Raw genomic sequence first — 288,358 nt, forward strand, 5'->3', positions numbered from 1 at the left:
TGTGCAGCGTTGGTGAACTATGATGCTGAAGGCTGTTAAGGGAAGACCTCCAGAAGAAATAAAGTCAGTGAGTGTCTGGGAAACAATGGCCTAATTTGCAATCGTGGTATTGACGTCCGCCGGGAAATATGAGAGCACAGAGCTGACATTCAGGCTCTGTGAGGTAGAGGTAATTTGCCAAACAACAACAGGGCTCTTGACAGTAGGTATGATGACAATGTTGGGTTTGGTCTCCAGTGAGTGGAGTACTGCACATTCAGAAGGGTAGATTAGAATGAATAAGTGGAGTGGAAAAATTGAGACAGATTGCTGACAGCTTGCAATACATAGATCTAAAGAGGGAGAGAGACCGGGGGAGCGGTCCAGGTGTATTTTATTACTTCATAATCCTCTAAAAAATTAAGTACTTATTTGAGTGAATTGCTGTCTATGTGCATAAATTTAAGTTTATTTTTGGCCACAGCATTTACAAAGGCAGCAATTAGGGCTTGGTACACAATTAAACACTCATTTACAATTGAGCACCTCAGTGTACCTTTGATTGACTCTTCATAAATCTCCGAGTTGTTCATCAGTTCAACTGATTTCCCTTGATGACACTGGAGAAGGCTAAATTGTGCAGCCCATCCAACAGGGCTAAATCACAGAGAGCATCCTTGGGAATTCCAGGCTAAACACTGCTTCTGTGGAAATCCCAAATTTACACGGCCATAGTTTTACTCTATTCCAACATAAAATCCAAGCCTTTGTTCAACAAGGGGATGTTGTTTTTTTGAACTGCTTTGCATACCAGAAATACATAATAAAAATTCAGCTTTGGGGCTCAGAGAACTACAAAGAATTTTCTCTTATAAAAGTTTTATTACATTTATTCAGGTGCAATCTACATGTAAGCCTCTGTTGTTTTATGCATTCCAAACTCCTCATCCATATTTCTGTTATACAGATCATTTTGTCAGAAATAAAGTCTCCTCTCCATGGAGCATTATGCCTTATTTTATTGTTACAAACTTTAGACTAAATAAATGCTACTTATAAGTTTATACTCAATTCAGGACATAAGACAACTTTTACTAACTTCCAGTCTGAGGTCAATGTCACAGGGCACACAGAGAACCAGAATACAGACAGCCCTTTAAAAAAAATCAATCAATAACAGCAATGAAACTCATCATTTTTTTTTCTCTCAGGAAGATAAACAATCTGATGTTTTTCTTTTGTTGAAATGGAGTCCTATAACTTCAGAAAGTTCTAGGGAATGCTATAGGACTAGCAGTAATATGAAGTATGATTCATTGATTTAAATATTGTCTAAACCATAATTCAGTGAATTTAATGCAATGGCTCATGGAGTTCTAGAACATTTCAGAACATGCCAGAAGAGGCCATGCTCTCTTCTCCACATTGGGAAGGAGTTACAGGAGATCCCACACAACCTGGATCAGGAACACTTATTACCCTTGAACCATCATGCATTGAACCAGCATGGGTAACTTCACTCACCTCAGCAATGAACTATTCCACATGCTATGGACTCACTTTCAAGGACTCTACAACTCATGTTCTCGACATTTTTTTATGTATTTATTATTATTTGTTTTATTGTAATTGCACATTTGTCTTCTTATGTACATTGGCTGTTTATCCATCTTTGTTATGTGTACATTATCATTGTTCCTATTGTGTATCTTTGTGCATGCCTGCAAGAAGATAAATCTCAGTTGAATATGGTGACATATACATATTTTGATAATAAATTTATATTGAACTTTAAACTTTGCAAACAAGTTCAAAGTAAATTTATTATCCAAGTACATATATATCAGCCTATGTGACCCCTACATTCATTGTACTGTGGGCAATGAATCCATAGGATAATAACCATAACAGGATCAATGACAGACCGCACGAACTTGGGCATCAACAGGCATGCAAAAAATAACACAGTGCAAATACAAAAGGAAAGAAAGAAATAATAAGTAAATAAATAAATACATACATATATAATCAATAAATATCAAGAAGGTGTGATGAAGAGTCCTTGAAAGTTAGTCAATTGTTTGTGGGAACATTTCAATGATGGAGCAAGTGTAGTTATCCCATTTGGTTCAAGAGCCTGATGGTTGAAGGGTAATAACTGTTCCTGAACCTAGTGATGTGAGCCCTGAGGCTACTATACCTTCTTCCTGATGGTAGCCGCGAGAAAAGGGCATGCCCTGGCTGGTGGGAGTCTCGGATGATGAATGCTGTGTTCCCTGTAGATCTGCTCAATGGTGGTGAGGGCTTTCCCTGGGATGGACTGGGCCAAATCCAAAAATTCAATGGTTCAATTTAATATCAGATAATGTATACAATGAACAACCTGAAACTTTTGTTCTTTGCAGGCATCCATGAAAACAGGAGAATTCCCCAAAGAAGGAGTGAGAGTAAAAATGTTAGAACCCCAAAGGCCCCCACTACCTTCTTACACACAACCAGCAGCAAAGCAACGACCCACCTCCTCCCCCCACTTATTTCAGCAGAAAAGCATCAGTACCCTCCACCCACCAAGCATGCAATAGCAAAGCCCATGAGAAAGACTATGATCTGCAGTACAACAAAAGATAATCATTCACCTGACAATTCCACATACCGCTACTTTTTGTAGGACTTTTATTAAAGGGCATTGGTAATTCCATACCAGACTGTGATGCAGCCAGATGATGTACTCTCCACTGCACATCTGCAGAAGTTTCTCAAAGTTTTAGGTATCATGCTAAAACTTTGCAAACTCTGAAGGAAGTAGAGGCGCTGCTATACTCTCTTCAAAATTGCACTTACATACTGGGCTCAGGACAGGTCCTCGGAAATAATAACACCAAGGAATTTAAAGTTTATGATCCTCACCACCTTTGGTCCTCCAGTGAAGACTGGCTCATGAACCTTTGGTTTCCTTCTTGAGAAATCAATAGTCAGCTCTTTGGTCTTGCTGGCTTTGAGTAAGACATTGTTATTTTGGCACTGCTCAGCTGAATTTTCAATCTCCCTCTATATGTCGATTCATCACTACCTTTGAATTGGCTTACAGCAATGATCTCATCAGCAATCATGAATACGGCATTACAGCTGTGCTTAGCCACACAGTTATGATTATAAAGTGAGCAGAGAATGAGGCTATGCAAAATATCTTGCGGTGCACCTGTGCTGATGGAGATTGTGGAGGAGATGTTGCCAATCCGAACTGACTGGGATCTGCAAGTGAAGAAGTCAAGGATCCTATGCACAAAGGGGTAATGATGCCAAGATTTTGAACTTTATTGATTAGTTTTGAGAGGATGATAGTATTGAAGGCTGAACTGCAGTTGATAAAGAGCATCCTGATATATGCACCTTTGCTGTGTTGTGTGTGAGGAGTTGAAAAGATGGCATCTGCTGTGGACCTGTTGTCTCAGTGGGCAAATTTGAGTCGATCCAAGTTGCATCACTTCTCAGGGAGTGGCCGGTATGTTTCATCACTAATTGCTCAAAACACTTTATGATTGTGGATGTTAGTGCTACTGGGTGGAAGTCATTAAGGCAAGTCATTGTTGTGATTGGAGCCTACTTGAAGAGCAGGGTACCTGAGACTCCCGAAGCGAGAGGATAAATATCTCAGTGAACACTCCAGTCAGTCTTTAGTTCTTGACCAGTCTGGGCCAGATGCTTTCCATGGGTTCACCCTCCTGAAGGTTCCTTGCACATTGGCCCCAGAGACTGAAATCACAGGGTCATCAGGGGCTGCGGGAGTGTGCCCATTTTTTGATGGTTAAAGCAAGCATAGACAACATTGAGCTCATATGGAAGTGAAGTGCTACCGTCGCCTGTGTCACTTAATTTAACTTCATAAAACATGATAGTATTCAAGCTCTGCCACAACTGTCAAACATTCTTCATTGATTCAAGTTCAAAGTGAGAAAAAAACCACAGCTATGAGAATCCCTGCAGCATCCGGTGACCCTGTGAGCTCTGTCCCGGAGACTTACATCAGAACGCCTTTGAAGAAGGTTAATCTTCGCAAGGCAACAGGCCCTAAAGATGTTGTCATCATGGCTATCCCTCGAGGTCGAGGATGATGGTCTTCCTTCTGAAGAAGTGGACCACAGAGTGAAGATGCCTGTGCGCGTATTTGTTTAAGGTGTACAAGAAGCACGCGATACTTCACAAATCAACCAACTGATTCCAATGGCATGGAAACCATGATGATTGGAGCTGATGGATTTGTTGCAGCCTTCTTCTGCCTTCACAGCCATTGAGTTCGAAGTAACTTCATCTGCCTGTTCTGCCATTGAGGTTTTGGTTGGGTTGTTCTTTGTCAGGGACCTCAACCTCAACCTTACCACCATGGGTGACCCTACCAGGAGCATAGCTCCAGAAGTCATCACTCTTGGGATCTCAGGACCACACAAGCTTCTCCACACGACAAGGGTGACAATCCATGTACCTAGTAGGGTTCTGAAAGGCTGTGCTAATTAACTGGTGGGTGTGTCAAAGACATTTTCAATTTCTCATTGCTACAGTTGGTAGATCCCATCTGCAAAGGGCAACAATTATATTAGTGCCCAAGAAGAACAGGGTGAGCAGCCTTAATGACTATCATCCAGTAGCACTCGCACTTATTTGATGAAATGCTCTGAAGGGTTGGTTTTGGCTGGAATCAACTGTTGCCTCAGCAAGGACCTGGACCCACTGCAATTTGCCTATCGCCACAATGGGTCTACAATAGATACAATCTTATTGGCTTTTCACGCAACCTTGGATCACCTGGGCAATATTGATACTTGTGGCAGGCTATTGTTTATTGACTACAGCTCAGTGGTTCACAGAATAATTCCTATAGTTCTAATTAAAAAGCTCCAAAACCTGGACCCTTGTGCCTCTCTCTGCAGGATCCTCAAAGTCTTCACCAAAGGACCACAGTCTGTGTGGATTGCAAATAACCTTGCCACCACACTGGCGCACCTCAAGGATGCGTGCATATCTCACTACTCTACTCTCACTATACCCATTACTGTTTGGCTAGGCAGCTCAAATGGCATCTATAAATTTGCTGACAACGCAACTATTGTTGGCAGACTTTCAATTGGTATTGAGAAGGCGTACAGGAGTGAGATAGATCAGCTGGATGAGTGCTGATTCAGCATCAACCTTGCACTCAATGTCAGTAAGACCAGAGAATTGATTGTGGACTTTAGAAAGGGCAAGACATGGGAACACATCAGTCCTTATTGAAGGGTGAGCAATTTTGAGTTCCTTGGTGTCAACATCTCTGAGGGTCTACCTGGGTGCATCATATCAATGCAGCTACAAAGAAGGCATGGCAGCAGCTATAGTTCATTAGGAGTTTGAGGGGATTTGGTACGTCACCAAAAAGACTGGGGAGAGAATTCTAACTGGCAGCATTACCATCTGGTATGGTGGGTGGGGGGTGCAAGTATTGCACAGGATCAAAATAAGATACAGAAAGTTGCAAACTCAGTTAGCCCAATCATGGGCACTAGCCTTCCCAACATCCAGAATGTGTTCAAGGAGTAATGCCTTGAAAAAGTAGCACCCATCATTAAGGACCTCCCATCATCCACATCTTGCCCTCTTCTCATTGCTACCGTCAAGGAGGAGGTACAGCAGCAGGAAGGCATGTATTCAGGGTTCAGGAATATTTCTTCTCTCTGCCTTCAGAGTTCTGAACAAACATTGAACCTACGAACAGTACCTCATTACTTTTTTTTGTCTCTTTTTGCACTATTTATTTAATGTAGCTTCTTACTGTAATTTACAGTTGTTATTATTATGTATTGCAATGTACTGCAGCTACATAACAATGAATTTCCCTACATAAGCCAGTGATATTGAACCTGATTCTGGTTCTGAAGTTTAGTCCAGAATTGCCACTTAACCGATAAGATGGTTTTTCCAGAGATCCAGAGACCCCTTGTAACTTTCTTGGTCACCAGACCTGAATGCCTCTGATCTAATCCTCAATAGTTTGCCAATCTCATGGATCATCCAGGGCTTCTGATTGGGGAAGAGTCTAAATGATTTTGCAGGGACACACTCAACTACAGTGGTTTTAGTAAAGTCAGTTACAACCATTGTGTTTTCATTGAGATCCACAGATGAGTCCTTCAACTGCCCAATTCACTGACTCAAAGCAAACCCATAGCCTCTCTTCTGCCTCCCATCACCACTAATTTGTTGTCCTAATCAATAGAGCTTTGCTCTTTAGCCTCTTTCTGTATGCAGATAGGAGAAGGACAGTCAAGTGATCTGATTTGCTGAAGTGCAGTCTGAGCAATGAACAGTAGACATACCTTATCCTAGTAAAACAGTGGTATAATGTGTTGGGACTTCAAGTGCTACAGGTTATATACTGATGGTAATTGGGCAGGGTTTTATTCAAGTAAGCTAGGATGAAATCCCTGACTATAATATGCAATGCATCGGGATGAATTGCTTCTTGTTTTGGGGATGTTATCTTTCAGTATCTCAAATGCTTGATTATGGTCAGCTGCTGGTGGTATGTAAACTATAAGACCACAAGACATAGGAGCAAATCTAGGCCATTCAGTCCATTGAGTCTGCTCCACCATTCTATCATGGCTGATGCAGGATCTCACTCAACCCCATATACCTACGTTCTTGCCATATTCTTTGTTGCCCTGACCAAGCAGAAAACTATCAACATCTGCCATAAATACACCCCTAGACTTGACCTCCATAACAGTATGTGACAGAGCATTCCACAGATTCACTACCCTCTCGCTAAAACAGATTCGTCCTTACCTCTGTTCAAAGAGGTCGCCCCTCAATTTTGATGCTGTCCCAATTCTGGATGACCCCATAGGAAACATCATCTCCACATCCACCCTATCTAGTCCTTTCAACAGTGGTAGGTTTCAATGAGATCCCCGCACTGCACACCCCCCCCCCCCCCCAGCATCCTTCTAAATTCCAGTGAGTTCAGGCCCAAAACTGACAAATGCTCCTTATATGTTAACCCCTTCATTCCTGGAACCTTCCTCGTAAAGCTCCTCTGGACTCTGTTCAATGACAACACATCCATTCTGAGACATGGGGCCCAAAAGTATTGACAATATCCCACGTGCAGCCTGACTGGAGTCTTATAAAGCCTTAGTATTACCTCCTTGCTTTTATATTATATTCCCTTTGAAATAAATGCCAACATTACATTTGTCTTCTTTACCACAGACTATGGTCAAGAGTTTGGAGGAGAATTCCCTTGGTAAATAGAATGGATAGCATTTGATTGTTAGGGATTCAAGGTCAGAGGGAACATGGATTCGAATCATGAGAAGCATCTAAACAACTTAATGCGATATTTTCATTTTGGATCTGATAAAAATATCTGAAAAACTTATAATATTTGTGTCTGCCATATCTGTCAAGAACATTCTATAAAAGTTGAATTAAAAGTCAACTGCATTACTGCATTTTTAATGTATGTGAAACCCAAGATTATTGATCAAGTGGATCAGTAAATAAAAGGACATTCATTTTCCTGTTCTTATTTAATGAATGTGACTGGAATTTATGGAATAATTTGCACCTACTAATGCAGTTATAATACACTGTATTTATTTTTTAACTGTCATATTCTGGATTTATAAAAGGGATATACAGTTTACTGAATTTAAGTTCAAAGACAAAAGGTAATATCACAGCAAACGTTGAGGATCGGTTATATTTTCTGTCCTTTGGCATAAATGAAACCAAACATGCAGGAATTAGTGAATCCAGATAATGGCCAAAACACTTGCAGATGTTGAGTGAAAACAGCTAAAGATGGTCCTCGTGGTCAAGCAGCTGCATAATAAAATGATGCCCCTGATTGTAGTTGTTATATGAGGCAGAGATTTTAAGTAAAAGTGTTTCTATTTAAGGTTCTGCCCTTAGAATCTTTGCAGACACCGAAATAGCTGAATATTTTCCTAATCAACTGTAAGTCTATCAAGCTTTATATATTTCAACAACTGGCTTGGTTCAAATACTTGCAAGGTATTTTTTAGAAACTAGAAACTGTTTAATTGAACTTAAAATTATATTTCTTCATAAAGACCAGATATCTGAATTCAATTTTCTCTGGTTATAAGATATCTGAAAGTGATGTATATCCACATAATAAAGCTATTATCTAAAGCAATTACAAAATTAGTTTATATCCATCATCGACTGCATTAGGGATGTTTTTTAATATTGATGAAATATTGAACGATAAATAAAACAGATTAAGAAGAAACTAGAAGACAGCCAAATCACATTATTTACTTCATTCATAAATGCATGGACAATTTCTCATTTAATTAGCTTTAGATTGGTAAGCTCTAAGGTTGCATGTGGTCCTTAGACTGTGTCAACAAGAAGTCATGTTCATTTTTCATTTAATTTCCAAGAAAATCTTGAAGTGGCATAAAAAGATTTTCGCTCTGTCAGTGTTTGTCACACAAATGTTGACAGAGAGACAAAGACCTCTGATCCATCCAGACTATTCCACACATATTTGATGCTCATCCAAAACAAAAGTGATGCCTTGAGAGAAGCAGGAAACCAAATAGAACCTAAATGAACTTAGCAAAAGAGATATGAATATTTTCTTGTCATCAAACAACTTCTTCCCACAACTCCCAGTTCTGACAGAAACTCAGTCATAAAGCATTAACTGTGTTGTTAGCTGTTTCTCTCTATAGATTCTGCCTGGCTTATTGGGGGTGGATGGAGCTTATATGCTTTTAATCCCTAGGAGTTAACTCTGGCTTTTTTTTTATTTATAAAAAAGGATCAGCTCTTCCTCCCAAGTATTGTCTGCCACAGAAACTAGCAACTTGTTCCAGATATCCACAGTTTGACCTCAAATATGGCTTCAAACAACTTAAAGTAGAAATGCTTGACTTCTGGTTTATTTGGATTCACTCTCAATTTGAACAGCATTGATCTTGTTTCTCAGCAATTATTGATCTGATCCTCATTAAACCTGAGCTTCTCTAATGTCCTTTTGAACCAACATTTCTGAAGCATCATCCACTATTTGAAAACTAGAACAGTACTCCCTGTACACAGACTACTGAAAGCTAATATGTTGGAACAACAAGCAGTTTTGAAATCAAATAGTATGTTGACCTTAATTGCAAGAAAATGAGGAAAGACACATTACTAAAATTATTTAGAGCGCCAGTGAGATAATACCTGAAATATTGTGAACATATCTGTACTCCTAACCTAATGAAGTTTAGATCAATTATAGTGAGACTAAAATGAAAATTCTTGAGATTCATTCTTTGATGATGGGATTGTCCTATGAGAAAGATTAACAGAAAGAGTTTAGAATAGCAAGAGATTCCTTTGAAATATACACAGTTTTACAAAACTTCAGGAGCACTGTCGGAAGTTCAGATGCTCAGAATATTTCAGATGGAGTACAATAGGGTTTGGCATATTAAGGAATCAAGAGCTCAGGAATATGATGCTGAAGTAAAAGATCAGCAAGACTCTTAATGAATAATGGAGTAGGCCAGATAACCAAATGCCCTATGTCTAACTTTTGTGTGATGAGATCTGCCCAAATGTTTAACTTAGGAAAAAATTCCAGTGAATACAAGTTCACATTTTGATAGCCCCATCATTTTTCTGCAGTACTCATGAACCTTTGGGGGACCTAAGCATCAGATGGTCATTATCTGGTGCCATTACCTGAGTGTACAAACACCAAAGCCTTGACAATATCACTGTGGTCATGTTTCACAACCTACTCAAATCCATTATGTGATGTGCCAAATCCAATTATATGGTTCTTTAGCAACACACACAAAATGCTGGAGAAACTTTGCAGGTCAGGCTTAGTACAGTTCTTACTGTGGTTCAAAACATGATTATTAATAACAGAGCCTTTGATTCTGCAGAGAAATCCCTTGTGGATTAACATTAAAAAACTTTATGAATGTCTTCATGAAAAATTTATGAATATAAAGGGAGCTTTTTCTGGTTGGCTGCCAGTGACTAGGGGTGACCTATAGGAGGCGCTATTGGGACTGATTTTGACAATGGATTTGAAGGCTTTGTGGCCAAGTATGTGGATGATACAAAGATGGGTGGAGGGGCAGGTAGTGTTGAGGAAGCAGAGAGGCTGCAGAAGGGCTCAGGCAGATTGGGAGAATGGGCAAAGAAGTGGCAGATGGAATATAGTATAGGGGAAAGTGTGATAGAAGGAATAAAGGCACAGGCTATTTTCTAAACACAGAGAAAATTCAAAAGTCAGATGTGCAGAGGGATTTGGGAGTCCTTGTGCAGGATTCTCTAAAGGTTATCTTGCAGGTTGAGTCAGTGGTAAGGAAGCAAATGCAATGTTGGAGTTCTTTTCCAGGGGACTAGAATATAAGAGCAAGGATGTAATGCTGAGGTTTTACAAAGCTGTGGTCAGACCACACTTGGAGTGTTGTGAATAGTTTTGGGCCCCATATCTGAGAAAAGGTGTGCTGGCATTGGAAAACGTCCAGAGGAGATTCACGAGTATTATTCTGGATATGATCGGGTTGATATATGATGAGCATTTGAATACTCTGTATGCAGTGAGAGCACAGGAGGATCATTGGCTTGTCAGCACCCTAACAATACATAGGTTCTTCAACACCCTTAAGGTCATTTATGGCCCAAATATCTAAGACTCCTCTTGACTGACAACCAAGAGGTGGGGTGAACTCATCAATGTCTGCTGGAGAGAGCTCTTCAAAACCACTCCAACCACAACACTGGGCTTATTGTGATCTTCATTGACACCAAGCCATAGCAACCAAGTCAATTTAGTCTTGCCACTACGTCTGACAAAAAAAGAAGTAGCAAAGATAATATCCCAACAAAAAAAAAGCCAAGTCTCTGGAGCAGACAGTACCCCTGCTAAAGCTTGAAGTCTTGGCAGTGAAGAGTTTTGGTTAAAAATTCACAATTTAGTTGTGTACCTAGGCTTGTAGATCGAGACATCAGATCTAAAGAAGGTCTTGTGGCTACAGAAGGACTTAAACAGACTGGGAGAATAAGCAAAGAAGTGGCAGATAGAATATAGTGTAGGCATGTGTATAGTCATGCACTTTAATAGAATGAATATATATATATATATTGAATGTATATACTATTTTCTAAAACAGGGAGAAATTACACAAACTCAGAGTAGCAAAGAGTCCTGGGAGTCTTTGCACAAGATTTCCTCCAGGTTAACTTGCTGATTAAGTCAGTGGTAAAGAAGAAAAATGCAATGTTAACACGAGGAAATCTACAGATGCTGAAATTCAAGCAACACACACACAAAATGCTGGTGGAACGCAACAGTTCAGGCAGCATCTATAGGGAGAAGCGCTGTCGACATTTTGGGCTGAGACCCTTTGTCAGGACTAACTGAAAGGAAAGATAGTAAGAGATTTGAAAGTAGGAGGGGGAAGGAAAAATGCAAAATGATAGGAGAAGACCGGAGGGGGTGGGGTGAAGCTGAGAGCCGGAAAGGTGATTGGCAAAAGGGATACAGAGCTGGAGAAGGGAAAGGATCATGGGACGGGAGGCCAAGGGGGAAAGAAAGGGGGAGGGGAGCACCAGAGGGAGTTAGAGAAGAGGCAGAGTGATGGGCAGAAAGAGAGAAAAGAAAGGAGGAGGGGGGATAAAAGCTAAATATATCAAGGATGGGGTAAGAAGGGGAGGAGGGCCATTAACAGAAGTTAGAGAAGTCAATGTTCATGCCATTAGGTTGAAGGCTACCCAGCCGATATATAAGGTTTTGTTCCTCCAACCTGAATGTGGCTTCATCTTGACAGTAGAGGAGGCCATGGATAGACATATAAGAATGGAATGTTATGCATTGCAAATAAATGCAATGTTAGCATTTATTTCAAGAGGACTAGAATATAAGAGCAATTATATAATTCTGAGGCTTCATAGGATATTATTCAGACTGCGCTGGAATATAGTGAGCAGTTTTGGTCCCCTTATCTAAAAAAAGATGTGCTGGCATTGGAGAGAGTCCAAGGAGGTCCACAAGAATGATTCCAGGACTGAAAGGTTTAATGTATGAGGAATGTTTCATGCCTTTGGGCCTGTACTCGCTAGAGTTTTGAAGAATAAGGGGAGATCTGATTGAAACCTATTCAAATATTGAAAGGCCTAGATATAGAGGGTGTAGAGATGACCTTTCTTATGGTGGCTGAGTCTAGAACCAGAGGGCACAGCCTCAGAATACAGAAACATCCAATTAGAACAGAGATAAGGAGGAACTTTTTTAGCTGGAGGGTGGAGAATCTATGGAACTCATTGTCACAGGCATCTGTGGAGGCCAAGTCATTGAGTATATTTAAAGCAGAGTCTCACAGGTTCTTGGTTAATCAGGGTGTCAAAAGTTATGGGAAAAGACAGAACAAGAAGTTGAGAGGGTTAGTAAATTAGTCATGTTGGAAGCTGGAGCAAACTTGATGGGCCAAATCGCCTAATTCTGCTCCGATATCTCATGATCTTAGCAGGCAATATCTCCCTGGTTTACTACAACCATCGAGTGACTCTTCAAAAAATATTGTGAGAATTACCCAACCAAACTTCCACCCTTTGTTAAAAATGCTTTAGCCTTCTTATTGTCCATGAGTAAGGGACACACACATTTTGCTTAGTTGAGCATTAGTTGCCTTTAATATGTAGAGGAAAAAACATTTCTCATACATTTTTTGCACAATTGCACGTAAGATTTTGAAAGAAATGGTAAGGATATTTTGGTTCTCCTCATGCTGCACAAAATTAGCTTTTTGGCATCTGTTTTTTTTTCATACAAATGAAGAGCCTGGGGAGAGGTTGTACATACAGACTAAATATATCATAACAAATTAAGTCTTCTGCATTTCCATTCAGATATGTTTTCAACAATGCGGGAAGTCTTAAATACAATCCAACAGTCATTGCAGTATGGAACATTAAGATTTGCCAATGAGAGGTCCCATTAATAGTTAAAATCTGTGCCTTTTACCTCTCACGATCTCAATTTTTTTTAGTTTTGCATTTTGAACATTATCTGACATTTCACTAATTTAGCATTCTTATTCTGGTTCAGACTCTTAAATACTGTGACAATTTGATTGATTAAGAAGGTACACGGTGACTAAACCTGTTCACGTAGTTTGATGATTCCCTGTAGAGGGCACTGGTATGTTTGGTTTACAGCAACTTGCAACTGGACAAATACTAGAGACGTGATTTGCTACTTGTAGCAAAACACAGGTAGAATACTGGCAATACTGTATATTTTTCAAATGATTTCAGAACATGGAATTGAACACACAAAGGAAAATACTGAGAAATTATTCAATATAATGAATCTCTTTAGGAAAAGATAACACACAATGATTAAATTGTAAGACCCTTATCATTCTGTACCCTGTTTGAACTTGATTCATATACAGATAGAACATTATGAAATATATTATTAATGCTAATTGAAAAATGCAATATGTAGATATAATTATATTTTTAAAAAATCAATGTTAGACATTTGGAAAGTCAGTGCCTTTGCAAAATAATGCATCATTTAATATTTAATGGTTTGTCAACAGTAATTCTATCAATTCTGGACATTACACCAAGGCAAAGAGTTTGTTTCACGTATTGCAGCATTGCCATCAAGAAATAACGGCTACTGGGTTTTCAAATGATGTTAGCAATAACAGTGTAAGATGACTGAGGAGGCTGAAGGCAAACCTGTACAATTGCATGTCCTCTTCTCTCTCTTTACATTGCTTCCATCCCCCTCACCCCAACTGTCTGTAGCATATTAGCTTTTAGGGATTTGGACTGCAATGTTTCTTTATGTGTTTGGATATTGATGGAGACAAAGCTAACCAAAGATCAACTGGCAGAATCACACTATTTTAGTCACTCCCTCAAAATAAACAGTTGGATTATCTGTTGTTCTAAATGTACTTCATAATCACAAGCCTACAATAGAGTTCACAGATTCAACTGAAGGAGAGGCTCCCTAGAGTAATTCAAGTGGATACCTTGTGCTTTGCCTTCACTGAGAAAAGTTGAAGCGCTTTTGATTTTATTGATTAATTGAACGGTACAGTGAAATACAATACAACAAAGAAATTCTTTCATGTTTCGTAAACGTTTTTTGGCTGCGCCCAATTCCAACTGCGCTGCAACAAAGGCTTTGTGCGCGGGAGCATTTTACGTACTGCGTTGTAGTGCTGTTTAGAAGAAACAGTGTGAGTAATTCCATATTTTGAACAGAGAATTACTTCTTCCTTTTTTCTGCACTTTTATTATAGGCCCCAGTGAATTGGCTGCACCTGCCGAGAAATGAACATACCTGGTCTCTGATTAATCACTTTTTAAATAACCAATCATAGATTAGCGCTCTCTAACCAAAAGAGAACATTTACATCAACAGAATCATGCTCGCCAACAATCATTGTTGAATACATTTAGCTTCAGCCATTACACATTTATCAAAATAAGATTTTCTTGTAGTTAACTTAATTGGTGTTCATTGTCAAGGACAAATCAGGATTTGTCCAGATTACCTCAGCACATGCAAAGTTTGGCATCCTCCAAGTAAATTGAAGTTGGTTAGACCATTGTGGATTAAAGCCTTCGGGTGATCACTTCCGTTTTTGACAACATGCTGGTCACGTGACAAGAGCAAATAGTTGTTTGGGCATATATGTGCAAGCAAAGTTCATACTTAGTAAATTAGCCAACCAGCTAATTGAGTGCGTTCCTTGAAAGAAACATAACTCATTGCAAATGTATTGGAGATAATTCTAGAAACATTTGTGGCTGTGGATATCACACCCAGCTTTCTTTCCCATTTTTAGTATTATACCTCACCAGCACACAAAATAGCCCTACTTTTGATCTTTAGAAATTTCAAACCTGTTTTAAAAATGATGAAATGTATTTCCCAGTGACTGATGACTGTAATTGATACATTGCAGTGTCCCCTGTGGGGAAGTTGGCAGAGGGATGCAATGACCCTGACTCTTTGTTGCTGGTTTCAGTAAGAAATTCGAGTCCCAGCATCTGCCGGTTGTTTCTTTGCCCAACAGGAGATGAAACCAGTTCAGTTCCGAACAGCTTGCGTTTGGAATAAAGCCCACCTGAAAATAAAATCACGGATTTATCCAAGCTTTCTAAGGGTTGAGAAGGCATTTCATAGGAAAACAAATTCTAAATGAGATTTTCCTATGAGAGGCCGTGTTTATTGTGTCTTTATTTAGTTTAGGTAATGGTTTTTCCCTGGGAACTGAGTCTCCGTTTGATAGGGTTGATACTGATGATCTTTTGTCCTTCAGTATTTGATTGTTATGATTCATTGATTTGGTATTGAAAGTGACAATTGCATTACGAAACATGCGTCTTTCAAATCTAGCGTGTCCCTTTGCTGTACACAATCAGTGAAATGGTAGGTAAAAGCAACACGGGCGAACCAATAAGTTCTCAAGGTTAAGCTTCATTGCTAAGCGAGGCTTCAAAACGTGGCTTTTTGGCTACTCGCATTGCACCGTCGGATAATTGTAAGAGAATAGAGCGCAATTGTTCTTCGTCGTCTTGGCGTCCAATTTTAAGAACAGTAATTCTGATCTTCAACCACTTGGAAAACAAGGTAAAGGCTGCCAGATTGAAACGAATCCCCGGGTATAATTTTTGAGACGAGTGACACCTGTTTCTAGTTCAGAGGAGGGGGGTTAGGTTTGAGATCCTTCCCTCTTCACATCTGAGAAATAAAAGCGAGAAAGAAGGTCGAGCGGAGAACAAACACCGCACGCTTAAAAGAAAGGAGCCGAATTCCTCTTAAATTGTTGAGATTGACGGGACTTGGCTGCTCAGCAAGATGCGATAGGCAGTAATATCACAAAAAAGCAGGGTCCGCAAAATGAAAGGCACAGGATGAGGCCGAGAATGGCTTCATGGTGTTAGTGAGAAATATCTAAAGACTCAAGATGAAGTAAACTCATACGACCCGCCAACCAGGAGAAGGAGTTGAAAAGATGAAACAACAATGGGTGCCTCTAGATTCCGGTTTGCAACAGGTGCAGATTCGAGCGCGAAACCTGTCATTAATGCTGGCACAGCGGGTTACGGCCAGGATCTGTTTGAGGCCCACTTGAATATCCCGTCGATAATTTACCATGGTCATTGTCATTGTTGATGAGCATTCACTGAGCTCAGGACCAGAAGGAAATCACGCGCATCAGCTGAGAAGAGGAAATGGATATCTCGCATTGCGAGTAAACATGAAGCAGCTCCCCGGAGGGTTACAAGCCGGCATGACGAAACCGTAGTCCAATTAATGCAAAGAAAATAAAGTGAGAGATTACTGTAAATCCGATCCCTCACATATACCCTTTATATTTCATTTGCTTTAACATAGGGCAATAAATAATCTCATTGTGCTTAGCCAGCACTAACCTGCCTAAACCATGTGCATTAATGGTGAGTGGGAAGAAACACTACGCATGGAATCAATATGAATCAGCAGTGCAAGTAATACCGAAGTTGTTTGCTCGAAAACTGAAAGCAGATCTGTATACTGAAGCTGGAAATTGTGGGCGGAAGGTGTTGGGAATAGTTTCCTGGTGTAGGTTTCTCGTGGTGTCTGTATCGTAATACTGTATTCAGGACTCTCCCCTCACAGGCTCTCGCCAAACTAAGTAGAAATCTCGACGGAAGCGTGGTGCAAGTGATTTGCAGGGAAGAAAGATACCAAGACGTATTCTGCACGCGCGCCGTCGAAACATTCCACATATCGATCAATCTGAAGTAAGATCGATTATTTCTTTTCATTCAGAGCTGCCAGGGGGTGGGTGGTTTTCCGACAACGCTCCAGTATGTCTCTCAGAAGCTCCCTCTCCTTGACTGCGCAATTAATAACTTGCGCTCTCCCTAAGGCACAGCAACTATTCGGCAAATGTTACTGATACATGGCAGGTGCTATCATCCTTGCTTGATTTCAAAATTTGTTGTTTTGTATGCCCCGCCCCTTTACTTTGCCAGCGGTGAAAATGCGTGTGGAATACTAAAGGTGCGCATGCAGAATGCGCTCGGGCTCTTTCTTCCCAGTAAATCAGCTGTACCACGCACTGGTCAAGATTCCTGCTCAGAGTAGTGATTTTCATTTACTTTTTGGAAGGAAAGGAGACGAATACTCACCGACTGAATGCTGTATGGTCAATGTATTGCTCTGGGTACCCATTAACAGCACTACATCGAAAGGGGTCTCTCATGTGGGGTTATGTTCAATTTGCTAACTACACTGAAGTCTTTCATGTATAATTATGCCAAACACCTGTAACGCAATAGAGAAAACGGTCTCTGATGCAAGTTCGCCGTGGATGCACTTGTTTCCCAGGGCTATAGGCACCTGTTACAAATGTGCTCAGGGCACCAGCCTGGGAAGGGGTTGTCCTATCATGTAGGCTTGCGGCGTTTTTCTGCGCCTTTGGAGTCGCAGTGATGGCGACAATACACAATATAGCTTCGTAGGAAGGAAAATTACTACCATACTTAGAAAGCTTAAGAAAAAAAAAAGAACTGGAAGTACTTGGGCGTGATCCAAGTGGGTGTTTATAACCGAATGCGCAAAGTATCTTCCCAGTACGCTGGGAGACAGAAAGCAACCTGAGCATAGGAAACTGTCTTTCTGGCACTTGCCACTTTTGCGACTGGAGCCGCAGTTGATCAAAGGCGAAGCTCGCATGGTCGCCGTCTGTCACATTAATTGGGTTTATAATTTTCTCTGAAGCTTAGTTGTTCGCGGCTTCACGTTTAATTTCTAACTCCCGGGGAGTAACCGCAATGTTTTAATGATGACCTATAGGGAACTAAATTATGCACAGTAAATGCTGGGATTCTGCAGAGCTGGGATTGCCTGTCTCCCCAAATTTGCTCATTGCAACTTCCCGTCATTAATTTATATTAGCCCCATCGAATAGAAGCTTCCCCTCACAAATGTCAGACAGTGATCTGAATGAAATTACACATTCATGTAAATTCGTGTTTAACCCCTCACAAATTGCAGCAACCAACACTCAGCTCATAGTTCGAGGCAATCAAATCCCGCCCAAACACAAGAACAATTCAATGTAAGCAAAGAACAAAGTACTTGTCAACATCGTCAGTGAGTCTCGCCATAGATCTTGAAAAGGTCACAGGAAAGCAAGCCGATAAGTAAATAACACGTACGAGCGCGGCGTTTGATGTGACAAGTATGCACACCAGTGTAAAATTGAAAGCTGAGGCAACTAACTGCAAGAAGCACCTCCACCACTAGAGAGAGTCATACTGCCTACAGAACGTAGCTTCCTACGGCGTCCGTAACTTGCAGACACGCCTTTAGTTATTGTACATCCAAAAAATAAATGAAAAAGGAGTCGGCGTCCGTAGATCCCATTTCACAGAGACTAAGACAACGGTACACACGTCCTGTAATATATGGGACTATAGCCTACCAATATAAGTATACAAAGCTGTAAACTGAACTCTCTTCCAGCAAAGCGCGAGCGCAGAAACGAAGCAATTCAACAACACATTGTAATCTATTTTCCTTATATCTTGTTTCCAGGTCTGTCGGCGTTCTTGGGCAATTCAACAGCAAATCTGAATGAAAGCTTCTTAAATTAGGAGTGAAGACAATTAGTTAAGCACCATGGATTTCGTTATGAAGCAAGCGCTGGGCGGTGAGTAAAGCTAGTCGTTATTATTTGGACAAGTCTGCGATGCTGTTATCAAACACGGAAGAATGATATTAGAATCGCTCCGTCTTAATTGTGCACTGGCAATCTTTGTCCCGATTTTAGTGCGCGCGATATCAATGTTCGCTACTCATTCTTACTTTAACTCAGGATTTCATAGAGAGAGAAAAATAAGAGCCAGATCTGGCACGTGAGGTTCCAGCACGATCTGTTGTTTGCTCAAGGTCACGCTGTATGCTAAAAATCGGCGGAAAGGTTAAATGATGCAGGAAGATCAAGGAGCCGGGTGCTAGGGGATTAGTGCCTATTATAAGATTCTATATCCCGAGAGGCTTTATGACTGGCACAGCGATAATGATGTTCATAAATCCGATATATTCTCTTAAAGCGACAGTATACTTAACTGTTACCTTGTAGCTTTTTCATAACGGGGCTGATGACTACTGTGCGTGTAATCAGCATCTTTGTCGAGAGGGTCCTGAAGTTTAAATTCACATACATTAAGCGAACAAAATCAAGCACGGCCCCTTCACTTCTCTTCAACTGACTTTCTTGCAAAAGTGTATGGGTGTTGGCAAGTAAATAAAGACATCAGTATTGATTGTAGTACGTATACGAAATAAACTCTTTCTTACCGTCGTTATGAATATCCTATCTGTGTATTTTTTGATAGTGGAATGTAGGTATATTTTACGATACTTTTCTGAATGAAGTCTGAAATCAGAAACTCCCTTAAGAATAAGTCATTTATTTGTCCGTATATTATCCATGCGATATTGCGGTAGGTTAATTTGCGACTTGTAACGCTGATGGTGACTCATTAATAATTTGATTACCGGGATAGTTATGACATTTATAAAGGAGTTAAAAGCACTTTATTCAACAGGCAGTTGCACAATTTCGATTGGAAGTCGCGGAAAAAGATTCAATGTTAATGCAAGGTCAGGGACTACGAAAACAATTTTTGGTGTTTTGTCATCAATTGAATTGGCTCTAAATATTTTGCCTGGTTTTTTTTTCAGCTTCAGTTACAACGTGTCAAGTTCTTGTCACTTAAAATCACCTCCCACATCCCCCAAGGGAACACTCAAAATCAGTTTACTAACAGATGCTTTACCTCCTCCTCAGTACAGGACCCATTCAGCAGACAGCCATTGGAATCACAGGTCACTTATACTGGCCAACACTTTTATAGTCCTTGGAAAATAAAGGAAAAAATTCACACAATATTGATTTTGAAAATGCTTTTTAATTTGGAACAAAGTATAATGCAATGGAATAGTTAAATATCCCATTGATTCAGAAAGGAGCTTCAAAATTTATTGCCATGTTTATACTTTCATCCAAATATTAAATATGACAACCAACACACATCAACACCAGATATTTATTTTACTAGCTTTTAATACCATACGTAATCATTGTGGTAGGTTGTATTAAAAAGTACTTGACTTTTTCCAATTTTGATGTCAAGTCCCCTGAACAACATAACGATCAGGAGACCTGACATCAAAATTAGGAAATAAAAAAATTAAAGAATACAGTAATTTCAAAAATAACCCCAAAAACAATACAGTAGCTTCCTTGAATATTGAACTTATTTAAATTCAATTTATGTAAGTCTCATTGATGAACAGGTTTTCTATTCTAATAAAGTTTTACAAATGAAGGCAGGGTTAAGATATTATACTGTCAAACACTGCCAATTCTTTAGCTAGCAAATGAACCATAACTAGATTCCACATAATAGAAGAAACAAAATGTACTGCCAAATTATGTACAGTTATGCAATGCTGCTAGATTAAAAATGGTTGATCGGTGATTTGATTGCTGTTTAAATTCTAAAGAGACTAGATAATATGAATTATGTTAAGTTTCTTTTTACCTCATTTTGTACAGTAGAAGTAAACAACATGACTTACATTTGAAAAGTGTCAAAGGGGATCTAAGAGAAACAATTTTCAACAACCAAATTGACCAATGGGTGGAAAAGGGTCTCCAGGAAGAGAGTAGAAGCTGTCAAACTTAATTTATTCAAATGCAAATTGGATAATTACTTTCAGAAAAATAACACTTTAGAATGTAATATATTAACAAATGAGACCTGGTGTGTATGGATGACACACTTGAAAGGAATGATTAGACTTTCTTCCACAAATCTTTCCCCATCTCACATTTGACAGAGGCATAAGTGGTTGAAACCAGTGTTCTAAAATAAAATCTGACATCTTTCCAGTTCTAATATTGTGTGTGGTGTGGGGGAATATGGTTTGTGCAAGAAGTTTTAGAGGCTACTCAATTAGAAATCTTTCTATCATATCCATGATGTAAAAGTAATTAGAAGAGGACACCGACACTCAGTAAAATCAGCTTCTGGAATTACTTCCCAGAGCTTTGTCATTACAGTGAAGATATGGGCCAGTTGTGGCCAATTATTTCACTTGTCCACATGGAACACTTACTCTATCACATTGTGAGCTGTAAGAGTAAAATACCTTACTCTTCCATCTTGCCACTAGCTCTTCTTCAATTGCCTACTTTTTCCATTGTTAAGTGAATCAAAGTTATTTGTTTCAAATATTTGTGATGGTTTCTAACACATATGATTTGCTTCAATTATATTTCTGTACCCTGGTTTGGAACACCTATATCTACCTTTAGCAAATAATCTCATAACTTTAAGAGTTTCTGCCAGTCTTTTCTAAAATACATTATGTTGTTCTTGGTAGAAACACATAACGTCTGAGTTCTCATGTTTCTACAATGACTCTATCTTTTCCAAAATTTTCAAACCAGAGCTATTTACTGAACACCAAAATGTTATTTTAAATCCCTTGTTTAGTATGTGAAAAAGAACTATAAGAATGGAGCTCTTGTATTTGTTAGCTTTTATTTGAAATGGATTAAAGTGTTTTTTAAGGTGGAAGATATTCTAATCTTTTGGAAATTTTGAGGAAAACCTATCAGCACAATTTAACTGCCATTTATAATGTTATTTATACACTTCGTGAAAAGGTCACTAAGAAATAGAATGAAAGGTGGCATGGAAGTAACATGAAACATGAAACTATACCTGTCAGTCCTAGCATATCTATCTGCTGACTATAAAAGCTAACTGCCACTGTTTTCCTCAAGTCATCTTTACCACCTGCACCCATTCCAATCAAATGACACTACCATCCTGACTGGTAAGGTTATCACAGCCCTATCTGTTATTTCTCATTTTGCTCTGGTTAACACAGAAGGCTTGTTGTGTTGGATGCAGTACAGTATTTTGATGTATGAAACTTTTTGGAAGATTTGTATGTGGAAAGGTTTCTATGAAAATTGCAGCCATAATGAGTGTACTACACAAAATGGAGGGATGCAGAAGATCTGAAGAATCAGAATTAGGATTGGGTTTAATTATTTTGTGGCTGCAGTACAGTGCAAATATATAACATTATTATAAATTATAAAATAAATAAATAGTGCAAGGAAAAGAAATAATAAGGTAGTGTTCATGGGTTTATTGCCTCTTCATAAATCTGATGACAGAGAAGAAGAAGGTTTTCAAGACATTTAGTGACACAATGTGTTATAAATATTACTTATCAAGACAGCACAAATTCTTCATTTAGCCAATTTTTCAAATGCGTAGAATTAGCACATCTAACCTATGCGGATTGCTGTTCTATTTCTCCTGAAAATCAACTCTGATCTTTTGTTCTTTCTCTTGACATTGCTGATATCTTCAGCAAACCTTTTCCACTAACAACAGTGTGGATTTAGGAGCATAATTTTACACAACATTTTGTTGATCTCCTTGCTGAAAACTGGCTGTTAAGCAGGAAAAAGATCAAACGCAGAATATCGTTCCAGTCAGGAGAGAATCTAGATTGCTGCTGAACAATGGGATTTTGATGTCCGCAGATACGAGCATTAATATCAGGCATGGGCATTCAACTAGCAAGTAAAATGTTGGCCTTTATTACAAGGGGACATGGGCATATTATTTGGGAATTCTTGCCACAGCTGCACTTACTGGGTGATACTGTACCTTGTGAAGTGCATACAGTATTGTCACAGAGTTAAGGATAATGGAGAACAGGCAGAAATTTGGAGCAGAAGTCAAATCAAAGCAGCCATGATAGGAAGGGCACATTTCAGCTGACATTTTGTCATATTACTATGATTCCCTTCCTTTATGTTCCCAAAAGATCATGAGATTTAAAACAAAATTATGGCCAGCATAATGACAGTTTCTGGATTCTTATTAATTTGAAGAAATGTACTGGAAATTTAATCTTGCCACAATTACAGTGACACCCCATTTGGGTGGAAATGATAAATTTGGTCCTTCTGTTAATTTACAATCAAGAGCAGAAGTAGATTTGAATCTGCCTGTTCATTCTTCAAGATTATGTCTGATCCTATACCATTGATTCTTATTCACACACAATCTCCATATCAATCTTTCTTCTTTGAGGAATAGCAATGACCAAGCTTCTATAGCCTTCTGATTCTAAAAATTGGCGTACTCAGAAAAGAAGTCTTTTCATCTTATTATTGCTACATGGTTTTCCTTGGATTTTAGAGCCCTCCACCAGGACAAATATCTTTACTGCAACCTCTATATTAAGCTACATAGGAATGTTGTAAGATTCAGGAAGATCACCTCTCATTCGTCTAAACCTTAATGGATACAAGCTCAGTATGTTCAATTGCTCCCAAAGTGACCAATCTGTAAGTGGAGGGTAAACTGGAAATAGGAGAAAAAAGTTTTAAAAAAAGATAATGGAAATGTAAAAACAGAAAATGCTGAAAAGCAGAAAGCAGATCATCAAAATCTGTGAAAAGAGAAACATAAATACCACCTTGGGCTAAAGCCTTGATTAGAATTAGGAAAGAGAAAAAAAACAATTTATTAGTAAGTTGCAGAGAGTGTGGGGTAGGTATTTATTGACCTAGGTACCTCATGTCACTTTCTGTACATGCAATCAATATAAAGATATATGAACTATCTTGTGTATTTATATTTAAAGTATATTTATTACAGTGTTCTGTATCTTATTGTGTTTGATTGTGCTGCATCCGATTCGGAGTAACAGTCAGTTTGTTCTCCTCTACTGCAAATGCCATTAAATAATTTTTCATCTTGAATTTTGAATCAACGGGATGGGGAAGCCAGTGTTGCTATGACAATAAGCTGTTCATGTAGCAATCTGACTGATTGGGGTGGGAAATGGTGTTTAAAACACAAATTAAAAACTTTTAAGATGCATGTATGTAGAAAACACCCATCAAATCAGGCTGTACTGTTGGAGAGAGAAAATAATTGGGTCATTGTTGCAGATGGAGGATTTATGGCAAAGGTGGTCAGGTGAAATGGAGAAAGCAAGTTACCTGAAGTTGTTGAGTCCAGAAGGCTGCAGCATGTCCATATAAAAAATGAGGGTTTGACTCCTCAACTAACATTCACTCTCACTCAGGCAGATTGAACTCAGGTGCTCTGCAAAGCATTCTGTCAGGTCTGCATTTGGTTCCTGAATGCAAAGGAGACCACATTGCATGGGAGAAGTGTAAGATAATCACTGTTTCATTTGGAAGGACTTTTTGGATGACTTGAAGGGAAGAGGTTCAAAGAACAGGGATTGTACCTCCTGTCATGGGAAAATGTTATGAAAAAGAAATGATTGATAGGGCTAGAAGAGTGGACCAGAATGTGGTGGAAGAATAGTCTCTTTGGAATATAAATATGGAGGGGGAAGGTGTATCTGATAGTGAAAATTGTGCAGGACTCTTTGTTGATATTCTTTAACTTTGCTCTTTTTTTGAAGATCTTCCATATTAACGGTACAGGATTCTTGAACTGCTCTTCCTGCCTTAGATTCTCACTATCCTATTTTGTTATTCAGATTTTGTAGCAAAATAAGCATTGATATTTTTAAATAGTTTTAACTTTTTGTATTAATCCTTTATGTTGTAGTCAAAAATCTAATATCAAAATATTGAATGTGCAGTGGTTGAAGTTGATTTCAAACCTCTGTAATGTCCTTATTTAAACTTTCTTGAACAGAGAAGTCACTATAGAGAAGAATGTGCAAATTTTTGTGAGGAAACAAAAAGAAATTGCAGCAGATGGTTGCATCAATGTATGGAGATGTGGTAGATGGTCTAATGTCTACTGCGTGACATTGATGTATACTTAAAATCTGTTGTGGTCTGGTGCAAAACGTTCATCCTGTGATGAATCTAAAAAGAACTTTGCATTAATCTGGAAGGTCTCAGTGGTGTTAGAATCATAATACGATGAAGATGAACTTTTTCAGTTGCTAGAACAGTTCTATTATAATTCTCTGATAGTTAAACTGTTTATAGTTTTCAAAATAAACCAAGGTTTCCTTGATGATAATTAATGACAATTTAAATGAATTTTCCAGCATTCATGGTGCTTTAATAAAATTGACATAGCTAGTGAAAATAATTTTAATTAAACATTCTATAAACATCAGAAAATCCTGTTCTTTTTTAGAAACAGTAATAGTGATAATAGCTTCACCATTACAGCATGAAGTAGACAGAGGCCTGTTTTAGTTAAAATGAAGAAATAGGGATGTATGACGTCTCCAGACAATAAGGCATAGGAGCAGAATTTGCCACTTGGCCCATCAAGTCTGCTCACCATTCCATCATGGCTGACTTATTATTATGCCTCTCAACTCCATTCCACTGGTCCTCCCTATAACCTTTGCTGTCCTGACTAACCAAGAACCCATTAAAGTCCGGTTCAATGACTTGGTATCCACAGTCATCCTTGACAATGAATTCTAAAGATTCACAACACACTGGCTAAAGAAGTTCCATCACATCTCTGTTATAAATGGACATTCCTCTATTCTGAGCCTGTGCTCTTTGGTCCTAGACTCACCCATCATCAGAAACATCCTCTCCACATGCACACTGTCTAGGCCTTTCAATATTTGATAAGCTTCAATGAGAGCCCCCCTCATTCATCTAAACTCCTGTGAGTTCAGGACCAGAACTACCAAGCACTTCTCATACATTATCCCTTTTATTCTTGGATCATTCTCATTAATTTCTTTGAACTTCGGCAATGCCAGCACATCTTATCTTAGCTAAGGGACCCAATACTGCTCATAATACTGCAAGTGTGGTCTGACCAATGTCTTATAAAGAATCAGCTTCATGTCCTTGCTGATTCCAATATTCCTTCATATTCCAATCTTCATGAAATGAATGCAAGCTTTGCAATTGTCTTCCTTTCCACTGACACAACCTGCAAGTTAAGCTTTAGGAAATTGTGCACAAGGACTCCCAAGTCCTTTCGAACATTGATTTTTGAATTTTCTCCCCATTTAGAAAAATGTCTACACCTTTATTCTTTCTAGCAAAGTGCATGACCATACAATTTTCTACACCATATTCCATCTGCCACTTCTTTGCTTATTCTCTTAATCCGTCCAAATCTTTCTGCACACACAGTGCTTTTTCAACATTAATTTTCCCTCCACCTACCTTTATTTCATCTGCACAATTGGCAACAAAATCATCAATTGCATCTTTCAAATCATTAACCTATAAGAGGCGGTCCCATTATTGACCCTTGTGAAACACCACTTGTCACCAGCATCCAACCAGAAGAGGCCTCCTTTATTATGACATTTTGCCTCCTGCCATTCGGCCAATTCATTATACATGCTGATGATTTTCCTGTAATATCATGGACTCTTGTTAATCAGCTTCATGTGTGGCACTTTGTCAAAAGCATTCTGAAAATCCAAGTAAACACCATCTACTGACTCTTCTTTGCCTATCCTGCCTGTTACTTCCTCAAAGAAATTCCAACCGATTTGCCAAGCAAGATTCCCCTTTAAGGAAACTCTGCTGACTTTGCCCTATTTTATCATGTGCACCAAGTATCTCAAAGCCTCACCTTTAATAATGGACTCCGACGTCTTCCCAACTACTGAAGTCAGGCTAAAGTTCCTTTTTCTGCCATTGTCCCTTCTGAAAGCATGAAGTGACTGTTGCAATTTTCCAGTCATCTGAGACATTACAGAAACTAGTGATTCTTGAAAGATAATTATCAATGCCTGCACAATCTCTTCAGCTAAATCTTTAAGAATACTGATGTAGAGATTATCTGATCCAGGTGACCTTTCTACCTTCAGATCTTTCAGCTTCACAAGCATCTTCTCCTTAGTAATAACAACTACACTCACTTCTGTCCTCTGACATTTTGAATTAATGGCATATTTCTCATATCTTCCTGGAGAAGATTGACACAAGATATTATATTAACTTCATCTACCATTTCTATGCCTCCCATTACTCCCAGTGTCATTTTCCAGTGGTCCAATTTTCACATTTGCCCATTTTTACTTTTTATACTGTATTTTTGGAGAAAAGGTTGATATGTTTGGATAGCTTTCCTTTATATTTCATCTTTTCTCTCCTTATGGTTTTTGTAGTTGCTTTCTGTTGGTTTTTAAAAGCTTCCCAATCCTCTGACTTCCTGGTAATTTTTGCTCTATTATATGCCCTCTCTTTTGTGTTTGTGCTGTCTTTGACATCTCCTAGATTGTCTCATCCTCCCTTTAGAGTACCTCATCTATGGAAGTCCCTATCCTATGCCTTTCAACTTAATCACCCCCCCAAAAAAAAACTCCAGTCATTGCTGTTTTATCATCATCCATACTCATGTCACCATCCAATCAACCTTGACCAGCTCCTCTCTGATGCCTCTATAATTCAGTTTTGTGATGCACCTGATTTTATCTTCTCCCGCTCAAACTGTAGGATGAATTCTATCACATTATGATCACTGCCTCCTAAAGGTTTCTTTACCTTAAGTTTCCTAATCAAATTAAACAACAGCCACTCCAGAATTGCCTTTCTCCTAATGAGTTCAACCACAAGCTGTTCTAAAAAGCCATCTTGTAGGCAATCAACAAATTCCCTCTTTTAGGATCAAGCACCATCCAAATTTTCCCAATCTACCTGCTTGTTGAAATTACACATTACTATTGTAACACTGCCTGCATTACATGCCTTTTCTATTTCCCTTTGAAATTTATATTCCACATCTTGGCCAAGATGAAGATCAAGATCTTCAAACCTTTGCAGTTTCTTAAATCTATCCACAAGGATTCTACATCTTTTGATACTGTCTCTCACTTCTTTCGAATGATTTGATTTCAATTTTTACCAACAGAGCTATCCCACTGCCTTTGCCTACCTATCTGTTCTTTTGATGCAAGGTGCATCTGGGGATGTTAAGCTCCCAACTGTGCCATGACTTTGTAATGCCTTCATCATCATACCTGCCAATCACTAACTGTGTTGCAATATATTATACCTTATTCTGTATACTATGTGCATTCAAATATAACACCTTCAGTCCTTTTCGATTTTGCCCCCATGTTACATCTCACCTCATCTGACTGACTACAATTTGCCCTATCAACTGCCTGTCTATCATCACTGTCTCGCTACACACTGCATCAACCTGTATGTCAAATGTTCCCTCCTCATCCCCATCACTCCAGTTCCCACCCCTTTCCAGTTTAGTTTAAACCCTTCCCAGCAGCTCTAGCAAGTCTGCCCACAGGGATATTGCTACGTCTTGGGTTCAGTTGTAATCTTTCCTTTTTGTACATTTCATACCATCTCCAGAAGAGATCCCAATGATCCAGAAATCTGAAACCTTGCCCCCTGCACACTTCCTCAGCCATTCATTCATTTGTATTTTCATCCGATTCCGGCCCTGACTAGCACATGGCACTGGGAGTAGTCTAGAGATTACTGCTTCGATGTCCTTTTCTTCAGCCTTTTCACTAACTCCCTCTGTACTCGCTGTGCAACAACTCCTCCCCCTTTCTACCTATGTCATAGGTGATAATGTGCACCACAACATCTGGCTGCTCACCCTCCCTCTCGAGAATCTTCGGCAGCCAATCTGAGACATCATGGACCCTAGCACCTAGGAGGCCACACACCATCCTGGCTTTTCTTTCACTGCCACAGAATCTCCTGTCCATCCCCTTAACTACTGAGCCTCCTATCACTACCACTCTGCTTGACTGTTGCCTTCTCTGCTGAACCTCAGAGACAGCCACATTTCAACAGGCTGCTGATAGGTCATCCCTCCTCCCCACACTAGCAGTATCCAAAGGGGTATGTTTGTTGCTGAGGGGAATGCCTACAGGGAACCCTATACTGCTTGTTTACTCCTTTTACTTCTCCTGCACTCTGGATCTGATCACCTCTGTAATAATTAATCTATGAAGTTTTCAACCTCCTGGATTGTCCTGAGTTTGTCCAGCTCCAGTTCCAGTTCCTTGACCTTGTCAGTCGGGAGTTGATGTTGGATGCACTTCTTGCAGATATAGTCGCCAGGGAGACCGTTAGGTACCCAGAAATCCCACATCTCACAGGAGGAGCATTCCAATGTCTGAACTGCTACCCTGCTTACACTTGTTATGCACCTAACTTCTTCAAACTTAATTTCTAGCTTGTGTATGTTCTCGCCAAATCCTGACCACTTTAACACTGCCTACTACAACAGTGGCCGCTCTGCTCAAACCCCGATTCTTTTGATTGGCCTGTGGTATTAACCCAAGCAATCTCCCGCTCCGCAGACAAGTTCAATAGACCCTACTCATTTTTTAAAATGAAGAGGTTTTGCATTCAAGTATATGTTTTGGCATGTAGTTTTTGCCAGTTCGCCAGTTTTTCTCATAAGTATAAGAACATTTCCATTTAAATATGGTTCAATGTTTACAGTGTGATAAGTTTGAATTACAGCCAGGAACCTCTCTGGGGAAAAAATAAACCTTTAATTATTGAGCACACTGAAAAAATATACTTTTTGTGTCTTCTAGCACACATTCTCTTAATTCAGTCTTGCCCTTTATTTTGACATTGAATTAACTCTTAGATGACATTTCTTTAGACTCTGTTGCTCAGTGGAGATTATTCCATTTGATTGGTTAAGCAAGCATACAATTAGCTGACTTTATATACCACTGGCTGAAAGATACAGACTGAAGTTAAAATTTGAGCATCAATAATAAGCAGACACAGAGTGCAGAATTTAGTTCTTTGAATATGATAAAATGCAGTTTTATATTAATTGAATTAATATGCCGATAATATTGTAACATCTGTTGCTTAACATGTATTTTCACATTAGCCATGTGATTTTAGTAGTGCCACAGATTATTGTACTCAAATGCTTGAGTGTTAAATCGAGGTTATCGCTTTATTTCTGACCTGTCTCTTTTGAGTATGGCTTGAAATTGAAAGAATTGTCTTCTAAAGTGTGTCCTTACATTTCTAGTTATGTAGACACAGGACTGTGAAGAGAACATATTTATAACTAATTTCCATAGTTGCATTTAATTCTGGTATGTTTGACCACTGATTTAAAGTTGTATGTATGATTTTAATGAGCCAAATTGATCTGGCTGTGGCAGGCTGAGTCTAATGGTAGAGTTCATGCATGCTGGAGTTCCTGCTCTAATTATCTCAGTGTGTCGCTACCTAATGCAGTGTCAATTCTTTTCAATCAATAAACAAAATAAAATAATTTTCAAGGAGTGGAACAAAGTGAGAGGTTTCAAAAACATACAAAAATCAAGAAAAATAAAAGTAATATGACGTGCTTATAGCAATAAGATTCAGAACCCTAAGTTAACTTGTGCTCTCCTGCTGTGCCTGCTGCACTATATGAGCAGTCAGTTGCCTTAAACTTAAAATTTATTTTAATCCTTGAAACTTCATTGAGTTTAAAAAAGCTTTCAAAACTTATGAAAAATAATTTCCATCCATATTATAGCAGCCAAATCCCAGCATTTACAGGGCATATTTAATTAAAGAGGTATCACAAAATGCCTGAATGTGGTGAACTAACAGAAAAGATAATTAATTGGCCCACTGCATTAATTCCATCTTCCTAATGTCTAGGTACATAATGTCCATATCCACATGTCTGTCGAAGAACTCCTTAAATACCCCTATTGTATCTGCCTCCATTATAACCCCGGCACCATGTTCAAGGCAGCTACCACTCTGTGTAAAAAAAAAACAAAGCAAGTTGCTCCCTCTCACCTTAATTGTGCACAGTTTTGGGCATCAGACAGAATCTGATGTGAAGAAGAGGAAGAATTCTATTTTTCTGCAGTGCTGTGCAAAAGTCTGAGGCACATGTATACAGCTAGGGTGCCTAAGACTTTTGCACAGTACTGTATTTGTCAACGTGGAGCAGAGAGTGAGTTTGTCAGTCTGGCAAGAGCAAAGGATGTTGGGAACGGTGAGGGTGGAGCGCCACAGGAGGGGTGTGGGACAGGTGGCAGAGAAGGAGTTTTGGGGTGGGTGTGGCATGGGTGTAGACACACCCAGCATCTTTCACGTTCCTGACCCCAGAAAGCTATGAGTGCCTTCAAGGCTGAGATGAGTGGAGAACAGGAAGGCCACAATCTCAATGAAGGGCAGGGCAGGCGCAAGGGGCCAACTTGACTGCAGTCACGGGTGGAGTCTGAGATGATAGAAGGTAGGAGCACAACTAGACTACTCTGCCCATCCAGTCTGCTTCGCCATTCCATCATGGGTATGAGGGGAGGAAGTACAGGTGTGATGGTGCTTTTGCGCTGAGGATTGGTATTGGGCTGAAGGGTCTGTTGTTACAAGAGGTACAATCTAAGCTGAGTCTAAAAAAGGGCATGATCAGAGGAATGTTTGCAAAAGTGGGATTTTGGGAGAGTCTGGAGGAGAAGTTCTGAGGCAACAAAAGCTTAGAAAAAGAATTCCAGTTCTTTATATCTAGAGATCTGAAGGCATCACAAAATATTAAATAATTCTAATGGAGCGTAATTACAGAAGTTTAAAATATATAGCTTTTGACTTGATTCTGTAATGATTGCTAGAGGGCACTGTCGTCTTTAAAAAGTTTGCTTCAGGATTGTATCCTTAGGCACATGTTCTTGAGAACAAACTAACCAAAAGATGTACAGACATACACAGGTAGGTATACAAACACACAAACATACTGCCATTGTGATAACATAAGACCCATGCAATAGGATAGTACTTTCAGTTAGAAATTCATCTGCATTTGTCCTGAATACAGTTCAGAGCTTATACATTCATCTGTTTACCTCAGTTTTAGGGTATCATTGACTTCAATTAAACCAATTTTTAGATCTTAGTATAAAGTGGAATTGTTATGAACAGTGCATATTTGGCATGAATGAGCAAGATTTAGTCTATAGACATTTATGTTTAATAAATTTCAACAAAGGACATTTTGCAGAGGGAGCAAATTAGGAAAAGAAAGTGAATAAAGCTAACTTTGTATAATTACCAGAAATTGGTACTTCCTTGTTAGAACATTCTAGTGCTTTATTGCTGGATAATTATTTTGTGATCCATTTACAACTAAGAAAATAAAAATCAAAATCATCATTTTGAAAATAGAAACAACAGAAAATCTGCGGATACTGGAAATCCGAGCAGCACACACAAAATGCTGGAGGAATTTTGTGTGGGCGCTGACTATACGTTTTGACTATATCTAGCAATTTTAAATCCATTTTTCATAGATACAGTATACAGTCAGTAGCCGCTTTATTAGATACAGCTCTATCTGGACATGGAGCATAGAGATTAACGCAAGCTGTTGCAGCTTGGAGGTTTCTGGAGTTCAGAGGTCAATCATGGTGCCATTCTATACGGAGTCCCTGAATGTCCCCCTTGTGGAATTCATGGGTTTTCCTTGAGTGTTCCAGTTTCCTCCCACAGTCCAAAGACTTACCAGGTAGGTTGATTGGTCATTGCAAATCGTCGCTTGATCTAGTTCGCTGGGGGTTGCTGAGGCAGCATGCCTCAAAGGGCCTGAAGAGCATGCTTTAAACTGTATTGCTAAAGTAAAGTAAAATTGAAAATGTAAATAATCCATGTGGCAACAGCTCCATGCCTAAAAGCATACGGATCTTAAGACTATAAGATATAGGAGCAGAATTAGGCTATTTGGCTCATCATGCCTGCTCCACCATTTCATCATGGCTGATCCACTTTTCCTCTCAGCCCCAATCTTCTGCCCCTTTAAGATAATGGGCCAAAAACTGCTTATAGTACTCCAAATGAGACCTCACCGGTTCTTTATAAAGTCTCAGCTTTTATATCCTAGTCCTCTTGAAATGAACGCTGACAGCACATTTGTCTCCTTCACCCAGATTCAACCTGCAAATTAACCTACAGGGAATCCTACACAAAGACCCCCAAATCCCTTTGTCCTTGAGACTTTTGTATTTTCTTTCCATTTAGTAAAAAGTCAACTATTTCATTTCTTCTACCAAAGTGCATCACAATACACTTCTTGACATTGTCTTCCATCTATCACTTCTTTACCTATTCTCCTGAACTGTCTATGTCCTTCTATAGCCTCCCTATTTCCACAAAACTACTTGCCTCTCCACCTGTTTTCATATCATCTGCAAACTTTGCAAAAAAGCCATCAATTTCATCATACAAATCCTGGACATATAACATAAAGAGAATCAGTCCCATGGAACACCACTAGTCACTGGTAACCAACCAGAAAAAGCTCCCTTAATTCCCATTCTTTGCCTCCAGCCAATCAGCCACTGCTTTATCCATGCTAGAATCTTTCCTGTAAAACCATGAGCTCATAGCTTGTTAAGCAGCCTCATTTGTGGCACCTTGTCAAATGCCAACTGAAAATCCAAGTACGTTAGATCCACTGATTCTCCTTTGTCTATTCTGCTTGTAATTTCTTCAAAGAATTCCAGCTGATTTTTCAGACAAGATTTTCCTTTGAGGAAACCATGCTGACTACAGCCTATTTTATCAGGTGCCTCCAGGTATCCCAAAACCACATCCTTAACAATCAACTTCAACATCCTCCCAACCACTGAGTTCAGATTAAATGGCCCTATAATTTCCTTCCTCGCTTCTTGAAGAGTGGAGTGACATTTGCAAGCTTCCAGTCTTCTAGCACCATTCCAGAATTTAGTAATTCTGGTGATTCATCTACCTTCAGACCTTTCAGTTTCCCAAGAACCCCCTCTCCCAAGTAACTTCACAAACCTCATAACCCCTGACACCTGGAATTTCCACCATACAGCTAGTATCTTCCACAGTGAAGACTGATGCAAAATACTTACTCAGTACGTCTGCCTTATCCTTGTCCCCACTCCAGCATCATTTTCCAATATGATATTCATGATATTCATTCCTGCCTCTCTTTTACACTATATGTATCTGAAGAAACTTTTGGTATCCTCTTTAATATTTTAGCTAGCTTACTTTCATATTCCATCTGTATCTTGTTAATGACTTCTTAGTTGTATTCTGTAGGTATTTAAAAGCTTCCCATCCCCTAACTTCCCACTAATTTTTGTTCTTATTATATGCCATCTGTTTGGATTTTATGTTGGCTCTGACTTCCCTTGTTAGCCATGGTTATGTCAGCTTGCCTTTAAAATATTTCTTCGTCTTTGGGGTGTACAGTATATCCTGTGCCTTCTGCATTGCTTCCAGAAATTGCAGCCATTGTCATCATCATTTTCCAGTCGATTCTGATTAACTCCTCTTTCATACCTCTGTAATTTCCTTTACATCGCTGTAGTACTGACACATTTGACTTTAGCCTTTTCTCAAATTTCAGGGTTCTTTTACCTTAAGCTTTCTAATCAATTCTGGTCATTGCACACTATACGGAATAGCTGATGCTGTAGTGGGCTCAACCACAAGATGCTCTAAAAAGCTATCTCATAGGCATTCTAGAAATTCACCCTCCTGGATTCCAGCACCAACCTGATTTTCCCAACCTACCTGCATATTGAAATCCTCCTAGACTATTGCAACATTTCCCTCTTGGCATGCATTTTCTAACTCCCATTGTAACTTGTAGACTACATCGTCACTATTGTTTGGGGATCTATATGTGACTCTTATCAGGGTCTTTTTACCCTTTCGGTTCCACAATGATTCAACACGTTTTGACCCTATGTCACCTCTTTAATCAATGATTTAATTTCATTCAAGAGATTGTTCAGACTAAACATCTGAATGGGGAAAAATGTGATCTAAATGCCCAGGTGGAATGTTTTTGGTGACACATAGGGTCATCTGAGTATCCCAGAAACTGCTGCTCCCATGGGCTTTTCACACACACAGTCTCCAAGAGTTTCCAGAGAATGGTGTGAGAAACAAAAAAATATCCAATGAGCAGCAGTTGTGTTTGCAAAAATGCCTTGTTAGTGAGAGCGTAAGAGAAGAATGATCAGACTGGCTCAAGCTGACAGGAAGGTGAAATTCACTTAAATAATATCTGATTACAAAAATGGTGTGCAGAAGAGCATTTATGAAGGTATAACATGTCGAACCTTGAAGTGAATAGGCTACTGCAGCAGAAGGCAACTCCAGCGAATAATGTACCTACTGAATGTACGTTATTGGCAAAGTTCCTTTTGTAAAGAAATCGACATGTTGAATACAGATATTCCCCTTTCACTTCTGGCTAATATGCAAATTCTGAACTGACACAAAGTTCCTTAAATTCAAAAAAATAATGTACAACAGTTCAAAAGAGATTAATATTAAATCAATTTAAATTTGAAAATGGCTACACACCTCATTTTTAGTTGGTAGGGAAAACAATGCCTAAGAACATTGATCTAAGCGACACCTCATCATGCACATACATGGAGGCTTGACTTGAGAATCTGGATTGATGCCAAAAAACATTTTATTAGAATCAGCCTGAATTGTCCCTGAAGCAATGTAAGTGCCACAGAGAGCTTGTACGTGGTGTTTCAGACCAGTGTTATGTCATCTTTCCTTGGGCGAAAGATTTGAAAGCTTGTGTTCTGATTTGAAATGAATGGTATTTTGACTTCGTGCCGCTGCTTGTAGACATTAATAACACTGGACAACAGAGATCTTTCCTCCTGAATACGTTTGGGTGTATCTTATGGATTTCGGTCTGCTGATCATGAAAATCATCATAAAATTTCCCTATCATGCACAATCGTTTTTAAATCACCTGTAATTGTTATTTCCATTTAGAACTCAAGTCAATTAAAATGTTGCCCACAATATAGGCTGAAATGTTTCCTATCTTGTCCAGCGATGCCTGGATATGCTCAGGCAGTGTGGATGCTGCATGGCAGGACAGGTTTTAGAAAGGGTATAACAGCTGCGATACTTCATGTTATACTTAATGCGAGTATGCCCTTACATCTCAAAGATGGAGCATGACTCTTCTTATTCAGAAAGCCTAAGAGCTTGACTTTGGGTTTAAATTTGCGACCAAGACAAAGTCTGGCCTCCTCACCTTTGTTGTGCAACATATGCTGTTGATTTTAGAGCTTAGCTCAGAGATACCCAGTAATCAATGTCATTCACTATCCCGATGATATGGCAAGTGCAGAAAGATCGTGTGACAGACTACCTCTGTCTGACCAGTGTGACTGGTTTCTCTGCTAAAAGCAAGAAATCCATTGAATACCCCAATCTCCTTTCAGCCATGAAACCTGTGCCACTTGACGATAGTGCTCGAATACCAAAGTCACCAGAGGCATGAAATCTAGAGGAGGCAGATGAAGGTGTCATGATGCATGAGCCAGGAATGGAAAATGACACTGATACTGATACAGATTTTGAAATTTTTATGTTGAGTGAGCTTCATCTGATAACTCCATCTGAGTTAAATGACCTGGTCAGAGACTTGAGTATGTCAAAGCCAAAAGCATGCAATACAGGGTTCAGGACTGCAAGGATGAAATCTGCTGTCAGCAGGTTTATGAAAAACTTTGTGAAAGTGATGAGCAAGGAAGGCGAAGGATTTCGATATTTGAAACAGATGTTTCGCAGAATAACTGATGTCAAGATTAAGGAAGGCATTTTTGTTGGTCCACAAATCAAACAGGTCATCAATGACAAACAATTCGAAGAACTTCTAGTGGGAATGGAGAAAATTGCATGGAAGGCATTCAAGAATATTGTGGAAAATTTTCTTGGCAACTACAGAGCACCAAACCAGCTGATTGATAGCATGCTTCAAGCATACAAAACCATGAAGTGCAACTTGCCAGGAAAGATTCAATTTCTCCATTCCTATTTAGACTTCTTCCCTGCAAATCTTCACACTGTCAGTGATGAGCATGGTGAAAGGTTTCACCAGGATATTGCGGTCATTGAGAAACGATATCAGAGCAACTGGAATCCATCAATGCTGGCTGATTATTATGGGACAAGCAAGAAACTTCAGACACAGAGTACAAACGAAAATCATCAACAAAACATTTTTAGCTTAGTTGAACTATTGCAAAGCAACAGCATCATTATGCAGTTAAACGCATTATATTCAATAAAAGTTAATTACTTTTTTCTCCAAACTCCAGTGTGATACAAGTTGTAGGAAATTATATTTGTTTTCAGTTTCAAGCTTTCTATAATAATCACAAACAGTTCTGAAGAAGCAACACCTTTGAAACAATTTGTGGTCCATTACTGACGAGAATGGCATGAGCTCCTGCGATATATATATGTGACTGTCCACTGCCAGCTGAACTGAGTAGTCGTATTAAATATTACTTTTCATAAATGGTGAACATTCATATGCACGTACATAATGCTAGAGCTCAATACTATCATCTAAAGATTTGTATTATGAGATGAGGATTGTGATGTTATTGGATTTGCTGACAGTAAAGTTCTAAGCTCAAATGAAGATGTTAAGCCATATCAGATATAAACAGCCAAGAGTACAGTCACTAAAGGGAGATTCTACTGTAACTTCCCAATCTCCAAAGGCTTGTTCACTTCCCTGTTTATTCTCCATGGTGAGCTTAGCTGCTAATACCCATTATTTGAGTGGTGGGTCCCCTTTCCAAACTTCCAGTTAACAAAGCATTTTCAAGTACAGTTCATTTATTTTCAGTGATACACATTTAAATCCAAATAACATTCATGAAGTACTTTTGAAACTCACAGGTGATTTCTATCTTATAAAACATTTACAAATTACAGAACATTTCTAAAGTACAAAGGATTTCCAAAACACTGGTAGAATTCCTATGAGCTAAGAAGACGTACTTATAATGCATTTGAATGAATTGTTCATCACAGAAGTCAAAGGTAGAGGAATGGACTCTAGTTCACCCTGTGTTTCTTTCAGTCCTCTTGTTGTTCTTTATTCCATACTTAATAAGACTGAACTTCTCTCTACATTTCTACTGTTTCTTTGCCACTTGAGTGACTTCACATGTATATGAAATTTCCTCAGATACAATTTTTACATAAATGATGAAAAAGCTTTTGGAGACTCAGACCTTAGGTACACATAATAAGTGTTGTAGAATAAACTTCGCTGAGTACATACAATTTCCACTATAAATAGATCAGTTATTTATATGCTAAATGATATTATCCATCAGGTCTGCAAGCCTCCTTCAACAGAGCAACTTAGTCAATTTGTCTGTTTTGAAATGCCAAATTAAATAACCCTTATACTGCACCTTATATGGTGCCTATTGAGCAGCAATAAACCGAGTGTTATGGGCTAGCTGTCTGCTCCATAGACAGAGCTTGTTTGCAAAGCTGTATTTTCAACTTCAAGCTGCTTACTGCTCTCTAATTACATTTTAAGAACTGAAGACTGGCTCCCATTTATACTAGAGGCTAAACAACTGTTGTTAGATGATTAACTTACACTGTTGATCTTACAAGAGACAGCTGCTGTGATTAGAAAACTATGCATGGCAAAACATGAGGCCTTCTGTCTCAGGAAGTGAATATTCACCACAAGATTAGTTGCAGCAACAGGATAATCAAATGTTTGCTTCCTTTCTAGTTAAAGATTGGCAAGAAATTTAACTCAAAGTATATAAGCCTTTTTCCCAATGCAGGGGATATAGAAATAGATGGTACAGGTTAAAGATGAGAAGGGAGAAATTCAAAACAGGTCTGAGGGGTACGTTTTTCACACAAAAAGTTGGTGGGTTATTGGGAACAAGCTGATACGGGTGATGATAGAGGCAAATACAATTAAAACACATAAAGAGGCTTTTGAATAGGTACTTGGATAAGATATATAAATAAATAGATACTTAATTGATCCCAAAAAAATTACAGTATCACAATAGCATTATAAGGGCACAGATATACAAAGTATACAAATATTAGAAAAGAAGTAAGAAAGAATAAAAAGTGTTACCTCAAACAGTCTAACAAGAGAGGGTCATCACTTCCTTGGCCATAGGTTGTCTGATTATAGAGCCTAATGGCCGAAGGTAAGAATGACCTCTTTGTGCGCTCGTTGGAGCAGCACAGTTTCTTAGTCTGTTACTGAAAGTGCTCCTCTCTTCAGCCAAGGTGGGATGCAGAGGGTGAGAAACATTGTCCAGAATTGCCAGAATTCTCCGTAGAGCCCTTTGTTCTTCCACAGCCTCCAGTGTGTCCAGGTTGACTCCTATAACAGAGCCAGGCTTTCTAAGCAGTTTATTGAGCCTGTTGGCATCACCTGTGTTGATGCCATTGCCCCAGTACACCACTGCATAGAAGATTGTACTGGTGACAGCAGATTGGTAGAACATGTGAAGAAGAGGCCTGCGTACTCCAAAGGACCTCAGTTTGCACAGGAGAAAAGGGTGATTCTGGCCCTTCTTTTACACAGCCACTGTGTTGGTGCTCCACTCAAGTCTGTCATCCAGGTGCACCCCCAGGTACTTGCAGGTCCTCTCCACATCCATGTCCTCATCATTAAACTAATAGGGAGCAGTACAGGCTTAGTCTTCCTAAAGTTCATCACCATCTCATTCGTCTTACTGATGTTGAGCTGCAGATGATTCAGCTTACGCCATTTCCCAAGCCCTCCACCAGGGCCCAGTATTCATCCTCCCATACTCCCTTTACACACCCAACTATTGTCGAGTCATTAGAGAAGGCAAGAGTGGTAGAAATCAAATGCAGGCAAATGGAACTAGAATAGATAGGCTTTACGATTGACAGGACAAGGTAGGCTGATAGAACATGTTGTCTGCTGTTCAATTCCATGATTCTAAGCCACAAGTGTGCCTTATTTTCTTTTGCAATTTTAATAAATATTTCAAAATTGAAATATATATGTTGAAATGTCATGTGGATTTCCCTGTGAGGAAAATACTTCAGCAGCATCCAATGAGAAATTTTTTTTATCAATATCACAGCATGAACGTTTGATTAGGAGGAACTGAAATTTTGGACAGGAATTTTGTCTTAACTTTACGAGTAGCAAAACTAGTGAAGAGTTTTTGAAGAAGTTTAATATTCTCCTTCATATGGTGCAAGTCTGGATTTTTGCAGTCATGTGATCATACTTCTTCAGTTGCTATGACAAAAAAGAGACTGCTGAGAAAATGTGTCTCGCAGCTGTGAACTATTGTATGATTTCCTCCCCTGAAATATTGTATGAATATAAATGAGTGGTGCAAATATTATGGATAATAATGTCTTGATGTTAGGAAGTTAACCAATGTGCTAAGTACATGTTTCATTTTGAAATGCATCCAACTAATTATACAATATGCCAACAAATCATGTCATTGTTTCAAATATTTAGTTACTTAATCAACTGGATTCTAAGTTTTCTTCATTAGAATACAGATGTAGAACTAAAAAAGAACATTTTGACATTCTTCAGTGAAATGAGATTAATGAAGATATGTTGCTGAATGCATACACATAATCAGTGTAGGGCATAACACACATTCTGAACATTTGCTTTGTAAACTTACACATATTCTGCCTGCTTTAACAAGTATGTGACTAAGAAGCCTTTTCCTGATGAAGGGTTTCAGACCAAAATGTTTACTTTTTATTCATTTCCATAGATGCTGCGTGACCTGTTGAGCTCCTCAAGCATTTTGTATGTGTTGTTCTCGATTTCCAGCATCTGGAGAATCCCTTGTGCTTTTGACTAAGATGAGGTTTATGGATTGTTAATAAGATATTTTAAGTAAGAAATCTATTTATGTTAACCCACTCTTTAAGTATTAATCTCATAAGACAGTATTTATTATTTGCAAAGTAAAAATATTCTCTTATTTGAAAACATAGTTCAGAGCAATAGTCCTGAACTGCAAAAGTGAACTGCCTTTGCATTGTAACAGATAAAAGCTGACCTTAAACCACTAGTGATGTTTTTCTTCCTAATTCTACACCTTCCGTTATTTCTGCTTTTTATATAAAAAAGCAGATAATTTGTGTAAGTTCTGCAGCTGGTAATTTACATTAAGCGGTTGTAACAGCTTACAATGAATGATATTAAAATTGCTAAGTAAAAATTAGTTTACGAGGCAAGCTAGAGTCAATTCAGTAATGAAAAAGCTGAAGCTTTTTTTTTGCTCAATATCTTCTCAGCATGAATTTTGATGTGAGCAGTGGATGAAAATATTTACCTTTGCTGTTGGGGGAGAAGAATATTAGTTACTTCATTAGGGACCAAACAATCATTGTATAAAACCAAAAAACCAGCTGGGCCAGATATTTAATTCTTCTCCAGAAGAAGTCTGAAATTTCATTAGCTTATATGCATGCATTTAGATAGATATAGATATATATATATTTATCATTCTAACTAATATAAATAATGAATATATTTGAATATAGCATTTTGAAAGGAGAGAAGAAGAGGGTAATTAATAAGGTTATATTTTAAAAGAAGGAATTTGCAGAGGTTATATTTGAGGAATGAGAAGTTGAGAATTGGGAAGCATTTGGAAGAGTTTCAAGCATCTGAAAGTATTGAAATTGGACTGATGGACTAAAGGTCTGAATTAGAGGTAGCAAGTATTGGAGGTAAGTGCTGAGCAAGATAAAAGCAACAACAGATTAATAAATAAGGAAAGTTGCAAAGGTAAGTAAGAATCTACATTTTTAAGAATGTGCAGATGAAGGATAAGTGTACATCAGCAAGAACGGAAGAGTTCAGTTTTCAGGACTTATTGAGGTACTAACATGAAGACAATATAAACACAATTTATATCTGAAGCACAGTTTTTTGGTTTTCCAGGTTGTCATTTTTGGATTTGATGTGTACACGCACATTTATGGGTTGAGTCACGAAGAAGACCATTCATAGACAATACCTATCAGATGTCATAATGTCAATAATAGTTTAAGTGCTGCAGTTAATGCTCTCTTCTAATCATGCATGGCTCAATACATCTTGCATACCAGGAAGGACACTTTACCAACCATTTTTTAAAGGCACCAGTACTTTCAGCTGGTTGTTACTTGATTTCTACTTCCTTCTGCTACAATCCCACCAGTTAATTTGTTTTCCAGAGTTCGTAGTAGAAGGCCATCCCAAGTAAAAGTTTGTCCTCAGTGTATTAAATGTGCAGTATATTATATACTCATTTTCTCCAACAGTATCACTAAACTACATAGAATTGAAATTTTGAAAGTAGAGTAAGCATGGGTATCATAAAAAACGTCTGACTGAAAACAAATTTCCACTCATTAGTTGTTGCACAGCTTGACTCAGTAATAGAAAATGAATTGGGAGATGAATGGTATTAGAAGCAATGGCACAGAGATTGTGGCTCATGCTGGAAGTCAAATATACTTTCTGCTTGTGTTCAACTAGAGTAAGTGGAGTTGATATTGGATAGCAAGAAGCAGCCCTATAGCTCACAGTTATGACAAGACAAAGCTACTTTGCTGTGTTTCTAAAACCTAATACACTCTAAGTTGAATTAATGCCCTTGGTCCTTTAACTTAGTAAATTACCTTGAAGTTTTGCGGGAAACACAGAGTACCTTTTATTGTGAGGCAGATCTAATAGACCATCGACATTAAATGTCTTAAATCAGCAGTTAATTTGAGATTCCACAGTAAATATTGCTCTTATAAGCAGGCCTTGAACCTCTTATGATCTTCATCTAATAAAAGAATAGAATTATCAAAGGGTCTTTAGGATTGATTCCTGCAGAATGATTAAGTGTCTCTTGCAAAATGATACTCTGCAAGTACGTTATTATTCTGCAAGGGCAATTTAATGCATTCCGTTTTCTTTCAGGACTTGTTGATGGCATATCCAGGTAGGATATAATAACTTGAGGTGTATGAACGAACAAAGCAGGTTTTTGCAAACTGCTCTCTCTCACATCCACGCCAGATAATACACAACTTTCACATCACCTTTGTACGAACTACTTGAGACCGATCAATCATATACATAAAGTGGTCTGCAAGTATTCTGACATTTCAGTGAGCTTCACATCCAGTATCCAGTGAAAAACAATCACTCTGCACGTGACACAGCTACTTCAGAAGAAAATAAATACTGTCCCCTGTCCTCTTTTCTCATCACAGGTTTCTAAAATAATAATGCCATGAAACTGCCAATCAAAGGTACCACCTTGAATGAAGACAACTTGATTTGGAAGCTGACAGTACTTGAAAACTATTCAGCCTAGAACCCTGCTGGGCATAATGAGTGAAAATCATTCTAACACCACCATGTGAACTGCTATGGGATGTATTTAATGACTCCCTATTGCTTCTCAATTAGCATCCTAAATGTTTCTAAATGTTAAGTTACAAATTGTTATACATTTGGGAGTTAACCTTTTGGAGAATGAATGAAGTCTTTTATAATAACATGAAATAAAACACATTTTCTTTCCAGGCAATATAGATTGAAGTCCCAAAATGTTACACAGAAGAAATCTAAAACAATGTATCACCTGAAAACTGAATTATTGCATTTATTCATTCAATTGAACAAAAACGGCAAGAACAAAATGACTAATTTTGGGAATAAAATAAATCTGATTTCGAAATATATTTTATAACATACTTATGTAAATGTTTTGGCATATTGTACATGGTACTGGGTTTAAAATGAAAGGAAAACGCATCTTTACTATATCTAACATCTTTGTCTTGTCAAAAATATCTCAGAAAGTGTGTCTTCTCCACATTGTCGTTCCTTGGCTTTTTGCTTTCTCCTTTCTTCACCATCTGACAAAGGTAAAAATTCTTCATTGTAAGAGAACCCCTCCTAAAAAGTGGATTCTTCATTGCTTTAGCTTCCCAACTTTCATTAGGTTTACTCTGAGATTGTTTTTATAATGTTCCTATTGATCTTTGTGAATATGTTGCCCCTGACTGAGTTGGGAATAGAGGACTTGATTTACAAGGCCCTCATCTCACATGTGCACACAGTAGCTTAGCAGTTCTAAGAAAAATGTTGGGACTATCACTAGGGGTTGTTATTTCCCCGTTAAGGTTTTTGGTTCTGTTAACTATGGCAACTGCTGTTTGGGAGGGGTAATGCACATTTTCTTGTCTTCTTAAGTGAATAAATCAACAATAACCTGGAACTCCACTTCTAATCATGTATAAGCAAACTTCTGTGTAGTAATCTTAATAGAGTGACCTTTGTTCTACTGAAAAGATGTCATCAGTTAGGTAGTTACCTAGATTTCCTGTACATTAACTCCACTTGAGCAGCAGAGTGGCAAAGATATTAGAACCAGGGCATCACAGCTCCAGTGATCTGTGTTCAATCCCAATTTCCATTGCTGTCTATGTGGAGTTTGCACCGTCTCCCTGTGGCTGCAAGCATCTCACCATTTGCAAGCATCTACAAGCATTTCTGATTCCTCCCACATCTGAGTTGGCAGGTTAATGGACAACTTGAGTTGACCCAATTGGGTAGAAGGAATCTAAGATGGAATTAATGGAAATATGGGAAGAATAGCTTAAAGTTGGATTAGAGTTAGAATGGTTGGCATAGTGATTTCTTTCTGTGTCTAAGCTCTCTCTGGCTCAGTTCTGAAATGTGTGGGAACAGATGTTTATCAATACAGGAAGGAAAACATGGAGAAACATGTCTTCCCCATCATGGATTAGCTGATTGATACCAGTCTATGCTGAAAATAGCTCTGATATGGACTTCCTAGTTAAATCACTGCTAGCATGTTGTTATAAATAAGGAGGTTATGAAATTCTACTAGCAGATATATTTGTAAAAAGATGCTATGTAGTTATGAGTAGGTGATGTAAATGTCATTGTAAGGCACACAAAGTAAGAGATAGAGATCTCACTAAAAGATTTCAGATGCAAACACTTGCAATGCTAATCAATTTTGTGGAAAAAAAAGAGAGAAAATCTGCAGATGCTGGAAATCCAAGCAGCACACACAAAATGCTGGAGGAACTCAGCAGGCCAGGCAGAATCCATGGAAAAGATTACAGTCAACATTTCAGGCAGAGATCCTTCTTGAGTCCTGATGAAGGGTCTCGGCCTGAAATGTTCACTGAACTCTTTCCCATAGATGTTGCCTGGTCTGCTGAGTTCCTCCAGCATTTTGTGTGTGTTGTTCAGAAGAAAATAAAGCTGTTTTATTAACCAGTCCCCATATCAAGACCAATGCACATATATTTGAAAATTTGACTAAGGGTGTCAAACATAACCAAAACAAAAATTTGCTCTTATACTTGAGCTTGATTAATAATGAAGAGGAAATTGTAAACAGTGAATAAGTTTGCTAAATTCTAAAAAGTTCTATGTAAGGTGATATCCACCTTGAATGAGTAAAGGGATGTTTTGGTTTCTGGATAGTGGGAAGAAATGCAGTAAAGGGATTCAGAATCAGGTTTATTATCACTGGCATGTGATGTGAAATATGTTAACTTAGCAGCAGCAGTTCAATTCAATGCATAATCTAGCAGAGAGAAAAAATAAATAAAATTAAAAACATAAATAAACAAGTAAATCAATTACATATATTGAATTGATTTTAAATAAACATGCAAAAACAGAAATACTGTATATTAAAATACTGTATGTCCAAAGGTTCAATGTCTATTTAGGAATCAGATGGCAGAGGGGAAGAAGCTGTTCCTGAATCACTGAGTGTGTGCCTTCAGGCTTCTGTACCTCCTACCTGATGGTAACAGTGAGAAAAGGGCATGCCCTGCATGCTGGAGGTCCTTAATAATGGACGTTGCCTTTCTGAGACAGCATTCCTTGAAGATATCCTGGGTACTTTGTAGGCTAATGCCCAAGATTGAGCTGATTAGATTTATAACCTTCTGCAGCTTCTTTCGGTCCTGTGCAGTAGCCCCTCCATAGCAGACAGTGATGCAGCCTGTCAGAATGCTCTCCATGGTATAGATGTGGATCTCTAATGTTTGCACCATGGGAAGTAGAGTGAATATTACAATTCAGGATGATGCAGTGAACGGTCTACTTAAAATGCTGGAAGTGAACTGTCTACTTAAAATGCTGGAAGGAGTAGGAAGGGTATGTGTGATGGAAGCAGAGGCAATTGAATGCAGAGTCTGGTAGAATGGAAGTGAACAAAGTGAAGAGGGTCCAGAGAAGGTTAACGAGAATGATCCAGTGAATGAAGAGGTTAACGTATGAAGAGTGTTTGGTGTTTCTGGACTTGAAATCACTGGAGTTTAGAAGAATGACAGGGGATCTTATTGAAACCTACTAAATATTTAAAGGCCTAGATAGAGTGGAGGTGGAGAGGATGTTTTCTTTAGTGGGAGAGTCTAGGACCAGAAAGCACAGCCTCAGAATAAAGGTGTCCCTTTAGAACCAAGATGAGTTTTAAAATGGATCTTTTTTTCGTCAGTGTGTGGTGAATCTGTGAAATTCATAATTGATTGCCGCAGGTGTTTCTGAAGGCCAAGTCATCGGGTGCATTTAAAGCAGAGGTGGATATGTTCTTGATTAAAAAGAGCATCAAAGGTTACAGAGAGAAGGAAGGAGAATAGGTTTGATGACAAGTCATCCATGACCGAATAGAGGAGCAGAGTCAGTGGGCTGAATTGCCTAATTCTGTTCTTGTGGTCTGATCGTCTAACATGCTGCAGTTCTGGAAGGATGAAGAAGTGGAGAGAGTAGAAGTGAAGGAAATGGAACAGATCTTTAATTACCCATTTTCTCATTAATCTCATCACCTATTAAAAGCACATCTTTACAACACACATCCCAGGTTATTTTAAGCTTGAAGACTGGAGGAAGTATATCTAAAGGATGTCAAGACAGCCAAAGTTAAAAAAAAATCTTCTTTCCGAGACAAACTGATTGGATGACAGTTCTTTAGAACACCTGATCTATTCACTTCAAATCACCAGCCAAGTCACACTTTGACCTCCACTTCCAATATTGTTCCTGTGAAGCTTAAATAAATTAGAACAATAGCTCAGCTTTTGATAAGGTACAGTCTTTTGGAAGTAATATTTGAGTGTGATAATTTCACTATAAAGCTAATACAAAAGGGTCTAGAAGAGGACTAACTGTTATGACTATTTGTTTCTTTGCCTTATTACACTTCCATGCTTTCTGTTCTATCAAAGACTTTCTTTGTACTTCTTTCCCTATATCAAAAAAATCTTTCATATTCTAATTGAAATGTACAAAAATATAAGTGGAACTGACAAGGTGAATGTTGCAGGGTTTATTTTTATGGCCGCAGACTCTAGAAAAAGGATAATTGATTCAGAGAAAGGAATTTAGATGAAGTGGAATTATTTTACTATGTGAAAACTGAATGCATATGATGCACCATCAATAACTCTTGGAGACGTGAGGCGAGATATAGGCTTTTATTGGCTGGAAGAAAGAACAAGCAGCAATTGGCCACCACACTGCTTCCTGGAGACTGAGGCCGGGGTGGTGTCTCCAATCGCCTTTATACCGGGGTCCTTGGGAGGAGCCACGGTCAGTGGGAGGAGCCATAGGAGCTGTACGCGGTGGGGGGGGGGGGGCGTGTCCAGACAGGTATATGTAGTTCACCACAGCATAGCAGGAGAAACACATGGAGAATCAACTTCTTTAGCCCTCTGCTGAAAAGTTAATTTACAGGAATTAGATGCAAATGACCAAGCAGTTTCGGAAACTAAAAGATTGTCCCAGGTATCTCTGTTGGAGACAAGTATCAGGGGATTTACATTCACGGGTTCAGTTGGGAATCTGTTGTAGCCATGGGTGGGGGCAATGGAGTTTGGCCTTTTCACAGGCAGTGTGTGATCAGTGTATGAAAGGCTGAGGTTATTAGGTTAGTCACCTCACAGTCAGGGAAGGGGAATCTTGGACCAGTGGGTCTGTGGTGATCCTCACCAGGAAGTGGGTGGATGTATTTCCACAGTGATGTACAGACATGGTTATTATTGGACTTTGCTTCAGAAGGAGGACAATTTTCAGTTACATAACACTTGAAAAATCACCATTGTCTTTTTTGGTAATGATTGTAAGTTCTGGAATCTTAAAGCCAAAGGTGTGTGGATGTTCAGTGGTTGGAAAGCTTATATTCAGGTCTCTAAATTTGGAAATATAGTTTGATCTTATAGCTCAGACTACACAGTTGCTTACAACAAATCTGTAAGCAAAATATATATTGAGAAGGAAACCAGTTGATTCCTGACTTATTTTAAAACACAAAATTAAAATGACTGTAAATGTTAAAATTTCATGTAATTGTTATCAAGGCCAAATTATTATAAAAATGCTTGGTAGGCTGAAACCTGGGGAGAAGTTCTGCATAAACTGAATTGTTGATGAATTGGCAGAGGCTTATTACATCTACATCTTTTTACCACATATTTTGAAAGCTTTTAAAATGTGACATGTTTTTTAATGGCTACTTATCACTGCAAGTGTTTGCTTGGTAAGTTAGAAATAATAACTGACTGTACTTTCTATAACCATAGAAACAGAACATAATTAGAAAAGCAATTACCTGATTATGTCAAAATGCAGCTTAATCCTACAAGCACTTTCTAAAATTTTTGTAACATTATTTTCTGCCTTTCAATTTTCCACTCTTCTGACTTGAGGGTGCAGGCTCTGTAAGAGCTCAATATGCTCTGTGATTTAAGGACAACCTTCAGGTTCAAGTGATCACAGTATATATCTCTAGACTTTTGGTGTCGGTACCAGAGTTAAACCTAACAGACACTGCTTTTATTGCAAAAAAACACTGACCATAAATTCGTACCTGATCATATCATTCCTGTATGTTTCAACAGCAGCAATGTTTATTTATAAAGCTCTAATGTAGTATTATCACACAAACTGTTTCCCAGAAGTGTCATCAAACAAAATTTGTCTGACCAATGCTTGAAAATTGTTGGTGATTAAAATCATACATTAGATGTAGAGTATGTATGAAGAAGTGCCCTAAAGAAGCAGATGGAGGATGAACTGCAGTATCTATTCAGTAAGGCAATGTTCCTTTTAACGCTTTTAATCATCTTGCTTTCTGTGTCTGTTTGGAAAATAATACATACAACAAAAGATCATGAAAGAGCTTTGAAAATGTAATTAATTCTGCCCTGGTTTATACATACGTGTCTGTAAAATTTCTCTTTCAGTCAGCTATTATGAGGTTTTCTAAAACCGATTGACACAAGATGGGTTAGTAGTGCGAAGTTAACAAAATGATGTTGTTTAATTAGCTGCTACTGATATATATTTATGAACATTGTTTTACACCAGCAAAATGACTATAAAAGATGTAGAATAGCATCCGCTTGACATTTCTACCAGTGTGAGAGAGCTTCATGGAGTTGAGGCTAACACCGCGAAGAAACTGAAGGGTATTTAGTCCACTTTATGATTTTTCTGCATTCAGGGGATTTAGCCTCTATTAATGTGATTATCTATCTCTATTCACCCTTAGAAGACATGGTTGTTAGCTGTTTACTAATAGCATTGTAGTATCTTTGATGAAGGTTCTCCTGCAGTTGATGACTTCCAATATTTAGATTCAGTGATATAATGAAGGAAGAAATATATTTGAGGGCAACTTACATTTGGTGGCATTGTGATTTTAAGGAGCTTTAGTGGATTTGTTGAAAGTAATGATAATCATACATTAAGATTTATGTATACCACTGGTTTAAAAATCAATTATATATTTCACCTTTATACACATGATGCTAATATATATCAGTGCAATTTAAATGATGAAATTGCCTGCTCTTGAATGGAAAGGGAAATCAAAATAGTCAACATGTAAGATCCTTGCATCTTAGCTGTTGAAGTCGATACACAAATCAGTATGCAAGCTAGGGCAGTATGATAATGGAGAGCAAGCTGTTGCCCCTGCAGCGGGCTCACCCTCTATGCAGCTGGCAAATCCAAAGGAATAACAAACACCAATACATTTTGGCACTAGCAGCATTGCAGGAGTTGCCATTCAGTGTTGATTTCAAATTAAGTCTGCCTTAGGGACTGCAGCTTCAGATTATTCCTCGGGGTTTACTCCCAAAGCCTTCCCCATGAGTGGGTATAGCTGCAAGGCAGTGGAGGTTTGAGGTCAGGGTTTCCTTCTCCAAGATGAGCTCCCAACCATGACTGTCAAGCCCCAACTGTCCAAAGTGAGTGCTTTTAAAGCACCTTTGCCTCTTCACCTATCAGTAGAAGCAGTTCTGCTGGGCCTCAGATGAGTATCAGGAGCTGGACTTGGTTACTTGAGATGAACACCTCTGGGAGCATTCAATAGGTACTGGGAGCTTATCCCCAGTATCTTTGGCTATGACAACCATAAGGAACCATAGACTATATAGTATGAGGAGAAAATAATATTTAATGTACAAAATACTAATAAACTCTTTGGACCTTCACAATCACATGACAATTGTACATTAATCTTGTCATTATATTTACACAAAGCTTATCAGAATACGTGGGGTGATGGATAAGTTTGTAGCCTAAGGTAGAAGGAGAAGAGTTACTAACTTCAAACTATCGGCATAATCACTTGAAGAGTTGAACTGCATGTGCATGTAACAAGATCTGTATAACTCATCTCCTTGTACCTTAGGCCATGAACTTATCTATCACCCCTGCTTGGACACTTTCTGGAGGTCCAAGATCCGTATGGTCTACGAACACTGAACTAAGTGTGTAAATGTAGAAGGGGATTATGTTGAAAAACAAATGTGCAAGGTTTTCTAAAATTGACTCCCTCTACCTTAGGCCACAAACTTATCAATCACCCCTGTACTTATTGTTCTGATGCAAAACACAGGAAAAAGAACAGTGATCTCTGTCCAATAATGAACAGTATTTCCACCATAGTCCTCATGGACAAAGGAAATATTTTGAAGAGAATACCAAGAACATGATCACACACAAACCAATTATATATGCAAGTTTGACACAACAGATTGACTGCTAACACTGTAATGAAGCTCCTGAGAGATATTCCTTCAACCGCAATTAAAGAAGCAGCCTATTTACATTAAAGATGTCATTTGGTTGGAGTTGGGGGTGACATGTTGGAAATGCCCAGTAAAACTTACAGAGTGATGTGAAACAATTGAGAAATAATTCCAGAGAAGATTCACACAAGTGTATGATGCTGATTAGAGCTGCACTATGCAGTTGAAAGTATAGGTTGTAGATATTCTCTGAAGTAGCATACATCGTTTTGTATGAGGTTTCCATGCATAAAGCAGGTCTTAAAAGTTTGGAAATAGTCTATGTCCTGTTAATTTGCAATTTAATCTAAACTGTTGCTGAAAATAGTGTTATTAGTAAAAGTGTTCAATAATGCAAAACAGTACTCTTAAGAAGAACATAAGAGGATGAAAGGAAAAATATGTCTTTAATAGTTTGAGATTCAGATTTTAAAAGTTTTCTTCTGGGAACAGGTTGCAACCGTTAAAAACTCCGGGAGAAAAAACAAACTCATTTACTTATGAAAGGAGAAGCTGCATCCTTTCAAAAATTCACAAGTCATAGACAACATAATAATGACATGAAACAAATCACTTTGATTAAGACATTACTTAATCTAAACCTTGAAGTACATATATCAGATATTCCAATAAAGATTGACTTAATTTTACACATTTACCCTTCTTCATTGGTACTTGGATTTCAACAGAGTTTTACAAAAGATTTTTAGAAAACATGATTCTGAAGAGCAAATGGTAAAATAAATATATAAAATATGGGCAATAATATGGATAATAATTTTAACTATAAAAGAGAAAGAAATTATTAATAAGTAGACCGAGTTGTGTACTACTTACATCTATCCCTATATACATATTTTAGATATGGTCAGCTGCCTATCCATGATGTAAGTAAAAGATTTGGAAACCTTTGACCTCTGGGGAAACTCTATTGTAAATGTTTATAATTAGATCCAAAATCTGCACAGGAAGTAACTACAGATGGAAAATAAGTCTATTGGTGAAAATACCTCCACTATACTTTTGATTTATTTTATTTTATTTTATTTTAGTATTCTGACCATGAAAAGATGCTAATATTTTAATTGAGGCAGGGGAAAAGATACAAGCTGTAATTTCTTGGTAACATTTAGGCATTTAAATCATAGTCAAGATTATAGTTGCATGCAGAAGTGCAATGAAAAACTTGCACCCTGCAGCATCACCAGTATCCACATGTAAGCATCATTTAAGAAGCATTCACAGGAAAAATATAAATAAAACATAAATTATACACAATTTGTACAAGAAAACAATATCTGCAATAATACTCTTGTATTCAGATCCTTTGAAGTAATGGAACAAAATGTAGTGAGGGATGTAAAGTGGGTGAGCAATGCTTCTATGCTTTAATTAAAGATATACTCTTTCCACTCTAATGGTGAATCATATACATTTAGTTCAGCTTTAATCTATAACATGGCCACTTCAAAGAAGCAGTTGTTTCCTAGGTTTGTCTGGAGTGTGGCTACCAATTCTTTTTGCCTTTCAAAGGCTTTCAAAGAAAAGACTTTTAAATCATTAATTCTGAGCTGCTTCGTCTAATGTTAATTGTTTAATAGTCCTACATTGTTACTAAACACTTCAAAGAGATTTAAATACAACTTCCCAACTGTTTTCTGCACTATTTTGAAATTAATTTGAATAATTTGTGAGAATAATGTGCTGTCCATTACTGTCAAATTGATGTACTAATAGTCCTTACCAAGAGTACAGATTTTAATATTAATGGGGATTTATGTGAACAGATTCTGTATAGGCCAAAAATGTATGCTTAATTCATTTGGCAGAATATTATATTATTTTAAATAATCTGTATATTTGAACAAAATAATTCAATAAGTAACTATTATGGAGTAATACCAGCTAAATAATTCGTACTTAGTGTGAATAAACTCTTCTTGGGCTTCAAGCCGGGTACAGGTATTGATTGTAACCGACATTTTGATGACAAACTCTGCCATCTTCTTCAGGGATGATGCCTGGATCATTTTTACCCTTAGTAATCTGAACTATACTGTATATTCCTGCTAGGCACTGATTTAAGTAGATGAATAAATGAGGATGAATTTTAGAGTCATTCACAACCTCTCCTGGGAAATGCACTAAGGAATGTTCTGAGTTGGAAAAGACAATTTTACTCATTGATTTCACACCAAATACAATCCAAATATATGGGGCTGAGATTGTTCACTCATTAACATTTTATTAATTAAGTACAGGGTAAAGAAAACTGTAACAAATGATAAATTTCTATCAGGAGCACTAAATCCAAAACAAAATTTCAAAATAGTGTTTCAATGTATTAAGTCATATAGCCTTGCAAATACAGGATTTCCTCTGTATATAGCACTTTCTGGATGTTTGGTTGATTATTGCAAAACACTGGGTATTCCCAGTGGCAAATCCTCCGAGTGATGCCACCTTTCAATGAAGCAAAACTGTGCCATTTAAAGCCTCGCAGGAGGGTGTAAGAAAGCAGTTTTCTTTTGCAGCTTGAGATTCAAATGTAAGAATTTTACCTTAGGGAATGGTGTGGAACACAGTGAAAATTCTGGAAAAGAAACATTAAGTCACTGGAGGATAAGCTCATAAGCCATATAAAAAAAACAACGTGGGGACTCAAAGAAAATTACTTTGGTGAAAGAATCTTATCCTTCCAATTATATTAGGTGCTGGTTTTCTTTTGATTTTGAATGTGTGCCACAATTAGCCAATTAATTATCAATATTTTGCATACTATTTTCATGTTTTGCAAATATGGAGGTTATTGTGCATATGCAATTCTGTTTAGGTTGGAACAAATTCCATTGTGCAGATGGCAATGAAGGGTGGCAAGGGCCTCTCATACTAAACCAATCGGAGGATTAAATGATACGACAAAATATCTAGGATACCTTCTTTGGAGATTGTTCCCACCAATACACTGATATTGGTCAAGCTCAGCTGTGAAATTTGAGATTCCGCCTTCATGTATGTGGCTTTATGGAAAGTTTGTAAATCATTCATATCCAATTTGGCAGACTAAAAGTATATCAAATTAACATTGTCACTGATTCTATTTACTACAGTGATCTGTTTAGCTGAGCTCTGATGATCAAAGTAAAGTAGTATTCCTTGGGTAACATCGTTGTTTAAAACAACTCTTCAAGGTGCCTGAAAATAGTCCATGAAAATTTTGACTTTGGCTGCACCTTTTCATGCAATCTGGATACATCTGGGCAAAGAATGAATGCTGAATCCTACATGACAAATCTCAGGCTAGTTTTCTGCATCAGCAGTACTTATCTTGCTGAAGAAATCCAGCATTTTGTATGGTCAGGGCATTACAATAACAGGCTACACCTGAACGTCTCGCTGAGTTCAAGTTCAAGTTTATTATCATTCAGCCGTACATCTATACAGCTAAACAAAACAGTGTTCCTCTGGGACCAAGGTGCAAAGCACAATGCATGTATCACATACAGCATATGAAATAATATTAACACCATAATACAGCATTTAGTTAAAATACAGTACAACAGTATAAGGCTACTGGCGCTGTCATAAGTAATGTATATACTGAGTGATGTATTACAGGGTGTTAAGAAGTCTCACAGCCCAGTCCTTGTTCTTTCTCTGTGGTACTTCCTGCCTGGTGGTAAGGGGTCATAGTGTTTGTGGCACAGTCGGGAGGGGTCCTTGACAATGCAGTGGGCTCTGTGAATGCAGCACATCTGGTATATGTCCTGGATGGGGGAATGGGATCCTGATGATTCGATGATTCTCTCAGCAGTCCTTAAAAGCATTGAATGGCCTTGCAATCCCATACCAGCCAGTGATGCAGCTGGGCAGGTTACTCTTGATGATGCTCCAGTAGAACATAGTTAGAATGGGGGCAGGAACTAGGGAACTAATCCTAGCGTACTAAGGCTATAACACTGAAGCTCACTTGATATGTGAGCTGAACACTGCAAATTTGCACACCTTCATAGTAAATTTTTTAAGTGTTCTGAATGAAAGGTGCCAATTGAAATTTTTCACATTTATACAGAGTGCCAATTAAACTTTCTTATAATGCTTCTCACCTTGGTAAGTAACTAAGTATTCTGGACTGCTAACAGGGAGCCTATATATGTTTATCAACCAAATTACTTTTTTTTTTCTGAGTATTGCTGCCTTTATGATTTATTCAGTTGTGCCCGGCTAAACAGAGTGAAGATGAAATTAATATCACTAGGTGATGTTGGAAAGTAGCAGGAACCCCTCCTCTGCATCTGAATGGTTTTGTAGGGTAATGTAAATTGGGAGAAATATACATATTTCACAACCACTGACACTGAGTTGGGGTTTCACTTTAAGAGGGTGGTCTGACGTGGCGATATGAAGAAGAGAAAAGTTTGGGTTTTGGGTTTGGATTTTGGAGTTCAATAAAATGTGCTATGGGTTTCATTAAACATTAAACACCTCACTTCATTTTATTTGCAAAAGCCTACATTATTGTCAATAGTGATCCCATTGTTTCAAGGAAGGCTTAATTTCTCCCCTATGTATTTCTTTACAGTTCAAGTCCAGTCAAATCAAGCGAAGTCACTGTTTATTGTCACTTTGACCGTAACTGCTGGTACAGGACACAGTAAAAACGAGACGTTTTTCAGGACCATGGTGCTACATGAAACAGTACAAAAACTACATAAAAACAACACAGAAATAAACTACACTAGACTACAGACCTACCCAGGACTGCATGAAGTGCACAAAAAAGAGCAGGCATTACAATAAATAATAAACAAGACAATAGGCACAGTAGAGGGCAGTAAGTTGGTGTCAGTCCAGGCTCGGGGTATGAGGAGTCTTGATAGCTTGGAGGAAGAAACTGTTACATAGTCTGGTTGTAAGAGCCTGAATGCTTCGGTGCCTTTTCCCAGATGGCAGGAGGGAGAAGAGTTTGTATAAGGGGTGAATGGGGTCCTTTATAATGCTGTTTGCTTTGCGGATGCAGCGTGTAGTGTAAATGTCTATAATGGCGGAAAGAGAGACCCTGATGATTTTCTCAGCTGACCTCACTATCCGCTGCATGGTCTTGCAATCCGAGATGGTGCAATTTCTGAATTTCTTTCCTCAGCCTTCGGCGAAAGTAGAGATGCTGCTGGGCTTTCTTTGTTATGGAGCTGGTGTTGAGGGATCAGGTGAGATTCTCCGCCAGGTGAACACCAAGAAATTTGGTGCCCTTAATGATCTCTACTGAGGAGCCATTGACTTTCAGCTGGGAGTGGTCGCTCCATGCCTTCCTGAAATCAACAACCATCTCTTTTGTTTTGTTCACATTCAGAGACAGGTTGTTGGCTCTGCACCAGTCCGTTAGCCGCTGCACCTCCTCTCTGTAAGCTGACTCGTCATTCTTGATGATGAGACACACCACGGTGGTGTCATCGGCGAAATTGATGATATGGTGCAAGCTGTGTGTTGCAGCACAGTCGTGGGTCAGCAGAGTGAACAGCAGTGGACTGAGCACACAGCCCCAGGGGGCCCCCATGCTCAGTGTCGGGTGTTGGAGATGCAGCCTCTGATCAGGACTGACTGAGGTCTTCCAGTCAGAAAGTCTAGTATCCAGTTGCAGAGGGAGGTGTTCAGGCCCAGTAGGCTCAGCTTTCCAATCAGTTTCTGAGGGATGATTGTGTTGAATGCTGAACTGAAGTCTATGAACAACATTTGAACGTATGTGTCTTTTTTGTCCAGGTGGGTTAGGACCAGGTGGAGGGTGATGGCAATGGCGTCATCTGTTGAACAGTTGGGACGGTACACAAACTGCAGGGGGTCCATTGGTGTGGGGGGGGGGGCAGCAGGGTCAATTTTATCTTACTGTCAAATAGTTAAGCAGATGTTTTTACCTATTATTTCTTAGAATCCCCAAGTCTGGCCAACAAAAATAAAACAATTATCTCCTCTGCTGGACCAAGCAATCAAAAACTGTGAATTGCTACAATGATACAGAATACTTTGTTGCATAATAATGTTTCCCTCTAACACAACTTGAGAGATGAAATGTCATATAATGAAAGTGTTATGCAGACTTCTGAGCATTCAGAACTGGCATGCAGGATATAGAGCGTGCTATCGCCTGCTAGCTGCACATTAGAAACAAAGAAAGTCTTGCGGTTCATTGTCATATGGTACTTCAAGTATCAAATAACAACTGATGGTGCTTGTGAAAATGGTCACTCTGCAAAATTGGCAAGCTTTCTGTTGGTTGGCTGGTGTCATTGGGAAAGATATGCATTGTCAGAGCTTCCTGACTCGATCCTGTGTTGTAGGAACAGAAAGGCAGCCAACCCCTATATCAAAGTTCACATGATGTCACTTGGAAGAATCTGATTACAAAGATATCAAATGTATTGGCTTTCAGACACTGACAGTCAATGCTGTTCTCCACTAATGGAAGGATGCTTGTAAGAATTGTACCGTGTTTGCAAATCCTTTGTACTTTGAAAATCATTTGAAATTCAGAAATCTTTTTATAAATTAGAAATCATCTGTAAATTTAAATGTATATCACTAAAAATAAAATAACTGTTTAAACTACTTCCTTAGCTGGAAATATTTCTTTCTTGGTAGGGGAGCAGTTGACATCTTTCTTCACTAGTTTCAGAAGATAAAGCAGCATTCTGAATTACTGAGAACAAATCAACATCTGATTGTAGAGTGTGATAGGGAGAAATGTCTCTGAGATCCCTAATCATGTGATGTTATTGTGCTCCCTGTCTGCAAAGCACTAAACTTAAAAGACTTTAAGCCTTATCCAATATAGATATCTATAGGTAGCCTTACTATCAGCCAGTTATACTGTATCCATCTACTCTTCAATGACTAACTTACTTCCCTGTCTAGCCTTTGTAGTGAGGCTTACCTGGCATTACCCGCTGTTTGAGCGGTGGGTTCCCCCTCCTTACCAAGGAGTAGATACCTCCATATAGCAAGGTATCTTAAACACAGTTATTCTATATTTAACGGTACATATTTAAATTTAGACAAATGATCCTTAACACATATTCAATACTCATTGAGGGTTTATAATTTATAGAAGATTTCTGAATTCCGAAAGATTTACAAAACACAAAGTTTTTCCAAATGCATACAATTCTTATGAACCAGAAGAACATATCAACGAGTTGCAGTTGAACAAGTCGTCCATCACAAAAATCAATCATTAAGAAATGAATTCTAGTTCTTCTTTCTTTATTGAATCTTTCTCTTGTTCTCCTCATCAATTCTAGCAATTTCCCCATTTTTCCAATATTTATACTATTTTCTATTAGATCACATCAACTGCAATTAATATTTTCCAGATATTCTTGCTGGGACAAAGTAACTGACACAGATGATCTTTAATCAACTTTTTTAAAATGATTCAAAAACTTTTTTTATGTCATAGACTAACACCATTAAGCAAGTAGTCCATGGACCACAGGTTGGAAAGCCCTATTTTAAAAGTTTGTGGCAGTAGAGATCCAAAATAAACCCAATTGTGGTCCTGATAAAGAGTCTTAGTCTGAAACTTTGACTGTTTATTCATTTCCATAGATGCTGCCTGAGCTGCTGAGCACTTCCAACATTTTGTGTGTGTTGATCTGGATTTCCAGCATCCGCAGAATTGATTGTGTTTACCTTCCACAATTGTGAGCCTGTGAGGGATGACTCCCTGAATACACGAACATCCCAGCTTGTAACCATATTCAATGTACTAAGTGGCATGCATTTGGGTAATGGAGATGAATCTCGTGGTTGCAAAGCTGTCCTTCGAACTTTAAAATGATGGCTGCTTGCAATTTACATCGAGAATTTGGGACTCATTTTTGTTTAAAACAAAAAAAAACTGAATAAGGAAAATTTGTTAAAAGTTTAACTTTATCAACCAGAAAGTGAATATCCGTCACATTTGGGGCCTTGAGTTCATTCTGTTCCACGTTCTTCGTGTTTCCGTTCAAAGCAAGAAGGAAAAGAAAATCAGGGAGAAATTCATACCTACAGTGCTATTGACAGGAGGATTAGTTCAGCCTACAAAGTATCAAATACTTTGGTTGTTGAGGTGTAAGTTTGGAAAATTGACAGAGAAAGAGAACCATGTCCTCGCAATAAATTTTTTAGCCATCAGATTGGAAGACTTTGGAGCCTTAAACTGGCTGTTATTGAAGGGAATATTTCTGGTGGAGATATTTGGAAGTGACTTTATGGCACAATCTATTTAAAATAAAAAGGCACATTTTCTTTTATACCCAGTGCCACCAGAGTTTAAGCTATAATTGGAATTCTCCTTAATTAGAATTAAGTAGAGCTTTGAATTCAGACTCTTGTACATCTGCAGGATGGCTTTGATGTTTTTCTTTGTATTGTAACAGAGTTATGGAACAGTAAGTCTCAGGATGACCCAGTTACAACTCTAGTCTTTGGTAGCACATGGGAAATAATTTTCAACTGTGCTGTAGTGGAAGTTAAAATCTAAAATAAATAGTCTCACTGAATTGATTTTGACTAAAGAAATATTCACGTTATAAAATTTCACAAAGTATTCATTCCAATTCAATCCTTTGATAAGGTATCTCATTCAAGGCTTATTGAGAAAGTAAAGAGGCATGGGATCCAAGGGGACATTGCTTTGTAGATCCAGAACTGGTCTACCCACAAAAGGCAAAGAGTGGTTTTAGACGGGTCATATTCTGCATGGAGTTTGTTCACCAGTGCGGTGCCTCAGGGATCTGTTCTAGGACCCTTATTCTTCGTGGAATAAATTACATGGGTGAGGAAGTGGAGGGATGAATTAATAAGTTTGCTGATGACACAAAGGTTGGAGGTGTTGTGGATAGTGAGGAGGGCTGTCAGAGGTTACAGCGGGTCATCAATAGGATACAAAACTGGGCTGAGAAGTGGCACATGGAGTTCAACCCAGATAAGTGTGAAGTGGTTCACTTTGGTTGGTCAAATATGATGTAAGAATACAGTATTAATGGTAAGACTCTTGGCAGTGTGGAGGATCAGAGGGATCTTGGGGTCCGAGTCAATAGGATGCTCAAAGCAGCTGAGCAGTTTTACTCTGTGGTTAAGAAGGCGTATGGTGTATTGGCCTTCATTAATCGTGGAATTGAGTTTAGGGGCCAAGAGGTAATATAGGACCCTGGTCAGACCCCACTTGGAGTACTGTGCTCAGTTCTGGTCACCTCACTACAGGAAGGATGTGGAAGCCATAGAAAGGGTACAGATTTACAAGGATGTTGCCTGGATTGGGGAGCATGCCTTATGAGAATAGGCTGAGTGAACTTGACCTTTTCTCCTTGGGGTGACGGAGGATGAGAGGTGACCTGATAGAGGTGTATAAGATGATGTGTGGATAGAAAGAGGCTTCTTCCCAGGGCTGAAATAGTTGCCACAAGAGGAAACAGATGTAAGGTGCTGGGGAGTAGGGTCAGAGATGTCAGGGGTAAGTTTTTTATTCAGAGAGTGGTGAGTGCGTGGAATGGGCTGCTGGCAATGGGGGTGAAGGCAGATATGATAGGTCTTTTAAGAGACTTTTAGGTACATGGAGCTTAGTAAAATAGAGGGCTATGGGTAAGCCTAGTAATTTCTAAGGTAGGGACATGTTTGGCACAACTTTGTAGGCTGAAGGGCCTGTATTGTGCTGTAGGCTTTCTATGTTTCTATTTAGTTACAATGTAAAATAAGCTGAGGATGAATTATCAATAACTAAATTTCTTCACTTAAACCTTTAACCAAACTACATACATGATTATTCATTGCCTTAACTATCTAAGCATGGCATGGTAGTGTAGCAGTTAGTCCAATACTTTGCCTCACCAGCTGTAAGGTAAGGGGTTCAATCCCAGCCATTTCCAGTCTGTACATTCTCCGTGAACCTGCCTGGGTTGTCCCTAGGTGCTCCAGTTTCCTCCCATATTCTAAAGATATATAGGGTCAGTAAGTGGGCTTACTGTAAGTGTGCTCCCAGCACACCTCTAACTGTACCATCTCGTTGATGCAAACAATGTTTGCATCACCCCTTGTTTCGATATTTCAATGTACATGTGTCAAAAAAGCTAATCTTTAAAATCTTTAATAATTTGGAGGAACCATTATCTTAAAAAATGCACATCTCTTCTTTTGTATTTTCCTTTTGTTAAAATTGGTATTTGTTTTGTGTTCACTAATTTTAATTTGGCGATATATGAATATATTAGCATAATTAATTGCTAAGAAAATGGTGAAGTTATAAAATCTGTAATTTATGTCTTTCTCACTTTTTTAATCCCGTCCTTAATAAGGATGACATTACTTAAATTGCCCGTGACAGATTTGCAAAATATATCCTCACTAATAAACGGTAATGATCACTGACAGTGAATATTGTCACAGATGATTGATGTATAGTAAGGAAATGTTGAATACATCTCAGTACTGAATACAAAGACTAGACAAGATTCTTCCTGTCAATTTTAATTCAATATATAAAATACATTAAAAATCTGTAAGTTCCACAAGGTTACAGAAATTGTTCTTTCTACTTAATGGAGGGTTCATTCACTGAGTCTAAATGAGTACAACTCAAACGTAAAAAGTGTGCCATCACTCTGATGGGACTGTACTACAGGCCCTCCAATAGTCACTGGGACGTTGAGGAATGGTATGTATGCAGATTAAGAAAAGGTGTAAAAACAATATGTCTGTTGTCATGGGTCTTCAACTTCCCTAATATAAACCAGGACGGTCTGAGTGCAAGAGGTTTAGATGAGGCAGAATTTTTAGGTACATTCAGGATGTAAATCAATATGTAGATGATCCAATAAGAGGAAGAGCTGTACTGGACCTGGTATTGGGTAATAAACCTGGTCAAGTAACCAATCATTCAGTGGGGGAACAGTGACCACAATTCCTTAAGTGTAAATAGGAATAAGTATGGACCGCGTGGAAGAGTATTAAATTGGAGCAAGTCAAATTATGAGAGCTTCAGGCAGGAACTAGGGAGTGTTATTTGAGAACAGCTATTTTTGGGCAATTTCACTTCTGGCATTTGAGGGTGTTTAAAGACCATCTGCACAGAATAAAAGACAGGTATGTTCCTGTCAGAAGGGAGAACAAGGATGATAAGCTAAGAAAACCTTGGGTGTTAAGAGAGGTGATAAACTTAGTCAGGAAGTAAAAGGAAAGTTTAGGAAGCTAGAATCAAACAGAGCCCTTGAGGATTATAAAGAAGCCAGAAAAGAACTCAGAAAGGGAATTAAGGAAAGCCAGAAGGATCCATGAAAATTCCTTGACAAGTAGGGTTAAAGAGATTCTCAAGGCATTCTACATATACTTCAAGAGTAAGAGGATTACTAGTGAGAGGGTAGGACCACTCATTGATAAATGGGGGGGGGGAGCATTTGCTTGGATACTGAGGATGTGGATGAAGTCCTTAATGAGTACTTCATAGCAATATTTACCAAGGAAATGGATGTAGAGGATAGGAAGTCAAATTTTGAGCGTATTGATATGCTAGTGTATTTTGAGGTAAAGGAGGAGGTAGTGTTGGGTCTCTTAAAGCACTAAGATGTGTAAGTCCATAGTGTCTGATGCGATGTATCTCAGGTTATTGAGAGAAACAAGAGAAGAAATTGCTGAGGTCTTGATGAATATCTTTGTGTCCTCTCTAGCCACAGGCTAGGTCCTGGAAGACTGGTGAGTAGCTAATGTTGTTCCAGTATTCAAGAAGGGAACCAGGGTATTCCTAGAAACTATAGACCTGTGAGTTGCATGGCTCTGATAGAGAAGTTGCTGGACAGAATTCTTTTGGGATAGGATTTATGAGCATTTGGAAAACCTTGGCCTAGTTAGGGAGAGTTTGTACGGGCTTAGTATGGGCAAGTCATATTTTACTAACTTGATTAATCTTTTTTATGAGTCAGTGAGGGTGATTGATGGAGGGAGAGCTGCGGATGTTGTCTACATGGATCTTAGTAAAACATTTGACAAGGTCCCTCATGAGAGGCTCATCCAGAAGATTAGGATGCATGGTATCCATGGTGAATTGGCTGTCTGGATTCAGAACTGGCTTGCAGTGGAAAACAGAGGGTAGTGATCGAAGAGTTTTATAATCGCTGAAGGTGTGCTATTAGTGGTGTTCTGCAGGGATCAGTACAGGGAACTTTGCTGTTTGTATATAGGTAACCTTTATGAAAATGTGAGTGGGTGGGTTAGTAAGTTTACAGATGATAAGAAGATTGGTAGTGCTGTGGATACAGTGGAAGACTAGCAGAGAATAGTTTGGGATATAGATCAGTTGCAGATATGGTTGGAGAAATGGCAGATGGAGTTTAACTTGGCCAAATGTGAAGAGTTATACTTTGTTAGGTTAAATATAAAGAGATAGAACACGGTTAAGGGCATGATCCTTAACAGTGTGGATGAGCAGAGGGATCTTGTGTTCCAAGTTTATAGCTCCCTGGGTTGATGGGTTGTTTAAGAAGGCACATGGTATGCTTGCTTTTCTTAGTCGAGGCAATGAGTTCAAAAGCCAGGAAGATGTGTTGCAACTTTATAAAATCCTAGTTAGTCCACATCTGGAGTTTTGCATACAGTTCTGGTTGTCCCATTAAAGTAAGGATGTTGAAGCTTTGAAGAAGGTCGAGAAAAGTTTTATCAGGATGTTCTCTGGATTAGAGGGCTGTACTGTAATGACAGGTTGAACAAACTTAAGTTGTTTTCTCCGGAGAGGTAGAGGCTAAGGGGACATCTGATAGATAAATAGATTAGAATATAAGATTATGAGAGAAGTAAATAGAGTTGAGAGACAATATCTTTTTCCCAGAGTTGAATGTCTAATACCAGAAGACATGTATTTAAGGTGAGAGAGGTAATTTCAAAGGAGTTGTGAAAGGCAAGTTTTTGGTAACACAGAGAGTGGTGGGTGTTTGGCATGGACTGCCTGGGGTAGTGGTAGAAGCAGAAACATTAGAGACTTTTAAGATACATTTAGATAGGCACATGAATGTGGGGGAAATGGAAGGATATAGACATTGTGTAGGAAAACAGATTAGTTTAGATAGCCATGTGATTACTAATTTAATTGGTTTGGCACAACATTGTGGCCTGTTCCTGGGCTGTACTGTTCCATGGTCTATGTTCTATGTCCTCTCTTGATGCTTATTTACATCAGACTTTGAAAAGGTATCCTTTTCTATGTATCGATGAGAGATTACAAAGAAGAGATCCTTTACAGACCATATCACAAGGGAGAATGAGTTCAAGAACGGCAGTGACAATCCACTCTTTTCTCAGTCCAATTCACTGAAGTATTGCATCTTATTTCCAACAAGTTTTATTGCTGGAAAAAAAGTGAAAACCTGCCAAAAGTTATGGAAAATTACATATCTAGAATGAAAGTGGAGTCTACAGAAATTAACATTATTAGAAAAAATAAATTTGGATGATTTTATATGATTGAAGATGGTAATTCAAAGGTTCTGATGATCTGTATCCAAGGGTTATGGAGGAAGTTTATATTGAAATATAAATACTCCATTTGTTTTGCTAAATTCTGAAATGGTTACCTCAGAAAGTAGCGTAGTGGTTAGCACAACACTCTACGGTATAGGCGACCAGGGTTCAATTCCTGCCGCTGCCTGTAAAGGGTTTATACATCCTCCCGTGGCTCAGTGGGTTTCCTTTGGGTGCTTCGGTTTTCTCCAACAGTCCAAAGACGTACCAGTTTGTGGGTTAGTTAGTCATTGTAAATTGTCTAGTGAGCAGGCTCAGGTTAAATTGGGGGATTGCTGGAAATGCTGAATCTGAATAATGGGAAAACATGAGGGGAAATATTACTGCATCAAATAATATTTTCTTGGGATACAGGGCTGGATTTTACATCTGCTGATTGTCATGAATCTTACTGTAAATGAGCACAAATGGAATAGATTGCCAACATATGATTTTCTTAAACATGAGAAAACCTGCAGATGCTGGAAATCTAAAGCAAAATGCTGGAGGAACTCAGCAAGTGAACAGTCAACGTTTCATGCCAAATCTCTTCATCAGGACTGGAGAGGAGGGAGGAAGGAGTCAGACGAAGAAGATGGTAGAAGTACAAGGTGCCACGTGATAAGTGAAACCGGAAGAGGGGGAGGGGTGAATAAAAAGAGCTGGGAAGTTGGTCATGAAAAAGGTAGAAGTTTGGTGATAGGGAAATTTGATAGGAGAGGACAGAAGACCATGGAAGAAGGGAAAGGGGGAGGAGCGCCAAAGGGAGGAAAGGAGAGAAGGTGTGGGGGAAACAGGAATGGTGAATGCTGAAGGGTGGGGTGAGGGAGAAGGTTGGCATTTACTGTAAGTTCGAGAAATCGATGCTCATGCCATCAGATTGGAGCAGGGGTGGGCAAACTTTTTGACTTGAGGGCCACAAAGGGTTCTAAAATTTGACAGGGGGGCCGGACCAGGAGCAGATGGATGGAGTGTTTTGGTAATACACCTCATAAGAGAAAATAAAATATCATGGGATATGTAGAAAACCTGTGCTTTAATTTCAATTGAAAATGAACAAATCCATTACAACAAAATATCTGTCTTTGAAGTCCCATGGTATTTAGCTATTTATTGAAATGACTTTTAAAACACTGAAAATTAAATGAATAAAATATAGCTTTTTTTAATAGTAACAGTTATTATTTTAAAGCACTGAAAATTCTGTTATCCTTCAAGATATTATCATCATCACTCTCTTCCTGACTGTCTTTATTTCAAAAACGGTTTGAGATGCAGGTCTACTTGTCCTGCTCCTTCTTATTCAATTGTCCCCTGTGCCAAAACACAACAACGACCCGCACAATGACAGAACAGTGAGAGCGCGCCAGTATGTGGAGCCCGTTATTTGATCTGGAGCGCATTTTTTATTTTGAGAACGTACGTGCACCTGCGCACTACTCATGTCCATCACTTAACAGAAATGACATGTAACATGTAAGGCTTATTGAAAAAAATATTTTCAAATGCATTTTTTACATAACACAATGAAGAAACTTATTTTTAATTTCAGTGGGAACAGTGTTGTTGGTCTCCCTTTTTAGCCAGCGCATCAAAGTCTGAATTTAGTTTTGTTGTGGCGATTCTCAGGATGGATCTGAGGTGTTGGTCAGTTAACTTGGATCTGTGGCTGCCTTTGTTGATGTGCATGACGCTGAACGCCTGTTCACACAAATAGGTCGAGCCAAACAAAGAGTAAAGCGCAAATGTGGAGTAATACGCTGCACCTCAACAAAGGTCAATGTGTAGCGGTGTGCTACATGCAGCGCTAAAATTACGACACGGAGTCGGTAACTGCAGTCGAAGAAAAAAACTTTATTCGAAATCCCCAGCCTCACTTTTAAGCCTCCCTCAACCTGCCCCCCTGCGCAGAGGCTCCAAAGCTCTGTGCTCGCAAATCCCCGCAGGCTATCTCCCTTAGCCGGAATGCTGGCTAATTGTGAGCCGGTTCGGATGTGCCAGGAAATGGGTCGCCACAAATGTATATAGAGTGCGTCATCTATTGGGAAAACGCCAGAATTGCGGGGAAAAAACGTTAACAAGGTTTATTAATATAATTTCATCAAGTTCTGCGGGCCGGATTAAAAAGCTTAACAGGCCGCATATGGCCCGCGGGCCGTAGTTTGCCCATGCCTGGGTTGGAGGCTACTCAGACGGTATATAAGATGTTGGTCCTCTAGCCTGAGTGTGGCCTCATCGTGGCAATAGAGGAGACCATGGACTGAGATGCAATGGGAAGTAGAATTGAAAACTGGGTGGCCACTGGGAAATCCTGCATTTTGTGGCAGACGGAGCAAAAGGGTTTGAATAAGCAGTCTCCTAATCTACATTCTGGTGCTGTCTCCTGTATCTCAGTGAGACCAGACGTAGATTGGGAGACACTTTTGCACTTGTGATTCAGTGTCATTATTATGTACTAAAAGTGTGAATGTGTAAATATAAGTCAGATGTAGTGAAGCATTACTTCTCTTCTGTTCCAGCGTGAACATTGTGTGCGGTTAGCAAAAGAAATATCCATAGTACCATTGAGAAAGAAATTAATTAGTTAGATAGAGTGAATAACAAGCAATTTAATATTATGATCTTGGATCTATTGGTAATTGGGTTGAATACCCTCCAATTTTTTTTTTATGTGGAAATCAGTGAAAGAAGTAATCATCTTTGGACCTGGAGCTGAATGGACAGTCTTGCTCTAAATGCCTTTTCCTTCATGACCTTGTTACAGTTACTGAAACTGACATTGGGCTTCTCCAAAGCTATGCTTTAGCAATCCAATAAATCTGTTACAGAATTCCTTGTTGGATAGTAAGACCTTATATAATAGATGCTCATGCTTATTTCTACATCCAAGCAAGGCAAGGAATATCAGAATCAGAATCAGGTTTAATATCACTGGCATATGTCATGAAATTTGTTAACTTAGCAGCAGCAGTTCAATGAAATAGAAGAAAAAAATAACAATAAATAAATAAAAATGAGAAAATCAATTACAGTATATGTATATTGAATAGGTTAAAATCTATTCAATAAAAAAACAGAAATAATATATATTAAGAAAGTGAAATAGTGTTCATGGGTTCAATAACCATTTAGGAATCGGATGGCAGAGGGGAGGAAGCTGTTCCTGAATCACTGAGTGTGTTCCTTCAGGCTTCTGTACCTCCTCCCTGATGGTAACAATGAGAAAAGGGCATGCCCTGCATGCTGGGGATCCTTAGTAATGGACACTGCCTTTCTGAGACATCGCTCTTTGAAGATGTCCTGGGTACTTTGTAGGCTAGTACCCAAGATGGAGCTGACTAAATTAATGACCCTCTGCAGTGTCTTTTGGTCCTGTGCAGTGGGTCCTCCACCCACCTTCCCAATCTTCTCAAACTTCTAATGAAGTATAGTTGCTGTCTTGCCAATAGATACTTGCAGAGGTGTGAAAAGTTGCTTGGACGTGTGCAATTGGTTTCAGTGTGCAATTGGTTCATCTGGCTTATATATTTACTGCATTGCACTATTCTGTTTTTGAAAAGAGTGCTTGATATAAACATATTATATGCAGATTTAACTTATCACAAATGTAATTGCATTGTTGACTTTGTGTCAACTTTTTAACTTGAAGTTGACCTAACTTAGTAAAATCCTGCTGACTTTTCTATAATATGCATCTGGATATCTATATATAATATCAGCAACTGGAATACTCCCTATTATGTATAATTCCATGTTCTTTTCTCATATTTAAATGTTAAAATATTTTATTTGTCTCATTCCCACTGGATGTATTTTTGCAGTGTAAGTATCATGCCAACACCCAGATTCTGAATGTTAGTTTGGTTGGGTGATAATTAATACATCTCAATCATGGGGCTTCAGTTGTTTCTGTCTGTCGGGTGAATCATAATTACATTTTTCGCAGGATTTCCTATCAAGATGTGGTTGAACCAATTTCAATACTTGAGAATAATTGTCCTCTGTACTTGAGAATAACTTTTTGTACAATTTAGTGCCATTTTATAATTTAGCAAAAAGCTTCTTAATTGATGTTTTGTGGTTAATTTGGTGACCCTTGTCATATTTACTATTTCCATCTTTGACAGTCTTAATGGTCTCAACACTCTACCAATTGATACTAGATGATAAGATACTAGATGATGCTAGATTCTAATAGATACCAAATGATAGATGTTGTGTGCTTTTACTCCACTTTTTGTTTCATAATTTATTTAAATAGATATAAATGAACCTGAGGATTGTTATCTCAGACAATCTCTTCTGATAATTTACAAAGTGAAAACCTGACAACAGCACAATTTGTTCTGGTACTGCATGTAACTTATTTCACCTCAATCCATTCAGAGTATTTCAAGATTTCATTTAAGAGTTTATCAATCCCATTCTCATAAAAAACAATGTGTACTCTTTGGAAAGGACTCCCTGAACCCTTCCAACTCACTGATAGTATTCTCTTTGGTTTGGCTCTGTGATCACAAGCAGTACATCTGTCTATTAGCCAAGATGTTTATCTAAACCTTGCCAATAAACAAAATCTCTGGCAAGTGCTTTCATGCTCACAGTAACAAAACGTTCGGTGTGAAGTTCTTTTAAAACCAGATGTTTTAAACATCTTGTTATGACAGCTTTGTTTTTACACCCACTTCAACTCTGCCTTGCTAGCAATCTTCAGTTACAGCAGAATTCAGTATCGCCATCTAGGTATTGGTATGATTCAGTCCATCCATTTGAAGATTTGTATGTTCATTATAATGTGTTCTTGTGTCTTTCCATTTCTATAACTGTCAACAACCACCACTGGTGCAAATTATCATCTTTTCTTTCAGTTTAAAGATCATGCATTCATCTGCTATTTGATTTCTCATATGGTAAACTTTGACAACATGTTTCATTTTCAATGTCTATATTCTACTTGGTAATTTTATTCAGATAGAAAATGACTCACTTGTGTTCTTTATGCAGCCACAGTTAATATTGTTTTTTTATGAGTAAAAATTGCTTGAAATGTCTTATGATTTATGATCAAAGTGTGTTCAGTAGGAACTGATGATTCTTCTAAAGACAATTTGAGCTAATTTTTCTTAAACTTTGTCAGTTATTGTGGTCTATAGACAACTGGCTTCTCTTGCCCATCATGAAAAACATGATTGAGCGTAGTCTCAAACCCATAAGCATCATATTAGGTTTTGTATTATGGTGAACTGGCAAAGACCTGCTTTCCAGACTTCATGTGCACAAGTCATGTGTCTTTTGCTGTTCTTTATCCCATTCCATTTCTGGTTTTCCTTAGTTACTTATATAATGGAACAAACACAAAAAGTTGGAAGAACTCAGTGGGTCAGGCAGCATTTATGGGAAGGAATGAGCAGTTGATGTATTGGGCTGAAACCCTTCATCAGTCCTGTTCATTCCTATTGAACCTTCTTATTGTATTGGCCCCCTTCCTGTTTACCCTGTATACTTTGGAATTCGATACAACACTGAGTCATGCCATCTGCAGAAATTTTCTGTTAATTCAAAAATAGTTGGGGCTATAAAGTGAGGATAGGAGGATGAATACAGAACCCTGGTGGAGGACTTTGTCAAATTGTGCAAGTGGAATCATCTGCAGCTCAGCATCAGTAAGACAAAGGAGATGATGATGGACTTTAGGAAGACTAAGCCTGCACTGCTCCCTGTTATTATTGGTGGTGAGGTCGTGGATATGGTGAGGACTTACAAGTACCTGTGGGTGAACCTGGATGACAGACTTGAGTGGAGCACCGACACAGAGGCTATGTACAAGAAGGGCCAGAGTCATCTCTACTTCCTGGAGACTGAGGTCCTTTGGAGTATGCAGGCCTGACCTTCACATGCACTACCAGTCTGTTGTTGCCAGTACAATCTTATTTGTGTTGTTGTGCTGGGTCAATGGCATTGACATGGATGAGGCCAACAGACTCACTAAACTGATTAGAAAGGCTGGCTCTGTTATAGGAGTCAAATTGAACACACTGCAGGGTGTGGTAGAACAAAGGACCCTATGAAAAATCCTGGCAATTCTGGACAGTGATTCTCACCCTCTGCATGCCTCCTTGGCTGAGAAAAGGAGCACTTTTAGTAATTGACTAAGACAACTGCAGTGCTCCAAAGAGTATTATATCAGGACATTCTTACCTTTGCCCATCAGGCTCTACAATGAGTCAACCTACAGCCAAGGAAGTGATGACCCCCTCCTGTTAGACTGTTTGAGGAAACTTACTCTTTATTCTTTCATGCTTCTCTTCTAATATTTGTACACCTGTGCACTTGTATTCCTACTATGACACTGTAATTTCCTTTGGGATTGATAAAGTGTCTATCTATCCATCCATCGATGCTGCCTGACCTGCTGAGTTCCTCCAGCATTTTGTATTTGCTCCTCTGGATTTCCATCATCTGTAGAATTTCTTGTGTTTATGTAATGTTTTCAATAATGCTCTCAGGACTTCTGCAAAATACAGCCTAGTTCTGTGCCATACCAGAAATCTTCTAGCTTCTGAAATGTTTTCAAGTTTTGATGGGTTCACAGTTTCTTCCATTCATCTTTGACTATTAGCTACATTATCACTTCATTTGAGTTATTCATTTTGCTAATGTAGCTGTTTGAACAGTTTGTCTAATATTGGAAAATTGTTTACTTCATTACTTATAGCCATGTGTACAAGGTATCAATATAATATCTTGTAATAGCTTATTACAGATTGAAACAGCTTTGGTGAGTGTGTCTTTTGCAACATGAGGTGGTGTGAACATCCTTATGTGCAGTATTACTTAAATGTCATATTACGTGGCACTTTTACTAATGTGTAAATGCAGTTATTCATCGATTTAACTGCCGTAGACCTTGCCATGTATTTCAGTGCTGCAAGAAATTCTTCAGTAAGAGAATTCAGCCACTGCAAGTCATGACTGACATGGATTCCCTGTTCAAAACATGCAGCTCTTCACGATTTCTGATGGTTTAGAATCAAAATGATCATGTAGTGCTTTGCTGAAAATCAGTTTACCCTCTGAGTGTTAGGAGAGTCACTAATATACTGAACATTTTGTTACCCATCTCAAGTTAGGGATAAAGATTTCTTGTTTTCTTGTATATTTTCAAGTATACATTGAATGAACTGTAAGATCCACTCAGATGATCAAGCTTAGAAAATGAAAGGTCTGATCAAGAGGCTTTGAAATGAAACATGATACTGTTTCTTTCCATAGATATTGTGTGACTTGCTAAGTATTTGCAGCATTTTCTACTTTTATTTAGATTTCTATCAAGTGATGTTTATTTCTGATTTTCATGTACATCACCATTTCACGGTTTGGAAAATCACAAAATTTTGAAGAGGTTGTAAGGAAACAGAGAAGGAATATACAATAAGTAAACGAAGCAAATGGGCAATGATCTGGCAAATTCATTATAATGTAGAAAAATGGAGAATTGTTCATTTGGGAAGAAAATAAAATATAGTATCCACATGGTGTAAGATTGCAGATCTGCAAAGTGTTCAGAGCATACACACACATAATTTGCAAATGGCTATAAAACAAGTCATTGTCATCATCATCGTGTTCTGTACTGTATGACTTAAGTGATCATGGTTGTTCTTGGCAAAGTGGTTTACCATTGCCTTCTTCTGGGCAATGTCTTTAAAGACAGGTTACCCCACCCGTTATCGATACTCTTCAAGGATTGTCTATCTGTCTATCTGGGGGTGCTAAGCAGGTGCTACACTTTGCCCAAAGGTGACCTGCAGGCTAGAGGAGGAGAAGAGTGCCTTACACCTCCTTTGGAAAAGATGTATTTACACCCAGCCCACCTTATGTAGCATCTAATTAGAAAAACTTTACATAATTTTGCTGTTCATCATTAGGAGAGTTAGGTGCATACAAAAGGAGGTTATGCTTCAGATACATAGAGCACTGATGGAATTATATTGGAGCTCTATAAAATACTGGTCTTACTTAAGGAAGGATATTAGTGCATTGGAAGTATTTCATTTGGTTTACAGTTTAGAGTTGTTAGATTTTGAAGAATAGCTAGACAGATGAGGCTTGTATCTGTTGGAGTTTAGAAAAGGAAGGAGTGTCTTGATGGAAATATATACAGCACATTCAAATAAAGTCAGCTGTGTAGATGATGCTTCCACTCATAAGAGAATAAAAAAAAGTGGTTGCAGTTTAAAAATAAGAAGCTATCCTTTTAAGATAAGACATAAGACTCTTGAGCAACAATCTTCCTCAAAGGACAATGACAACAGTATTTGAATATTTTTAAGGAGGACATGGATAGAAAGGAAGTGGAAGCCTGCCTGGAGTAAACAGCTTTGGGATACCATAAGAGTAGACGTCATTTTATTAGTTGATGGATCAGATTCGAGGAACTGACAGTTTGCTCCTACTCTTGAGTTGCATGGATGTAAGCCATCAACCATCTTTATATAATGAAAGCACAGCATCTTAACAAAATGAAATTCCTGAAACTTTACTTTCTGTACAATATTTATAACTGATACATAATTCTAAATATACAAACAAAGATATAGAGCATTGTATCACTTTTAATAGGGAGATTTTGTCTTGAAGAATGTAGTACACCAATAATAGTATATATTGGTCATGCTAAATCTGAATACTTTAAGCACAAATGCAGAAATCACTGTCTATTGTTCCTTCCCATCTGTGAGAGTGGGTCTACATTATAACCTTAGCAGGGTTCTGATTGATACAACCTTTTCAATTTCCTGCCGAGTTGAGAAAATTAATGCGTTGCTGTTTTGGCACAAAACCGGTGTAAATCAGTTGCACATGAATAACTGAAAGATCTTAGTCTAAATTTTCCTGGAACATTGCAGGAAATTACAGGCCAAAGTGAAATATGCCAAGTACAATAAATTCTATCAATACCGTAATAATTTGCAATGTCAACAACTAGCCACGCCCTCAGTACAATTGTGTGTTAAAGAGTTGGGGCATTCTGTAGTCAAATATAATCATGTAGGAAAGTATGATATCTATAGTTGTAAAGCCCACCCCATCTTTGAGCTCATCTACACAAAGCAATGTCACAGAAAGCAGGGTCCATAATCAGGGACTCTCACCACACAGGTCCTGCTCTCTTCTTCCTGCTGCCATCAGGAGGAAGCTACAGGAGCTTCAGAACTCACACCACCAGGTCCAGGAACAATTATTAGCCCTCAACCATCAGGCTCTTGAACCAAAGGGGATAACTTCACTCGCCCCGTTATTGAAATGTTCTCACAATCTATGAACTTACTTTCAAGGACTCTTCATCTTATATTCTCGATATTTAAAACGTATTTATTTATTATTATTTCTTCCTGTTTGTACTTGCATAGCTTGTTGTCTTTTGCACACTGGCTGAACATCCAAGTTGGTGTGGTCTTTCATTGATGTTATTATGGATTTATTGAGTATGCCCAGAAGAAAATGTATCTCAGTATTGTATATGATGACATATATGTACTTTGATAACAAATTTACTTTGAACTATTGGGCATTTGCAATAACCATCAGTTACATTATTTAAATATCATCTTAGTTTCTAAATATAAACACTACCAGGTGCTCATTATTAACATGCTTTTACATATTGAGCTTGAGGTTGAAGGGGTCAGGAGCTTCAAGCTCCTAGAGTGAACATCACCAATAACCTGTCCTAGTCTGAACATGTAGACACCACAGCCAAGAAAGCTCAGCAATTCCTCTACTTCCTCAGGACACTAAAGAAATCGGGATTTACCTGTCGACGCTAAACATTTTTTTATCAATGCACCATGGAAAGCCAGACCCATTGGTAGAATGCCACATGACAGGACCTTACCAACAGGCAACAGGACCCTGCCTGGCTGGCAGTGAGAGGGGACCTCCCTATCGGGTCCTTCCTGTATGCCTGGAGCATGCTGCCCAAGGGATGACTGTAGTGTGGAAGAGACGGTAGCTCACTTCTTTGCAAACTGTGGGTGTGCAAAGAGGGTGTGGATAAAAGCAGGAATGGCTATCGTCACGGTTCCTCCAGAGCAGCTTTGTGACAGAGGACTCTCTGATCTATGGGCTGATCCCAGGGACACACACAAGGTAAACATCAAGTACTACTGGCAGACACTCAACTCATTTAAAAAATGCCCTTTGGTGTGCCCGAAAGTTGTTGGCCTGGCAGCATATGGAAATGTCCGTGGAGGAATGCTGCTGATGGGTACACTCCAGACTGCAGGATTGTGTACTGAGGGACTCACTGAAGCTTGGTGCAGCCAAGCTACTGCTGAATGGGAAAGACTGCAACTTAGGATTCTTCTGCTACTGGTGAGGGTAAAACTTGTTCTGTTAAAAAACACAGAAAGGATCCCATTTGAATGCATCATGGCTTAGTATGACAACTGATCTGCATGTGAGTGCAGAGAGTTGTGGACACAGCTCGGCACGTCACAGAAACCGGCCTCTCCTCCTCTGACTCTGTCTCTACTTCTCTCTGCCTCAGTGAAGCAGCCAGCATAATCAAAGACCCTATCTATCCCAGATATTGTTTCTCCCCTCTTCCATCAGGCAGAAAATTCAGAAGCCTGAAAGCTGTTTTAGTTCCCTAGTATGATAAGGTGGACTCTTGACTTCACAATCCACATTACTTTGTTATGATCTTGCACCTTATCGTCTACCGGCTATCTGTAGTTCTTCCAAATTATTCTGCATTTTGTTACTGTTTTACCTTACTTTATCTGAATGCACTGCCATAGTGAATTGATCTGTATGAATGGTATGCAAGACAAGCTTTTCACTTTACTTCAGTATGGCTGACAATAGTAAACCAATGCCAATTCCACATTCAATTTCAGCAAATCCAAATTACAATATTTATTATTACTTATAGTTCAGATTTAAAATTACTTTTTTTATTTTCAGTTAGATTGTAATTGTAAATATTATTCCTTGAAGCAAATAACTTTATAATGTTGAAATTTAAAATTGTACTTTAAAGCTATTAAAAGGTTAATTAGTAGCTTAGCTGCTTCGATATTTAGCTCCTTTCTAGCTATTCAGTAATTGAGAAGGGTAACATAATGAAATTGGTGCAGACATCTAGAACAATTAACGTTAGAAATGATGCTGTGTGTAATAAATCGGTTACAGATTTTATTTAGAATGAGTTTAAATCATCAATTGAGCAAAAAAATATCATGCAGATATATTAAATGTTCATAATTATCAACAAGTCAGCAATATAATTTTCAGGCTGAAGCTTTTGAAGACTATACATGGCAATTTATTACAAAAGCACAGATGGAAATTACTTTATTCTTGATTGTGTGAACTGAACAGATAATACAATGAAGCATTTATACTGTACTCTGCTTCTGAAATTTGAATCCATTGAAGTTAAATGAACCAAATTACTGGAGTGCATTTGCATATTTAGTGCTGTTACAGAGGATGAGTTTCTACCCTAGGGTTTTCAATGCTTTCCAAAGTGACCCAGTAAACCATTCACTTGTCCATTCATCTGTGCTGCTCTATTTCTGTGTTTTATTTACATCAGTCATATTCTGATAGCCACCAGAGATTATGTTCAGAGTAAAACCTTTCCCTTGATCCAACCATAACTGATGATTCACAATATTTAAACAAATCATAAAGTCAGAAGGCAAGATTTGTTGGCAGGCTCTGGAGGATTCACATGACACTGCAGATGCTCACAGGTTAGACACATACTCACAGTATTAAGACTAACTGTTTACCAGCTGCCTAAAAAGATCTTACTTTGGAGTTATTTACATCCCGTAATGTGTTACATAAAACATTTTTTATGTCTCTTTCACTGCCAACAAGCTGTACAAGCTGAATCTCAATTCATCAAGATAAATGAACTGGAATTATGTTAGAGACTAAATTGCTAAATAAAAGTCTGGAACAAAAGCTGAACTTTGCCTGAATCCATACATTTCCAGTTTTACCAGAGATCTGGCAAGGGCCATGTGGCTAGTCTGCTTTCGGGAAATAGATTGATCATGTCGTATATATAATATGATAAACTGTCACCCTAATTCCAAGCCCAGGCAACCAGGGTTCTGAAAGCCTATGAGTACAGGTTGGCCACATGATTAAATGCAAAATACCCAAGATGTCGTGGCTACTCTCCCATCACACTATTCCTCCATTAACAACCATCGGCAAGCCCAGGCTTAACAGAGGTGGACACACTAATGTTGCATTAGGGCAACCAAAAGGGAACTTCGATACCAGCTCCTCCAGGTTTAACATCCTCCCTCAATGTCATTTCAGTTTGTCTTTCTTTAGTTTTCTGAAGCAAACATCTCATCCAAGAGAAATCTAGCTCATCAACCATCTTGTGAACGGGAACCCTCCTTAAATCCTGCAGTTAAATTCTGCAAGATATTCAAAAGACATGTTCCACCCAGAAAACCCTCACACAGAACCCTTCTCCAGGCTATAATCAAAGACAATGCATCAACACTTGTTTATCATCATCACATATAACAAGATGCAGTGAAAATCTTTTGTTTTATGTGCCCTCATATTCACATTTTTTAACATAATTATATCAAGAAACTAATGAAAAGAAAACAGAATACCGAATGCAGAGAATGGTGAGAGGGCTCCTTGATAATTTTAGGTGCTTTCCCAAGATAGTGGGAAATGCAGGTGGAGCCAGTTGGAGTCTCTGCGGTATTTTTGATGTTAGGGAGTGTTGTTGTCTTGCCAAGCAGTGGTGAATATTGATAGGATGCTTTTCATACTGTGTCTATAAAAATTGGTAAGAGTCACTGGAGACACATGTTCTGAGGAAGTGAAGATCTACTCTCTAATACAGTAATGTTTATGGAACCCAGCAGATCAGGCAGCACCTATGGAAGGAATGTTTTGGGCTAAGCCCCTTTGTAAGAACTAATGAACTGTGTCAGCCCAAAATGTCAACTGTTTATTCCTTTCCATAGATGTCATCTGACTACTAGATTTCTCCAGCATTTTGTGTTTGTTGTTCTAGTTTTCCAGCATCTGCAGAATCTCTTGTGTTTATGGTAATGCTTATGTTGTTATTAGATGTAGTGAACTCTGTTGGGAAGATCACCTCTCATTCTCTGACTGTTCCTTCTAGACTATATTTAAACCTTTTCTTATAAACCACATTATCTCAGCATGTTGTAGAAGAAATGAAGCACTTTTGTAGCCATGCACACATTTCTCAAAGCTACAGCCAAGTACTGCAAACCTTAGTTTGCAAATATTAAGTTTGCAAATAGTTTGCAAATACTGCAAACCTACAGGGGCCCACTCACTCTGTTCTCTCATCCCTTCTCATTCTCCACTCTCTGGCCCCTGGAACTTACCCCTGCATCGGTAGGTGGTGCAATACGTGTCCCCACAAAAACACCCTCACGGCCACCCAGTGACCTAAACATCCTTTCAGGTGAAGCATACATGTACAAGCATTTCCTCCAGCATGGTTTATTGCACAATGTGGCCTTATTTACATTGGTCAAGAATGGACTAGGTGGCAGTTTTACAGAGCACCTGTGGCCTATTCACTGTGGGTACCTTGAGCTTCCAGGTGTATATCATTTCAACGCCGCTTCCAATTTCCACATTAAAATGCAAACTAGAAAAGTGTAACTTATTTTCTGCTACAGTCCAATGGTATGAATGCTGAATTTTCTTATTTCAGATAAACTACTTCCTGTGTACCTTTCTCACTCCCAGCAGCCCACCTAGGATCTCTTTTTCTCTGTTTTTTACCTTTGCCATCTCTTCACCACATTGTTGAGAACCATCATGCTCTACCAACCCCCCCCACCACCATCTGTATCCATCTGCCCATCATCCTTCCTTACTTGCCTCTATTTATCTCCTACCAACCTCTATCTCACCCTTTCCTCTCATCCCTTTGTATCGGTTGTCTTCCCTCTATGCTCTCAGACTGATGCTAACCGTCCCTTTTCTGCACAGATGCTGCTTGACTTTCTGAGTTTTTTCCAGCAATTCATTGATTTATGTTGCTCCAGATTGAGGTTTCTTCATTTCCTTGCATGTCCTGCAAACAAACGGTAGCTCAATAGCATAACGCAGGATTTTAAGGATGCGGTCTTGTACAACAAAATAAAATGTGAGCGACACACACACAAAATGCTGGAGGGACTCAGCAGGCCAGGCAGTGTCTACGGGAAGGCGTACAGTCCACATTTTGGGCGGAGACCCTTCTGCAGGACTGGAGAAAAAATAGATGAGGAGTCACGGTTAGAAGGTGGGGGGAAGGGAGGAAGAAACACAAGGTGATATGTGAAACCGGGAGGCAGGGGAGAGGTGAAGTAAAGAGCTGGGAAATTGATTGGTGAAAGAGATACAGGACTAGAGAATGGGGAACCTGATGGGAGAGGACAGAAATAAAGGGAGGAGCACCAGAGAGAGATGATAGGCAGGTAAGGAGATAAGGTGGGAGAGGGAAATGGAGATTGGGAATGTTGATGGGGCTGGGGGTGGTACTGGAATTTTGAGAAATCGATGTTCATGCCATCAGCTTGGAGGCTACCCAGACAGAATATAAGGTGTTGCTCCTCCATCCTGAGTGTAGCCTCATTGTGACAGTAGAGGAGGCCGTGGATTGACGGAACAGGAATGGGAGCTGGAATTAATTTCTGAATACTACATCTACTGTGCTAATCACAGACATGTGAACTGGTGCAGCAAATTATAAAGCTTTTGCTTCTTGAAGCAAAGATCTGCTCATATTCATTGTTTTAAGAGATGTAAATGCTGCATCATTATCTGGAACTGGATTTTTCTCAACTCCACTTGGATTGTAATGGCAACACTTTACATAACACAACAGTAACAGGTCTGGAACCTATGAAAATGGCACTGTTAAATTTCCCTCCAGAGATCATGAGTTAATCTGTAGTATTGCTTGCTCCTGGATAAAAAACAGTTTAAAATAACTTGCACCTGACCTACCCAAGTATTCCCAGAGATATTCTTAAAGATTTACTTCGAAGACTAAACTGGCAAATTGTATTTCTGTCTGTCAGCTTCTAAACAAAACAGGTGTAATGGGTTGCAGTGATATTATAATTGTGTGTTCACCGTGTCACTTGATGTTAATACAGTTCCTGTGTTACTGCCGGCAATACCTACCACCCAGAAAGAAGGTGAAATTAGTGTTTGTTCCAATTGTATCACTATATGGTTATTTTTGTTGCACTCACTGATATAATGGTGCTAATTTTCTTGAATGTTGTGCCTGAGGCATGTTTGGTTAATCCCTTGCCCAGCTCTAAAGAATGAAAATCAGGATGCAGAGATCCATGACCCTGTGTGTCCATTCTTTCACATATGGTGAGGAGGGTGTGTGAAGCACAGTTTACAGTGTGCCAAGATGCAAGACTGCTAGCAAGGGGAGGCTGTTGATAGGGCAAAATTGCAGTCGACAGGATGAGCTGCAATGGAAAATGCAGACAAAATCGAAAAGGGTGAATACGGGACTGAAGGTGTTATATTTGAATATGGAATAAGATAGATGAACTTGTAGCACAGTTACATATTGGCATGTATAGCATTGTGGGTATCACTGAACCATAGCAAAGAGAAGATTATAGCTGGGAGCTTAATGTCCAAGGATACACATCGTATTAAAAGGCAGAGGTGATGGCATAGCTCTGCTGGTAAAAAATGAAATCAAATTATTAGAGGGAAGTGGCATAGGGTTGGAAGGTGTTGAATTGTTGTGGGTAGAGATAAGGAACTGCAAGAGTAAAAAGACCCTGAGGGGATTTATACGCAGACTCTGTGCGTAATTCTGCTCCAACATCTAATAGTCGTATGGTTTCATGTAATGTTGGTCAAAATTACTGGCTTCAGAGAAACCTTGGTAAAAACAGATTCAACAATTACTTGTAAAGCATGTTTGGATATATATTCAAAGAGGAAATGCTTGTGCTGCTATGAGGATAGAGTACAGAAATGTGGCTTAATGAACAGTCCCTTGAGAAAGCTGGTTTGATTACAAAGGGTCAAAACACCACTATCTCTGTTGTATGATTTAGCTTCTTTAGCCAGAGGGTAGTGAATCTGTGGAATCTATTGCCACAGATTTCTGTAGAGGCCAAGTCATTGAGGATATTTAAAGCAGAGATCGATAGGTTCTTGATTAGTAAGAGTGTCAACAGTTACGGGGAGAAGGCTGGATAATGGTGTTGAGAGGAATAATACAGTAAACCAGCCATGATGGAATGGCAGAACATACACAGTGGGCCAAATGGCCTAATTCTGCTCCTATGTCTTATGGTCAACTGAGAGTCTGAGAGGCTCAAATAACTAATTGAAATAGACACCAAGCAAAATTTACAGAATCCACCTTATTAAATTTGGGATATTTTGCCCTTGCTCTGCAAGCAGCTGGTAAAGCTGTCGTCTGCAGCTGAGTTTTCATTGCTCCCCACTTGCAAATGCCAGCCGATCATTGAATTGGGATTTTTCTGGACCCCGCTGAGGGCAGACCAGAATTAGAGCTGGCAACCCAGAGGAAAGAAGAGCAACACCACTGGGCTTGGATGTGCTCCCTGAGATGGCGAGGGTGCCAGAAAATAATTTTCTTGGGGGGAAAAAGAGCTGTCTGAGGACAAAATGCCTTCACTGCATCAGAATGTTAAACCTTGCCTGCTACCCATTAGAGCTGGTAAAATGTACGCTGTGAGTTTGTCAGCCACAGTCCTCTTTATGGCATATTAAATAATGCCGCTTCTCACCGCATTTTTTTGAAAACAGGCAGTGACAAGGACACTTCAGGAACGGATTTCACTGATCTGGGAACAGGAAAGAGACTGTGCTGATAATTGTCCCTTTAAATAATAGAGAAAGAAAATTGTCTTTTTGACCTGAGGGTTAAGATGCTTTACAGTCCCATAGTCACAGCTTCAGCATCAACACTTGTAATGAGTTCTGTCAGCCCCTGACTCAACCTCCCAGTGGGACACTTCCCAATAGCGGGGAAGAAACTAGACTGGATGTCGCCCTGCAGCCAAAGCACTGATACTCGCTGCCCGAGAATACTGAATGGAGGGATGGAGGCTGAAGAGGGAGAAACCCACAGATGATGAAGCTGCAATATACATTGCTAGTCTGCGCAGCAGCAGTAGCTTTCTGACAACTGGTACAAACAAAAGAAATGATATTCTGTATTTCAGTGTAAACTCCACAGAGCAGACTGCTCATTATTTAATGCACCTTAATCAGACAATTCAAATTACAGTTTCTTCAGGAAGTTTATCCAACCTCCACTCCGTGATAGAATTTTCATTAAATCCCAGTTCACACTTTGATCGAGCATGGTACAGCAGCTTAATTCTCCAGCCCAGAGCAGCCAACTAAACAGCTCTGTTCTATCTCAGGTCCACTGGCCTTGGAGCAAATGGCAAAGGTAATAGTTAGGGGGAATTCCCTCTCCAGAGGACAGCCGGTACAGTAAAAGAAATAAACTGCCAGAAGAGCTCAGCTGGGCAGGCAGCATCTATGGAGGAAAAGGTACAGTTTATGTTTTGGGTTGAGAACCTGCATCAGGACTGAGTACAGGGAAGAAAGTCTATATATAGAAGTGAGAGGGAGGAATGAGACAGAGTCTGATTAGTGATAGGCTGATCTAGAGAACAGTGATATAGAGCTGGAGGCAAAAGGGCTGAGTGCTAAGTCAGAGACTGATAGGTGATAGGTGGAACCAGATAAGGGAGAGATGGTGGCCCGTGGATTGGGGGTGTTCGGGAGGAAGGTGAATTCTACAGAAAGGTGTGTGGGTAATGGCCAGATAGAACTATCTGAGGAAGGTGATGAGTTTAGCCTACTCTGGAGAAGTTTAAATCTTCTCTTTTACAGGAGTTCAATGATAGCCACTCTTGCTGCATCCCCTCTGTGATCAGCACTGCCCTCCAACTCTTTGCCAATGTACTCACCCAGACCCACTACCTCAGCTATGTATCCTTCCTGGGAACTTGTCTCCCATGCCCACAATACCTAGCATACCATAACGGGCAACTCAGCAGTATGATGTTACGGCAAAGAGTTAGCCAGACTAGGAAATCCAAAATGCCAGGGCTGGCATCAAATTAAAGTTACCAATGATCAACCTTCTCGGCACCCTCCCAAAGGGCTTCGGTAGAGTGCACACAAACATCAACAATGCTCTTGCATCTGTTACTATTCCCAGTCCAAATGTGTGTGTCATGATAGTGCTTTGGACCGAAGATGCACAGAAGAAATTACAGCAAAAAGGCTCTAAAGATCTGAGTTTCTTTTTTTGCAGAGTCAATTCTTTCTGTAATAATTTAGAACCTATAAATCAGTCATTCAGCAACTTTTTAACAAACAGGATATATTATGTTCGAGGCCTTCCATCATTTATGTAGTTATCTTAAAATTTTGAAGATTTTCGCTTACTATTGAAAATGTATTGCCGCATTCAGAGATAAATTAGAATATCACAAGCTGCTAACAAGTCTTGTTTCACCCAGTCACATCCTATTCTATTGAACAGTAACCAGCTGAGCACTGAACACTTACCACACAGTGTAAGTGTACCTGTGACCACTGTGTACATGTAAGGGCAGATAATTTTCAGCTCACTCTGTATACAAATTTTGATTCTAATTTACCCACAGCTGTTTGAACCACACATACATGATAAGCATACACCATACTTTAATGCAATTAATCAATGATTTTTTTTGTAAATATTTTGAAACATCAGAAGTGTAGAAAACATGGTCTGTATTTAATAAACCCTTATCTATTTTTCATGCTATGTCAAAATAACATCTCAGCATTACCTCCATTAACATTTGGCATATAACTGAACACTAATTTATTTTGCTCCCCACAGTGCAGAGTATGATTCCTTATACCTAACAATTAAGAGATTTATCTAGTTATTTGATGACTAGGAGAGGGTAGCCAAATGATATTTTGAAAAAATACTATTTTTTTGATCTCAGGAAAACTTTGAATAACAATCAAACAACATGTTTGGCCAAAACAAAAAAAAAAAAATCCCCTTGTCTTGTAAGTGATGTTATACATAGTGTTTTGTGTATCAGAAGAGTGGACTTGATTTAGATTTGTCTGAAGAAAACTCTCCATTTGGTACTTCCATCACTAGAACTAGATACTTATGATGGAAGAGAGCTGTTTTCCTCAGTTTGCTTATAATATTTTATATCATAATTTTATTAAATAGAAATAGCTTATAAATGATGGCTTTACTGCCATAATCAGATTGTCTGACTGCAAACTCTCAGATTTGGATTACACAACAATAAAAAATCATGCCTATACAGTATAAAACCTTCAAAGGATTAGAAACCCCTCAATGCATTGCCTCGCCACCTTCTTGAGAAACACAGAGAAACACACACATACATAAATACACACACACAGACATGTGCACACACATACGGTAAAGGTAGTTAATGGATAAAATAATAATAAAAATTATTAAGACAGAACCAATGGTAGATCCATGTGACCAATAACCAAAAGCATGGTTAAAAATATGGGTTTAAGACAGGACCCAATAGGACACCAAATTTGCAATTGATCTGGATCAATTTGATTTGACAACAATTTTTTTTTCAAAGAGTTGCTTCCTCAGAATTTCTCTTTGTTTATGATAGACATCTTGAAACTGAGCACAAATATAATTACAGACTACTTGTATCACATAGAAATTTGGAGAAACAAGAAATTAACTCATATTGGATATAATGCATTTAATTCCATAATGGTGTTGATGCTTTCAACTAAGCTAAAATGTTTTATTAATGAATTTTGTTTGTACTCAGTGTCTGAGGCTTCTCACTCAAACGTCCAACAATACTCAGCCAGCATTGATGGATTACAGTTGCCCTGATATTGTTTCTCCATGACTGCAATGTCCTGGTGAAACCTTTCACCGTGCTTGTCACTGACAGTGCCAAGATTTGCAGGAAAGAGGTCTAAGTGCGGATTATGAATCTTTAGTAGTGTGTTGCACTTTACGGTTTTGTATGCTTGAAGCATGTTGTCGAGCAGCTGCACGTACTTCAGTGCTCTGTAGTTGCCAAGAGAATTTTCAACAACATCCTTGAATGCCTTCCATCCAATCTTCTCTAGTTGCATTAGAAGTTCTTCAAATTGCCTGTCATTTATGACCTTTTGATTTGTGGACCAACAAAAAAATGCCTTCCTTAATCTTGGCATCAGTTATTCTGACTTGAATTATAAATTGAAATATAAAATATAAGTGATTTTTTAAAAATGGTGTGATATAGGGAAATGTCATGGTGCTTTTCATGATTAACAGCCCAATAGCCATAAGATAGACCCAAAAATATTCAGAAAGCAAAATCTTTGTTGTCCATTGTTACTAACCTGAAAGAGATGTCTCCAGAGCTCAGATTGTTCTATGGAAGTTTAATATTCCCAGTATTTCATTGGAGGACCTGTCTACTCATCCAGCCTCATATATAAGTTAGGTAGTGGGAAACTAGGAGCATTCACTTCCATAGTATATGTTACACACTTTGCATTGACAACCAGAGTACAAATTGTACTGCTACATTCGGCCCAGACTGCCCATGGAAATTTTTTAACTCCTCCCTTAAATATTTTGTTAGTGTGTTTCGGGAAAGAAAGGGAAATATTACAGTTTCATATTGGCATTTTGAGATTTTTATAGTTGTGCTATTGTGATGGATATCAGCTGTTCAAATCCACTGAGCCTTTTATTTGCCAAGCTCAGCTTTCTAACATCACAGCTATAGAGATCAAAAAGTTGTTTTTGAGTAAATTAAACTTTCAGCCAATATTCTTCATTCAACTTCTTGTCATAAATGGGAGCCAGTCTTCAATTCTTCATGTAATTGGCAAACAATAAGCAGTCTAAAGATATAAGAAAATATTTTTAAACAAACAGCACTGTGTATAGAATACAGGATGCTGGCCCCAAGTATGGGGCTGGTTGTAGTGCAAAATAATGGGGTTATGTTAATTGGCCTGTTTCATATGAGACAGTGCTGTCTAAGTTATTTAGTTCAAGGAAGCTTGCAGGCCAGATTGATACTATCACTCAGCACATCAAATAACTGACCTATTAATAGTTGGAAGGTTTGCATGCTCAGAGAGTCAGTTTCACAGTATTAATTGTGAAAATCTGGGACCTCTGTCCCCTGAAGCTTTTAGACCACCTGTGTGAAAAGGTATCTGAAAAAAAATCACATTGTGTGAAGTCACTGTGACCAGAAAAAAACAGAGGAATAATAGAGGAATGGTCAAGGAACAGCAAGAGGAATGACAGGAAGACGGTGACTAGAATCCATTCCCTGGCTATGATTTCTACGATGGATGATTTGTTTGCCTGCAACTCGTTGGTATGTCTTTTTAGTCGATAGGAATTGTACTTGATTTGGAAATCATCTGATCATCTGGAAAGATAGAAAGCCTCTGTGTTTTAAGAATTTTATCTGGTTTTAAATGTGTATCACTAAAATTAAATGAATTGTTTAAACTACTCTGTTAGGGAAGTGAACTAATCTCTGAAGAGTAAGTATCTACTCTTTAGTAAGGGTACCTGTAGTTATATATATTGAATAGGGATTAAGAACTTCATTTGAGTTCACGACCAGCAAGCCCAATACGATCACACTACCCTGGAACTAGATCATTATTTAATGAAAGTTCATTAAAAGTTTCCTAACCACAAAGAAACGTATTTTGCAATTTTTGTGGAATTGCATGGTGCCAGCAAGGAGAGCAGATGGAAGGGGATCCTTTTGCTTACTACTCAGTTGTACTCCCTAGTTATCCAAATAATGAGTCATGGACTTATGGTGTCCATGGAGATTGCTGCAGGCAATACCGTGTCATTGAAATGACTCAATTGGGCAGAAATGGGGTAATAAAATTAGAATCAATCAGAACTTTTTATATATTCTTAATAATGCTGTAATTTAAATTATAAATAATAGCATTTATTTGCACATGCAATGCATGTCTTTTTTTTACTCTTGAAATTGAAAGCTGGTTAAAGTTTGTATTCAATAACAGGTGAAACATAAACCTACTACACAAACCTCATACTCAGCTGCTGGTCTGTTGAGAGACTCCAAAAGGAGAACTCTTTCTGAATGAAAATTTCGAGTATAAATTTAGTGATTTGCCTAATCTGTTGACCTTTAGGGAGCTGGAAAAGTTTTTAAATTAAATTCCCGCAATATTAAAATATGGCAGATGAATAACTATTTGATGGTTTTAAAATGATTGGCAAATGTAGTAGGAACACTAGCAATATGCTTTTATTTACACTGTTGCAAAATATCAGTTTGAGCATTAGGAAGGTAAATGCCAGTAGATTTTTATTTCTTTCCTTGAAACATTATGACAATAAACTGTGTTACTCAACCATCTATGGTTTTTAATTTAAACATACTGTATATTTTTTATTGATAAATCATGGCCCTTTGAAGTTTAATAATCCAAATGGATTATATAAATATGAATTATATTAGAAATAGAACTATTAATTCAGCTTAGAGGCTTTCTCCTTGACTGGAAAAGAAAATGTTAATACATCAGAGTAAATGAAACATTTTCAGTTGTATATTTTGCTGAAAGCTTAAATGTCAATATCACCACTATGCACAAGTGAAAAATTGAATGAAAGCTGTAGGTGGGTCACCTTGACAGTCTACATGATACCTGAAAGAATGCCAGTCCCAGTTATGCAGCATATTTATCACTCTGGGGGACGTAGTCATCATATGGTCTAATTTATTATTCTATGTAAGTTCTGACAAATTATTTAAGAGACTCCAAATCAAGCCCACAACCTTTAATGTACTTTTAACAAACTTCTTGCTATGGAGAAGGTTGCACTAAAAATTTACCCCAAAGCAGTCACCAAATAATATTTAATATTGGAAATATCAACTACTATTGCTCCTTGAAAAGTTTCTTAAAATTTCCCAGAAATAAAAGAGTTTGATAATCACCTTTGTCTTGTCTTTGGAATTCATGCTATGATACCTAAACTGATGCAAACCTAGCAAGGGTATGTTTCAAATTCAGACAATAAAGAAACTTTTAAATTGCATGCTATCTGGAAACACCACTGATGAGATCTGACATTAACACTAATCAAGCAATATCACTTTTATGAAATGCCTTTCTTTAATAAAGCTATTTTAGGAATCAAATTTGGTTTAATATCAGAAATAATAAATGATCTAATGAAGTAAGTATATTTAAAATAGCCTGCCAACAGTAATGCTCATGCTAATTTCCATTGTAAATATTGATTAGTTGAAAACAGAATTCCTTAACCTACAGCTTCATCTCGGATTATTTTGTTCATTGATATACTAGCTGATGTTAATATCTTCATAAAAGGTAATAATAAAGTTAAAACCTGTATTTATATATTGGCCTACTACAATGTTACAAGAACTCAATAATTTGGCATATAATTCTTGAATTTTAGAAGAATTGAATAATAAGGCTAAGGAGACTAGTAGTAGATCAATTGAAGTAATCAACATCCCTGCCTTTTCTCCATGGCCATGTCAATTTGTTTCTAATCTTTTAAAATGTTATTGCTGTTTTTGCCTTTGCTGATCATCTTTTACTACCAACCATGAGAAGTAATGTTGTGTATAAAAATGTTTCCTTATGACACTCTCACTCTGGTCAATTCTGCTGTTGCTAATTTATTTAATCAAAGTCTGTCAGGGATTTTGGCACATATAAAAAAAATTCCTTTTTTATCTGCTCTAAAGAAACCAATCCCACCTCTGCAGTCATATTGCTTAACTGAGTCCCTCCTTCCATAGACAAGTCTCACTAATCTCCTCTGCCCCCCATTTAATAATCTTATGAAAGTGTAATGCCCAAGTTGGAACATAATACTCTGGCACCCTTCCTGTAAATATTCATTTAATTACCTTACTCTTTCACTCTATTCTTCTATTAATAAAACCAAGAATCTATTCTAATTTTATCTTTTTCTTAAATGTGTTCTTTTTTCTTCAATGACCTATGGTCATGTATCCTTAAATCTCTCTGCTTTGCATCCATTTCTTTTACGCCCCATTTATATTCTATGTCTGTTTCCTCATTTTTACTATCAAAATGCAACATCTTACAAATTTATAGTTTAAATTTCATTCAGCACATGTCCAGTCATTTAACCAAATTTTCTAGGTCCAACTCATACTTCCCAGTATTTAGAACACTTGTGATAACCAGCATCTTTGTTTCAGATTCAGAAGAATAGTCAGCAATTCAAACAAATAGATGAAATCCTTTCAGAGACAAATTGAGAGTGATTTTTGTGGTTGATAAAAATAGTTTGGCTATCTATATATATTTTATATTATTGCAGCTTACTTCACAGAGACGGACAAACATTATAGTAAATTTCACACTAAACAATGTGCCAACAGTTGGTTACGTGATACAATTTCTAAAGTGGTTCTGATTAATATTACATTTGATGTGAGTATCATTTAAAGATTTGACCATCAGGCTTCAGTTGGTCCAGGTCATTAATATATATGGAAAGAATCTATGATTTTAATCTCTTCTGCTGGGAAACAGCATTTTGTTCTTCACTGAAGTCACTTATGCAGTGCTACTCTACTACAGCATCATTTCTTCCTTATCCCTGTGTATTTGCCACTGTCCCTTTACATGAAATATTAAATATTACTCAGCAAATGCCTTTTAACAATCTACGTAGTTCACCGCACATTCTTCATCAGCTATCTCTATTACTTCATCAAAAATCTCACTCAATCTGGCAAAATGATTTGTAGCTTTAACTCTCACTTACAAGCCTATGCTTTTCCAAACCCCAGTTTCTCCCCCAAGATTGTTGTCTTTAATCTTTCACTTCCCTACCAGGTTTATTCCTTTCCATTTTTATTTGAGACAGAATATTAAATTTCAAAACCTCCATGTAGTCCTCCATATTGAAGGAGGTTGGGATGATTATGCCCGAGCTCTCACAATTTAATTTTAGTAACGCAAGATGTGACATTCAGGTCAAAATATCTTTTGAAGAATGACAGATTTTTAATTACCTCCTGTTAACCTATTCTTCTATTTAGTATCACCATCACACCTTTGTACTGTCAGTTACTTATTTTCTAGAGAAGACAGGTGCATGATACTTACTTAATACTGAAGCCATGAACTCTGCTTCTGTATAAAAAAAACTCCTTTTGTGCTTTTTGATCCCTAATTGATCATATTCTTTTAACTATACTTCCACTATTTATGACTTAATTTTGGACTAATCTTGATGTTTAACATTCATCCATTAAAAATTGTCAATTTTCTCTTGATGTGCATGTCTGGACTATTACTATCTTGCTTGGGTCTCCATGGAATTATGCACCATACATGTGCCTTGCCTCATAATTTCCTGTCTCATTTCTAGTACCTAGGAAATAGAGTATGTAGCACCAGCATTTTTAAATAAAAATCCACCATAAATGTCATTTATTGTTGAAGTCTTGCCCATTGTGAAATTTAACTGGGGACATTTAGACAAATGGACATGGCCTGTCTTAGCTGAGCTGTTGTTATTCTGCTGACAGTCACACATATTACAATTTTAAAAATATACATACACTCATACCATTTCAGCAAAGTGTCACAACCTTCAATTTCAACTTACATTAAAATGAAAAATAATGCCTGCAGCTATTATACGGTATATCCATATGTATATTACGGAGTCTAAACTGTGACAGCAATGTTTTGGCCACTGACTCTGCCATTATTATTTATATATGCTGTAATCTCCACAAGCATCACTGATAAAGAGTCACATACAAAATACTGGCGAACTCAGCAGGTCAGGCAGCATCGAGGGAAATGTATAAACAGTCAACATTTCAGTCCGAGACACTTCTTCAGGAGTGGAAAGGAAGGGGGAAGATGCCAGAATGAAAAGGTATGGGGAGGGGAAGGAGAATTGCTGGAAGGTGATAGGTAAAGCCAGGTCAGTGGGAAAGGTAAAGGACTAGAGAGGAAGGAATCTGATAGGAGAGAAGGTTGGACCATCAGAGACAGATTCCCAGGAAGGATATGTGGCTGTGTTAGCAAGTCCGAGCGACCAAATGGTCAAAGAGTTAGAGGAGAGCAAAGGCCAGAGAGGGGGGCAGTGAGAGTCTTCCTGAACTCCCATCAAAAAGAAGATTTAATCTTCATCAGGGAAGGCATCCATCACAGTGGAGCAGCAAATCATAAACACATGAAATTCTGCAGATGTTGGAAATCCAAAGCAATGCACACAAAATGCTGGAGGAACTCAGCTGGTCAGATTGAAGCAACTCATTGTAATGCAGCCCAATACAAGATGCGTTTATCTGATGTGTTCCTAAACCTTACAAAGTGTTGGGGCCATTTGATACATGGGGGACTATCTCTTTTTTAAGGTCATGCCTGTACAAATATGTTTTCTTTGGTGGAAATGTTTCCACTGAACAGGAGTAATCCTGAAAATGAATCTTCTAGAAATTTTAGAGATAGGATGAAAAAACTACTGTTCCGGTGAATGGTCATGGTTTATATTTTGGATAGTTCAGATGAGGCACTTGTTAAATTAATGAGCTGGCTTGCAATTAGTGCATGTACATGGGTCAACACAATTTCTGTACCAAATTGACATGATTTGCAGAATAATATAATAGCATTTGACATTTTCATTTGTTTATTATAGATTTTCTGGAACTGTTGCAGCACCCAACATATTTACAAACTATTCTCAGTAGTACTCTTCTTAAATCATTGAGGCAATACATTTCAGTATCATCAGATACATCTTCAATTAAGCAAATCAGTGAACTCTATCGATGACTGTAATTTCAAAATGGTCCCCTTTTAATATTTAACTAGTGCTGAAAATTACATTTCTGTAAAAAAAATTAGCAAGATGGAAAGAAAGAGAAGAATACCCTCTCGGTCATTCTTTCCATAGTTGCCTCACTTGGGTGTTAAAAAAAGGAAATATTCTGCATGCCAGAGGTCCTGAGGAGACGTGGGAGTGCATAGCAGGACCGACAGCTTAAAAGAAGTGAGCGGGGGCATTGGGCATATTCTGCACACCACAGTTCCTGAGGAGACTTTGGATTGTGCATAATTAGGAACTTGGCAAGGGCCAATAAAAAGAGATCATGTTTAAGTGGAGCATCCTTTATGTGAGTGTGCCAGTGTTAGAGTGGGGAACTCAAGCTTTAGTTCATTGAGGCTATGGAAAGGTGAGTAGGAGGCCATACATATATTGTAGTGTTTAATTTTTCCCTTTTCTTTTTGCACAGTTAGAGCAGTGGAGATGCCAGGCAGGATAGTGGAATGCCCCTCCTGTAGAATGGAGCAAGACAGGGAGACCTCAGTGTCCCTGATAACTACACTTCAGTTTCAGTTTCTTTCAGACGATGTTAAAGAATTGGAGCTGGAACTGAGTGAACTCCAGATTATTTGGGAGGCTGAAGGATTCATCGACAGGACATACAGGGAGGTAGTTATACCCAAGGTGCAGAACACAGGTAAGCCAGTGATAATCAGGAGGAGGGAAGAGTTAGGTAGCCAGTGCAATGTACCCCTATAGCCATTCTCCTCAAGAACAGGTATACCGCTTTGGGTAGAGTTCGGGATGACCTAGCAGAAGAAAGGCACAGTGGTTGGGTCTTTGGCACTAAATCTGGCTCTGTGGCTCAGAAGAAGAGAGAGAAAAAGAGGAGTGCAATAGTTTTCCATAGTTACATATCAGTGATTTAGATGATGGATTTGAATGTCTTGTGGCCAAGCTTGCAGATTGTGAAGATGGGCTAGTGAGCAGCAGGTGGTGTTGAGGAAGTAAGACGTCTACAGAAGGACTTGATTGGGAGATCAAGATTGGGTAATGGGCAAGGAAGTGGCAGATGGAATATAGTGCTGGAGAGTATATGGTCATGAACTTGGTAGAAGGAATAAAGGCATAAATTAAACAGAGAGAAAATTCAAAAGGGTGCAAATGGAGTCCTTGTGCAGGATTCTCTAAAGGTTAACTTGCAGCTTGAGTCAGTGGTGAGAAAGGCCAATGTAATGTTGGCATTCTTTTTGGGAAGATTAGAATCTAAGAGCGAGGATGTAATGCTGAGATTTATAAGGCATTGGTCAGACCACACTTGAGAGTAGTGTGAGCACTTTTGGGCCCCTTATCTAAGAAAAGATGCACTGGCATTGGAGAGGGTCCAGGGGAAATTTCACAAGAATTATTCCAGGTATGAAAGGGGTAATGCATGAGGATTGCTTTGGGACTGTACTTGCTAGAGTGTAGGAGAATTTAGGGGGAATGTCTTTGAAACCTTTTGGATATTGAAAGACCTAGACAGAGTGAAAGTGGAGGGGATATTTTCTAAAGCAGGGGTTGGGGTGAGTCTAGGACTAGAGGGCACAGCAGAGAGATACCCACTTAGAACAGAAATGAAGAGGAATTTCTTTAACTCAAAAGCAGTGAATCTGTGGAATTCATTGCCAAAGACATTGACAGGTTCTTAATTAGTCAGGGAAGCAAAGTTTACGGGAAGAAGGCAGGAGATATGGATTGAGAGGGATAATAAGTTAGCCATGATTGAGTGCAGAGCAGACTTAATGGGTTGAGTGGCCTAATCCTACTCCTATGTCTTATGAACTTGTGGAAACAATTCCTTCACTAAATATTGGAAAGATGAAAGGCTATGTTCACACTTAAAGAAATGGTAAGTATGTTCTCCTTATAATCATTACATTTGAATAATGATAAGACATGCCCAGGTTATCTGCTTCAGACTCCTTCATTCCTCAGGTGTAAAAAAACAACAACTGTTGGCAAACGTCCAGCAGGAAATTTGTGAGCTAAAAACATATGGTGTGCACTGAGAGTTCAGGAGGTTCATTGGGTTGTTGGTAGCCAAGCAATCCAATCTTTAATACCCTTAAAGTCATTTATGGTCCTAATTTCCAATGTTCCTCATGATTAAGAGCCAAGAGGTGGGGTGAACTCATTATTGCCTGCTGGAGAGAGCTCTTGAAAACCTCTTCCAAACCTCTCCAACCACAATATTGACCTTATTGTGATCTTTCTTGATTCCAAGCCATAGGAAACCAGTTCATTCTAGCCTTACCACTACTCCTGACAAAAAATAGTTAATATCTCAACAAAAAAAAAGCAAGCCTCATGAGCAGATGGTGCACCTGCTGAAGTTCTAAGACTTGACAGTGAAGAGCTTCAGTTAAAAAATCACAATTTAGTTGTCTACATGGGTTTGATTTCAAGACTTTAGTCCTGATGAAGACCTTGTGGACTACCACGCAGCAGTAATCATTACTCTAGCAAAGCTTCTGAGTCATCTCAAGATACTGAACAAATAGCTCCAGTGTTAGCTCTGTAGATTCACTGGAAGAACGTACAGACCTATGTGACTGTCTCTCCCTGGTCTATGACACCGACAATGATGGCCAACTTATACTCAGACACCGCCTTTGGGAAAGCCAAGCTATCGGGTTGCTTGACATCAAAATCCTAAGACAGACACTTTATTCCAAACTCTGTACTTATAACATAGCACAGTACAGAACAAGAACAGACTCAATGGCCCACAATGTTTGCCGAATATATTAAATTAGTAATCAAATAGTTAACTAAACTAATCACTTCTGGCTACATAATGTCCAAAACCTTCCACTCTCCTCATATTCATGTGCCTATCAAGACCATAAGATATAGGAGCAGAATTAGGCCATTTGGCCCATTGAGTCTGCTCGGCCATTTCATCATGGCTGATCCAATTACCCTCCCAGCCTCAAACTCCTGCCTTCTCTTCATATCCCTTCATGCCCTGATAAGTCAATAATCTATCAACCTCTGCCTTAAATATACATAAAGACTTGATGTCCACAGCTGACCGTGGTAAGGAATTCCACAGATTCACTGGTCTCTGGCTAAAGAAATTCCTCCTCATCTCCATCCTAAAGAGGAAATCCATCTATTCTGAGGGTGTTCTGAGTCTGTGTCCTCTGGTCTTACATTCTTTCACCATAGGAAACATCCTCTCCACATCCACTCTATCAAGGCTTTTCACCATTTGATAGGTTTCAATGAGGGCACCCCTCGGTCTTCTGAATTCTAATGAATACAGGCCCAGAGCCATCAAACGCTGTTCATATGACACCATTCAATCCTGGAATCATTTTCGTAAACTTCCTTGCAATCATCTCTAGTTTCAGTACATCCCTTCTAAGATAAGGGTCCAAAATTGCTCATAATACTCCAGGTAAGACCTCACATTGCTTTATAAAGTTTCAATGTTACGTCCTTGCATTTATATTCTAGTCCTCATGAAATGAATGCCAACATTGTATTTGCCTTCCTCACCATGTGCTCAACCTGCAAATTAACCTTTAGAGAGTCCTGTACAAGGCCTCCCAAGTTCCTTTGCACGCCATTGTTTTGTATTTTCTCTCCATTTAAAAAATAGTCAACCCTTTCATGTCTTTTACCAAAGTGTATGACCATACACTTCCTAACACCATGTTCCTTCTGCCACTTCTTTGTCCATTTTCCTAATCTATCTAAGTCCTTCTGTAGCCTCCCTACTTCCTCAAAAGTACCTGCCGCTCCACCAATCTTCTAAGTGTTTAGAAACTTTACAACAAAGCTATCAAGACCATCATCCAAATCATTGATATATAAAGTAAAAAGAATCAGTTACAACACAGACCCCTGCAGAACACTATTCACAGGCAGCCAACCAGAAAAGGTTCCCTTTATTCCCACTCATTGCTTCCTGTCAATCAGCCAGTGCTTTATCCACACTAGTATCCTTCCTCTAATACCATGGGCTCGTAACTTGTGTAGCAGCCTCATGTGTGACACCTTGTCAAAGGCCTTCTGAAAATCCAAGTACACAACATCAACCAATTCTCCTTTGTCTACCCTGCTTGTAATTTCTTCAAAGAATTTCAACAGATCTATCAGGCAAGATCTTCCCTTGAGGAAACCATGCTGACTAAGGACTATTTTATTATGCACCTCCAAGTACCCTGAGACCTAATCCTTAATAATCGACTCCAGCAGCTTTCCAACCACTGGGGTCAGACTAATTGGCCAATAGTTTCCTTCCTTCTGCCTCTCTCCCTTCTTGAATTGAGGAGTGACGTTTGCAATTTTCCAGTTTTCTGGAACCGTTCCAGAGTCTAGCAATTCTTGAAAGATCATTAGTAATGCCTCCACAATCTCTTCAGCCACCAATTTCAGAACCCTGGGGTGTACACCATCTGGTCCTGATCATTTATAGACCTTCAAACTTCTCACTTTCCCAAGAACCTTCTCTCGATTATTGTAACTTCACACACTCATGACCCCTGATACCTGGAACATCCGCCATACTGCTAGTGCCTTCTGCAGTGAAGACTGATACAAAGTACTTATTCAGTTCATCCACCATCTCCTTGTCCCCCAATATTATCTCTCCAGCATTATTTTCTAGTGGTCCGATATCTGTTCTCGCCTGTCTTTCACATTTAATATATCTGAAGAAACATATGCTATCCTATTTAATATTATTGGCTAGCTTGCTTTTGTATTCCACCTTTACCTTATTATTATACTTTTATAGTTGCCTTCTGTTAGTTTTTAAAAGCTTCCCAATCCTGTCACTTCCCACCCCTTTTTGCTTGATTATATGCCTTCTCTTTGGATTTTATGTTGGCTTTGATTTCTGTTATTAGCCACGGTTATGCTAACTTGCCTTTTAGAGTACTTCTTTCTCTTTCGGATGTGTATGTCCTGTGCCTTCTGAATTGCTTTCAGAAATTCCAGCCATTGCAGCTCTTCTATCATCCCTGCCAGTGTTCTTCTCCATTCAATTGTGACCAGCTCCTTTCTCATGCCTCTGTAATTCCCTTTACTCCACTGTAATACTGATACATTTGACTTTAGCTTCTTCTTCTCAGATTTCAGAGTGAATTCAATCATTATTATCTCTTGCTCCTAGGGGGGTTCTTTTACCTTAAGCAGATACATCAATTCTGGTTCATTGCACAACACCCAATCCAGGATAGCTTATCCCCTAGTGGGCTCAACTATAAGCTGCTCTAAAAATCCATTTGACGGCATTCTAGGAATTACCCCTCTTGGAATTCAGCACCAACCTGATTTTCCCAATCTACGTGCATATTGAAATCCTCCATGGTTATTGTAACTTTGCTGTTTTAGCATGCATCTTCTGTCTCCCGTTTTAATTTGTAGACCACATCCTGGGGGTGTCTGTATACAACACCCATCGGGGTCTTTTTACCCTTACAGTTCATTAGCTCTATCCACAATGATTCAATACCTTCTGACCATATGTCACCTTTTTCTAATGATTTGATTCCATTTTTTACCAGCAGAGCAACACCACTCCCTCTGCCTTCCGGCCTGTCCTTCCGATACAATGTGTATCCCTGTGCATTAAGCTCACAGCTATAATCTTCTTTCAGCCATGATTCGCAATAAAAGGCTGTTAGAATTCTCTAATGTTTCTACCTCTACAACTCTCCTAGGCAATACTTTCCTGTAACTCACCACTCTCTGTGTAAAAAACATACCTCTCACCTTAAATGCATGCCCGCTTCTATTTGACATTTCAACCCTTGGAAAAAGATCAGTTCAGTTATCATTCCACCATACATGAATACAGCCAAATAAAATAGTGTTACTTCAAGGCCAAGGTGAAAACATAAAAGTCGTACACAGCACAAGGAATGTAGATCACACATAAGACAGCAAACATACATAAGATAGATGGCCAGTGGTGTACTGGCATCAGTACCGAACTTCGAGGTAACTGGTCCCAGGTTCCAATCCAGCTAGCTCCTTGCATTCTTTCCATCTGTACTGGGTTGAGCAGTTAAACTGAGCAACTCAGTCTGATAAAAGCAGACACAATGCTGAAGAAATGGTAAGGTTGCCATGCGATGCGCCACAAGGCAGAGAGAGGAATAACAATAAGAACAACTTATGGTATTGCAGTAAGATACAGTCACTGAGCCTCTGAGTTCAGGAATGTTTCAGCAGCCTTTAATTGTAAATAACAGAGCTTGTCTTCTGCTTAGAGGACACTCCAGGTGCGTGCCACACTACACTGTTACTGACACTCTATCCTGGGCAACTGCGAACAGGTGACACCACAGCTTGAGACCTAGTTCTACAACCAGGCCTGCAGAACTCCCCTTCCATCTGCCAATAAGCCAATGAATTGGACTTGCAACATTCCACATAGACATTGTTCAATGGGGTCTTGCAATCACAAGAAAAGCGACAAATACCATCACTCACTGTTAGACTGTACACCTCCTTTGCACATTGATGCCTTTCTGTGACAGGCAGCATCATGGTCTGCACCAGGTCAAGCTCCTTGAGTTTCTCCACCAAAGGACAATGGGGTAGACCTGCAGGACTTTAAGTTCTTAATGTCCAGTAGGATCTTGTGATCATAAAAATTATGTTTAAGAAAAAGACAACAATATACTTGGTTGATCCCCGTAGAAGCTGCAGTATCAAAATGTGTGACCATCTTAATGGAAGTAAATAACAGACAGATATTGTCTATCTACTGTAACTATGCCTCTATTAATCTTATAAACCTGTATTAGATTTCTCAGCCTCCGGCACTCCAGAGAAAACAATTCAAGTTTGTCCAACTTCTCATTATAGCATGTGCCAACTAATCCATCAATATCCTGGTAAACCTATCTGCACCCTCTCCAAAACCTTGACATCTTCCTGTAATGGGGCAACCAGAACTATGTACAATGCTCCATCTGCGACCTAAATGGAGTATTATAAAGCTTCAACATAACTATCTGACATTTGAGCTCAATGCCTCAACTAATAAATGCAATCATGCCATATGCCTTCTTAACCACCCTATCAACCTGTGTGGCCACTTTCAGGCAGCCATGAACTTGAAGCTGAAGATCCTCCTGTACATCTACATTGTTAGAAATATTGCTCTTAAAAGTGTAGTGTCTCCTTTCATTTGACCTACCAAGGTGCAACACTTCAAATTTGGCTCATTTAAGCTCCACCTGAAATTTCTCCGCCCTTATCTGCAACTTATCTGTATCCTGTTGTATCCCTTGCTGGTCTTCTATGCTGTCCACAGCACCACCAAACTTTGTATCTTTAAACTCACTAACCCATCACTCTCCGTTTTCATCTAGGTCATTCATATACATCACAAACAAGAGAAATGCCATTACAGATCCTTGCAAAACTCCAACAATCACAGATCTCCAGCTGGAATAAGTTCCTTGGACCAGTACCCCCTGTCTTCAATGGGCAAGCCGGTTCTGAATTCAAACAGTAAATCTGTTGTGGTTGTGCAAGGTGTGCAGAGGGAAAGCTTCAATGATATGTTAAAGCCTCTATTTAAAAAAACAATCTTAACATCCCCATTGTCTTTTTGGATACCTTGGTGAACCACTGCTCAAAATGGAAAAGAAACATTTTGAGTCGCTCTTGAGAACCTTGAGTCCGTGCATCAGAAGACCTACATGTATGGTCGTAACTCCTGTCAGCCCGTCAGTTTTACTTTCTCCCCATCCGAGGCAGGGTCAGCAGTTCCCACAAAGCTAGGTCATCCTCAATCCTGAGGAACAATCAAAGAACAAGAAGTGTGACACAGTTTCTTTCACTGGAGTGTTGCTTTAGTTAATCGCTAAAGCAGAGCTGCTTATTACAAATAAGATATAAAGCTGTGTCATCAAGGAATTTCACTGCTAAATCAAAGCAATGTGGAAACGTAAGATAACACCTGAAAAAAAAGTTAAACTATTCACTGGAGATACTATCAGGATGAACCTTTAATGGAAGTCACATAATTATATTTCAAACCAATCAACCAACAGTGATGTCTCAATAGAAAATCTGACCAGAACTTAAAACAGAATTTAATATCAGCAGCTTTAATTTATATTGAAATATTTCATTTTTTCTTAAATGATTTTTAACGATGAAGATTGCATTCCAGTTATTACACCAATGTGTTTATTCTAATTGCTTTTTTCAGATTATAGAACTATAAGTCCATCCATATTCTATGAATTGCTAAAATCCCAGAACGCTATTTGATACATAAAGAGCCCAGGAAAGAACAATATAATCCATGCTGTTATTGTGCTGAGGATATAGTTTGTGTCTTATAGGCTTCATTTGGTAAATTATTCTTGAGTAGTTTTATGTATCAGTATTAATACCAATTACAGATGATAGTAAAACCTGATTTCACAGGTATTCACTGCGTATGTTTTTATTTAATCTACTTCAGATGCTTTTTCCTACAAGAGAATCAAAGATTTCAAAGCTAAATCATTGAATTAATAAACAAGACTGATATAAACACCACTTTTCTGTTTCAGGAAGTCAGTCTAAATAAGAGATGAGATTTATGGTAAAATGATATTTATTTAGCTAGAAAAAGTTGCATTATTTCATACAAATTTAATTCAAATTAAGGTTTCATTTTGTGCCTTTAACAGCTACGTTTCTCTTAAACTCCCTTCATAATCCTTTCCGTTCACCCTTCTTGAAACCTGGTTCTTTGCTGGAGTGTTTTTTTTAATATGTGACTTGTCTCAGATGTTGTTTAGCAGTGTTTTTGTGTTATAACCTGAGATATCTTATTGTATTAGCAGTGCAGCTTTTGAACTATTGATGTTCCTTCAGATATATCCATATTGAGCATTAATTCCTGTCCCTGGAAACTGTAAATTAGTGTCTGTCAAAATGATCTCAGCATTCATTCAGTAACAATGCAATAAGGTTGAGCACATACCTCACCTACTGAATGAAGCCTGGTAATTTTGTTAGAAAAGGCAGATGTCTGAAATACATCTTACAGAAATGTTTGTTTGATGAACTTCAATAAAAAAAAATAAATTACAATAAAAAGGCAGATGATTTCTTCTTGAGGAAACCGAATCTAGATCACTGCAGCAACTTTCTTTTCTAATAGCATCTGTAGTGCAGCAATAACATCTCAAAGCTGTTCATAGAAATGTAATCAAACAAAAGAATGATGCCGAGCTATATTGAGTAGCAATTAAAGCAGATATCAGAAAGGTTGGTTGAATGCTAGTTTTAAACTAGAGAGATTTACAATGGGTTTTACCAGAAATTAATGCCCTTGGGATCTGAAGGACTGGGGTAATAGTGAAAAAATATTATAGCATCAAAAGAGAACAATGAAATTGAAAGGCATAGGACCATCAGAATTGATTTTGTGACAGACTGTGATGATTTTCACTTTTCAGTATGTAGACAAGAAATTTATTTCATTGTAATAGTTTCATTCCGTCTTATTCTTTAGAGATGGTAAAGGAATCAGGAGAGCTGCTGGCTCAATAAAATGGAGTATAATTAGTATACATGTAGAAACCAATGCTCAACTTTTGAATGATGATGCTAAAGTGGAGCTTGTAGATCATTAAATGGAGATGGCCAAGGATTAATCCATGAAGAATATCAAAGGTAATGGTGCAGGCCAGGAAGAACAGCCTCATCCAGTAAAGATGCAAATGAAACCAGGCAAGTGATGTCCCTCCCACACATGGAATGCTGGGGAACTGGGGGAGGATGGCAAGATCCATCTAAAAAATGTCTCTATTTGTAGTATTGCTGTGGTAGAAAGTTGCAAGAATTTTACAAGCATGACAGGTGTATAGCAATGCAGGATTCCTTTTAATTCATGTCTGCTTTTCCAATCTTCTTCAGTGAATTGAAATCTTGGACCATGCTGTGAGTATCTTTACCAGATGGAATGTAGTGACTCAGGAAGGTGGCTCACCTTTGATAGTCACATGTTAATAAACAATTAGTTCTGGCCTTAGCAAAGAGTTTTGATCCAAAAAGCAAAAACAAAACCTTGAACTTTGAAATAAGAACAGAAAGTGATGGAAACTCGAGGTAAAGCAGATCACGTCATTGAGTGGAGAAACAGTGTCAATGGAGTTAATGTTTTGGGTTAAAGTTCTGACGAAGGAATCTCATTCTGAAATATTACCCCTGTTTCTCTTTTTACAGATGCTGCCTAATTTGCTGAGTATTGTTGGTTGTATTTTTATTTGTTTTCAATCTCATTACATATGGACATCACTGGCAAGGTTAGAATTTATTGCCAACTATTTATTAGTTTTCATAAATAAACTGAAAAGTTTAGTTCATATTGAATGGAATCTTTCAATCTTGTCCCTCCTTATGGATTGTTACTGCCACTGATCTTCACAGCAGCTCCTGAACAAAAACTAATGAGCCAAAAATAAAACTTCCACAATAAATACTTGCTTTTAACAAAATTTAGCATAAAGGAAAGATTTGAAGACATGGTCTGAATTATTTTCAGTTCTTTCTAAGTGCCAGTGGTCACTTTTCTAACTGCACCATCATACTGTAAAAGCTAAATTGATACAATGTTTGCCAGGCTTATTCAGAGAGTCCTGTGATTGTATTTGCTTACTGGAAATATCATCTGTTCTAGTTGTAGGAATACGGAGAAGCAGATATTTCTAACTGACTGAGGGTTAAGGTTATAAAGTGCAGAAGAACATTATTGAAAGAACTAGAAAAGCAATATGCGTTATTACTGAAAATTCACAAAACATACAAAAGTAGCAGTGTCAAAGCAGTGAAGCTTATGGACCAAATATGGGTGAGTAGGATGAGTGCAGATTGCAATTGTTAAAGTGGTCATAATGTTCATAAGGGTCTGTTCCTGTGCTTTCTGACTCCATGACAATAATCCCTTCATGATATTGGACTTGGAATAAAGCACCAATACAACCTGTACTCAAGCTTTGATGAGCCATGTAGTTTACAGTGTGTTTTGGTTTCCTTTAGACATTTAAGCATGAAAATTCAAAGATATTAAGGTCAATCTTAGTATATAATAGAAACCCAAGTGCTTGGTATAGATAATGAATAAGGAATTATTGGCATTGATGATTTTGGTAAAGGATGAAGCTTTGAAACTAAAGTGTAGATTGGGCATAATTTAGTTGAAGGCTTTTATCTGGTGAGAAATACAGAAATTTACATGATTTGGGTTAACATAGGATGCAGACTAAGTTGTTAAAAAGATTACTCAGGTCTAACCTAAACTAGCAAAGTGCAATCTAAATAAATAGTTTAAGGAAATTAAGAAATCGTAAAGGAAGCTATGCAAAGAATAATGGTTTATTTTGAAGACCACTTGTTTGAGTTTGTTTGCTAATATTTTGGAAAGATTATGAATATCCATAAAGATCAGGACAATACAGTTGAAATGTTATCAATATTTTAATTGGAATAAAATTTGTATAGAGCAATATTGCCACCTATTGGTTCAGTAGCATATACATAAGTATCACATGATGATCTCACAATGGGTTCAGAATAATAACATCTTTGAAGTATTCACTTAAGTGGTGGAAATAGGTTCACTATTGCAGTTCTTAGACATTCCATACTGAAAACCCATGTGAATTTTTGTGTAGCTCATGGAGATCCTACTTGTATGTATACAGATCCACATGTCTGGATGTGCTCTGTGGGGAAACAGATGCATTGTTTCCCTTGGAGAGATCTCAGTGGTATCCAGTAAATAGATAATTTTGAGGTAAATGCAAGTATATTTACCTGACTGCTATGCAGTAAGAAATGCAATGAGCACATCAACACTGCCAGTAAAGGTAAGGGCACTTGTCATTTTCATTGAAATTTCTGTTCAGACCCACATGAACCCAGCTAAGTTTTGAACAAAGATTTGTTTTCCCTGCTTCTGCTTGCACCTACAATCTGAGAAATTGGAACCAACCCCCCCCCCCCCACTCCCCTTTCCCTCTTCAACAGACTTGCTCTTGTTTCTTATCAATAAATGCACTGTGGTAATGTGGCATCTTGAAACTTTTCCTAGAAGAGATGCCTGTATTTTTTATCTTGTCATGAGAGAGATTTACCAACAACCACAGTGACAACTAATAGTCCTGTGGCCCTTCTAACACTACCCCTGCAGGAGAGGTTACAACTGGTATTTTGAGAGGAGAATGCCAGTGTTGGAGATGGCAGAACTGGAGTCTGAGTTCATTGGAGGGTGTGTGTATCAGCTACCACTTATCCTTTACTTCCTTTTTCATTCATACCCTCTCTCATCACCTAATCATTACACCCTGCTGAGGCTGGATATTAAATGAGCTTAGTATTGAAATTGCAAACCGTAGCCTTTTTCACAGCAGTATTTTTCATTTATTCAATAACTTCAAGAGACTGAAGCAAGATAGAATTAAATAGAAAACTTGATAACAATGCTATTAATCACTTGTCACCCTTAATAGAATTCAGCATCCTGTTTAACTTTAAGTAGTAACTCAGAAAGGATTTTATGAATGGGTGTGTCAGCAGGAGCAGGAGGAAGTGGCGCAGAAGGCAAAAGGCTCAGTGAAATAGAAACCTGTACACAACTACAATTACTTCTTGTTTTCAGCTCTTGCTGGGGAGCTTTAGGGAAAGGCTGTCTAGTATATTAGAGTCTATTTCTCCCTTGCAAGAGGTATTAAACCCGGTATTGAAAACCTGGAGTAATGCACAGAATGACACTTCCTACTTCTCTCATCATCGTCCCCATAGCCACCTGCCAACTGTATCTGTGCCCCATTGCTCTGTGACTATCGGTCGGATGCGGCAGATATCATTGGACAGGCATGGAGGCATGCCAGAATCATTCCAAGATTTGGTAATATCATTTTCTGAAATCCAATACCTTAAACCCCAGAATAGTTTCACACACAGCTTTGGTGATAGGAAGTTTTAAAATGTTATTTTCATGGTTCACTATGAAAGATTTTATCACTGGAACAGGTTTCTTAAGTGCAGTTGGTATACATTATTAGCAGCTAAACAGCAGGATACCTAGTTAATACTCTTTACTATGCCATTGTGCCTGGTTAAATATGTATATTTCCATTGAAGTGCTCACTTGTCAGCTTGGCCTCCTTGAGGAACTCTGCTGGCAAGTTAGGCTGATATTTCATAGCAGCACTGGTGCTGGTCTGGTGAAAGATTAATCATTCTGATGAAGCATATAATAGAAACCCCTTTTGCCTAGTTCTTGGACTTTTAAAGATTACAGAATACACCTCAAATAATTTTTTACACAATATTGACAAATATCCTTGCTTAATTCAATATTCCTGACACAGGGTTCAGCACATATCACTAACATAGAATATTAACAGTATGTATTATCACTGGAATGCAATACATCTTATTCCCTGCATTCTGTGCCTCTAAGGAAGAATCATATTGCATTGTTTTAGCAACACCATTTATATTATTCTAGTTGCACACATTTGGACAATATCTTGGAAGTTGCTATCAAACATGAATTTCAGAGTTCCATAAATCAACAATGAATCAGTTCAAAACGAAAATCTGATTGCACCCTTGCACTTTATTTATTGCTTGTTGATTTCAGATTCTGTAAGTTTTTCCATAATCATTTGACCATTTGCAACATCTTGACCTTTGAAACTTTATATGTTCCTTATTCATTTGACCAAGTGCCTTTCAGAAAGTTACAGCTTATTCAAGATGATCTCTTGATCAATTTCTTGATCTATTTTGTCATATTCATTTTGAACCCATACTGCATCGCTATGACACTGAAAGTATGTATATCCTCAATATTGTTCTGACTTTGCTCAATTTATTCAGTGATCATTTTATTTCATGGTGGACTCTTTTAATCTTTTTCCTGGATGAGAAAACTTTCCCCTATGCTGTGTCTCTTGAACTTTAATCCCTTCATAAATCTGTACATAAGCACAATTCTATTTGCTGTACAAAGCGCATTTGATGTTAGTTCTGGTGAGTAAACTCCTGCTAGAAAGGAAGGCTTAAAATTTGAAGGGTTGGGAATGGGGTGCTTCAGTGAAATTACCATGAGAATCATGAGGTTGGGGCACAGCTGGGAGAAAAACGCTTGAAGATGGGAGTCTTGAAAGGAACTGGAGGAGGCTGGAGACAGGAGTTTTGGTAGGGAGACGGGTACTAGTAGAGTGGAACTGCAAGGTAATGTTGAATTGAGAAGGCTTATGATCTGAATTGAGAGAAGTCAACGCCTTGCTAGTGAAGTTTGGAAAGCCCAGTCTGAATTATTTCAGTAAGTTGGTAGATCTCGTCTTGGACCTGTTGTTGTGAATCACGTAGTACCTGACTCAATTGCACATACAATGCCATGTATGAACAAATTGCTCTGAGAGCATAGATGCTTATGTTTTGCAATGATCTGGACCTAACTCTGAAGAATAACTCTACACCCCCTTCTGCTGTGCATGGAACATGACTTTGGTATATTAATTGCCCCCTTGTCCACCACCACCACCTCCAACCACTTTCATTTGCGATTTCAACCATGGGACCAAATGCTGCTGTTTCAAAATTAAAGGCTTGCTAGGTGGTCCAGTGGCTTGAAACTATTTTTTCAAACCACAAACCCCAGACTTCCCCTTCCTCCATTAGTTTCATCTGCTTAATGATGGGTAAATTATTTGTTTTCTGGCCAACCTTTATTCATCAGACCAAATATATCCTTCAGAAAATGGTGGTGAGAAACTTATAATTCAATAGCTTGCTCATCCATTTCAGAGGCAATTTGTGTATCAGTGGCGTAGCACGTATGGACCCAGATCACAAAGAGATGTTAGGTTTCTCCACTGTAGATTATCCATGCATTAGGTGGTTTCTGCAACCATTCAGTGGTTTTCACGTTCATAATTAATAGAACTAGTTGTTTCATATCCCAGATTATTAACTCTACAGCTGCTATGGTAGGATTTGAACACATCTTTGGATATTTAATCCAGGTCTCTGGATAAGTACTGTGCCACCACTATACCATGGTACTTTTAAGTGTTAAAACAGAAGAATAGGAACATTACAATAAATGATTGATGGTGACAGAGTAGTTAGTCTTGTTGCTTCACAGTTCCAAAGCCCAGTTTCAATTCTGAAGTGTTGTCAGTGTGGAGCTCTTCTTCCTATGATCATGCAAGTTTATTCTGGCTGTCCCACTCTCCTCCCACATTCTAAACACATACCTGCTAGTAATTGAACAGACTTCTATAAAATGCCCCAACTGTTAGTGGATGCCAGGTGAATTTAGAGTTCATGGGAATGTGACAGAGAGTAGTTTATAGAGAAATTTAGGAATATGGGATTAAAATTAAATAGGACAGTACAGTGCATCTCTTGTAGAGCTGATGTCTCTTAATCTCCAGTACCTCATGTGAAAGTGTGCTCTCCCTGTGAGTGTAGGTTTCTTTCAAGTGCCCCAGTTTCCACTGCATTCCAAAGATGTTCAGGTTGGTGGGTGAACTGGCTTTGGTGTACATTTGAGTGGTAAAATCTGTGGGAAGTAGATGGGAGTATTGTCAGAAAAAAATGGGAAAGGTGTAAGTGATAGTACAAATAGGTGGTGAAAATCCAGGGGGCTGGAAGTTTCATTTCTGAGCTCTGTAATGGAAATCAGCTTGTCAGTCACAGACACCGAGACTCTGTAGATGCTGGGAATCCAGATTAACAACATAAACTGCTGGAGGAACTCAGCAAGTCAGGCAGCATCTACGGAGAGGGATAAACAGGCGATGTTTTGGGCCAAGACTTGTCAGTTTAAGGATTTCCCAAATCCATTCAGATACAAGTTGCGGCCTACTCTTGTTCATTGCCAAGCAGTCATCATAACTCGATAGGTTATAGAAGAAGGGCAGAAACTGGTGAAAAGCATGATTTTACTTGCTTTGAATCAAAATGCATTTTTTATAAAACTATGCATTTGAAGTCATTTGTAACCTACCACATTATCATCAAATTTTGAGGAAAGCAAGACTGAAGTATTCAGTCACATCTCCAAGATAGAATTTTTTTTTTGCTCCGGACTGTGCCAGATTTCTGTTCTTCATGGGTACCAACCTCACCTCTGAGTTTATAAATGTTCGGTGTCCTCCCTGCAATTTAATGCAATTTATGCCTTTTGAGGCTTTACTGGGTCTACCTGTGCACATTTTATATGCTTGCTCTATTTCTAATATTTGAAATGCCATATTCTTGGTAGTGCAGACACCGAGCAGTAATCTTTGGGTTGCTTTTCAACAACACAAAGGAAAACAGACTTAATTAATAAAGCATAATAAAAATTAATTCACATTAACATGATTGCTAAACTTTGAGACAATGGATTTTCAGAAATTAATATGGTTGTAGGCATGAGATAGCATTTGAAGGACACAATTTTCCAGAGAAACAGCAACACAATGGAATGTCCTTGCAGGCTCCTGCAATCAGAACATTTGGAATCATTCACTTAAGAATAGTCAATTTGTGAAGTGGAGGACAACATGTCAACATATATAAGGTTGCACACCAATCAATTATAATTCCTGTGTTGTGTTAGATATTAGAGAAGGAAAATGCTCTCGAAATCATTTTATATTGACTCTGAGGTAAAGGAAATATCTAATACAAAAATATCTAACAATGGAATTGTTATTTATGCTTTAGGTATTCATTAGTAATGTGAGGTATGAATAGTTTTTTTTGTAATTATAATTAGCCAATTTCCCACATCGGGAATCAAGACCATATGTCATCTTCTGGAAAAGCTGGGTTAGAAACTGGTTGTTGTTAATTGGATAAACATACGAAGTCCTAAATCAGTCACCCTTTTCATCAAATGTTTTGTTTCTTTGAGCTATTTTGAATAACTGTGTGTAAATAGTTGATTAGGTCAGAGTTTAAGACTGTGTTCAAAGCTAAAACCACAGCAAAGTGCAAAACTGCTGCATATCACAGGTAGAAAGGTTCCATTACTTTGCATAGGCGGGAAATTCAATATTACAACATGAAGCAGATGCTGAAGTAATATTTTACAGTTATAAAGCATATTTATGGATTGCCGTATAGTAAGGAATAGGCCCTTACAACCTCTCAAGCTGCACCACCCAGCAAGCTCCCAATTTAATCCTAGCCTAATCACAGGACAATTTATAATGCACAGTTAACCTACCAACCAGTACATCTTTGGACTATGGGAGGAAATGGGGGAAGCCCACGCGGTCACAGGGAAACCATGCAATGTCCTTACAGGCAGTGGCAGGAATTATAAGCAATTCAGCCCACTACAATGATAAACAGTTATACTGATCTAAATTAATCTCATTTTCTTGAATTATGTCAATACCTTCGAGTGTCTCAGTTGTTCAACTGCCTCTGTATATCTCTAAAATATTACAATTGTATATGCCTTTACCGCCTACACTGGTGCCAAGCTGTATCAGCGTTTGACCTTTCCTTGGACTACATTAGTGATGTGGAGAGGGGGAGCCCGCTGCATGGGCAGCAGCCGGTTCCTCAAATCTTCCCACCAAGGCTTGAACCCTGGAGAGGACACAGTCCACTAGAGTCGCAAACCCATGATCCCCGGGATCAACGGCTACCTACTACTAGCAGCTTATTCCAGGTATCAGCCACCCTCTATGTACAAATAAAATAATGCCCTGGAAGCTCTCTTAGGGGGAAATATATATATATATTAACTTTTTATACCTTTCAGAATTGTATATATATCTATCAGGTCACGCATCAAGCTCCTTCAATCCAGGGCAAACCAGCCTTTCCAAACTCTCCCCATGACTAATGTGCTCCATTTAAGGCAACATCCTGCTGAACCTCCTTTACACTTTCTGCAGTGCACTCATGTCGTCGTTACAGTGTGACAACCAAATCTGCCCACAATACGCTAGTATTCTATATTGTGCCCGATGAAGTAACAATGCCACATGCCTTCTTTACCAGCCTATCCAGCTGTCATTCACAGGGATCTCTGTTATCCCAAGCTGACTCTGTTCTTTCTCACTCCTAAGTGCTTTGTCTTGTACTGTGCATGTCATACCCTTACTAGACTTTCTGAAATGCATGATCTTGTACAAATAAAATGTGAATTTTTTTATTCCTGTATGAAAGTAAAATCGGTGGTTCAGTATTTCCTTTCCAACTAAACTTTAGGTTATCAAACTCTTGCCTAACTGACTGATCAAAGCGTACATCATTAATCAATTACTATATGTTTGAAACAATGTGCATTTGCCAATAGTAAACAGTTGCTTTTAAGATTTTCTTTCTTTAGCAAACAAAGCTAAATTATGGTTCTAGTTCCATGGTTTTAGGTTGAAGATATTACAGAGAAAAAACATTTATTGTAGTGTTACTGCCTTACAATTAAGCAGTGACAGTATGATGCTCTGTAATTCAAGTCCCTGCTCAAAGGGGAGTGGTCCTCTGTTACAGTGCTTATCACAAAGACTGTTTTTAAAGTATTTATAGCTTTATACTATCTAAAGCACTCAGCCACACATTCACTTCATTCACAATGTATTATTAACATCTACTATTTACAGATTAGTTGCAAGCATCAAGGACGTATGGGAGTATCTCAATTCCCAGAGCAGAACAGCAAAAGTGAATGAGTTTCTTTCTTTAAGATAAAATGAGATCATCCAGACTGCTGCAATTGTAGCATTAATAGTTTATGCTCCCATTATTATCTCACAACTATTAATGTTTTGTTAGAATGTGAAATAAGCTAATTCTTAAGAAGTCCACATATTGAGCTATATAGTCATGGCACGCTGTTTGTGTTGCATAATAAAGGTCCTTCTCTTATAATTTTGAAAGGCATTTGGAATAACTTGGAGATTAATTGTCTTTTGCAAAACCTTTAACTATTTATTTTAGCATGGCCTTAAATGAAACGTAAATAACTGGGGATATTTTTGACACTTAAGCAAAAAAGGTAGATTATCTGCAAGATACATTAGGCACTAATGCTTGCTTCTTGATAACACACGAGGCTGTTTATCATTCTACCTTCACTCTGTCATCAATGACCTTGAGGCTGCTGACTAAATGATGGAAACTGCAGATGCATTCAGGCACACCAGCATGCTAGGATACACACTCTCCAGCTTTCTTCATACTGAGTGCAATTAGCCAATCTTGACATTTCAAAATGTCATCAAAGCCTTTGATTTTACAAGGCAGTAATTACGGACAATTTTCTATTTTTTTAAAATAGCTTATCAAGCAGTATAAAAACGTACATGTAGGTGTGAAGAAGCTGGATGTGCATTAAATGATTTGTTTGATTCTTAAAGCCAACAATTTACATGTCACTAGTGAGGGAAGTTAATTATTAATGATGAAAAAATTGTCTTTTGAATTAGAATTAGTGCAAATTTTGCATAAAGTGAAATTTCATTAAAATATAACAGTTATAATGACAGTCTGTGTTAAAGATTTATAACAGTTTGGAAATTTTGGAGTTTAGAAAGCTTTTAGTTTTAGATTGCATTCAGTGGCAGATAGTGTTGGATGATAGGATGAAGGAGGACAGTATTCCTGAGGATAAAGGAGAGCCAGTTAAGAAAACGAGGAACTAAGAGGGTGAAAAAAAACTCAACCTACATTTTCAATATCATCATTCATGCTGTGTGATTTTACAATTAGTGGCTCATGAAGGAGTTTATAGAGACAGTCTGTTACTTTGTTGTGTTTTTAGAAAGGTATAAAAATGAGAGACATGAGAGTCTGGCACAGTGGAAAACAATAACATTAAAGAAATGAGGTGGATAAATAGGATTTCTAATTCTGGAAAATGATGCAACAAATAAGAATTGATAATTGCAAACAGCATCTTGTTTTGCTCAGTGATCTATAGCATTAGTTAGCATTAATATCTAATTATGATGTTTTCATCATGAAGAATTTAAATGCACCAGTTTATACATGAATGTACATGTATCATGTTTATTATTAAAAGCAATATACACTTACATATAGTTAGGAAATTGAACATTATTTCAATTAATGCAATTTAATGGAAAGTACAGGAACATGGATGTTCAGTTTAAATTATATTCAAGTTGGTAGCTTCGTATGATGTTTTCACTTCCAATGAGGAGAGTCATGAAGGAATATGGCTTCATTATTGGCTTCCATTCATTGATAGTTTGGATGACTATTCTTAAACATTAAGACATTAATTCTTAAAATTAAAATGAATATTAAATCAGAATTAACTCTGAACAAGAACATATGAAGACTACAGGCTTCTGCAACTTCTGAAAAGGATGGGCTCTCTGCCCTCTTTAATGAACTCACAAGACGGATATAAAACCAGCCTCAAGGTAAACCTCCTTTTATAAATTTCTTCCTGTTCTTTTCCACCCATTAATTCAGCTTATGATATTCATCAACATTATCAACCAACCATACCAACCATGGTTTAAATAAGGAACCCCCCCAATTTAATAGGCATTCATTGCTGTAGGAACTTTTTCAACTTGCCAATTGCCTGTAAATCCTTGTTTCTGTCTACCCTGTGGCAAAGCTAAATTATGAAAGTAATAAAATCCTATGAATAATTGGCTTTTAATAGTTTTGACTGCATAAAATGTGACACTTGGAGTGTGATGGGTGTGCATTAGACTCATGTTTATATTTATAAATCTGTGCTTGAATACAAATGACTAGATTCTAAGATGCAACAAGCAATTACAAGTTACCATGCTAATGAATAAATGTTTTTTCTCTTGAGGCTTGAAAGGCTGATTGTAATTCACACTCCATCTAATAAGCATGGTGATTATCATTATAATATAGACTGTCAAATGGACAATCAAGGCACTACTTATTGAATTTAAATATTAATAGCATTCAGATATTTGATGTATGCAAAACTTCAGTGTCATTTTTAAGCATTTTCAGAATATTCTGATTTACCTCACTGAAGTAAAATGGATTTTCAACTAAGAATCTATTATTGCAGAAGATGATGTAAACATTATCTTTGTAGTTAACAAGGTTTGTGAGTTATATATATACACACACACACAAATGCTGTAATGGAGGCAGTGATTTTCCTTCTCACAGGTCTGAATTATAATGTTCTTTGAGAAGTTCTGGACAGAAAAGACTTCATTCTTGGCTGGCTCCACGTTGTTATTAAAAAAAAAAATCCGTTTTCATGTCATTTAGACCCTTGAAGCCAGAATTAGTGTGCCCAGACTTTGAAATGTTAAGGCTTTGGTGGATATGCTTTATATTGTCTAGTCCATTTGCTCCGGGACTCTCTCCATCTACCCTTTTTATCTATTACTCCGGCTTTAAGACATTTATAAACATTATCTGCTTTATCTACTAAGCCTTACCTGGGTTAACATCAATTTTTGTTTACCAGCTCACCTATAAAGTTCCTTGTGACATTAATAAACAAAATGGGTAAACGTGGCATTCACGCTTGGTGGAAGAAAGGGAAACTTCTTCAGCTGGAGTCAAACCAAATACAGTTTGTCCAAACGGCTGGGTAAATCAGACAAAAAGGACCTAGAAGGATCAAATATGCTAACTCAGGTTCAAGTTCACATGTTATCCAGGCAGGTTTAAAGAGATAAAGAACAAATAGTGGGTACTGTGATGTTGTTAATATACTTTTAAAATGCATATAACTTAGTTTTCCCTGTCTGCTATAATCTGATTTGACTTTCCAGTCTTCTGTGGGCTAACTTGATTATTCAGTGTTCAATGGCCAGACCTGACTGTCCATTGCATTCAACATCATGCACTAAATCAGTGTTATTGTTTCATATCTATAATTTGTCAAGCCTGATTTGTTATGGTTACCATCAGAAATACTAAATGAATCATATTACAGAACTAATTGCATTCACACACATCCATACCCTGAATTCATAAATATTGTACAAAGCTGTTTTCTCCTTCTAACAAACTAAGATAAGACTGTAAGACCATAAGTCATAGGAGCAGAATTAGGCCTTTTGGCCCATTGAGTCTGCTCCTTTTTTCCCCCTCCTCAGCCCCATTCCCCATCATTCTACCCCTAACCTTTGATGTCATGTCCAGTCAAGAAGCTATCAATCTCTGCCTTAAATACATCCAACGACAGGGCCTCCACAGCTGCCTGTGGTAATATCTTCCACAAATTCACCACCCTTTGGCTGAAGAAATTTATCCGCATATCTATTTTAAATGGACACCCGAGGCTATGCCCGCTTGCCCTAGACTCCCCCACCATGGGAAACATCCTTTCCATATCTACTCTGTCTAGGCCTTTCAACATTCGAAAGATTTCAATGAGATCCCTCTCATCCTTCCGAATTCCAGTGAGTACAAAAAACAGACCTATCAAACAAAGCTTGTATGATAACCCTTTCATTCACAGAATCATCCTTGTGAACCTCCTCTGGACCCTCTCCAATGCCAGCACATCTTTTCTTAGATGAGGAGCCCAAAACTGTTGACAATACTGAAGGTGTGGCCTCAGTGGTGCCTTATAAAGCCACAGTATCACATCCCTGTTTTTGTATTCTAGACCTCTTGAAAGGAATGTTAATATTGAATTTACCTTCCTCACCACCAACTCTACCTGCAAGTTAACCTTTAGGATGTTTTGGACAAGGACTTTTGAATTTTCTCCTCATTTAGAAAATAGTTGCACATTTATTTCTACTACCAATGTGCATGACCATGCATTTTCCGACACTGTATTTCAGTTGTCACTCAGGTGCGCATTTTCTTAACTTGTCTAAGTCCTTCTGCAGGCCGGACAGCATAACTCAGCATGTACTGAGGGAGTATGCAGATCAGCTAAGAGGTGTCTTTATTATTTCTTGAATCAAGGTTCTTATCTAGTGAATATTGGAAAGCCTAGAAAGAGTGGACCTGGAGAGGATGTTTCCTATAGTGGGGGCATCTAGGACCAAAGGGTGGTGAATCAGTGGAATTTAATGCTGCAGATGTCTGTGGAGGCCAAATTATTGGGTATATTTAAAGCAGAAATTGATAGGTTCTTGATTTGTAAGGGCTTCAAAGGTTAAGGTGTAAAGGCAGGAGAGCGGGGATGAGATGGAGGATAAATCAGCCATGATGGAATGGTCGAGAATACTCAATGGGCTGAATGCCCTGATTTTGACCCTTACAGTGCCTTATGGTCTTGTGTTCCGATTTGTACAATTGTCTACTATCAAGCGAGCAGTGCATTCCAGGCATCTACCTCTCTGTGTACAAAAAAATCTACTTCTGACATTCCCCCTAAACTTTTCTCCACTGACATTGAACAGGTATCCTTTGGTTCTTACTGGCCTTTGCCATCTTGGGAAAAGCCGCTGGCTGTCATTCTATATATTCCTCTCATAATCTTGTACACCTCTACCAAGTTGCATCTCATTCTCCGTCACTCCAAACCAGGAAAGCCCTAGCTTGTGCAACCTTTCCTCATAAGACATAATTCTCTAATCTAGGCAACATTCTTGTCGGTCTCCTCTACACCTCTTTAAGCTTCCACATCCTTTAATGAGGTGGTCAGAACTGAGCATAATTCTCTTGCGTGTTGGCTAACCAGAGTTTTATAGAGCTGCAACACTACGTCCTGGCTCTTGAGCACAATGCCTCTAATGATGAAGGGCAGCACACCATATGCCTTCTTAGCTATCCCATCACTTTCATGGCAATTTGAAAGAATCTACAGATTTAGATCTCCAGATCCCTCTGTTCTTACACACAGCTAAGATTCTTGCCTTGTGCTCTGCCTTAACTACTGTTCTTCCAAAATGTATCATGTATAACTTTCCAGGATACTCCATCTACCACTTCTTCACCTAGTTCTGTATCCTGTCTATATCTCATACTAACCTACTACAACCTTCGACAGTATCCACGACTTTGCCAACTTTTGTGTCATCTGCCCATACACTTTCCATTACACTTCCTTGTGTAAAACATTTATAATAATCACAAAGAGCTGGGGATGCAGAACAGATCATTGTGGAACACCAACAATTACCAACCTCCAGGCAGAACAGACTTCATCTGCTACCACTCATTGCATTCTGTGGGAAAGCTAATTATGAATCCCAGCCGCCAAGCTTACATGGATCCCATGCCTCATGACTTTCTGGATGAAAATTGTCAAATGCCTTACTAACATTCATATACATCAAATTCACTGCCCTACCTGTCTCTTCCTCAGAAAACTCAATTGGGCTTTGAGGATTGAATTACTCCTCAAAGTTATGCTAACTATCCCTAATAGAACTATGATTCTCCAAATACTCATAAATCTTGTCCCTAAAGATCCACTCCAATAGTTCGCCCAGCACTAACCTAAGACTCAACGGTTTCTAATTCCCTGGATTATCCCTATTATTTTTCTTGAAAAACAGAACGACACTTACCATCGTCCTATCTTCTGATGCCACTCCTGTGGCCAGGGAGGATGCAAAGATCATCATCAACATCCAAGCAATCTCCTCCCTCACTTCCCATAGCAACCTGGGGAATATCCCATCTGGCTTGGGGATATAATGATCCTAATGGTTTTCAGAAGTTCTTTCTTAACCTCAACATGGTCCAGCATGTTAACCTTTAGATTAATGTTGACCATTCATTCATCAAAGTCCCTATTTATTTGTGAGCTCTGAAGCAGAATAGTAATTATAGACTCCCTCCCCCACCTCCTACTCCTCCATGTACATTTCCTCTTTAACACAGAACAGTCCTACCCTCACTCTAGTCATCCTGTCCTTCACATACTTGCTTCCTTCATCCTACTCACCAAGGCCTTACCATGTCCCTTTCTAGCTCTCCTCAGTCCCTTCTTTACCTTTGATGTGTGATCAAAGCTAGGCCAAGGGCTCAGTTAGAACATGGCTGTAGAACATCAGGTTTTGTGAAGACTGGACTCACCTGCATGTATTTGAGTTTGAAGCAAGTCTCCTATTAAAAGGCTGCATAAATGAAAATATTAGCAGAAAGTCCCATCAGGTTGTGCAGTCCAATCTGGCCTGCACAACCTGAATCCTACCATAGCAATGAAGGACTGTAGATCACATCTTGCACTACCATAGATATTTTCCCTGCCTTGTTTTGCAGTCTTTTTTCACTGTGTTGTGTAGCTTATATAAAAGGTACATCCCTTTTGTTGTCTGAGCCAACATGCTGCAGGCAATTCTTTTTATTGTACCTCATCTTACTTGTGCATATGACAATAAACTCAACCTGTCATTATTCACCTTAAACCATCAAGGCATTTTCAGAGAAAGGGTTAACAAAATAAATGGTAAGTGCCCTGTTTCATAAGATGCAATGCTTTTAGCAGCTGCAGAGACTAGAATCAATTATACAATATCAAATACAAAGAAAATAGGAGCCTTCAGTGATTACGTCAGATGAATAAAGAGCAATAAAATCAGCTTGCCTTAAATAGCAACTTCTACATGGCCATGTTTTACATTTTTGAAATAATGAAGAAAGTAATTTTAAAATGTGGGCAAAGTGTTTTAAGTGGATTTGCAGAAGGTGGAGTTTCCAATGGAAAAGTGAAGACATTATGATGAAATTGCACATGATACTTTCAATGTAGTCTCAGGTTATTTTAGTATAGGTAAGATGAATACAGGATGATGTTAAAACTGGTAAGGCAGATATCCAAGGTGTATGAGAGTTGATATATAGCTATACAACATTAAAGAGGTGATGCAAAGAAAATGCGATAACATTAGAAAAAGCTTTGTCATAATGACTCGATTTTAAATGCAATAATTCTATGATCAGCAAGATAATTGTGATTAATAATGGACAGGGCAAGCTGGAATTTATCAAGCCTCTTTAGATGGAAGGACAGGATGAGGTTACAGAAAAAAAAAGTGAATAGATTGTTAAGAGAAACAGAAAAAAGGCAAAGGAAACTAGCAGTCAATATTTTCCCACTTATAATGCATTATCTTTTGTTTATTAAAAATGGAAGGTATCAAGTAACATCCTAATATTTTATCTTCAGTTATACAGAAATCCATGATAACGAAGACGTCCATTAAAAGTAACAAATGAGTCAAAAATTTAATGTTGAGGTAAGGGTGTGGAAAGCAATGTAGCTGGGAAAGTTAAGGGAAAAAAATAACATTTGAACTAAATAAGCCTATTAATTTTTGCAAGTTTAGTTATAATACAGCCAAAAATAATGTCTTATGATCATAATTATCACCATCTGATCTTGTAAAAAGGTGGAACTGACTACATCCTGAATGGGAACTTTAATGGAGATGAGAATGGGAAATGACAGATCTAATTATTGTTCAGCAAAAACAAAACAGTGTTTTAAGTTTTAGATTCTAAAAGTTAAATTGAGTGAGCTGTAGAAATGTTTTTCAATAGTTAGATGAAGGCCTGAGGATGTGGATAGAAAGGGAGATAAGGAAGTGATTGAAAATTAAATTGATTGGTGAACATCTTTACAACAATCCATAAAGAATGGTGAAGTAAAGGATGGTTGTAATTTATGTAAACTGTGGTGTTAGCAGATGTTGGTGAGCTTGACACATTCATAGAGGAAATCTTGCTGAGGGAATGGTAGGGAAGTAATTAAGCAGAGGAACATAAATTTTAGAGTGGTTGTTAAAACTGAGGAATGTGAATGTAGAAGGAAAATCATAATAAAATATCTATCCAGCCAACCTTTATATCACAATGGTTGTCCTGGTGGGCAATAGAAAACAGGAGAATGATTGATGATCTGACAATGGGAGCACAAGGATGAAAAAGTGAAAGTAATGATATGGATGGAGGTGTGGTTAAAAGTTAATCTTAAGGAATAGGCTTAATCAAAAATGTGGTGGATAAAGTTGATCTTCTAGGCAGAGTGGAAGATACTGAGGAATGGATTAAAGGGAATTCTAGATCTTTACCTTAGCAATAACACCAAGAGATGATGTATTAGAAAAATAATACCAAGTGAGAGAAAGAATAAAAGGAGATATACTGCTGAAGAGAGAAATGTAGGGGTACATCCATAACCTTAATACATTAATTCAGGCAAATAACATGATTATTGCAATAACTTCTATTGATCATTACACAAGTATATGGGGTGCAACTACAAAAGTTGAGATTGGGAAAATTTAAAACGTAAGACTAGAGGTTCATCCAGTTAAAGATCAAAATCCTGTGGATACTGGAAGTCTGAAATGAAAACATAGTTGCTGGAAGCATTTGGCAAGTGAAGCCAAACTAAACAGATCACATAACCTGAATGGTTGGGATCCTTGATATTAGCTGTTGCCTTCTTGAGGCTTTGACTCCTGTATGCAAGACCATAAGACATAGGACCAGGATTAGCCCATTTGGCCCATCAAGTCAGTTCTGCCATTCCATCATGGCTGATTTACGCTCCCTCTCAACCCTCTTCTCATGCCTTCTTCCTATAACCACTGACTCCCTGACTAATTAAGAACCTTAAATATACCTGATGACTGTCCTGCACAGCTATCTGTGGCAATAAATTCCACAGATTCACCACCCTCTGGCTAAAGTTATTTTTCCTCATCCTTTTTTTATTTATTGAGATACGGCACGGAATAGGTCCTTTGAGCAGCGCCACCCAGCAATCCCCCAATTTAATCCTAGCCTAAAAATGAGAAAATTTACCATACCCAGTTAAACTACCAACCAATGTATGTTTGGACTGTGGGAGGAAACCCATGTGGTCACGGGGTGCCCGTGCAAACTCCTTCCAAGAAGCAACAGGAATGGAATCTGAATCGCTGGTACTCTCACTCCAGTAAGTAAAAATCTACAGAAGTTTAGTCATGGGCCCATCACAATAAATTCAGTAGTGCCTGAAGTCCAAGGCACGGAGTGATTCTGAAAGGCTTGCCTGAACTTTAGTTTCAGAATGTTAAATGAAAAATAGCATTTGAAGTCAGCAGTTTGGATTCAGTAATTCTGCAAGAGGGCAGGTTAAGGGTTGGGTATCCATTTTTGACATTCATAATTGGTTGGAACACTAATTAGGGCTCGAGAGTAGGGTATTGGAAATTCTGTCAGGATCTAAGAGAAAGGTGGGAGTTAAACTTCAAAGACTAACTCTTGGATACTGGAGAACAATGATAGAAGTAGGAGATAGGAGGTGAAGAATGGCTGTGGAGATGAACCCGGTCAGAGTTCTGTGAGTGGTAGCAGGCACCCTGAAATAAATTCATAGCCAGAAAAGCCATGCAGTGCAACTCCGTTTATAGACTATGAAGTACAAATTTGAGTTACATTTCTGATAGTTAGCTTTTTAACTATTTGTTTAATTTTACAGATGCCAAATTCGTTTAGATACTAAACACTTGTCCTACAGGGATTGGCCTGACCTGAAGTGCTGCCCCTGAGAAAAGGCAAGCAATCAGTCCAAAACTAATCAGACTGCCAAGCATTCTTATTTTGCTGATGCATCTGGCTGTGTCTAATGTGTTTATGTTTCCCATCTGCAACCAATAAATTGCTGAAATGTGTTACATGAGATACTAAGCTAGACGAAGCAGAAGTGAACCTGAAAGTTAAACTGGGATTAGAGGGTGTAAAAACTTGAAATAAAAAATAAACTGAACTAGGAGAACACGACAGAAAACAAAGCTGGGCTGGACAAGAAAATATTAACGTCTAGATTATGGTATAAGCAATTGATTACAGTAGTGATTGAAAGTAAAGAACTGTGAACATGAAATTACTAAATTTATATTGAAACTATCATGTACATTTCTCAGGAAGACAAATGGTCAATGAATAGCTTTTAGATCACAAAGCTTGCTTCCATATATAAAAATCCCAGTTAGCATGACTGAAGTAGCATCAAAGAACCACCACAGTGCCTACATGTCTTTATAAAATTGAATAATTATACAATAGTTACTAAAATTAAAATAGAAGCATAAAGCCACAGAACAAAGGAAACAACTTTATCATAATAAGGAAGCAAAAACCTTGAATCTAACTATCAAAACTATTATGATCTAGAGCAGGGATTCCCAACTTTTTATGCCATGGAACCTTACCATTACGCAAGAGGTTCATGGAACCAAGGTTGGGAACCCCTACTCTAGACCATTACAATGGTCACTTCCTTGGTAACTGCAAGGTGTGTCCAAGCATACCTCACCTGTCCCGACCAACAACTTCTGCCTTTGACTCCACTGTTCCAATAGCTTAGCTATATTGTCCAAATCAACAGACAGTCACTCAATATCCTCTCCTGAATAAGTATCTACAGACATATAAGTATTTACAGACATATATCACTGTAAATAACTACACCTCATTTAATTTCTTGTTTTAGTTCCACAGTTTTGGCTCAGTTTCTTCATCTCTTCTTGTTTCTCTTCCATCTGGACATCAGACATTGGTGCTTCAGGAGCAGTCTGTTGAGAATGTGTGTCTGTACTACTGACTGACGCTGGGGTCGACACTCGGCCATCTGCACTCACTGCTGACTGTGAAAGAGGAGTACTGGGATGTTGAGGCTGTATTTTAAACTGCGTTTGAAACTATATTAGCTGGAAGTATCTAATCCTTGGTAGGGAGAGGAGACCTACCACTCAAATAACAGGTATTAGCAGCTAAACTCACTAGAGAATAAACAGGTAAGTGAGAATTGAGTAGTTACAGTTTAACCTGCCATTAGTGAGAGGACTCCAGGCTATTTCTATCCCACATGGCTGAAGGTCTTTTTTCAGTTTAGAACTTTGCAGTTTGCAACCCCAATGCCATCACATTGTACGGTGTCATAAGGAGGACTCTTGAATTTTTTTTATGTTTTTCTATTTTATTCAGAATAGAAAGCTGATTTTTTAAAGTTTGAATGCTATTGGATTTTCAGTAGGTTTCAATAGGTCATGTAATGTCAGAGAAATGTATACAATAGACATCCTGAAACTCTTTGCAAACATCCACGAAAACAGAGGAGCGTCCCAAAGAATAAATGACAGTTAAATGTTAGAACCCCAAAGCCTCCTTCTCCAGCCTCCCCTCACGCATTAGCAGCAGCAAAGCTATACCCCCCCACCTGAGCACCGAAGTGTCAGCGAAGCTTCAGTAAAGACACAGAGCCCCAAAGACTACCTGTTCACCTTGTATTTGGCATACCATAGGCTCTCTCTCTCTCTCTCTCTCTCTCTCTCTCTCTCTCTCTCTCTCTCTCTCTCTCCCTAATAAGGGAAAAAGAGGTGTGCCTATTTCACAGCGAGAGGAGAGACATAACAAACAACTCGCTGAATTATGGTGTTGAAAGTCTGCTGCATCTCTTTTTCCGAGTTCTGTGCCCAAAGAACTTGAGGGCACACAGCCAGCAGCCAGCTCGTTGTTTTCAATCTTCTGTGTACTCCCACGACACATCAGGCAGCAGCACCAGCCTTGACTCAGTCCATCTCCAGAGCCATGGAAATCCGGCACCCTGAAGGCACGCTAGTCTTCCAGGCTGCATCCTTGGCATATCGAAAAGCAGCCAGTCGCGAGGCCCTGAGAGCAGGACCCATTTCCACAAAAAGCCGAAGTCAGGGTCTTCAAAAGAACCTTGAAAGGGAGAAAAAAGAGATGTCTAAGATAGAAGTAGAGCTGTTTCCAAAGATGCAAACAAGGGAGTCGCTGTTAGGCACCATCACCCTCCTAAGCAACTCCCCCTTGAGTTGTGTTATTAATAAAAGTGCTTTTTTCTTTCTACTTTTGTAAGTATGTTAAAATATAAAATTATTACATAATCACATTAAGATAATTTACTTATCTAAGCCTTGTATTGAATGGAATTATTAAACGCAACTACACGTATCGATCTATAATCCTTACTTGCATTTGCCTATGATACTTAGACAGCTGGTTGAACAGGAAGGCAATATTGTTCCATGCAGTGTGTGCATGATGAAACAATAGCAGAGCAGATGGGATGGATGCAAGGAGACAGTCTTGTGGAATCTTGTTATATAACATCTGTCCTTGTACATTTATTTATCTTACGTAAGTTTGCACAGTGTGTTTATTGTTCACACACAGGTACATGCAAGCTGTTCTGGTTAGTTTGCTTCATCTGTGTTTGCCTCTGGCTGTTATTTCCCAGTTCAACTATAGATCTACACTAACAGCTTTTAGTTTGGTCAGGGTTGATTTATGTTCCAATTGAATTGTTATATTTTATTAAGTAGTACATGTCTTTACTTTCTTTAAAAAGGAATATATCTGAACGCTCTGAATCAAAAGTTATGCAGAAATTATATTTCCCCCAGTGCCAACTTCAAAGTGTTAACTATATAGGGATATGGTGTTTACCATATAGTAATTGTTCATTTGTAGGTTCTGATGATCTATTCAATCACTGACATTATAATTGAAATCATTCCTGTTCTAGTATTCCAGTAGATATCACAGGAGGAAAATTAGAGTGGACTGAGCTCAGGAAAGGAACAAAAATGTTGTCCATGAATTGTGAACACTGATTGCAATGCCCAGTTCTTGCCTCGGGTATAGAGACTGCTTCATCAGTAAGCGGAGCTGGATAAACAATCAGGGCCACTACTTAAGCCCTTAGGTATTTTTATAATTTATGTTAAAGTATACCTTCATGCTCAGACTTAATGGAAGACTAACAATTCCAGAAGCCACATGCAAATTTTAAACTAACCTCTTTGTCGTTCCATGGTTGGAACTCTTCCAATGGTGAATTGTCACCTTAACTATTACTGGATTTGGTGTAGTGTCAGGAAGCACCTCCTGAGTTAAACATGAACATCAGAAGAAATCACTTTAAGTGAAGATCAGACACTTGGAACTTGCCAAAACTACATTAGAAAGATTCACCTAAGTAATGTTTGGGGGGGGGGGGGGGGGGGAGGGGTGGATCTGGCCCATTATTCCAAAATGAGCAATGTCCATTTGATAACTTTTATCTTGGAATCCCTACCATGTGTCTCAGACTTCCCATCTAATTACAAACGTTTCCTGCTCTTCTATTTTTCCAATAGTCTTTAGCATAACCTTCTCAAAAGCATTTTGGAAACATCACCAACAGCCAGGTATTCTCCATTCCTTTATGTTGGTCACCTCCTTAAAAAGAATCAAATTACCATTCAAAGTGAAGTTGTCCATTAAGACAATTTGCTCGTCATTATGCAACTGACAAGCTATCCAATTAACAATATGAAACAAAACAAGCCTATACACAAATTATTGGAGTTCATCTGAGTTTTTAAAGCAGTAAATTAACTGAATGAAATAGTTAATGAATTAACTTCTGCAATTTTAGTAATATTATTTGCTGAACATAGGATTATTTAACAAAATAGAATCAGAATCAGAATCAGGTTTATTATCACCAGCATGTGTCATGAAATTTGTAAATTTATCAGCAACAGTTCCATGCAATACATAATATAGAAGGAAAAAAACAATAAATAAATAATTCAGTTACCGTATAAGTATATTGAATAGATTACAAATCGTGCAAAAACAAATAATATATATTTAAAAAGTGAGGTGGTGTTTATGGGTTCAAAGTCCATTTAGGAATCAGATGGCACAGGGGAAGAAACTGTTCCTGAATCGCTGAGTGTGTGCCTTCAAGCTTCTGTACCTCCTACCTGATGGTAACAATGAGAAAAGGGCATGCCCTGGGTGCTGGGGCTCCTTAATAATGGATACTGCCTTTCTGAGACACTGCTACCTAAAGATGTCCTGAGTACATTGTAGGCTAGTGCCCAGGATGGAGCTGACTAGATTAACAGCCTTCTGCAGCTTCTTTCGGCCCTGTACAGAAGCCCCTCCATACCAAATAGTGATGCAGATTCTCAGAATGATCTCCACAGTACAAATATAGAAGTTTTTGAGTTTATTGTTGATATGCCAAATCTGTTCAAACTCCTGATAAAGTATTGCCGCTGTCTTGCCTTCTTTATAGCTACATCAATATGTTGGGACCAGGTTAGATCCTCAGAGATCTTGACACCCAGGAACCTGAAACTGCTCAGTCTCTCCACTTCTGATCCTGCTGTGAGGATCGGTAGGTGTTCCTTCATCTTACCCGTCCTGAAGTCCATAATCAGCTCTTTTGTCTTACTGATATTAAGTGCAAGTTTTTTTTTTGCTGCAACATCACTCAACTAGTTGGTATAACTCACTCCTGTGCACCCTCTCATCTCCATTTGAGATTCTACCAACAATGGTTGCATCATCAGCAAATTAATAGATGGTATTTGAGCTATGCCTAGCCACATAGTCATGCATATATAGAGAGTAGAACAGTTGGCTAAGCACACACCCCTGAGGTGTGCCAGTGTTGATCGTCAATGAGGAGGAGATGTTATCACCAATCCGCACAGATTGTGGTCTTTGGTTAGGAAGTCGAGGGTCCAATTGCAGAGAGAGGTACAGAGGCCCAGGTTCTGTAACTTATCAATCAGGATTGTGGGAATGATGGTATTAAATGCTGAGCTATAGTCAATGAACAGCATCCTGACACAGGTGTTTGTATCGTCCAGGTGGTCTAAGGCCGTGTGAAGAGCCATTGAGATCTGCAATAGGCAAATTGCAGTGGGTCCAGATCCTTGCTGAAGCAGGAGTTCAGTCGTCATGTCCAACCTCTCAAAGTAGTTTATCACTGTAGATGTGAATACTACCGGGTGATAATCATTAAGGCAGCTCACATTATTCTTCTTAGGCACTGGTACAATTGTTGCCTTTTTGAGGCAAGTGGGAACTCTGCCCGTAGCAGTCAGAGGTTGAAAATGTCCTTGAACACTCCCACCAGTTGGTTGGCACAAGTTTTCGGAGCCTTATCAGGTACTCCATTGAGGCCTTCTACCTTGCAAGGATTTATCCTCTTTAAAGACAGCCTAACATCGGCCTCCAAGACAGAGATCACAGGGTCACTGGGTGCAGCAGGTTCATAGTTGTAGTTATATTCCCCGTTTCAAAGTGGCATAAAAGGCATCGAATTCATCTGGTAGTGAAGCAATGCTGCCTTTCATGATATTGGGTTTTATTTTGTAGGAAATAATGTCTTGCAAACCCTGTCAAAGTTGTTGAACATCCGATGTCGCCTCCGACCTCATTCGAAATCCTCTCTTCACCCTGAAATAGCCTGGTTGCTCCATGGCTTTTGGTTTGGGACTGTACAGGAAGTCTTTGTAGGCATACACTCATCCACACAGGTTTTAATGAATTTGGTAACAACTGCAGCATACTCATCCAGATTGAAAGATGAATCCCTGAATATGGTCCAGTGCACCGATTCAAAGAGATCTGTAAGCACTCCAATGTTTCCCTTGTCCAGACCTTCTTGGTCCTCACTACTGGTGCTGCAGTCTTCAGTCTCTGCCTATACTCAGGGCGTAGAAGTACAGCCAGGTGATCACAGCTCTTGAAGTGAGGGTGTGGACTAGCACGGTAGGCATTCTTGATGGTGGTGTAACAATGCTCAAATGGGTTATTTCCTCTGGTATTGCAAGTGATCTGTTATTGGTAATTGTTTAGTGATTTTTTTCAGAATGGTCTGGTTAAAATCCCCCAAAATGATGGTAAAGGCATTAGGGTGCGCTGTTTCATGCAATTTGATCCCAATGCTCAGATCATCTAAAGCCTGATTGACATTGGCCTGAGGTGGAATGTATACTGCTACCAAAATGTTAATGGAAATCTCCCGTGGTATGTAAAATGGATGGCACTTAACTGCAAAATATACCTTGAAAGCATAAAGACTGGAACAATGGTATCTGATAAAGTATCCTGGTGTACTATAATGGCTCAGAATTCTTTGTCAATGGCATACCACTCACTTATTCATTAGGACTGATGGATTGAGTAGATTCCTAAGCAAGAACCATTCTGCAGCAGTCTGACATTCTGACAATCTTCATCATCCATATGTAAATTCCTTTTCATTGGCAGTCTTGAACAAGTTCCACTCCCAGACATCTTAAAACAAAGGTCATCAACTGACCTGGCCATTAATCTGATCATCTGTTAAATGTGATAATGTTCCAAAAAAATTCAGACACATTTGTAAGCTGCTAGAAGTGAATAAGCTTTTACATTACAAAAGTAAAATCCTAAAGAATGAAAATGGTTGAGTACTCAATAGGTTCAAAGAAGGTAGATCTCCAAGAGTTTATCAAGAGTTCTGGCAACAATTCATCTTTACAGAGATGAATGGAATCACTATTCCTGCAGAGTTAACACAGAAATATTGTGTGTAAAATGTTCACTTAAAATTTTAAAATTCTGGAACTTTTTCTGATCATTTTTGGTCTCTTAATTCAAACAGATCTACTCTGTATCTTATGTTTCTTTTAAGACAGTTTTACAATATTAGAAATTAAAGGTTTCCAATTTGGGTTTTGTTTTGATGTGTAATTGTTGCACATAAATGAGATATGACTGAGTAGAAGTTTTAGCTTTCATCCTGAAAGATGGAAATGATTCAATGAATTTGGTGCATTATTGGAAAAATATTATACCCATTTGTACTGTTATGGCTATTTTTAATACTGGGTTTATTCTAATGAGATTCTTGAGAAATTTAAGCAAAAAGCTGACAGCTGTGGAATGGTGTTAATTTACGGCATAATATTCATTTAAATCAAACTTTTTCTCAATGCCACTATGATTTAACTTTAACTTAATGCAGGACACAGTGTTAATAATGAAGTCAAGAGATTTGAAACCTTTGAAGAACATCTTTTGTAGATTTAGAACCATTCCAAAAGTAGGTTTTTTAACAACTAGTAAAACAAATGTACAAATATTTGTATTTCACACTGGCATTGTTGAGAAATGGAGAGGAGCCAAATGCAGAGCAGTGGAGATAATTTAGTGGTGAGCAATAATGTTAATAATAAACAGCAAAATAACGAACCACAAAACAAGAGAGAAGAGAAACTAAATTCAGAGGGATCAAGGTAATTGAAGATTAGGAGCAATTGGTGGATGATGGGTGAACAATGACCATGGATGAGAGCTAGTTTTAAATAGCTGATGCATTGGTAACAAGTGGCAGGAGCTCTAATGAGAGCTACATTGGATTGTGGATGTGTAGCATACATGTCAGCTGCAGAAAGTAATTTAAAAATGCTGGATGTTGAGCAAGCTCAGGCCCTCAGGATAAGTAGTGGTGCATTCAGAACATCACCTGTATCAGCTCCTCAAGTCGAAATGGGGGAAATGCCATTAAGACTTAGGAGAATAAAGCTAATGCTACATTACTGGGTTAACATCATGGGGCATAACAACTCACATCCAGCTAAAGCTGTATTAAAAGACTGCTGGGAACATAATAATTGAAATTATAATGGCTTTGGATGGATCGGGGATGCAACAGCACAGAAATATGATCTACACGAGATGGAATATAGCCCTACAGTTCCATTATCCGATGTTCCTCCATGGCTCTTTACAATACATGCAGTGGATATAAACCTGCAACAACTTTTAAAAAGTAAGTCTAACTGTGGAATCAAACTGATAGTACAAGCATATATAGACCTGCACTTTAGAAACAAACTTGTAATATTTACGGATGGATCCAAAGACCCCAGCTCTGGCCACACAGGTATTGCAGTCTACATTCCTCATTGCAAAACTAGTATCAGGAAAAGAACATCAAACCATTTATCAGTGTATACAACAGAATTAATGGAAATACTGAGTGCATCATCTGGGATAGAAGAAAATAATGTCAAAAAGGCTGTAATCTGTTCAGACAGTTTGTCTGCATTAACCTCTAACAAATCAAAAAAATTGGAAAGTAGACAGGATATTTTATTGGAGATTCTATGCAAGTTCTATACATTGACCAAAAATGGAGTAGAGGTAAGCTTTCTTTGGGTTCCTGCTCACTGTGGTGTGGTGAACTATGTGCCTGTCGGGACACGCCCTTGCTGACTGCTCCTGTGGCTCCTCCCACAGGCCCCTGTATAAAGGAGATCTGCGGCCTGACGCTCGGCCTCAGTCTCCAAGACATTGTATGATAGACACTCACTCCTGGTTCCTTCTTCCAGTCAATAAAAGCCGATATCTCGCCTTACGTCTCAGTGTGAGTTATTGATGGTGCATCATGTGGTGTGGAGGGTAATGAAAAAATGGATGTTATAGCTAAGCAATCACTCAAATAATCTCTAAAAGAGGTCCAGATCCGTCTAAGCAAAGCAGAAGTCAAAACCATTATAAAAACGTGTATTGAGGAGACATGGCAGAAGCATTGGGATGAGAGTGAAACAGGGAGACAACTGTACAAACTATGAAGGCAAGTCAGTTACCAAAGAATATCAAGTGGACATAGAAAGTTAGAAGTGATCATCAGTCATTTAAGAATTAGTCACACAAGTCTTAATCACGCATTATATAAAATAGGAAAACATCCAACTGGGTTGAGTGAATACTGTAATCAACAAGAAACAGTTGAACGTGTTGATAAAATATATGAATTACCAAAGAGAAGGAGTGAAGATGATAGGAGCACTTAAGGTAAAAAAAAACTGCTATGGGTATAGAGGACATTTTAAGTGGGATTTCTAGAGAAAAACTGACTTATATCATGGAGTATCTGAAAGACTCTGGTTTATTATATAGAATTTAGGGAATGCAATTCTTTTCATTCCTCCTGTTTATCAAACGATCCACACTCCAGTCTAGCAGGTGGCAGTAATGCACCTTAAAGCTGGTTTGCCAACTGCCATAAAACAACACAAGAAGAAGTGGCAGGTGATTCCTGCAGCTGGGTGGAGACTGGGATGTGCCTGCCTGTGCAGACCTGACAGTCCTTGCAACAACAGTGGTATGGATGCATGTAATGCTTTAGTAGCTGAAGTATTGGATTTTCTCTCCACTTGTCTATTATTCATTGTGTAATGTATTTTGCACTGAATTTAGTAAGACACAGGAACTATGGCAATTAACCTGAAGCTATAAGGTACTAAGCTTAATATCCCAAGTTCCACAAGACTGCAAAGTGTCCTTCCTACCTGGTTGACCTAATGCAATTAAAGTGCATGTAACATCGTTGATAAATGATATTTTAAACAGTCAGAAAAATATCTAGTGCATCTAGCCATATTTCTGAATAGTACTCTCTAAAAGGAAGATAACTTATGAAAAATAAGGTCATATTAGCAGAAACCAAATCCCACACTATCATCCAAAATATTGTTGTGTACAATGTACTGTGTATGTTTATCAAAATGGCTTCTTTGGTTTGCTAGAGTAGGAATGCTTTTATGTTTGATAAGTGTTTTCTCTCACAGTTGTTTAGCTTTGGTCTTGCTGATATGGGGATTGTATTCATTTTTTAACCAATGGGGAATGTTATTTTGTCTTGTGAGGCTGGGAGCTTGGGGGTTTTGCGGTCTTTTCAGGGGAGGCGGGAAGGAGACGCCGAGGAAGGTGGACGTGAGCTGCACTGCTCGATCGACCATCGGGGGTGGTCCCAGGTAACTTTTGGCATAATCAAAATTTGCCCTTCCACTCTTCACCACTGAACCTGACCTCTTATTTATCTGAAGCTAAGTTACTCAGTACTAGTCAGCAGCTGTGTCATTCTTAGCGCAATGTTTGAATCTGTGGATCTTTCATGAGCTGATTACAATTTGGCCAGAAATGTGAAGGCAACTTGGAAAAAAAATCATAAATTCTTTCTACTAAATTAAAGTGTAATACCCTTCATTACCTCTGAAAATGTGAAAAAATATTCTTTCCTCGATAATTAGAGGTTAATCTGTCTGAGATACAGTAATGAAATAGCCATTGACCAACAACATATCTGGACTAACCCTATAACTGCTGCAACTCTAAGACCATTTTTTGCATTGAGCTAAGCTTCTCCAAACTATTTAAACCTTTTTATACCAGGACAGATTAGACAAATTCACTGGCACTGCATACTCCTTAAGCTCAGTCGCTGAACCATTAGGCACAGTGACTGCAGAATCAGAGTGCATGCAGTGGTCATGTGTGTACACTATCAGAGACACAAGAGAGACCATCAGCTGTTTCCCTCAAATTGCACTGTTGTGATGTGAAATCAATTCGTTGTGATGGGAAAATTACTTTTCATTGTAAATACCTCCAAATCCTGAGATTCTGATGGACTGCTGTGGTTTAAGGGCAAGTACAAATGGATATTAAATGCTGGGACTGACAGTAATGCCCCTATACTATGAATACGTTTAAAAAGGAACACAATATTGACTTATGGTTGGCAATGAAGAGATATGAAATAAATCTTATTCATAAGGGGATATGAAATAAATCTTATTCATAAGGGGAGATAAAATACTTTTCACAAAATGCAAGCTTGTACAGAGAAATATTACATGTAAGAAATGTAAAATGGACAGAAACGAACCTTGTATCTTGAGAGAGCCAAGGCAAAATCCACGAGAATGCTGCTTAATTTTCTGCTTTGTCATGAACGGAGGCAGAGTTCTGTCAGGTATATAGGATTTCATAATGTTCTCCCAGTGGATGCGACTTTATACAACCACATGTTTAGAAAACATAAGCAAAATACTGAGGTTGATTGCAATCTGAAGCAAAGACAGAAGGCCATGAAAAGCACTCAGCAAGTAATATGCCCTCCATAGGCATCAAAAGAGCCACAAGTGAATAAGATGGGACTGGGCAATAAATATAATGAGAAATAAGTCCAGCGGGCCAGAAATGAGTTGTAACAATGTATCTATCAGTTTAGTTCCACTTCTGCATCTTGCAAGGAAAGTTGAAGCAGGCTACACGTGTTTGTGGTTTGTACAGTAAGTGTAGAGAGAGGAATGGTCTCCGCTGGAGATGGGATTAATATCTATTAATGATCACATGATTTTAAGTCCGGGTGTTAAGTGTTCAGAAGAAGGTATGAAGAATTGACATTATCAAAATAGCATCATCCTTGTCAGCCAATATAACTAACATCCCCTTAAACTTATTAATGCTGTTTGGTCAATAATTATTCTATATGGTAGCATTATATTAACTTCCTGGCTATTGAAGATTCTTCATGATGCTTTATAAAGTTTATTAATCAGGGAGAATAAAATTGAATGTTTTGTTGGAATATAATGGACCTACGAATGTTACTTTGCATTTACTATGAAATAGCAACAACATAATACAGGTTTCTGGACTGCAGTGGATAAATTTAGATGCCCTCAGATGAAGACTATTGCTAATGCTTTACATGTTTTTCACTTTAATTATATACTCCACTCCATTATATAGAGACATGTTCTAAGGCCATTAGAAAAGCAAAGTATTTTCAACAATCTAAACATAAATATTAAGCTCTGCAAAGTAGGATGTTGAGGTTATGAGACTAATCTAAATGAAAGATTCTGCAATAGTCTTGGATATTAATCAAGATCACAGTGAGACTATTTTGGCAGTAATGCTATTTTGGCAGTGCTCTGTGTGGTTATTATTGAGTAATATTGCACCATGCATAACTAATTGTAATAAGCAATTATGTACACAGATCTCTCATTGTCATTGAAGTCAGAGGTATTAAAATATTGGTTAAGATATAATTGTTCGTTTCTAACAATTAAGACTTAAACATACCCTACTAGATCACTTTATATCAATTAAAATATAGCTTTAATTTGCTTACACTTGAAGTGTTACTGGGTGCCACGGCAGCAAAATGGTTAGCACAATACTATTACAGCTCAGAGCACTGGTGTTCAGAGGTCACTTCCAATGTCGTTTATAACGGATCTGTACTTCCTCCCTGTGGAATGCATGGGTTTTCTCCAGGTGCTTCGGTCTCCTCCTACAGTCCAAAGATGTACCAGTTGGTAGGTGAATTGGTCATTGTAAATTGTTCCGTGATTAGGCTAGAGGCAAACTGGAGGCTGCTAGGCAGCACAGCTCGAAGGGCCTGAAGGGCCGAATCCATGCTGTATCTCAAGTGCTGTGAAATGTCCTTCATATTGTTTCATCTCCAATGCAAAATGCTACTCAAACACTATATATTTGTGGCTTTGGCAAACTTGCACTCTGTGACTTCGAATGTACAATGTAGTATCACAGATTGTTCAATCTAAGTGCCTTTTAAATAAAAACCAGAGCTCTGTGCTAATCTCTGCTTATCCATTGTAACTTCTGTGAAAGGACTGTGGAAACAATGGGAAAACAGCATAAATATTTAAGATATTTTTCATACGTTTCAACAGCTTGTCGATCAAATTTATTCAGATGAGCTTGGAAAGTCTTTAGAGCATTAAATAAATTATATGAAGTTGAAAATAGAAAATGGTAGAGTACTCAGTACTTCAGTAATTTTGGTGGAAGAAACAGTTCACATTTCATTCAATGATCCTTTGTCAGATAAATTCTGCAGATTACTTTTCAATAAATTATATGAATTATGCATAGAATTGATTACTGTACCACATAGATTATCCATAAAATTGAATGCCATAATTTAAAAATAAAATTAACCTTGCTGAAACAAGACAGGTAATGTGAGAAATTCTTAACATGGCTGACATGATATATTGGTTGGCTGTACGTTTACTCCACACTCAGCATGGTTCTGTTATAATCAAGCTGAATTTCTTGAGCTGAGATCAAGTAATGAGGTTTATTTAATTCCTCAGCTAGATCATTGTAGCCTATTAAAGTTCATTCTCCCACATATTAAAGAACCCTCTGGGTGGTTTTCTTTTCAATTCAAAGGTGTTAATTGTGAATCCTGAAATGCATTCTTTCCCAGACAAAATCAAGTCTCCAGAAAGAGCTCTGAAACAGTAGGATTAATTTTCAAGTTGCCAAGTATCATATCGACAGTGGACAATCACTTTGGTGAGGAGAAATCGATGGTTTCTCCTGAGCAAAGTCATTCCTAGTGGTGAAATTTCAAAACCAAATCAAAGCTTCAAAATTCAAAGTGCATTAAAAGATTCAAAATACAGATATCAAAGAATGTATAAATTATACAACCTGGAGATTTGTCTGCTCACAAAGATTTGGCAGCCACAAAGCAAGAAGCCCAAAAGAACCCAATTTAAAAAAATAAAGACCAATCCCCAATGTGCAGAGAACGAGAAACAAAATCATAAATCTTACAAACAATAGAAGCAAGCAACAGCATTCTGATCCAACTTGAGTTCTGAGATCCGAATCCAAGTGCATTATTTATTAACACCATGAACATATCATAGATTGGAAATATACTACAAAATCTCTCTCAACATCAAAATTAGAATAGAATGGGCACACAGCATTGGATATGGCAAGGTTGGTGTCAATGCACAGTCAGTTTTCATGAGTTGTGATTAACATTTGCATCCAAATTATCCCCTTCATAAAACAAGGTCAATGTGCAAATATAGAAAGGATTTTTGCAAGATGGAAGAGTCATGGGAGTAGGAAGAAAAGCATGTGAAGTGTTAAAAAGAATTGTATAGCATTAATGATTTACTGGAAAAGAAGTTGCAGACTCGCTGAAATTATTTCTGAGAACATCCTTGATGAGCGTGTTTCTGACCCATTTAGGAGGAGTGACATTGGGTTAGTTCTGAGAAATAAAACAGGCTCAGACCCTGAACCAGATACAAGTGTGGGAGTGCTGAAGCAGTAGTGATTATGCATCACACAGCTTGGTTTCATAACAGAAAAAAGGAATTCAGAGGAAAACACTCAAACTGGGAAATGCTATCTTCAGTCAAATAAAAAAATGTTCTGTCCAGGATGAAAAGAAATGAAATTATCATAGATGCTTTGATTTTTTTGTTAGGAATAGAAAGGCTGAGAGTTGTTCACTTTAGCAAAGAATTTTGAAATGTTTGATAAAAGTGTACAAGATTTTGACAAATTTAGATTTAGGGTTTTTATGAACCAAGGGACACAGATTTTAAAAAATTGGTTAAAAGACAACAGGGGCATGAAGAATGCCTTTTTTTTTCAGAGAATAATTATGATCTGGCAATAATATTTTTTTTAAGTTGGAGAAACAAAAGCAATCCCTTCAAAGAAATTGAATGAGAACTTTAGACAAAATAGTTCATAGGCTCTGGGGAAAGCAAAAAATGATTCTATCAGGAAATGACACTGGCTAAATGGCTTATAATGATATGATTTTGTACTTCAATGAAATTTGGTGATACATGATAGTTAGAAGTTTGTACTCAAAAGGTTGAAAAGTGTGAAGCTGTAGGTTGTGACAACCTAAAAGGTAACAGTATTTGCAGTGCTTGCTGTAGCCGTGCAGTTTGATTCTGTGATGGCAATCCTGAACAAGCATAGTCTTGTCATGAACGGTGCCTGTGAGATATTAAGGTATGCATTGTTAGAATTGCACAAACGCTGTTGCTTGGCTAGATGGGAATGGATACAAAGATAGACATTTTAAAAAAGAAATTCTTTCTAGTCCCTTCTTTCTTTTGAATATGGTCAAAATGTTAAAAGCACAAATACTATTTTTAAATCTTACTGAAAAGTAGAAGTATATTTTCTGCCAAATACTTGTGGTGATCTTAAAACCAGACATATACTACAAACCCCATTTCCAGAAAAGTTGGGATATTTTCCAAAATGCAATAAAAACAAAAATCTGTGATATGGTAATTCACGTGAAGCCTTATTTAACTGACAAAAGTACAAACAAAAGATTTTCAATAGTTTTACTGACCAACTTAATTGTATTTTGTAAATATACACAAATTTAGAATTTGATGGATGCAACACACTCAACAAAAGTTGGGACAGAGTTAAAATAAGATTGAAAAGGGCACAGAATATTCAAGTAACACCGGTTTGGAAGACTTCACATTAAGCAGGCTAATTGGTAGCAGGTGAGGTATTATGACAGGGTATAAAAGTAGCGTCCATCAAAGGCTCAGTCTTTGCAAGCAAGGATGGGTCGTGGCTCACCCCTTTGTGCCAAAATTCATGAGAGAATTGTTAGTCAGTTCAAAAGAAACATTTCCCAACGCAAGAGTGCAGAGAATTTAGGTCTTTCAACATCTATAGTACATAATATTGTGAAAAAATTCAGAGAATTCAGAGACATCTCAGTAGAAAAAAGGGCAAGGTCGGAAATCACTGTTGAATGCACGTGATCTTCGAGCCCTCAGGTGGCACTGCCTAAGAAACCATCACGCTACTGTGACAATTATAGCCACCTGGGCTCAGGAGTACTTCGGAAAATCATTGTCACTTAACACAGTCTGTCGCTGCATCCAGAAATGCAACTTGAAACTATTACGCAAGGAGTAAGCCATACATCAACTCTATGCAGAAACGCCGGTGAGTTCTCTGGGCCCGAGCTTATCTCAGATGGACCGAAAGACTGTGGAACCATGTGCTGTGGTCAGATGAGTCCACATTTCAGCTAGTTTTCGGAAAAAACAGGCGTCCAGTTCTCTGTGCCAAAGATGAAAACGACCATCCTGATTGTTATCAGCGAAAGGTGTAAAAGCCAGCATCTGTGGTGGTATGGGGGTGCATCAATGCCCACGGCATGGGTGAGTTGCATGCATGTGAAGGTACCATTGACTCTGAGGCGTATATTAGGATTTTAGAGAGACATATGTTGCCATCAAGGGGACATCTCTTCCTGGGACATCCATGCTTATTTCAGCCGGACAATGCCAGACCACATTCTGCACGGGCTACAACAGCATGGCTTTGTAGACACAGAGTGCATGTGCTTGACTGGCCTGTTGCCAGTCCAGATCTATCTCCTATTGAAAATGTATGGCACATCATGAAGAGGAGAATCAGACAACGGAGACCACAGACTGTTGAGCAGCTGAAGTCTAATATCAAGCAAGAATGGACAAATTTTTCCAATTGCAAATCTACTACAATTAGTATCCTCAGTTCCAAAACGATTAAAAAGTGTTATTAAAAGGAAAGGTGATGTAACACAATAGTAAACATGCCTCTGTCCCAACTTTTGTTGAGTGTGTTGCAGCCATCAAATTCTAAATTTGTGTACCTTTACAAGATACAATTAAGTTGGTCAGTAAAACTATTGAAAATCTTTACTTTGTACTTTTGTCAGTTAAATAAAGGTTCACGTGAATTAACATATCACAGATTTTTGTTTTCATTGCATTTTGGAAAATATCCCAACTTTTCTGGAAATGGGGTTTGTACTTTAAACATAGAACATAAAAATTTACAGCACATTACAGGCCCTTCGGCCCACAATGTTGTGTCAACCATGTAACCTACTCTCGAGACGGCCTAGAATTTCCCTAGCACATAGTTCTCTATTTGTCCATGTACCTATCTAAGAAGCTCTTAAAAGACCCTATTGTATCCACTTCCATCACCGCCTCCAGCAGTGCTTTCCATGCACCCACCACTCTCTGTGTGAAAAATTTACCCTGATATCCCCTTTGTACCTATTTCCAAGCACATTAAAACTATGTACCCTTGTGTTAGCCATTCAGCCCTGGGAAAAAGCCTCCGTCTATCCACACGATCAATGCCCCTCATCATCTTATACTCCCCTATCACGTCATCTGTCATCCTCCATCGCTCCAAGGGTACACCTTCCAATCCAGACAACATCCTTGTAGATCTTCTCTGCACTCTCTCTATAGTATTGACATCCTTCCTGTAGTGAGGTGACCAGAACTGAGCACAGTACTCCAAGTGGGGTCTGATCAAGTTTGTATATAGCTCTAACATTACCTCACAGCTCTTGAACTCAATCCCATTGTTGATGAATGCCAACACACCATATGCCTTCTTAACAACACTGTCAACCTGCGCAGCAGCTTTGAGTGTCCTATCGACACAGACCCCAAGATCTCTCAGATCCTCCGCACTGCCAAGAGTCGTACCGTTTTTGTTATATCCTGTCTTCAAATTGGACCTACCAAAATTAACCACTTCAGACTTTTCTGGGTTGAAGTCCATCTGCCACTTCTCAGCCCTATCAATATCTGGCTGTAACCTCTAACAACCCTCCAGACTATCCACAAAACCCCTGCCTTTTTGTCATCAGCAAGTTTACCAACCCATCCTTCTAATTCTTCATCCAATTTATAAAATCAATTTCATTTATAAAAATCATAAAGAGGAGGGATCCCTGAACAAATCCCTGCAGAACACCACTGGTCACCAACCTCCATGCAGAATACAAACCATCTACAACCGCCCTTGGCCTTCTGTGGGCTAGCCAATTCTGGATCCTTGGATCCAGAGGCCTCCTGGGATCCCATGGCTCCTTAATTTCTCAAGGATCCTTGCAAGGAGAATCTTATCAGGTGACTTACTGAAATCCATACACACTACATCCACTGCTCTTCCTTCATCAATGTGTTTTGTTATTTCCTCCAAGAATTCAACCAGACTCATAATACATTACCTGCCCATTACAAAGTCATGCTGACTATCCCTAATAAGATTACGTCTCTCCAAATGCTCATAAATCCTGCCTTTCAGGATCTTCTCCAATAACTTAACTTTCCCACCACTGAAGTCAGACTCACTGGTCTAAAATTTCATGGGTTATCTCGACTCCCTTTCCTGAAAAAGGGAAGAAGATTTGCAATCCTCCAATTCTCCAGTACTTCTCCCGTCCCTATTGTTGACACAAAGATCATTGCAAGAGGCTCAGTAATCTCTTCCCTCACTTCCCACAGTAGCTTGGAGTATACCTCATCCAGTCCCGGTGACTTATCTAACTAGTGCTGTTCAAAAGCTCCAACACATCCTCTTTCTATATGCTCAAGTGCTTCAGTCCACTGTAAGTCATCCACACAATTGTCAAGGTCTTTTTCACTGGTGAATACTGAAGCAAAATGTTCATTAAGTACCTCCACTACCTCCTCCGACTCCATGCACACATTTCACTATCGCTCCCAATCAGTCGTATTCTCACACAACTCACCTTCTTGCTCTTCACATACCTTTAGAATGCCTTGTGGTTTTCCTTAATCCTGCTCACCAAGGCCTTCCCATGGCCCCTTCTGGCTCTCCTAATTCAATTCTTAACTTCCCTCCTAGCAACCTTGTAATTTTCTAGAGCTGTAATAGTACTTAGCTTCTTGAACCTTCCGTAAGCTTTTCTTCTTAACTAGATTTTCTACATACTTTGTACACCATGGTTCTTTAACTCTACCATCCTTTCTCTGCCTCAATGGAACATACCTATGTAGAACTCCATGCAAATGTTACCTGAAACTTTTGGCACATTTCTGCCATGCATTTCACTGAGAACACGTGCTCCCAATTTATGCTCCCAAGTTCCTGCCTAATAGCATCTTATTTTCTCCTACTCCTATTAAATGTTTCCCCAAATTGTCTGCTCCTATCCCTCTCCAGCACTTTGGTGAAGAGATAGAGTTGTGGTTACTATCTCCAAAATGCTCTCCCACTGAGAGATCTGACACCTGACCAGGTTCATTTCCCAATACCAGATCAAGTACAGCCTCTCCTCTAGTTGGCTTATGTACATGTTGCATCAGGAAACCTTCCTGAACACACCTAACAAACTCCACTTCATCTATATCCCTTGCGCTAAGGAGATACCCATCAATATTAGGAAAGTAAAAATCTCGCAAATCTTCCATAAAGTAATGGTACTTTAAGTACCATTAAAACAAGCTGTTTTCTTCTGTTGACCTTGAAGGAATAGAAAGGATGTCTAGATCAAAACTGAATCATAGATAGGCAGGTTGGCCACTTAAACTAAAGCACATTCAGAAAAACAGCAGCATTTTATTTGAATCTTCATCCTGCTAATGCCTATTCACCATGACAAGTAGGAGGGTTGGGAGATGAAAATTGGCTCCCATTTGTATTATAAAGCCAACGAATTAATTAAACTACACAGTGCCGCCAAATGTTTCAATTAGCTCAATATCCCCTTGTCCATCATGAAACTCCACTTAAATATTCATTATAATCATTAGTACATTGGGAAAGAAAAACAAATGAGGTTAATGTTTCCTGTTTAAGAACAACTGGAGATCCAGTAAGCGAATCTATATATATGGCAAGCTGTTCCTACGAATGAAACCAATCTGGCCTGAGGTTAATCAGATTGTTTCATAAGCAACAATATATCCACAAATGCGTAGTGAGGAGGCAGAGATGCTGAAGTTTCAAAATCAGGAGAAAATTAGCTCATTGTTCGGTGAGAATATTGTAGTGTCCCCAAGGTGATTCCATGGATGGGTTATACGGGATGGCTTAAGAACATCTGGGTAGAGGCAAATAGATACACTGAAACAGAAAAACATACACCATGCGGGGAATAATGAAAGGGAAATAAATGAGAGAGCAGGCTTGGGTCACTGTGGTATGGCTATAGCTTAGCTTGTTAGATTTCAGATTTTCACAGATATTGCATGCCCTTGGGAAAAACAAATGACTTGGCTTAACAAATAAGTCATAAAAAGGACAGATCCGAACAATTTATTATCCCTATTCCTTTTTTGTTGCAACTCCCATTTTCCCAGCAAAATAGTCTGAGTCACACCTACTACAAAGGTTAATGCTTTCTCAGGTTTTGGATCAGCTTAATGCGGCTGAGCCCAGATGCAAGTGTGAATTCTTTCATCCATACCGAGTGCCTCAAAGTACATTTGTCGTTTTTTAAACAGAGAATTTTTCTCTGACTCTGGATGTTACTTGTTAAATGTCAAATGTGAAAACATGTTAAGATTAAACTGATACAAAGTATTCAGCACGAGAAAGTCTGGAGACGCTGGAAATCCAAAGCAACAAACAGAAAAGTGCTAGAACAACTCAGCAGGTCAGGCAGCATCTATGGAAATGGATGGTTGACATTGCGGGCTGAGACCCTTCATCAGGACTGAGAAGGATAGGTGAGGATGCCTGAATAAAAAGATGAGAGAAGGAGAAAGAGGATAGCTAGAAGGTGAAAGGTGAAACCAAGTGGGTGGGAAAGGTCAAGGGCCGGAGAAAAAGGAATCTGATAGGACAGAAGATGGACCATTGGAGAAAGGGAAGGAGTAGGGAATGCAGGGGAAAATAACACACAGGTGAAAAGAAGTAAAAGGTCCAAGTGGGAAATAGAGGAAGTGGCGGGGGGAGCTTGTTTACTTGAAGGAGAAATCAATATTCATGCCATCAGGTTAGAAGGTACCCAGAAGGAATATAATTAGCGTTGCTCCTCCACTCTGAGGGCCTCATCTTGACACAAGAGAAGGCCATGGATGGACATGTTGGAATGGGAATGGGAATTGGAATGTTTGGCCACTGGGAAGTCCCACTTGTGCGGAGGTGCCCGATGAAGCGGACCTGCAATTTACAACAGGTCTCATCAATGCAGAGGAGGCTGCATCAGGAGAATTGAACATAATAGATATTACCAGCAGATTTACAGGCGAAGTGTTGCCTCACCTGGAAGGACTGCTTGGGGCCCTGAGTGGAGGCGAGGGAGGAAGTGTATGAGCAGGTGTAGCATTTAGACTGCTGGCAGGGAAAAGTGCCTGGAGGGAGATGGACAAGGGAATCACAGAGGGTGCGATCCCTGCGGAAAGCAGAGGGAGGCAAAGATAAAGATATGTTCAATGCTGGGATAATGAATTACTGGTTGTATTACTAGTGAAAGCACAAAAAATGGTAGTGAGGTATAAAAGCAAGAGATTCTGCAGATGCTGGAAATCCAGAGTAACACATATAAAAAGTTGGAGGAACTCAGCAGTCAGCAACATCTCAGCAGTAATTTGGGATTCTTCCCCTTTCTTTTTCAGTCTTAGTGAATGGTCTTGGCCAAAAAACATTGACTGCTTACTCATTTGCCTGACCTGTTGAGTTCCTCCATCATTTTGTGTATGTTACTCAAGAAAGTAAGTTGTCATGAATCATAGAGAGGAAGGAATGAGTGGAAAGTAATCCTACAATCAGAATGATGGGGCCACTTCCATCCACTTGCACAGGTTATACATAATGATCAGAGGATTGATTTAATATGACGGATGGTGGTGAATTTCTAGCATGGACAGTTAGGATGATTATTTCAATGGGAAGAGAATATCAGATAATTAATTCAAGGACTCTAATTTGTAGGGCAAAGGAGAGGATTTTTATTGGTTCTGGTTGATCAATTAGCTCTATATAAAAGTACCGGCTGGATTCATCTATGTATATTTTAACAGGGGTGTTTCTGCATGTACACTGCATTCAGAGGAATCCCAAAATTGATCCTGAACTCTGCATATTCCAGGGACTTGAGCATGAATGCCTAACACATCATATTTCAAAAAAGAAATAGAGATTGCCAGTCATCTTGCCTACTCTAAAATCACAATAGGCAGTCGATGGCAGGAATATTACACCTTTTTTTTGACTGACTCCCTTATTTTCCACAGAGCAAAGAGGATGATAATTAATTCCATTCTGAATCTCAGGCTAAGTGTCATATTGGAGTTGGAGATCTAAGCTATTGCTTAGACAAATAATGACCCTTCCAATACAAAGAAAGTAAATGTCATGTCAGTCTGAAGGGTTTTATAAATAATACTAGTTTTCAGTGTTATATGTTAGCATGCAAAAATGTGAAAGCTGCATTCTGACCTTTAGGAAGTAAATATATTCTCTTCAAGGTTGATGAGTGCTCATGTATATAGCCCTGAAGAAGATCAAACAAAATGCTGTTTACCAAAGGTCAAGAATGTGACATAAGATAAGCCCCCAGAAGCACTATAGCTTGAAGAACTAACTACTATGCGCATTCCACATTAAATAAATTATATATGTCACTCAAATTTTGTTAGTTTTTTTCTGTAATATGGAATGGATATTTATTCATTCAAAACTCTACTTGCCTTTTAAAAGGTTCCAATATAGATTGTTAAATCATGTATGTGTACAATATCACTAATTCTCACTTGCTTCAACTGGAGTTGATATTGAAAAGTCAAAAGTATAGAGCATGAAACATTCTGCATTGCCTGGAAAAGTATGTTGCCCTTTATTACAAGTGGCCTGAAGTAAGAAGTAAGTTGATTTTTTTGTGCATATCGTTGGCATAATCTAATTGATTTTGTTTTCTTCATTCATAAGAGGATATAGTTGACTTTGAATCAAAGTAACTGACAGCCACTAAATTGAGACTTGGCATGATGGTTGGACTATGAGGAGAAAATTATAGAAACTTGAAATGCAAATCGAAAATGTTGGAAATGCAGTATTCAGTGAGATTTTAAACACTGTGTGCAGTGACAATGCCAACGCTTACTGAAAATGGTGTCTAAAAAACAAATGAAACAATGAGAGTTAACAGCAAATTTTGACAAAGTCTAGGTCAACCTTATTTAACTTGTACTAATAACATTACAGCTTCTGAGTTTAAAATGAATATGTTTGAACAGTTAAAGCCAAAAACAAAATAGCACCATCTGCTAAATCCCTTGCTGAAAGGTACCTGCATTATTAATGTGTTTTCATATATCTCTGCTATAAATTGCAAAGGAATCTTCCTAGAATCAGAACTACTGTTAGAAAGACACACACAGGTTACTAATCTGATCTATTTATTGCTCCATTTAATCAAATTTACTCAAAAAATAGACAACTTTCCAATCTCTTCCTCTCCCTTTGCCATTAACAGCAGAGCTTTGTGTCACTGGGGAGGAGAAGAGAAGCAGCTAATCGCTCATTCCACCTCCCACTAGCCTCCAGTCCCTTCCCTATCATTACTAACAAATATAATACTTTACTGCAGTTTTACTTAAGCACTAGCCTGCTGGAAATGATGATCCCACTGAGATGGTGACATAAAACAACCACAAAATTACTTTAAGTTGCTTTCCAAAGAACAGTCGTCAAAGAGAGCAATCGCACTGGAAATGTTAGAACAGGTTTAAAGCTAATTTTTATTATTTTCTCCCAATGTAACTGTGAACTTAACTGTGCTGTCTTGTAAATTTGTTTTGTAGTACATTTAAATTTCAATTAGCAGCACCAATGCTACCAAGTTCTGCGGTAAACTCAAAAATAATCAGCATGAAATGACATGGTGAATGAAATATATTTGAAGATTTATATCTAATCATTGCAATGTCACTGAATTGGGAATGCAGGCTGTAGCCAACACTAGTTGGCATTTATAATCAACCTATTAAAAACACAAAGATGAACATGGAAGATATTATGGAAATATCATGAAAATCATTCCACCCAAGATCTAAGAAAACTCAATGCAAAGCTATATAATCAAAAGTAAGTTACACTATTATTTTCATTTTTTTTCTTTTGTGACATTTTTCATTTTTAAATTTACTGTCCATTAGTTTTGGATTTTGATGAGTTATGGAATAAGCAAAATTACTAGTCCTCTGCACTCTACTTGGAATCTAAAAGAGGTGGAGGACCTTACTGAGATTCCTTAAGATTAATACCGGGGAGCTTGCTTCAGGAACTTAGACTACACTAGACTGTAGGTTTTGGCAAATAAAACAAAGTGAGGCAGTTCATGTTTAATGAAACCGATAATACATTTTATTGAACTCCAAAACCTAAAACCAAAATCGTGCTAAAGATCCTTACGTAACAACATCACCGTACCAGACCAACTTCTTAAACCGAAACCCCAACTCAATGTCAGTGTTGTGAATTATGTACATTTCTCCCAGCTACAATACCCTGTGAGACCAAGTTCCGAATTCACAACCCAGTTCATCTGAATGAGGGTTGCAAAGCTACAAAACTGAAAGAAAGTGAAGTAAGTTACAAATACGAGAAAATCTGCAGTTGCTGGAAATCCAAGGACACGCAAAAGGTGTTCCTCCAGCATTGTGTGTGTGTTTCAAAGTAAGATACGTTTTAACTATTTGTCTGTAGATAGTGTTTAATCACTTAGGTGTTTTAGATGAGTTTACATTTTTCAATTTTTTCATACTTTTTCAGTTTTAGTTGTTTATTTTATGGGGACATTCAGAAGGATTGAATTGTCTTCACAGCTAACAGCAAAGTTATGAGTAGGGTTTTGCCATCCATCCAATATTTTCTGAATAGTTCTATGGGCAGTGCTTAGCTTGAGGAGCATTTCAACTGGAAAGATCAGCGTTCCGGACCTGGTGAAGGTAAATTGAATTGGAATGAGGGTAATCAATGAAACGGAATAATCCAGGACAACATGAAAGAACCTGGTATTTGAATGCTTACTCAAAAATGATTATTGAAATTCTAAAGTGACGCCAAAATAGAATAATGAGATTGACTTACAATTTTCTTGTGCTAGAAGACTGGCAAATACATAGAGAAGGTTCTTCTTGAAGGAGGCTACAAAAGTTGCGACAAGAAGGTTAAGTTACAATAATTCAAAAACAAGGACAAGGATCCTTTATACTCCTTGTACTGCATTGGGAGCAAATAGAACTGGAAACAAGCAAATTAATTGCACTACCCAAACATAAATGCAGTACAAAGACACAGTTAGATTATGCCTTGTAAATACTCAGCTGCATTGTAAAAGTAACTTTGGGTACCAGAGCTCACGTTGTTACAGTTCTGAAGCTCAGGAGGTGGCACAGATCAATACTATTGATACAGTGCAGTGGCATTGTGTTTAAATGCCATTTAACTCTCTCAATGCAATACAATAATAGCAACACACACTTCTGGCAGCTATTACTGAATATCAGTGCATGTAGACCTAATCATAGACTTCTTGGCTACAAAATTAAAGTAATTCTATGCTGCATTTTTTTCATTTTAAAATATTTTTAAACAACGTTGTTACAAATAAATCCTCATCTTACTGCAGTTTGATAATGAGATGTACCTGTTCTCTGAGAATTTGTTGTGAATTTTTTTTTAACTTTGTTTCAGCAGTACCATGCAATACATGATAATAGAGAGAAAACACTGAATTGCATTAAGTAAATATGCATGTATATAAAATAGTTAAATTAAATAAGTAGAGCAAAAAATAGGAAATACAAAAATCGTGAGGTATTGTTCAAGGGTTCAATGTCCATTTAGGAATCGGATGGCAGAGGGGAAGAAGCTGTTTGTGAATATGTGTGTGTGTGCCTTTAGGTTTCTGTACCTTCTTCCTGCTGGTAACAATGAGAAAATGGCATGTCCTCAGTGGTAGGGGTCCTTAGTGATGGACACCAACATTCTGAGGCACCATTCCTTGAAGTTGTCCTGGATATGTACCAATGATGGTGCTGCCTAATTTTACAACTCTCTGCAGCTTACTTTGATCCTGTGCAGTAGCCCCAACCCCCATACCAAACTGGTGTGTTTTCCCATGTTCTACTCTTTCCCAAGTCCACAAGCAGTTCTTTGCTCTTACTGACGTTGAGTGCAAGTTTGTTCCTGCAGCACCACTCAGCCAGCTGATGTCTCTCTTCCTGATAGGCTGAATGCCCTCTGTGTATTATTTGATGCAATGAATGATGTGACACCAAGGAAAGGCTTCTCTCCCCCTGAGGAACAGCACCCTGTCTAGTCACAGCTGAGGGGAAGAGGGTACTAGTCAGGGTAAATCCAAGCAAAGCCAGGGGGCGGACAACAAAGCTGGTCAGGAGTTGAGGGATAGTACGGCTCAGCTACCAGAAATCATAACGGACATCTTTAACATCTCTTTGTAACAGTCCAATGTCTCCACAGACTTCAGGCAGCCACCATCATTCCAGTACCCAAGGCAGCAATGGTAACTGGCCTGAATGATTATTGCCCAGTGGCACAGACCTCAAAGATTGTTAAGTGGTTTGTGTGGCTGGTAATGGATCATATAAGATCCCACCTTCCAACAATATTGGACCCTTTCCAATTGGTCTACCACTCAAACCGGTCCACTGATAATGCCACAGCCTTGGCCCTCCATTCCATCTGTTCCCATATAGAAAATGCTGCCCTATAAGTCAGGATGTCATTCATCACCTTCAGCTTAGTGTTTAACACCTTCATTCCTCAGAGGCTGGTGGGTAAATTCTCCTTGATCAGATTCAAGACTCCTCTGTAACTGGATCTTGGACTTTTTGACAGAAAGACCCCAGTTAGTCTGGGTAGGCAACAATACCTCTAGCTCCATCACGCTGAGCCCAGGTGCCCTCCAGGGTCATGTGGTCAGCCCTCTGCTGTTTGTGCTGCTGACTCCCAGGACACTACCGGATTCAGCTCAAAGCACATCATAGAGTTCGCAGATGATACTTCAGCGGCTGGCCTCATCAGCAATGATGAGAAGGTGGCATACAGAGAGGAGGTATGAAAATAACAACCTGAGGCTCATCATAGACAAGATGAAAGAGGTGATGGTGGACTTCAGGAAGGCATAGGTCAACACTCTCCATTGCACGTCAGTGGTTCTGCCGTAGGGAGTGAAAAGTATAAACTGCCATGGTATGCACATAATGGACAATCTAACCTGGACTTACAACACCACCTCATAAGTCAAGAAGGCACTACAATGTTTACACTTTCTGAGATCAAGACGTGCAAGGTTCCCTGCCCCCATTCTAATAATGTTGTACAGGACACCACGGAGCGTATCCTGTCAGGTTGCATCATCGTGTGGTAGGGAAGCTACAAGGCATCTGACTGCAAGATCCTACAGAGGATAGTAAAAACTGTCGGGTGGCTCACTGGGGTTTCCCTTCCCACTATTTTTGACATTTGCCGGGAATGTATTATAGAAAGGACATGAAACATTGTTATGGATCTCTACCACCCATCCCCCAAACCCTTTGGCCCATTACCATCAGGAATGAGGTACAGGAGCATCAGAACTAGGTATGCAAGACTGGGTATCAGCTTTTTCCTCCAGGCTGTAAGACTAATGAATACCCTTTCACCACTGGGGTCTCATCACTTGGACAGTGTTTACTCTACTGTTTATTGGTGCTGCACATTTCACGTGTATTTTGAATTAAATTTTATTATCTTAGTTGTCGTAATATTTTGTTTTAGGTGCTGTGTGTGATATATATATCGGGTGCACCATGCTCTGAGAGAACATTGTTTCATTTGTTTGTATATATGTACAGCCAGATGGCAATAAACTTGAACTTGAAGAATGGACATTCCTTTGTGACAATAAAAATATGTACCATAACCTAATCTGGATGTGAATGCAGACATTACCAAGACGGATTGGCCCACAAGAAACATGCAACTTCACCTATCTTTGTTCTAGCCCTGGATACCTAGCAAATGTCATCCTAATTTTCTAGCAAAGGAAGGGAAGTGGCTATCATCCATTATAGAACTGCTATCTGTGGAAGGAAGCCCTCAATCCATAGTAAAAATATTTTCATTCACTACAACATCATCAAGAAGACACAGTTGATAATTCAGCCACTTTATCATAGTAAACAATTTTTGCATTCTTCCTTCCAAAGCACTGGGTAACGGTAGGTCAAACCATAACCCTTTAGGAACCTAGACCCTTGGACAGCTGTGACAAGGTGGTTTACTTGGTCATTATTTATCTTTGACACAAACCTTTTCAACAGTGTAAATTTTGCATTGTTAGGTGAGGCCTAATTCATCTGTACACCCACATCAAGAGTTTATGTGATGTCAAGTTTGTCATGTCTCAAGTGTAATATCTTATTCTTGGCAATCTTCATGGTTCTTTCATACAGGGGCCACCAAAGACATGGGGAAGATGTTGGGCGGTGATGAGGAGAAAGACCCAGATGCACAGAAGAAGGAAGAAGAGAGACAAGAGGCCCTTCGTCAACAAGAAGATGAACGTAAGCAAAAGCATATTAGAATGGAAGCTGAACGGGAAAAAGTACGACAACAAATACGGGACAAGGTAAACAAACTTAGCTGCCACTATTAACTTCATCTGTTTAAACTGCTCTCAATTATATTTGTAACATATATGCTTGACAAGTGATTATTACAGAAGAAGGCACAGTGTAATTGTTCTGCAACAAAGCTATTTATTTAAAGTCTGCAACACAAAATAAGCTTCAGCCTGACAAATGACAAATACAGTTTAAGGAATGAAATAATCCTTTGCTTCTGGTGTTAATTTTCATTCATTGGTTTAATATATAGTTTAGAGCCTCAAGGACTTGATGCATTTTAACATAAGTATTTACAAGGCTGTTCCATTTCCCCAACACCTTTCTTAATCGTCCTTACTGCATTGTTGAGCCTGACCTGTAAAAGAGATGCAGCATAGAAAGAGTCCTCTTGGCTCAGAGTCAATGCTGATTTCCAACCATCCAATCACATTAATCCCAATATTTTACTTCCCACATTCTCATCGTCTTCAATGGGAATGGAGCAAACTTACTGAACTAATTGGAAATTGTACAGCCTACTGCACCTGCACTCTAGAACCAAGGTCACCTGTACATCAGTAAGTGAACCGAACTATGCAAATGGCTTTCATGCTTGTGTATGTTCAGAGACTGAGCTTCAAGCCATCTTTGACTTGGTCCTTGAAACAGATCTACCCAGTAATCAATGTATGAAAGACAAAGGTCCTCTTCAAAATTACCTACTCTACACTACACTGTCCTTTAACAATAAAGTTTCACTTAAAACATGAACCATTCCCTTGACATGAAGCAGACCAGACTTCTACAATAGGCAGCTTACCCAAGCTGTGTCATGGGTTCAGATTATCAGGAAGGCAGGGGAAATGAGTTAATTACTTGCTCAAAGCTTGTAATGGGAAATAAGCAGGTTTTGATGACAGTTCAAGGAAGGAGAAAGAACACTTAAATGTTGCTATAGGGTATTTATTTAAAATATAACAAGAGATAAGAAAGATATACTAAAGAGTAAGTCGAAAGCACAGTATAGAACGGTTGATGAAAGAACAAATCTCATGCCCTTTTGCTTGTTAACTCCAATTTCCAATGACTGCTCTGGAGAATTTCAGAGGTCGTTGGCATGGATCATGATTCTGGACTGAAGAGAACTCCGCTGAGCTTGTTCACTACTCACGCATATATAATCAAGAAAGCCCATGCTTCTTTTCTAATCAATGCATTCCATTCAGCTACAATTCTAAAACTAATTATTTCTTAATGAATTTTACATTATCAACTAAACCAGCCTCACTCGTCTCCAAGAAAAATACAAATTATCTTATTTCACACTTCTTAATGTCTCACATCTGCGTGCCTCAAGGCCTCAAGGATCGCACGAATTGAGACCTTTCATTTGGTAACAGACTTATTCTATCATAAATGATTACTTAGTGCACAGTTATTTCTATTATAGGTGCTAAGTAGATGACTTATTATCAAACATTATTAGAATTTTCATTGCGTTACTCGGAGACACAAAAAATGAAATAAAATTTAATCAGTGATATCAGTATTTCTTTGCAAAATTTGGATGGAAATGCACATGATGCAGGGTGGAAAGACCTCAATATTTTTAAGGTGTTTGGTGATTATTTAGTAAGTAGTTCAGTGTAGAAATATCAAAATGAAAAAGGTAATATAGATTGGCAGAATAATTTGCACTCTTCAAATTTCTTTTTTCATTAGAAATCAAGTTTTATCCCCAATAGCATCAGGTTTAAAAAGGCTAAAAATAGCCTTTTATGTGCAGCTTTGATTCCAATGTGACATGATGAGCAATTAGCATGTGCTTAAACTGTGAGTTATGTCACATGCCCTATTAGTGGAGTAAGACATTGTTACATTAATCAGTGTGCAATAGTGATTGGGTTGCAGAGCCCGTACCCTTAAGAAGCTGAACATGCATTGAAATTTATTTATATATACCGAAGGCTGCAGAAACTGTTGTAACAAAAGATGAACAAGTTTGACCTTGAATAATGTGTGAAATTCCTGCACTTCCATAGCAACTTCCTCACTGAAATCTGACGTCTGCTGCAGCCACACTTTTGCAACCATTCTGATATATATATTAATACTTAATGTCCATTACATGATGTAGGAGCTTAACTCACTTGGACAACAATCTTCATTAATCTATTTCCTGATGATTGACTAATCTGCTGTGTTAATACACTTACCACAAGTAGGAAGGCGTTCAGATAAAGGGTAAAGGTTGTACCAATTGATTTTGCTAACTAAATAGCACTTTTGATAACTTCTCGTGGAAGTTCCATAAGCAGCACCAACTTTAACTGTGGAGTTTGCAAATCAGCTCCATCAGGTTTCTCTGTGTTAGACCACGCTGAAGTTTCACTGCTCTGTTCCCTATTAATTTCTTCTAAGTCCTTGCAGTTTTCAGCATGTCGCCCATCATAGGTGATCTTTGTAATTAGGTTTTAAAGAGCATCCTGCAAGATAAACAAAGCTCATTCAACTTTTTATTAGTTTGGCCAGTGTTTGAATGGAAGGCGAGGCAAAACGATTGAGGTTAAAGAGTGCTTGCAAAGAGGTCAGATGTGCGCATGCTAGTGCTGAAAAGTGCCTGAAGGATACATGTCCTTGGCACACAGAGGCTAAAAGCCTGATGTCTTTGGAGGAGATTGATGTAACAGCATGAGTTCCGTACAACAATATCTTCACAGTGGGGAAGCTTGAGCAAGTAATTTTAGAAACTTCCCTAATGCAGGCCTGAAATGTGCAGTGTTAATGTTTGGTGAAGGGGAGCTATTGATTAGAAGACTTTAAATTAAGACCATAAAGAATAAGCAGAGGGGTAGAAAATGCCAGGAAATATATTGGAGGTTTGACCCAAAAGCAGAACACTAGGGCCGGCAGTGATGAACTGTTGTATATCAGACTCCATCAGAGAGGGAAGAGGAGTGGGCCCATTAGAGTATGTGTGTGTTGTAAGGTGTGCCAGTGGGAGCAGGCTTGTGCTGTAGGGCCTGACAGATCCCAGATCCCAGATGATCAGAGTGAGGATCTACGAGGGTGGAATATGGACTGAGGGTCCATGTCTATTTTTAGCTGGTTTAAACTGTAGTGACAGCACATCCATCTTAATGGTGCTGGGTCAGTAGGAGATGCTGAAGTAGAATTGCTTGAAGAAGAGGACCCTGCGAGCCTGACGTGGGTCGAGTTGGTGGGTCTAGTGAATGGATATGAAGTTCTGGTAGCCAGTCAAGATATAGAAAGGATCGGTCTGTCCCATCAGCCAATGTTTCCATTTCTCCAAGGACCACTGAATGGCGAGAAGCCCCCTGTCTCCTACTCCATTACAGTGCTATGTAGAGTTGAACTTGCTTGAGAAGAAGGCAAAAAGTGTGTGTCTTCCTGTCCAGTCCTCACTGGGAGAGGATGGCCTGGGTGCCCATGGCAGATGTGTCCACCTCTAGCATAAAAGATCTAGAAGGGTTCGGATGGTGGAGAAGGGGAGCAATGGTGAAGTGTCTCTTGAGCTTCTCAAAAGTGTGGACTGCTGCAGCAGACCAGGTCATCTGTGAGGTAGGTGACTTGGTGAGGGACATAAGGAAAGGGGTGATTTGGCTGTAGTTCCTGATAAAGCAGTTGGAAAAATTTGGAGAGGCCTAACAAGTGATGTGTCTGTTTGAGTGAGCATGGTTGGAGTCATTCAACGAGTGTGCACTTTCATTGGGTCCTTGGTTAAGCCTTGAGGTGAAAGGACGTAACCCAGGAAGGAAATGACTGTGGTGTAGAACTGTCATTTTTCTAATTTGCAGTGCAGCTGGTTCTTGAAGAGCCAATAAAAGGATTGAATGGCCATGACAAACATGGTCTTGGGAGTCCTTGGAGAATATGAGGATGTTGTCAAGGTAGACAAACACATACTGATGTAGTATGTCTCAGAGGATCTTGTTTATGAAGGTTTGGAAAATAACTGCATTGTTGAAAATAACTGAAAGACAAGTATTTGTAGGGACCAATAAGTGTTATGAAGACCGTCTTCCACTGATCTCCCTGATTAATGCAGAATGGGTTGTACACTCTCATAGATCCAATTTGGTGAAGATCTGGGCTCAGCAGAATGTGCTATCCTTCCAGGGGAGAGACTAGTGGTTCACAATGGTAAATATATTGGTTTCATAGTAGTTGATACAGGTTCCAAAACCCTCTTTCTTCTTTTTGACAAAGAAGGATCTTGCAGCATCTAGGACTGGGGTGGTCAAATGAAACTGTGCTCTAGTCATTGGCAATGTAGCCATTCAGGATTTGGGTCTCAAGAGTGGAGAAGGAGAACAGACAACTGCAAGGAGGGGTGTTGCCCAAGAGAAGTTTGATCACACAGTCAGGTGGCCTGGCTTCCAATTGACTTAAGGCAATGGCAAAGTCATCACATTCCTGTGGGAGTTTGGAGAGGTTGAGAGCTACCTCCATGGATTAACTGGGTAAAGTTAGTTGAAGTTGCAGGCAGGTGGGTTCCCAACTCCGCAGTGAACCGGATGACCAGGTGAACTGAGTGTCATGAGTGGAGAGATGAGTAGAGTGTTGGGCAAGGTGATGGGGAGGAATGGGATGGACTCACAATGCCCTCCAAAGTTCATGAGCTTAGGCCATGTGCACATTCTAACCATCCCAGTTCCCAAGGGTCATCCGTCAATAGCCATGATACAGAAATGGTGAGATAAACTTAGTAAGGAGTCCAAGCTGCCCATAGAGTTCAGTTCAGAAAGTTGCCTGCTGTGCAGAGTCCACCAGAGCCTCCTGCGCGTATAGAGCTACTGGGGCGTGGGGGAGAACAGGGGGGTGAATTAGGCTATTGTGCTGGAATGAGAAGCCAGGGGGAGCTTACCAGTTAGAAGCCCCTTGATTTTACCAGTGGTGGCGTTTTCCTGGACACAGTGGGCACTTGATGCATGGGTGATCTGTGGCTCCACTGTAAGTGCATGAGTGTTTCTCCATCGATGCTCATGACCTTGGGGGATTAAGGAGCTGTCCCCACCTGCATGGGCTCCAAATGCATTTATGATGAGGGTCATGCAACCTGAAATTGTTCTGGGAACAGTACTGGTGTTCTCGTTGGAGGGTCATTCCAAAAGACAGTTGTCAATTTGAAGGACTAGAGTGAGTTAGTGAGTATCTCCTGGGTGGACAACTCATCCCTAAAGCAGTCTGAGAGGCCGTTCATAATGGGCTTTCCAGCTGCACTTCAGTGTAAGGCGCTGAATTCCACGGAGTGATCCAGCATTGAGTACGAGCCTTGATGCAGGTGAAGTATCTGATCTGCTGCCCCCTTCTACTCACCAGTGAATCCCTCACATTTATTGCCAATGGTGCTTTTATTATCCTAGTTAGTGGTGGCCCAGTCAGGAGAAAGATAACAAAGGCAGTCTTGGCCCAAACCTTGGAATACAGAAATTGCTGGATCTCAAAGTGGAAGCTACACTGGCATAGGAGGTTACAGTATTGGGTTAGGGGTCCATTGAAGCATTTGGGCTCCAAGTGGGGAGGTTGACTGATGAGAGGTCACTGCATCGAGATGGAGAGTTGACTGAGAGTGGTGAGTGGTCAGTGGTTTCCTGCTGCTTTGGGATTATGTGCTACTGTTGATGGATGACTTCTTTTAGGTGAGTGTACTCTGCTTGGTTATCTGTTGATTCACACATCCTGTCAGGAAATGTAGTAGAGCCTTGATCCAAAAGCAGAGCAGCAGAAATATTTAGCCAAAATGACATTTTACTAATAAGTGCAAAATAACACACCATGAGGGCCCACAAAACAAAAGAGAACAGATACTTAACAAAAGTATCAAGGTAACTGAAGACTAGGAGCAAGTGATTGAGGCTAGCTGGTTCAGTGAGTGAACAAAGGGCCATGCACAATAGCTATGGTTCCAACCACAGGTGCTGAGTTGGAACCAAGTGGCAGATTGCTTCTGTTAGCTGTGTGGAGACTGGGAGTTGCCAGCCTGTAGAGCCTCTCAGTAAAGGTAAGCAATAACCTGCCAGGAACAGAACTTGCATCATCAAAGCAGTACTGTGCCTACCTTTCTGCATTTCAGCTACTTCGTTAGTCAGGGCTCCCCTTGTGAAGCCAATTGCTACCTTTGTTGAACACCATAGCTTCATCTTATTTTGGGAAGATGACTAAGGAGTGACACTAGCTGAGTAATTCTTCTATATAGCCAGTATGGACTTGATGGGAAATCAGTTTCCTTCCATGCTACAATCTTTCACCAATTCTGTGATTCCACTACCCCACTTGATGTGTCAGCTCCAGATTCAGTGTTGGGCCCTGTCTGAGCTGGAAATGTGGGTACACCAAGCATCTTCGGGAACTCGACTTTGGGACAGCCAGTAGTCGCTCTTTTGGTACCATTTTCTCTCCAAAAGATGAACGAAGCCTCTTTCCATTTCAAAGCTGACAAAGGACGAGTTCTGGAAATAGAACACTTTTCCTACTGAGATTAGAAATGTTCTTACAGTTTCTGTTGAAGTCATGGGGATTTGGATGAACTCCCTAAAGGTAGTCATTGCCAAAATCTGTGTAAGTAAGAATTAAAAATAAGTAATCAGAACAATTGACATAAAATAAAACTTCCAAGAAGACAGTAAGTAATGGAGCATGAATCACAAGCAAGTTAAAACAACAGCTAATTTTAATAACACACACAAAATGCTGGTGGAACGCAGCAGGCCAGGCTGCATCTATAGGGAAAAGTGCTATCGACATTTCAGGTCGAGACTTCTACAGCACTTCTCCCTATAGATGCTGCCTGACCTGCTGCGTTCCACCAGCATTTTGTGTGTGTGTTGCTTGAATTTCCAGCATCTGCAGATTACCTCGTGTTTATCTAATTTTAGTATACAATTTTATCTATGAAAATGTCATCAAATAAAGTCAGCATCATGATCTGCATATATCACAGGAGTCTTATAGTATCAGATGCAGAGAAGCGTGAGTTGTGCAGGATCTCTGTGGTTTTATCACAAATCCTACTCATTGAATGTGTCAATGTGCAAATGATTGAAATTAATTTTCTATCCTATGATTCTGTGGCTGAAATAACAACCATTCACTGACTGCAGGCGTGTCTTTCCTAAACTAAAATTATATTGCAATTTAAAACTATTTAACATTTATAATGAGTACAAAGGAGAAAACATAGCTTAATCTCTCCAGAATTGTCATGCTGCATAGTCATAGGATATTAAATACTGCAAGCTATTACCTAATTTTTAAAGGACAGGGATACGTTTCCCAATTAACTGATAGGAGCTGAATTGGTATCTATAACTTCTACATTACATGCAGACAACAAAAGAACAAAAGGAAAACCAGGGATGGTGTTTTTGCTTCAATGGAGTCGAGTCCTCTCAACAAAAGAGGCATACTTCTTTTGAAAAGACCAAAGGAATGCTCAATATCCCAGACTTGAGTCACTGTTCACAAACATTTCTATTTTGTGATGAAGCACAAGCATATAGCCTATATATGATCAGACATGACAGGCATTAGTTTAGGGGATAGCCTGAATAGTAATAGCCTTTTTTTTTCAGATGTAATTAAAAGTACATAAAAGCCACTAGCAACAGTAATAACTTGATTATAAAACATCTATGACAAGGGATATTTCAAGAAGCTTCGCAGAAATCAAATAAAACAAATTTTAACACCAATCCAGAAAACCCCATCCAAGGACAGAAACAGAAAACCTGGCAATTGTTTTAATGAATTATTAAAGCGAGGTGAAAGGGGGAGTTCTCAGAGAGAAATGCAAGAGCTTAAGTCCTATACTGATATCACAGCAATGAAAACTAGGAAGGGCCAGGTGCCCAGAAATGGAGAAATGCAGAGATCTTTCAGGATAGTGACTGGAAGCAAAGATATAAATACGTTAGTGATTACTTGCTAATGGATTAAGTTCACTGTTATGTGTATTTGATGACCCCACAGATGAAATGGAAGTACTGGCAGGATTTTTCGTAATATTCTACTCTACAACACACTTGAAGCTCACAGAATGATTTCAATTGCACTCCACTGAAATACTCTTAAAATTGTTCACAGCTAGTGCCTCAGAAAAATAGATGGGCCACCATTTCAAGTGACAATTGCTCAAACAGAACATTTGTAATGAAGTCTACACCTAAATGTTAACTGGTCTTTTTTCCCTCTCAGATGCTATCAGAAGTGCTGTCTATTATTAGCATTTTGCTGTCTTTATTGTGGACTATTATTGTATTTCTAATTTTTATCAAAACTGATTGATTCTTTATTGTGACAACATATAAAGAATGATAACTTACATAAGCTATCATCATCTATGCTTGGGATTCTAAAGGTATGTTGTTCTATTTTAGTTTCAGCAGGGTTTACTTGGAAGCGCCTACAATTATTGGGAATTATTGGAATGAGAAACTTCCCCAACCACCTGACACAAAAGCAAACAATGCAGATGTTGGAAGTCAGTAATAAAACCAGGACCTATGCATGAACTGGGGATACGACCACTTAAGGAAAATTGGAGCTCCCACCTGCTTCTGATAGTGGTCTGGGACACAGTTAATGCCTCATGAACCCATCAATTACTGAGTTAACATGCACCAGCTGTGATGTTTATGAACCAAGTATTGGGCATCTTAGGGCTGTTTAAAAAAGAAGAGAGGCATTTCTGAAAAATCACAAATTTATCACTTGTTTAATTCCTTCAAAAAACTCCTTCCATTACCAGCTTATTTTTGACATGTTAACTTTTTAGCTATAGAGTCTTACCATTACACAGTCATAGAGTATCATGACACAGAAACAGATACCTTGGTCCATCTGGTCAATCCAAACTGATCTACTCCCTGGTCCCATCTACCTGCACCCAACCATATTCATCTAAATCCCTCCCATCCATGTAACTACCCAACTTCTCTTAAATGTTACAATTGAACTTACATCCAGCACTTCTGCTGGCAGCATGCTCTGTATTTGCACCACCCTCGGAATGAAATTTTCCCCTCAGATTCACTCTGCGCATTGGTTGTTTGTCAGTCTGCCTTTGTGTAAGTTTCTTCACAAATTCTATAGCATTCCTACAAAAAATGAACCTCAAATTACTATATGGTGACAGACACAAAATAACATTTGATAATAAATTTACCTTGATTTTGACTTAAATATTTTTCCTTTCACCCTAAATCTATGATCTCTAGTTCAAGTGTCATAGAAACATTGAAACATAGAAAACCTGGAGCACAATACAAGCCCTTTGACCCACAAAGCTGTGGCGAACATGTCCTTACCTTGGAAATTATCTAGGGTTACCCATAGCCCTCTAATTTTCTGAACTCCACGTACCTATCCAGGAGTCTCTTAAAAGACCCGATCATATCCGCCTCCACCACCGTCTCCGGCCACCCATTCCATGCACTCATCATTCTCTGCATAAAAAAACTTACCCTGACATCTCCTCTGTACTTACTTCCAAGCATCTTAAAACTGTGCCCTCTCATGCTAGCTATTTCAGCCCACGTGATCAATGCCTCTCATCATCTTATACATCTCAATCAGGTTACCTCTCATCCTCCGTCACTCCAGGGAAAAAAGGTTGAGTTCACTCAACCTATTCTCATAAGGTATGCTCCCCAATCCAGACACAATCCTTGTAAGTCTCCTCTGCATCCTTTCTATGGTATCCACATCCTTCCCTTAGTGAAGCGACCAGAACTGAGCACAGTACTCCAAGTGGGATCTGACCAGGGTCCTATATAGCTGCAACATTACCTCTCGGCTCCTGAACTCAATCCCAAGATTGATGAAGGCCAATGCACCATATGCTTTCTTAACCACAGAGTCAACCTGCACAGCAGCTTTGAGTGTCCTATGGACTTGGACCCCAAGATCCCTCACTGATCCCACACTGTCAAGAGTCTTACCAATAATAGTATATTCTGTCATCATATTTGACCTACCAAAATGAACCACCTCACATTTATCTGGGTTGAACCGTATCTGCTACTTCTCAGCCCAGTATTGCATCCTATCAATATCCCACTGTAGCCTTTGATAGCCCTCCACACTATCCACAACACCCCCAACATTTGTGTCATCAGCAAATTTACTAACCCATCCCTCCACTTCCTCATCCAGGTCATTTATAAAACTCACGAAGAGTAGGGGTCCCAGAACAGATCCCTGAGGCACACCACTGATGACTGACCTCCAAGCAGAATATGACCATCTACAACCATTCTTTGCCTTCTGTGGGCAAGCCAGTTCTGGATCTACAAAGCAATGTTCCCTTGGATCCCATGCCTCCTTACTTTCTCAATAGGACCTTGCATAAGGAACCTTGTCAAATGCCTTGCTGAAATCCATATACACTACATCTACTGTTCTACCTTCATCAATGTGTATAGTCACATCCTTAAAAAATTCAATCAGGCTCGTAAGGCATGACCTGCCTTTCACAAAGCCATGCTGACTATTCCTAATCATATTATGCCTCTCCAAATGTTCTCCGTCAACTTACCGACCACTGAAGTAAGACTCACTGGTCTATAATTTCTTGGGCTATCTCTAGTCCCTTTCTTGAATATGGGGGATCAATGTCTGTGACCCTCCACTCCTCCAGAACCTCTCCTTTCTCTATTGATGATGCAAAGGTCATCACCAGAGGCTCAGCAATCTCCTCCCTTGCCTCCCACAGTAGCCTGGGGTACATCTCGTCCGGTTCCGGTGACTTATCGAACGATGCTTTCTAAAAGCTCCAGCACATTCTCTTTCTTAATATCTACATGCTCAAGCTTTTCAGCCTGCTGCAAGTCATCACTATCCTTTTCCATAGTGATTACTGAAGCAAAGTACTCATTAAGTAACTCTCTATCTCCTCCGGTTCCATACAAACTTTTCCACTGTCACACTTGATTGGTCCTATTCTCTCACATCTTATCCCCTTGCTCTTCATATACTTGAAGAATGCCTTGGGGTTTTCCTTAATCCTGTCCATCAAAGCCTTCTCATTGCCCCTTCTGGCTCTCCTAATTTCTTTCTTAAGCTCCTTCCTGCTAGCCTTATAATCTTCTAGATTTCTATCATTACCTAGTTTTTTGAACCTTTCATAAGCTCTTCTTTTCTGCTAGACTAGATTTACAATAGTCTTTGTGCACCACAGTTCCTGTACCCTACCATCCTTTCCCTGTCTCATTGGAATGTACCTATGCAGATCTCTATGCAAATATCCCCTGAACATTTGTCACATTTCTTCCATACATTTCCCTGAAATGTCACCCAACCTGAGGAGAAAAGTCTGCAAGCATTCACCCTATCTAAACCTTTCATCATTTGATATGCCTCTGTAAGATCTTCCTTCATTGTCCTGTGCTCCAGGGAATAAAAGCCTAACCTCTTCAGCCTTTCCCTATAACAGAGTTCTCAAATTCTGGCTACTTCCTTTTAAAATAGTCATTTCAGAAAATAGTCTTCAGAAGACATCAATAAAACTGTGTTTAAAACTTCTGTCATCACATACTGAAAATTAAAGCATGTGAGGAGCAGTGTATCATTAATATTTCCATTAACTTTATGTCTTGTGCCCAATGTGTACTGCTAAGACAAACGGTTATGGCCAGGAAGACTTCATGATCCTATCATTAATATACCAGGAACACTGTTTTTGGTAAAATGAGAGAGCTAAAATATGCAGTTTATAGTTTTACTTTCCTTTAGAACAGATTAGATATTTTCATTCATTGATCTTTCACTTCAATGAACAACCCTGTCAGTTAACCATGGGGAGAAGCAGGAAAACGGGATCCCAAATTACATTGATAATAAACAATTTAAATTGTGTGGTACATGCTAAAGTAAAGAAATAACATGTTAAAGATGTTACAGTCTTTCTCATTTAATAAGTCCATTTACTCTTGATGGTAATGTTAGAGTGAAGGATGTGTCAAATGATGAGGTTATACGCTCAGTGGCCACTCCTTTTAATGCAAATATCTAATCAGCCAATCATGTGGCAGCAACTCAATGCATAAAAGCATGCAGACATGATCACAGTGTTCAGTTGTTGTTCAGACCAAACAACAGAACCCTAATAGTCATGCATTATGACAGTGGTGTTTTGAAGAGCATCTCTGAATGCACAACATGTCAAACCTTGAAGTGGATGGGCTCTACCAGCAGAAGACCTTGAACATACACTCACTGGCCACTATAATAGATACAGGAGGTAATTAATAAAGTGACCTTTCAGTGCAAATTGTGATCATGATTTTATTAATTTTTTATCCTTTAGAATATAAGGACGCTCGAGAACTGATAAACAAAAACGCAAATTATCTGTGATCATAATCCTACGGAATGAATTTTAGCTAATTTAAAGAGTTGCTTTGCACTAATCAAGCCTGTCAGAGAGATATAAATTTTGAAACCCACGATTGTACAAGTTAGTTCTTGCATCTAACAGATGTAGAATGACAGAAACAAGGTACGCTGATGTCGATAGGGAGCTTTGGAGTTGTAACTCCTTCACTCTCTCTATGGAAGGAAATTGCAAGTTAAGCTAGTAATGGACTACCATACTAAATTGCTAAAGCTGTTCAACAAGATAACCCTATGTTGAGTGCCAATACTCTGGAGGATTCATAGTTAGGATTTCATTTTGCCATAATGCCGGGAAAAGAAATTGATGCAATAACTCATCAGGTGAAACATGATTTGAAAGATTGAAATGTGAAGAAACACCAAAGGTGGCACAAATTAAACTCAATAAGTTCATAGAAGAATCCAAGGGGCCTTGTCAAATGCAGAGAGTAAAAAGACCCAAATATTTTTGGCATAGTATATTAACATTAGTGCTGCTTAACAAATATAATTCTTCTGTGCTATCTGTGTGGAGGTTGGATGTGATTCCTTTGAATGCATGGGTTTCCCTGGATACTTTGTTTCCTCTCACATGCCAAAATGCATAGGTTAATTGGTCTCTTTAACTGACATTATAGATTATTTGTTAGAATTAATGAGTGTGTCGGATGAAAAGGTTGTTGGACTAGTGGGGGAATGGGATTGCTTTTGCGAGTTGGCATGACTGAATGGGACAAATGGCCTTCTATATCATAAGCAAACATGAAAATTATTTTACTATTGCCACAGTTATGCCCTGACTGACATGTAATTGCAGCTTGAGCTACTTATTGCTAAAAAAAAGAGACAAATATGATTAGCAAAATAAACCTCCTGGATGACCAAGCAGCAGTCAGACAAGTTACTAATGCAGAAGTTAAAGGAATTTTTTTTAAAAAGTGAAAATCAAAATAAAACCAAAAACCAGAAACCAGAAAATTCTGGAAATACTCAGTAGGTCTAGTTGTGGGTTAATGCTCGGGTCAAAGGTCCTTCTCCCAAACTGAGAAGGAGACAGGGGAAATTTGATAAATCCAGGAAGGGTGAGGAGGATGCCTTTGATTGGCTAAATTTGATTTATCCCCACGATGACCATGGGGATAAACTGTGAACAAGGTTATCTTGTCATTGAGTGAATGGGAATAGTTAGAATGAGAAAATGGACAATGGAATTAGGATTTAAGAAAGGTACCCATGTTAAAGTATATCTGAGCTGTTAAAATAGCAAGATATGCAGGCACAGATTTAGCTATGAAAGCAGAAAATGTCACTGATTAAGCTCATACACCAAGCTCCAAGATAGAGCTGTAAGTGAACCAGAATAAAAACCAACATCTGACCAACATAATGCACCAACTCATCGTAGGAAGTCAGAAAAAGAGATTTGAATTCTTCCCACTGGTGTGACATTATGAATAACATTTAATGATGAATAATGATTGAAGCTGGTTTAAAATAGATTATAGAGGGCAGTATTTCTATTATAGTGACAAAGTGAAGTGATGATAAAGTAAGTAAATGTATGCAAAGTGAAAGTCCTCTTGAACCTGTCTCCATGGCGAAAAACCTCAATGATAATAAAGGTGCACAATTGCCTGGAAAATGTAGACTACTTCCCACAGATTGGGAGCCTTCTCAAATATCTTTAAAGATATTCCCCATTGCCTTTGGATTTTTTGATCCAAATATTGGCTGAAGATCAAAATATCAAACCCAGCACCTCATTATCTACCAAGCAATTATACCTGTCCTCTTTTACACTTTTGAGTCATAAACTACCTGTAGCAGCTTATCTCAGAGTTCTGCAGAGATACCATCATTGCTATCTTTGCAAAATTCTTCATATCCATTGTCAAAAAAAGTGAAATACCATAATCTCCCAAAATCAATATCCCTAATACTGAGGTCCTAATTAAGTTGAGTCACCACACGTTAGAAAACACAAGAGATTATCTTGAGGAAAAAGGAAATAATTCTATGATGTGTTCAAAACTTCCTTCAAGGAAGAATGTAACACTTTTACCACCTCATAAAAATCACATCACCCAATTAAAATGGAAAAGGCATATTCTGGTTGGTAACGAGAACCTCAAGAGTAATCATCAGGAGCGCAGCACAACAGCAGGGGGGTTGTACTACCTGTCTCACTAAGTACCTCCTGACCTACACTGATCTTATCTGCTACCTGAAAATCCCCAGAACTGTTGTAGATATAAAGTTGTACTGCATGGAAACAGACGCTTGGCCCTCTATGTCCATGTCGACCATTGTAATTAACTATAAAAGTTCCAAGTCTGTTTTCCCCAGACTTGGTCCGTAGCCTTCTTTGCCTTGGTGATTCATGTTCTTGAATCAAAGTAAGTGGAGTTGGTAGTAAGCCATCGTGAACCAGCAAGAAATGCCTAAGAAGACAACTAAAGGCCAGGGCAACAAGATACAAAGATTCACTGCTGCAATTGTTTTCATTTGCATAAAATAACACAGATATCACTTCAAAATTGATTCTCTTATTTGGGATGGTGGAGGAGAAGTAGGGCTGTTACAGGTTCATATGGGCTGCTTCACATAGATGTTCTCAGTTCTAATCGATCAGAAACAACATACACATCCTCATAGCCAGAAAGTCAAGGTCAGATCTTTCTTTGGTAGATGATTGGTGAAAGTGGATTTACTGCCTTTTTAAATAAGTAGAACAATAGGTGTGACTGGCTGGTGGTGTAATGTCATCCACACTGGACTTAGAGGTGAGTGATCCCAAGTTCGAATCCAGCTGGCTCCTTGCAGGCTTTGCATCCGTGCCAGGTTGAGTGTCGAGCTAGCAACTGGGCCTCATAAAAAAAAGTCAAATCCTAAAAAAAGGGCAAGCTTGCCCCCCAATCTGCTACAGGGCATGGAGAGGAACATCAACAACAACATCCATAGATCATAATGAAAGTATCAAAATAATAGCCCAGGAACTGAGATGCCATCAATCACATTTGCAGGCAGTGTTGCCGGTTATGGGGTTACTTTGTTGGTGTTTGGATCACACTGAATGAAGAGCTGTACTAAAGAAAAATATTTTGCTAATCTATGAGGTGACATGGAAAGTAATTGAGCTCATCGGCTGTGGCCATGAATTTCCTTATGAAGCTTTCTTTATCCATGATCTCTAATCCTATGCACCTGAGGTTTAAGAACATTAAGAGGCTCAAATATCATTTAAATCTTTATAAGGACTTAAAGAAGTGTTATTTTACATTTAATGATGTACTCCCTCGGCTACCTGCATTACTTTAAATTAATTTACCCACACTTTCTTCCCTCACCTTTGTTGCCTGCACACCCTGCACTGTGATATTTATGAATTAAAATGCAGATGAGCTGACACAATTGAGTACTATTATCATATTAGCAGTTAGATAGATGCTGCTTCAGTTCAAATTGCTTTAGGCATAACTTGCATTAAATTAGGAATTTATCTCTATTATGAGCTAAATTTCCACGAGCTCAACAACAATTACTCATTTTGATGAGCATATATTAATTTACAATTGATGCGCCTGATGTCATCCATCTAAAAGCAAACAGAAAGAGATTGAAATTGCCCAGGCACCTGGTCATTCTATGATCTTGAGAGAGAAATAGCCTTTACAAAATCCAGATTATGATATTTATGATGGAGCCACATGGATAATTTGTATGCAATTATGAAGATATGTTAAAAATTATCTTGCAATTAACTGTAATTCTTTCTTTCAGGACAACAACCTTTATTTACCCTTATCCACAGCAAAGTTCCATGCAGTAGCTCCAAGAAACACTCAAACATTATACAAACATTTTAAAGCAGTTGTCAAGAAATCTTAGCATGATTTTAAAAGAATGCAGTGCATGCAGTTTTGCTCTATTTTCAGTGTTAATTTTGGAAATGTCATACCATCATTCTTTACAAGGGCGGCCTATTGTTAAGTTTTTTAAGGCTAACCGCTTTCTTTAACTTCTAGTATGGCCTTAAAAAGAAGGAAGAAAAAGAAGCTGAGGAGAAGGCTGCAATGGAAGCCCCAATAGAAGGGAGTTTGACTCGCCCAAAGAAAGCAATTCCTGCAGGCTGTGGAGACGAGGAGGATGAAGAGGAAGAAAGCATTCTCGATACTGTTCTTAAATATCTTCCTGGGCCACTTCAAGACATGTTCAAGAAGTAGTTTAAAAAAAAGAATACTTTATTTTGTAAATTATTTTAAGTTACATTAATAGGATTTACATAAGTTTTGAGCATATATTAAAATACATCTTTTCTCTGAATAGAGTAATTGCTTATACTCCTACTGCAATATAATTACAAAGATTTTTTGTGCCTCTCTATGATGTAAGCCATGGTGAGGGGGTTAACATGAGCATGAGGAGTCCAGGAGACCAGTGGACCTCATGTAAACTCCTAATTGTCTCTATTGTAGACTCCATATATGCTCATGTGATGCTGAAACCCTTAACCTCAGAACTGGCAGTATTAAGTTGTGTTCATTGCTAAGCTTTTTTACCGTATTGCAGACTTTTTTTGAGATTGCCTTTTTAAGTTACCATACTGCTAAATGTATTGTGATGTGTGACTTGGTTGTTGGTTGTTACAGGAGAACTTGGGGTGGCATGCAGCTAGGCACCCTGCGATGTATGTGTACAAGATCAGAAAATTTTCACAGTGATTTCTACTGAGATTTTTAAAAGTTTTATGCAGTTAAATGTTTAGTAGCAAATATCTTGCATGATTTGCTAAAATAGTGAAATTGTAAAATATTATATGTGGAGAAGCCTTTTGTTAAAAAATGGCAATTTGCGATATAAGTTGATAATCTTTATGTTGTAAGGGTATGTATCATCATTGCTTTTTTGGTAGGGTATGAGGATCTCTCTGGTTTAATGTATAAAGGTAGCAGTATCATTTTCTGTATGTCACAGAAAAAAATAAGTTTGCTTAAAAATGAAAAAAAAAGACTGCCATTGCACTAAATTAAATCCAATTAGACCTATAGAATTTAAAACCATCTCAGCTAATCATCAATCCATGGAACACAGTGTCCACCAAAATATTAATCCAAGTTCCTTCACACTTACACAATATAATGCTAAAATTAATAATATATTGAACTACTCGCTAATCATTCCGAAGTAATGAAGTGACCAAAGCTTTCTCTTGGAGTTGGGGAGGGCCTTTACAATAATTATTTTTTTCTAATATTTAGCTATACTTAGTTCAAAAGATAATCCTTTTCATGTCTTTGGCTGTCAGAATCTTGGTTGGGATGGGGGTTTAGAAGGAGATGAAGAATTTTGGCATATTGAGGTCAAAACTTCAAGTGTACTAGTCAAATACTGATTATACAAAGCTATGAACTTGCATTTTTATTGATTCATGAATCTGGCTATCACTGGCAAGGCCTGTTTGCACTGCCCATCCCTAATTGCTCTGGTGAAGGAGCAGGTGGTAATTAGCCATCATCATGAATGTATTCAATCTGTGTGTTGGAGTTACTCCCATAGCCCCATTAAGGGGGATATTGCAGGATTTTATTCCAGGGACAATGAATATCCAAGTCATAATTTAGTATGACTGCCATCATGTTAAGGAAACTTCTTTCTTAATCTGTTTAACATTTTGTAGCCATTACCTGATATTTTATATGTTTGTAATTTTTTGTAATTTCTTATTACTTTGGTTACTCTTTGTAACAGGAACTATTTCTATTGTGGATCCTCATGGTCTATAATCCTGCATAGGTTTTCTGCAACATAATTAATATATGTAGGAAAAAGACATTCTCAATAATTACAAAGTTAGCAGATTTAACAAGATTATTGCCAAATAGAAACTCAAACATTCCTGGATTATGTATTTATTAAAATTCAAATTTCTCTCCAACAAAAAAATAAGTGGTTTATATTATATATTTCTTTGTTACCAGTCATTAGGCAAGACTTCATTTAATAGTGTAATTAGACAATGCTTAACACTAAAGCAAAACAGGTTAAGTGATATTCTGCCAGGAGAATTTTTTTAATGTATTTATATCACTTTAACTTCAACAAATGAGTAACATCGGATATATTTCCCCCTTAAGCTGCATACCAATTACATTACCAGTAGTTTAGATTAACAAGTGAAAATTCTATTAGAATTATTCAGTAGTAAACTATTTATTACTGATCTGTTCAAAATGCTACCACAGAGTGAAATTATTAGCAATTTGTCTTCAGATGTGGCACAGGCTGACTTGTACTATAAATGTAGATTTTACTTTGATGGTAAACTTTGCTGCTTGCATATAATGCTATTTCAGCTCTATTGAATTTCAGTAGTCTAATAAATTGTGTTTCACCTGCATTTCATTTTACACCAAACCAAAGAGAGCTTTTCTCTATGGATACACTGATTTAATTGCTTTCCATGGCATAAAACTAGTTTAAAATTTAGAGAAAATTAGTTTAAAAATCTCAGGTATTGGTTCTTGGATTTCAAACCACTATGCAGGAGAGTTGCTGTATTTGTGTTAAAGCTTGCTGTTTCCCACCGCAGTCCTACTAAAACAAAACCAGGTCTCCATTCAGGAGAATCCTAAGTTAATGTTTAAAATTAATTTAGGGATGTTAAGCTTCTTTGTTCAAACTCTTTTTCAATAGTTAAAGCCATATCAGTTAGACTGCAATACTAAAAGAAAATTGAAAGGAAATACGTTTTCCTAAAAAAAAGTGTATTCAATAATTTATACTTAAAGCCACAGTGATGTCTTTTTGTCTACGTGTGAAATTAATCATGCTGTCAAAACACCTGTCTAGTTTTCAATCAGTCTTTGTAACAGGGTATTTCGCTTGAGCTCCGTTCTCATACTCATCAGTTATACAGCATAGCATTATCTTAACCATTATGGAAACATGATCTGCTCTTTAATGTTGAAGTTCCAATGCACAACATAAGGGTACACACAGTATATGTAATAATGAAAAATATTTATGAAAGCCATGCTTGTCTTCAGATGTTTGCGTCATTCAAGCTAATATTCACTAAGTTGTAGATGAAATGTGCATACAGAGGTGTGATCTTTACTGACTGTGAATTAAGAAAAAAAGGCGCCACAAGTTTGGAGGTAATGGATTTATGAATGCGTTCAAACTTATTCTCAGGTGGCACGCCTTCGCTTTTTGATAGAATCAATAGCATTGTTATTTAAGAGTACTGAATTCAAAGTTATTTTATTGGCTTTAAACAAAGCCATTAAGCATTCTTCAGCGCTTTGCTTCAAAGCAGTGCAAACAAATCTTATAATGTTACATGCTCCATTCAGGAAACTGCGTTGAAAGGTAACATTGTATTCAAAATTTAACTTTTCAACTTTTATTTCTATCAAGATATTTTCTTGAAATGAAGATGAATATGATAAGGTTGAATATTTTCAGCAATGACACTTCTATATAGCAAGCCAGAAAGGTTAGCCTTTTGCAGCCCAGCAAAACTTAAAATTCTGCCGCTCTGATAAATGAGAATGTAAACTGTGTCCATCTGATAGAAGACTGTAATTCCACTGCATGTCATAAATGTGCAAATCACTGTAGTACTGTCACAAACTGGAGTCATAAATCTTTAAAATAAAATGGTTTATAAAAACTTCACTCTGCCTCTTCTTTGGAGTGAGTTAACCCATACTGAGTGCAAGAGTTAGGATGTTCTTCTACACCTGGAGTTTTAGGGTTGGATAGGAGCACACAAACTCTTAAACTCTTAGAAAGATTTTTGACAAGGTCCCAAATGGGAGGTTGGTCAAGAAGTTTCAGTCACTTGGCTTTCAGAATAAGGTGGTAAATTGGATTCGACATTCGGTTCATGGGAGAAGCCAGAGAATGATAGTAGATAGTTGCTTCTCTAACTGGAGGCCTGTGACTAGCAGTGTGCCACAAGGATTGGTGCTGGATCTGTTGCTGTTTGTTATCTATGTTAACAGTCTAGATGATAATGTGGTAAACTGGCTCAGCAAATGTGCGGATGACACCAAGATTGGGGGTGTAGTGGACAGTGAGGAAGGTATCAAATCTTGCAGTGGCATCTGGATCAGCTAGAAAAATAGGCTGAAAAAATGGCATATGAAATTCAATGCTATCAACTGTAAGATATGGTCCATTGGGAAGAGGACTTACACAGTGAATGGTAGGACACTGAGAGAGTTAGAGAGAACAGAGGGATCTGAGAATGCAGATCTATAATTCTGTGAAGGTGACATCACAATTAGATAGGGCTCTAAAGAAAGAATTTAGCACATTGGCCTTCATAAATCAGCATACTGAGTGCAAGAGTTAGGATGTTATGCTGAAGTTGCATAAGACATTGGTGTGGCCTAATTTGGGGTATTGTGTGTAATTCTGGTCACCTGCCTGCAGGAAATATATCAATAAGATTGAACTAGTACAGAGAAAATTTACCAGGATGTTGCCAGGACTTGAAGACCTGAAATATAGAAAAAGGTTGAGTAGGTTATGACCTTATTCAGTGGAGTGTAGGTGAAGGTGGTGAGATTTGAAGAGATATACAAAATTATGAGGGATATAGATAAGGTAAATAAAAACAGGCTTTTTCGAGGTTGGGAAAGATTAGAACTAGAGATCATGGGTTAAGGGTGAAAGGTGAAATGTTTAAGGGGAACATGAGGGGAATCATCTTCACTCAGAGGGTAGTGAGACTGTGGAATGAACTTCCTGGCGAAATGGTGGATGCTGGTTCAATTCATATTTAAGATACATGGATGGAAGGGGTATGGAGGACTATAGTTCAGGTTCAGGGGAATGGCAGTAATCAGAATAATAGTTCGGCATGGACTAGATGGACCAAAGGGCCTGGTTCTGTGTTGTACTTCTCTATCGCTCTATATCTCTAGGAATTTGGAACGTAAAGGGATCAAACAAGATCCTTCAATTTCATTACTTAGAAAGTAGTTTGTCACTTATTCATTAACCAGACAACTTACATGGGAATATCTGGGAGTAAGCTCTAAACTGTTCTTTTGGAAGCTTCAAAAAGGACAAACTGTGAGTTTGGGAGCACACTTCTCAAGAAAAGAATGAAGGGTAACAGTACAGCAGAATGGGCAGATGATCTCATGATGATCACAATGTAGGAGTTAGCTTACATGTCAGTATTTGATTTAGTTGATCATTTATTTAAAATTAAAGCTGGTTAATAAAATTTCATGTTAAAGTAACTGAATGCAGAAGAGTCATGTAAGTTTATATACAAGGATAACTTTCATTACATATCCTAAACCTTGGAATTTGGGATGATATTATGACATTACTATATCCCAAGCCTTAAAATTTGGAAGGAATAGTATGTATACATCAAAAGAGAAAGAAATATTCTAAATGCAAGATGACACAACCATGGCTATCAAGAAAAGTCAAAGCCAACATAAATGCCAAAGAAAGGACATATAATAGAGCAAAGATTAGTAGGAAGTTAGAGGATTGGGAAGCTCTTAAAAACCTACAGAAGTCTACTACAAAAAGCCACTGAGAAGGAAAAGATGGAATACAAAAGTAAGCTAGCCAATAATATTAATGTGAATACCAAAAGTTTCTTCAGATACATAAAACATAAAAAAGAGGCACAAATGGATATCGTACCACCGGAAGATGAAGCGGGAGAGGTAGTAATGGGGGATAAAGAAATGGTGGATGAACTGAATAAGTGTTTTGTATCATTCTTCACTAGAAGTATGTTGGAAATTCAAGCATGTCGGGGGGTAGAAGTAAGTAAAGTTCTCATTACTAGGGAGAAGGTTATAGGGAAACTGAAGGTAGATAAGACACTTGGACCAGATAGTGTACAACCCAGGGTTCTGGAAAAGGTGGCTGAAGAGATTGAGGAGCCATTAGTAATTAATTTTCAAAAATCACTAGTTTCTGGGATCATTCTGGAAGACTGGAAATTTGCAAATGTCATTTCTCTCATCAAGAAGAGGGAGAGGTAGAAGAGAGTAAACTATAGGCCGGTTTGTCTGACCTCAGTGGATGGGAAGATTGTTAAGGATGAGGTTTCGGGGTACATGGAGGCACAGGATAAAATAGGCCATAATCAGCATGATTTATTCCAGGGATAATCTTGCCTGACAAATCTGTTGAAAATATTTCAAGAAATAACAAGGAGAATTGGTGGATGTTGTGTACCAATATTTTCAGAAGACTATTGACAAAGTGTCACACAGGAGGTTGCTTTACAGTGGCTTTGCAGTGGCTGATTGACAAAAGGCAAACAATGGGAATAAAGGGAGCATTTTCTGATTGTTTGCCAGTGACTAGTGGTGTTGAATAGGGGTTTGTGTTGCAACCACTTTGTTATATGTCAGTAACTTGAATGATGGAATTGATGGCTTTGTTGCAAAGTTTGTGGATGATACAAAGTTAGGTGGAGGAGCAGGTAGTTTTGAAGCAGTGGAGAGTCTATGAAAGGACTTAGATAGATCAGGAGAATGGGCAAAAAAGTAGCAGAGGGAATACAGTGTCAAGAAGTGTATGGTTATATACTTTGGCAGAAGAAATAAAAGAGTAGACTATTTTCTAAATGTAGAGAAAATTAAAAAATAACTGAGGTGCAAAAGGACATGGGAGTCCTTGTGCAGGATTCCCTAAAGGTTAATTTGCAGGTTGAGTCAGTGGGGAGGAAAGCAAATGCAAAGTTAGCATTTATTTAACAAGGATGAGAATATAAAAGTAAGGATGTAATGTTGAAGCTTTATAAAGCATTGGCGAGGCCACACTTGGAGTACTATGAACAGTTGTGGTCCCCTTAGAGAGTATGTGCTGACTTTGGAAAGGGTTCAAAGGAGGTTCACAAAAATGATTTCCTATAGTGGGAGAGTCTAGGACCAGAAACAGCCTCAGAATAGAGGTGTATCCTTTTAGAATGGAGAGGAGGAGGAATGTCTTTAGCAGAACAGTGGTGAATATATTGAATTTCTTGCCACAGGAGGCTGTGGAGGCCAAGTCTTTATGTATATTTAAAGCAGAGGTTGACAGATTCTTGATTGGTCAGGGCATGAAGGAATATGGGGAGAAGGCAGGAGATTGGGTCTAAGAGGGAAAATCGATCAGCCATAATGAAATGGCATAGCAGACAATGCACCAAATGGCCTAATTCAGCTCCTACTGTATATCTCAACGTCTTATGTTCTTATATAGGATGTCACAACCACGGATTCAGCAGCACAGTAAATATGGCAATTGGGCTTGTGAATTTGCATGTGTCAGCTGATTATTATCTAATTGTGATAGTATTTGACTCCATACTCGGTGTTGTAGTGTTTGTCAAGACTTGGACAGAGCACAGAAACGTTTTGCTGCCTGGTTGCATTCAGCCTTCCCTGAGAAATTGGACTTTCAAATCAACTGATTCTAAAGACTAGCGGTATTCGTTTGATGTTTAGATTTTCTTTTCAGCCGCAGTATAGGCTTCATTTCCCATTTTAGTTAACGGCCTTATTTGGCCTAGCATTTACAGTTTATTTTCCTTTTAACTCTGTTTACATTAAAGTTTGCGAACTATCGACCTGCTTCAGTGTCTCTCACTCCATACTTGGGCCATGTCTGAACCTGGTAACAGCAAATCTGGATCAACAAAGATGGACCCAGCAGAGACAGAGCAGCTGACCTTGGCCATGAGATTCAATGATCAGGTAGGAGCCAAACAACAGGCAATGAAATCTGTTCTCAGTGAAGTTACGGAGGCAATGAGGCAGATTACCTCATGCCAACAAGCCGAGTCTCACCTGGAGGAACAGGTACCATCTCTAGTTGCAACTGTTCAACAGCTCACTACAGAAAATCGGACTTAGGTGTCTGCAATTTCCGCACTCACGGCTGCTGTCCGTGAACTCACTGTGAACAGCCAGCATCAACTGACAGCCATTAACGTTCTCGCCTGTTGAATTCTGCAGCTTCAGACTGCCTCGGTCCCGCTCCCAGCATCTCACAGGTCCTCCTTTTCTGCTGCCCGGCAACCTCAGCGAGTAATGCTCCTGCTCCCGCGCCTGGGCCAGATCCAACTCCTACAACCATTCAGGAACCACGTATTCCACCACCAGGCAGATATTCTGGTGATCCCGATGTTTACAGGAATTTTACTACTCAACACGAGCTGACATTCCAAACCCAACTTGGTCATTTTGGTGATGATGTGCAAAAATTGGCGTACATGGTCAATCTACTTGACGGACCTCCGCTCAGCCCGTTCAGCGCTTTACGGGACCAAGGATATCCCACAGCCCAGTTGTTCCGACATTCCGTGGCAGAGTTAAGGAGGGTTTTTGATCTTCCAGTACGGGGTCAGGAGGCTGCCCACCAACTCTTTGACCTGCGCCAAGGCAGAGGAACGGTGAAAGTCTATGCAGTCAAATTCGTACCCTTGCAGTAGAGATGAGATGGAATGAGAGAGATCTCATCACTTCCTTCCGGCATGGACTGAACACAGGGGTCCGGCATGTGATAGCTGTGCAGAACAAGCAGGATAGTCTGGATGACCTGATTAATCTGGCTATTCGAGTTGTCAACCGGGTAACTGAGTGGCGCAGCGAAAGGATGTTTCAATTTTCCTACGTGCCCCCTGATTACCATCTTTCCTCACTCTCTCCCCCCTCTCACCTGACCACCATCTTTCCTCACCCTCTCCCTCTCCCTCACCACCCAGCATCCAACCGATGGACATGGAGCAGCTTATGCAAGTGGGACGCATGTGCCTGTCTCAGGAGGAACGGGAGCAGTGCCAGAGGACAGGTTCCTGCCTCGACTGTGGTGATCCAGGACACATCTGGGAGGCATGTTCCAAGCGTCCAGTAAAAGAGAATACCCGTCAGCAGAGAGGGGAATCGTGATGGGTCGGTTCTCTCTTCAGTCAGCTTCCCCTAATTCTGTAATGCTCGCAGCTTCCTTGTCATGGAGGATTTAGACCCATGAACATAAGGTGTTTATTGACTCCGATGCAGCTGGGGATCTTATGGACATCCCTCTCGCTCAAAGGTGGGCAGCTCCAACACAGGAATTAAGAGAAAAGATCAACATCAAGGCTGGATGGTCAACCTCTGGGAACTGGCCAGATCCAACTTTCCCCCCCCCAACTGCTCCAACTGATGCTCGAAGGCAACCATCATGAAGAAATACCTTTCCATCTGGTTAATTCACCTGAACTGCCACTGGTACTTGGTTTCCCCTGGTTATCCCAACATAACCCATGGATCGATTGGACTCTGAAAGTACTTCAAGAATGGGGACCGGCATCCCTGTCTACCTGTCTGGGTCCAGCTCAAGCTCCATTCCATGAATCCTTTCCTGTGTCAGCTAGGGATGTGGACCTGTCTGGGATCCCGGCTGAATATGAGGACATCCTTGAGGTTTTCAGTAAAAGAAAGGCCACCACCCAGCCCCCACACCTGCCATATGACTATGCCATAAACTTCCTACCTGGCACAAGTCTTCCCCGGGGCTGGCTCTTTTCCCTCTCTCATCCTGAAGCGGTGGCCTTGGAGGAATATGTTAAGGAGGCATTGTCTCTGGGGTTTATCTGTCCATCAACCTCGCCGGCAGGAGCGGGCTTCTTTTCTGTGAGCAAGAAAGATGGCAAGCTCCATCCCTGCATTGATTATCAGCCCTGAACAACATCACTGTGAAGAACCACTACCCTCGTTCCTTGCTGGCGTCTGTGTTTAAACATCTCCAGCGAACAACAATATTTTCCAAAATTGATCTGCGCAACGTTTACAATCTGATTCACATAAGAGAAAGGGATGAGTGGAAAACGGCTTTCAAAACCTCTACTGGCCACTGTGAATACCTGGTGATGCCTTTTGGTCTGGCTACTGTATTCCAGGCCTTGGTTAACGATGTGCTCAGGGACGTGTTGAACCAGTTTGTGTTTGTGTATTTAGATGCCATCCTCATCTATTCCCGCCCTCATCAGGAGCACGTCCAGCATGTCCAGAGAGTACACAGACACTTTCTTGAAAATAACCTGTACGCCAAGACTGAAAAATGTGAAATGTGAATTCCATAAAGACTAGGTGTGATCTTGGGCTATATACTTACCCCATCCAATGTTCAAATGGACCCTAGTAGAGTTCAGGCAGTCTTAGAGTGACCCAAACTGTCTACAGTCAAGCAGGTATGGCGCTTCATGGGGGTTGTGAACTTTTATCGCCGCTTCACCCGGAATTTAAGCTCTATCATGGCTCCAATTAATGCGCTCACCAAGAAGACCTCGGCAGGATTTCCAGTTGCTTGACTCCGGCCGAGAGGACTTACGATGTTGGGAACCGGGAGCTTCTGGCTGTCAAGGAGGCCCTGGAGGAAAGGCAACACTGGCTGGAGGGGGCAGAGCATCCATTCTTGGTCTGGACAGATCACAAGAACCTCTCCTGTATTCAGAATGCTAAGAGACTCAACTCTCGTCAAGCCTGGTAGGCTCTCTTCTTCACACGGTTCAATTTCATCCTCACTTATCATCCCGGCAGCAAGAATACAAAGGTCGATGCTCTCTCCCAGCAGTTCGATGGATCTGAGGACAATGCTGATCCAGAGCCCATTCTTCCTCACTCGTGTATCACTGCTCCGGTCATCTGGGGAATTGAGGCAGAGGTGAGGGCCACCCAACAATCAGATCCAGACTCGGATGGGGTACCTCCCAACTGGCTGTTTGTCCCTGCAGCGGTGCATTCTAAAGTGTTGGAATGGGGTCACGCCTCCTGTCTGGCTGGACTTTCGGGAATTCAACGGACTCAGCAGTTGACAGAGAGACAATTTTGGTGGCCATCTATGTCCCAGGATGCCTACGACTTTGTATCTGCCTGTCTCACCTGTACTTGGAAGAAGACATCACACCAGCATCCTGCAGGTCTGTTATGTCCATTGCCTGTGCCCCACTACCCCCGGTCCCACCTCTCATCACTGGTCTAATGGAAACACCACCATTTTGGTCATTGTGGATCAACTTTTTTAGGCAGCCCACTTCATTGCCCTCCTCAAGCTCCCATCGGCTGGTGAGATTGCCACACTCGTGGTTCAACATGTGTTCAGGCTCCATGGCTTTCCTGAAGACATAGTGTCTGATTGTGAACCACGGTTCACTTTCTGCTTTTGGAACGCTTTCTGCTCTCTTGTAGGAGCCACAGCCAGCCTCTCGTCTGGCCTCCACCCCCAATCTAATGGCCAGAGTTGGAGACAACCCTGCACTACCTTGCCTCTTCCAACCCCACGTCCTGGAGCTCCCAGTTGGTCACCCACAATAACCTCCAGTCATCCTCTGCCAGTATGTCTCCCTTTGAATGCCAGAAGGGATTCCATCTCCCACTCTCCCCTGATCAAGTGATCAACATAGGAGTTCCTGCTGCTGAACAGCTGATCCAGCACTACAATCGCACCTGCAGACCAGCCAGGGCTTCTCTGCTGCGTGCCCAGAAACAACATTCTTGACAGGCTGATCTGCTCCGTTGACAGGTAAGGCCATTCGAGCCAGGAGAGGAGGTCTGGCTGGCATCAAGGGATCTTCCCCTGAAAGTTGAGAACCAGAAACTGGCACCACGCTACGTGGGACCATTTGTAGTGAAAAAGGTTGTCAACAAGGTGTCCTATAGATTGCGTCTACCAGCATCACTGAAGATCCACCCTGTACTACATGTTAACCATATAACAATTACAGCACGGAAACGGGCCATGTTAGCCCTTCTAGTCCATGCCGAATGCTTACTCTCACCTAGTCCCACCTACCTGCACTCAGCCCATAGCCCTCCATTCCTTTCCTGTCCATATACCTATCCAATTTTACTGTAAATGACAATACCAAACCTGCCTCTACCACTTCTACTGGAAGCTCATTCCACACAGCTACCACTCTCTGAGTAAAGAAATTCCCCTTCATCTTACCCTTAAACTTTTGCCCCCTAACTCTCAACTCATGATAAGCCCAAATCTTAAAAAAATCCATCAAGCCAACTTGACAGACATTCATTTTAATAGTGTCTGAGACTACAGAAGAATGCAGCTAAGAATCCAGCTATCCACAGACATTCTAGAGACATTAATAGTGCTTACTCTGTAGAAACACTCTGCAAACATTACTCACTAAGAAATACAGGTCAGACCCCACATACTAAGAGTTCAGAAAGAGTTAAATTGTCATTCTACCCTCCAGAAATCCACCCAATGATTTACAAAATTTAATATAACAAAGATACAGAAGATTGAAGGATAGCTAATGTTCTTCACTTCTTCAAAAAGGACTGTTGGAATAAGCCAAGAAACTACAGGATGGTGAGCCATATGTCAATAATAAGGAAGTGAGTTGGAAAAATATTCTAAGGGATGGAACTTATGTTCACTTGGAAAGACAGAGACTGATTAGAAGGAATCAGCATGGATTTACACTGGAGATGAGTTGTATTCAATCTGATTGTGTTTTTTGAGAAGGCAATTGACTTCATTTCTAACATTCACAGGGCATATACAGAAAATACAAGTTTTACTGCACACAGGGGCCTTTTGGTAGAAGTTCATAGCTCCCTGAGAATAGCAACAGAGGCGATTAGTGTAGTGTAGTGAAGAAGGCATTCAACATGTTTGCTTATATAGGACTAGTTAAAGAATTGAAACATGTTGCATCTGTACAAAACACTGGCTGGAATGTAGCTGGAGTATTGTGTACGGTTTTGGCTGCCATACTACAGGAAGGATGTGGAAGTATTCGAAAAAATGTGCATCACATACACCAGAAAATTGCATGGACTGGAGGGCTTATCCAAAAGAGAGATTGGATAAGCTAAGTTTATTGTCACTGAAATATATAGGGATGACCCTACAAAGGTTTCTAAAATCACTAGGAGTATAGACATGACATGGAAGAGTGTAAAGCTAGAGTGTAAACAGTATTGAGCAAACATCTTAGGTACACATATATAGAGAGTTTGCCAACATGGAGTGGAGAGTGAGGTGTAAATCTGGCAGGAGCAAAGGGGTGTGGGGCAGGTGGCAGAGAATGCCAGGGATAGGGTATGGCATGGATGCAGACATACCCAGCCCTGAGACATATGATTTCAGATTATTGGTGTTTTGATCATTGCAGAATGTCTCTCTGTTGTTCCCTGCTCCCTCGCCTCTCCCTTCCTCTTTTCCTAACCTTTATTCCCCTTACTATGCCCCCTTCCCACTCTCAGTCCACAATAGAGACCCATATCAGAATCAGGTTATTCATCAATTGTATGTCATGATTTTTTTTTTAAATTGCGGAAGCTATACATAAAATCACTACAGTACTGTACAAAAGTCTTAGGCATGTTATCTATATATATGTGTCTGAGTTTTAAGGTGAGAGAGATTCAAAACTTCAATAATCGTGGATTTAGGAACCACTGTGTGAAACAGTAAAGCAGATTAGATATTGCTTTTTCCCTACAATTGTAACATGATTTACTGACAGGTAACGGGACAACATAACAACCAGGAAAATCAACCCCTACCTCCTCCAACTTCTGACTGGTAGTCATTACTGCTGTGGTTCATGCAGAGACCTGCACCTTACTTTAATCTTAAGTAGATTTTCTTTCTGCTCTTAGTTTCTAAAGTGCGTATGGAGTTGAAAAGGAAACACACAGATTGATGTTGGTGTTGCACACTCTTTCATTTCAATATGCCAGCACATCCTGCATCTAGTGAGCCACTACACAATCTCCCATCACTTGCTATGTACACACAGGAGTAGCAATCATATTGAAGGATTGAATCTGTTTAATGATAGATATAAAACTAACACCACAGATAAAATCTCCAAACAATTGACTTTAATTAATTACATTAATTACATGAGACTAATTAAGGATAGGAATACAAGTGATTTGCCATAAGTTTATGCAAAGCTTGATAGGTCAATCACCCAAGCAACTACACCAGAAGTAGGGATAATTTCTCAAGGAATATCAGCCCAGAATTGTCAGGCCAAAGTTCATCAGCTGGAATATGAGATATATTTATTGCACAGTATCCAGAAGGTGAGCAATTAGACAAAAATGATGTGATATTTTTCAAATACAGGAAGATTGGTGGATAGGATTAAGGAAATACTGTGTGTTGTTTTGGTCTCCTTACCAAAGAAAGAATACTTTGCCTAGGAGAAGTATAAGAAAGACTCACTAGTGTGATTCCTGGGATGGGGAAATTGCCATATGAGGAGAGAATTATCAGACTTGCTCTGTCGAAGTGACTCAATCAAAAAATATGTGCAATACCCCTGGCACTTGAATGAGGATTTGAGTAGGACTGACACAGTCAGAATAGACAGAAGATTCATCTCAATATCTTGTGAGAATGTCAGAGGCAATTAACAAGAGATAATGCTGTATATTTTTGTTTTTTTTTCACAAATCTCTGATCTTTGTTTTGAGATTAATGACACCAGTGCAGCTTAGTCAGCAATTATTACAATTAAGTCTGTAGTAGATGCTTTGTCCTTCCAGCTGAGGAAGTCAAATCACAACAGGTGGCACGTAGTAGTAACAGTTGTAGAACCACAGTCGGATATGAGTGATTTTCCTTTGTTAGTACATGAGGAGAAGAAAGGTTGCCTGCCCACAGTGTGATGTTGCATTGTTAATATATGCTAAGGCCCCATTGAGTGAGGAGGCAGCAGACTGTTATGGTCCGGTCCGGAGCCCGCATTTTGGGTCTTGTTCCAGTCCGCGGATTCTGGACTCCGGGTCTTGCAGCCGTCCCTCCAGTCACTCTTAAGCCAAATAGGATCATCTTGGCTTAAGAAGGTGCACCTGTTGCCTATCAGCTGACAGGTGGATATAAGGGACTCTGGGACTTGAGCCTAGTTGGGGGTTGTTCTGTTTGCCTTGTATGAGTTGGTCTTCATGTTTGAAGGTGTTTTGTCCAATTGGCTCTGGTTGTCCTGGCTTGGAGGGCCTATGGTTTCATCCTCAAGTTCTGTGAGTCAGCCTTGGAGTTACCCCAGAACAAATTCCCTTCTGATCCCTTGCCCCTGTTGGGTAGCAGGCTGGAATGCTGTTGTCTAGTGGGGGGACTCTGTCCACTTTCTACTCCTCACCTCTGATGGGTTGTGCCTGCCCAGGTGTCCTGTGTCTTGCCTGGGTCTCTGTGTTCCTGCTGGGGAGGTGGCCCTGCCCAGGGGTTATCTGGCCACCCAGGGGCCTCTCCTGCCTAGCCTTGGACTCCAAGACCCAGCCTAGCCATGGACTCTCTCTGAACCCCAGGATTACCTAGCACACCCTGCCTCTTTTGCATGCCCTGGTCTCACCATCTGGTTCTATCCTTTATATTCTATTCTATTCCTATCCTGCCCCTAGTACTTCAGTGCCTGTGTCCTGCACTTGGGTCCAGCCTCCTGTCCCCATGTGACACACACATTGAGCAGAAGCCAAGTCTCCAGGGATGTGGAACTGGAAATAGAATTGGTTTATTATTACTACATGCACAGTGAAAAGCTTGTCTTCCATTACTGCTCATGCAGATCAAATCATTCTGCAGTATATTGAAGAATTGCATGGTACAATAACAACAGATGTAGCATTAATCTCAACAGATATAGAGAAACTGCAGTGCAGGTAGAGAACAAGGAGCAAAGTCATAAGGTAGATTTAAGAGGTCAAGTAGATTGTGTGGTTAAAAATAATTACTATTTTGAATATAATACTGAATGATATTTCATGACAGCACATGAGGGGTTAAAATAGGAATGAAACAATTTTATAAATCATTGCATCTAAATCTACCATTAGCCACAATTAGTTCACATTTCAAATGCAACTATCCTCATCATCACCTGTCAATGAATGACGAGAAACTCTGCAAATGCTAGAAATCCAAGCAACACGCACACAATATGCTGGAGGACCTCAGCAAGTCAGGCTGCATCTATGGAAAAAGAGCTGGCAGTTGACATTTTGGGCTGAGACCCTTCATCAGGACTGGAAAAACAATGAGAAGTTGGAGCAAGAGGGGAGGAAGATGCATAAGGTGGCAGGTGATAAGTGAACCCGGTAGAGGAAGAGAGGTGAAGTAAAGAACTGGGAATTTGATAGGTGAAATAGATAAAGGGCTGGAGAAGTGGGAATCTGCTAGGAGAGTGTAAAAGACCATGGAAAAAAGGGAAGGGGAGGAGCACCAGAGGGAGGTGATCAGCAGGTAAGGAGATATGGTGAGAGGGGAAACGGGAATAGTGAAGGGAACAGTTACTAACAGTTTGAGAAATCGATGTTCATGCCATCAGGTTGAAGGCTACCCAGACAGTAAGTTCAGGTTGCTCCTCCAACCTGAATGTGGCCTCATTGTGGCAGTAGACGAGGCCATGAATTGACATGTCAGGATGGGAATAGGAAGTAGAATCAAAATGGGTGGCCACTGGGAGATCTGTTTTTTGCTGATGAACCATGGGTACTCAGTGAAGCAGTCTCACAATCTATGTCAGTCTCACCGATATACAGGAGGCCACACTGGGAGCATCGGATACAGTATATGATGCCAACAGAGTCACATGTGAAGGGTCGCCTCAACTGGAAACACTGTTTGGAAACCTGATTAGGAGTGAGGGAGTGTTATAAATCAGCAACAGTGAATATATGATTGAGATAGGGGTTTATAACAAATAAAACATTTATTAAACATTGCTAAAAAAAAAACCCAAAAAGTAAACAAACAACTAACTTAACCGGAAGTCAACTGCAATATGGCAGCTCGAACAGTTCTTAAAGCGAGAATGTGAAAACAGTTCCTAGAAGTAGTAATGCAGAAGTCCAAAATGATTTACAGTCAGTTAAAGGAGTGGTTTTCCTTGAAAGAATAAATTCTCTTTCATGGCGTTACTGCTGATCCTGGTTGAAGTATGTTATTCCCCGGAGGATTTATGATCGAAGGAAAATAAAATGGCTTAAAGGAACTGACCTTTCTTTGACGGAGCTTTGTATCCAACCCTCTACTCTTCTGGCAGAACAGGGGTTATCATGGATACTCATTACTAATTCCTCATGCAAAGATTAAACAAAGGTCGAATCTGTTTCACCATCGACATTAACTTTCCTAATCCTTTGGGATTTCCGAACTCCTTTAAGATCTTCACTCTCCACGGACTGGACTGGCAGCGTTGGAGCAGAACTGCCGGCAATAACCTTAGAGATTTAAGGCAGAAAATAAAACTCCACTTTAAAATAGAACTGTGTCATACATTGAAATACGCAGCAACATGGATTCAGTGGCGAATTCAGCTATGAACTGCCCACGTCACAGGGTGGGGTTCTCCTTTTATACCCGGTTAAAAAAAACTATCACATGACCTCTCACTGGCAGGAAAATGATGTCACTCCACCATCACAAGACCATTACCTCATCTCCTGCATAGCTTCAATTACATCATGGTCACATGACAGGTACAAGATACCCACGGGTACGTAACAGGGAGGAGGTGTAGGGTCAGATGCAGCACTTTTTCCACTTGCATGGATAAGTAACAGAAGGGAGATTAGTGGGGAGGGATGAATAGACAAGGGAATAACATAGGGAGCAATCTCCGCAGAAAGCAGAGAGTGGGGGAGGGAAAGATATGCTTGGTGGTGGGATCCTGTTACAAAGCACCTTGTGCTGGACATGGAAGCTACTGGAAGAGTAGGTGAAGACAAGGGAAACCCTATCATTGGTGGGGTGGCGGGAGGTGGAGAAACCCCCTGTCTTTGAAGAAGGACACTTCACTAGTTCTGGAATGTAAAGCCACATTCTAAAAGCAGATGTGGCAGAGACAGAGAAATTGAGAGAATGAGATGGCATTTTTACATGTGTCAGGGTGGGAAAAGGTATAGTCCAGGTAGCAGTGAGAATCTTATAGAAGATGTCAGAGATTGAGAAAAGGGGGGGGGGGGTGTCTGAAGTTGACTAAGTAAATTTGAGGGCAGAGTGAAAGTTGGAAGCAAAGTTGATAAATCAATGAGCTCAGCACAAGTACAGGAAGCAGCCCCAGTGCAGTCGTCAATGTAGAGTAGGAGAGGTTGGCGAGCAATACCGGTGTAGACTTGGAACATAGATTGTTCCACGTAGCTGACAAAAAGGAAGGGTAACTGGGACCTATGCATGTGCCCATGACCGCACATTTGGTTTTGAGGAAGTGGGAGGAACCAAAAGAGAAATTATTGAGAGTGAGGACCAGTTCAGCCAGATGGAGGAGAGTGGTGGTGGAGAGGTACAGGTTGGATCTGTTATCTAGAAAGAAGCAGTGAGCTTGAAGGTCCTGCTGATGAGGGTTGGAGGTTGCTAGAGTGATTTTTGGGTTTAGGTTATTTACATTTAACAGATGGCTTTGTCTACCAGCCTTCTGCTCCCAGAAAATGTATTATAGGTTTAATTTGGAACTATGCATTCCTAAAAGCCGTGAATCCCAGTCCAGATGATGATGGCGTCTGTAGTATGGATGCAAATCAGGAGGTGTGAAGTTTGTATGTAGTTTCAAAAGAAAGCATTTTCTATACTTTGTAAATATGGAATTGTCCTTTGTGTTTAGCACATAAAATATCAAGCTCCATGCTGGGCCAACAAACCTATCCACTGAAAGCATCTCCTATGATGTCTGCTGTACCTCATTTTGTTGATTAAATAAACTTTTGTATCTACCAGTAATTTTCTCCAGCGATTCCGTTCACGCAACAGCAGAGGTTTATAGAGACTGGACGTCCGTAGAGAAAATGGGACGAATGGGGCCAAAGAATTTGAAGTCATTTAAAAGATCCAGAGCGTGTGAAATATCGCAGATATAGGTAGGAATGGACTGAACCCAGGGGATAAAACAGAGTTGAGGTATGCAGATATAAGTTTGGTGAGGCAGGAACAAGCAGAAAAAATGGGTCTACCTGGACAGGCAGGCTTATGGATCTTTGAAAGGAGGTAAAAATGGGAGGTGTGGGGTAAAGGAACTATGGGTTTGATGGCAGTGTATGGGAGATACCTGAGTTAATAGGATCAGTGATGGTATGGGTGACAATGGCACAGTGCTCCTTAGTGGGATCCTGTTCAAAGGGTAAGTAAGAGAAAGTGTCTGACGGTTGTCTCAGCAAGGTAGAATTCAGTCCACTGAACCACTACAGCATCCCCCTTACCTGCAGGTTTGATGGTGAGGTTAGGACTAGTGCAGAGAGAGTGGAGAGCAGTACATTCAGAAAGAGTGAGGTTAGAATTGGAGAGAAGAATGGTAAAGCCAAAATGGTTGATGTCTCATCGGCAGTTAGCAATGAAAAGATCAATCAATGACCTCTCGCCACCAGCATCGAAACTTTGTTTTCATATCACCTCATCTCATTCTCATATGCTTACCATAACCCAAGCTTCACTCCCCTCTCTCTCAAAGTACAAAGTAGATAATCATTTTCTTTAATGACATAGCAGAGTAACTGGTGACGTTTGGTTTTAGCCCCCCATCCCCACATGAGAGCGCTGGGAACAACTGTTGCAGCAGTCGCTATGGCCAATGAAGTACAACCATGAAATCAACCTTAATTGTCCTTCTCACATTTTTTGCTTTTCAAAGAGTAGAGCATCTGTGATATAATGCCAGAGACTTGGGCTGAAACTTGGCGTCAAGTGCTGTCTGTGTGGAAGCTGCAGACTGCTCTAAAGTTTCCTCCAGGTATTTTAGGTTCATCCCACATCTAAATGTGTTTATATACAGTACTGTGCAAAAGTCTTTGGCACGTGTAACAAAAAATCTGTGAAGCTAAGATACTATAAAAAATAATAAAATGAGAAGTTCCTAAATATAAAAAAATACTATAAAGAGCAATAAGCAGTAAACATTAAATCAAAACAATATTTGGTGTAACTACCTTTTGCCTTTAAAACTGCACCAATTCTCTTAGGTACACAGTCCTGCAGTTTTATAAGAAAATCAGATGGTAGGTCGTACCACCCATCTTGGAGAACTTGCCACAGTTCTTCTACGGATTCTGCCTGTCTCACTTGCTTCTATCTTTCCAGGTGATGCCAGACACCCTCAAGATGATGTTGAGATCAAGGTTTTGTGGCGGCCATACCATCTGAAATCATATTTTAAACAATCTAGGGCGCCTAAGACTTTTGCACAGTACTGTAGGTAGATTCAATAGCTAGTGTAAATTCCCCTCAATGTGTAGGTGAATGGTAGAAGCTAGAAAGAGATGATAAAAATCAATGAAAATTGGATTAATGTCCGATTAGTATAAAGTGTTGTTGATTGTTGGTGTGGACTCAGTCTGCTTCTGTGCTGTATCTTTTGATGACTCCAACCTCTTTTGATTTACAAACTCAGAATGATATTAGCATACAGCAGCTATTTCAGCCTCTTCCCCTCTCCCTGTCTCTGTTCTTGTCAAAGCCTCCCATCTGGCCAGCCAGCAGGGTCTGACTGGAATGAAGGAAATGATGAAAGTGCACTGCCACTTTATCTGATGCCCGCAGCTGACACATCCCTTGCTGTCAAGGTTAACTTAGAGCTGGGAGATGCAAGGAATAAGTCTCTGGCATGAACAGCCTACATGCAGTCAGGGCAGGAAGAAAGGGTACATAGGAAGCATGACTCCTCTCTGTAATAAAATTTTGTCCTTTACTGCTGTGCAACAATTAAACCAGCATAATTATTTTTACTGAAAACCTAGCAAATAATCCAATTTCTCACCATGAATTGCACAGCATATTCATTGGTATAATGTTTCTACTAAAATGAATTATTCATGTGGCCCGTCACTGAGGAGCCAATCTTGGAATTATCTGATATTAATTCTTGGCAGTGGTGGATAATTTTATATCTGGAAAATGAATTCTAGTTGACATCCGATTCTGCCCTTGATGGATGAGCCATGGCAGCGCTACTCCCCTACCAACTGGATGACATGCATCTTGATTATTAGCACTGACGACTTTCTCTTTGTCCCTTTCATGTCCGTATTCTCCAATGACATTGTAAATGTATGCTGTATCTATATTTTCTAAAAACTAAATTTGTAATGTATCTGTGAAGAAAGTGTGAGAGCTAGAGGAAGAGAGAGAGAGAGAGAGTGTGAGAGAGAGAGAGGTGGGGGAGACAGAGGGAGTAACAAAACAAAACCACAAGAGATTTTGTACTGGTTGGAAAAATCTCATCTCCCATCTGGGTAGCTTCTTCAACCTGACAGCATGTACATTAATTTCTTTAACTTCTAATAATTTTACCCTTTTTTCCCTCTTCCCACCTCTCTTTTTTGAGTCCCCATTCTGGCTCCCCTATTACCCTTTAATTTCTCTTTATCCACCTATCTCCTCCCTCTGGTGCCCTCCTCCTCCCCTTTCTCCCATAATCCACTCTCCTCTCCCATCATATTCTTTCTTGTTCAGCCCTTACATTTCCACCTATCACATCCCAACTTGTCACTTCAACTCCCTCCTCCATCGACCTACCTTCCCACTCACCTAGCTTCAGTTTTCACCTTCTAGCTTGTCCTCCTTCCATGTTCCCCACCTTCTTATTCTGCCTCTTCTGCCTTCTTTTCCAGTACTGATGAATGGTCTCAGCTGGAAACATCGACTCTTTATTCTTTTCCATAGATGCTTGCTGAGCTCCTCAAAAATTTTGTGTATGTAATAAACACCACATTTAAATGGTTTGTAAACCTGCCTCAATCTTTATTAGGCATGTGAGGCATCATTTAAGCTCTACAGTTTGTACAACAGCATTATATCAGAAATTGTGGAGTATTTAATATCTCAGTAATATTTGAGTAATATTATTAATATTTTGTATGATTAAGCAGTCTTTGTTTCTCTACATAATTCAATGCAGGTGATATGTAAGAAGTACATATATGGTGTACATCCTTACACCATCACATTATATTTGCACACTTCATTAAAGAAAAGAATCTAAGTAGACACATTTCCTGGCTCAATTTTTTCTATTGATTAGTTTTTAGATTTACAAACATAACAGTGGTAATGCCAGTTTTGTTGAGTGCAATATGTGGGAAAACTTATGGCTTGCTTAGAAGTTTAAGAGCTCCATCCAAACCAGCCAAAATGAGTTTGCTGATATTGTGAATGTAATGCAAAAACATTTAGAACTGAAATTAATGTTAATTGCAGAGCACTTTAGGCTTCATGTGAAATCAAAAGAGTCCACTTCAGCTTATATGGCTGAATTGAAGAGATTGGCCAAGCATTGTGAGTTCAGTGATAGGTGTAATGATGCACTGATAGATAGTTTAATTAGTGGAATTGTACAAGAAAGCATTCAAAAATGGCTCCTCTTTGAAGCACAATTCACGTTTAAAAGAGCAGTTGAAATTGATGCATCAATGGAAACTGCAGCCGGAGGCACAATTGAGTTGCAGTCGGGAATTACAGTGAGTGTGAACAAAATTGCAACACCTCAACAGAAACATGCCTTGCCGAACCAATTGTATTAATGTTGTGGCAGGGACCCTCATTACTGACCATCAACCACTTAAGTCAATTTTCATTCCACAGAAGGATGTTCCAGTACCAGCAGCAGCATGAATGCAGAGATGGGTTCTGTTTCTTGGAGGACATAATTACAAGATTCAATCCAAGAGGACAAGTACTCATGTAAATGCTGGTGAATTGCAACAATTGCCCTTGAAAAAGGAATTGCCTGAAGAATTTACAAAAATGGACACTACGCTTGATGTATTCTCCGTAATGCAAATCAAAAGTCTCCCTATTATAGCAGAAATCATTCAAAGGGAAAACAGTTTAGAATCCATGCTCAAGTCTACATTGCAACCCAAAATGGCTGGAATGTACAGCAGAAATTCTAGTTTTCCCATTTATACTTGTGCCGGGACGAATTTGCCCTTGATGGGAGCTGCCTTATGTAGTGATCGAGAGCTGTTGTACCATTCAAGCTGAGACCTAAAGTGTTGGAGAAGCTACGTGCCGGTCATCTAGGCATAGTGAAAATGAAAGCATTGGCTGGAAGCTTTGTCTGGTGGCTTGGCTTAGACCAACAGATCAACCAGGTTGCTATGCTCTGTTCAGATTGCCAATACATCCAGAAGATGCCAAGAACAGCAGATCTGAATCCTTGGGAATGGCTTGCATTGCCCTGGCAGAGGATTCATGTGGATGTTGCCCAATCATTCAAACGCACACATTTCTTGGTAGTAGTGGATGCAGCTACTAAGTGGCCAGAAATGTTCCCAATGGCCTCCACTACAGACTCACACACTGTTGATGTGTTGAGAAGCCTCTTCTCAAGAACTGGTGTTTCAGAACATTGCGTCAATGACAACGGGCCAGAGTTTGTCACAAAAAAAAAGCATTCAGTCATGTCCAGAGTGAACTCCAGAGATGTCAGAGCCACTTCCTGCAATCCCAGTGTCAACTCCTACAGCCAGCATGGGGAGGCCGTAAACCCTAGATTGTCTGACAGCCACAAGTTTCACCTGCCAATCAGAGTGACCCCTCCCCCATATCCTTATTATCAAAAAAGACATTATCCCACAACAGTAAATCTTTAAGCCTGAATTGGACAATTTAACATTTACTATGCTGTGGATACCTGTATATTGTAGTTGTATTATATAGTATACTGGTACTGTATCTCTCTGTCTCTCATGCACATGATGTCCAGAGAGCATTATGTTAAAGGTCTGAATTGAAATGCCTTCTATATTGATTTGGAGTTCAGAGCTAACCAGGGAGTTAAGTAGTGTATTTAATATTTCAGTAATATTGTAAATATATTGTTTGATTAACCTGTCTTACATAATTCATTGCAGGTTAGCTAATGTCAGATGTATCAGTATTACAGTGGAATATAGTGAATTACAGAGGCATGAGAGAGGAGATGGTCAAAATGGATTGTAAAAGAACACTGGCAGGGATGATGGCAGAGCTGCAATGATTGAATCTTCTGGAAACAATTCATAAGACACAGGACATATGTATCTCACAAAGAGTAATCAGTATTCTAAAGGCAAGCTGACACAACTGTGGCTAACAGGAGAAGGAAAAGCCAACATAAAAGACAAAGAGAGGGCAATACAAATTTCTTTAGATCCATAAAGTGTAAAAGAGAGGCATGACCGGATATCGGCCCACTGGAAAACAATGGTGGAGAGTTAGAAATGGGGGACAAAGAAATGACAAATGAACTGAATAAGTATTTACATCAAACTTCACTGTAGAAGACACTAGTCGTATGCTGGGAAGTGTCAGGGGTCAAAAGTGTGTGAAGTTGCCATTAATAGGGAGAAGTTTTGTAGGAAACTGAAAAGTCTGAAGGTAGATAAGTCAACTGGACCAGATAGTGTACACCTCAGGGTTCTGAAAGAGGTGGCTGAAGGGACTGTAGAGGCATTAATACTGATCTTTCAAGAATCACTAAATTCTGGAATGGTTCCAGAAGACTGGAAAATTACAAATGCCACTCCACTCTTCAAGAAAGGAGAGAGGTAGAAGAAAGGAAATTATAGGCCAGTTAGTCTGACCTCAGTGGTTGGAAGATGTTGGAATCAATTGTTAAGGATATGGTTTCAGGGTGCTTGGAGGCACATGACAAAATAGGCTGTAGTCAGCACGGTTTCCTCAAGGGAAAATCTTCCCTGATAAATCTGTTGAAATTCTTTTGAGAAAATTACAAACAGGGTAAGCAAAGAAGGATCAGTGGATGTTGTGTCCTTGCATTTTCAGAAGGCCTTTGACAAGGTGTCAAACATGAAGCTGCTTAACAAGTTAAGAGCCCATGGTATTACAGGAAAGATACTAACATGGATAAAGCAGTGGGTGATTGGCAGGAGGCAAAGAATTGGAATAAAGGGAGCTTCTTCTGGTTGGCTGCCAATGACTAGTGGTATTCCATAGGGATCTCAGTTGGCACCATTTTGTTTTACAATATATGCCAATGACTTGGATGTTGGAATTGATAGCTTTGTTGTAAAGTTTGCAGGTGATATGAAGATGGGTGGAAGGGCAGATGATTTTGAGGAAGTAGAGAGGCCACAGAAGGACCTAATTTAGGAGGGTGGACAAAGAAGTAGAAGACGGAATACAATGTTGCTAAGTGTATGGTCATGAACTTTGGTTGAAGAAATAAAAGGGTAGATGACTTTCTGAATGGAGAGAAAATTCAAAAATCTGAGGTGCAAAAGGATTTGAAAGTCCACAGGATTCTCGAAATGTTAATTTGCATGTTAAGTCAGTGGTAAGGAAGGGAAATGCAATGTTAGCATTAATTGGCTGCAGTTTCTGGTTTAGATGGTTCTGCTACTGAAGGTGTGCAACAACTTACTGATAGATCATAAGCTAAGAGATTCAAATAAAAATGCTACTTATAGCATCATTTCTGAAGAAAATTGTGGTAAGCTATCACTGCAGACACTGAGGAGGCAGGTGGAGGCAATGCTTTGGACTTGATGGCGCAGGTGTTACAGGGCATCAGGTCCTGGTCCTAGAACTTGGCACTACTCGGTGCCTGGATAATTTAAATGTCAGCCCAGATAGACTGGGAGACTTAGTGTCAGGTACTGGGAAAAGGTTCAGCTGATGTCTCTCACTCTCCCATTAATATTTTTTCCTTTCCCCACTGCGCCGAGATATTTCTGCCCCACTGGAGTGAGGAACTGGGGACCTAGGCTTTGGGCCTACTCCAGCTACTCAGGGGGCGGAGTTGGGACTCAGTCTGGTTTGGGATGTTGTTGGGTTGCTTCTATGGTTTGGATGATGAGTGTGTGTTTCTGTTCTCTCTCTTTTTCTCTGCGCAGTGGCTTTTGATCTTTTTTTATTGGGTATTCGAGTCTCTTGCTTTGTAGCTGTCTGTGAGCAGACACATTTTAAGGTGTATAATTTATACATTCTTGGATAATAAATGTGCTTTGAATCTTTGAATCATTTGAATTTCAAGATGACTAGAATATAAAAACAAGGATGTAATGTTGAGGCTTAATAAAGCACTGGCGAGGGAGAATTGTGAGCAGTTTTGGGCTCCTTATCTAAGAAAGAATGTGCTGATACTGGAGAGGGTTCAAAGGAGGTTCACAAGAATGATTCCAAGATTAAACGGCTTATCATATGACGAGTGTTTGATGGCTCTGGGCCTATATTCACTGGAATTCAGAAGTATGACAGGTGACCTAGATGAGGACTAACCAGCAGTCAGAAAAGATGGACGACGAGGGTATATATATATATATGTCACTGGACTAGACATGCCCAGGCATAATCCCTGATGAGCATGGCAGCGTTAGTCATCAAAACATTGGTTAAAATTTATAACTGTACCCAGCTGGAAGCCTGAGAAGGTTATTCATCATATCCACTGAGAAAGCATTAGATTCTTTTTCATTTTATATACAGCATCTTATTAATCTCAACAGAATAATAGAATGACAAATACTTAACAGAGCTGGCCCTTCCAGCTGACATAACAGCAGTGCAGCTCACCATTGTTAAAATAAGGAAAGCAATAAATTAAATAGATCTTTGTCTCATTCAAGATTTAGCTATGGTCTACATTCTTTAAAAAGGAGGCATCACTTCGATTTTATTTCCAGTCAACAAGTATTAGTATTGGGATATGTATCATTCAAATCATTACTGATATATTTTGTGTTAATGCGCATGACTAAGCAGGGCACTTTCAATTTGGCATTCCATATCAAATCTTTTAAAAATATATTACATATATAGTGAGAGCAAAAAAAAACCATATAACTAGCAAAAACAAAGGTTTTAATAATATGAAGAAAATGTTAATTATTTTTATTCTGACATCTTCCTCTTGCCTTTCTGATACTAAAGAGGGATCTCAGCCCAAAACGGTGATTGTTTATCCATTTCCCAAGATGCTGCCTTACTTGCTGAGTTCCTCCAGCATTTTGTGTGTGTTGCTCTGGATTTCCAGCATCTGCAGAATCTTTTGTATTTATATTATTTCATAGAAAATTAAGATACAGTATGTGTAAATGTTATACTGTAGCTATAAACATTTTTATTAAATATCTTACACAATTATGAAAGCACTCAAAATTTTAAGATTTAAAGATTTGCTTTATTTATCATCTGTACCATACTGTGTAAAAGTCTTAAGCATGTACATATAGCTAGAGTGCCCTAGACTGTTGCACAGTACTGTAGTAATTTTATTTATTGCACTGTACTGTTGTTGTGAGAAAACTAACTTCATGTCATATGTGAGCAATGATAAACCTGATTTTGATATGGGTTTCTATTGTGGACTGAGAGTGGGAAGGGAGCAGGGAGAGGGGAGTCATGGTTGGGAAAAGGGAAAGGAAGAGAGGAGGGAGCAAGAAGCTCCAGGGAGACTTTCTGTAATGATCAGTAAACCAATTGTTTGGAATGAAATGACATGCCCTGGTGTCTCAGGGCTGACTGCCTACACCTGTGCTATCCCCTACTCCTGACACTCGTTCACAGCCACCTATCCTGTGGAGCTCCACTCTCACCATTCCCAACATCCTTTGTTCCCACCAGATTTACAAACTTGTTCTCCACTCCATGTTGACAAAGACAGTATCATGCAAAAGTCTTACACACTATATATATATATACACACACACATACACCTGAGACTTTTGCACAGTACTGTACATTGAAAGGCCTCATTTGTGTCTGTGACCAACACAGCTCACAGCTTCTGACACTGACAGAGTGTGCCCACAATTTACTAACCAGTACATTGTTGGAATGTAAGAGAAAAACGGAGCACCTGGAGGAAACCCAGAAGATACTTAAAGCAATGAGGCTTCAAAAGTAATATCATCAATCAACAATTTGGAATACATCTGCTACACTAAGCAGAGTTAATTTTGCATAGTTTTTACTGCAAGAAACATATCAAGGATAATGCAAACATGCTGTATCCTTCAATCTACTTCTGGAAGTGGAAGTGTTCCTACTTGGGAAACCATTGAATGTGTAAGCTGCAGTATCATGTGAAATATACCTTGAAATAAACAGAAAAACAACCATTTGCAGGCTATTCTAGACAAATAACAAGGTGGTTGCAATCAACATGCTTTTGAAACTTCCAGAATGAGTTAAATACCTCCAATAAATATGTTCTTTCTCTTCAGTTCTCCACATATTAGGACTGCAGTTAGTACTTACATGGTGATGTGCATCATCTTGGTTAAGATCTGTGTAAAAAATATTTTATTCAAGATGCCAGTATTATCTATATATAACCATATCATTTTTAAATCAGCCATATTCTGAAGATAAGCTTGTACGCTTCACAGCAGAACCTAAGGATTACTGTGATCTTATATGCTGTCTCACATTAACTTTTTTTAAAACACATTTCTCTTTCTTTCATTTGATGTGCATGTTTTCACTATTACATTTCTATCCTCAAAACAGTGACTATTCTTCAAAGGTTTTAAGCACTTCTTTAAACATTGGTTTTAAAACACTTCGAGATGTAACAAAGTCAGGAAAGACAAAACAATAAATCAAAGTCTTTTTTTTTCTTATTGTTTTCTGTAAATAACACATTAAATCAAGGCCTTCTCTCTATCAGTGGACATGAAGGATTCATGATATAATTGAAACAAAGCTTTTCTCAATCTCCTAACCAGCAATTTTTCCACAACTGAAGCAGCAGAGCTCTACTAAATTGAAGCATCCCGATATCCGTTTTGAGTGGAAAATTTGCAGAAAATCCTGAGGCCTGAGAGAAAATCAAAGCTCATTTTTATTGGAGGAAACTCTACTTATTGCTATCTTCATTCCCAAACAGCTGTTAACAAACATCATAACAACAACATTTCCCACTGGGTGCAAACAATAAATCCAAATTGCGAATGACAACCCATTTATTTGAAAGCACTTGAAAGGGTTTGGCAGGAGTAGTGAAGTTCAGCCAATAATATTACTTAAATTGTCAAGCGATGGTTGGCTGTTAGAATTGTGGACTAGTCACTCATAGTCATATTCTATTTATCAATCATTTAAAATACAATTAAGATATTATAATATTTCAGCATGCTCATTTTTTCTAAATAATATATAAACTGAGAAATTGAAAGAGGAACTAGAGAGGCTTTTCTTCTTCTGTAGAAATCTTGGTTTCTTGCCTGTCTTCCTATTTTCTTAAAATGGAAATTGTTTTGCAGATATTGCATGCTGATATTTATATAAAATGGTAAACATGGAATTAATAATCATATGTTTTATTTCCTGACAATCACATCATCCTCCTCTTAGAATTTATGAAAAATATTAGTTACTTTGGAGATACTGTTGCTGAAGAAGTGAGGTCACATTATTGAGAACTGTTCTGTCCTTAAATTTCAACATTTTCTTTTATTTGACATAACTCTTTTTCTAATGCTTACAATGCTCAATTGGTCAGGTTCAAAATTTTTTATCTTGGCGATAGCAATATTTCATAAGGTAAATCTTTATGCTAGCTTAACCTTCTATTTGAATGAGTAGCCATGAAGGATTTCAGATCACTTTGTTCTCCTTACAGTGCCATTCTCACATATCTTGATTTATATTCTGTTAATACTGTAAATTACAGGCATGCAATTTTGTATTTGAATATATTAATTCATTCTGGATTGTAATAGACTGGCACTTAGCTAAGCAGATGTACTGTGGCTTGTATCAGTTCAGAGTGGGGCATTCCAGTTTATTAGTGAAGATTTAGATTTATGGTGTAAGGGTTTGTGTATATGGTTTTATGTGAATTAGTTGTCATAAGTTAATGGGGTTGGTGATGAGAAAATTGATGAGAGAATATGTTACAGGAAAATTAATGGGGGAATGGAATTGATGGAATTGTTCTGAGAGCCATCATGGACTCAGTAATTCGAATGCCCTCTTTCCGTGTTGTAAGAAAATATAATATGAGAAACCGAAATTGTGCGTATCCTAAATGTTCATTTTCAAAGCTAACTTTGTACAAGTATATTGAAAATGACAAATTTGTAATCTAATGTATGAAATTCTAGCTGATGTTAATACATTGCCCCATTTAAAGTAAAATCTCTTTGTATTTCCACAATTCTATGTTTAAATCCTCAAAGTGGGATTTAAAAAATCTCCAGAGATCACTTAAACAGAACTATTTCAATGTAATTCATGACTGTTTCATTGATATTTTCTTTCTGAGTTACTGGGAAATTAAACCACATACATGCCTTTGCAAGAAGCTGGCATGGACTTGATTAGTTTACTGGTCTCCTATACTATGATGACACCGTGTTTTGTATTCTGTAATCTTGTGAAGAAGAATTTCCCATTCTAAAGGAAATTTGTATATTTCATACTATCTTGTATCATGACTCTCCAAATACAAGAAATAATATTTTGAGGAATTAAAGTGTTGCAATATGTGTAAAATGTAGAATATCAATATACTTATGTATCTTCACTTACAGCACCATAAACAATTAAACAAGTGTACTTGTATACAAGGAGTTCATTTTAGATCTCAGTGCCTTCTTCAGTTCAGGGTTTCCCTGCAGTACTTACCAAACAAATGTAGAGAACTCATTGCTATATATGACAGGCTATATTGATTCATCAAAGTGATGCCAGAGAGGACACCTGACCTGTGGTTCATGTGCACAACCTGAACAGCCACAGTAGTGTGGTAAACTATGTATACCTGTCTGGACACACCCCTCTGCTGACTGCTCCTGTGGCTCCTTCCACAGACCCCTGTATAAAGGCGATTGGAGGCACTGCTCCTCCCTCAGTCTCCGAGATGTCGGGCTCCCTTTTGCTGTTAATAAAAGCCTATCGTTCACCTCCCCTCTCTGAGAGTTATTGATGGTGCATCAAGTAGGAAGCAAACTTGAGGGAGAAGAGGCCACCCTGATGATTTATATGCTTGATCATCAAGATTATCATAATCCTGTATTTTTCCATTGTTGATAATTTTCAGTAGTACCCCATCCCTCAGTATTTTCATTTCAATGATCTTTATTTTCATCTGTAAATTCTTACATAATCTTTCTCCTTTCAATGCATATTCCTAATCAATGTAATAGTACATCTTCATCATTGTGTTGTGCACTCCATTACTTTTAGGAACTCCATCTCACATATGGTGGTTCAGTTAGAAATACACCCAAAGTACTATCCAACAGAAGCTCACTTAAAATTTATGAATATTTATGTTTTTAACCTTTCTCTCAGTCACCTCTTCCAATCTCTTCTCTCTGATGTTTAGAATTATGTTAGAAATTATACAAAGGAGTGATATGTCATTAATAAAACACGTTAGGCCCCACACCGCCAGCTTCAGGGACTGTTATTAACATACAATTATCAGGCTCCTGAATCGGTGTGGATACCTTCACTCACCACTATTCTGAACTGATTCTATGACCAACAAACTCACTTTGAAAGACTTTTTACAACTCATAATCTCAGTAATATATTTATTTGCAGTTTGTCTTCTGTTGCACATTGTTAGTCATTTGTCAATTTATGTTTTGCTATTTTTATTTTTTCCCCAGTAAGTGGTTGCAAGAATCTCAAGGTAGTATATGTTACGTATGTGTCCCTTGATAATAAATGTCCTTTGAACTTTGAGATTGTATGAGAACAGGGAATAGAATGTCTGATTTAGTTCCAAGCCATCTTCCTCCTTACTTTATTCCACTGCTTCTTCCTATATTCAAATGTACTGCATGTTTCCTTTTCCACTTTTAAATAAGCACAATTTATGCATTTTTATGATTTTGATGCTAACAGCAAGAATGGCCCCAGGTTATATTTGAATATGATGGAGAGAACAATTTCTCCATTTGTAGCCAATCTGATAAAATTAAATTAGAACATTACTGTTATGTATTGTAACTCTAAAAATTAATCAAAAGAAAAACAAAGGAGATGGGAAACATGTCAACTTAATTTCTTTTCTTTAGTGAGGCGCGCACATATGACATACGCCATTCACATACTTCTTGCATATAAGACCATAAGACCATAAAATGCATGAACAGAATTATGCCATTTGGCCATGCAGTATGCTCTACCATTTCATCATGGCTGATCCATTTTCCCTCTCAGTTCCAATCTCCTGTCTTCTTCCCATATGTCTTCATGGCCTGACCAATCAAGAATCCATCAGCCTCTGCCTTAAACATACGTAAACACTTGGCCTCCACAACCACCTGTGCCAATGAATTCCACAGATTCACCACACTCTGCCTAAAGAAATTCCTCCCCATCTCCATTCTAAAAGGACACCCCCCTCTATTCTGAGGTGTATTTGTTTGGGTTACACAGAAAAATTAGTAGCAAAAAATTGTATTCACAATGGCCATAGGATTGACTTTGACAGCACAAAATTACTGTGCTGCATCAATGGCTCTTGGGATTGCCCGGTGAAGGAAGCCACTGAAATAAAACTAGAGGAAACAAATTTTAGCAAAGACAAAGATCTTGCTCTAAGTAAGAACTGGAATTCAATTGTAAACAAGGTAGGACAGTGGAAACCTGTTATGATGAGAACTAACCAATCAGGAGTGTGGATGATGGGGGTATAAATGCCACCAGATTAGACTTGCCCAGATATCATTCCTGAAGAAGGTGGCAGAGTCTGTCATTGTAACATCGCTTAAAATCAATACCTGTACCCAGCTCAAAGCTCAAGAAGAGTTTATTTGTACATATAGGGATTTGCCTTCTGATCCAAGACACAATAAAGTGGCAAAATAAATAATTGTTAATCATCGTCTGGCACAATTAATCTGGAGAGAAAACTGAACGAAAGACAACTTTCTAATTAGTTTCATTAGCCACTGTAAAATGCAACAGATTGTTCTTTATACTGGCATTGTTTTTACCATGTTGGACCACTGCATTAAAGCTTAAGATAAAGCTAGTGCCAGGAAATGAATATATTGGAACTTTGCATACACATTACTTCACATGTGTAGTTAGTACACCATGCTCTGAAGGAAAAAGTGACAATGGCTTGCTAAGCTCTTCAGCTTGAGGTTTATCACTCGTGTAAAGCAACAAAAGGAGATCAATTTCCATGATTAGTCAGTCCACAAACAGTGTACTAGGACACAATTATATTGATCTTCTTCCTCCTAGAAATTCAGGCCAACATGAATGCTACTCACTGGATACCATGAGATTACCAAGAAACAGAAATAGGAATATCTGAGTGACTAGTCATGATAGTAAATCGGTCATGTCAAAATTATAGGAGGTGATGACATTTTTCAGGCTTTTAATGATATGGATAGAGTATGGAGCAAAAAGTTATTTCCCTACATAAATATTCAAGTTGTTACTAACCACCAAATTGCTGTATACAGGTTATGGATTGAAATTTCCATAAATTTTCATGAAGTTCAGTTCTTGCAAGTTATATTCCCTTTTTGCACTAAAATCATAAAATTTACCTTTAAAATTAGGAAAATGCCAATCACTTTCAATTTCACAAAACTGATATGGAAATGACATTTTATGCAGAGCAATGCAAAATTATTGGTGTTATCAGAAGCTGAAAATAACAGAAGAAAGCCAGCAGTAATGTTTTATTTCAATGTCAGAAACCGTGCAAGCTGAATTGTTCTAATCCTCTGAAAAAGGATGAGAGGCTATTGAATCAGTTAAGGCAGTTATTTACCATGTTTTAATTTAATACTCATGTATTAACAATTAACGTATACAAGATGTGTGAATCTATGCAATAATAATAAACAGGACAAAATTCTTGAGGATGTGATCCTAACAGTTATGTTTGAATCATGTTCAGTGGAGCTGGATGAGGCGTTAGGAGATATTCAAGTAAAAGATCTGAAGGACACAAGAAAATAGGAGAAGGAAATAGCGTATACAACTAGCCCCTCAAATCTTTCAAAACAATCATGACTGACCTGTCCCAAACATCTGTGACAGTCTCCCTTATCCTTCAATTCCATAATCTCCTAAAAACCTAACATCTTCCTCCTTGTATATTTCCAGTTATCTCATCTTTACCTCTGAGAATATCAATTCTTACATACTTGTCCACCTCCTTATCCTGTAACGAGGTTTCATTGTTTCAGACTTGCCCACTGGTCAAACAACTCCACATAAATCTCATCATGCCCTTTAAGATTCAGTAAGATCACCTCTCATTCTTCTAAACTCCAAAGACTACAGTTTGAAACTCTTCAATTGTGCACAATAGGATGATATTTCCATCCTTGAATTAGTCTAGTGAATCTTTTTGACCAGCTTCCATCTCTAGATCTCTAATACTTTTTGTTAAGAAAAGGCACTGAAAATATACACAGCATTCCTTAATATCCTATATAATTGTAACAATACTTCCTTCTAAACTCCAATTCCTTGTAATAAGTAGGAATATGCCATTGACCTTCTTAACCACCTGGTGTTCCTGCCTGCTAACTATGATTCAAGCAAAAGGATGCCCACATTCCTTGAGCAAGTGTACACAATGGGACATACACAGAGCCTCCTGGCTTCCTTCATCTGGAAACTCTGGAATTTAATGCTATTTTATGGAATGTTATTTTAATGGAATTTAATTTGTGGGATGTCACCCCCCAGATCTTTCCATTCAGAAACAATTGTCCTCTTTAACTCACATGCTTCAAAAAGTGAATTGCATACTTTATTAGAATATGTGGTGTAAGAAACATTTTAATGAATTTATTATTGATATATGGTAAATGTCATGGCTAATAATCTCAATAGCTATGAATGCCTAAAGTTGTCCAAAGATCCAACGTTTTGCATGTTGGCATTGAGCAGAAACTCAACTTGACAAATACTGTTGGTACAGGAGCAGGATAGAAGCTGAATGTTTTGCAGTAGATAACTCACCACCAAACTCCCAAGCCTTTCTATTAATCTACAAAGAGAAATCAGGAGTGTAATGAAATGCTCTGTATATCTCTTCACTGGCACACTTGCTGTTGCAGTGTGTAACACCAACAATACATGTACTTTATCTAACTTGGTTACACCAACAAAATGTCCTGGGCCTTTCTACCACCAAGAACAAATGACACATGGGAAGACTGAAAAATTGCAATCCAAGGCACAAAGAAAGTTGGCTTGGAAACATGCATTTCACTGTTGCTCTGTCATGATAGATTTAAACTCTGGAAATTCCAAATTAACTGCACCTTGGAAGCACCATTGTTGTAAACAAGCCTACCTCATCACCATCTTCTTAAGGGAGTTTGAAGATGGGCAATAAATTCTGGTCGTCCCAGCAAAGATCACATCAATATATTAATTAAGAATGCAAGTGAATCTCTCGTGTAAAGGATTTGTTGTTAAAACTCTAAAGTGCTTACATATATGACTATGACAGGGATGTTTTTTTATATATGTTTTTCAAAGGTTTATAAAGGTTTCAAAGATACATTTAATGTCAGAAAAATGTATACAATATACATCCTGAAATGATTTTTCTTCGCAGCCATCCATGAAAACAGAGGAGTGCCCCAAAGAATGAACGACAGTTAAATGTTAGAACCTCAAAGTTCCCCATCAGCTCCCCTCCCTCCCGCACATAAGCGGCACCAAGCAATGATCCCCCCTCCCCCCACCAGAAAAAGAAGCATCAGCACCCGCCATTGAGCACTCAAAACAATAAAAATGATATAGAATTGCAGTACCCCAAAAACTACTTGTTCACCCGGCATTCAACATACCACAGGAGAAAGAGATTTCTCTGTTTCACAGCGAGAGGGGAGACATAACAAACAATTCTCTTGTTTATAATGTTAAAAGTCCATTGCATCACTTTTTCCGAGCTCTGTGTCCAAAGATCTCGGGTCTCTGGGCACACAGCCTAGATCTTCCATTTCCCATGACACACCGATCTCCTACCCGGACACCAACCTTTGATCCACCCATCTCTAGAGCCACAAAATCTCACAGCTCCGAAGGCATGCTGTGCCTTTGGCGTGCCGAATAATGACCAGTCATGAAACTCTGAGAGCGGGTCCCATTCCCGCAAAGAACCATAGTCAGCATGTAACTCCAGGTCAGGTCCTCCAAAAATACCCTGAAAGGGAAAAATAAAGATATTAATGATGGAAATAGAGCTGTTTCCGAAGATACTAGCAAAGGAGTCGCCATTAGGCACCATTGTCTCCTCCTAAGTTCCTCTTCATCAGTGCTTAAAAACTCAAGACATACTTAAAAATGACTAACTACTCAGAATCTTTCAAGCTACTCTGACCACATTACAACTTAAAAAAAAACACTGACTTATATGTTGTTCTGGTTATGTAAGATCGTGGCACTTTTGATCTCAGCAGCTTCTGAGGGGTTAACAAAAGATTCTATTGTCCTTTTAGAACCTACTTTTTATGATTGCAAGACATGAAGAGCATAAAGTACTGCAAGTCTACCCCATCAGCAAGTTCCTTGTTAGTGGAGAAACTGAAGGAGCTGCACATTGTGCTGTTGCCTATGTCAAAGGAAGCATATAGCCTAATAGCGAGTGACTGTCTTGGTCATATTTGTATAACCATATAACAATTACAGCATGGAAACAGGCCATCTCAGCCTTTCTAGTCCGTGCCGAGAGCTTACTCTCACCTAGTCCCACCGACCTGCACACAGCCCATTACCCTCCATTCCTTTCCTGTCCATATACCTATTCAATCTTTTTTAAATGACAATATTGAACCTGCCTCTACCACTTCTACTGGAAGCTTGTTCCACAGAGCTAAAGGTTGCTGACTTTCTCATCCTCTGATTCCCTGATGAAGTCTGGCTCATAGACTTACAGTTTCCTCTCCTAAAATCAATAATTAGCTCCTTGATCTTGCTGACAATGAGTGAGAGGTTGCTGTGGTACCACTCAGACAGATTTTCAATCTCCCTCCTGTATGCTGATTCATTACCACCTTTGATTCCCCAAAGACAGTGGTATCATCAGCAAACTTGTATATGACAACCACTAATTTCTTATGATTTCAAGACCCTTTTATTAATGGGGAATGCTGGCAGTTTGATCCACGGATTTATTGGAGGAGAGCAGGGTCAGTCAGCAGAAGAGCTTTGGTGGTAGCAAGAACTAGGCCTTAAGCCTCTGTGTTGACTTTTTACAGCCACCAGGAGAGATGTGTCAGAGCTGGTGTGCTCCACGGGTGGGGGGGTGTGGCATCCTGACTGGGGTCATTGCTGCCTCTCCAGAGTTCACTTGGCAGGATACAAGCTGTATTGTGGTTTACTGATGTGGTGAACTACATATACCTGTCTGGACACGCACCCCCCCCCCCCCCCGCTGACTGCTCCTGTGGCTCCTCCCACGGACCCCAGTATAAAGGCGATTGGGGCCTGAGCCCTTGCCTCTCAGTCTCCAGGATGTAGTGTGGTGGTCAATTACTGCTTGTCCTTTCTTCCAGTCAATAAAATTGATGCACCATCAACTGGAGATCTCTGTGGCATTCATGGTCCAGGACTGGACTTATCTTACTGATATCACTACGTGCTTGCTATCTAATATGTGCTACGTGTGCTTTGTGCTGTCTGACTGTTGGCACTGTGTTCTGCACCGTGGCCCAGGAGTAATGCTGTCTGGTTTGGTATTTGTTTATGGTTGAATGGCAATTAAACTTGGATTGGATTAAATTGTTTTGTGGTTTTGTACGATGCAAAGATATCGATCCTTACCAATTTTTGTTGGTGCACCGTAGAAGGCATCCTATCTGTATGCATCATGGTTGGTACATGACCACAAGAAGCAGTACAGAGTTGTAGACACACTTCAACACAACACAGAAACAAGCCTCTCCTCTATGGATTACTGTATGTGTATACGTCTTGCTGCATCAGTAAAGCAGCCAGTACAATCAATGGCACAATTCTCTCCTCTCCCTCTTCCATCAAGCAGAAGATAGCAGAGTCTCAAGGATACTGTATACCCCACTGCTATGATACTATTAACAGTTCCCTCATACAATATTAGGACTCCTGACCTCTCAATCTACTTTGCACCTTGTTGTTTTTGCATTGCACTTGCTCTGTAACTGTTGCACTCAAAGTTCAAAGTAAAATTTATTTTCAGACTACATACATGTCACCACAAACAACCCAAAGATTCTTTTGCCTGTGGGCATACTTGGCAAATCTATAGAACAGTAACTGTAAACAGGATCAATGGACAACAAACTGTGCAAATGTAAGTAAATAGCAATAAATATCAAGGATGAAATAACGATTAAGGAGTCCTTAAAGTGAGACCATTGCAGTTAGTCTTCATTGGTATTGTGTTATCTTGTTTGACTTCAATGCTCTGAGTAATTATCTGATCTGTATGAGCAGAATACAAGGCAAGCTTTTCACTGTATCTCAGTATGTGTGACAATAAGAAACCAATGAACAAAGTAATTAGCGACAAAAGGGGGATAATGATGGATCATTATTCATGGATCATTCAAAAATATGGTAGCAGAGGGGAAAAAGTTGTTCCTAAATCATGCATTGTGGATCTTCATGCTCCTGTATCTCCTCCCTGAAGGTTCTACAGAGAAGAGGGCACGCCCTGCATAGTGAAGATCCTCAGTAAATAATGCCACCTCCTTGAGGTGCTGCCTTCTTGGGGTATGGCCTCTTGAAGATGTCCTTGATGGTGCCCATGATAGAACTGGCAGAGTCCACAACTCTCTGCAGCCTCTTGTGATCCTTTGGATTGGAGCCTTCACAACAGACTTTTACACAACCAGTTGGAATGGTCTCCACCATGCATCTATAGAAATTTATAAGAGTCTTTGGTGACATACCAAATCTCCTTAATATCCTAACAAGCTCAAACACAAGAGATTCTATAGCTGCCGTAAATCTTGAGCAAAACACAGAAAGTGCTGGAGGAACTCAGCAGGTCAGGGAGAATCTATGGCCAGGAATAAAAAGTCGATATTTCGGGTTGAAAGACTTCATCGGGTCTCAGATGAAGTATAGCCACTGGCACGCCTTACTCATGATTGCATCAGTCTGTTGATGCCTGGAAACTCGTTCACTGTTTCTGCCTCAGTAAGTCAAACTGCATGCTGCTCTCTCGAACTGTTATTAATGGGATTTTGTTGTAGTTTAAAACTGGGAGAAAAGGATGAGCATGAAGGCAGTAGTTGACCTGTTACTCATTTGATGATATGTAGGCACACCAGATTTATTCTAGCAGCTTCTCCTGAATACAGTGTTCTTCTTCTCTTACAATGCAATCCACTTTGTGTCCAGTTGTTCAGTTATGCAGTATGCTTTTGCTGCACCTAGAATGAAGCTGATTCCTCTGAGTTATGAAGTGTAGGCTTCGAAATAATCTGATATTGAGCTCACTTTCCCAGTGATTTCAGATGTTACTGCATTCAGTGATGTGCACACATAATTCATAAATGATTTTGCATGATGAAGACCATGCTTTATTTTAATGGGAAGGTCTTCAGGAACAGAAGAGGGATGGCTAATAAAGAGGAAAGTGCTATTTTTAGCAGCTCTTGAGACTAAAATCAGTTGCATTTTTGCAGCTTACCACTGCCTGGAGTTATTGGTTTCATCATGCTGTTGCATTGTACTTAATAGTTATTTTTCTGCCCAGTGTGCAGTATCAGTATGCCTTTTAGACCTATATACTGTACATAGTTCATTATTAGTCTTGATATCTTAATGCCCTACTACATACAATTGCTTCCAATACACATCCACATCATGCTTGTCTTACATCAGTGCACTTAACGTTCCACAAATGGTTGGTTAGTATCAGCTCTTCTTTCAGAAGAGTAGCCGTGTTTGTTTTGCCAGAACATGTTATAGTTATTAAGGGAAACAGAACCCCATCATCCACACTGACTGCTGGTAAAATTTTAAACGACTGGAAAGAACTCACTGGAGAACAAGCTGATTCAATGACAAAATATAAACAGCAAGCAGTTTACCAGGCTATTCCATTAATGTTATAGCTCATCTGCTCACTAGAATCTGAGAGATTCTAGGCAAATAGAACAGGAACCTGAAGGACTTTCTAAAACACAATCCTGCAGCAGCAAGCCTCAGATATTAACCTTTGTATAATTTTCAATTACATCATTGTCTCCAGAATAATCAGGGTATGTACAAATTTACTGACGACTCTGGATTGCAAACCTTCTTAAAAACAGGATTGAACTTGACAGTGATGTCAATTGCAAAAGCATCGTACTTTGCTAAATTAATTAGCAAGAGAACTATAAGTTACATAGTTAAATATTTTACTTACGTTATGCATTATTGTGATCAGGAAATCAGTGCTTGAAAGAATAGTGAACACACGATTAAAGAATGATTATTGAAACTGAATTTGGTGAAATCTGGAAAAGAAAATACAGGGAGATGAGGAAAAAAACAGAAGATTGGGAATATTGTTTAGCTCTTCTGGAGAGATGACATCTGCAAGGTGGGCCAAATGTTTCCTACTCTTTTTATTAGAATCTTATGCTACGTCCACACTAGACCAGATAATTTTGAAAACGCCGGTTTTGCATAGAAACAATAGGCGTCCAGACAAAGTGTTTTTGAAAATACCTCCATCCACATAAAAACAGGTATTTGGGCGAATCTCCTCTTACTGGGCATGCGCAGGACACATCTACAGAAAATAATTGACATGTTTGGTGTCGAATCTCACTGTGAAAGACTTTTGTCCAGTTACAGACCAGAAAAACTTAAAAGGGAATTGCCAAATGATGGACAGCTGTTGGCTCTCACGCAGGAGGACTAAAAACTAAAAAAAAACAAATACTGGAGTGTATGGAGCAACCGACAAGGAGTTCACAGACAGTATGACCCGGCTGATGACGAACATTGAAAAACTGACTAACTCTGTTGCATTGATAAAGCCCCTTGTTAAATGTATAAAACATGTCTGCATCAGTGTTATCTTGTATTTCCATACAATGTTACATTAGGCTGTTACACATCTATTGTCAGAGAAGTACTTGCATAAATAGGTAAACCACCTTCATACAAACAAGGGCAGAAAACAGGGCAAAGTGAGTATACTTATTTATTCAGTAAGTTATGGGTCAAAGTATTTGGTGTTATGAATGAAGGGAGCAAAGTCGCCCCCCCCCCCCCACCTTTTTGAGAATCGCAAGGTCGCTATTATTTCGGGTCTGATACCCAGGAAATGAGAGAGATACACATCATGTCAGTGATGAGAGAGACAACGCAGAATACACAAGGTGGAATGTCTCCTATTTGACAAAGAGAGAGATTACTGCTATTGTCTCTTGAAGGAGGAATTGTGTATTGAGTACTTTACTATTCATTGAAACCCCTCGGGGCAGCCCGAGTGGTCTGGTTGAGGGATTGCATCATCCCAACCTGATTGACATCTGAGACCCCGTGAGTGAGGATGAAAGGTAGGGTCTGGGGAAACACCCCTCAGATGCACCAGGAGAAACGCTAGAAATCCAGTGACAGCGTTTTATAGCAAAAGCCGGTGAGAGCTCGTGTGCGTCCTCCCTTGCCTGGGTGGCGGGCTCATCATGGAAGAACGGTTTAGCTAAAGGAGAGGTCACACTTGAACGGCCACAACAATGAGACACCGATGGATCAAAATCATAAAGGAAGGTTGGCAAAAACAATAGCGGTAACTGTTCCCATTCTTCTCTCTCTCTCTCTCTCTCTCTCTCTCTCTCTCTCACTCTCCAACCATTGCAACACAGCGACAACCAAACACTGTTACCTGAAACAAACTTTATATTTCCATTGGACAACTCATTATCCCCTAGACAATAATAGAGCTTATTTCTTATTGATTATTATTATACCCGCACTTTTAGGTTTAGTATTGATGATGTATATTATCTGTATATTTGCATTGATATTATTTTTGTGTATTTTTACTAATAAATGCTGTTAAAAAGAGTATCACCAGACTCCAATGGATACTCCTATCTTTGCTGGTAAGGCACCCAGTTAAGGGGTTTGTAACATTGGTGAGTACATTTCTAACTCTTCTGGCTTCAGTCTCGTTGCCGTCTGTTCTGAAATTGTTAGGTTGTGTGGGGGGTTGCGTTCAGGAAAACAATGAAATGCCGCCATCTGTTCTGGCACGTCATGACAGCATTTCTAGATATCTCTGGTTACCCCATCCACACTACTCTTGCTTGCCCAAGTGGCGTTTTCAAATTTACACACTCTGGAGGGTGTTTTAGAAAAGCACCGCTTTCAGGAGAAGAAAACGCCATTTCAGTGTGAACGGAGGGTCAAAACAAAGAGGAAAATGCTTTGGTTATGGATTTATCCGGTGTGGCATGGACCATGGAACCATAGAACACTACGGCACAGTACAGGCCCCTCAGCCCTCCATGTTGTGCTGACCCACATAATCCTTAAAAAAATATACTAGACCCACACTACCCCATAACCTTCCATTTTTCTTTCATGCATGTGCCTGTCCAAGAAGCTCTTAAATACCACTAATGTTTTAGCCTCCACCATCATCCCTGGCAAGTCATTCCCGACACTCACAACCCTCTGTGTAAAAAACTTACCCCGATGTCTCCTCTAAACTTCCCTCCATTAATTTTGTACATATGCCCTCTGCTGTTTGCTGTTGGTGCCCTGGGAAACAGGTACTGACTATTCACCCCATCTATCCCTCTCATAATCTTGTAGACCTCTATCAAGTCCCCTCTCATTCTTCTACGCTCCAAAGAGAAAAGTCCCAGCTCTGCTAACCTTGCTTCATATGATTTGTTCTCCAATCCAGGCAACATCCTGGTAAATCTCCTCTGCACCCTCTCCATAGCTTCCACATCCTTCTTATAATGAGGTGACCAGAATTGAACACAATACTGTAAGTGCAGTCTCACCAGAGATTTGTAGAGCTGCAACATGACCTCTCTACTCTTGAACTCAGTCCCCCGTTAATGAAGCCTAGCATCCCATAGGCCTTCTTAACTACCCTATCAACCTGTGCCGTGACATTGAGGGATGTATGGATTTAAACCCCAAGGTCCCTTTGTTCATCCACACTCTTAAGTAATCGACCATTAATCCTGTACTCAGTCTTCTGATTTGTCCTTCCAAACTGCATCACCTCACACTTGTCCGCATTGAACTCCATCTGCCATTTTTCTGCCCAACTCTGCAGCCTGTCTATATCCTTTTGTCACCTTCGACCACCTACAGCTCCATCCACAACTCCTCCAATCTCCGTGTCATTCGCAAACTTACTCACCCATCCTTCCACCTCTACATCCAGGTCATTAATAAAAATCACAAAAAGCAGGGGTCCCAGGACAGATCCCTGCAGCACCCCACTATTCACTGACCTCCAGGCAGAATACTTTCCTTCCACAACTACCCTCTGCTTTCCTCCTTTAAGCCAATTTTTTATCCAAACAGCCAAGGCTCCCCTTATCCCATGCCTCATGACTTTCTGGGATGAATCTCTCATGAGGGATCTTGTCAAATGCTTTGCTAAAGTCCATGTAGACCACATCCACTGTCCTACCCTCATCAATTTCTTTTGTTACCTCTTCAAAAAACTCAATCAGGCTCATGAGGCATGATCTTCCCTTCACAAAGCCATGTTGACTATTCATGAGTAGACTGTACTTCTCCAAATTCTCATAGATCCTATCCTGAAGAATCCTTTCCAGTAGTTTGCATACCACTGACATAAGACTCACCGGTCTATAGTTCCAGGTTTCTCCCTATTACCTTTTTGAAACAAGGGAACTACATTTGCCATTCTCCAGTCCTCCAGCACTTCCTCTGCATCCAAAGAGATTCAAAGATCATGGCCAATGCTTCTGCAATCTCTTCTCTCAATTCCCACAACAACCTGGAGGGGTAACATATCCGGCTCTGGGGACTTATCAATTTTAATGTTTTTAAGAAGATCCAGCACTTCTTCTTCCTTAATCTCCACACTGTCCAGCACACAGGCCTGCTCTACTTCGACCTCATCCTTATCAAGATCCTTTTCACTTGTGAATACTGAAGAAAAGTATTCATTTAGGACCTCCCCAACTCCGTCTCCAGGCACATGTTGCCCTCTTTATCCTTTAGCGGTCCCACCTTTGTTCTCGTCATCCTCCTATTCTTCACATACGCATAGAACGCCTTGGTGTTCTCCTTAGTCCTACATGCCAAGGCCTTCTCATGCCCCCTTCAAGCTCTCCTAAGTCCTTTCTTTAGCTCCTTCCTGGCTACCCTATATTTCTCATAAACCCCTACTTCCTGCTTCTTATATCTAACATACGCTTTCTTTTTCCTCTTGACGAATTGCCTCACATGTTTCGTCAGCCATGGTTCCCTTTTCCTACCATTTTTTCCTTGCCTTAGTGGGACAAACCTATCCTGAACCCAGCTCAAGTGGTCTCTAAACTTCCTCCACATTACTTCTTTGCTTTCCCCTTTGAACATCTGTTTCCAATTTACTCTCGTTAGTTCATGCCTCACCCCTTCAAAGTTAGCCCTTCCCCAGTTAAGCACTTTACCATTTCATCTGATTTTTTCCCTTTCCATAGCTATGCTGAAGCTAAGGGAGTTGCGGTCACGCTCACCAAAATGCTCCCCTACCAAGAGGTCTGTCACTTGGCCAGGTTCATTACCCAGAACTAGATCCAGTATAGCCTCTCCTCTCGTTGGCCGGTCCACATACTGTGTCAGGAATCCTTCTTGAACACACCTGACAACTTCAGCCCCATCTATCCCCCTTGCAGTCAGGAGGTGCCAGTCAATATGAGGGAAGTTGAAATCACCCATAACTACTACCCTGTATTTACTGCTCAATTCTAAACTCTGCCTGCTTATCTGCTCCTCAGTGTCCTGAGGGCTATTTGGGAGCCTATAGATTACTCCCAGCACAGTGATTGATCCCTTCCTATTTCTGACTTCGACCCAGACTGACTCCGTAGACCATCCTTCTGCAGCGTCCTCCCTTTCTATAGCCATGATACTATCCCTGACCAGCAATGCCACTGCCCCCCCGTTTCTACCTCCCATCCTATTCCTTTTAAAACACCTGTTCCCGGGGACCTGTATCATCCAGTCCTGCCCTTCGTCCAACCATGTTTCAGTAACGACCACAACATCGTAGTTCCATGTACTAATCCATGCTCTAAGTTCATCCTCCTTGTTCGTAATACTCCTAGCATTGAAATAGACACATTTCAACCCCTTTAACTGGCTACAATTATGTTCTGTTCCCTGCCTGTCCTTCCTCATCAACTCAGAACTCTTAGCATCATGCCCTTGTCCTTCTACTTTAACCCCTGCACTCACATTCTGAATCCCACCCCCCTGCCAAACTAGTTTAAACCCTCCCCAACTGCTCTATCAAACCTGCCCACCAGGATATTGGTCCCCCTGGGATTCAAGTGCAACCTGTCCTTTTTGTACAGGTCAAACTCACCCCCCCCCACCACAGTGATCCAGAAATCTGAATCCCTGCCCCCTGCTCCAATCCCTCAGCCACGCATTTATCCTCCACCTCATTCTATTCCTATTCTCACTGTCGCGTGGCATAGGCAGTAATCCCGAGATTACTACCTTTGAGGTCCTGAATTTCAACTTCCTTCCAAACTCCCTGTAGTCTTCTTTCAGGATCTCTTCCTGTTTCCTATCTGTCAATGGTACCAATATGTACCATGACTCTGACTGTTCTCTCGCCCACCGCAGGATATCTTGGACGTGATCTGAAACATCCTGGACCCTAGCACCTGGGAGGCAAACTACCAACCGAGTTTCTTTCCTGCGTCCACAGAATCGCCTGTCTGATCCCCTGACTATAGAGACCCCTACCACTACTGCCTTTTTCTTCCTTTCCTTACCCTTCTGAGCCATAGGGCCAGACTCTGTGTCAGAGACACAGCCACTGTCCCCCTCCCCCCAACAGTACTCAGGAGTACTTATTGTCAAGGGGTACAGCCACAGGGGTATTCACCAGTACCTGACTCTTCCCCTTCCCTCTCCTGATTGTGACCCATTTCTCTGTCCCTCGTGGCTCCAGAGTGACCACCTGCCTGTAACTCCTTTCTATCACTTCCTCACTCTCTCTGACCAGACGAAGGTCATCGAGCTGCAGCTTCAGTTACCTAACACGATCCCTTAGGAGTTGTGTTTTGATGCACCGGTTGCAGATGTGGCCGTCTGGGATGCCGGGAGACTCCAGGATCTCCCACATCTGACACCGACCACAGAAAACTAGCCTCACACACATACTAACTCCTTTTGCAATCAACAACTGCCTTACCTCTTCCCGTTACCGCTGAAGCCCGTTGAGCAAAAGCCCTTTTACTCTGCTGCCTCTCACTCCCCTGCCCGCTGGATATGGCTGCCTTCTATTTAAACTGTTCGCATTCAACTGGCTGACGTCACACGCCTGCGCAGTCTGGCCTCTCTCTTCTCCCGTGAACTCAAAATGTCCTCCCGCTGGAAATCCTTAGGTGCTCTCCCGCTGCCTTCTTGTTCCGAATCCGAATTGTTCCAAATCGACGTAGCCTCAGATGGCAAAGAGGGCAGATGTTTGAGCATCATTGTATCAACAACCTTCCACTCAGCGTCAGCAAGACCAAGGAACTGATGTGGATTTCAGGAACAGAAGTTAGGTCATTGAGGGGTCATCAGTGAAAGGGGTGGACAGCTTCAAGATCCTGGGTGTCAATATCCCAGAGGATTTATCCTGGGCCCAACAATTTTTTTACAATTACAAAGAAGGCATGCAGCAGCTCTACTTCATTCATTAGGAGTTTGAGGAGATCTGGAATGTCACCAATGGCTTTTACAAGTTTCTTTAGCAGCTCGTTGGGGAGCATGCTGACTGGTTGCAGCACAGCTTGGTGTGTACAGAGGATCGCAAATGACTGCAGAGTTTTGTAGCCTCAATCAGCTCCATCACATACAAAACCCTCCCCACCATTAATGATATCTTCAAGAACTGGTGCCTCAAGAATGCAGCATCTATCATTAAGGACCCTATCCATCTGGGTCATGCCCTCTTCTTGTTCTGGTAGTGTGAGTTTACAAGCTCCTCTATCTCCTGCCTGCAGTCCTGCCTACATTTGGAAATCTGATAGCAGATAGGAATAAACTGTTCTTGTACCATGTTCCATGAAACCAGAAACACTACCCCATTATTTTGTTTTTGCTTTATTTATTTATTGTTCTAACTTACAGTAACTTCTTGCCTTTGCACTGAACTGTTGTTGTAAAACAAATTTGAAATGGTATACCAGCATTAATAAGTCTGATTCTGATATCATTTTAAAGAACCCATTAGATTACTTCTGGCACTGAGATTCCCACTTCACCAGAAAGGCAGCTGTTGGAATATTGGAATTTTTACTTTCATTTTAATCATTAGATGGATAAGTTTTCCAGTTAAGATGGCACTACCAAAAGTATGCGACAGCTTCCTGGTAGTCAAAAAGCTAAGAAACCCAACTAAAAACATCATTAAAATTACCTTTACTGAGGTAAATTATGTTAAATTATTGCCACAGACAGTGAAGGGGCGAGCGATGCCAAGTCAAGTTCGGGGGACGAGTTGATGGAAATTGAGTTCTGATACCCATATGTCTGGCCCGGGAGCAAGGTTGGATCACTGCAGGTATCGAGCTGATTTGAAGAGCTTGAGAGCGACTTCAGGCTGGGCGATGAAATCAGGGCCTGGATTGAGTTGCTGGGCATCGTGATCTTGGCCTAGCTTGGCATCTTAGCTTGGTGATCGTGGCAGCAGTGCTTGGGTCCGAGTGTGGGGTACAATGCACCACTTAGATCATTTAAAAGCTACCCCAGATTGGAGGCATGAGCAGTGTTTGCTCATTTCACACTTCACTCCTCTCTCCAGTGTGCTGGACACTTTCGCAGTCCACTGTTTGGTCAACTTAAACACCAGCCCAGAAAGACTGAAAAGACAAAATGTTGGTCAGGTCGAGAGCCAATTCTGTGATGGTCATCTCCATGGCACTGAGAATATGAAGATTGCCCTGGTTGCTGTGCTCTGTGCCCACTAATATGATGAATTGATCAGCGAGGCTTTAGGCCTGCTCTGGGCTGCTCCGGGGCTTGGATCTAACAACTCATTTTTGGTTCGGAATGCTGTTGTTCACTTCAATTGTTTGCCTGACTTGTATTTTTTTCTTACTCTTGTACATCAAGTGTTGGCCTTTTATTTTTATTTTTGTTATTCTTTCCCTTTAAATTGGATTCTTTTATGTTTCTTGCTTCTTGCTTTGTGGCTACCTGTGAGCAAGCAAATCTCAAGGTTGTATAATTTATAAGTTGTTTGATAATAAATGTACTTGAATCTTATATCTGAGGCTTCATTTGGTATTGTAAATACTTTAAGGGTTTTAGCTTTATTTTTGAAAGAAAATTTTTATAGTATCGAATTATTTTAAAAATTCTCAATGTCAGAAGATCTTAGAGGTATCAACATGCTTATTTTTGTTCCAATAGTTTTTTTTTTCTAAACTTTTGCATGGTATAAATCTTGAAATCTCGTTGGCCCATTAAATTTATACCAGGGCTGTGAAGAATAATCTAGTCAGTAACATTAGCCCAATATTTTTCTGCAGCCATACAGGTTCAATTCTCACAGGTGCCTTTCCAATTGCTTCTGATCCCACCAAACTCATAAGCAACAGCTTCCAGATTAATTGTGTTCACTGTTTAGAACAAAATGTCTTCATATCCCACCTGTTTCTATTGCTTAACCAGTTAAATCTATGCTATTTAATCATTGTCGGATTATTAGCTAGCAATTGAGAATCTTACATGTTTCTCATAGTAAGACCATGCTGAGAGAAACAGTTTGATGTAAATGGAGCCATTTTCTGTAAAGGAGCAGCAGGTAGGTCACCGGTGAGTCAGTTAGAATCAGATTTAATATCTCCGGCATATGTTGTGAAATTTGTTGTCTTTGTGGCAGAAGCAAATGCAATATATAATAACAGAAAAACATGAATTACTGTAGTATTTAGATATATTAAATAGTTAAATAAGCAGTGCAAAAATAAATATAAAATAGTAGTGAGGTGGTGTTCATGGGTTCAATATCCATTCAGAAATCATTTTGGCAGAGGGGAAAAAGTTGTTCCTGAATTACCGAATGTGTGCCTTCATGCTCCTGTACCTCCTCCTGGATGGTAGCAATGAGAAGAGGGCAGGTCCTGGATAACGGGGAGGCTTAATGATGATCGCTGCCTTTCTGAGGTATCGCCCCTTGAAGATGCTCTGGATACTACAGAAGCTAATGTCCATGATGGAGCCTGACTTTCTGCAGCTTATTCCAATCCTGTGCAGTAGCACTTGCATACCAGATGGTGATGCAACCAGTTAGGATGCTCTCAACACTACATCTGTAGAAATTTGTGAGTGTCTTTGGTGACATACCAGATCTCCTCAAACTTCTAATGAGATATAGCTCCAGCCATGCCTTCTGTTTAGCTGCATTGATATGTTGGGCACAGGATATAGCCTCAGAGTCATTGACACCCAGGAACTTAAAACTGCTCACTTTTTCCAATTCTGATCCCTCTATGAGGGCTAGCATGTGTTCCCTTGTGTTACCCATTTTGAAGTCCACAATCAGTTCTTTGGTCTTACTGATGTTGAGTGCAGGCCTGTTGTTGTGACAACACTCAACTAGTTGGTTCATCTTGCTCCTGTATGCCCTCACATCACAATCTGAAATTCTGCCAACAATAGCTGCATCATCAGCAAGTTTATTGATGGCATTTGAGCACAGTCATGGATGTAGGGAGAGTAGAGTCTAAGCACACATCTCTGAGGTGTGCCAGTATTGATTGTCAGTGAGTGAGATATTATTTCTGATCCATACTAGACTGCAGTCTTCCGGTGAGGAAATCGAGGATCCAGTTGCAAAGGGAGGTACAGAGGCCCAGGTTCTGGAGCTTTTTGATCAGAACTGTAGAATGGTTGTGTTAAATGCTGAGCTATAGTCAATAAAAGGCATCCTGACATAGGTAATTGTGTTCTCCAGATGATTCAAGGTCGCATGAAGAGCCAATGGGATCACATCCACCATTAACTTATTGCGGCAACAGGCAAATTACAGTGTGTCCAGGTCCTTGCTGAGACAGGAGTAATTATTTATTGCATCTGCTGCTTTTCTACAGCTCTCATCCATTAATGGCCTTTAGATCAACCTTACGTAAAACTGCTGCACGACTGGTGCAGCAGCTCAAGGTGCCCAGGTTCTTGCCTCTAAAAGTCCCTCCTTAGAATTTTCTGCCTATGGTGAACCACATATACCTGTCTGGATACGCCGCCCCACTGACTACTCCTGTGACTCCTCCCACAGACCCTGGTATAAAGGCAATTGGAGCCACAGACCCTTCCTCAGTCTCCAGGATGTTGTGTGATGGTCACTTGCTGCTTGTGCTTTCTTCCGGTTAATAAAAGCCTACCTTAACCCATGTCTCAGAGTTATTGATGGTACATCACTGCTTTTATAGGATTTATTGATGCTTCTTAGTGCCTACTTTGTTGGGTAAATTTTGGATATTTCCACCCAAACCTTCCTGCAGCTTTGTGTCAAATTCTGTTTGATATTGCTTCCCTGAGGTCATTTCAAATACTTTGCAAAATTAAAAATTCTATATTAATACAAGAAACTGGTGTTTGTATAGAAATGTAGATCCAATACGTGAACAAAATTACTCAAGATGCACCCATTCAAGATTGATATGTCCGTTCAGAGGATCTGCTTAAAAGAAGCAGCAGTTAATTTAGGTTTCCACAGCCTGTTGGCCAAAGGGTCAGCTCAAGGGTACCTTTATTTGCTATATCTAGTGGCTCCTCAGTATCTCATGAGATTTGCTTATTAGCATCACTGGATATCTAAGTGCTACATGTTTATATGTCAAGCATTTTGAAGAAAGTGAGACATCTTCAGAGCAATTGACGGATATTCTGCTGCATGACCGCTTGGCCAAACTGGATATAAAAGAGCAGAAGGTTACTTTTGTCCTTATCCTGGATGCTAAATGACTATAGAAACCTGGAAATGACATCATAACATTTTTGACATATTAAGATAGATCATCTAAATGTTTATGAAAATGACATAGGGCAAGGTTCGTATCATAGCATCTGCCCATGTTTCCCATGTATCAATGTGCCGAAACTGACATTGTAATGTTCCCTATTGATGTATTGTAAACTTGTACAGCTGTCACCATGTGGTCCAGCAGATGTGATATTTGCAGCCAAGTCTTAAAGATACGTACCAGGGGAGATACTGAGGAGTACATTCTTCTGCAGAATGAATGATGCAGGAGGGCAAGGGAGTCCTTCCAAAAAGTCAAGTGACTTACATAGACTGGTGAGTGATAGAATCCTTTTGAGGCATAATCTATATGTAGGGCAGCCACAGCAAAGCTCCATGGCTATGACATGACAGGAGGTGGCCAGGGAGATGTTATCGAAGCTCATGACAACAGCATTCTTGCACTTTGGGAACATCCCCAATGTAAGCAAATACCTTTGCAGTTCTGCGCTCATATGTAGGCTACAAGAAAAGCAGATGGAATCTCCTTTCTTTGAAGATGGAATTTGGAGGGCTTGTTACTAAATCAATAAAACTATGAAAGTGTGAGGGGTCAGCAGCAATCGATTTAAAAACCCTTTAGTCTAAGAAGCTGACATTGACTACAGACTTGAGTTTGACCTCCACAGACAAAAAATTCCTGACAATCCACAATCAAAAAAAAAGAGTGTTGCTTGAGTATTGGCTCATTAAATACTATGGCTCTGGGGGGAAATCATGTTACTATCTCCTGACTGTTCTCTGAATAAATAAGACTTGTCATTTTTCAAATCTGTGAGATTGAAAAATCTCACTCCAAATGCATTTTGCATGTAGGTTGTTTTAGACATCATTTCGGGGTGGGAATACTAGAAAAATAGTGCGAGTCAGAGCAAAATTCCACAGAAAAATGAGCAGTTGTTCCCGTCAGGTTTTAAGATTCCCAGAAACTGTACAAACTTGCACCACTTTGAGTTAAGCTTAGCACCACATCACCATATTTTTTGTGCTTGTAGGAAAAGGTTTCTAATCTACCACCTGTAATCAGTGCTTTACCTGGGTTTCTAGATCTTTGGGCTCTATGTAGTAAAATGCCATCTTATCCGAGTTCTCCCTTTTGATGAATTAAGTTGAGACATTTTCAATTCAGGGCTTTAACTAGTACAGCTGCAGAGTAATCTGCTCCCATATGGAGCTCCAGCCAAGCAGAGAAAAGCAGACAGTGGAGAACCAGCTGGTTCAGAATTTTGAATTGCTTTTCAGGGGCAAGTAACACCCAGAGAAGTCATGATTGTAGAAGTGAGAGAAACCAATATGGTGTTTTAAGTTGGAAGGCCATCTGTTAATCAAACAGAAGAAGAATGAGTCGACTTTTAACTGGGTGTAAGAAATTCATAGAAGTAACTTAAAACAGAAAGAAACTGTTCAACTAATCTGCGTCTGCATTTAGGCTACACACAAGCACTTTTCCCTAAGCTGTCATCTCTGAGTCAAATTATATTTTTCTTCCTCAGTGCATATCTGGGAAATAAAACCATAAGACATAGGAGCAGATTTAGGCCTCTCGGGCCATCGACTCTGCCTCACCATTATACCATAGCTAATTTATTATCCCACTCAACCCCATTCTCCTGCCTTCCCCCTGAAACTTTTGACATACTGTCTAATGAAGCATCAGTCAACCTCTGCTTTAAATATACTCGATAACTAGGCCTCCATCTGTGGCAATGAATCATGCAGACTCGTCACCCTCTGACTGAAGAAATTCCTCCTTATAGAATATTTTTATGAACTAAGAGTAGTAAGGAATCCACACCAGGGCTTTCAAAACATACTCCGGCTATTGTTAGAAAAGTAAACATCTGCAAATACTGAAAAATGTGGGAAAAAGTTGACCCGGTGCAGGGTATTAAGGGAGAATCAGAATTCATTTGTCAAGTCAATGAGCTTTCATATACTAAAAAAACTCAAAGATGAAACATGGTGATGTAAATTAAAGCTGCAAACAAGGTGGGGGGGGGGGGGGGAGAGGTAAGAGAGAACAGTTAAATGTGAAATATAATCAGTGAAGACCAAGAAAGATGGGCTCAAATATTGCTTGTGCTGAAGTTCTAGTTGGATGTTAAGGTCTGAAATAACTAGACTGTGACAAAATATATCTAATTGCTTGTTAACATTTATCCCCATTCATTGTTATGATCCTTTATTCCTGTTACAGGAAAGAAACCCCTGATTCAAACTTTATAATCCAACAACTGCAGCCATGGTATTAAGTGATACTGATTGCATCAAAATGACAACTTCTTTAATGTGATCTCAACTTATGAATTGGAACAACAATTCTGTACAAAGGAATAGCATGCTACAATGCTAAATTAAATGAAAATGTATATTGCGAGAAGAAATATTGTAATCACAATGGTATGCAATTAGCAAGTAATTTGCTATTTGCTGTGCCATGTGTCAGATTTTGCTTTAATGGATGAGGGGAGTAAACTTGAGCAGCTGGCAATGCAACACCTGATCAATACATCTCCTTTGTTTTCACTTCCCTTAACATTCATATCCACCATTTTAAAGTTCAGAGTCAAAATAATACAAACATTTCTTTCAACTCCCTTTTCAATCAGCATTTTATATAGAAATATGTATGTATCAGTATAGACAGTTTGTGATGGCCAAAATCCTGCATCAGGCTGCATTTCAGACTGATAATAAAGTAAATTGAAATCTCAAGAAATACAAAATAGATAAATTGTGCAACCCCTGAGAAAATTATACATTATTTGCTTATGTAGTGGATTTATTCTAAAGGAAAATTATTACCATTGTCTTGTGGATATGCATTGTCTTCGTGCCATTGTCTGTTGAAATAATTATATATTAATTATTATATGTGTTGGCACGTGGCCAAGTGGTTAAGGCATTCGTCTAGTGATCTGAAGGTCTCTAGTTTGAGCCTTGGCTGAGGCTGCGTGTGTATCCTTGAGCAAGGCACTTAACCACACATTGTTCTGCGACGACACTGGTGCCAAGCTGTATAGGTCCTAATGTCCTTCCCTTGGACAACATCGGTGGTGTGGAGAGGGCAACTGTCAATCTTCCATACAACCTTGCCCAGGCTTGCGCCCTGGAAACTTTCCAAAGGCGCAAATCCATGGTCTCATGAGACTAACGGAGGCCTACACACATATGGCAATATGTAAGATAGGCACTATAACTATTGTTGTACCTGTGGCAATGTGGGGCAGAATGCTGTACAGACAGGATACATTCAAGAGTAAAGAAGAAATTGGAAAGTCTCTCAATACACAGCAAACAGCAATCAATCTTAAGTAAGTGACCAATTTATATTACCAATTACATAAATGTACTCTTTGCAGCTTATCTCTCAACCCCCACACACTCCATTTATTGAACCACGGAAGACACATCACCCAGATATTCGATAACAAATCTACCTACACACCGTTGTTGTTGGTGCCACACAAAAACAGTTGGACAGCAAACAAAATGTCTGACTTCCTGAAGTAGCAAAGGATAGCAAGACATGTGGTAAGTGAGTGCATAAAGATAAATGAAGATAATGATAGTGTTGATATCAAATTTGTTTCTTGTCCTACTTGTTCTTCATTCTTCAACCTCTGATTCACAAGCTGCAGCCATTAGAAGGATTTGCCACATGCTAGCACCTTCACCCATCTTCACACCTCCTACCTGGTGTGTATTTAATATTTCCATTGTATTGAAGTAATATTATAAATATATTGTTTGGTTAAACATTCTTTGTTTAAATAATTTATCATGGTATGTACGAAGTAGGTGAATGGCAAAAGTCATTACGGCACCATGTCATATGCACACACCTTGCTTAAGGTAAGAACGAAACTAACGCCATTCAATTGGGCTTCCATCTTTTTCATGCAATTAGTTTTGTGCTTTGAAGTTACAAATCATAACACTACCCACACTCTCTTCAATATTACCCTTCCCTTGGTGCCTCAAGAAGGTGGTATCCATCATTAATGGCTATCATCATCTGTGACATACCCTCTTCTCATTTCCATTGAGAGGTTAGGCCGTCTCAATGTACACCTTCTCCAGAGCCTCTTTGAGTGTCTTTGTAGCTTATTCTTTTGTAGCTTATTCTACAGCAAGTGAGTTGGACTTTCAACCCAGCTCTCCCTAGCCCTCGGTCACCAACCAGCTATTTCGGAATATATCTCGGGAGTGATCGGGTAGGAAAAACAAATAAAGGGTGGGCATCAAGTTTCAAGTAGAGAGGATTAGTAAATCTCTGTATAGATTTGGTCTAAGTGAATGCATAACTCTGGTTTTGAAGATGCTTTGCTGGTTCTTGAACTTGAAAATTACAATATCTGTGGAGAGGGAGTAAATATTTCAGTAAAGGTTTCTTTTCTCACAGACAATAAGAATTAGGCCATTTGGTCCATCAAAACTGCTCCACCATTCAATCATGGCTGATTTATGTTAGGGGATCTGCTCCTTACTTTCCATCAGGGTATATTGCAGTCTTTCAGACACCAAGTTGAACTTAACAATTTAGATAACCTTTCTTGTTTTGTATCAAAATTAATCAGTTCAGCTGTGCAGGGGTAGGGTAACTTTTCAGTTTTTATCCCCTTCACTAAATATGGGTGAATGTGTCAGCCATTTGTCTATATCAATGGACAAAGTGGAAGTGATGGTCAGAAGCCGTTTCTTAATGCCCGGAGAAAGAAGAGGTAAGTCAGGCAGCGTGATGAGTCAGATTGTCAGTTCTGGGATGGGAAGCAACAGAATAAAATCCTGAGCTGAGAGGACAATATCCAATCAGACTTCTGAGACATCCTCCAGAGTCAGAAGTCTAAGTTCTCACAGTAATGCACGTAATGTGTGCAACATAGGAAATGATGTAACCATAAACATGATAAAAATGGAAAACCCATCAACAGTGTGAATGCATTTCACCACTGGAAGTTCCCTATTTGATTCCTGGAGAGCTGCAGCTAAACTTGGGAAATTCAGCTGTAAACAAACTGAAGAATCAATGGATCATTTCCATAGTGGTGAAAAAGACATCTCTATGTGATTGAATTTCCAAATAATTGCCACCTCCAATTATTCATCACAAAGTATTTCTGCCAAATATCAAGTTTCTACACAACTACAAAGCAGCCGTTCATGGAGTATCCCTTTAAATAGTTCTGGTATGGAGGGCTTAGTTATCTTACGATAAAACACAGTTGTCGAATGGCAAATTTCTCTGGCTCATTTTGGTGGTGCTGTTAAATTAACATTGTTGAAGTGTTGATCTCACCAACTGTCTGATGTGTAAGTTGCTTTTGATGTACTGTCTATGTGATGCACAGATTAATCCCACTAAAAATATGTGCCTGTGATATTTCAGATAGCGTATAAGTAGCACATCAGTACCAGTAGCAACAAAAAAATAGACTAATGACTAATAGATTAACTTCTTGAACTTTAAGTTCTGATTTTGAGTACTTTGAAAACTATCTTCGAGGGCTCAATTATAATTGTGGTTTCTGAGGTAGATTGACTTAAGTACAATTATTTTATATGTTCCACTGCAGAAGGTCAGATGTGTAAAAGGCTTCTGAACATCAACAATATGGTGATGTGAAATAGGGCAGTATTTCTACTTTATTTTTCAATGTGTTTGACAGGAAGTGTTCAGATTCCAATTTGCAATGCATACAGCCATTTACAGCTGTAAATCCTGCCAGTTATGCCATAGGAACTCAGGAACGTTTAAGTTCTATGAAATCATGGGATCAAAGCTTAAGCCTTTCAATGCAATTCTGAGACTGTTACAGACTTAATATTTGTGATATCTGTAGTAATGATTTTGCTTCTGAGAAATTTGCAAAATCCCAGTGATTTACCTGTCTTAGACTTTTGTGCAGCAGTGTCATTTATGTGTTCAGCCTTTCGAAAGCACCAATAGGTTAAGCATGAAATCATCCTGGCATCAGCTCAGTTGTGTTAGCTTTAGCTTTCCCCTGTGCATAATTGCATTGAACTTGCTGTATGGGGTCGCCACACATTAATATTCTTATATCTTTCAGTCTGATTTCTTTTATTTTGTAACCTTGCGGGCTTGGAATTGAGCAGACACAGGTCGCCAGTTCAGCTTGACTCTTCATTTCAAAGGTCCTTCCTTTGCCAAATATCTATAGACGATTGCTGTAACTGAGAGAGTACTCCATCACAATGACACTGAACCTAATGAGATGGCAATCTCAAAGATAGAGTCACACTTTACTAGGCAGCTAAATACACTACATATTCTGATGCTACAATGTGAGGAATATTCACAAGATCCTTTGAACATTACAGGGTATACTTTGCATATCATTCTTCAGTTAGACAAAAGTGATCTTTTATCTTGGGTCAGAAGATTTTATCAATTCACGCATGTGATCATAGATTCTATTGCTTCCAGCTGGATGTTTCCATTTGTTTTCTATAGTTAACTTTTCTCTGTTTTACAAAAAAAAATAGATTTAATGGCATTTCTTACACTACTCAATACTGAAATCTGGTCAATGGAGCAGATTCCATGTTTCTTGCATTTAGCAGTAAAAGCCCATGAGAAGTATGATGTTGGTAAATGCATGAAATGAAGTCATGCACTTAATATGGTTGGCAAGACTATCAAAATAGGTCCCTGAAATGATTGTCTTTATGGTAAGATCTGCAAGAAAAGTAATACCTTGCCAGCCACAGCTGAATGATGAGGATAATTTTTCATCTTGTACGACTTAAGTGAATTGTAGCAGTGGGTTATCAGAGATAAGAATCACGAAACTGACATTTGAAAGTCATCTAGTTTTGTGAGTTGAGATTGCAATCTGTTCACTGAAATTATCATTCTTCACATTATTGATTTCACATTTTTATTCTACTGGCAACTAATTAGCCCAAAATCAATGGAGTGTTTTCACAGCAATGCAAAAAAAAAGAAATCACAGATAAGTTTTAAAATGCCCAAATTTTATTTCAATTAAATCGGGCCGCTGTGCCCATTGCCATGTCTAACTTTCAAAACGCGTGAAATCACACTCCAAGAAAAGTATTTGTAGATGGATTGTACAGTGATGCTGGAGTGCAATTCCCTAAATTAACAAGATGATTTTGTTTTCATGCTAGTTTTAAATTTTGTGCCTGCTTCACTAAGTTAGGCAACACAGAAGCCATTGCATACTTGTGATTCTGTTCCTTCAAGTCTTTTCACAAAATATACAACCCAAAATAAGAACAAAAAAGAATGCTGTAAACACTCAGCAGGGCAGACAATATCTGTGGAAAGAGAAAAGTTTCTGAGTGAAACTTCATCACAAGCGGAGAAAGGGAAAAGTTAGTTCTAAGTTGCACAGAAGATGAGGATGTGACTAGCTGGTCCCTCACTTTTAGGTGTATTGTATTCAAATTTCAAAGTATATATATATATATATATATATACGTGTGTGTGTGTGTGTGTGTGTGTGTGTGTGTGTGTGTGTGTGTGTGTGTGTGTGTGTGTGTGTGTGACAATATACAATTCTGAGATACTTTTTTCCATGGGATATTCCCTTTGATATCTCTATAATATCTCAAAAAGTGAGAGGCTAGGGTGGCACAGCTGATTCTGATGTTTGAAAATTTGTCCAGCCACTATATTACTCAGGAAGATTAACGGAACAGAAACCAAACAAAAGGGCAAGTTAAAACTCTGAACTGCAAGTCAAACAGATATAGCATAATGATGCTGCTTTTGAACAAAGCCTAGGATAATGGATCAATTTAGAAATGGATGTAACTACTGCAAAAAGGAGACAGAAGGATAATTAATACAGGATATTAAAAAAACCGAACTAGCAAAGTAGATATCACAGTTTCTGATTTCAAAATCCATGACAGTGGAGGGGCTAATGGAAGAAAGTAACAGGAAGCAGTTTGATACAGGGAAAGATCTTTTTATGCTCTGGAGTAATAAGTTTCTTTGGGTATAAATTAAGAGCTTAGATTATCAACATAGATATTAAGCAGGGCTACCAGGATTTCATAGGAAAACATGAAGCAAATAAATAGCAATTACCCACCACCACCCCCCCCCCCCCACCACCATATGTATAAACGATGAGCATAGAAGCATAGTCTCTCAGTAAAAACACAAAGAGATTTTGCAGTTGCTGGAAATCTCAAGTGACACACACAAAATGCTGGAGGCTATCAGCAAGTCAGGTAGCACCTATAAAGGGAATAACCTGTTGAAGTTTTCAGCTGTGACCCTTCATTAGGACTGGAAAGAAAGGGGGCAGAAGGAGAGGGGAAGGAGGACAAACTGACAGGTGATAGGTGAGACTAAGTGATTGCGAAGGTGGCTGGGTAGGGGCGGAGGAGGGATGAAGTAAAAGGCTAGAAGTGAGAGGTGGAAGAATAAAGGGCTAAGAAGAAAAGATCTTGGTTTGCATTCAGAATTATTCTGGCAAGGAACTATTCATAGCCCAAGTATTGATATTAAAGTAAACAAAATAATGTGAAACTTTTGAATCACGATGGTTAGGCAAAGGTGCCAAGTTCCCAACACTGACACATGAGAAAATTAATTGGTTGGTTTTATTTTGGTACTTCCCTACAAGTAAATTAGAACATTCAATTTGAATTTGAATTTGCTCAGTACTTTTACCAATAAATAAAGAAGCATGACCTTGGAGTACTGTTCTTGCGTGGTGTTCATTTGACAGACTTGGACCATGCTTCAGACATCTTGATGCATGGGCAAGAGCTCAACAAATGAGAAAATCTGCAGATGTTGGAAATCCAGAGCAACACACACAAAATGTATGAAAAACTCAGTAGATCAAGCAGCACCTATGGAAAAGAGTAAACAGTCGACATTTTGGGCTGAGACCCTCTTTCAGGACTGGGAAGGAAGGGAAGAAGTCAGAGTAAGAAGGTGATGGAGGGGAGGAAGAAGTACAAGTTGGTAGGTGATAGGTGAAACTGGAAAGGGGGAAGGGTGTGAAGTAAAAAGTTGGGAAATTAATTGGTGAAATTGATAAAGGGCTGGAGAAGGGGGAAATTGAAAGGAGAGGACAGTAAGCCACAGATTAAGGAGAAGGGAAGGAGCACCAGAAGTAGGTGATGGGCGGGTAAGGTGATAAAGTAAGAGAGGGAAACAGGAATGGCGAGGGAGAGAAGGGTGGCAGTTCAGAAGTTTGAGAAATGGATGTTCATGCCATTAGGTTGGAGGCTACCCAGATGGAATATAAGGTGTTGTTCCTCCAACCTGTGTGTGGCTTCATCCTTGCAGTAGAGGAGACCATGGACTGACATGTCAGAAAGGGAATGAGAAGTAGAATTGAAATGAGTGGCCACTGGGAGATCTGTTTTTGTGTTGGATGGAGCAAAGGTGCTCAGCAAAGCCATCTCCCAATCTACATCAGGTTTCATCAATATATAGAAAGCCACACTCGGAGCAGCAGATGCACCAGATACAGCAAATGACTCCAATAGACTCACAGGTGAAGCACTGTTTAGGGCCCGGCATAGTAAATAGACAGGAGGTGAAGGGGCATTTATTCTGCTTGCAAGGATAAGTGCCAGGAGGGAGATCAGACAATATTCCTGGCAGAGAGCTTAGAGGATGTGCAGACCAGCTAGCAGATCTTCTCATTGACATCTTCAACATCTCCGAGCAGCGCCACTGTTCCAACGTGCTTCAAGGATGCCACCATCGTCCCCGTGCTGAAGAAGTCTTCAGTGTTGTTGCACTCACTTCCATCATCATGAAGTGTTTCGAAAGGCTCATCATGAGGCATATCAAGAACCTGCTGCCCCCTTCACAGGACCCCCTGCATTTCACGTACTGTCCCAGCCATTCAACAGACAACCCCAATTACCATCACCCTCCAACTGGCCCTAACCCACCTGGACAAAAAGACACGTATGTTCGAATGCTGTTCATAGACTTCAGTTCAGCATTCAACACAATCATTCCTCAGAAACTGACTGGATAGCTGAGCCTACTGGGCCTGAACACCTCCCTCTGCAACTGGATCCTAGACTTCCCGTACGGGTAGGAGGCAGCATCTCCAATACCATCACAATGAGCACGGGAACTCCCGTCCACTCAGTCCACTGCTGTTCACTCTGTTGACCCACGATTGTGCTGCAACACACAGCTGGAACCACATTATCAAGTTCGCTGATGACACAACCGTGGTGGGTCTCATCAGCAAGAATGATGAGTCAGCTTACAGAGAGGAGGTGCAGTGGCTAACAGACTGATGCAGAGCCAACAACCTGTCTCTGGGTGTGAACAAAACAAAAGAAAAGGTTGTTAATTTCAGGAGGGCATGGAGCAACCATTCTCTGCTGAACATCGACGGCTCCTCGGTAGAGATCATTAACAGCACCAAATTTCTTGGTGTTCATGTGGCGGAGAATCTCACCTGGTCCCTCAACACCAGCTCCATAACAAAGAAAGCCCAGCAACGTCTCTACTTTCTAAGAAGGCTGAGAAAAGTCCATCTCCCAACTTTTATCCTCACCACATTCTACAGAGGTTGCATTGAGAGCATCCTGAGCAGCTGCATCACAGCCTAATTCAGAAATTGCACTATCTCGGATCGCAAGACCCTGCAGCGGATAGTGCGGTCAGCTGAGAAGATCATCGGAGTCTTTCTTCCCACCATTACAGACATTAACACCACACGCTGCATCCGCAAAGCAAACACCATTATGAAGGACCCCATGTACCCCTCATACAAACTCTTATCACGCCTACCATCTGGGAAAAGGCACCAAAGCATTTGAGCTCTCACATCCAGACTATGTAACAGTTTCTTCCCCCAAGCCATCAGACTCCTCAAAACCCAGAGTCTGGACTATCACCAACTGTACTGTGCCTATTGTCTTGTCTATTATTTATTGTAATGCCTGCACTGTTTTGTGCACTTATGCAGTTCTGGGTAGGTCTGTAGTCTAGTGTAGTTATTGTGTTGTTTTATGTAATTCAGTGTAGTTTTTGTATTATTTCATGTAGCACAATGGTCCTGAAAGACGTTGTCTCGTTTTTACTGTGTACTGTACCAGCAGTTATGGTTGAAATGACAATAAAAAGTGACTTGACTTGACTTGACAGTGGGGATGGATATGTGTGCAAGGGAGTCATATTGGGAGCGATCTCCATGGAAAGCAGAAAGAAGGGAGGAGGGAAAAAAGTGCCTGGCAGTAGGACCCTGTTGGAGATAGCAGAAGTTACAGAAAACTATGTGCTGGACACGAAGGCTAGAGGGGTGGTAGGTGAGAACAAGAGGAACCATATCCCCATGGAGTGGCAAGAGGATAGGGTGATGGTCGATGTGAGCAAAATGGAAGAGATGCAGCATTGATGGTGAAGGACAAGCAGAGTCCCTTTGTTTGAAGAAGGATGACATCTATCTCAGTTGTTCTGGAATGAAAAGCCGCATAGTGAGAGCAGATGCAGTGGAGGTGGAGGAATTGGAGAAGGGGATAGCTGTTTTACAAGTGACAGGGTAGGAACAGGTATAATCCAGATTGCCTTGAGAGTCAGTGGGCTCATAAAAGAAATGTGTAGTTGGGCTGTCTCTAGATATGGAGACAGAGAAATGGAGAAAGTGAAGTGTAAAAAATGGACCAAATGTTTTTGTATACTGGGACCTATCATCATACATAGGTTTGCTTTGTTGACTGGTCTCCGCATATTACATGGAATGTAGAAGTCTGTCCAATATCGTGCTAATACCCTCTTTTGGTATGAGCATCCTCCTTTGCACAGCTGGTCAGATTGTTAATCCATTTCCTCCATTTTTCCTCCATTTCACACTATTCTCGAAGGGATGACTGTGATAACACATGGACAACCTCACAGCTACTGACAATCTTATGATTAAAATTGATTTGTTTCTCATTTACTTTAAATGTCAGAGAACATCACATAGATTAGAAATATCATTTGTGGTACAAATTCATTTTGCATTCTTCAGAGACAGCAATGCAGGATCATGATGTTGGGAAAATACTCTTCATAATTTTTGCAATAAAAGCGTCAACAGAATATTGTATGTCAATAAAAAACTAGTTATATTGTTAGCCTTTCTAATTTTATGTTGGATAAGAACAAATTGTTTAAAAATCTTTTGAAACCCTGTGCTTTCAGAAGGGACAGGTTGAAATATGTAAACACCATAAACATTTTATAGATTTGAAAAAGTTAGAGTATTTTGTTCACTTATTTCATGATCTGAATACAATATAACTGGAGTTTGCTATAAGCCATATTGAGTTCTCTGCAAATGGCACAGAAGATGGCCTGAGCTTAGCAGTTTATTTTCCAGGTATCGTGTGCTTTTCAGCAGCCACTAGATGAAAAGCTGAATTTTTGTTCTTTCTATTCATTCTGTGAAAAATAATAAATGCTGTATCCCACTGTGGTTTGTCATTCAGCAAATGTCACCTTTCAGAACCTAGTGAAACCACAGCCCACTGCAGCTGACATTTTCCTGTTCTTTTCAAAGCTCTCGGGGCTGCCTCATTTTCACAGCTGGAACTCAAGATTTGCTGAGACTGTCCAGACTTCAACAAAAAAAAAACACAAGGCAAAGAAATGAACTCTTTCTGGAAACTTTTAACAATGGACAATGTTTGAGATGTAGAAAGTTTGGGCGACCTCCAGCCTCCTGGGTAACCACATCTGCATCAGGTGCACTGAGCTGCAGCTACTCAGAGAATGTGTTAAGGAACTGGAACTGCAGCTCGATGGCCTTCGACTCATACTAGAGACTGAGAAAATGATAGATAAGAACTACAGGGAGGTAGTTACCCCTAGGTTACAGGGCACAGATAACTAGGTGACTGTCAGGAGAAGGAAGGGACGTGCACTGCCAGTGCAGGGTACTCCTGTGGCCATTCCCCTCAATAGTAAGTATACCATTTTGGATACTTTTAAGGAAGATGACCTACTAGTGACTGGGTCTCTGGCCCTAAGCCTAATACTATAGCTTAGAAGAGAAGAGGGGTGAAGAGGACTCCAGTAGTGACAGGAGGTTCCATAGCTAGAGGAATAGGGACAAGTTTCTTTGGATGCAGTAGAGATACACAGATGGTATGTTGCCTCCCAGGTGCCAGGATCAGGGATGTCTCAGATCAGGTCCACAACATTCTAAAGGGAGAGGATGAGCTGCTAGAAGCTTTGGTCCATATTGGCACCAATAACATAGGCAGGAAAGGCAAGGAGGTTCTGAAGAGAGGTTTTAGGGAGCTAGGTGGGAAGCTGAAAGTAAGACCTCCAGGATAGTAATCTCTGGATTGCAGTCTGTGCCATGCACAAGTAATGGTAAGAATAGGAGAATTTGGCAGATAAATGTGTGGCTGAGGAACTGGTCCAGGGTGCAGGGGTTCATAGTTCTGGATCATTGGAATCTCTTCTGGGGAATGTACAACCTGTACAAAAGTGCTGGGTTACATCTGAACCTGAGGGGGCCAGTATCTTTGCAGGCAGATTTGCTAGAGGTGTTCAGGTGGGTTTAAACTCATTTGGCTGGGTGATGGGAATTGGAGTGATAGGGACGAGGATGAGGTGGTCGGTTTACTGGCTGCTGACACGGCAAAACTGCAGTCAACAGGATGAGTTGCAATGTAAAAGGTGGAAAAACTCAAAAAAAGGTGAATACAGGACTGAAGGTGTTATATTTGAAAATGTACAGTGTATGGAATAAGGTAGTTGAACTTGCAGTCCAGTTGCAGATTGGCATGTATGATGTTGTGAGCATCACTGAATCATGGCTGAAAGAAGATTATAGCTGGGAGCTTAACAGCCAAGGATACACAGTGTATCGAACGTACAAGCAGAAAGGCAGGGGGGCAGGGTGGTTTTGTTGGTAAAAGATAAAATCAAATCCTTTGAAAAAGGTGACATAGGATCAGCAGGGGTAGAATCATTGTGAATAGAGCTAAGGAACTGCAAGGTAAAAAGGCCCTGATCGGAGTGATACACAGGCCTCTGGACAGTAGCTAAGACATGGGCTACAAATTAGAAAATGCCAAAAGGGCAATGTTGCGATAGTCAGCAGGGATTTTAACATGCAGGTAGATTGGGAAAATGTTGATGATGGATTCCTAGAGTGAATGTGGAGAGGATGTTTCCTATGATGGAGAGACTAGGACCAGGAGACACAGCCTCAGAATAGAGTGATGTCTATCTAGAACGGAGATGAGGAGGAATTGCTTTAGGCAGAAATTGTGAAACTGTGGTGGCTGTGGAAGCCAAGTAATTGGGTATATTTGAGGCAGAGGTTGATGGATCCTTGATTAGTCAGGGCATGAAGGGTTACGGGTGTATCCGGAGAGCCGTGTCTGTCACATAACAGCACTGCCCTCACCTGGTCGGAGGTCACACCACATGTCAGTCAATATTTCACCCCTCCTAACTAATCAATGCATACTTAACCACTGGTCACCTTAATTGGATTAACCTGTCTAGCACTAAGCCGTTGGCCCCCTGTTGAATCACCTGGGCTGGACCTTCCAGTCCCTTGAGCTATAAAGGGTGCTACGTGTGCTTGGTTCACTTTCTTTTTGCCATCCTCGAGGGACCACCCTGCTTCACTCCAGGCTGAAGACAGCAATACAGCGCTGGAGACGTGTGGTGAGATGTGCATTGAGTAGGGTTGTGGGAGCGTTTATTGTTGTCCCTGTAGCAGAGAGCCATGGCTGTCCTTGGTCAAGAGGTGGTGGGTATCGTACCTACTTTCCACTTCCTTGTACGTGTACCTGTACTCTGTCCCCACACTGTTTTCCCATGTGTTATACTGCCGGCCCGACTTTTCCCACGTTCCTCTACTCTAAGCGCGTTTATGTGAATATTGTAGCCGCTTGTGTTGTTCCCAAGCTCTTCTCCCCTTGTAAATAAACTCCTTATTATTAACACTGTGTGTCCAGAGCCATTGCCTTTGAGACCCAAAGAATCTGTCTCATTTCCATCACAACATTTGGTGCTGCGAGCAGGGTTCAAACCTGCATGGAGAAACTGTAAAGAGCTCAGAGGGCAATGGATCAGCCATGATAAAATGGCAGAGTAGACTTGATGGGGCAAATGGCTTAATTCTCCTCTGATATCTTATAGTCTTATGGGACTCAACAGTTCAAATTCTGTCTGAAGGACATTTCATCCATCAATACTTATAATTTAATTATTGTTCTTTCCTCAGATTTAAATACAAGATTCTTAGAACAGTTTTTATGTATATTAGGAGCAAATGGGTAGCTAGGGAAAGGGTGGTGACAATCTAGAACAAAGGAGGGAATGTATGTGTGGAGCCAGAGTAAGTGGGTGAAGTCCTTAATGAGTACTTTGTATTGGGTGTTCACCAAGTTGAAGGCCATGAATATTGGTGAGATTAATGGCTATGTCATCAATTTAGGCCATGTTGGTATAAAGGAAATGGTTTAGGGTGTCTTGAACAATATTATGTTGGATCTATTCCAAAATACAGAGGGAAGCAATGGAGGAGAGTGCTGGGATCTTGGCAAATCTCTGTATCCTCCTGAACCACAGGGGCAACGCAGAAGACTAGAGAATAGCAATGACGTTCCTTTGTTTAAGAAGGGCGACAGCAACAAACCAGGGAATTATATACCAGTCAGCCTTGCATCAGTGGGAGGGGAATTATGGGTAAAGGTTATTAGAGACAGGATTACTTGCATTTAAAAAAAAAGCATGGGCTAAGTAAGGAAAGTCATAGAGTTGTACAAGACAGTAAAAGATGTTCAGCCCACCTTGTTTATGCTGACCATTAGTACCTATGCATACATTCCATATGCTTGCATTAAATAGATAGCTTGAAATGTTGGCTTTGCAAGGTGCAGTTGGACAATTTAGCACATTGCCACAGTGCACTTTGTAAATGATGTTCACAGGAATCTTGACGAGGAAATGTTTATTGTGCAAAATAGGGAGACAGTCAGGTGGGCACTTTGTCTCAGGTAATGTCAAGTTTCCTCAGTGCTGATGTATTCATCTGAGAAATGGGAAAATATTTCATCCCATTCTTACTTGTGTCTTAAAGATTATGAAATATTTGATGGAGTCAGGAGTTGATGTCCTTGCTTCAAGATACCTAGGATTCTTTTTTCTTTTTGATCCACATTTGTAGAACCAATGCAAAGAGAATGGCTCTGCAAGTCTCTGCAAATTGCATGCAGCAGGCAGTCGGGCATGATCACTAGTTCCTTGAAAAAAGTAAATCTCTGATTTCACTCTTCTACAGAGAGGCAAATGTATACTGTAACTTGTTCCCTCAGACTTGAACTCTTGCTGTTCTCTTCTGCTTCACCTGGAATCACACTTTTCCTCGTACCCTTTCTTCCTCCACTTTTTGCAGTATCAGAGCAGAACGGCTACCAAAGCCCTTGTTACTGCCAGGAAAAGAGGTCATTGAAGGTCATGAATGAAATCCAGATATTCAACACTGAGTACAAGTAGCAGAAATGATGTCTGCTGCCTTTGACTGTTTCTACCCTTCTCCCATACCCTGAATTCCTACCAGTCATTGACATAATATTCCTTAAGATGTTAAATCTCAGGCATGATATTAATGGGTCCTGGACCTCAAAACTGTTATTAAAATTTGGTTAGCGTTAGACTTTTACAAGTCATGCAAGCCAAGTTTGGTGGGGGGGGGGGGGTGCAGTGATACAGATTTAAAGCGATCAGCTGGAAGTAGGACAATGGAATGACAGCAGATGAAATAGATAGAACATGATAGAATTGGGACAGAACATTACCATGCAGACAACATAACCTGAAGTGGACAAGTCGCATGCATAACTATTTTAAGTTTAAATTCAATATCGAGAAAGTGTTTAAATGAAAACTAAAGAATTGCTGCATTGCTGAAAATGCTGTATATAATGAAGAATTTGCATAGTCTTTCCAATCAGATATTCTAAAACAATGGCAAACTAAAATGCACATTGCAATGTTGAGTGATGAAAAGAAAATAACATTTTTTTAAAATGTTCTACTCCAAACCATTGATGCTGCTGAGAAATTAAGCAAGTTCAAAAGCTATTACTTTAAAACAGGCTAACTGCCTGACATTTCTTTCTTTCTAAATTTTCTTTTCTGTTGAATGCATGAATGGAAGTTAAATATACTGTAGCTAATAATAATTGCTGCACGATTCTTTAACTTCTTTGGTAGTTGTAAAGAATTGTTAAGTATTAATGATGAAATCTTCTCACAAGACCAAATTATTGAAAACTTGGGATATTTCGTGTTTGCTTTTGCATTCCAGAGGTACCCTGGGGCTTGAAAGAAGACGTCTGTGGAACAAACTGTGCCAGGTTCTGCAATGATGAGTATATTTGTGTGCATACAATAAACATCCACCAGAAGTAAGCAGAGCATAAAGTGTGCAATGATGATTTGATGCCAGAACTTGATTATTTTTAAGTTTAATGGAGCACCCTGTATTTTTTCCTAGCCTCACAAATGAGAATGTTTTATTTTGGAAGCAGATAGGTCCTAACGCTGACATTATTTAAAAAGATCATTAGACAATAGACAATAGACAGTAGGTGCAGGAGTAGGCCATTCAGCCCTTCTAGCCAGTACCACCATTCACTGTGATCATGGCTGATCATACACAATCAGTACCCCGTTCCTGCCCTCTCCCCATATCTCTTGACCCCGCTATCTATAAGAGCTCTATCTAACTCTTTCTTGAAAGCATCCAGAAACTTGGCCTCCACTGCCTTCTGGGGCAGAACATTCCACATATCCACCACTCTCTGGATGTAAAAGTTTTTCCGCATCTCTGTTCTAAATGGCCTACCCCTTATTCTTAAACTGTGGCCTCTAGTTCTGGACTCACCCATCAGCAGGAACATGCTTCCTGCCTCCAGTGTGTCCAATCCCTTCATAATCTTATATGTTTCAATCAGATTCCCTCTCATCCTTCTAAATTCCAGTGTATACAAGCCCAGTCGCTCCAATCTTTCAACATATGACAGTCCTGCCATTCCGGGAATTAATCTTGTGAACCTACGCTGCACTCCCTCAATAGCAAGAATGTCCTTCCTCAAATTTGGAGAGCAAAACTGCACACAATACTCCAGGTGTGGTCTCACCAGGGCCCTGTACAGCTGCAGAAGGACCTCTTTACTCCTATACTCAATTCCTCTTGTTATAAAAGCCAGCATGCCATTAGCTTTCTTCACTGCCTGCTGTACCTGCATGCTTCCTTTCATTGACTGATATACAAGAACACCTAGATCTCATTAACTTCTTCGGATTAGTTACACATTGATGAATTTTTGGACATTGTGACATTTTATTCAAACTTTCTAGATTGTTTTTAAATTGTCAGGGTCTACAGGAAGTGCAGCAGGAGATGGTGAATAGCTTTCTTAGCTTCAAGCATCTTGAATCAATAAGTTACTCTAAGACACAAATAATTGAGTAGGCATTCCCCTTGGCTTACACAATAACTGAAATTGTTGATCAATCTGCTGCAATTAGGAGGAAGAGGAGGGGAGTAAGGACCTTCAGGAAGAAACTCTGTCTCTTCAGCATGTTCAAGGAGTAATTCCAGAGAAACAAACAAAATGTGAGAGGTTAAAACTGTAATAAAGACATCTCCACTGAGATTGTCCACCACAATTTAACTTCAAATGGGACAAGGATTGCACTGCCCGCTGCTGTCAATGTGTGTGCAAGATGAACCTTTGTACAAGGAAGGAGATTAAAAATCTGGTTGAGCAGTGCCACAAAAATGACCTCTCACTGAATGTCAACAAAAACAAACAACTGAGTATTGACTACCGGAGAAAGATGTCGGTGGTCCATGAGTCAGTTCTCATATGGAGAATCAAGGTGGAGAGGGTCAGAAGCTTTAAATTCCCTAGTGTTATCGGACCAGCACATAAGCATCATCTCAAAGAAGGTGCGAAAGAACCTTTACTTCCTTAGGAATTTGTGAACATTCAGCATGTTACAAAAATATTTTCTATTGGCACAACGGAGAGTATTAGGGTTGCATCAGAGCCTGGCATGGAAACACCAATGCTCAGGAATGGAAAAGGCTACAGAACATGTTGTATACAGCCCAGTCCATCACTGGTGAATCCTTCCCCACCATTAAAGACATTTACATGGGGCACTGTTACAAGAAAGCAGTCACAAGAAAATCATCAAAGAGACTCACTCTCCAATCTATACCCTCTTACGTCCCACAAAATCAGGTTCAGGTACAGTTATTAAATTACAATAATCAAACACCTGAATGTCATGGTTAACTTCTATCATCACTAATCTGAATTGATTCTGTGATCTGCAGTCTCACTCTTAGGGACACTTTACAACTAATATTCTCAATATTATGTTCTTTTTTTATTTGCCCAGTTCATCTTCTTTTGCACATTGGTTGCTTTGGTCTTTATCTGTTGATATATAGATTTTCATAAATTCTATCGTATTTTTTCTATACATTATTCTCAAGGTTGTATATGGCAACATTTATAGACTTAGATAATAAATTTACTTTGGACTTCAAAGTGGTTTCCAGAGAGCAAGTGACTATATTTGTAACATCTCAAATTTACCATTCAGTTTTATAAGAGTGCTAGTTACATTTCATTTCATTTCATTTGCCAGAGAAAATTAGGCAGGAAGAAAACAACACTTAGTAGAGATTCCATGTGTTTCCTTGTTGCAGGGCTTTATTGACTATATGCGTGTCAGTTTCAGAGTATGTGATGTCAACTTTGTCCCAAAAATTAACTGAAAGGGATTCCATCTTCTTAACATCTAGGTGATGTAGGACCATGGTAAACTTTATAATTCAATAGTTGGTACTCTAGTATTAATCGTAATATCTTCAGGTTGCAGCTTTCTGCTTGTTGCAATCTTAGCACTGGTGACAGTAGTCTGAGCTGTAAAGCTATGAGGCGACAAGAAGGGCTTGTGCCTTGGCAGAAGTGAGTAGTCAATTTTATTAGAGTGCAAATGGATGGCAAATTTTGGCTCTACAAAGTTGCTGTCACTTTCCTAGAATGGTGGTTCAGCAGTGTTGGAAATCTATTGGTGAACATCTTGCCAGATGGCTGTGAAGCCCTACAAGCTCTTTTGAAGCTTTAGTGATGACTGGCTTTGTGGCCATGGACTCACTTTCATGTACTTCAGCTGTTCACTTGCTTTTGTTATTCACGTGATTTGTTTTTGTTCTGCACATTGGGTTTTGACAGTCATCTTTTTTAATGGCTTTTATTGGGTTTTCTTTTGTTTTGTGGCTTATTGATGCACCATCAATAACTCACTCTGAGACGTAAAGGCGAGATATCGGCTTTTATTGGAAGAAGGAACAAGCAGTGGTTGACCACCATGCTACATCCTAGAGACTGAGAGGCTGGGCTCAGACCTCAATCGCCTTTATACAGGGGTCTGTGGGAGGAGCCACAGGAGCAATCAGCAGGGGGCGTGTCCAGACAGGTATATGTAGTTCACCACACTTATATAGTATACATAACTCGTTAATAAATGTACTTTGAACTTTGAATACTGGTACTCACAGTCATAATAACTGCCATCTGATAGAACATAGAAGAACAAGAGGGAACGGGCCTATCGGCCTATAATGTTGTGGTGAAAGAATTAAACTAATAATTAAATGTCTAACTAAACTAATCCCTTCTGCCATGTACCACTCATTCTCTACACATTCAGGTGCTTACCTAGAGCCTCTTAAATGTTCCTGCTAAATATGCCACCACTACTATCCATGGCAGTGCATTCCAGGCACATAACACTCAAAAACAGACAATAGGCAACAATATATCTGCCTGGGTGTTAGGAAATGTAGACAATGTCTGTCCTTTCACTGAGCTGCTACACCTTTCAGCTTCTAGTTTTCTATTTTGTACTCCTGACTTCTTTTCTCTTGTAGAAGTGTGTGTGCGTGTGTGTGTGTGTGTGTGTGTGTGTTTTTTCAGTTTGCCCATATCAACTAGTAGTGAAGTGACCTTTACAGCTATTTCTAATACGTCTGCAAGACCTTTGCCTACATTTTTCACAAAAGACTTCAGAGCAAAGCTTAACACATATCAGCCATTATTTGCTCTATAATTATTCACAGCATATTCTTGTGCCAGAGTTTGCTCCAGTTGCAAGTCACCGTCTCCCTGAGGTTAACTGAGCAGTGTAAGTTACTGAACACAGAGACTGATTTTGGACTAAAATGCTTGGTAACCATCCAATTTAGCCCTGATGCCTAATGAAAGAAAAGAATCATTTGTGATCACAATATATATTTTAGTTAAAAAGCAGGAATATTTATTTTGCAAGCAAATGAACAAATTAAAAAAAACATTGTTGCTTATGAAAAGATTTTTAAATGTGTTGTGGGATCATTCCTGGTTTTGTAAACATGGGATTAACAAGATTTGAATTATCCAATTTTTGAACCAAAGAGAGCTGTGAAGATTCGCCAAGATGGAACACCCAAGAGACTGCAGATGCTGAAATTTGGAGCAACGAACAGACTGCTAAAGGAACTCAGCAGAACAAGTAGCATCTGCTGAGGAGCAGGGGGGAGTGAGAGGGGGATGTTGGGCAGATACCGTTCATGTTTCAGGTTGAAACCGTGCGTCAGAACTGAGAATGAAGAGGTGAGATGACAAATATAAAGACGAAAAGGTGAGTGGTAATAAAGGATTCCAAGGTGACTGGTAGGTTGACGAGGGGGTGTAAGATAACATGCAGCTTGTGACACATAGGCCAGGAGAGAGGGGTGGATTTGGGAGACAGTGCCAGTTGAATGATAGTTGAGGGCAAACATAAAGGCAGAAGAATAGGAAAAGAGTCATCGGGACTTTGCTTGCGATGGAGTGTTTCAATAAAATGGAGAGAATTAATTGGCTGGGCATTTTTTTGTCAGTAGCTGAGGAAGAGGGCATATTGTACATGGATCTGAGTGAAAGATTCATATGATCCACAGAGGGTCATAGCAGAAGCACCTAACACTAGAGAACATAGGCTTGAGATGAGGGCTGAAAGTTCAGAAGGGCTCCAAAGGATGAATTTTTTTTGTTTGTTTTGCCCAGAGGGTAGTTACAATGTGGAAGACTCTTCCTGAGTGGGCAGTGGAGATGCATAATCTAACAATATTTCAGAATTATCAAGATATAGACTAGAGGTATCGTGGCTCCCTTGTCCATTCATCCCACTGCACTGATCTCCCTCATGGCAATTACCCTTGCCAGCGGGGTGTGTTACACCTACTCCTGCACCTCCCACACCACCGTTCAGTACCTTAAGCAGTCCTGCTGGATGAGGTGACGTTTCAGCTATGAGTCTGTCAGTGTGTCCGGTGTTCCTTGTGCAGTCTTCTTTACATCAGTGAGATCGGATACAGATTAGGAAACCACTTTGTCAAGAAACTTCGCTCAGTCCACCACAAAGGGTAACTTTTCTCCGTGGCCACCTATTTTAATTTTAATTCACATTCACATTACAACATGTCAGTTTATGGCTCCTTGTACTGCCATGATAAGGACACCTTCAAGTTGGAGGTGCAACACCTCTCTCAACCAATACTCCATCTGAGTAGACTCCAACCTGATGACATGAACATCAATTTCTCTAACATCTGGTAGTTTCTCTCCCACTCCTCCTCTCTTTTTCTCATTCCTCTTTCTGGCTCCCCTCTTACACCTTCTCTTCTCCTCACCTGCCTAACACTTCCCTCTGGTACCTCTCATCCTTCCGCTTCTCTCATGGTCCACTCTGCTCTCCTATCAGATTCCTTCTTCTTCAGCCCTTTACTTCTTCCACCTATCTCCTCCCAGTTCTCACTTCATACCCCTCCCCCACACACCCACGTTCCTCCTCACCCAGTTTCACCCATCACTTGCCAGCTTGTACTCCTTCCCGATCATATTTTGATTTCTTTCCCATTCCTTTCCAGTCCTAATGAAGTGCCTCGGGCCAAACTTCAGCTGTCTCCATTGATGCAGGAGGAGCTGCTGAGCTCCTCCAGCATTTTAGGTTTGCAATTTAGAGACACATTTGAATTGTAAGCATACGCCTATAGACCAAGGGCTGATAAATGTGATTAGTCCAGGTGGGTGCATGATAGGGAGCTGGGTCACTGTAAGGGTTTGTTTTGTGGCTTATGTCTCTGACTCTTCTATAAATATTATCTGTTAATACTTTCTGGGTTTAAGCTGAAAGCAGTCTTGCTTTCAAATAAGTTGCCAGTTGAGACACAAATTGTTCTTCAATGTGCAGGAATTGAAACATTTTAGTTGAAAGCGGATTGTTCTGACAATCTTAGAACCAAAGAGCCATACTGTATCTAGAAATTATTGCTATCAATAGTAATGGATGGGGCTTCTTAATTTTTAAAGGAAAGTCCAGCTTTGTTTGTTAACCAAAGAAATATATCTACTTAAAATAAGCATGTTAGCTAAAACCATTAAAGTAGCAATAGACTCTTTATAACAATTTTTTTATAAGAAAAGGCAACACTGCTTAACTCAGTGAAGTAATTGAAACAGCCATAGAATTAAATAACTGGGATAAGTAAGATGAATTTGATTAGGTTAAGCAAAGGAATGGAAGGGAATTTTGGAGATTCTAAAGAAGCAAGGACAATTTAAGTGAAAGTGAGGAAAATTGCCTAGTAAATCACTGGGGAGTTTTTAAATGGGTTAGATAAAATACAAATCAAGCATGTGACAATACAGGAGATATTGAACAAATAGCTTCATAGGTAAGTAGACTAAAACAAAATCCATTATAAATTGCATGCATCTGTTATAGTTAGAACAGAAATTCAGGAGAACAACAGGAAACACAACCTGAAAAGGGAAGTTAAAAGAAAAAAAGCTAGCAGGTAATATATATAAGGGCACCGTAACTTATAAAAGGTGAAATGAAATGAGAACATTGGCCTGCTCAGTGTTTAAAAATAATTTACTGAAGAGACTTAAAAGCATTGGCTGAGTTAATAAATAAGAATCTTGTTTCAACTTTCAGCAGATGAAATAACGGTTATGAACAACATTTTTTTCAAGGTTGATACAGTTTTAAGTCTGTCACATTCTTCAGCACTCTTTGGTTGCAAAAACGTTTATAGAATGGTCGTGACAGTTGGTTTTGAGAAGCTCTGCAAAAAAGAGGACATAACTTATTTTGAGCTCTTTGGGTTTCAGTTAGTCGGTGACATGTTGAATGCAGTTTTCCCCTGCTATCCGAAGGTAGAGTGTTCCTATGGAACCATTTGTAAGCCGAGATGTTGTAAAGCGAAGAAGCAATTACCATTAATTTATATGGAAAAATTTTTTGAGCATTCCCGACCCAAAAAATAACCTACCAAATAACGCATAAAACCTAAAATAACGCGAACATATAGTAAAAGCAGGAATTATATGATAAATATATAGCCTATATAAAGTAGAAATATTGTATGTATGGTGTAGTTTCACTTATCAGAATCGGGAAGAAAGCGAGCGAAAATCGATTTGGAGAAAAAAAAATCGGCATGTACACGCATGCACACACAACTGCCCGCAAAAGGCTTCACAGTCATGGTAGTTTTTCTTGGGGGTAAACATGTGTATAAAGTGGGCGTCTTTCTTTCATAAAAGCGAAAATCCTCTTTGGTTAGTGAAAACAGGTACTAATGTAGGTCTTTTGTAACAGCAAGCTGTTGTAAAGCAAACATTCGAAAAATGGGTGCCACCTGTGTTAGACTTTCACAGAGACAGTACATGCCTTTAAGCATTATTTTCAGATCAAACATATAACGTTTAACTTAGTTAATTATCACCCTGTCAGTCACAGCTATCATATTTCTTAATTACTTCAAATCAATAGCTGCAATTGGGCCTCTTTATTCAATCTGGTCACTAAAGCATACTGTATTAAATATATACAGTGACTATAAACTTTAATCCCATCTGTATCCAAACTTTTCATGTTATTCCACTTCTGTAAAATGCCTTTTTGCCCTATTTCATATTAAAGGTTTACTGTAAATTAATATTCAATATTTGCATGAAGTGTTTTGTCACAAAAAAATTAGAGGAAGGCCACATCCATTGCTTGTGGTGAGACTTGCATTCTACTTTACTAGGTTTGCTTCTGAGAGAAAGAAGAAATACATATAAGATTTTTTTTTGATATGTAGATTGTTGGAGGAGTGTGGGTTATTTTGACAGAGGTGGGTTGCTGAGATAAAAGCTTTGCATCTTTAAAAGAAAAGTTTGATAAAGTTGGAAAGCCAAAATTGAAAGAAATATTGCCAGAATGATTAAACTCAATATCTTTATATTAAATTTGAAACATGTTGATTATGGATTCAAAATCATATAATGTAAGTTAATACATACAATAATGTATAAATTTATATCATTGGCATTTTTATATAAGTTTTGGAATACTTTGGTGCAGGCTATTGGCTTCCCCGTGCTATAAATGTGTCACTTCAATGATGCCAACATTTTAGTTTCAGTCATAAATCACACATTGCAGTGGGAGAGGTAATAATGGTTATTTTAATATGACATCACCCCATCATTACCATGTGATTTGCATTTGAATGCTGCTAAATAGGCACATGGAGGATATTTTTTTGCCCTGGTGCACAATGGAAATTTGCCCTCTTAGTAGTTTAGAATTATATGATAAATTATGTTCATTCTCATTAATCACTTCCATTTTGAGAATTTTGCTTTGTATGTTTTGATATTGTGTGGTTAAGATGCTTTTCAAGCATGCTGTAATTTATCATTCCTGTTTATGAACACACCTCTCTAACCTTTAACTGAATAAAAATGATTAAAATTACAAGTATAGAAATAAGTTGATAATTCTTGCTATAAGGGCTTTTAACATTTGAAAGTGGATTTTCCAGAAATCAATACCAAAAGAAAAATTAACAATGCAAATTCTCTAAATGATGTTTATTGCCATGGAATAATTAATACTATTTTCTGTCTGCAATTGATATATGACTGCATAGTATCAGTAGAAAGCTGATCATTTGTCCAATGTAAAATCAATGGGTATGTCAAGTAATTCACCTGTCGGGTGATCGATTCAATAGGAGTACTTCTACACAGGCACAGGTCTAAACAGATCCTGAAAAGGATGTTAATCATCTCTAGCACTAAACCAAAATATGTAACTTCTGCACTTTTATAATGGTGAAAGAAATATCTATGCATAACATACACTGGCTTCAAAAAGATTGATGTACTGGTGCCAGTCCTCATGAGTCTGAACCTTTATCGATTACATCAATCTTTGAGCCTGGCATTCATTTCTCTAATAATATTTGCCCTGTGCCAATTAACATCTGTCTGTGAGTACCCATGATGAACTGGGCCATATCCATTACTTTTTGTAGGATTTTCAGTTCAAGGGCTTCAGTTCCAATAAAGGCTAAAGAGCAATGCTCCAAGGATTGGGACAACAAACAGGTGGTCACAGATGGCAGAGTTGGTGAACTGGACCATGTTCAAGGACTCACCTGAGGAGGGTCCTGTATGGTGAGGGTTGTATGTTGTTATTACCATTTGACTACCAAACAGAAAGCTTCAACTTACTTGTTCTTTTTCCTTTTATTCAGGAGTTCCTAATTAAAGGGCATATTATTTACTGCTGAGTTATTGAACTGATTGTGTAATGATATAGGATACCCTGTCTGTAAAGCCCAAAACTCAAAAAGAATTTTTAAGCCTGTATATTATTCAATATACAGTTGCAAGAAAAAGTTCGTGAACTCTTTGCAATTACCCAGTTTTCTACATTAGTTACTCATAAAATGTGGTCTGACCTTCATCTAAGTCACCATAATAGACAAACACCATCTGCCTAACCTAATAACCACACAAACAATTGTTATTCTTCTCGCCAATACTGAGTACACCATTTAAACAATCACAGTCTAGGTTCAAAAAAGTATGTGATCTTCTGGGATAATGCCTTCTACAAAAGGTATTTGGAGTCAGGTGTCTCAATCAATGAGATGAAGTTGGAGATGTGGGTTGTAGTGGTGCCCTGGCATATAAAAAAGACACACTAAGTCAGGTTACTGACAGAGTCTGCTTGTCTCAAGAAAGATCTGTTTATTTGCGCCATGCCTTGATCAAAATAACTTTCAGAGGATCTTAGAAAAAGAATTGTGGAGATGCATGAAGCTGGAAAAAGTTAAAAGTACATTTCTGAAGACCTGAGTGTTCACCAGTCCACAGTAAGGGAAATATTCTACAAATGGAGGAAATTCTGTACAGTTACTACTCTCCCTGGGAGTGGGCTCCTGCAAAGATCACACCAAGAGCGCAACATGCAATGCTGAAGGAAGTGAAAAACAACCCACAGGTAACAGAAAAAACCTGCAGAAATCTCTAGAACTTGCAGAAGTCTCTATTCTTTTGTCCACTATAAGAAAAATACCAAACAACAATGGTGCTCATGGAAGGACACCATGGAGGAAATCACTGCTCTCCAAAAAAAACATTGCTGCATGTTTTAAGTTTGCAGAAGACCACTTGGATGTTCCACATCACTTCTGGGACAATGTTCTGTGGACAGCTGAAACAAAAGTTGAACTTCTTGGCAGAAATGCTCACCACTATGTTTGGAGGAAAAAGGGCACTGTACACCAACATGAAAACCTCATCCCAACTCTGAAACATGGTGGAAGGAGCATCATGGTGTGGGGCTGCTTCACTGCCACGAGACCTGGACAGCTTGCAATCAGTGAATGGACAATCAATTCAAAATTCTATCAAGACATTTTACTAGAGAATGTCAGGGTAGCAGTCCATCACCTGAAGTTTAATAAAAGTTAAATAATTCAACAAGACAATGACCCAAACACAAGAGTAAACCAACAACAAAATAGTTTAAAAAGAAGAAAATACACATTCAACCACGTGTGTTGAAATGGGCTCCCCTTCATTCTGATTCCACTTTTGAAGCTTAAAATGTTCTGCAATCAACAATGATTTTGGTTCTTAATGTTCTTGCATTACATTGACAACATTAGCAATTCATATTTCTGCTGGCTTGTTTGGAGTAGTTAAGTTTCAAAGTAAACTTAAACCCAAAGCACTTAGCAAAATTGGTACACATTTTTCATTAGCTATTCCATTTCACTTCAAAACACTGTTGAATTAACAATATTCATGAGCCAGTTACCCATTGAGCAGTCAGACTGGTAAACTTTTCTGACATTGCCAGCCACTTTTGTATGTTTATTATCATCTGGTACTCAGTCTTTATGAATCGTGACTCCTGAATCTTCCCTTCTCTGACATTTTTAAAAAAAAAACTTGACCATGCCTTACCTTCTGAAGAGCATATTCTACACTGCTTTCTTTTTAGTTTGAGTGTCTGCCTACACTTCTGTAGGTCAGTAGCCATCTTGGGTTCAATTTAAAAAATGCCTTGCTGCCAATGTTACGTTTTGCAACTACTTCAAAACATTAAACTGATTCAAAGGAAGGCCTGGCAGTCCAAAATTTTAGTTTAACTTCATGTTTACTTTAAGCAAAGCACACACATATCATGTGGTAGTGTCATAACATATGTAATTCAGATTTTTGAAAAAAAATATATATGCACATACATAATTACTCAAATATTACTGAAATATTAAATGCAAAACAGTTCAGTTCCATGCTTATAAACTAGAAGAACATATAAATGAGTTGCAGAAAAACAAACCGCTTGTTGCAGAAACCGAAGGTTAAAGAATAAATTACAGTTCTTCTTTCTGTTACCTCATCTTTCTGTCATTCGCCTTGTCATTTCTAACAGCCCACAATGCTTTTGAACATTTATGCTGTTTTGTTACTAGTTGATATTCTCCACATGTGATGTTTTTCAGATATCTTTACTGGGACAAAGTAATTCATACGGATGGTTTAAAAACTTCTGGAGACAGTAGTGTCTAAAAACTTCTGGTCCCAAACACACAAAATTAATGGCATGAGGGCTGACTCTCTGAGTACACAGATACCTCAAATATTGATTCATCAACTATACCTGTGACTATGTTTGTTGTGTTTAGCGACAAAATCAGTTTGGGCTGCAAACTTCCTTGAACTCAATCACAATGATGCAAATAACTTAGCCAGGGTTGTCTAATTTGATGCATGCCAATTAACTTTGTCTTATGCTGATTCAACATAACATGGGCCTACAACACTGTTTACTTGTTTACAACAGGAAGCTGAACAAGGAATATTGGTTGGAAGTTTAAGTATGTCAAAAACAACTCTAACCATTTGAAAACATCATGCTAGAAAGCTGAGGTTAGCAAGAATATCCATCACAATTAATGTACATGTTTGGCAAATTAAAATGTTATTGTCTCCAGTGTGATGCATTAAATATCATTGTGGCTATCCTGAAATACGAATTCAGTGACATACTGACTGCTTGTTGAGCACAATTGTAAGACAGAATATTTTTAAGTGTCAATATATTGAAAAATGGTGGCTGTGAGGGGATATTTAATTATATATACAATGTGCATTCAGACAATTTATAAATTCTTCCTTTGAATAAATACTTTACTCCAGGACCAATTTGAATCACATCATTTGAAAGTTTCACACTGAGCACAACTGATTCTTCCAAAAGCTGCACTTCCTCTGATTCAAAATTGAAATGCAAAAAGGCTTCAAACAGAACATCAACATATATAACATTATAGGTTCAAGTCAAAATTGGAAGAAATCCCTTTCAGCCACTAGGCCATAATACTTATTGAACTCCCTCTCCGTTTGGTTATATTGCAATCAATATGCTGCTTGTGTTGTAATGGATTTAGAGCCAGTAACCAATGCCCGTGTTTGTCCTTCAATGCACTATTGTAGACCTCAGTCAAATATAAACATAGAAACATCAAAACATAGAAAATAGGTGCAGGAGTAGGCCATTCGGCTCTTCAAGCCTGCACTGCTATTCAGTATCATCATGGCTGATCATCTAACTCAGAACCCTGTACCTGCCTTCTCTCCATACCCCCTGAACCCTTTAGCCAAAAGGGCCATATCTAGCTTCCTCTTAAATATAACCAATGAACCGGCCTCAACCGTTTCCTGTGGCAGAGAATTCCACAGATTCACCACTCTCTGTGTGAAGAAGTTTTTCCTCATTTTGGTCCTAAAAGGCTTCCCCTTTATCCTTAAACTGTGACCCCTCATTCTGGACTTTCCCAACATCAGAAATAATCTTCCTGCATCTAGCCTGTCCAAACCCTTTAGAATTTTATAAGTTTCAATAAGATCCCCCCTCAATCTTCTAAATTAAAGTGAGTATAAGCCTAGTCGATCCAGTCTTTCTTCATATGAAAGTCCTGCCATCCCAGGAATCAATCTGGTGAACCTTCCTTGTATTCCTTCTATGGCAAGAATGTCTTCCCTCAGATTAGGGGACCAAAACTTCACACAATATTCTAAGTGCGGTCTCACCAAGGCCTTGTACAACTGCAGTAGAACCACCCTGCTCCTGTACTCAAATCCTTTTGCTATGAATGCCAACATACCATTTGCCTTTTACACCGCCTGCTGTACCTGCATGCCCACCTTCGATGACTGGTGTACAATGACACCCAGGTCTCGTTGCATCTCCCCTTTTCCTAATTGGCCACCATTCAGATAATAATGTTTTCCTGTTCTTGCAACCAAAGTGGATAACCTCACATTTATCCACATTGAATTGCATCTGCCATGAATTTGCCCACTCACCTAACCTATCCAAGTCACCCTGCATCCTCTTAGCATCCTCCTCACAGGTAACACCGCCGCCCAGCTTCATGTCATCCGCAAACTTGGAAATGCTGCATTTAATTCCCTCGTCTAAATCATTAATATATATTGTAAACAACTGGGGTCCCAGCATTGAGCCTTGCGGTACCACACTAGTCACTGCCTGCCATTCTGAAAAGGTCCCGTTTACTCCCACTCTTTGCTTCCTGTCTGCCAACCAATTCTCTATCCACATCAATACCATACCATCAATACTGTGTGCTTTAAGTTTGCACACTAATCTCCTGTGTGGGACCTTGTCAAAAGCCTTTTGAAAATCTAAATATACCACATCCACTGGCTCTCCCCTAACCACTCTACAAGTTACATTTTCAAAAAATTCTCTAAGATTCATCAGACATGATCTTCCTTTCACAAATCCATGCTGACTTTGTCCGATGATTTCACCTCTTTCCAAATGTGCTGTTATCACAACTTTGATAACCGACTCTAGCATTTTCCACACCACCGATGTCAGACTAACCGTTCTATAATTCCCCGGTTTCTCTCTCCCTCCTTTTTTAAAAAGTGGGATTACATTAGCCACCCTCCAATCCTCAGGAACTAATCCAGAATCTAAGAAGTTTTGAAAAATTATCACTAATGCATCCACTATTTCTTGGGCTACTTCCTTAAGCATTCTGGGATGTAGACCATCTGACCCTGGGGATTTATCTGCCTTTCATCCCTTCAATTTACCTAGCACCACTTCCCTACTAATGTGTATTTCCCTCAGTTCCTCCATCTCACTAGACCCTCGGTTCCTTACTATTTCCGGAAGATTATTTATGTCCTCCTTAGTGAAGACAGAACTAAAGTAGTTATTCAATTGGTCTGCCATGTCTTTGTTCCCTATGATCAATTCACCTGTTTCTGACTGTAAAGGACCTACATTTGTAGGTCAACTGCTAATCAACTGCTTAGGAATTTTTCTCCTTGACTTCAGTCAAAAATATTAAAGTTCTGGGGGTTATTATTAATTCAAGCCCAGATGAACTAAGAGCCTGTCTGGAAGGTTGATTGCACCTGAAAAACAGGCATGTCTTAGATGCTGCAAAATTCTTTTAATGTGGACATGGTATGTAACTGTGGGGTAGATCGGGAGAGGAAAATATAGTACTGCTGATGTGACTAGAACACAACCAGGACCAATTAAAGTGGGGATACATTGATTCAACAGACAGAAAAGAAAATTTGATAATAGACAGGGCATCCTGTTAGTCCAGTTGAAATGAGGGCAAGTATAAAAATAGGAAATTCTTGTGTAACTGCATGGACTTTGCTCAGATCATGCTTGAAGTAAGGCAGACAGATTTTGTCTTCAAGAAGGGATATTTGACTTGGAGACAATACAAAAAATTGAGCAGAAAGGATTTATGTTATAAAGTATAGGGAAATGAGAGATGACCTTATTGAAACATTGAAAATTATGGGCGCACCTGACAAGTCAGAAGTAGTGAGAAAGTACCTAAGTGGGCCACTTTGAACTTGGAGGCATTGTCTCAGAAAAATAGGATGCCCATTTAAGGCTGAGATAATGAATATTTTTTTCTAATAAATGTGCGAGGTTTTGGAATTTGCAACCCAAAAGGCTGAGAATTCTGAGTCTTTGATCATATTAAAGCTGAGGAGAGTAATGGAATTCAGGGAAAATGAAGTGTGATACAGATTGGATCATGCAAACAGTCATAATCTTATTGAATGGGAAAGCAAGTATAAGCGGGTATAATAACAATGTCTCTCTGTGATTGTCCTGTCTGTTCACCATTCCCCTCCAAGTCCATCCCATCCTTAGCACTTTCTGCTGCAACTCTCAGAGGTGCAACACTTGACCTTTCACCTTCTCTCTCACCACCATCTATGATCTAAACAGAGCTTCCAGGAGAGGCACAGATTCACATGCATTCCTCCAAACTCTCTGCATTGCATTCAGTGCTCTCAATGTGGCCTTAACAATGACAGGACCAAGTGCAGAGAGGTGAATGTTTTGCAGAGCATCTGTTCTCTTTCCACAACAGCCACCTTGACCTTTTGGTTGTGCATCATTTCAAATTTCTCATTTGTGCACCAATCTCTCTGCCCTTGGTTTACTGGAAATTAAAAAATAACAGATCCTCTTCCAGTTGGCTACCTATAACTGAATGATATGAAGATTGAGTTTTCAGTGAACCCTCACCTCGTGTTTTCCGTTCCCTCTCCCACCAATGCAACTAGCCTCTCTCTCCCTTTGATCACCTTTATGATTACACTCCCCTGCCTGATTCATTATCCATTTACTCACTCCCCTCAGTAGGACAGGGAAAGGAAGAGGATGGCAGCAGTGATAGGGATATCTATAGTTAAGGGGTCAGACAGGCGATTCTGTGGATGCAGGAAATAAGCACGGATAGTAGTTTGCCTCCCAGGTGCCAGGGTCCAGGATGTTTCTGATCACGTACACAATATCCTGAAGTGGGAAGAACAGCCTGAGGTTGAGGTACATATTGGTACCAATGACATAGGCAGGAAAATGGGGGGTCCTGAAAGCAGACTACAGGGAACTACGAAGGAAATTGAGAAGCAGGACCACAAAGGTAATCATCTCGGGATTACTGCCTGTGCCACGTGACAGTGAGTATAGGAATAGAATGAAGTGAAGGATAAATGCATGTCTGAGGGATTGGAGTAGGGGGCAGGGATTCAGATTTCTGGATCATTGGGACATCTTTTGGGGCAGGAGTGACCTATACAAAAAGGACAGGTTGCACTTGAATCCTAGGGGGACCAATATCCTGGCGGGGAGGTTTGCTAAGGCTATTGGGGAGAATTTAAACTAGGATTGCTGGGGGGGTGGGAACCGAACTGAAGGGGTGAAGGAAGAGACGGTTGGCTCACAAATAGAGAAAGCTTGGAGACAGTGTGAGAGGGATGATAGACAGGTGGTTGAGAAGGGATGTGCTCAGACCAATGGATTCAGATGTGTCTATTTTAATGCAAAGAGTATTATGAACAAAGCGGATGAGCTTAGAGCAGGGATCAGAACTTGGAGCTATGATGTTGTGGCCATTACAGAGTCTAGGATGGCTCTGGGCAGGAATGGTTACTTCCAGTTCCAGGCTTTAGATGTTTCAGAAAGAACAGAGATGGAGGCAAAAGAGGTGGGGGTGTGGCACTGTTGATCAGAGTTAGTGTCACAACCGTAGAAAAGGAGGAAGACATGGGGGATTGTCTACGGAGTTTCTGTTGGTGGAAGTTAGGAACAGGAAGGGGTCCCATAACTCTACTGGGTGTTTGTTATAGAACACTCAATAGTAACAGGGATATCCAGGAGCATATAGAGAAACAGGTTCTGGAAATGTGTAATAATAACAGGGTTGTCAAACTGGGAGATTTTAACTTCCCAAATATCAATTGGCATGTCCCTAGAGTGAGGGGTTTAGATGGGGTAGAGTTTGTTTGGTGTGCTCAAGAAGGTTTCTTGACACAGTATGTAGATAAGCCTACAAGAGGAAAGGCTATACTTGATCTGGTACTGGGAAATGAACCTGGTCAGGTGTCAGATCTCTCGGTGGGAGACCATTTTGGAGATAGTGATCACAACTCTATCTCCTTTGCCATAGCATTGGAGAGGGAAAGGAACAGACAAGCTAGCAAAATGTTTAATTGGAGTAAGGAGAAATATGAGGCTATCAGCTAGGAAGTTGGAAGCATAAATTGGAAGCAAGTGTTCTCAGGGAAATGCTCAGGGGATACTTGCATGGAGTTCAGCATAGGTACATTCCAATAAGGCAGGTGTAAAGGCGGTTTCTTCTTTTACTTTGTTACTGCATATGTTAATCAAAATGGCTTCTTTGTTTTGTTAAAAGTAGGAATGCTTCTTTGTTGCAAGAGAGTGCTGGAAGCTTATTTGGGTTAAAATTTACTGATAACGAGAACTGTATTCCTTTGTTAACCAATTGGCATTAATGTTGTTCTTTCTTCTGAATCTGTAAGCTATTGTTGGCGGGCTTTTGAGGTGATCGGCGCGAGGGGGTGGGAGAGAGAGGGAGCAATGCTGTAAACTGGGCGAGGAACGGACCCCAAATGGGGGTCCAAGGCCAGGAGGTACCCCGAGGAGAGGAGATGAAGATAGATGTGCTTGGTTGACCACTTCGGCTGGTCCTGAGCTGTGAGTCGAGGAGTTCGAAGGGGATTGAAGGGTGGCCAGAAGACTTCAGTAATTGAGCTCCAACGGTTGTGCATGGAGTGGTTTGGACTTTGATAAGTTTGGCGCCTTTTCTTTATTTTCTTTTCCTTCATATATACTGCATCATTATTAATCACTTAGTTATAGTAATCTTTATAAATTGTAATCGTTTAATCGCATGTGGTGTACTGTCTGTTATTTGGCGAGGCGGGGACATCACACAGCATCCACACCAGCTGATTATCCAGTTTGGCAGGGCCGAAGGCTGCTCCCCCTAGATGAGAATGAGTCGAGTGAGCCTGAGGCAACCTGAGGGTTACACAGGGAAAGGATGTTAGGGTACAGGAACTGTGGTGCAAAGGCTGTTGTAAATGTAGTCAAGAAGAAAAGAAGAGCTTATGAAAGGTTCAAAAAGCTAGATAATGACAGAGAGCTAGAAGATTATAAGCTTAGCAGGTGGGAGCTCAATAAGGAAATTAGGAGAACCAGAAGGGGACATAAGAAGGCCTTGGTGGACAGGATTAAGGAAAACCCCAAGGCATTCTACAAGGATGTGAAGAGTGAAAGGATAAGACATGATAGAATAGGACCTATCAGGTGCGACAGTAGAAAAATGTGTATGGAACCAGAGGAGATAGCAGAGTTACTTAATGAGTACTTTGCTTCAGTATTCACAATGGAAAATGATCTTGGTGATTGTAGAGATGACTTACAGTGGACTGAAAAGCTTGAGCGTGTAGATATTAAGAAAGAGGATGTGCAGGAGCTTTTAGAAAGCATCAAGTTGGATAAGTCACCGGGGCCAGATGAGATGTACCCCAGGCTACAGTTGGAGGCAAGGGAGGAGATTGCTGAGCCTCTGGCGATGATCTTTGCATCATCAATGGGGATGGGAGAGGTTCCAGAGTATTGGAGGGTTGCAGATGTTGTTCCATTATTCAAGAAAGGGAGTAGAGATAACCCAGGAAATTATATACCAGTGAGTCTTAATTCAGTGATTGGTAAGTTGATGGAGAAGATCCTGAGAGACAGGATTTATGAATATTTGGAGAGGCATAATATGATTAGGAATAGTCAGCATGGCTTTGTGAAATGCAGGTATTGCCTTACGAGCCTGACTGAATTTTTTGAGAATGTGGTAGAGCAGTAGATGTAGTGTATATGGATTTTAGCAAGGCATTTGACAAGGTATCCCATTCAAGGCTTATTGAGAAAGTAAGAAGACATAGGATCCAAGGGGAAATTACTTTGTGGATCCAGAATTAGCTTGCCCAGAGATGGCAAAGAGTGGCTGTAGATGGGTCATATTCTGCATGAAGGTCAGTCGCCAGTGGTGTACCTCAGGAATCTGTTTTGGGACCCCTTCTCTTCGTGATTTTTTATAAATGACCTGGATGAAAAAGTGGGTGGATGGGTTAGTAAATTTGATGATGACACAAAGATTGGTGGTGTTGTGGATAGTATGGAGGGCTGTCAGATGTTACATTGATAGGATGCAAAACAGGGCTGAGAAGTGGCAGATGGAGTTCAACCCAGATAAGTGTAAGGTAATTCATTTTGGTAGGTCAAATATGATGACAGAATATAGTATTAATGGTAAGACGCTTGGTAGAGTGCAGGATCAGAGGGATCTTGGGGTCTGAGTCCATAGGACTCTCAAGGCTGCAGTGCAGGTTGATTCTGTGGTTAAGAAAGCATGTGGTGTATTGGCCTTCATCAATCATGGAATTGAATTTACAAGCTGAGAGGTAATGTTGCAGCTATATAGGACCCTGGTCAGACCCCACTTGGAGTACTGTGCTCAGTTCTGGTTGCCTCACTATAGGAAGGATGTGGAAACCATAGAAAGGGTGCAGAGGAGATTTATAAGGATGTTGCCTGGATTGTGGAGCATGCCTTATGAGAATAGCTTGAGTGAATTTGGCCATTTTTCCTTGGAGTGACGGAGGATGAGAGAATACCTGGTAGTGGCGTATAAGATGATGAGAGGCATTGATCTTGTGGATAATCAAAGGCTTTTTCCCAGGGCGAAAATGGCTAGCACAAGAAGGCAGAGTTTTAAGGTACCTGGAAATAGGTAGAGAGGAGATAATAGGGGCAAGCTTTTTATGTAGACAGTGGTGAGTTCTTGGAATGGGCTGCCGACAGCAGTGGTAGAGGCAGATATGATAGGATCTTTTAAGAGACACTTGGATAAGTATATGCAGCTCAGAAAAATAGAGGGCTATGAGTAACCTTTGGTAATCTCTCAGGTAAGGACATGTTCAGCACAGCTTTATACAAAAACATAAAAAAATAGGAGCAGGAATAGGCCATCCGGCCCAGCAAGCCTGCCCCGCCATTCAATAAGATCATGGCTGAATTGTCCCTAAACTCAGCTCCATCTACCTGCCTTTTACCGATAACCCTTAATTCCCTTATTATGTAAAAACCTACCCAACTTTTTCTTAAATATATTTAGTGAAGAAGCCACAACTGTTTCCCTGGGCAGAGAATCCCAGATTCACCACTCTCTGGGAAAAGCAGTTTCTCCTCATCTCCGTCCTAATTCTTCTCCCCTGAATCTTGAGGCAATGTCCCCAAGTTCTAGTCTCACCCACCAATGGAAACAACTTTCCTATTTCTATCTTATCTATCCCTTTCAAAATTTTGTATGTTTCCATAAGATCCCCTGTCATTCTTCTGAACTCCAGAGAGTACAGTCCCAGGCAACTCAACCTCTCCTCAAAGCTTAACCGCTTCATCCCTGGAATCAACCTGGTGAACTTCCTCTGCATTGCCTCCAAAGCCAATATACCCTTCCTCAAGTTTGGAGACCAGAACTGCACATAGTATTCCAGGTGCGGCCTCATCAGTACCCTGTATATTTGCAGCATGACCTCCTTGCTCTTGAATTCAATCCCTCTAGCAATGAAGGCCGACATTCTGTTTGCCTTCTTAATAACTGTTGTACCTGCAAGCCAACATTTTGCAATTCATTCCCAAGCACTTCCAAGTCCCTCTGCACAACAGCATGCTGCAATCTTTCACCATTTAAATAATAATCTGTTCTTCTCTTATTCCTTCTAAAGTGGATGATCTTGCACTTACCAATGTTGTATTCCATCTGTCAGACCTTGGCCCACTCACTTAACCTATCTATATCCCTCTGCAGACTCTCCACATCCTCTGTACAATTTGCTTTTCCACTCAGTTTAGTGTCATCAGCAAATTTTGCTACGCTACACTTAGTCCCCTCTTCCAAAGCATCAATGTAAATGGTAAACAGCTGTGGGCCTGGCACCAACCCCCGCAGCACCCCACCCACCACTGACTGCCAACCAGAATAACACCCATTTATACCAACTGTCTGCCCTTCTAACGGTTAACCAATCCACTATCCATGCCAATACACTTCCTCCGACTCCATGCATCTGTATCTCATTTATAGGTCTCCTGCACGGCACCTTATCGAATGCCTTCTGGAAATCCAAGTATACAACATCTACCTGTTCCCCTCTATGCCCTCATTATGTCCTCAAAGAACTCCAGTGTTTGTCAAACAGGTCCCGCCCTTTCTGAATCCATGCTGCATCTGTCTAATGGAACCACTCCTTTCTAAAAGTTTCATTATTTCTTGCTCAATGACAGCTTCAAGCATTTTCCCGACTACAGATGTTAAGCTAACTAGTCTATAGTTGCCCATGTTTTGCCCACATCCTTTTTTAAAAAAGTGGCTCGACATTTGCTATCTTCCAATCCACCGGGACCTGCCCAGAGTCTAGAGAGTTTTGATAAATGATTACCAACATGTCCACTATAACCTCCGCCTATTTCCTCAGCACCATGGGATTCATTCCATCAGGGCCAGGGGACTTAACTACCATCAGGCCCTCTAGTTTGCTCATCATTATCTCTTTAGTGACAGTGATTTTATTGAGGTCCTCACCTCCCATTTCGTCCATAACATCCTGCTTTGGCATTTTAGACATGTCTTCTACCATGAAGACTGACACAAAATAGTCGTTCAATGCCTCAGCAATTTCCTTATCACCCAATATCAATTTCCCCTTATCGTCCTTATCAAGGGATCCATGTTGACTTTAGCCGCCCTCTTCTGCTTTATATATTTATAAAAACTTTTGTTATCTGTTTTTATATTTTGTGCTAATTTACTTTCATTATCTTCCCTTTCCTTATTTCTTGTTTAGTTGTTCTCTGTTGCTTTTTGAAGTTTTCCCAATCCTCCAGTCTCCCACTACTCTTTGTGACTTTGTACACATGAGTTTTTAATTTGACTCTATCTTTTATTTCCTTAGTTATCCAAGGCTGGCTCTCCCCACGCTTACTGTCCTTACTTTTGACTGGAATATACTTGCTGAGCACTGTAAAAAATCTCTTTGAAAGTATTCCACTGTTCTTCAACTGTCCTACCAAATAGCCTGTGCTCCCAATCCACATTAGCCAACTCCTCCTTCATCACGTTGTAGTCTCTCTTGTTCAAGCTAAACACACTAGTTTTAGATCTAACTATTTCATCCTCCATTTATATGCCAAATTCAGTCATACTATGATCACTCTTTCCAAGAGGATCCCTGACTACAAGATTGTTAATCTTACCTGGTTCATTGCACAGGACTAGATCTAAGATAGCATTTTCCCTTGTAGTTTCAAGATCATCTGTTCAAGAAAGCCATCACAATGCATTCTATGAAGTCCTCCTCAAGTCTTCCCTGAGCACCCTGTTTCAAACAATCTATGTGGAAGTTAAAACCCCATGACAACTACTGTTCCATTCTTACAAGCCTCAGTTACTTCTTGGTTAATCGCCTCTAACACCGCAACATTTTTATTAGGTGGCCTATAGACAACATCCACCTGTGATTTTTTTTGTCCCTTTACTATTCTTAATCTCTACCCAGATGGACTCAACATTCTGCTCTGTAGATCTTATATCGTCTCTCACAATCGTCCTGATCTCATCCCTAATCAAGAGCGCCACTCCACCTCCTCTGCCTTCCTGCCTATCTTTCTGTATTACCTGATATTTAATCCAAGATATTCCAGTCATCTCCACCTTGCAACCAGGTTTCAGTAATGGCCACTAAATCATATGCCTTGGTTCTGATCTCTGCCACAAGTTCACTAACCTTGTTTCTAATATTAAGGGCATTTAGATAAAGTGCCCTTATACTCATTGTCCTTTTAGAATCTAGTGACCTATGTGATTTTTGCTTCTTACTTTTATGCACTCTACTCTTACTTTTTTCTTCACTAACTCTGGCTTTGTTCTCTGCATCACTTCCCTCTTCTTTTCTGTGTGGGTTCCCATCCCCCTGCCATATTAGTTTAAAGAACCTCCAACAGCACTAGCAAACAATCTCCCTAGGACATTGATCCCAGCCCTGCCCAGATGTAGACCATCCTGACGGTACTGACCCACCTCCCCAGAAGTGGTTCCAATGCCCCAAGAATCTGAAACCCTACCTCCTGCACCACCGCTCAAGCCACATATTCATTCTAGCTATCCTGCTATTCCAACTCTGGCTAGCACGTGGCACCAATAATAATCCTGAAGTGATTACCTTTGAGGTCCTACTCTTTAATTTATCTCCTAGATCCCTAAATTCAGCCTGTGGGCCCTCATGCCGCTTTCTTCCTATATCATTAGTACCTACATGCTGGCTGCTCACCTTCTCCTTTCAGAATTCCTGCAGCCTCTCCGAGACGTCTCTGACCCTTGCACCCAGGAGGCAACACACCATACAGGAGTCCGTTTGCAGCCACAGAAGCTCCTCTCTATTCCCTTTAGCATGGAATCCCCTACCACAACAGCTCCACCACTCTTTTTCTTGCCCACATGCGCAGCAGAGCCACCCATGGTGCCATGATCCTGCCTTTGTGGGTCAAAAGACCTGTATTCTGCTGTAGGTTTTCTATCTTTCTATGTTTTCCCCTATTCATCTGGATTTCTTCTCCCTTTGCCACCTTCCTTATCCCTTCCCTCACCTGGTTTCATCTGCCTGTCATTCCTCCCTTATCGGGTTTCTACTTATCACCTTCTAGCATTTGTCTCTGTCTCTCCTTGCACCTGAACCCACCTACCTATTTTTCATTCCTCATCTTTTTCCATCAATCAGCCACCAGCTACTGTGTTCAAACTCACCCCAGTTATTTGTCCTCTATTCAAGGCCTTGACCAATGTATCCACAGTTGCTGCTTGAGCCATTGAATTCCTTCAGTTGTTTTATTTTGCTCAGGGGGAGTAAGGTCTACTTTTTGTTTGTGTTGTCATGCTTGGGATTTGAATCGATGTAGAGTTTCTTATCTAGAAAATTAACTTCAAATTGCTACAACTATTTAGCAGTGGATATAGCTGCTCTCATTAATTTTAATGCCCCATACTTATAGAGGTAAATATTTCAGAGCAGATGTACTGTTTCAAGTAACTAGGCCATCCCTAGGCTGCTTCTGCACATGGTGCTCAGGAATTCCCTTTTGTAAAAGCCCTGATGGAGAATCAGAATTAAAGTATTCAATAGCACCATAGCCGAGGTGTAAATATGCAAGGTTAGGGGAATAGGAGGTCAAAAGAAAGCAATACATCAAGGAAAGACTCTAAAATGACTATTTGGAATTTGATGTTTAGATGAATAATTATTTGTTTTATTAAATAGCTTAAAATTTTTGAAAGGCACATTGGAGATCTCAATGATATCGTGGTAACACCTCCTATTAGATTAGTTAAACACTTCATGTACCTACCTAGATCAATGTTCACCAAACTCCAAATTCAATTATAAAGCTCAATATTATTTTATTAAGAAAATAAATTGTATTGCTGCATGTAACCTCTAGTGTATTTTAGATTTTATTTAAAAATAAACAAAGAGTACCATACCCTATTTGGAACATGGAGGATTATATTAAATATGGTGACAAGACATCTGTCATGATAAATATTGAAACTATATTTTCAATTCTGTATTTAATAAAGATACATGAGAAATGTTTCAAATTGAAAAAAAAATCATCATTTTAGCTTTTCTGAGAAGTTACAGATTTCAGCAGTTGCACAATGAAAGCTTAGACAGTACTTCCAGGTTCATAAAAATTGCTGGGATACTCAGCAGATCAGGAAGCAACTGTGAAGAAGGAAGTAAAGTTCATATTTTAGATCAGTGAACTTTTGTACTTTGTTCATGTAACAGTTTCAGCAGCCATCTTTACAGCTGCTTCCCTTTCAGAAAGCTGCTTCTGTTGCAACATTGCAAGTTGTTAATCACAGGAAGAAATCCCTACAAATGTGAAACAGCAGCGACTGTCCACAGATCAAACTTCTTGGGCGGATCATTGGGATGACTTAATTCCACTCTGATTTTGTGGGCTCTAAGATGATAAACAAAGAAAATGTTGTGTACTGCACGTTCTCCACAGAGAAGACAGGCTAGATAGCTAGATACGTAGTCCGTGAGGGTTCGATAAACCAATATTATGTTTGATTCTTAGGCTGCATGCTTCCTTTAATCGCAAAAGGAAGTAATAGTGTATATAAAATATCTGAACACCTGTAATGCCAACATTTATTTCAAACTCCTCAATATTTCCTTCAACAGGCTTTGCTTCCTCATCTAGCCCAAAGTGATTGCTGTTCTGAAGTCAGATATCAGACTGTAATGTTCTCAGTGTGCACTATTTGCAATGCCTGTTCTATTATCTCCACATCTGTTTCAGTCAAACCAGCATCCTCAGTGATTTTCCTGAAATGGTGCCTATTTCTTGGTGAGCATTAAACCATGCCGAAGCTGTCTGATAAAGGATTCGTCCTCACCATGTCTCTCACTCTTGAGAGGCTCTGTTGCAGAGCTGTATCTTCTTTTTTGACTTCCTTCTGCTGAAATTTTCTTCAGTGCTAAAACAATTTAGGCTATAAGATTAAAGCTTTCTCCCAGCAGAGCAATCCCATTAGTAGTGTACTCCCTTCCTTATTCCTTTATAGACGTGAAATGTAGTCTGTCTCATATGCTTACTAATGTTTTCATTCTTGTTTTGCCTCTGATCTACATAGGACCTAACTTGCTGTTGCCAATTACCCAACCAACACTTTTTGGGATGTGGGTGGAAATCGAGTACACAACAGAAACCAACAGTCACAGTGAGAACTTGTAAACTCCACACAGATAGCACCTGAGGTCAGGACCAAATCTGGGATCCTGCACTTTTAAGGCAAGATGAACTGCTGCACAGTTATATCACTCACATTCCTTCTAATATTCAGAATTGAATTCCAGTCTGTTTATTCATGTCTCTGCATTGGACAGCATGTCTTCGCATGGGTTGGAAGATTTCATAAAGTTAGGATGCTCAAACTGGAGACTAACTGTGATGATTGCCCCACCCTAACCTGCCTTTCCATCACTCTGTGGAAAGTGAGCTGATATCATCCTATGACCAAACTGCCAATCAGGAGTGAACCTCACAACATTGTCAATTGTGAGCTGTGCTCCTTATTCTTAGTCTGCATCTCAGGAATACAATATATGCAAGATGTTCAATATATGGAATTGTCAGAGAGAAGGTATTTGCTAAGAAGTTAATTTCCCTGAAATGTTAAAGCATTTTTGACCTTCAGGTGAAAAACATCAGACCCATCTTTTGTCCAGGGTCTCCTAAGGGTTGCTAGAAAATTGAAACAAAGCCTTTGGTTGATTATTTTCTGAAGATCTGCAGATCTTACATGTCTACACATAGTTTTGATCTTTCTCTCCATCTATTGTCAGCAGAGATGCCATTGTCTCCAGATCTATCTGCCTGGCTCCCCGTGAAGGTAATCTTTCAGTCTCATTTATAAACAATGAGTGAACCTGATCATGTTAATTAGCAGCTTAGACCAATTACCCATTTACCTCATTTCTCACAAGGAACTGGAATTTGATAAAAAGCCTCAGCCTATTATGTCTCTTTCCATCCTGTTCAAATCAATTTAGTCGAGCAATGTATTTATCACCTGGATTGGTAGCTTCTAAATTCTTGCATGGCTGCAAGAATGGACAGCTGTGTTAATTTCTCACCTTTGTTATCCAGAGTATTTCTTTGTTGAGCATGTGATCCATGTGTGCTTCTTTGACAGGGCATTGTGAATTTTCAGCTTGTGAGCATTCAGAAGCAAAGGATTTTTCTGCAAACTATTTGGCACTTAATGTAAAACCTTCAATGGCTTCCGATCACTATGTTCATGTACATCTCCCTTTTCCAATCCAAAGAGCACAGCTAGTGACTTCTCTCAATGCACCTATGATTTTGTCGGAGCTCTACTTGTAGTGCTAAAGATAACACTCCTGCATGATTTCCTTTGTAATGTCATTTTTTTTCATATCTCATGCAACATTGTGTCCACGTTTTTAAATCCCTCTGTTTTCAATTGTGTACAATGAACCAGCAATGGTCAACTATTTCAGTTCTAAGCAGATTGTAATGTGTGTTTACTGCATTCTCAAGGGTCAATAAGGATTTAATGATGTGGTGCTATTTTCTCCCTTTTGCGAGCAGTGATGTACAAAAACTCTATTACCTTTGTCTGCTCTGTTTTATCTACTATTGTTAGCTCAAAAGATAGTGTAAATCTTTTCTTTCACCCTCTGCATTCTTTTGAGAGGTTACTTGCCTGAAAATTCAGTAGTTAGACTGCTAGCCTCATTTGTTCCATCATGTGCTCTCACTTGAATCAGACAGCTTGCCGTCTCTCAGTACCAGTCCAGTATTATCTCAATTGGAAGGGATTATGCCTAGCGTTCAGAATTATGATGCTAGCATGAGTAAATTTCATCACCTATCGGCTCTAACACTATATCTTCCCTATTTACTTTCTAAGATACTGAAAACAGTGCATAATTTAGACCATTAACAATATTCATTTAACCAGTTGTAATCCCTAGTTCTGTTCTTGCCTGCAATCTGTTCTTGGACTTTATGTACTATTGCAATAGTAGAAATGTTACCCACATGAAAGAATCTTTAAAGATATGACTACATTAAAGGCACGAAGAAAGAAATAAAGAGATATTAGCTTTATTTGTCAAATGTACATTGAAACATACAGTGAAATGCACAATTTGCATCAAAGCAAGTCAGACAGAATTGTCCTGAACAGCCCATAAATGTTATCACATTTCCAGTGCCAACATAGCCTGCCTCCAACTCACTAACCTTAAACCATACATCTTTAGAATGTGAGTTGAAGCCAGTACACCAAGAGCAGGGGTCGGCAACCCGTGGCTCCGGAGCCGCATGTTGCTCTTTCATCTCTGTGCTGCGGCTCCCTGTGGCTTTGGAAAATAAATGATGAATATTTAATTAAAATGTATTTTATATTAGTTTGTTAGTTTTTGAAATGTAATTCTAAATTTGAAGATTATGGTGATCTCGTACAATCTAAATAAAACGTGTTTTTTGTCGCTATTAATATACGTCACCACTGCCAGTGCCTGACACCCGCCAGTGCGCGATTTCTTTAATTTTTCGATCCAAGGTAGGCTAACTATGGAGAATTCTAAAAAAAGAAAAGTGACTGAAGAAAACAGAACGTTTAATGATACCTGGGCAGATTCATTTGCTTTCACTGCTGACGAGACTGGTTTACCGGTATGCTTAATATGCAATCAGAAACTAGCAAACAACAAAAAGTCAAATGTCGCAAGACATTTCCAGAATAAACACGCAGCCTTTGCTCAAAAATATCCGGATGGAGATGATAGAAAAAAAGCCGTTTCGGAACTGATGCGGAAGGTTGATCTGAGCAAAAATCATTTCAAGGAGTGGATGAAGTCTGGAAAATCAACTACATATGCTAGTTTTGTTGCTGCTCAGGAAATAGTCAGGCACGGGAAGCAGTTTACAGATGCTGAATATATAAAATAATCTTTCATTAAGATTTCAGAACATCTATTCATGGACTTTAAAAACAAGTGTGAAATTGTGCAGAAAATCAGGGATATGCCCCTCTCTGCAAAGACTGTCAAAGACAGAACCATAAAAATGGCAGAAGACATCACAAGACAGCAAATTAAAGACATCAATTCAGCTGTGGCCTACTCGATTGCCTGTGACGAGTCTAAAGACAAAGGTGATATTGAACAAATAGCGCTGTTCTGCCGGAATGTAAACTCTGCCGGGCCACAGGAAGAAATGATTGAGTTGATACCTAAAGGCCAAACATGGGGGGAGGACATCTGTGAGGCTGTCTTGAATTGTTTAAGAGCCAAAGGAATAAAGACCGCCCACCTGGTGTCAGTAGCTACTGATGGGGCACCAAGTATGACAGGAGCGCACAAGGGATTTGTGGCTTTACTGCAGAAGACGCTGGACAGAAAGCTGCTGACATTTCACTGCACCTTGCACCAAGAGCCACTGTGCGCTCAAACATTTCCTCCGGAATGCACAGAAGTAATGGATGTTGTCATTCAGATTGTCAATAAAATAATGGCAAAAAGTTTAAATCACTGTCAATTCCGTTTGTTACTGGACGAACTGGAAAGCGCATATTCTGATCTGCTGCACAACAAAGTCCAGTGGCTGTCCAGAGGGGAGGTGCTGAAACGCTTTGTCGCGTGTCTGGAAGAAGTGAAAACTTTCCTGGGCAGCAAAGGGCTCACCTTTCCTGAGCTGGAACAGCCAGAGTGGCTGGAAAAGCTACACTTCATGGTAGACATGACAGCTCACCTGAACACGCTGAACACAGCTCTTCAGGGAAAAGGACGTATGGCCCTGCACATGTTGGAGGATGTTTTGGCATTCGAGCGCAAGTTGACAGTGCTTGCCAGAGATTTACAGAAAGGCACCCTAATGCAACACATTATAGTTTGTTTATACATAGCATAGAGACAAAAAAAAAGGTTGTATGTAGTGTTATTTCATTTTAAATGTCAAACGGGTTTTGTGGCTCCCAGTGTTTTCTTTTCTGTGAGAAACGGGTCCAAATGGCTCTTTCAGTGGTAAAGGTTGCCGACCCCTGACCAAGAGGAAATCCTCCCAGTCACAGGAAGAGTGTACAAATTCCTCACCGTGGTGGGAGTCAAACTCTGATCTTACTGCTGGTGCTGTAAAGCAATACGCTGACTGCTATGCTATCTTGACACTCTGTTAATAATGTTTATGAATTGACAATACAAGCAACACATGTTTCAAATAAAAGAAATACTGTAACTGGGTTGAGAGTAACGGTTGCTTTTACAAAATCATGGCAGCTCAGAAGAGTAATTGACTATTTATTTATCCCACCTCCCAGTTCTCAGTTTGTAACCTATTCAGATGCACTTTACTGTCTGAGTGTGACTCATATTAGCATGGTGCCCTGCAGTTCCCTTTTCTTTTTTTTTATAAACTTTTTTTATTGAGTTTTCAAATAATTACAGAAATAAAAGAAAATATATGAAAATATATATATATACCCTTCCCCCCCTCCCCTTAACCCCTCCCCCCTAACATCCCTATATAAAAAAAAAGAAAGAAAAAAAAAGAAAGAGTGCCTGGATATCAGAAGATCTCCACATGCTCCATGGAGTTCGTAATAACTTTAGTATATATAACCAATATAACCAATTATTTCATCTTTGGAGCACCTATATATTTAATCCTGTCTTTTGTAAATAAAGGCGCCAAATTTTCAAAAATGGTTCATATTTATCTCTTAAATGGTAAGTAATTTTTTCAAGTGGAATACAGCCATAAATTTCCTTCTTCCAACGATCTATACTTAAGTATGTATCCGATTTCCAAGTAACTGCAATAGCCTTTTTGGCTACTGCCAATGCAATTTTTATAAATTCTTTCTGATATTTTCCTTTTCTGAAGGCAGGATCGATTTGTTGGTGCAGTTTATTCGATAGTAAGCTATTGGAAACTAATAATTAGGTTCATGGATTTTGTTTGGATAGTTGGATTGTTTCCATGTATGTACACTGAGAAATTCAACTTCATTTGCTTTTGATGTGCTAAATTGTATTCTCCTCATCAAAAAAATACCCAAAATCTAGTGTAGAATAGTGTTATTTGTACTCAGGGACAAGCAAAAAAGGTGGACCTGAGAAATTTGTAGATTATTCCTAGCACTGCGCTGCATAGATATTAGCAATTGCATTATTGCTTTAAGTCACGTTCCATGTGATAGCCACAAAGCAGGTTGCATAAAGCTGGCACACAGAAACCATGATGGTGCAGGTCGCTGTTGAGAAGTGTCCTGCAGCCTGTATTGCCAATACTTCCCTTCTTGGCTTAAATAGAAGACAGTACAGTGAATGCTGAGCAGGGATGTCCCCCTGATTGCTACTACCTTCCATCAAGCACTAAGTATATCAGGCAGAGCAGGCTCCCTAAAGTCAGCCGAGCATCCCGTGAACATGCCATTGATCACGTGGAACTTCATCCACCTCCTGATCCACAGCAAAGTGCACAAGATTCTTGCTAATGGAAAGGACAGGTGTTTCATGGGAACCTTTTGTTTCATGCCTTTGGGTATGGGTTCACTACCAGTTGTAATCTGGCCACCACAAGAAACTTTTATCACCCAAACCTATTTGCCCTTCAAGATTAGGGCATCAACACTATGAAAAGCTGCATTTTTCCAGTAAATTGTAAATATCACAGTGCTGTTGAATAGGGCTTCCAGAGGATAAGATCTAATGATGATAAAAGATCAGAGGTATCAATTCAAATTGGAATAGTATGTGGGGGGTGTAGGGGTGTTCTATTTGACTACTGGCCTTGTCTTTCTTGGTGATGAAGAACCCGTTTGGAAGGTACTGTTGGATTAGCCTAAGTGAGTACCAGCCATCGATTATATGTAGGGAACGCATTGCTGTGACTATGGAGGGAAGGAACGTTTAGGGTGGTTGATCGGTGCCTGTCAAGTGCTTTGTTCTGAGTGGCGTTAAATTTGAGAGTTATGCAAATTCTATTCATGATGCAAGAACGTGAAGAAAATTCCACCTATTCCAGATGTATACTTCACAGATCATACAGGGGATCTGGGATGTTAGAGAATGAATCACTCATTACATGACATCCAGCCTCAAGCTCACCTGCAGTCATGATATTCAGATGGATGGTCCAGTTGAGTCTCAAAGCAATGTCATCGGTGTGGTAAAAGTCATAAACAATAAAGTCATTGGTTGTGAAAGGTAGATGGTTAGACATTTTTCTTTGTTGTGGTGCCTGCCTTGCACTTTTGAAGTGCATATATTACTTGCCACTTACCATCCAATGTTTGCGTGTTCTCTAGATCTCAATACAGGCATAGCTGTTGCACTTGCTGAGGAGTTGGGAATGAAATTGAACATTGTGAAAGCGGACTGGCTTAGAGGGGCATCTTGGTTGGAATGGTCCAACTCAGCCAAAGGGCCTGTTTCTATGTTGTATTACTCTGTTGACTCTACTGTGCAAACATCTTCACTTCTGAACATATTTTGGAAAAAGACTTATTAATGAATCAGTCGAAAATGGTTTAGCCCAGGACACTGCCATGAAGAGCTCCAATGTTTACTGGAGATCAAATCATCCCTTGGGCCTTGGATGATTTGTTCTCCAACAAGTGCAACTGTCTTTCTTCTTGCCACCTGTGACTCCAACACTCCATCAAAGTGTTCTCTCTGACGCCTGTTGACTTTAAAATTTACTCTGGCCCCTTGATGCCATATTTGTTCAAACACTGCCTTGATGTCAAGTACTGTCACTGAATTTTAGTTCTTTGCTCCATGTTTGAACTAAGGCTATGCTGAAGTCACAAAGCATTAAATGAATCAAAAGAAGGTATTGGTAAACAGGTTATTGGTGAGTAGATATCACTTAATAGCACTGTAATACCTTTCATTACCTGGCTGATAAATAATAATGAGGCATGCATGGAATGAATATTTCAGCAAGAGCATTTAATATTGCATATGTTATATCCAAATTTAAATCCCAGATAATTGCTAAGCACCCATTAGTTGTGAAAGTTCTCTCAAATGGACAGAGTACTTGGAGAATATTCACCAAGGACAACCATTTTTTCCCCACTCACCAAGGATGGTGGTACTTTCATTTTTCGATTATAAGTTCACCCCTGCAGTATTGTTGCTTTACCTAATGTGCAAACTTTGGGATGTCAGGAACAAATCAGAGTCCAGCAATAAGATACATGTCCAGGCTGTGGAGTCTAGGATAATTCCACTGCACTCTTCTAAAATGTAATGTACAAATCTTCAGATTTCATCTCAGAAGTAATTCTTTCATTGTCAAATATATTAAGATGTACTGAAGACATAATAAGATTCTGTGCAAACTCAACTTCATTCTTCCTCATATAAGGTTTTTATTAGGAACTACCGCTGAATTCACAAAGCCATTAAGCAGGTTATCTTAAGATCTTGGCACTTCATTTAACTATGATAATTGTCAGAAACCAGAATGGAATCAAACTGAAATGTGACAGCCTCTACTGTATGAAAGGGAACAGAAAAATCTGATCAAACAATTGAAGGAAACTAAATATACAGGAATAAATCTGTTCTGGTATTTGTTTAGAATTTTATATACCAACGTTTGTAGCTGTGAAGTCTTTGACAAATGTCAGTAGTGGTTTCCATTATCACACTTGATCAGTAACTAGAAATGAAAAACTCACTAGAAAAAAATGACATACAGCTTCAATACAGCAATATTACTTTGCTTGCGAAATTCTATGGTTCAAATTCTGTACCATAGCTCAAACTGTTATAATAGATGATCATGTATGCAATGTGCATCCACATATTTGTCCAGACATTTGTTTTGGATACAACTTTGGTAAAGACTTTAACCTACACAAATACCTACCTGTCGGAGGTGTTCAGAATAAATTAATGGTGATGGTAATGAATGTGTAATATTGACTGAGAGCAGAGTGTAGTTTGGAGCACCAGCAGTCAGGACAGTCATTCACCATATTGATTGTAGAAGTAAATTTCTGTGCCAGAGACTCTCTAAGTACCCTGGCTACATTCTCAGGTAGAACAAGTCATGTGCTTTTCAGAAACATGGCAATTATAGAGCTGAATAGTCTGTCTGATTTGAAAGTAAGCAACAAATCACAAAAATCAGCTGCAGTTGCTTGGAATGATCCTGTGATGACAAGTTTGACAGTGCATGTGAACTCTGCTTTCACTGTGACAGTAATCCATGCAGGAGTTTGTGACTACAAGTCTTCCCTCAGAATATCATAAACTCTGTGATAGTAGCTTTGGAAGACAACTGCACTGTTCACCAGCATTGCAGCTCCAATGTGGTGTCTCTGATCTCTGAGAATAGATCACTTCATGGGAATCGCTTCAGCTTGAGCCTTAAGGTTCCTGGGTCATCCAGAGAAGACAGGTATATGTCAATCAACACTGAAGTAATGGAGTACTGCTGACACTGTCATCATTGACGAGCCTAAGAAAAGGAGAACATATTCACTGCTAGATTAAGTGCACTCCGGTCACATTGGATTTCTGAATATCCTGCAGTCAGCTTCGGATCTGACTAGTTGGTTCTCCAGAGAATTTACCTGAAAGTACCTACTAAGGTGACCTAGTCTGGGAATTATGAGCAATTCATGCCAAATAAAACAGGCACAATGCCATCTGTTTTTTTCAGCTCTGGATGGCTATGATAATGTGGGAGTCCCTTCGGCTACAGCTGTCCATAGTCAAGGTAGTAACAGTAGTAATTATTCAGGAAAATTAATAGATGCATTTATAAATGTAAGTATGAATCCTCCTTGACTAATAAGAACTGCTGGTGAAGATGAATGTGTGGTGCAATGAGGCAATTGTGCACTTTGAGTCACATTCAGCAATCCCATGTGCCCATTAAGCTTTGACTAGAAGTGCATTTGGGGTCCTGGCACAGAATGGAGAAACCACTGCAGAGCTTCTCTTAAGGGCATCTGGGCCTTTGAGCATAGATCACTGTCAAAAAAAAAAGATCATCTGCAACTGATTGAAGTCAATGCTTTGAAATTTGAAGGGATAGTTTAATTCACAAGTTTAAGGAGTGGTACATACGGGTCTACATTGATTTATTCATTTTGTGGGATGTAGGTCTCATTGGTGAGGATAACATTTATTGTTCATCATTAACGGCCCTCGCGATGACGGTGATAAGCCATCTTCAATCACTGCAATGCTCAGATGAAGACTCTTCAGGATTTAAATCCAGTAGTGATAAGGGAATTTGCAATATTTGCAAGCTCAGGTTGGAGAAGAACAACCGGTTGTAGTTTTCCCAGATGCCTTCTCTCCTTGTCCTTGGTGTTAAAGGTCACAATCTTTGGAAGTACAGCTTGAGTTGTAATTAAGCCTATTTTGTAGATGATACAAGTTGTCAACACAATGTGCTAGTTATGGAGGGAAGTGGATGAGCTGTCAGACAAGTGGGCAGGTTTGTCCAGGATGCTGTCAGGCTTTAGTTACCACAGTACTTTGGTAGCTATTCCTGTTGAGCTTGGCTCAAAAATGACTTCCCCAATCAAACAGCCCCACCTCAAATCTTACGATTAATGAACCAGCTGAAGAAAGCTGGAGGAACTGAGAAATTCAGGCAGCATTTTGGTGTGTGTGGGGGGGGGGGGGGGAGAGAAATAGTCGACGTTTTGAGCCTAGACCTTTAGACCTAGACTCAAATTTTCTGTGTGTTGCTCAATTATCTCTTGTGTGTAAAGACAGCTGGATCTAGGACACAGTTCTGAACAGCTCCTGTAGTAAAATCCAATAGGTGTAATTACTGATCTTCAACAACTGCAATCCTCTCCCATTGCAGTGTATGACTTTAAATATGAAGTGCCTCCCTTTTGTGCTCATTGACTTCAATTTTACTGAGATTCCTTAATGTTACACCTAATCAAATACTGTATTTATATAAAGCCAGTAGCTATCACCTCACTCCTCGAAATCAGCTCTTTGTCCAATATATAGAACTGTGCTATGAAGATATGCAGAGTTGAAGAGCCAAATTTGGCATCAATTAGATAGTTTTGTCACTTTGCTGGCTCAGAGGTAAATTGGGTAGTAATTCTTTGAATTCGATCTGTTCTATTATACTGAAAAGGGATGATTTTCTTGGTACACTTCATCTCTTTTCTGACAAGACCTTCAATACAGTTTTGAAACATCTTTGAGCCCACTTCTTCCTCGTTCCATTACCTTCTAATTTAAGTGACTTTTACAGTGACTTCCATCACTTTGTCCAGTCAAAATGCTCTACACGTGCATATGCAGGGTGCAATTGAACAGCGCAGACTATCTTTATGAAGTACTAACCACTGAATCAATGGCCCCTTTTGAGGTGTGCAATCACTCAATTGCACACTTAGAGTACTAGGGAAAACAGCATAGGCAAAGTGGAGAACAGCTACATGGAACAATCATGTATAATAGCAGAGCAGAGTTTGTATGCTGTCTGCATTGAAAGCAATGGATGCAAGAGTTAATCATGCATTGCAGTCCCCACTATTGTTTTCTGGGACTATCTAGTTCCGTTTGCACTGGAGCTAATTTATTCTATTCAATTGTCATTTGTTTCTATTATCTATCAGCAGGAGGCCCAAAGTACTTACTGAGGTCCTAATTAGGTGTTGGCTGTGACTTTTAAGAATTATTAACTTGCACACATCCCTTGATTCAAGACACCAACTGAATCCTAATTTTGTTTTTAGCTTTCCTCAATCCAAATCTTTCAGTATTCTAAATGTTAATGCAATCTCAGAAAACTTCTCAGTATTCAAATCTATTTGAAGCTGTCATTTACAGCATCTCTCTCCCATGTGTTGGATTGAAAACAATTTAAGCATTTGCTTTACAGAATGCTTCAGTCTGTTTGATGGTTTTTCCATCAAAATGAGATTGAATGAATAAGCATCCTTTGGGATTACTGGAGGTTATGTGAAGGTCAGATCATTCCTCTCTTGTGATAGTTTTATTTTGGCATGTTGTCGCATTAGAAAACAAAGGTAATCCAAGTTGGTGACTGCCCAGATTTATCTGAAAACCCAGATTTTAAAAATCCTTTCTGAAACATTATTTAAAAAGAAGTTTTCATTTACTGAGAAAAGATAATTAAGCAGCAAAGGGAAAAGATCAAAACAAGCTGGAACTGTTTAAGCCATAAGCAAAGAAATAATGATTTTATCTTTTTCTTTCAAGTCTATTGTATTATAACAGTTTATGAAACTTTATTGGATTTTGGGTCACAGAGTCATACAGCAGAGATAACGGCCTTTTGGCGCAGTCTGCAGCAAACATCATGCACCTATTTATTACAAATCTCATTTTAATCTCCCCACTTTTCCATCAACTACCAACCCTGCTCCCCCCCCCCCCAACCATGCCCCAGCATCTACCATTTGCCTACAGACCAAGAGCAATTTACAGTTAGCATACCTACCAAAGTGTCTTTGGGATGTGGGAGCAAAAAAGGAGCATCGGGGAAAACTCAGGGAGAATGTGGTATTTAAACAGCACCCACAGTCATGACTAAACTAGTGACACTGGAGATGTGAAGCAGCAGCTCCTCTGGCTGAATTACTTGACAACATTTTCACCTTTTGCAGGTAGAGGAACTATGATGATTATAACCCGGAACACTTCTGTTGTCAGAACTTAACCCTTCCCATGATCATTAATTAACTTTGCTACTGGATTCCTACATGGTTCATTGAATAATCTGTCTTTACTTTCCTCGCAGTTTCAGCAACAAGCGAGGTGATAATGTCTTGTACCCTCCAAGGACCTTTTCTCTTTCTCTTTCAATATTTTTATTAGTTTCTGCATACAGGAATACAGAGTACAAGAAGATATACATGAGAAGTCAAAAGAAAAAAATAAAATAGTACCAAATACATTGTATTAAAAATACAATTACAATCACAAAACCCTGTATTCATAAAAATTAAATTAAATCATAATATTGAAATATAATAATTTTGTTATACAGAAAAAAATCTAAACTCACTACCAAAGTCAGAGATGTTAGGAAAAGCAAGAAAAAAAGGGGAAAAGACCCTTATTATATAATAAAATATATTATTAGCAACCATCTGTATTTTTACAATAAATCAAAGGTTTTGAAAATAACTCTAAAATGGTCCCCACAATGTATAAAAGTCTTGGCTAGATTCAAAAACTGAACAACAGATCTTCTCTAAATTTAAGCATGACATAACATCCCCTAACCATTGAGTGTGAGTAAGTGGAACAGCATCCTTCCATTTAAGCAAGAACGCCCTCCTAGCTATAAGAGAAGTAAGAGCCAAAATATGCAAATCAGGTGTCTCCAAAATAAAGTCTTTTCCTCCAACAATACCAAATAATGCGGTCAAAGGGTTAGGCTTAAAATTTACCTTGAAAAGAACTGAAAAAGTTTGGAATACTTCCTTCCAGTATCTTTCAAGGCTTGGATCTGCCCAAAACATGTGAACCTAATGAAGCTTCTCCTTTATTACATCTATCACAGAAAGGAGATATATCCGAATAAAAACAAGATAGCTTATGTTTAGACATGTGGGCCCTATGAACTACTTTAAATTGTAAGAGGGAATGGCGGGCACATAACCAATTTTAGAATTTAATTCCAAGTTTCCTCAGAAATTGAAGTCTGGAAATCTTTACCATATAACCATGTAACAATCACAGCACAGAAACAGGCCATCTCGGCCCTCCTAGTCCGTGCCAAACTCTTAATCTCACCTAGTCCCACCTACCCGCACTCAGCCCATAACCCTCCACTCCTTTCCTGTCCATATACCTATCCAATTTTACCTTAAATGACACAACTGAACTGGCCTCTACTACTTCTACAGGAAGCTCATTCCACACAGCTATCACTCTCTGAGTAAAGAAATACCCCCTCATGTTTCCCTTAAACTTCTGCCCCCAACTCTCAAATCATGTCCTCTCATTTGAATCTCCCCTACTCTCAATGGAAACAGCCTATTCACGTCAACTCTATCTATCCCTCTCAAAATTTTAAATACCTCAATCAAATTCCCCCTCAACCTTCTACGCTCCAATGAATAGAGACCTAACTTGTTCAACCTTTCTCTGTAACTTAAGTGCTGAAACCCAGGTAACATCCTACTAAATCGTCTCTGCACTCTCTCTAATTTATTGATATCTTTCCTATAATTCGGTGACCAGAACTGTACACAATATTCCAAATTTGGCCTTACCAATGCCTTGTACAATTTTAATTTTAACATTTTGTTCTCAAAAATTTTTAATTTTGTCTATAGGACTGTTTAGGACTTTTTACTTTATATATCCTTCACCACTTAGTTACTGTGCTGGCACCAACCATCTACAAGGAGGCCTAAACTCCAGAAATTTAATGGAGAGATAGTTACTTTATTGATCCTAAAGAAAATTACAGTGTTACCATAGCATTACAGGTCCACAGATATACAAATATTAGAAGAGTAGTAAGGAAAAATAAAAAATAAATTATCTCAGAAATAAGAATTACAAGATTTACAAGTCAAAGATTACAAGATTTCTAAGTTCACACTGATAAGATGCGTAGTGCAATAATTACCATAATATTCTGCAATAATGGGTGCACATTCACATCGTCCAAATAAGAAGTGATGGTATTATTTCACAGTATTATTGAGGGTGCCCGTGATAACTGAGTGAAGTAAACAGAGCTAAACCAAGCTTAAAACAGAGTTCTGGTAAACTGAGGTTAATAGTCTAACAGGAAGGGGTTGTCACTTCCCCGGCTGTAGTTTGACTCATTATAGAGTCTAATGGCCAAGGGTAAGAATGACCTCATATAGCGCTCCTTGGAGTGGCACAGTTGTCTTAGTCCATAACTGAAAGTGCTCCTTTCTTCAGCCAAGGTGGAATGCAAAGGGTGCAGAATATTGTCCAGAATTTTCAGGATTTTTCAGAGGGAAAATCTGTCCTACTACAGCCTCCAGTATATCCAGTTTGACTCCTATAACAGAACCAGCCTTTCTAATCAGTTTATTGAGCCTGTTGGCATCACCCGTATTGATGCCATTGCCCTGGCACACCACCGCATAGAAGATTGCACTGGCGACAGCAGACTGGCAGAGCATGTGAAGGGGAACCACTTTCTGTCTTTCCTCCTCCTCATCCAGAATAAAGAAAAGGTGGTTGTTACGAGTGCCAGCTGACTTTATTCCTGATGCCATGACTGCCTGGCCGGCCTCTCAACAACTTCTTTAAATCAATAAGTGGGGTACACTCAAATGTATTTTGATAGATCACTTTGAACTGGCCCATCAAATTTGGAGGATTCTGCTACTATGCCCCTGCTGTCATAGCATGACCATAAATGTGAAAACACACCTCTGGACAAGCCAAAGGCACCTGCTGTTCCTTCTCCCATAGATCACAGGATCCGAGCCGGGCGGCTTGTCCGAGCTCTGGACAGGCTCCCAAAGCCTGCTTTAGTGAATTGGGAAACCGGGAGATGTGTAGGGTAATGTAATTCATGAAAACCTACCTAAGTTACAACCACTGGCATTAACTTTTAGAGGCTGGTCTCACTTGATGACATATTATGTGAAGTTCTGTTTGTGTTCAGTGTTTGGAGTACAATAATTGAGTTAATACAGTGTTTCTTAAACATAAAATACCTCATACCATTTTATTTGTGTAAACCTCTGCCTGTTGTACATCACTGGTCATGGGCTTCCACTCTGAAAACGACCCTCTTACCAACCTCTGACTCCTACCACCAAGCAAATTGATTTGTTTATCCTGGACCCAGTGTGAGCTAACCTTCTTGATCAGCCAACTATGTGAAAGTTTTTCAAAAGCCTTGTTGAAGCAGTGTAGATGATGTTCATTGCCCTACCCTCGTCAATCCCTTTGCTCATCTCTTCAACAAACTCAGTCAGATTTATAAGATATGATTTCTCACACACGAAGCCATGCTGATTTTACCTAATCAGTGCTGAGCTTTCAAAATGCAGATAGCTCCTATCTCAGGAATCTGCTCCAGTAATATCCTCACTACTGATGGTATGTTTGTATTGTCTTGGTTTGCCCTTGCAGACTTAAATAAATGCATGTTAGCTATCTCCAGTTTATCCGCACTTCATTCGCGGCTAAGGAAGATACAAAGTTCTCTGCCAAGTCCCTAACAATTTCTTTCCTCTTTTTTCCACAGCATCCCAGAATATAGTTGGTTAGGTCTCAGGGTTTCCTCTAGCTTTATGCAATTCAAGACCATCACCACCTCCTCTTCATTAATGTCAATATGTTGTCTCACTAGCTTGCATGAAATTCTCCACCGCAAATACAAAACAGAGGTATCCATTTACGACCTCTGTCATCTTCTAAATCTCTGCACATACCTGTAAATGACCACACTGATCCTTAGCAGGATCTATTTTCTTACTGGTTACCCTTTTGCTCGTAGTATACTAGTAGGATTCTACTATACCTTATCTACCAAGGATATTTCATGTCCCCCTTTGCCCTCTTGATTTCTTTCTTAAGTGTTCGCTGACATCAATTATACTCAAGATTGATTTCATTGTGACATATGCCTACAACTGTCATATGTCTCCTTTTTCCTGACTGGTGTTTCAATATCCCTCATCAACCACAGTCCCTTAAACCTGACAGATTTGCTTTTCATTCTAAGAGGTAAATGTTGGCTCTGAATTCTCCCTTATCTTCTTTTAAAAGACAGACATGTATTTATCTGCTAATAAGCTCGCTCAATCAGTCCTAGTTCCCTAGCAACACACACAAAATGCCTGTCCTGCTGAGTTCCTCCAGCATTTTGTGTGTGTTGCTTGGATTTCCAGTATCTGTAGATTTTCTCTTGTTTGTGGTTATTTCTCCAGCATCCTGAAAGCAGGACATAAGTGGTGATCTGGCCTTTTATCACATATTGTGATATCATACATCTCCCGAGTTGTCTTTAAATCTTTCTGATAATCAGAGAAACCTAACCAGTTAAAATTGATTTAAACATATAAAAATAATTAAAAATACTTTAATCTAATACTCTTACTAATTAAAATTATAGAAATCTTAAACTTAACCAAACTTATTGACAGCATTGACTCCAAAAGTTCTCATACCAAGATAGTAAAATATATGAACATTATTAACTGTGGAACATAAATGATTAACCCATAAATAATAAAAAAAACATGCTGAAGCAGACTTAAAAAATAACATTCCCTTACATTTCTGAAAATTTGCCCTGCTATCTGCATTGAAATCAACAGGCTTCAGATGCATCACTTGGCACAAGATCCAAATAGCAATTCAACACCATGATATTTGGGTCCTTCAAAAAAAATGGGACCCAGCTTGGGAAATCCAGTGGGAAGCTAGTGGCAGATTTGGCCTTTGGAAACCTTCAGTAATTCACAGAACTTTGTGCTGTAAAATGTCTACATATTTGTACTTAAACAGCTGATCAGCCGTCGTTCCAATAGTAAGCAAAGCCACAATCCAGCCCAATCTCTCAGAGTGCTACATTCAAAAGCTATTCATGTTTCATTTTGTTTATAGATACAGCACAGTAAAAGGCCCTTCTGCCCAATACCCCTGTGCTAACCAATTATACCCATGTGACCAATTAACCTACTAATCTAGATGTGTTTGGAATGTGGGAATGAACTGAAGCACCCAGTGGAAACACACATGGTCACGGGGAGAATGTAGAAACTCCTGACAAATAGCAGCTGAAATGAATCCAAGTTGCTGGTGCTGTGGTAGTGTTATGCTACCATCTCACTTGTAGAGCACTTTGAAACATCTTGAAGCTTGTGCGAGGTGCTATATAAATTCAACTTCTGTCACCTTCTTCTAGCAGGGTTAATAATCAGCAATGGGTAATTGTGATGAAGATTATAAACAACATTAATGATATTGAGAAGCTGAAGCAGAAAAAGCTGGAGCTACATAACAAATTAACAGTATATTGAACAGGCTTTGTCAACATAATTGATGAATGACAAGAACACTGTGTATAATCACAACTGTGTCAAACTTCTCTTATAACCATGTTTCTTTAGAAGCTATCTAAACCTTACATCATGCAAGGTCATTGGAACAAAGCAGGCTTGCTAAATAGAGTACATTTGTAGAAAATCTCAACTGTCAACATCAAAGGAGGGAAATAGGCTAAAGCTTGGACGCTTAAAAATAATAGGGTGAAGCAGCATATAAACAAAAAAGAAAGGTGGAAAAATATACCTAATGGCACAACAGAACAGCACTGTTCCTTTGAAACATAGTAACCCAAGGGCTCGTCTGCACCAAAGGAAAGTGGAATTGCCTCGACACAGAAGTGCGCCCTCCAACAACCAAGGGTAAAGATCCAAGAATGACAAGAAATCTAACATGGAACTATTCCCAGTCTGGGCAGTTACATTTTATTCACTGTATAAAACAAATGGAAATTGCTTGCATATTCACATTGGCTCTAAGAAATATGGTACTGTTTTTGTGCTTAAAGATATTGCACAACTTTCATGAAGGCAGAAGAATGGAAAGCAGTGTCCAGGTGTCCAGGCAAAATGCCCATTATCTATTGGAGACTTTTTCAATAGAAAGACTGAACACAGATTCAGAGTCACTTACTCAACATGCTTCCTCATTTACCTTTTAGTAATGCTTTATTATCTCTTGTGAAAAACAAATCCTTCAGAGTGTTAATGAGCCATGCTTAAACTCATGTTTAAATGGGTCTGCCTGAGCATCTTGCATCTGGAGTTAGGAACATAAATGATACAGTTCCCCATGAAGTGACTTACTTAACTCTGCTTTGGGCTTCCCCTCCCATCCCCAACCTCCACAAGAATTATTATTGCCACACTGCATGGTTTCTTGACTAACAGAAGAATATATTTACAAAAAAGAGTGCAACAAAAGCTTTAGATATTTTGAGAATGAGATATTGGTTACTGCAGGAGAGAAGCACTGAAATAAAATATTGACCATGATCTTATTGATTAACTGAACAAGCACAAGGATCTGAATGAACTCACCCCAATGCTTGTTTTTCTTGCATTTTAATCCAATAACCTAATCATTTATTATACACCTCAGATACTGTGCCTCATCCCAACACTTCATTTGAACAATCTGCCTTGAAAATCCCTACTCCCCAATCTCCTTCCACCAATTTTACCAGGAGTCTATATATGTCTAAATCTCTTAAAGGTCCTTGATCCCACATTCTGGTTACTGGATTGAAATCTGATGGAAGATTCTACTCATTTCACAGACATATACATTTTTATCATTGAAATCTACAGTCCACATTTTCAGAACTCATCTGTCCTTTGACCCCTAACTCTTAGTTTTTCTCTCCTATAATTCTGAGCTCTTCAGCCTCTATTGGCTCCCATTTCACTAGTATAACCTCTTTTCCCATTTATGAATCATATTCTTGCCTTGGGTTTTCTATGTTTGTAACCTCCAACAATCCTCCCCGTGTGTCATATTAATTTTTTAAAACTTTGAATGACTGTCTGGAGGTCAAAACGATAGCTTAGCTTTTTCTGGTCTTGTAACATGTGAAGTCCTTTAATGTCTGTAGAATGCTTGTTTATAGTAGCTAGGTTATTTCTTAAGGTCAGGTGCCGTTAGCATGAGGATGATTAATTATCTGTTGGTCACTTTAAGAGCTAGATTTGTGGATTCTTTTTTACTGTATGCATTTGGGCTTGTTTGTGTGTGTAAACCTTAATCCCCTATTGTAAATCCAAGGAATGTTGTATGCTATGAGATAATAGGGAGTGACCATTAAAATGACAAACTGATTTATGAGCACTGTGTTAATAGACGCGGGTGTTGCTTGAATGGAAAAAGCAGGCTGAGATAATGTAAGGACAAAGAGTTTGTCTGTCTCTGTGTTTCTGTGCTTGTGAAATTCATATTTTTAGTATTTCATTCCCAATGGCTGGAAATGGTTTCACAAGTGAGTTTGAATTTGGAGATCCCTGACAACTGCAACAATCAAGTGATGACCAAAAATCTAGAGCACAAAAATCTTTGTGGGAATCTTTATGACTTGCTATGTATTATTTTGTGTGGTTCATTTGTGCTTTCTATTTTATGGTATTAAATTAAGGTTAAGTTACTTTGTTGTGCTTGTACACTTAATATCACATCTCCTGGACACTCAAATCATTTGGGACTGATTAATCCAGCCCACTATACTTTGGCACTGTGAGCAGGGTACAGGAAAGTGTGGAGATCGTCAAACAGGTCGAGCGATACCATACCAAAGGATTACCAGGTTCGCACATGGCCAGATGACTCAGAGGGTTTTAGATCACTGGCTAATGTTCTAAGTAAATGGAATCTTCCCAGATGCTGGAGGAAGGTACTTGCTGAATCATCCAATATTAAGCTTCCATGTGTAGCATCGCTATGCCTTAAGCAAATAGCTTTTCCCTCCAAGAGGGTTTGTCTGCCTCATGTAAGGAGGATTTTTATGACTGCACTGTGGCAGCTGAGTATCGAAACAGCTGAACTCTCCGAGGAAAACAAGTGACTTGCAGTGCGACCTGGCCTCTTTTACATTATTTCAAGTGACAGTGCGAGATGGGCTGGGTTGCACTGAGAGCTCTGAGACTGAACAAATTGCTCTGGCTAATGGGGATATCTGATATGATCACTCAAATGGGGACAAAAATAATGTAACTGAACTGTGCCCCCCTCAGATATGTAAAGGTTAAAGAGGAATGCCAGAATGCTGATGTACAAAATCAAACTGCAGTAGCCCTCCCTTCCACCACTGAGAAAACTATCCGTAACTACATTACCACTGAGTTATAGGATTTAGCTGAAAAGCCATGTCAGTGGCCAGGGGACTTGTTGCCTAGCTGGCTTAACCACCTATGGAAATTATAAGCTTCCCAAATGTTTTCTTTTAATGTGCATGAATTTATTCAGTTAGGGTCATTAACGACAGACCCATTAGTCCTGGGTAGACTGAAGGAGCTGAACGCTCCCTGTGAGTAGTGATCACACGAGCTCTCCATGCTTGCTATCCTGCCCCTTTGGATTGGGATGCATCTCTTCACCCTGGAAAACCTTTCTGGAGGCTATTTCATGTCTTCATGATATGGCAACACAATCTGCCATTTATAATAATACTATCTTTAATGGCCTTCTCCTGTCCCCTTTTCACTTGGTATGCATGCCCAAATGTTGAAATGGGGGCCAGCTGAGGGTCTGACTGCTGCAGAGACTAGCAGTGTATTGGCCCAACTTGAAGGGTCAGATATAGATTGGGAATGGGTGCAGTTTAAGGCTGATTTTAAATCCCAACAGCAGCAGGGGCAATCTGGGCATATGATGAATGGAAACTAGAAATGGCCCAAAGCATCAACGACTGTGCCTTAACAGTCAGAATCAACGAGCCCCTCTTCCTGTCATAGTAGAAAGGAAATGTTTCTGTCCTTTCTGAAGGCAGGGCTGGATAAGCAAAAAAATTGACAGTTTACTTACTGGCGTTCTTTATGTGCTATACTGTGAGCATTATGACCTAGGTGGGTTGCATTTAATAGCCCAGACAAAGGGATCGGTTGCCCTTCCTGAATGCAATGTTAATCCAAAAGGGTTTCATGTTCGCAAAGTTTGTCTGTCTCCGTGTTTGAAAAATTCTTATTTGTTGAGTTGCCTTTCATAGTTTCGGTGAATTTCAACCAATGGCTGGAAATTGCAATTGATGCCTGGCGCCTAGGGGCAGTTTCACAAGTGAGTCGGAATTCAAATTCCCCTGACAACAGCAACACATGGTGACAAAGAATCATGAGTCCTGAAATCTTTGTGACTTACTACGTAGTAGTTTGTGTGGTTTACTTGCGCTTTCTACTTTGATAATAAATTTACTTTGTTGAGCTCATTCACTTATTACCACATCTCCTGGTCACTCGCATAGTTTGGGATGGATTATTCAAGTCCCTTACACCCTGCTCTTTCTGGCTTTGGATATTTGTCATGATTTCTTCTATTGCTGCTGTACTTTTCCATCAATTATCTGTATTCATTTGACCTCATAATAGCCAAGAAACAGAATATGTTCTTCCACACAGATGTAGAGATTCTGCAGATGCTGGAAATCCTGAGCCGTACATCCAAAATACTGGAAGAACTCAAAAAGTCAGTCAGCATCCAAGGAGGGAAATAAACAGTCAATATTTAGGGTTGAGACCCTTTATTAGGAAATCAATGAAGAGTTTTGATCTTAAGTGTTGACTGTTCATCTCCTCCCACATATGCATTGCTTAACAGCACTATGTACTGTGCCAATATTAGTTTGAAAGTCACCAAAATAATTATGAAATGTGCAAATACTTGCTTTATCCTATTTTACTCCCTTTAAGAGATATTAAATAAGGCCTATGCTCCACATGTTGCACATAGCAATAGGAACATTGTTCACAGACAGATCCACGGGGAATACATCTTTGTTTATAAAGCCATAATTGCAAGGGGGTTGCCATAGAGATGAAGTCAAATGATGGAGAAGGATTTTTTTAAATCTTTAAGATAGGAGGGGAAAGTAGATGATTGAAAACACAAGAGGTTTTGCAGATGCTGGAAATCTAGGGCATATGAAAAGTGCTGGAAGAACTCAGCAGGTCAGGCAGCATGATGGAGGGGGGATAAATATTCAACATTTTGGACCTGATCTACTGAGTTCCTCCAGAATTTTGCATGTTGCTCAGAAGTAGAAGTTGAAGTACAAACCCATACCCTATTGTGAACCTTTAAGAGTTGAATTTATCACATGGCATAAGAATTAATAACAGAGAAAAGAAAACACTAACAGACCTAATTTCCCAGAACATGAAGTGAGACAATGGCGCCTTGTGAATGATCCCAAGTTCCTGCATTCAACAGCAAGGTCGGATTGCAGGTGAAAGATCTATGAAAAAGAGTTGTTCGTTTGCAGAAACATTAATCTATAATGAACCTGACTGGCAAGAAGAGTTTATTACATTAAAATTGCAGGGTATGATTTTTTTACACAAGCTTACTACTTTCTGCCTATTACACTGCTGGTGTTTAGGGCAGCAATGAAGGTTCTCCATCTCTGGTGGCGTTCAGGGATTCCTTCATCGTGTCAGTAGCTTCCACATTTCTCAGTTTTTATTACTGTCCGTCATGCAACTCCTGTGTGGAATCTCAGGAATACCAGTACCCCAGATGTAGAAGGATTGCTGTCTCCGTAACAGTTTTTTTACCAGTCAGGGTTGTTAGCCCTGAGCTAAACCCCTGAACCTGGTGGACCTGTTTGACCTGTTTGGCATGGGTGACACTACCAAGAGCCAAAATATTAAGTCCTGACTCCATCAGCATAGTTCTCTGGGTTACTGAGGCATACAAGCCTCTAAACCTGTGATTGAATTATGGTCCCCTTGGAGGTTAACACACAGAGGAGGATAATTTGACATCTTACATAGTTTACTAATTTCACTAAACTGTGAGGTTAACAGTGAAGATCTTAAGTCTTTCTATTGTGATCCAGTTGTTGTCAGTGGGTAATGAACAGGACATGCACAAAATGTGCTGTAGAAGTAAAATCAGCATGTATGGGGAGTGCTAAGTCCAATCTCCTAACACGTAACTTAATTAACATTGGATATGAGCACTTGAAAACAAACCTAAAAATATGATTTAAACATGAATACATTTTTTCCCAATCAAGTTGGAATTCTATTTCTGGAATTTGGCATCAACTGATCTTTCTGAGGAAAATCCATCTCCGTGTGTATAGATTGGGTCATTCACTCCAATTCATATCATTTAATAGTGAATGTATGCTATTTGTAAATCTTTACATTCTACACATTCAAAGCATATGTCGTTACAAGTTGCTGATTTGTTGTGTTCACACAGTGGCACATGTGATGCTTGCAGATAATTGCCAAACAAACTTTTGTGACTTGTTTTCATTACATGTGTGAAAAACTACAAACCAGTGCTGTCTTTAGGGGAGAAATTTCAGCTATTCAAATATTAGAAAGTTATCATCTAATGTTACTGTTACAAACTCCATTCTCTAGCCACTAACTGTTTCTTGGCAACTGAAAATGATCCAGATTGTCATGTTTAACAGTGGCTGAAGCATTAGTCTTTATTTCCCAATTCTGTTGCTTAGGTTGCAAACCTTCTCTATTTCTAGCATTCTCTGACACCATCTTTGCCTCAGTTGAATAGTTCCCATAGCTTTGATGCCTTGAACCTAAATATTTCAAACCATACCTAGCTGACATCCAACATTTTAATCATCATCAATTTCAGGTTTTCAAGAAATCTGCTCATGTCTTAATTTGCAAAATGACCCATTCAATTTCATTCCATCTTGTTTTCCAATCATTCTTCATTCCTGCCATTACTCCCCTAGTCTTTTAACATTTAGACAAGTGTTTAACCAATCCTGTTCGTTGGAGCATCACACTGATTTTATTTGGGAGCAACCTGGTCAGCTGCCCTGCCCCTAAGCTCAGGGTTCCCTCTCTCTCTTAATTCATTTTTCCTTTTTCAACAATGATTAACGTCTTCAACCTGAAACTTTAACTCAATTTCATCTTCCACAGATGCTGCTTGCCTTGCAAGATATTTCCAGTACTTTTAGATTTTCTTTAAAATTCCTCTTGTGTCCCAGAAGTGATTTTGTTCTATCAACATTCCATGAACCATCTTTGGATAAATATGTTATGCAATTGGTGTTGCATAAATGGAAAGAATTATTGCATCACTTTAGAAAGTTCTGGCACCAAAGAGTAAATTCACAAGTAAAAGCATATTGCGTTGGTTCTAAAGGAAACAGTGGAAATATTTGAATGTAAAACAGCAAATGAGTGGGGTGGGGGGGGGGAAACAAACATTTCATAAAGAATGAAATGTTATGTAATCAACTGCTGACAGATGACATAAGAATATGTAAATTTTTATACTCATGACTAAAAGGTTTTGAAAACATAGATTATTGTGGAAATGCCACTATGTTTAGACATCTGCCAAGCTAGTAGGTATTTTTATCCATAAATGTACTTTATCCTTCATGTGAGATGCAGATTAATTGCTCACAAGAAATAGAAATTCTGAGCACACGCACACAATAAACAACAAGTACATGGCACGACTACTAATAAAAAGAGGAAAGCATTACTATAAGAGCGTACTTGGAAAATGTTTATGTGTGGAAAGTGCTTGATTTATCAGAATGTTATACAATTCAACCATATTTTATTAATCTAACTTTACAGTTTGTTTTTGTAAAAAGGATGTGATTTCATTTCTAAATGATTTCATTATTGGAGAACAATTAATATTTTTATGTTGCAGTTGCTTTTAGTGTTTTGAGTTATTATGCTATTCTACTGTCAGATGTATTGTATACCGCAGGAAATCTGCCAACACCCTATCTTCAAAAATTACATTTTATATCAAAATATATTCATAATATTTACTATAGTGGAGCAATTACTTCAGTTTAACTGTATATCTTTTCTTTAAGTTGCAATCAAAATCAGCAAACATTTAGATTATGTTCCATTAACATTTGAATCTGTATTGTTTTTTAAATTTCATATCAAATGGTGTCCCATTATTTTGTAGCCAGTGCTGTGCTTGACATACAGTAAAGCTCAGAAAGGCAGTTATCTGATCATTGGAAATTCCTGATAATTCCACACCTTGCTCATCCATTAGCAAACTAAGTCCTCATTACCTGTAGACTTACTATATGTATTCTTGTAAACTCAGCTGTGCCCTAAGGAACGTATGTGAGTTGTGTGCATGGAGAGAGCCAAAGTTGGAACATTGACAATCACAAACCTAGGCCAGTTGTGCAGCCAGAACTAGGATCTGGAGTGTTTGTGTGTTAAAATTAATTTGACAAGCTGAAACTTGCAAGCTTAAGCTCACCAGGTTTTGTTTCCACATTCCCTTTTGACCTATTGGGTTCGATGGGGAATTTATTATACAATTGTGTAACATGTTTTTTTTAAATGAAATGAAAGTATATGGAGTAATGACTAACCTCAAAAGTCCGGAAAAATCCGTTAGTCCAATACCACCAAATTCCAGAGATCTACTGTACTTAGAAAATAATGCTTTATAAATTAATGTTTGACCCCTTTCGGATATTTGCAAGCACAATTTTCAACTCAAATAAAATATCGGATTATCATTATTCTTGAGTCCTTTCAATTCTTGAAGTCATTTACCTTTATACCTTGGATTAAAATGGAAGGCTATTTATTAATAGTAGTATACTGGAATGCATACAATATATTGGGACATAGGGTAAATAAATCTCAACCAATTAATTTATTTCACTTGCTTACTTATGACACTTTTGCAGTCAGAATTGTTATTTTTAAGAATTTAAACAATTGTCTTCAGCAGGTAATTTTGTCTGATCACATCATGGATTTTTAACTTGCAAATCAAAAGCGTAAGAGTGCAATTGTTTTTTTTTTGTTTTTATTATATACAGTAAATGGATTAGCAGCATATGTTGTGAGGGAGGCAATTTGGTTCATGAGTAGGCTACAATTATTGTTAACAGTTCCTGTAGATAATCCTTAATCAATTAGATCTCCTGGACTTTATCTGCTAAGGAAGGAACAAAATATTCAGCAAACATATTCAGCTAAAAATAGTTCTTTAAACATGCATGTGATAGCTGCTTTGCCACTAAATTTGGAGCATGAGTGTAATTCACTCTTGTTGACAATGGATGACTGACCCGCAATCAATACGCAAAGTATAATTGCACATTTCAAGATGCAATGTCATTTTGTACTTTTTTTATGTCTTTACACTGTACTGCTGCTGCAGAACAAGAAACTTTTCACCCTCTAAGTCAGTAATAATAAACATGCTTCTGATTTTGACTTGCTAACTAAAGTTCTCTTTATGTTTCAGAAAGTTCCAAAAGTCTCCTTGGACAATTATTCTTCTCTTCCTTTTTTTTTGTTTCATGTTGTTGGCTATTTATAAGTCTTGGTCACTTCTAAACTTTTCTGATATTTGAATACATTGGTTTGAAAAAATCTGTAACAATCCAAGGAAAAATCTATTTGAATTAATGTAATGAGCTTTAATGTAGAAGGTAATATCAATTTTTAATGCTTATTAAGCAATGAGAATTAGCAATTGTTAGAGGTTTAACAAGGTTAATGCACTGAGGAAGAAATGGTCATACTAGTCCAGACAATAGTCTCTTGTTCAGTTTAGTACAGCTACTGCAACAATCATGCATGTATATCTATCATTTAACAGCTTTAGATCAAACAGGGCCCAATGTTTTATTCATCATCTACTCTGCAAATACTGTATATTGGTATAAATCTATTATAAAATTAGGAATCACACCAACATTTCTTAAGTGATATAATGTTATGAGGTAAAATGTTTATATGGATTGGTTCAAGCTTTTTACCTTTTGTATCTGCAGATTTCTACCATGTGTATGGTACAGAAATATTGCATTTGACATAGTTATTTCATTCTAATGTTTAAGCTTTAAATTGGAAAAAAAATTAAAACACAAAAGAGGAGTAGGCCACTCATCCCGTTATACCTGCTTGGCTGTTCAAGAAATTAAGGACAAATGTTTTAACTTCCACTGAAATGTTTACTGCTTGGTGTGACCTTACATATGTTCTAGATTTTGCTTCTAGATTCAGCTTTTTCCAGTCTTAGACAGGAAAATATGCGGAATGCTATCAAAAGATTTTTGAAACTTAATTATGTCATGTCTACCATGTAACTGATCTTCACCAAAACTCATAAACTTGAAGTACAAATGTGATCTTTTCTTATGATACCTATGTCAACCTTATGTAACCGGGTGACAGTTGAATCTAGTCATTTTCGTTAAAAGTGTACTTAGGCATTCAGCTGGGTAATGCTAGAATAGTTGTCTGTGCCTTTAAGTGGAGATGATGATGTCATTTTGCATGTGTGGGATAGTCAGGAGACCATTTTGTTTTCTGCAGAAGTAGCTGGTGGGGCTTTGGGATCAATTTCCTCCCAGAAATACCGGGCATGGTGAGTAGTAATTGATGATATCCATGTGAATTTGTTTATGCTTGTTGGTGAATCAAGAATATCAGTAATTTGACATGTTTTACATGTGGATGTTTTAGAATTTCATGAGTGAAGGCATCAGCGCTGGATAGCGTGGCTTGTGCGAAGTTCCTCACCGGCCAAGTAGGTCAGTCTTCCTGTAATTTAACTACCAGGCAATATCTTGTAAAAATTGTGCCGAAGTGTACCTTTTGTCTAACTTTATTGCATCATGACTGATTGTGAATGTAACAGCATAATGTGAATGTTCAGTCTCTGTTTGGAAGTTAAGCACGTGTGTACTGAAAGGGAGTAGATGAGATGTATTTGCTTCCATTTTCGCTGCTGTGTATAAGGTACAGAGCTGGTGGGATTCTAATGTTGTTTGTATTGTTTACCTTCAGAATGGCCTCTACTGTATTTGTTTTGTGTGGTTGGCTATATGTATTTTTATACTGCATATGCAATCCATCGATAGACAAGGGTGTGGATTGGAGGTTAAACTGAGATTGTAACGGCAAGGACTGATTGTAAATTTGTTTGTTTTATGACCCTCTTCCAGCACTAAAACATCTAAAACAGATAAAGGAATCCAAAAAAAAGGTATTTATTGTCCTGAGTGTGTACTTTTCCCCAGGCTACAAAATTTATAATTATGTAGTAAATTTTCATTACCTTCCTGATTATTACTTTTCCTCTTTTATTCGGCATTCAGTTAAGAAAACTGAACCAAAGGCAAGTGCTACAGATGTCTGACAATGTTATTGACCCTGCTCGACCCTGAGCTATCAGCGTGGAGTTTGTCTGTTCACCCTATCGCAATATGGGTTTCCTTTAGGGGCTCTGATTTCTTTCCACATCCCAAAAAGATGCTTGTTTGTAGATTAATTGGCTGCAATAAATTATCTGTAGTGTAGGTGACTGATATGGAAATCAGTGGTGTTATTATACAAACATGTTATTTGGCCACAGAACCAGCATGGATAATTACAATCACCACTACTTCGAACTGATCCTGTGACTCAGGCACTGACTTTCAAGGACTCTTTACAACTCTTGTTCTCAGTATTTTCTTTTTTTTTTGGCATTTTGTCTTCTTCTGCATATTCATTTTTTTGTCAGTCTTTTTTTATGTATAATTTTTCATTAAATCCATTGTATTTATTTTTCTCACTGCAAATGCCTAAAAGAAAATTAATCTCAAGGTAGTATGTAGTTTCTTTGATAATATACTTACATTTTTACATTTACTTTTGAACATGAGAATATTTGGGAAAATCGTATTGATTCCATTTCTCCAAGAGCCATTAAAGACTCCAGAGGCTAAATGGCGTCTTTTAATGTCACGTGGAAATTTGCAGAAAATTTTGTTGGCATCAGAATAAGGAATAAATAAACATCTGACAATCTTCTTCCCTGTTCAACATTGTTAAATAACATCAACATCAATCTGTCCAAAGACATCATCTCACTGGTGTTTTTGTGATGTTTGTATTAGGTTCAAATATATGTGCAACAAATATTTGTTCTATACCCTAGGTAATTTCTAAAGTAAGTACATGTGCAGCACAGCATTGTGGGCCAAAGGGCCTGTACTGTGCTGTAGTTTTTCTATGTTCTAAATACTGTATTTTTGGAAGTCAGTAACATACCTCACTGAACTAAAATGGTCATGGAACCGATCATGGAACTTGGACCGATCATGGACTATTATTCATTCAGTTCAGAAACTGGACCACAATTTGACCACAGACAGTAATATCTGAGGGTGTATTTTTATTGAAAGGTCTTGCACATTTTCCAGAGTTCAAAAGTAAGTTCCAGTCAAATGTTGTCAGTGGCACCTTCAGGCTAACTTCAGACGAAACATTAATTATACAATGTTACCTTGAAGGGAGAAACTCACACAGTTCAGCAGAGAAATAGTCACATCAAGTTTTACCTTTCTGGATTCTCTGTGAAACAATGTACCTGTTCATATTCTGCCAACCATTATTCCCAATAAATAAATAATTATATATTTATTCATATGGCCAGACTAGTTGAAGCTGAGAGGAAGGCAACAGTTGGGGTGCCATGATATCATAGCTGTTAGCTGGATGCTATAAAAGCTTGGAGTGTTCCACAGTTTGGAGTTCAATTCCAAAGGATCCTCCCTGTGGAATGCAAGGGTTTTCGATGGGTCCGCCAGATTCTTCTCAAAGAACAAAGGGCGTACCAGGAAGGTAAGTTGATCACTGTAAATTGTCCTTTGGGTAGGCTAGGGTTAGGGTTAATCTCATTTGTCAGGGGTTGCTGGGGTGGTGTGGATCAAATCGCCAGAGGAGCTGACTCTGTATCACAAAATAAGTAACTCAAAACAACCACGCACTACACCAGTCGCGTGCAGAGCTGCATCTCTGAGTGCACAAAACACAAAACTGAGAAGTGGATGGGCTACAGCAGCTGAAGGCATCAATGGATTCCACTCCTGTGGCCACTTCGTTAGGTACTTAATGAAGTAGCCACTGAGTGTATATTTCCTTCCGAAACAGGAAGCCATTCAACCCCTCAAGCCCAT

At 39.2% G+C, this 288,358-nt stretch overlaps 1 protein-coding gene and 1 long non-coding RNA gene across 3 annotated transcripts; one reads left to right on the forward strand and one right to left on the reverse strand.

Moving 5' to 3' along the window:
• The first annotated feature begins 18,369 nt into the window (after positions 1 to 18,369).
• Positions 18,370 to 168,310, forward strand: LOC132405432 (complexin-2). The gene is made up of 4 exons (XM_059990228.1): positions 18,370 to 18,463; positions 18,614 to 18,728; positions 148,092 to 148,267; positions 164,666 to 168,310. The coding sequence occupies exons 2-4, from the start codon at positions 18,698 to 18,700 to the stop codon at positions 164,861 to 164,863; spliced, it is 405 nt and encodes a 134-aa protein (XP_059846211.1). The 5' UTR covers positions 18,370 to 18,463; positions 18,614 to 18,697; the 3' UTR covers positions 164,864 to 168,310.
• Positions 121,425 to 142,113, reverse strand: LOC132405433 (uncharacterized). 2 transcript variants are annotated; one of them, XR_009515869.1, is made up of 4 exons: positions 142,069 to 142,113; positions 132,170 to 132,674; positions 130,913 to 131,093; positions 121,425 to 122,103 (listed from the first exon to the last, which is right to left on the reverse strand). It is a non-coding gene; the product is annotated as an uncharacterized LOC132405433 (long non-coding RNA). The 2 variants fall into 2 exon arrangements; XR_009515868.1 differs by lacking the exon at positions 142,069 to 142,113 and having other exon boundaries at positions 132,170 to 132,905.
• Positions 168,311 to 288,358: the final 120,048 nt, after the last annotated feature.

Source organism: Hypanus sabinus, chromosome 15 (genome assembly GCF_030144855.1).
Source record: "Hypanus sabinus isolate sHypSab1 chromosome 15, sHypSab1.hap1, whole genome shotgun sequence".
Lineage (NCBI taxonomy): Eukaryota > Metazoa > Chordata > Chondrichthyes > Myliobatiformes > Dasyatidae > Hypanus > Hypanus sabinus.

Bases quoted from the DNA above. Each gene is read 5' to 3' on its own strand.
- LOC132405432 (XM_059990228.1), top strand. From the start codon at position 18,698: ATGGATTTCGTTATGAAGCAAGCGCTGGGCG. The intron at 18,729-148,091 runs GTGAGTAAAGCT...TCTTTCATACAG, and splicing joins TATGAAGCAAGCGCTGGGCG to GGGCCACCAAAGACATGGGG. The intron at 148,268-164,665 runs GTAAACAAACTT...TTTAACTTCTAG, and splicing joins GACAACAAATACGGGACAAG to TATGGCCTTAAAAAGAAGGA.